This window comes from Nyctereutes procyonoides, unplaced genomic scaffold, assembly GCF_905146905.1.
Source record: "Nyctereutes procyonoides isolate TBG_1078 unplaced genomic scaffold, NYPRO_anot_genome, whole genome shotgun sequence".
In the NCBI taxonomy this organism is placed as follows: Eukaryota; Metazoa; Chordata; class Mammalia; order Carnivora; family Canidae; genus Nyctereutes; species Nyctereutes procyonoides.
The window spans coordinates 933,523-1,195,757 of record NW_026575024.1 but is presented as its reverse complement, the minus strand read 5'-3'; the positions used below and the strand labels follow the sequence as shown (position 1 = coordinate 1,195,757).

Below are 262,235 nucleotides of genomic sequence, written 5' to 3'. Positions count from 1 at the left end.
CTCATTTACACTGGAAACGTCTCCTGGCGCGTGCTGACGCTGCTCTTCTCCCCCAGTGATGATATTTTTAAAAACCAGATTGCAGAGCCGTGCTGGCGGGCTCGCGACGAACACGTCTTTTGAGGGGGAAAGCAAGCGGCCGGCCCTCCGAGCGCGGACCGCGCCTCACGGGGGTCGCAGCAGCGGGGGCCCGGCCCTGCTCTGCGGAGACCTCGGCACGGCCCCTGAGGACGGGGCTCCGGGCCCCAGGGGAGCTCCCCGCACCCCCCGCCGCCAGGCCACCTTCCCAGCGCCCTCGGAGATGCCATCGAGCAGGGGCGACAGTGACCGTGTGTCACCACTGCCCTGCGTGGAGCCCGGGGCGAGGGGCTGGCTTCCCGGGCATATGTTTGCTGACGCCGACGGAGAAGGGACGGCCCCCCACACCGGGGCCTTGGTGACGGGGAGCCCAGGCGCTCAGGGCCCGAATGACGCGCAGCCAAGGGCCGTGGGCCCAGGAAAGCCCGGGACCCTGCGCTGGGCGCTGGCGGCTCGCCCGCCTCCCCTTCCACCCTGCGGCCCATCCCCCGCCGCAGAGTCGCCTTAAAGTCCTGCAGCTCTTTAGACGTTGGTTCATGCCGACGAAACCGGGGCTCCTCAGCACGCCTGTCACCCCGTGAGCGGGGCGCCCCCCCGTGCCACCGAGGGAGGCCACCGGGCAGCACAGCCGGTGCCAGTGGGGGGCCGGCCACAATCTGTGGCTCCGACTTGGCGTCATCGCAGGGGGTGCGGCGGGAGCCAGGCTGCCAGCGGGCGTGGGGCGCAGCCCCCCCCCCGGGGTGAAAGCCCGGGTGCTGGCGCTCTGGGCAAGGGGCCCGTGGGGACGGCTCTCGAAGGCCTGGGCCAAACCCCACATCCAGCCCCCGGAACTGATGAGGACACAGACACGCGGCCAAAGGGACCTTGCAGACGTGACAGAGGGAGGGCCCTCGTCCCAGATCCGGGTGGCCGTCTTGCCAAGGAGCCCTTGATGGCAGGACAAACGTGCCCTGTCGTCGGGAAGCAGCAGGGGCAGACCCCGGGAGACAGACAGTGTGGCCACTGGCTCGGGGCCTGGGGGGACCCGGGAGGACTCCAGGCGCTGGGGCAGCTCCTGACCGCCAGCCGGGACCCACTCTGCAGCCCCGCAGCCACGGGGACCGGAGAGCCAGGACACCTCCCCAGAGCCCCCCTCAGGGGCCCGCGGGCTGACCTCTGGCCGTGCTTGCTGCCGGGCACCCTGGGGGCGGGGGACGCCCACCTTCCCGTCGGGAGCTGTGGTCCAGGGGGCGCAAACACGTGGCAGCGATGACAGGGCTCCTGTGCTGAGGGGTCTCCTGGCACCCAAGTGGGGAGGGGAGAGTCAGCAGGGGTCACCTGGGCACCTGGGCCCTTGCACACGGTGCTCTCGGGACTTCTGCCCCAGGGGCTGACCCCAAGCTGCCTGTGCTGGTTCCGCCCTGCTGGCTCCAGACCCGTCCCAGTGCCCACGACTCGGTTTCCCCTTGAGGGGACTGGTCCCCTCAGTACCCCTCCCAGACACCCAAGCACCCTCATCTTTCAGGAGGTGGAGAAATGATGAATGTGTCTTATAAGTTCATGGATAGCTCTCTTAGGGCACTTTGGGGAGGTGGGGTCCAAGAAAGGTGGAGTCCCAGGGAGGTGTGGGGTCCTAGGAAGGTGGGGTCCCAGGGAGGTGTGCGGGTCCCAGGGAGGTGTGGGTCCCAGGGAGGTGGGGTCCCAGGGAGGTGTGCGGGTCCCAGGGAGGTGTGGGTCCCAGGAAGGTGGGGTCCCAGGGAGGTGTGGGTGCCAGGAAGGTGGGGTCCCAGGGAGGTGTGGGTCCCAGGGAGGTGTGGGTCCCAGGAAGGTGCGGGTCCCAGGGAGGTGGGGTCCCAGGGAGGTGTGGGTCCCAGGGAGGTGGGGGTCCCGGGAGGGAGGTTCCCAGGGAAGGGGGTTCCAGCACCTTCCCTTTGCTGCTGGGCATCTCTGCCGTAGCTTCCAGCCCAGGGTCCCATGGCCTTGAACACACCCCAGGCCGTAGAAGCCAGAGGAGGACCTAACTGGGCTGGGCGCCTCTCTGCACACCCGCTGGCCAGATCACACCCAGACACACCTGCCTGCGGGGCAGGACTCATTGTGTTGACAGGGGAGATGCAGGGTGGAGGGAAGAGGGACACGGGGACGCCTGCTGATGCCCTTCGGCTGGGCCCCAGCGGCCACGGCTCTCCAGGTCCCAGGCCTGCCGTGGGGGCCGCACCGGAACCACCGGACGCCTGGCCGGCCGCTGCGCCTCTGTGGGACCCCCTCCTCCATCCAAGCTCCCGAGGTCACCTCCCTCAGCCCCCGGGAGACCAGCCACGGTGTTTCGAGTGGGCGTGGCCTTGCTCGGCCCCGGAGCTCCACGGCATCATGACAATAGAGCCTCCGGCTCGGGTTTTATTTTTGGAACTTGTATGAAGTCACTAGAAGATGAGAGACATTTCTTCTATTTAAATATTTCTAAGCAACTAGAACTCCTGATTACAGACAAAGGGAGCGTGCTTCGGATCCGCAGAGAAAGAGCTGGAACCGCCAGCATCATGTTTATGCAAACCCCAACTCCCCGCCAAGGGGGAGAGAAGTCAGAAAGGCGGGGGACAGAGGCGCCGGGGCCCACCTGCCCCAGGGCCACCTGCCTCCACGGGCGCAGCCTGGGGCGGGAGGGCGCGGGCGGTCCCCCACCCTGCTGTCAGGCGGCCAGCGCTCCGAGCCGACGGCTCCCGGTCCCCTTTCTCCTGATAACAAATGGAAGCCTCGTGGGAGCCCAACGGGACCGTTTTGGCTTCAAACCGCCTGTTCTGTTCAGAAGCGCGCCTGGGAAATTCAACCACAAATTGGTAAATTCATAACAGGCATAAGCGCTCAGGCTCCCGGGGTGCGAGCGACGACAGACTGCTGGTCCCGCACGGGAGCAGATGGGCTCGGCCGTCCTTCTGTGGGAGACGCGCTGGGGGGGGGGTGCGCGTTTTGCACAAGAGCAAAGTGGGGACCCTCCCCCCTGCAGGACCGGACGGGGGGGGGGGTCACCGTCACTCCCAAGCCTGGTCCAGAGATGCGGCTGCGCGGCCTCCACGGCAGCTCGGACAAGCGCCCCTACGCCCCTGCCCAACACAACACGAAGCCGAAGCCAAGCCTCCTAGGAAACTTCCAGGGCACCGGGCTGCCTTGAGCGTGTCTCGGAAGTTGGATCTTCTTTCTCCTTGGGAGACGACCTGATGCCGCCCCTTGCGTCCCAGACCCCAGCTCCCTGCGAGGCTCACGCTGGGGGGCTCCACGGGCCCCCGGCCTTCTCTGGGAGGGCCAGAGCTCTCCCGGGTGGTTAGGGTCACGGAGGAGGAGGCGCCGGCCTCTGGGGGGGGGGGGTGAGGGTCCCAGGGCGCAGTGTTCCACGAGGCCCAGAGGGAACAAACCCCACCTTGTGCGCCCCCAGCCTTGGCGCCCAGAGCTGAGCCCCCGCGGCCTCTCCCCTCACCCCGGGCCACCCTGTGCCCACCCCCCCCGTCCCATCAGCCCTCCTCCCCTCGCACCCCACACCCTCCCCCTGCAAACACCTCTGCACGTAAGGCTCCCACAGTTTGCTGGGAGCTGCAGGGAGCGGCCCCGAGTCCCTGGGTGCTGGCAGTGGACCCACGGATGGGGGATGCAGCGGGAGCACTAGGGACAGGGCCTCCGGGCAATGGAAACCCACTCTTCGTCCGTGTTTATCCACAGAGATCCAAGGATGAGGGGCCCGGGCCTGGGAGGAGCCCTTCAGTGAAGGCTTCTCCCATGGCTCTACTGCACCCTCGACGCAGAAGCTGCAGCCCAGTCAAGATTCTGCGCAGCAGCTCCCAGGAAAGGGTGATGCAGGACACACGCGGCCCCCGCGGGGGCTCCTCTCCCTCCCCACGCGGGCACGGCTCTGTCTGAGGAGCGCACACCCAGCCAGGGGGCCCAGCGCAGAGGCAGGAGGCGGGCTTGCCGGTGAGGACCCTCCGAGGCCTGGGCGCCCAACATTCTGCACCTGAACACACACGCACACACGTGTGCCTCTGAAGGGCAGGTGGTCCAGCAGGACAGGAGAGACGAGGACGAGACGGCAGCCCTCCGTGGGCCCGGCGCTGGACCTCTGGGGTCTGCCGACAGCCCCCACGGGAGCGCAAGGAGGCTCTGCAGCCCCTCTGGCCGGTCACACTCACACTTCGCTTACACTTGCACATGTGTTGCTCTATTTTTAAGATTTTCCTTGGAATGCTGTACATTCGGAAACGTGTGTGATTTCCATGCCGTGGATGAGAAAATCCACAGCTAAGACTCTGCACGTATATACATATCACATTTCCTCAAATTACATTTCCACATTAGCGCTACTCCCCTGCCCCCAGCCTTGCAGGAAACATCATCAATTCTGTACTGATACGGGTACGGCTGTTCACTTATTATTATTTTTAATTTAGGAAGAGGTCTCTCCCTGGCAAGGATCGCCCTGCAGCCGATGGGCCCAGAGGGAAGGCAGGGCCCTCCGGTGCAGAGGGGAGCCCACGGCCCGGCCCAAGCCAGGGACTGAATTCCTGCAGCCAGGAAAGGGGTCGTCTTCACAACCGTGATCTTCTTTTCTGGGGGGAGTAAATGCCCCTACTCCTCCCACAGCCACAGGGCCGGGGCGGTGCGGGGTTCTGCCCAGGGGGCCCTGCCCTCAGTGCCTACAGGACTTACGGGACGGGCCAGCGGCATCTGGAGCGTGGGGTCAGGGTGACAGGCCCCGAGGCTCACGCTGCAGGGCTCCGCCCCCCTGAAGCCAGCCAGGTGCCAGGCTTCGGCATGTGAGTGTGGGGGCCGGGCACCCGCCAAGGGCACGGCCCGGTCACCCGGAGACACAGCCGCACCCAGGATCCGCCCTCCCCTCACCTCGCCGACACGTACTGGGAAGGGTCTCAGCTGTTTAGGAAGTGCTCACGTCAGGGGAAGTCAGAGGGAGAAAGGGCCTCCGCGCTGTGGGGCTCCCCGTACACGGGACAGGGGCTCCGAGCCGGCCCCCAGGGAGCCCCCACCGGGGCCCGCGCCCGCCTCGTGCACCTTCCGAGTGACATTTCCTCCATGGTGTGAAGCAAATGCCTTGTCCAATATTTGAGCTAAGTTGACTTTTAGGATTGGTTAAGCTCCAAGGCTGGCTCGGAAAGAAATCTCGAAAAGAAGGCCAGCTTGGCGGAAAGGTCAGGGCTTGAAAACCAAACAGTGAGCTTAAGCAGCTGGACCACAGCGCGTTTCCACCGGCGGCGTCCCGAGGCGCTTCAGCTACTGGCCGGCAAAGAGCCTCCCCCCGGAGGCCCCTGAGAGCGGTGAGCGACGCCGCCGTCGTGGGAAGACTCCCCGCCCCGTGTCACCTGTGAGCCCAGGTGGCAGTGAGCACCTGAGGCTCCGACACGGTCTGGCACCATCACTTCCTTGGGTGACCGGCACGCTCAGGTCCCCATCCCAGGAGCCGTTGACTGTTGGCAGGCTTGCCTCCCAGAGAGCAAGCTGGTCTGACCCGCTGGGGGTTCACGCCACTTTTGTTGGCCTGGGCCCTTCACCCTCACATCCTCTGAAGCCACTGCACAGTCCTGTCACCAATGCCTGTCACGGGGCACCGACTACGTGCCAGCCCCACCGGCATCAGAAGCAGCCCTGGCCCCAGGGCCCATCCGTCCTGGCTTCAGGCCCATTTTACAGATGACGAGCCCAGGCACAGAGCAGCTCCAGCGGTTGCCCAAAGCCGAGCGGCAGGACCAGGACCAAGGCGTGCGGGATGTTCCTGTTGCCTTGAAGGCTGAATTTTTAAGCGCACATTTTTATGCACTAGGACCCCCTGATGAGAACATCAGGTTTCTGCGGAACAGGCAGGCCCAAAGCCATTTGAAAAGAGGAATTAATACAGCCCCACTCCAGCTGCGGACGGTGAACAGGTCTGGGCCGGGGCAGGGCGGGGGGGGGGGGGTGGGGTGGGGGGACACTGGTGAGCTTCTCAGCCTCACACCTTCTTCAGCCCCCACCCACCCCAGCCTGCAGGTACAACCGGCCAGGTCCACACAGGGCAAGACTGGGACCCCTGGGGCCACGGCTCTGGGGTGACTTGTGATCCAACCCAGGTGGTGATAAGAGGGGTGGGGTGCCCACCCACGCCCATGGGGGGATGAAGCCTCCCCGGGGTGCCAGGGATAGGAGCCCGCGGCTCTCTGCCTCCCCTCGTCCAGCACTCCCAGCCGGGGCACAGCCCAGAGGGAAGGGCAGCCCACCAGCTCTGCAGCACCCCAGCCACCCCAAGGGGGCTCGGCGCCCTATCCCCCCTCCCCGGTACCTCCCTCACCCCCCCTGGGGGAGCGGGCCAGCTCCCTTACTGGGGTGGGTGGGGGGCGCGTGAGAAGTTGGGACCACGGGGAATGAAGGGCACGCTCGGGGGAGGCTGCGGGGACAGAGCCGACATCCCCGCCCTCCCCGCCCCCGGGCGGCCCTGCGCGGGGCTGGGCGGGGACACCAGCTGGGGCCGCCTCCGCCTCCGCCGCCACCGCCCCCCGCGCTGGGCGCGCCGCGCCGCCGCCAGCCGAGTGGAGGCGCGGAGCCCCGGAGGGCGCGGGCGCGGCGGGTGGTGCGGGCGCGGGGCGCCGGGGGCGCGGGGGGCGAGTGACCGAGGCAGCGTGCGCCCCTCTCTGCGCCCGGACCCAGGTGTGCAGCCAGAGCCCGGGGAGCCGGTGCAGCCGGAGCGCGGGGAGCTGGGCAGGCAGGAGCGGGGAGCCGGGGCCTCGAGCGCCCGGGGAGCGCGGCCGGGGCTGGACGGGGCGCCCGCTCGCAGTCCCGGGGCCTCCCCACTGGCTCCCCCTGCTCGGCCCCCGCAGGAGCAGCGCCCACCATGCGCCTCAACGGCTCGGCTCCCGGGCCCCGGGGTGCTGCTCCGGGCGCCAAGCCCTTCCCGCTGCCGCCCTCGGGGCTGGAGGCGGCGCTGCTGGTCCCCGGCCTGGGCCTCGGCAATGGCTCCGGCAACGAGTCGGAGCGGCCGCGAGCGGCACCCAGCAGCGACCTGGACGTGAACACGGACATCTACTCCAAGGTGGCGGTGACCGCCGTGTACCTGGCACTCTTCGTGGTGGGCACGGTGGGCAACTCGGTGACGGCGTTCACGCTGGGCCGCAAGAAGTCGCTGCAGAACCTGCAGAGCACCGTGCACTACCACCTGGGCAGCCTGGCGCTGTCCGACCTGCTCATCCTGCTGCTGGCCATGCCCGTGGAGCTCTACAACTTCATCTGGGTGCACCACCCCTGGGCCTTCGGGGACGCCGTGTGCCGCGGCTACTACTTCCTGCGCGACGCCTGCACCTACGCCACCGCCCTCAACGTGGCCAGCCTGAGCGTCGAGCGCTACCTGGCCATCTGCCACCCCTTCAGGGCCAAGACCCTCATGTCTCGCAGCCGCACCAAGAAGTTCATCAGCGTCATCTGGCTCACCTCGGGCCTGCTGGCCGTGCCCATGCCCTTCACCATGGGCCAGCAGAACCGCAGTGCCGACGGCCATCACCCCGGCGGCCTGGTGTGCACGCCCGTCGTGGGCACCGCCACCATCAAGGTGGTCATCCAGGTGAGCAGCGCGTCGCGGGGGGGAGGGCGGGCAAGGGCAGGGGCCAGCAGGCACTCCCTCAAGGCGCGTCCGGCTTCTCTGCCCCTCAGCTGACAAGACTCCCCAGGCTGTGCACCCTCTGGGACAGGGAGCGGGGTCACCAGGAAATGTGACTCCTGCGCGGCTGGGAAGGGGCAGGGGGAGGGGGCCGGGTGCTGGGGGCAGCCCCACCCCCCTGCCCACCTTTCACTGCGGACCTGCCAGCTCTCAGCCCCCATCGCATCCCCTCCTTCTACCTCAGGAGGCTGGGCTGTCAGGTCAGTGACGGCTCTGATGCTCCACAGATGGGCCTCGGCTGTCCCCAAAGTCCCTGAGAGCTAAGGCGGCCACTTTCATCAGCTTCCCAAAGGCTTCGTGGCCCCGGAGGCTAGGTGCGTCCCCCCATGTGGCCCCCCCACCGCCCCCGTGCCTCCTGGCTGCCCTGCCCCTGCTCACACTTGGGAGGGGGAGCCGAGCCCGAGGCCCCTGCACCGGTTCCTGGGTTAAGCCCCAGTAGTCCTGGCTGTGAGCCAGGTGATGGCAGCCCTGACCTCAGGGGGGAGAGGATTCAGGAGAAAGCACGTGGAAGCGCTCGCGTGCTTCCTGGCACGTCTTGGTGGTGATGACAAAGTTGCTTCTGCGGGGAAGGTCTTACGTATTTGGGCGTGGTGGCGGGTGGGGAGCTGCGTGGGGGGCAACACTGGGGCCCAGTGGCCAGCAGCCCCCGAGGGCCTCAGCGAGGTGCTGCGGGAGCCCGGGGGGAGCCCCCCCCAGGGAAGCGGCTGGGACAAGGCGTCCCGGCAGATGGGGGAGTCGGCCCTGGAGAGAAGGCCTCTGGGTCAGGGAGCACTTGGCAAGGGCCCTGAGTGGGAGGAGGTCTGGGCAGAAATGCCACTTGGGGTGGCATCATGGCCCTGGGACCAGGCAGCCATGGAGGTGCAGCGTGGCCTGAGGATGGAGGGTCTGGGTGGAGCCTGCAGGTGCTCAGCGGATCCAGAGGAGGGGGCCGGGGTGCCCCCGCCCCGTCCCCACCTGGCTGTCTTTGGACGCCTACAGCAGGGCCCGTGCTGGAAGTAGGACGGTGTGCTGGGGCGGGGAGCTGGCGTCTGCCCGTCATCCCCTGGGCTGCGGCTGACCCTCCACAAGCCACCACCGAGTGCCCCCCGCAACGCCTGTGCTGAGAACCTGTGGCTGCGGGGCCCCCTGCGTGCAGAGCACCCCTACCCCAGCCACATGCAGCAGGGAGGATAGTAGAGCCCGGCTGCCTGTCTGCAATGTGGTCTCTGCACTGGAGGCAACAGCACATGGGGCCGCGGGCCATGAACAGTGGGAAGTTGCCTGCTGCGGCCTCAGGGGCCCCGCACCTCCCCCCCCCCCAATGCTCCTCTCTGGCCCGCTGTGCCCAGGGGCCTAGCAGGACGCCTCCTGCCTTCAAAGGGCTCACGTGGCTGGTTTGGGTCAGCAGATCAGGCCCGTGGCACTCGCTGCCGACCCGGGAGACGCCCCCACCCAGGGCCCAACCCTCTGGCTCCCAGGGGCTCGGCCAGGAGCTGGCGGGTTGGAATCCTCATCAACAAGCCGCAGCAGAGCAAGCGCAGCCCCCGAAACATCCCCTCTGTCGGTCCTGTGCGATCAGACGCCTAAGTGGCACCACTTCACCTCCCAGAGGGTCATTCCTCGGACTCCCTGTGCTCGGAGGCTGCGACAGCCACGCACCCAGGGTGCATCCTGGTCGTTCCCCCATTTGCCAGATGTCTGCTGAGCGTCGACTGCAGACAGGCCCCCCTTCTGCGCCACAGACAGAGTGCCGCCCGGGCATTTACCCGGTGCTCGCTGGCTTCCTGGAGCCCTTGGAGACTGGCCGCGCCGTCTTCCCCTGAAGGCCCGAGCCACGTGCATGGAAGGCTCGCGCCAGGCTCCCTTCCCTCCGTGCTGACCGCTGCGGGGGGAGCCTCACCACCACCCCCGCTCCCTTCTGCACGCCCCAGGAGAGGTGCCCCGGGTTCGCATCCCCCACCTGGCCTTCCAGGCCACTGGGCAGGTCAAGGGGAACATCCACTGTTTTTAAGCAGTGACTCCTGACGGGGGTGGGGTGGGGTGGGGTGGGGGGTGGGAGGGTGCCTGTCTGTGTGTGCCCCTCTCCCGACCGTGCTACAAGTGGGGAGGTGTTGGCCGATCAAAAGGCCCCCCTTTCCAAAGCAGAAAAGCCTGCATGTCTCCCAGGAGGCGGCCAGCCCTCCCCGTCCACAGGAGCCCATCCCCGGGCACTTGGGCTCAGAAATCATATTTAGAAATGAGAGGATTTGGGATCAGATTTCTGAGCAACTTTGAATAGTCATTCCTGAATTCAGCCGGGCATTTTCTGAGCGTGCAGCCTGGAGCTGGGCTGAGCGGAGCTGCTTGGGAGGGCAGCTGGAGCAGAGGCCCCGGGCCCTGGGCCCCACATGGACAGGCAGCCGGGAGGAGGTGCCCACAGAGCCCGGGCCCTCCTCTGACCCCGGGAGGGAACGGGATTCAGTCTCCCTCAGACTGTTGACGGCAGTGAAGACTTCCAGAATGAAGGCTCGTGTGTGCCAGGCCATCGAGGGGTCTTCCCACTAGACCGTCGCCCTGAGAAATAGCCCTGCCTCCACCACGTACCCGGAACGCGTCTCCCTGGGTGCACGGCAGTCCCCACGGAGGCCCTGCCCACGTGGAGCAGCTGTGCGGCTCCTGTCGGGTCCCCTGCAGCCCTGCCCGCTGCCCTGCTCTGACCTCAGGCACCACGTCCATCCTGTGCCCCGGCCGCTCTGTTGCTGGCTTCAGGTGGGGCAGGGCCATGTCCTTCCCTCCCGCGAACGTGTGCGAGCCCTCACTGAGTACACGGGCGGTCCAGAGGGCCGAGGGGACCGGTGACCAGCGGTGGCAGAGGCCTGGGGCTTCGAGCGTCTGGTTCAGCTCTGACTCTGCCGGAGACTCGTCCAGGCTCGTGATGCTGGTGACCCCCAGCCCTGACCCAGGGCTCAGTGAGGGTCCAGCTGCCCCCCCAGGGCGGTTGCTCACCTGCTCGCCGGCTCTGGCGCGGTTGCGGCCTCAGCGCCTAGGCATGTGCTGCTCCCGTGCCTGTTCTCATTTCCCAGTTAAAGAGGGAGGGCCGGGGGGGTGCTGACCCCGCAGTCCAGGGTTCTAAAGCCTGGGGGACTGTGCCCATAGTCGTGCAAACACCTGTAACGCACACACAGAAACACACACATACACATGTGAACATGGAGTGTACATGCGTGCACATAGACACGTGTGCATGTACACAGACACGTACACACAGATTGTGCACACATACGTGCACACACACACACACACTTGGGCATGACCACATTCCCCCGCAGCATCCTGTCCGCATTGCAGGGTGGGATCTGGGGTTTGGACGCGTGCAGCGGGTAGGGGAGGGAAGCTCAGCACCCAGACTTCTCTAACAGGTGTCCTGAGCATCGACCCCCAGGATCAGGGTCGCCCCGGCCCTCGGTGCTAAGGGACAACGCGGGCAGAGGCCCAGGGCCCATGCTCGTCCTCACCTGGTGCCCCGTGGTGGCTTTGCCCTGGCAAACGGCAGGGCTCCTCCTCTGCCGAGACCTGGTTCTGCTGTTTTGGCAGTAAATTTAGTTTTTGTGATGCTCAGACCAGTTGGTAAAGTATTTGCACTCCAGGTGCAGGTGTGCTCCGTGAGCAGGGACGGAGGGAATGTGGGAGCCTCCCGGGGCAGGACGGCCCCTCCGCGGCCCAGCGGTGCCCAGGCGAGGGCAGGGAGGGGGGGCAGAGTCAGGGACCGCATCGCCACGTCCCAGTGGCAGCCTCGCCCCCCAGCGAAGGGCAGAGGCCTGGGCGGCCTGCGCCAGCACTGCCGTGTTGCTGTTTTCGGCCCCACGGGCCTTCCGTGGCCCCCGGGCTGGAGGACCCGCTCCTGGGGGCTCCCTGCTTCTGTCACCTGCTCAGATGGAAGCGCTCCCGCGGGGCAGGAGCTGGGCCCCACAGCCACCTGCTCCAGCCCTCACCTGATGCGACTCCACGGAGCAAGAGGCCGCAGGACCTCTCTCCACTGAGGGGAAGAAAACTGTTCCAGGGAGTCAGACCGTGAGTCGTGTTCTCAGGATCTGCATCCTGTGGCACCTCGAGTCTCGGCTCCTCCCCCAGCCCGTGAGCATCCGTGACACCGGCACCTGTGGGAGAGGTTAGTGTGCCAGGGGGCCCCAGGAAGGTGGCTGCGCGGCCCATGGACGCTCCTTCGGGTCCCCCAGGCTCTGGTTCAGGGACGGTGTGACATCAGTGCGCAGTCCCAACAGGGGAGCCGGCGGGGAGGGGGCCGCACGCCCCACAGGAGACAGAGGCCCAGCACCCGCCGCTTCCCGCCAGGGGCCGGCACCCGAGGGGACATCGCGGTGAGGTGGCTGCTGAGCCCGCATCACTCCCGGGCCCGTCGGCCGGGGCCGGGAGGCTGCGTCATACCCTGACAGTCGTGCGCGTGTTGGGGAAACTCAGGAGCTGTGCTGGGGGTAACGTAGCGAACGTGGGTCCGTGGGAGGCGCACACGAAGCGCTCCGCGGCCCGGCCCGGCCCGTGAAGGCTCTGGGGGCGCCCGGTCCTCCTGAGGGCTCCCTGCCCCGAAGGGCCAGCGGGGTCCCCCAGGCGGCGCTCTCCCCGCCGCGCGGCACCTGGGGGCACGGGGAGGGCCTGCCAGCGCCCAGACAGGACCCGGTGCCCGGTGCTGAGCTCCCCCAGCTCCTCCCCAGCAGCCCCTGCCGTTTGCTTGGCCGCTGCCTGCGGACGTGCAGCCACCCGGAGGCCCTGCGGCCGGCCCGGGCTCTTCAGGTCCCACCAGGAAACCGAGGCCCCGGGAGGGAGCCAGACCCGGCACCCGGCGCCCGGCCTCCGCCCGCGGGGGGGACGGCACACACGACGGCAGCGGGGTGCTCCACCAATCCTGGGCTGGTGTGGGGACCCGGGGGCGGCCCGGAGCTTCCCTACGGCTCGGGCGGGGGGGCAGCTTGGGGCTCCGCAGCCCGGTGGCCTCACCGCTGGGCAGCCGCAGGACCCCGGCCGAGCAGCTGACTCTGGGCCTCGTTCCTTTGCCTGCCGACTCTGGGCTCAGACGTAACACACGCGAGACGCCTGCCACGGCTCCGGGCGGCGGCCGGTGAGGGCGCTGGGATGCAGCCGCCTCTGGGGGGGTGGCCGGGCCGTCGGATGCGTGGGCTCCCCTCCCGGGGCGGCGAGCTGTTTGTCACCCAAGGGCATCCACACTCTAGGGGTGCACACAGCAGGGCCCTGCAGGAAACACTTTATTTTAACATTTACACTTAGTAAAAATCACTTTTCCTTTGTTTACTTCTGAGTTTTGGCAAGTGCACAGGCCGGCGGAACCACCTCCCCAGGGGCTGGAGGCCAGTCCCGTCGCCCCGGAGCTTTGTCTCGTGCTATTGCTTTGGGGCCCGCCGCGCCCCGCCCCACCCCGGAAACCAGGATCTGTTCTCCGGGCCTTGCACCTTCCCCAAAATGTCACATAAACGGGGCCTCTGGGGTGTCCCCCCGTGAGTCTGGCTTCTTTCACGGACTCTGGCACTGGTGGCTCATCCAGGCTGTTGCCTGCATCAATAGGGTCTTCCTGTGTCGGGGGAGGATTCCATGGTTTATTTATCCATTTGGCAGGTGAAGGACGTTTGGGCAGTTTCCAGTTCGGAGCAATTATAAATAAAGCTGCTACTAATATTCGGGTGTAGGATTTTGTGTGAACACGCATTTTCATTTTCCCCAAGCAAACACTTAGGAGCTGGATTACCGGGTCGTGCAGGACATGTGTTCAACCTACTAGGGAACTGCCAAGCCTTTCCAAAGCGGATGTGCCGTACGGAATGTCCACAGCCACGTGGGAGGAGGACTCGGGGCTCCGCATCCTTGCTGGCAGCTGCGATAGGGTTTTTTTTTTCTTTTTTAAATTTTATTTATTGGTGAGAGACACAGAGAGAGGCAGAGACACAGGCAGAGGGAGATGCAGGCTCCATGCAGGGAGCCCGATGCGGGACTCGGTCCCGGGACCCCGGGGTCACGCCCTGAGCCAGGCAGACGCTCACCCACGGAGCCACCCAGGCGCCCGGCACCTGCAACAGTTGTAGGTTTGGGTTTTATTTTCATGTAGCCACCCAGGGGGTGTGCAGTGGGGTCTTGCTGTGGCTTGATTTGCGTTTCCCTAACGACGGGTGATGTGGAGCGTCTGTCCGTGGGCTGGGGGCACCTGGGCTCCTTCTCTGCCGAACTGTCCGGCCAGGAGCCTGCCCGGGTGTTAAATGGACTTGTTTCCTTATTGTTGCATTTCGAGAGTTTTAAAAATACATTCTGCATTCAAGTCCTTTGTCCAGACATGTGATTTGCAGATCTTCTCCCCTTCAGCGGCTTAACTTTGCGTTTTCCTAACGCTGCACGTCCCCAAGGAAGCAGCTACGGTGTTGATTGGGTTCAACTTACCAGGCATTTTAACGGATCATGCTTCTGGTGTCGTGTCTAGGAATTCACAAAGATCTTTCCTGCTGTTGTCTATCGTCTTTATAGTTTTATATTTAGGTCTGCGATCTGTTTTGAATTCATTTTTCCATAGGGTAAGATATGGGTGCCTTTTTTTTTCTTTTTTTTTTTTTCTTTTTTACATATACGAATCCACGTGGGCAGTATTGGTCATGAAAAGATGATCTTTTCTGCACTGGAGTTTTTTTGGCACCTTAGTCAAAAGCCGCCTGACCTCCTGTGCGGGGCCCCGCCCAGGCCCCGCTCCATCTGTGTGTCTGTCCTGCCCCTGCCCCCACATGCCTGCAGCACCGCAGCTCCACAGGACGCGTTCCAAGCAGCCTGCGTCCTCCAGCTGTGCTCCTTTCCAAAACTGCTCCGCTACTTTTGTCCCTTGGCCTTCTACGTAAATTTTAGTCCCCACAAGAAAAGCATGCAAGGGTTTTGACTAAGAGGGGGTCAGTGTGTCAAGCCGTGCTGGGGAGACACGGCATCCTGGGACCCCGAGACATCCAGTCCCCGAGTACAGTGATCCCCCCGCTGAGTTAGGTCCCCTTTGCTGTCCTTGGAGCTGGCTTCCCGCATACAGATCCTGACGTAGTTTCTTAGATCTATGCCTAAGCAGTCATGTTTTGGGAATTATTTTTCTATTTCCAGTTTTCCATGGCTAGCGTAGAGAAGTGCGATTGGGCTTCGTGTGGTGACGTCCTGTCTTGCAACCGTGAAGAGCACACTTATCAATTCTACAAATCATTTTGTGGGTTCCCCGGGATTTTCTGCGTAGACAGTCGCGTTTTCTGCGAATAGAGAAAGTTTTATGTCATCCTTTCCAATCTGTACACCTTTGATTTCCTTTCATTGCCCTATTGCTCTGGCCCGTGACTTCCAGTAGGATATGGAATCGGAGCGGAAGAGAAAACTTCCTGGCCTTCTTCCCCATCTTAGAGGGAAAGTCTTTCCACTTTACAATCAAGGATGAGGTTTTTTGTTCAAGGTTTGAGTAGATGCCCTTTATTGGATTAAGAAATCATGAATGGATGTTGGATTTTGTCCAGTGCTTTCTCTGCATCTATCGATTGGTATGGTTATGTGGTTTTTCTTCCCTAGTTAATATAGTGAATTACATTGATTACATTTTTATTGCAGTAAAATACATATAACATAAAATTCACCATCTTAGCCACTGCTCAGTGTACAGCTCAGCGGCCCGAAGCACGTTCTTGGTGCTGGGTGACCATCCCCACCACCCGTGTCCAGCAGCCTTTCACCTCCCAATGGGAACTCTGCCCCCAGGAAGCAGCTGGTCCCCGGCCACCACTCCCCCTGCCCCGGAGACCACCGCTCTGCCTTCTGTCTCCGAGGATTTGACGACTCCTGGGACCTTGTGTCGGTGGAAAACGTTGACTGGTGTTCGATGTCGGACCAGCCTCACGTGTCTGGTCTGGGCTCCTTTTTATATATTGCTGGATTTGGTTTCATATTTTGTTGAGAACTTTTGTGTCCATGCTCATGAGAGATGTCGGTCTGTGGCTTTACTCTCTTGTGCATCCTTGTCTGGCGCCAGTATCAGGGTCGCGCTGGCCTCATGGAGTGATCTGGGAAGTACTCGCTCCCTCCTGTTTCCTGGAAGCGATTGTGTGGACCTGGGAGTCTGTCTTCTTGAAAGGTTGAGTAGAGTCCCCTAGTGAGTCCGTTGGCCAGGGGTTTTGTTGGAAGGTTCCAGCCATGGGTTCAGTTCCCTTCATGGGCGTGGAGAGATCCCAGGGTTGTGTTTCTGCCTGAGCAGGTTTGGGCAACTTGTGACTTTCAAGGAATTGGTCTATTTTCACATTTGGGGGCGAGGAGTTTGTGGCATTCCTGTCGCCCTGACGCTTCCTGCGGGTGCCAGGACACCCCCCCCCGCTCTCTCATTCCTGGTGACCTGTGCACCCTCTTTCCCCTGGTCTATTCTGCTGGGAGTTTATTGATATTATTATGCTTTTTTGAATAACCAGATTTTGGTTTCATGAATTTTTTCTGTTGTCTCCCTGCATTCATTTTTATTTAGTTATGCCCCGATCTTCATCTCCTTTCCATGCTTCTTTTGGATTTAATTTGTTTGCAGCCCTCTAGATTTCTTCAAGGTGGAAGCTTAGATTATTGACTCCGGGCCTTTACCCATCTGTAGTTTAAACATCGAATGCTCTGACTCCCCTCCTAAATGCTGCTTTAGTAGGATCTTAAAACTGTGGCAACATATTCTAATTTGATTCAAGATATTTTATTTCTCCTGAGGCTCCCACTAGTGTTTGGACTGTTTAGAGTCGTGTTGTTTAGTTTCCAAATGCTGACAACATTTGTCATGATTTGTAATTCTGTGTGCTTAGAGAACACACTTGCATGATTTCGGTTCCCTGGAGCTGTTCACATCTGTCCGGCGGCGAAGAGGCGCGACCTGTGCCAGTGAGTGACGTGTGCACAGAACACACACCGGCTCTGGTGGGTGTCTCTCCCTCTGAGGGTCAGTTGGGTGGATAACATGGTGTCATTTAGTTCTAAAGCTTCCATTGGTTCTTTCAATGTAGTTTCTTTTCATCTTGTAAGAACTTGTATCTTTCCATTGATTTCAAGAGTGTTGCCTTTACCTCAAGGAGCATGGTTCTCGCACCTGCTCCAGAGTCCTCGTCTCAAGTCCCACCATATACGCCTTCCTGAGGGAGGTCCGTATATTGTCTTTCTTGTGAGTATTAGTCACGTTTTCCTGGTTCTTTCCGTATCAAGTGAATTCTGGGTTACTTTCTGAACACTTTGAATATGGCCGTGTTGTTTAGAACCCCCTGGAGAATGTTGATGTTTTTAGTGGATTCTTTTCTTTGGGCAGAGAGCCCAGGTAGAGTGGCCAGTCGGCCTCCCTGGTGGTGGTGGCTCCATCAGTGCTATTTGCAGAGCCCGTGCACACACCACGCAGGGTTTTGTTGGGGTTCTTGGAGGTGGCTTTTGGTGCGGTGCACCTTTCTGGTCCTTCCTTTACACTGCTTCTTTAGGTGTGTTCCATGCATGTGCAGGTCAAGGGTAAGCTCAGGATCTGTGTCAATTCGTGCACAGAAATTGGGGATCCCCTTGCCAGCTGTCTCATGGCTGAGATTTCCTCCCACACCCACCAGTTTCCAGAGACTCTTCTCTTAGTCCTCTGACTGGAAAGCCAGAGCATTCCATTTTATTTCCTCGCCTGACTTTCTTGGGTACACCCGTCTGTATTTGTTCTTGTAATGGCTGCTCTGGGGCTGTAAGCATGCATCCTTAAGTGAGCAAAGTCTGGTAAGAATTCACGTTGTGCCCATTCACACCTGACACTTCTCACTTCTCATTGCTTACCTGGAGGGCTGCTTTAATTAATTAATTAAATTAAACTAATTAAATTTAATTAATGTCTGTTAAAAGGTGAATTTATTGTAAAATTCAGTAACTCTCCCTTGATGTATTTAACAGGTCACGTTTTCCTGTTTCTTTGCATATCTAATAATTTATTGTTTATGCTGAACGTAGTAGATGGTGCATTGAAGAGCCTCTGTGTTCTGTTATCTTCCTTTCAAGAGTGTCGACTCTTGCTGGGGTGGGTCTTCCGGTTACAGACTGATCACCCTGGTTTACAGCTTGTCTATGCAGCTTAACCGAAAGCCCAAGCCCCTCTGACTCAAGTCCCAATGTCCCCTGCGGATTGGGAGGTTTCTTTCAAGGCTCAGTTAGGCTTAGTTTAGGGCACAATGCTCATTCCTCAGGTGTGGACCTCCTGGCATCCGAGCAGGACACTCAGGGTGTTAATGAGGCCTCTGCCCTACAGCACTGCCGGGATGCCAGGATGCCAGCCACCTCCCACAGGCTGTCAACATTTCAGTCTGTGAACCCAGCCCAGCCAGCCCAGAGCCACAGAGAGCCCCTCACAGGCTTCTGAGAACCCACCCCCCAGGAAGGCCTCTCTTTTCAGTGCCTTCTCTGCAGATTCAAACTGCCCTGTGGCCCCAGGGCTCTTGCTGCTGAGCTCTGTGTCCTCCGATGAAAGGTCCTCCATAGCTGTGCTGTGTCCAGACCTCAGCTCCTAATGTTACAATCAGGAAAATGTCCCCAAGGAGAGAAACGGGTGACAGTGGGGCTCGCCTCGGGAGTTTCCCTGCTCTCAGCCACTGTGGTCTTGTGCCGTAGCTCGTCCTGTGCCTGAAACGACTGGCTGGTGCATTGTGTACAGTCGCATGGTTGTTTATGACAGGAGAGCTAGTCCAGTACCCAAGTGGGAGTCATCCTGGATTTTAAACACTGCCTACTTTCAAAAATATCTGAGACAGTTTATGATAGAAGATGTTGGTTCAAAGGAACTATTAAAACAAAGCTGCAAAGAATACCCAACAAAGAAACATGGTTATCCTAGAAACGGAAAGTTGAAGAGAGCCACTGTGTTTGAGTAAATCTTATACTGGAGCTTATGAAAAACAGAGACATTATTTGGACTTAAACATTTTTAGCACATTGTCTGTTAAAAGGTGAATTTATTGTAAAATTCAGTAACTCTCCCTTGACATATTTAAAGGTTAAGAGCATTCCTCAGCGAGTTCTGTGCTCTTATAACTCAAAAATGCTTCCTCTATTTAAAAAAAAAAAAAACAAAAACAAAACCCACATGATTTCAGCCTCCTGAAGTTCAGAGAGTCCAGGCTGTTTGGGACGAGTCCCTGTTCGGGGGTTGCTAAGCTGTGACTGCTCCCAGCAGGCCGCGGGAGGCTGCTGTCCGGAGTCTAAGTTCCCCGTCCTCTGGCAGGACCACGAAGCTTCCACCTGCGAGGGCGGAAGTGCACCTGGGTCATGTCACTTGGGAGCCCCGGGCGTTGGGACATCCAGGACTTGCTGGTGCCGAGCCAAAATCAAAGATTTGTCCATTTGTAGGTCCGTCTGCTTCAGGCTCTGTGCCCAACAGGATGTGCACGGTCGGAAGCTGTTGAGGTCACTATTTATTGCCTGGGGCTGAGGGAGAAGCGATCACATCTGTCCGGCCTCCCTCCCAGGATCTCTGCATCTGGGCTCACCAGCTGCTCCTGGAAACCCGTAAAGGGAAGGAGCGCCGGGTGGGGGCAGGGAGCTCCCCAGCCCAGGGGAGACCCCTCCTGGACTGCCGCAGGGTGCGGAGCCCCGCAACGCCGTGGCTCTGTCTTCCCCACTCCAGGGGCGGGCCTGGCGAGGCGGGGGCCAGCCAGATGGAAAAACGTTCCGATTCTTTGAAACCAGCTTCTGGTGAAGCCTTGCTCTCAGGCGGCCTCCAGGGGGTCGCAGCCTCCAGGGTCCCCTGTCTTTCCGGGACGACCGGCCAGGAGCACAGGCACCAGGGGCCAGGGCCGGAGGCAGGATATCGAGACGACGCAGACGGGAGCCCCTGTGAGCCAGGCGTCGGGCAGCCGGGTCGTGGCCAGTCCCCTGCGGCGCTGGCAGCAAGGCCCACGTGAGGCAGGACTGGCTGCCCAGAGGCCTCCCTGCCCCCCACAGACTGGAAGACGCCTGGGCCCTGGGCTCTGCCCCGAGGCCCACTCTGCTGAGGGGGCTGCCCTCGGGGGCACTGGGGCCCGCTGGGGGACCCCTGCCACCTTGGTGCTACGTGGAGTGTGAGGAGGAGCGGGCACTTGCCAGGCCTGGGGCTTGCAGGGTGCAGGTCCGTGGGGGCTCTTTCCACCCTCGGAGGCCCAGAAGATTGGGGAGGCGGCCACGCAGACGCCTGAGCGTGGTCTGGGGTCGCGAGGTGCACCCCAGCCGCAGGAAGCTTTCGGGAAGAGCGAGGCGCCTCTGAGGCACCCCCGTCACACTTGCCAGCGTGCTAGACGCAGATAATTGCAGGGCACTTACACAAGCTTAACACCCATTCGACTTCCTGCAATTCATTTTCCTGACAGCTTGTTTAAAAGACGCCCGTCTAATGTATTAAAATACCTACATTTATGTCAGATGTGGAGATGAGCTAGAAGATGCGCAGAAAGCTTCCAGTTCAAACCAGCCGGGCGGGCCTTCATGTCTGGAACAGGCTGTAACCCCACGCAGCTTCCTGCTCCTGCCCGTCCTGAGGGCCCGTGCAAGTGTCCTGGGGCCGCGGTGACCAGGGACCACGACTGTGCGGCTCAGGGGGCAGGAACCCAGCCCCTCGCGGCTCTGGAGGCCAGAAGTCTGAGGCCAGGGCGTGCGCAGGGCTCGGCGCCTCTAGAGCCTCCTTCCTGCCCCTTCAAGCGTCCCTCCTGTCTGCGCCGGTGTCTTCTCCTCGTGTCTTCTCTGTGACTCTCCTCTTCTATTATAGGGATGCTTGTCACTGGGTTTAGGGCCCCCCGAATCCAGTGTGAGCTCATGTCGACGTCCTCACCTGCATCTGTAAAGACCCTTTGTCCAAATAAGGCTACACTCGCAGGTTCTGGGAGCAGGACCTGGACATACGTCCTGGTGTCCCCCAACAGCCCCACTGAACAGCTCCAGGGCCGCCCGGCCCGGCAGGGGGCTTGCTCCTGGGGCAGACGCCCTGTCTCCTGGCAGGTGACTGGTGCCCTGGGTCCAGAAACACAGCAGGTGCTGGGGCCTCTCTCTACAGGACGGGGGTGCGCGCAGACCCCGCGGCCCCCCATGAGCTTGCCCCCCAGCCCCGAGACCCGCAGAGACCCGGCTGTGGAGCCCCGACCCCGCCCTGCCCCAGCCCTGACCCTGCCCAGCCCCCACCCCGGGACTCCCCAGACAGGAGCTGAAAGGAGCCACGGTCCACGGGGCTCCGCGGGGGGGCAGCGGGCGTGCAGGGGCCGTGCTCACCTGCAGCCTCGTCGCAGCCCCAACGGGAGCCCTTCGTTGGCATTTAGGGCGTCGAGCACCACTTCCAGCCCTTTCTGAGGGCCGCCTGCCGGGTTGTGATGACCCTTCCCTGACCTTATTAACGAATCACAAGCTAGTGGGGGCATCCTGGGGTCAAGTGCCCCCGGCTTCCCCCGTGGTGCGCTGGAGTCACCAGCGTGAAAACCCCCGGCTCCGCCGCCGGGACAGGAGCGGAACGGCTCTGGGGCGGCAGCTGGGCCCAGCCCCGGGATTTCCACCCCCATCGGCAACAAGCGAGACGCCTCGTCATCCCTCCTGCCCCGGAGGAAGGGCCACGGCACGCGGGGAGCCCAGGAGGACGGGCTCTTTCCAAAGGACTCCCAGGGGGTGCCCGGCCTGGGGGGTGGTGGCGTCGGCCCGGCCACCCCTCCCTGCACCCCGTCGGCCCGCCTGTGAGGCGGCACCGCCGTCCCCTGCCGCCTGCACGCTGGTCCCCGGAGAGGCCAGCTGTCCCCTCACGTGCGGCCCCGGAGCCCAGCGCGGTGCTTCCCGAGCGCCCAGGACGTGCCTCCCTATTATTATTCATTATTGGCGACTGACGTGGGGTCGCGTGGTACCGTCCTCCTCTCCGCCGACGTGGGGCCCCCGACGGCCGCCCACGGCCCTCCCGCGGGTCACCGAGCTTCTGTTTCCAACAGGCCCGTCCGCAGACTTTTACTGTCTGGTTTCTAAAAGCGGCAGAGCTCATTTCTCAACATCCCCTCTGCAAAGCTGTTTCTATTTCAGTAAAAATTGAAGCCGTTTGTGGCTTTAACTGCCCGCCGGTGCTTGGGCCCCATTTCCACACGGGGCCGGTTGAGCGCTCGGCGGAAGGTAGCTTCTGACTGGGGTCAGATGGGCCAGGCAGGAGCCCCCCGCAGCGGGGAGGCCTCCAGGCCCCCAGGGACACCCCCGTCCAGGTCCCCGCCTGGGCACAGCCCAGGGCTCAGGCCGCACCCATGTCCAGCCGCCGGGAACAGGACCCGTAACCCCTCTCAGCAGCCCGGGCGGGGCTCAGGGCGACCGGCCAGGACAGCGGGTGGCCGTGTGTCCAGCGGGGAGCGGGGAGGGCGGATGACTCAGGTGGAGGGGTGAGCGGTGATGTCTCAGCAGGGCGGGCACCCAGCCTGGGGGCCTCCCTGCCCTGCTCCCGTGGATACAAGGACAGTGTCTGTCCGTCTGTCCATCCGTGGAGGGCCCTTGGCCTCAGCCAGGCAGCCCGGCTCTCAGCTGCGTCCCCTACAGGCAGGGTCAGTGCTCGCCAGTGCCGGGGCTCCAGGCCTTGACATGAGGCTGGCAGGTTGTGGGGGAAAAGGAACAGGAAGGCTGACGGGGCCCGAGGGCTCAGGCCCAGGCCGCCGCGCCCCTGCCGAGCAGCCCACCAACACGGGGGGGGGGGGGCGGGGGGACATCCAGGACCCCCTGTGGGACCTGAGCTCAGCCCTGCCGGGCGTGGGGGAGGGGCAGCAGCAGGAGCTCAGGCCCCCCAAGGCCCTGAGGGGGTGACCACTCCCCCGAGCCCACGACTGAGAGCCTCCCGGATGTGAGGCTTGGGCACTATTGGGCCAACCGGGCAGGGTGGCCCCCCGAACGCCCAGGACGGGGCCCTGGGTACACCCCGGGCTTGCTGAGCAGAGAAACTTTGGGGTTTTGGTCTTGGTTGGTTTGGGAACCCTGGCAGGACGTGAGGCGTGGCGACAAATGCTGAGACCCCCGGGAGTGGCCCCCACAGTGGCCCCACCCTCGGGCCCAGGGGCAGGGCTGCTGTGATGCCGCCTGCAGCTGTGGGCCCTGCCCGTCCCTGGGGGTTGCTGGGCTCATGTGGCAGCCCCGTCCCCCCCGGAGCCCGGGGGCAGGTTCTGCTCCCCCACAACAGGCGAGGCCGCAGGGGTGGTGGAGGGGGACGGGAGCTTGGCCTCTTGCTCCCCGCAGCAGGCGGAGGATGTGGGGCAGCCACCTGCAGGGAGGGGCTGGCGGCCGTCGGGGCCCTCAGAGGCCTTCCGTCCCCCTTGGGCCATGGGGGGTAAGGATGGGACCCCTGCCTGTCCCCACCGCGGGGTGGGATGGATACGGTGGCTCAGGGAGTGCACAGCGGCCCCGGGTCCGGCCACAGCTGGGCGGGCTCCCCAGCTCTCGCAGGGGCACCTGGCAGCCCCGGCTTAGGTCTTAATCCTGTAATTTTGCGTCTGTTTTAAGTGGAACTGGGTGCATCCTGAGGAAGGTGACGGTGGGCGCGGGGTCCCCAGGACGGCCGTGGGAACTAAGAACTACGGGGACCAGGGACCGTTCCCAAACATCCGAGGGCCGTGACAGGGTTTGCCCGGATGGCTGTTCCTTTTCCCCATTTCCATGGTTGTGCCTTTTCCACACGGGCGAGCTGGAGCCGTTGGGGGGGTCCTGTGCCGATGGGCTCCTTCTTCCCTCCTCCTGTTTCCCTGGCCTGTGGAGCCCGTTTTCTTCCTGGCCTGAGTAGCGCCGCCTTCCGGATGTCCGCAGTTCACCGTCACCCGCTCGAGCCGCACGGCCGCTCCAGGGTCTGGCGATATGAGCCCCGCCGCCGTGGACACCCACGTGTGACGCTCGTGTGGCCGGAGGTCTCTGCTCCCGGGAGCAGAGCCCACAAGGACAAACATCCCGTCGTTTTTACCAGCAGTTCCCCGTTGACTTTGGGTGTCGAGCATCGCTGCGCGTGCCTCTTGGGTCACCGTAGATCTTTGATGTGCTTCAGTCCTGCGCCCGTGTCTTGAGTATTTGTTTGCTATTTGAGTTTTAAGAAACTCTTTGTATGTTTGTAGGTTTCAGAGAATTTTTCTGGTTTTTTAACGTGGTGAACTTCACATAAAATCTACGCCATGATCGTATTTGAGGGCGCAGCGCCCTGGCACTATGCACGGTGCCGCCCCGTGAGGCCGCTGCCCCAGCGTCTCAGGACTTCTTCATCTTGCAACGACGGACACTCTGTCCACCACGGCCTCCCCCAGGGCCTGGCGGCCGCCGTCCCCCCATCTCATGAATTGGGTTCCCCCAGGGGGCCCCGTAAGTGGGGTCGGGGGTTTGAGACTGACTCGTGGGCGGCGGGTTTCGACTCTGTAGAGGAGAGTGCCAGAACTCGTTCTCTCAGGCTGAGCCACATCCCGCTGTGCGACGACAGCACATCCTGTTCGTCGCCCCTGTGGGTGGACACTTGCTGGCGTGGGGCGGTGCTGCCGTGAAAAAACGTGGGCGTGCAAACGTCTTCTCTTTGGGGGGACACTCCCAGGTGGGACACACGTAGTTCTTTTTTTCATTATTGTTATTGTCTGAGGAGGTGCTAGCCGCCGTGGCACAGAGGGCTGCATGTGCGTGTTTTATTTCCGCGCAGGAAGGATGGGGCCTCCATCTGCGGCCTGCCTCGGGCTGGCCGGGTCACACAGCCTCGGCAGCAGGTCAGACGTGGCCGAGGGTATGGGCTCCTGTCACCCCAGCTGTCCAGGCTCGCGGGGGGGGGCACCGTGGGGAGCGCATCCCCACGCCGTCTGCTCCCTGCTGGTGAGGGACGGGGACGGCCTGCCGTGTCCTGGGGGAGCCGCAGCTCGTGCCGCTCCTGCCCACCCCGTCCAGCCCTCCTGCCCTTCCCAGGCTGTGCCTCCCAGCCTGTTGGGACCCCCCAGGGGCGACCCTGAGGACTGTGCGGACAGCCGCGTGCAACGGGCGGCTCCCAGGTTCCAGAATGTGAAGCCCCCACAGGCGTCGGAGGACTTGTCACATGGCAGCGGAGAGGCGGGGCCCAGGCCGGCTGTGCCCCCAGAAGGGAACACGCAGCCATGAATATTCACGCCGGCATTGGACTTGCAAATCCCCAGTAATTTAAATGTCATCAAGGCGTGCGGGCACCTTTTGGGGAGAAGATCTGTCAGAGAAAATGAATCGTGATCACCAGTCGTAACAGGGAAGCGGCCTCCTCAGTCCCGGCGGGGTGGCCGGAGGCTCCTCCAGGGTCACGGCTGGTGGGGGGGGGGCGTCGTGAGCGCTAGCTCGGGGGGGGGGGGGGGGGGGGGGGGGGAGCGGCGGGGGAGGGGACCCTGCCCGGCTCCCCACTTCCCCGGCTCGGGAAGAGAAGCCCTGGAAAGCCAGGCCATAGAGGACGCGGTGGGCCGCGGGTGGGGGACACGAGCCCTGCAGCCGCCCACCACCTGGGGCCCCCACGGCCGAGGGCTGCGCCCACCTGTCTGAGGCCAGGGTGCGGCTACTGGCTTTTCTGGGTGAAGCGTGACCGCGCCTGCGGGTGGCTCCCGCCGCCTGATGGCTCCTGATGGCGTTACGAGCTGGCTCCGACCCTCACGGCCGCCCTCCAGGCTGGGGGCTCCTTGGACCGTCCCCGCTTACGGGGCAGGAGACTCCCCAGTTGGGGACACTGGGGGGGGTCAGACACACGGCGACACTGTGTCGGGGCGGCTTCTCCTTGGCGCTCCCACCCGTCCCCAGCGTCCTGTCCTCGGGGCTTAGCTACTCAGAGTGACTCTGGTTCATTTTTGAGACGTGGGGGCCGGTGGGGGCAGGTGACGGGGCAAGAGGGGGAGCCCTCCCCGCGCCCGCCCGTGGGCCTGCCCTGTGAGGCTTTGGTGTCCTCGGCCCGCTCGTCAGGTTCCGGTGCCACTCGAGGGGGAAGCGGGGTGGGGGGGCCCTGACATGTCTCCGGGTATTGCACACGGGCTTCCCGCCCCTTTGTTCTTAGGGGACGCCTTCAGGTCCTGGCACAAATGTTTCGTGGGGGGGGTTCTTTAAAGATTTTATTTATTTACTTATTCCTGAGACACAGAGAGAGCGAGGCAGAGACACAGGCAGAGGGGGAAGCAGGCTCTGCGCAGGGAGCCCGATGTGGGACTCGATCCCAGGACCCCGGGGTCTCACCCTGAGCCCAAGGCAGACGCTCACCTGCTGAGCCCCCCAGGTGTCCCGTTTTGTGGGTTTTAAATGACCGAGGACAGTGGCCTCCAAGCCCCGGGGCTTCCCCGGCAGGTGCGCCAAGGCGGCCCCACTGCTGCGGGCAGGTGCACAGCCCCTCGGAGCCGGGCCGTCTGGTCTGAACAACGGACACGTGTGCCTCCCGGGGTGGAGGCTGCGTCCGAGGTGAGGACACGGCAGATCTGGTGTCTGGCAAGAGCACAATTCCCTGCTCGTGACGGCGGCTTCTCGCCTGTCTTCACACGGTGCAGGGGGGCACGGGAGCTCTCGGGGGTCCCTGGTGCAAGGGCCCCACCCTCACGGCCCACTCACCCCTGACAGCCTCCCTCCCGACACGACACCTGTGGGTGCCACATCCCAGCGAACGAACCGGGGACGCAGCACTCGGCGTGCGGCAGACCGTCCTCCGGGCGGCGGGAGGCGAGCGCACCTCCGGGCCGTGTCGGGGGCTGAAGAGGAAAGGCTCGGGCCGGGGAGAGGGCGGCCGGGGCTTCTGCTGCCCCCTCGTCCCCGCCTGCGAGGCCACCCAGGGGGACCAACGGGGAAGGGTGGCCCGAGGTGGGGCACCCACCGATTCCTGTTCACAGTGCAGCGCCCTGCGGGGGGTCCCGGCCGCGGTCCCCACCCTGTAGCCTGGTCGTCAGGGCCCCGCACTTACCCTTCCCGCCCCGCAAGACCCGGCACGACCCGGGAGCCCCGTGAGGGGACAGTTCGTTCTGAACACAATCCTTCAGCAGCAGCCAGGCTCAGGGCGCGGGGCAGCGGGGACGCAGAGGGCAGTGGGGTGAGGGCACCAGGCCGGGTCCCCGGGGCCTGCAGCACCGCGACGCGAGTCCGTGTTGAAGGGACTGCCCTGCTTCTGCTCGTGCCGAAGCCATCTGGGAACACATATGGAGCCACACGCGCACACTCAACACGCACACGCACTCACAGAGACGCACACACTCATGCGCTTGCACACACTTTTGCACGCTCTCAGACACGCTCACTCACATGCTCACCGTGCACACACACACAGAAATGCACATCTGTGCACGCACGCACACGGGAACGCTCATGCCCGTGGACACGCAGACGCACAAGTGCACATGACAAGCCCACGAAGCACGAAGCAACGTTTGCTGATGGTGGGGACAGAGGGAAGGTCCCCCTGAGACGCCAGCGAACCCAGACCCCGAGGGACCCAGGCCCGCCGGCTCAGCTGCCCGGCTCCACGTGTTTGGCTCCACGCTCGCGTTCCAAGCCGTCGGCGCAGAGCCGGCTCTCCGCGCTCAGGTTCACTGAGATGCTGCTGCTCTTTCAAGAAGTCAGACCCACGGGTGAGCCTGTCTCCTCAGGAAATAAAAACGAAGGGAAACGGTCCCCCGTCCCTCTGTGGGCCCCTCGCCCCCGCTCTGCAGCACAGCCGACGGGGGACGCCGCAGGAGCCGTGACTGTCCTGACAGAACCAGCCCCCAGATTCGGGAGCAGGACGGCCCGCTCGGCTGCGCGATGATGCCCTGCCTGCCGTTCCCCGGCTTCCTCGGCGCCCTGCCTTCTCGGGGCTTCTTGTCAGCCCTGGGGTGGAGGACGGATACTTACACGAGGGGTGTTTCTCTCCAAAGAGAGTGTAGTGATGCGGCTGATAAATCAAGAGCCACAGGACTCGTCGGGAAGGCAGTGCATCCGCTAGCTTCTGCTGCGTAACAAAACAGCCCCAACCTCGTTGGCACGAACAGTAACGTTGCTTGTGATCCTGTGGGTGGCGGTTGGGCTGGCTCTGCTGGTCTGGGCTGGGGTCGCCTTGGTGGCTGCTGTCACCCGGAGGCTCCCTGGGCCTGGACGAGTCCGAGATGGCCTCACGTACCTGCGTGCAGGTTGGCACTGGCCCTTCCCTAGGCCTGGCCGTCCAGGAGACCAGGCACGGTCTCCTCACGCTGTGGTGGCCATGAGAGCAGGAAAGCGGCGGCCTGGCTCGGGATGCAGGGTTTCCGCTGCACGTCGCCGGTCAGAGCCAGGCCAGCAAGGGCTGGGCCACAGACTCCACGTCTCGGTGGGATGGGTGGCCGACGACATCGCCAGAAGTGTGTGCCCAGGGCTCCGGAAACTGTGAGCAGCATTCGAGGACCCTCCTCCATGGGCCACGGCTGGCCAGTTCATGGCAGTCTTGCTAGCGGAGGGACCCGTGACAGTTGTGTCATGGCCCAGGATGTCTAGGGGAGCACCTCGCCGTGGGGGGGGGGGCAACATCGCGAGGCCACGGCTGCCCGTGATGGTTAAGAAGGCTGCTGGGAGGTCCCCAGGATTGCAAAGACGCAGGCCATCGCCGCGATGGCCGCGGGCGGCCGTGCTGCTTAGGGACGTGTGGGGGCGGGCAGCAGCCGGTGTGGGGACAGCAGGCACAAAGGCCAGAAGACACGGCTGCTCATGCGGAAGCAGCCACAGCGGTCCGCAGCCTCACAGCCCTGAGGGCGGCCTCAAAGTTATTTTTCCAGTGTTAGGAACGCGCTGTCTCTGCTCAGTCCCCCGAGCTTGGGTTTTTCCTGTAGCTTCCGAGCTGGTGAGACTTTGTCTCCCTGTGGCCGAGTTCCCTGGGATGACACAGGCTGGCTGCACTGACTGCACACCGTGGCCCACCGGCACCTGCGCGGGTGGTTGGCCCACGGCCATGGCCAGCGCGGGAAGCCCGAGCCCCAGGACGCCGGGCCGGAGGGGCCGTATCAGGCCGTCCGAGAACACTGGCCTCGCCTGTAGGGCCGGTATCCACAGGGCCGCACAGATGACCCCGGGGGAGCCCGGGAAGTGCCCGGAACACCGCACACCCGGGACGGACCTTCCAGAGGCCGCCGTTTTCACCTGGGTGGATGGTGGGAGACGTGGCAGTGGCAGCAGGAGCAAGGAGGCCCTGGGGCCGCAGCTGACCGGCGGCCGTGGCCTGTCGGGGCGTCCAGCGCGTCGCAGCAGCAAATGGAGTCAGCGAGTTCTCGCGCTCTGCCCGCCTCCGCCCCCCGCCCCCCGCCCGCGTGGCCAGGCTCAGCTGGGAGGGCAGCTCTGAGGACCCCCAGCTGCAGTTTTCCCCGACTCCGCTGAAGCAGAACAAATCCTGTTTCACAGGCTCGCGGCGGGGGGACCAGGACTCTGACAGCCCCGGGCTGGCTGACGGGCTCCGGGGAGGACGGGCTGTCAGATGACAGGGAAAGCTTGTGCTGAGACATTTGCACGAGCCGGAGACTCCTGCCACGGGAGGAGGACGTGAGGGGGCCTCCAACCTGGGGGGCGTTCCAGGGGACCTGGGGGTTATCACAGCAGGAAGCTGAGGTCAGACACCTGGACGCCCGAGAGGCCGAGTGTCCCTGGGGTCGCCCCCAGCCTCACCCTGCCTGCCTCCTGCCTGCTGCTGCCCCATCCCACCCACCCCTGCATCCTGCCTCAGCCCCCCACTGTCTCCCGACCGCCCACGGCGTCCAGCCCCACGGGCACCACATTGCCGCAGGCCGCCCCGGCCCAGGCCCCTCCTGGCCCCCAGGCTCTGCCCACCTCGTGGAAGAGCCGCCCCCTTCACCCCTCCTCTGGCTTCTGCGAAAGTCTGTGACGGGACCCCGGCCCAGCCCCGCGGGCTCCTGAGGCCCCCACCCCTTTCTCTCGCCCATTCGTGCCCCTCATCTCTCCTCCAGGAAAAGGCCCCTCGTCTCCCCCAGACTGTCGTGCTCCCCACTGAGTCCCATGTGTCCACGCACTCCACACACACCACGTACAGCAGATGCTCAATAAATGCCCGTGAAGGTCAGACAAGGTGGGCCTGGGCACCTGTGCGCTCAGAGGATGGGGGGCGGGCTGGTGGGCCCAGGAGGCTGACGGTAGACTCCACAGAGGCAGCAGCCCTAGGTGCTGAGACACGCCGAGCAGAGACGCCAGGGTGGGTAGGACGTGTCGCCGCTCACCCTGCGGTTTCCGAGCTGGAAGGCAGCCCCTGCCCTGGGCCCGTCCCCGGGGTACATCCTGGTCCCCTTGAACTGCCTCAGCTGCCATGTGCTCCTGCAGGAGAGAAGAGCTGGGGGCCGCGGAGGTGGGGGGGACAGCGAGCTTCCCTGGAGCCAGTCAGGCCCTCTGGCTCCGTGGGCTGGGGCGCCCTGCTGCCAGCCATCCCTGGCCCAGAGTGGGGGGGGCACCCGGCCACTGCCCCTCCGCCCATGGGAGCTGGACCCAGGGGCGCGTTTGTCCTGGTCCTCGGGCCGAGCCCGGCCTGGACCCCCCTGCCCCTGTTCCCAGGAATCAGGATCTTCAAGAGGGACCAGGCTGCCCCCCCACCCCCACCCCAGCCTGAGAACGGATGTGCTCAAGCTGTTTGGCACGACCCAGACCCTGGCTGCCGTGCTCTTCACTGTGGTGCCTAGAAACACAGGCTGGCCCTTGCACGTCGCAGTGCCATCCCGCCGCTGCGGGGACGGTGGCACCTCTCAGGCCGACCGGCCCAGCCTATTTACTGTTTCAGACTCTGGCTGGAAAGGAGGGAAGCAGAGCGGGGCCCGGTGGCCACGTGGCTGTGTTCTCTCGGAGATGGAAGAACGACGGTCCTTAGGCCACGCGGGCGTCGGGGGCCTGCTCTGGGGTCACTGGGCGGCGTGCTGGCCGGCCTTGGCGGCGTAGCTGAGAGCTACAGCCGGGCCCTCGCGGGGCAGGACGGGCCGGAGCAGCGGCCAGACTCACCACCACAGTTCCTGAGGCCGCGGCCGCCCGAGGTGGAAGCCGGGGAACCCGACGGAGGGAGCGTCAAGCATCAGTGCTGGACGTGGAGCCAGGGCCCCGGGTCCCCTCCGGGCCCAGGAGCTGGTCAGCTCGGGAGGAAACTGGAGCCTCGTGCAGGCCCAGTGGGGCCCGGGCCGGGGTGGCCGCTCCCAGCCCTCCCCGCCGCCCCCACCAGCCGCTCCACCCCGGGTCCACCATAATCAGATTCACCCCAAGCAGGGACAGAGCGCTAATTCTATTGAAAGGAGCGGAGATGCTGGGTGCAGAGCCAGATGTCCACGGGAACACAGTGACCAGCGCTGCCGGGGGACGGTAATTCGAAATTGGGAAGGAACAGGATATTCGCTAAACTGCCCACACGATTTCTTGGCAAGAGAACACGGAGTCCTGGGGGGCAGGCCCATCGGCCAGCGATGCCGGGAGCACGGAGAACGGGGCGGGCGGCAGTACCAAGTGGGGGACGGTCCCCGGCCGAGCCCTGGCTCCGCAGCGCCGTCCTGACCACATTGCTCGGGTGCCCCGATGCCCGCTGCTGCCCGGGCTCGGACTCTCGGCCCACAGCGCGCGAGCTCGCCGTCTCACCCAACCCCAGCCTCAGGCCCGCCGAGGCCTCTGCTGAACTCCCTGGAAACCCACCCCCGGCACGTGAGCGTCTGGATCAAGACCAGGTCCCCGCGTCTTCCTGGCGTGGAGCAGAGCTGCGATGCCTGGAGCCCCGTCAGAGGCACATGCAACGTCCCAGGGGCCTCGGTGCTGAGTTGGCACCACTTGTAATCCCTCAGAGTCAAATTAATTCCCTACACGTTAGAAAAATGCACACAAAAGGCTTAGCAACTGGATCCAATTCAGCTCGCATCTGAATGGGGGGGCGGGGTAAGCAGCAGCCAGTCTTGCGAAGGGAGCGACCCTGCAAGACAGGCTGTCACCGGGCGTGCGGGTGGGGACGAGAGCCGGGCACACCCCACCAGGGCCGTGGTCTCCACGTGTTAGGGCACCACTCGGGCACCGCTGCCCACAAAAGTGGGGGCCGCGCTCACTTCTCCGCCACCCGTCCTTCTCGAGGATTTTTAAGGCCCCTGTGTTGCTTACTTAGCAGATGTCCCACTGATGTGAACGTTCTCCTGGGCTTTTTAGCCAACGGATATTTGAAAACACGGCAAACAGGCCTTCAGCCCACAGCCCTGCCAGCCTGCCGCACCGCACAGATGGCTTCCGTGTGGTTTCGAGAGTCCAAGAGGCAGCTCGCCACCCCAGCTGCTGTGGAGGCTGATGAGCCCCCAAGTCCCAGCCAGAGCCAGGCCCCAGTGCGCCTCCTGTGTGCCACCAGGGGAGGGGCCGTGCTGCTCCTTCCCGGTCCCTAGGAAGGGACAGGCGCATTGGGAAGGCCATTTCCTTAATCCGATTGAGGGTCTCGCAGCAGCCCAGCTGGTGCCAGGACTGCGGCACGGCCAGGAACAGACAGGATGTGGCTCCAGGGGGGCTTCCGTTCCAAGTTCACTCTCAGACTGTGGCCTCCGTGGCTGCAGCCCCACAGGATGCCAGGACTCCCCAGCTCAGGGCTGCTGGCTGCGGGAGCCGGTGTGGGGGCGGGGCCTCCTCCGGGGGCCACAGGTGTTCACCCCTTGGGACAGGAAGGGCCTGGAGATGGGGTGGAATGTTCCTGATGGCCCCTGCTCCAGCTGGCCGGGTCCCCAGCCCGGGGTCCCCCCACCTCTCCCACCCCAGCCCCTCACAATGGGGTCCCCCACTCCCCATTCCCCCAGGTCCCCCCCACTCTGTCCCCTCCAGGTCTCCCCCACTCCGCGCCCCCCAGTCCCCTCCAGGTCTCCCCCACTCCCCGCCCCCCAGTCCCTCCCAGGTCCCCCCACTCCCTGTCCCCCCTAGTTCCCCCCCACTCCCCATCCCCCCAGGTCCCCACTCCCCCTACCCCCCAGTCTCCCCCCAGGTCTCCCCACTCCCTGTCTGCCCTAGTTCCTCCCCACTCCCCATCTCCCCAGGTCCCCACTCCCATACCCCCCAGGGTTCCCCCACTCCCCATGTCCCCCCAGTCCCCAGGGCCCCCCCCCAGCTTTGGTGGGACTTCCACGGTGCTGAACCCCGCCCTCCCGGCTGGATCCTCCATCCCTCTGAGCCCCCGGTAACTCCGGGCCAGCCTCCCAGAAGATCCCAGGCCTGGGGGAGCATGGAGACCAGGTGAAGCAGATCAAAGGAAGGAGAGAGAAACGGAGCTTCGGCCCTGAGAGCCCTCCGAGGAGTCAGAATCTTTGGCCTAGAATTTGTTCTCAGAAACTCTCACTCACCCGGACGGTGGCGTCTGGGCAGCTGAGGGCGGACACGCGCCCACGGAGCTCCCCCGGTGCGGGTCTGGCCCTCGGCGGGGCCCGGGTGCGCGCTCCTTGCGTCGGCTCCCGGCGGTCACGCGGCCCAGTGACAGGGCAGCCGGCACCGCCGCTGCGGGTCGGGCTGGGTCCGGGCTCCTCTCTGGGTCGGGTCGCTTCTCTGTGGGGTGAGAGCACGGACCCTCCGACCTCGTCCTTCCGACGTGCGTGCTCGGCGAGGTCTGCGGGGCCGCGGGGCCCCGGGCGTGCGGCCTGGCTCGGGACCAGCCTCCGCTCACGCTCAGCTGGAGGCCGAGTTCGAGCCCGAGAGGAGAAGGTAGAGCGCTCGGGCGTCCTTTCATACGGAGCCAACGATGCTTCCCAGAGCCAAGTGGTGGGATGGACCGGGTCGGGCCAAGGCCTACGCCCGGCGCACCCAGGCCTGGACTCCTCCTCCCCGGTGGCCTTGCAGGTGCTAGACGTGACTCCCGTGGCCTCTCCAGGCCACATGCCCCACCCTGCCGCCGGCTCCCCCCCTCCCCCATTGGCTCAGAACCGGCAGCCTTCCCTCCCCGGAGCCCAGGCCTGCGGCAGGTGCTGACCCTTGTGCGGCTCGTCCCTGGGCCACCGGGCCGCACAGCTGCGACCACCTTCAAGAGCATCACGGTGCTTGTTAGGTGAGGGACGGCTAATCTGGGCTGTGTCACCTTGGAAGACCCTTGTCTTATCTTTGGCCCTGAAACGAGGACACACGCACCGAGGTCTGGGCCCTAGGCCTCCGGCACTTCCCGGTCCGGGGAAGGTAGGGTGGCACGTGTGACTGTCACGTAAGCAGGGGGCACGGGACGCACACGTAGGTCCAGGTCCAAGTGTGTCCCGCTGACTCCATCCCTGTGCCCTGAACAGAGGGCACGACGGGAGCCTCCCGCCCCAGGCCTCGCCCGGCTGTGTTGGCCTCCGCCGGGTTTCCTTCCCGGGAGCCCTGGACGTGGAGCCATCTCCCTACTTCACGCAGCTGCTCTGGGCTTTGCAAACGGCCCACCCGTGTTTAGTGCCTTCCCGCCCACCACGGGCCGGCTGTTGGGCCTCGAGGCGGGGGGCGAGGGGGCATCTCTTCATCGGAACAGGCGGCTGAAGTAGAGAGAAATGGGCCGCAGCACAGAGCAGACGACTGTGCAGCAGGGGTGGGAGTGGGAGGAGGCCCCCGGGGCTCAGGGGACCCCCCCCCCGCCGACCCAGGGCCGGGCCTGCCACCTACATCCACAGGCACCCCTCACCGGCTGCAGCCTGCCACACACACCCCCCTTCCGGGTGGACCCGAGGTCCCTACACGCACCCCCTTATCGCTCAGCAGTCTCCCTCCGTCCCCGTCAGGAGGCTCGCAGGGCTGGAGTGGGGGCAGCTCTGGGTCCTCAGGCAGGACCGGCCACGCCAGCACCTCGAGCGACCCAGGCAGGCCCCACCGAAGCGCCCGCCTCACCGCCCTGCCCTCCCAGGGACACCCTGGCCCCACGCGGCCGTGCTCATGAGAAAGCCCGGTCTGAGGGCCCTTCTGGAAATGCCCGAAGCCGCAGCTCGCCAGCCAGCCTGAGGCCAGGGTCCACACCCCGACACCCCGACCGTGCCCCCCGGTGCCCTCGCCTCTCGGAGGCCCTGGGCCACGGACCCCAGATGGAGGTCAGCGGAGCGGGAGGCGACCCCACTCACGGCCTGGCGCCCCGAAGACCTGGCCTCCCTGGGTCGGAGGTCGCCCTGTGGCCGGTGAGGTGCCCCGAGGTGCTGGGCTGACAAAGCCGCGACCTGGGTATCTGGGGCCCCAGCTCGGGACACTGCCTCCCGCCGGCCGCCGGGGCCACCTCGAAGACCGAGGGTCCAGCAGGAGGGCCCAGGAGGTGACGCAGGACAGGAATTTCTCCCAGGGCCCAGAGAATTGATTTTTTTTTTTTTACAGCAAATTTTAAAGCAGTGCGTGAACTACTTTATTTCTTAAATTCCACCAGGTTAATATGTGTGACAGTAAGATTTCCATGATTCTTCTGGTAGTTTTCTGGCTTTAATTTCTGTTTTAATCTCTGCTCCAACTGCATTGTTCTGCTGTGGGGTCCCCAGGAGTCCGGGTACCAGTTCTGAGAACCGGCTCGGATCATCACGAGGGGAATGGAGAAACGCTTATTTTGCTCAAAAAAACCCTAAAAGTCCGGGGCGGGTGGCTGCAGGCAGCTGGGCCGGGAGCTCGAGCGATGCCGTGGGGTCCCGTCCTCACCCGGGCTGGTCTCCCCACCAGGCGATCGCGGTACCGAAGGTTCCAACCCCTCTTCCCTCACCCCTGCAGGCTCAGCAGGACAAAAGGGAAGGGAAGGCCCGCTGGAGGGGGCCCCCGGTAGGGGGTGGGCACTTTCAGGGAGGCAGCGGGGGGTCCCGGGAGGTGGCGGAGGTCGTGGGCCCCGCGGGTCACCCACCCTCTCCGTCTTGCGGAGCCGCTGCCCGTGCCTCCCTGGGCGCCGTTGCACCGTCTCTCTGTCCATCCGCTTCTCCGTGCCGAGCCGATCTCACGACGTCTGTTGAGAGTGTCGGGTAGTTGATAGGTGGGGGTGTCTCCCCGTCTGGTACTGACCCATCGTCCTTCCTTTCCAGAACTTTCCTGGCTGTTCTTTGATGATCTGTTTCTATCTGAATTTTAGGATCAGCCTGTCTGTCCCCGAGTCTTCTGTTTTATTGGGACAAATGCGTAGACCAGGCTCGGGGTCCGCACGTGCACCTGCCTGTCTGGGGGGCGCTGGCTTCCCTCAGCGGGGCCTTCCTGCCGTCCCGTGCTAGCACTTGCGGCGTTCCCAGAGATTGTGTGCGAGGCTCAGGAGGCGCGTTCCTGTTTGCTCGGGGTCGGGGTGGGCTGCTCCCCTGTTCCCGGGAGTGGGGGGTCGAGTGCAGGACACAGCCCCACAGCCATGCTGAGGGCTTCGGCAGGAGAAGGCGAGCCCCAAGGGTCAGGTGTGCCCCCCACGGTCCAGGTCCAGGCTGGAGGGTGCAGGAAAGGCATCAGGGGTGGGGCCTCTCCCCACTGCGGGCTTGGGACCTCTTCCCACGGGGGCCAGGCCAGACCCCACAGGCCAGCGCGCAGGGCCCCAGCCCACTGCCTACCTGGCCCTCAGAGGCCGCTATTCTTACCGCCCGCGCCCAGCGAGGTGTGGTATCCTAAATGTTTTGACATTTAAAATGTTTTGGATACGTTTGTTCTGTTTAAACTACACCCGGCTGAGGTGACTCACAAGGAACCAGTTTGTCTCCTGGGCCCAGACCCAGCGTCCCGCTGCACCCCTGCCCCGCCTCCAGCCCGGCGAGAGCCCCAGAAACCTTCCTGGGGCGGCCCCTGGCCCGTGCCAGCCCCTCCCCTCCCTGCAGAAGGTGGACGCCACCAGCAGGGAAGCTGACGGGGGTGGGAAGGGCCCCCCCCCAGGACCTGCCCCTGAGCTCGGGCACACACACGGGAGAGAAGGGAGCCCGGCGGGGGCGGCTGGCGGGGGCCGGTGCAGGCAGGCAGTGAGCGCTGGGCGCCGGGCCAGGAAGTGTGGGAAAGGCCCCTCCCCGGGGCCTGCTGGCCCTTCTCTGGCCTCTTAGCCCCCCAGCTTAGCAGAGCCGTGTCCAGGTGGAACCGAACATATCCTCAGGCCCCCGCCTCCTGGAAGGCCTCGGGATCTCCCAGGTGGGGCCTGGAGCCCTGAGGGGGGGCGGGACCCCTGGAGGCCTCAGGAGAGCGGCAAGTGAGTCTGCCCTGTTCTGGACAGAGGCCGGGCCGCCGAGAGGAGAGCAAACCTGCGGGCAGCCTCGGGGGCTGCTGGGCGTCCCGGGCCACTGCTGCGGGAGCAGGACGGAGCTGCAGCGTCCTCACCCTGGAGAGGCTGCTCCGGCTCTGTTCTCAAGGGCTGCAGGCAAACCGGGTTAGGAGGTGGCAGGAGGGGCCGCCCGGAACCCGGGGAGCCCTGGGTGTCGGCCACCCAGAACTTTCCGGAAGAGCCAGAGCCAGCACAGCCTCTCCACGCACAACTAACGCCTTTGTGAACGTGAAGTGCAAAGTGAACGCGTGGAGCAGCTGAGCAGGGACAGCAGGGCGAGGCGCCGAGGCCACACCGCCAGGGCCAGGAGGGGGCCGCCCGGCAACAGGAGCGTTCAGAAAGAGTGAAAAGCCAAGCGCGGTTCACAGCGCTCGAGGCTGCTGGTCCGCTGGCCCGGGAGGCGATGCCAGGTCCCCGCTGTCCGTCAGGTCGGGCCCCTGCGCGGGGCGCGAGGACCGGTCTCAGCCTGCTGTCCTGCAGGCTCTGGCTTGGGCTCAGACGGGCCAGGTCAGCTGTAGTCCAGCCTCCCTCTCGGCCTGTATGAGCCTCGGTTTCCCCAGATGGGAAGACATGGGAGGCAGAGGTGCTCGGAGGAACTCTCCTCAGTGAGCCGAGGGTGGGGCAGGACGAAGGGCCTTCCATTTCTGTCCAAGCACGAACCGTCTGCGTACCTGAGGGATGCTGGGCTTGGCCATCCTGCAGGAGCAGCCCGGCGCCCAGGGTCTGCATCCGTGACACGTCGTGTCCAGACCTGCGCGCGTAGAGCCCCGGCCGTTCGCCGCGGCCAGGACGCCCCCGAGTCTGTGCTCCGCACCGTCTACACAGTGAACCCTGCGCAGAGGGGCTCACTGAAGGGACAGTCTGTGAACCCCCACCTGTGCCAGGCGGGAGCGGGAAGCAGGCGGAAGGTGGAGTGTGCGTCTGCCCAGAAGACCAGGCACCTTCCACACCGCAGGCCCCACCTGGTGCGACAGGCAGCAGGGCGCTGTCCCCTGCACACCGGCCTGACGGCTGTCCTTCTCTTTCTCTGCAGATTAATACCTTCATGTCCTTCGTGTTCCCCATGGTGGTCATCTCCATCCTGAACACCATCATCGCCAACAAGCTGACCGTCATGGTCCGCCAGGCAGCTGAGCAGGGCCAGGTGTGCACGGTTGGGGACCAGCACAGCTCATTCAGCATGTCCATCGAGCCTGGCAGGGTCCAAGCCCTGCGGCACGGCGTCCGGGTCTTACGTACGTAACCGCTGGGCCCCCAGGGTGGGTGGCAGCCAGGGGCCAGCAGAGCAGCAAGCCTCACACCAGCGAACAGGGTAAAGTTTAAGCCCAGGAAATGGAGCAGTCCCAGCAGAGACGCCGAAGGCTGGCTCACCTGCAGCCTGCGGCTCTTACTGCACCCACCATCCGCCTACCCACTCATTCTTCCATTTCTCTCCATCCGTCCACCCATCCTTTCATCCATCCGTCCTTCCACCCACCTATCCTTCCTTCCCTCCATCCATATATCTACCCATCCACCCACCCATCCATCCATCCATCCATCCATCCATCCATCCATCCTTCCATCCACTGATTCAACTAGTCTCCTGAGCATGGACTCTGGGTCAGGCAGCTTGCACACATAGCCACCGAGCAGCAGAGGTGGGTTGCCGTGTGTGCGGGCGGTCAGGTGCCCGCTGGAGAGGCCTGAGTGCAACCCCACCGCATGATGACCCACATTCTCATGAGGATCCTGAAGACCAGCCCTTGCAAAGGTCCCCACCCAGCCAGCCCCCAGCGCAGGAGAGCGCAGAGTGGAGCTTGTGCTCATGTGGCTTGTGATGTTTCGTGTGTGGGACCCTGGGCCCGGCCTGTGCCCAGAGCTGGCATCCTGGTGGAGGGCTCTTTCTCAAAACACCGCCCCCCACTCTGCTGAAGGCAGCCCTACCCACCCCCTCCCTGACCTTGTGCTTCCCAGTAGCCCTCCCGATTGCTGTCACCCTCACCCTCGGCCGACAGGCCTCTGGGCCTCTGCCCCAGGCCACCTGACCCTCAGCAGCCACGGTTTCTTAGCAGAGAGACGTCCAGAGCAGCACTGTCAGTAGGAATATGACACAGGCCCCACGTGATGTTAAATGGTCTAGTAAGCACATTTTCAAAAGTAAAAAGAAATAGATAAAATTCATTTAAATAATTTATTCAGTGTAGTATTTCCAAAGTCTTGCCATTTCAGCATTAATCACTGTGGTAGTATTGATAAGAGAGCTCCCCGCCCGTAGCCAGTGACCAGGGTCAGGCTGTGTCCAGGGGTCCGGGTCACAGCTTTGCTTCTGCTGTGTCAGGGACAGGCTTCTTCCTGGAACGTCCCAGTGCCACCAACCTATTTCCTGCTGCTGCCAGCAGGCAGCCTTCCCATCTCCTGGGCCTGCGGGGTCAGGGCAGCTGCCCAGGGGCCAGGGCCCCAAAACCAAGCCCCTCCTGCAGGCCCCCCCATGCCCCAAGATGAGGACGCACCATCTCAGGGCCAGGCTTCTCTCTGCACCAGGACAGCCCAGCCAGCCCCAGGTTTTCCCGAGCGGTTGACTTTTTTATTGCTTTCTTTTCCATTGCGGTGAAGTACACTCAGCATCCAATTTACCACCTTGACCATTTTCAAGTGTCCGTTTAGGGGTATTACGTGCATTCGCACCATCCGTTCCAGAACTTTGTCATCTTGCAAAACTGAAACTCTGTCCTTACAAAACACGAAGTCCCCACCTGCTCTCCCCGCAGCCCCCAGCAACCACCCCCTCCTCTCTGTCTCTATGAATTCGGCTACTCCAAGGGCCTCATCCCAGCGGGATCGTCCTTTTGTGTCTGGCTTACATCTCTGAGCACTGACATCCTTAAGATTCAGCTACGTCCTGGCAGGTGTCTGAATGTCCTTTCTTTTTTTTTATATATTTTTTAAAGATTTATTTATTCATTTATGATAGATATATATATATATATATATATATATATATATAGAGAGAGAGAGAGAGAGAGAGAGAGAGAGGCAGAGACACAGGAGGAGGGAGAAGCAGGCTCCATGCAGGGAGCCCGACGTGGGACTTGATCCCGGGACTCCAGGATCACGCCCTGGGCCAAAGGCAGGCGCTAAACCGCTGAGCCACCCAGGGATCCCCCTGTCCTTTCTTTTTAAGGCTGAGTGTCTGGGATCCCTGGGTGGTGCAGCGGTTTGGCGCCTGCCTTTGGCCCAGGGCGCAATCCTGGAGACCCGGGATCGAGTCCCACGTCGGGCTCCCGGTGCATGGAGCCTGCTTCTCCCTCTGCCTATGTCTCTGCACCTCTCTCTCTCTCTCTCTCTCTGTGACTATCATAAATAAATAAATAAATTTAAAAAAAAAGGCTGAGTGTCTGGATGGCCTCCCCTGTGTGTATCCATCAGGTGTGTTGGGGGATCCTTGGGTTGCCTCCACCTTTTGGCCATCGTGAACCCTGCAGCAGAGGCCTGCAGACACCTGTTTGAGTCCCTACTCTCAATGCTTTGGGAAATTACTCAGAGTAGAATTGCTGGGTCATATGGTAATTCTATTTTTAATTTCTTGAAGAATTGCCGTACTTTTTCCCAAAGTGGATATACCATTTTGCATCCCCACCAACCATGTGGAGAGGTGCTCGTTTCTCCACATCCACACCAAGAGGCACTATTTCCTCAGGGTGTTGTGTTGTTGGTGGATCGTATTTTTGTTTTGTCTTTTATAGTAGCTGTCCTGGGTGTGAGATGGTATCTTTTTTTTTTTTTTTTGAGATTTTATTTATTTATTCATGAGAGACACAGGGAGAGAGAGAGAGGCAGAGACACAGGCAGAGGGAGAAGCAGGCTCCATGCAGGGAGTCCGACGCGGGACTCAATCCGGGGTCTCCAGGATCATGCCCTGGGCTGAAGGCGGCGCTAAACTGCTGAGCCACCCGGGCTGCCCCTTTTTTTTTTTTTTTAAGATTTTATTTGTGAGATGGTATCTTAATGGGGTTTTGGTTTGCATTTATCACATGATGAGTGACGTGGAGCACTCTTTCATGTGCTGATTAACATTTGTGTATCTTCTTTGGAGAAGAGTGTGTCCAAGTCCCTTGTGCATTTTTATTTTTTAATTTTTTATTTATTTTTATTTTTTTTCCTTGTGCATTTTTACATGTGTAATTGGGTTGTTTGATTTTTGCTGTTGAATCTTCATTCTCTGTGGGTCCTGGATTTAAATCCCCGGTCAGATGTGTGAAGCAAACACTTTCTCCCGTTCTGCGAGTCACCTTTTCGCCCTGGTGACCGTGACCTGTGAAGCACAGCTTGCTCGTTTTTATGGAGTCGAGGGCATCTGCTTTCCCTCTGTTGCCTGAGCCCTCCAAGAAGTCGCTGCCAGATTCAATGTCGTCAGGTTGGCGCCAGTCATTTTCCTATAAGAATTCTGTAGTCTTTGCTCCTACATTCAGATCTTCGATCCGTTTTGAGCTAACCCTGTATGAGGTGTGAGGTAGGGGTCCGGCCTCCTCCTTCTGCACGTGGCTGTCCCGTTTTCCCGGTACGTTGGTCTCGGCAGCCTCGTAGGAAGTCACCCGCCCATATCTGTGAGGGTTCACCTCTGGGCTCTGTCTTTAGGCCAAGGTCACACTATTTTGACTACTGCAGCTTTGTGGTAGGTTTTGAAATCAGGACACGAGAGTCCTCCAGCTCATCTTCCTCAAGGTTGTTCCAGGGGTCCCTCCAGATGTTGCACGGATCTTAAGATGGGTTTTTCTATTTCGGGGTTTTGAGAGAGGTGGCGCGGAGCCTGTAGACTGCGGTGGGTACACTGACAATTTAACACTGGTTAGTCTTCTGGGCACAGACAGGATGCCCCCCTTCACCCGCCGAGACCCCATCTCTCTGTATCTCAGGGGCTGTGGTCATCGCCTTCGTGGTCTGCTGGCTGCCCTACCACGTGCGGCGCCTCATGTTCTGCTACATTTCCGATAAGCAGTGGACCCCGTGAGTACCGGGAGCCTGGGGCACAGGGGTGAGGCTCGGGCTGGGAGAAGCTCCCCAAAACAGGTTGGCATGGGAGGTGGGGGCACGGAACAGAGCAGCTCAGGGCAGGGCTGCAGGTCAGGTGTCCCCACATGTTCTTGGTGTGGCTGTGAGTGGGCTGGGGGCAGGAGGAAGGCCACGGAGGGATGGACGCCGCAGGGGGACGGACAGGGGTACAGACGCCGCTGGGGGACGGACACAACAGGAGGCTGCTCAGCCACGGGGCAGGTCACAGCAGAAGAGGAGAGCAGAGGGCAGCCCCAGTGGCGCAGCGGTTTAGTGCCGCCTGCAGCCCGGGGTGTGATCCTGGAGATCCGGGATCGGGTCCCGCATCGGGCTCCCTGCATGGAGCCTGCTTCTCCCTCTGCCTGTGTCTCTGCCTCTCTCTTCGCTCTCTCTAAATGAATAAATAAATACATCTTAAAAAAAAAAAAAGAGGAGAGCAGAGCTGAGAGTGGGTATGAGACGAGTTTAGAGCCGTCTGGAGAGAGACAGGAAGGGCTGGCCCTGTGGGACCTGGGGGCATGGCCACTGTCTGGGTGCCCTAGACCACCCCCAGGCTGGGGGAGCCGCGGAGCACTCGGGGGGCCCCGGGGCAGCCACACCCACACGGGGCCCTACCGCAGCCCAGGGACACACAGCAGAATCAGTGACGGGAAACAAGCCCGCAGAGGCGTCCTGGGGACCAGGCCCGGCTTCCAGAACCCCCTCCTCAGGCCAAATGCCCAGAACGAGCCGAGGCCACGTGTGAAACGCTGTCGGCTGGGCAGCTGGCCAGAAGCCCGGGGCTCCTGCTGGGGCCGGTCACGTAGATGCCGCGGCTGCCGCGCGCCCCAGCCCCAGACTCCCGGGAGGAAGCAGCTGCTCTGCGTAGGACGCTCTAGGCCCCGGGAGCCCCTCCTCGCAGGGGGTGGCGACCCTGGACATCCAAGCTCCCAGACCCCGGTGCGAGAGGCCAGCCTTGCCAGGACGCCCTTCTGACACGACAGCCCCAGGCCCCGCCGTGCGTGAGTTTAGCAGGGCAGCCTGGTCCGAGGGTCACAGCTTCTTCAAAGTGACGGGGAACCATGGGGAGGGCAGATCCAGGACAGACGAGAAGTTGCAGGTAGCAGAGCATGGTGCTGAGTAAAGGGTTTCTGAAACTCAGGGCTGCCTGGTGAGGGAGTGAGATCCCTGTGGGTGGAGGCAAGCAAGCCCAGGCCCAGGAGCACAGCCCTCCAGGGGACAGGGAAGGGGTCCGGCCGCACCCCGCAGCCCCGGCGTGCTGGCCTCCTGCACGCAGATGGGCGGGCCCGGTGTGCCGCAGGGAGGGGTGGAGGCAGGCGGGGAGGACGGCCACAAGCCAGCCCCCAGACCGGCGCCAGCGGGAGCGTGGCCGGAACTCCCAGCATCTCAAGAGATGCCGCAGCCCCGGAATTTGTTCTGAAATAGCCCCACGTCAGAGAATTTAACGTCCTTGTCCCGAGCTCCGAGGGTCGCGGCGCCACCAGCCCGGGTCTGACACCTGCCCTCGCCCCCAGGTTCCTGTACGACTTTTACCACTACTTCTACATGCTGACCAACGCGCTCTTCTACGTCAGCTCGGCCATCAACCCCATCCTGTACAACCTGGTCTCTGCCAATTTCCGCCAGGCCTTCCTGTCCACCCTGGCCTGCCTGTGTCCTCTGTGGGGGCGCAGGGGGGGGAGGCCGGCCTTCGCCAGGAAGACCAACAGCGTGTCCAGCAACCACACCTTCTCCAGCAACGTCACCCGGGAGACACTCTATTAGGGCCGGGAGGGAGGAGGGGAGGCCCGACAGCGGCGGCGCCCCCCGCCCCCCTCCCCCTCCTCCCTGCAGCCCCCCACCCCCGGGGCAGGAGCAGGGCTCAGCAGAGGCCGGGGACCCAGCGCCCACCCCCAGAGGCCTCATTTCTCGCAGCTTCTCCCTCGGCCCGCCCCACCCCTCCCTCTGCCCCTCTTTGAAAGCCGGAGAGAGATTGCTTCACCCCAGATCCAGAAAGGGCCTTTAATGAGAAGAAATTAGTGGTGGGGGAAGGCAGGTTTCTTTGTTCCCACACTACAGGGTGATCCGGGAGGACAGAAATGAAAGGCACAGGCCGGGCCGGGCTGGCGTGGGGAGGCAGCCGCCCCGAGAGGCAGGGCTGTGGGCGGAGGGCGGCCGCTGCCCTGGCGCCCCTGGCGAGGAGAGGACCGCTGGCCTCTCTGGTACGGCCTCGGCGCCCAGACCCCTCCTCTCCACGGGCGGTGCCCAGGGGCCCCCGGGGGTCGGGGGGGCAGGCGTCGGCTGGACCCGGCTCCCCGTCCTCCTCGCCCATTTGTGGGGACTCAGCCACAGGTGAGGAGGAGGAGCCGTGGGCACAGGCGCCCGTGGCTGCCAGGCTGAGGCCCCGGGTCGCCCGTCACGGACGCACGCAGCGGCCCCAGCCCCGGGCACCCGGAAGGGCAGGCGCCTCCGTGGTCTGTAGGAGCCGGTCTCCAGACAGGATGGCCTGGCCCTGGCCGTGCCCTGGCAGGTCCCCTGAGCCGGGGGAGGCCGAGGCCGTGTGAGCTGCCTCACGGGAGGCTCGAGGGGCAGAAGGACCTGGAAAATGAAATATGGGCTTTTGTTACGGCAGGTTGTCACTGGGCTCCTGAAGGGAGCAGACGGGCAGCGGGTGGGCAGCCCTGACCCCGCCGAGGAGGCCTGCTCCCAGCCCGGGCACCAGGACCCACCCCTCCCGTAAGAACGGCCCGTTGGCTGGCACGGTACCCCGGCGGCGTTGGACCTGGGTCCTCTGCTCCAAGCTGTGCGCTCCGAGACCCCCCGGCTCCTTCTGCAAGAGCAGTGCCGGGCGGGCAGCCGCCAGCAGCCCCCCAGGACCCCGGGACCCAGGCCAACCCAGACCCCACACACGCCGTCGGCTCCGGGCAGGCGAGCAGGACAGGTGGGCAGGCGGCGAGTGGGCGCCTGCAAGCAGAGGCTGGTGCCCAGGCCGCGGGCGTCAAGCGCGGGCCTGGACTCGTCCCGAGAGGCCCTGAGAGCCTCCCCCGCGCTCGGCACCTCGGCCACGCTGTCCTCCGAGGCTGACGAGTGGGCGTGGGCACCGTCTGGGCCCGGCCGATGTGCCCTCCCGGAGGACCCAGCCCAGGACGGGCGGAAGACGGGGTTCCCTGGGGTGGGGGCAGAGTGGACGCACGATGGGGACGCCCAGCAGCCCGGGCCCTCGCAGGCACAGCAGGGACAGGGTCTGTGCCGCGGCCCCAAGTGCACGTGACCCTTGCGGTCTTCACGTTCCCGTCTGCGCACTTCCCGCGGCCACAGACGCGTCCACGCACAGCCCGCGCCCTCCGTGGGCCACCGGCTCCTTAGAGCCAGCCGCTGGCCACGTCACACAGTCGCTCCAGTGTCCTGTGTGACTGTCGGCCGTGATGCTAACCCCCGTTGTGTCGCTCGCACAAACCTGCCCCGGCCCTCGCCACGACCTACCGCGGTCGGCAAGAACAACCCCCCCGAGTCCCAATAAAGGAGACGATTGCCCCCCGCGGCGTGGCCTCTCATGTCGGGGGCCAGCGGGCCTGCGTCGCCCAGTCGTTCGCTCGTTCATTTATTCCTCGGGCGCCTGCTGACGCGACACACAGCCGTCCACGGGGCCTTCGACGGAAACCACGTGGGCTCCCACAGGCTGGAGGGCTGGGGCCGGGACCCCCCGGCACAGGACCAGAGTTTCAGGAGGCAGCGGGAGAGGAAGGAGTTTGTGCCAAAGGGGACCCACCTGCCACAGGGTCCCTTTGAGGCCTGGAGTCGGGGAGACCTGTGGGGCCGGCCCCCTGCCCCCCTCCCACCGAGCTGCTTCCCATCCATGGGCTGGGCACAGAGGAGGCCTCGTGACGGGCGTGTGGGTCCTGTGAGTGTCGGACTCCGGGCTCCCCAGCCGCTCTAGCAGCCCCCAAAACGGAGGGAAGCAAGTCAGCTGCCCCCCGCCAGGGGTCAGCGGCTGGGGGACACCTGGGGCCCGGGAGGAATGCTGACCCGTCCCCACACGGCTGCCCCGTCTCCCCCACTGAGCCCTTCCTTCTGACTGGCAGCGTCTCCGAAACCCCAGCCTGGGGACCAGCAGCACGGCACCAGCCTGCGGGGCCCCGGGGGCCTGTCCCTCCCCTTGAGTCCCCAGGGCCAGAGGGGCCAGCTGGCCCCCCAACACTGCTCGCCTGGAGGTGCCGCCTTGCCAGGCCCCAGCCTGCCCCATGTGTGCACACGGCTCATTCCTCCACCTGCCCGGTGGGTGCGGGGTCCCTCAGCAAGGACCGGTGTCCTCAAAGCTGACTTGCTGCTCTGTTCTGACCGGCACAGGGATGAGGTGTGAGGCTTTGGGTGCTCCCACCTTGGCACTAGGCGTCGAACGCCCCTCGGCAGCCGGGGAGTCTCGGGACCCGCCTCCACCCCCAGGGTGCAGGGCTCGCTGGCCAGCTCCAGTAGGTGCACTGGCATTTTACCAGAATATCCAAAGGAATGAAACTCTAACGGTAGACTTTCAGGCCAGCCAAGGAGAGAAAAATGGGGGGCAGCGGGCAGGCAGTGTGAACCCTAGGCACAGGCCAGTGCCGCTGTCCTGCGAGGCCAGAGCCCTAGACACGCCCCTCTGCAAGTCTCCGGACCTTGATCTGCACTCGGGCACGTGCACGCAGAGGAGCCCGCCCGCCCGTTCCCCTGGGGCTCCCTGGCCTACCACCCTGGCTAGGCAGCAGGGGGGCGTCGTGCAGAAGTCCATGCGTTTAAATGTACGCTTGAAGGAAGGAGCCCCGCCATCAGCCCGGGCGCGCCCCCGCCCCCCCGCCCCCAGCACTGCCCACAAGGATGATTCGAATTCTAGTTTTCACAGAGCTCCATGGAAACTACGTCCAGGCTGAATTCACAAAGGAATGAGGGTGTGGAGGCGGGAGGGAGGAGCCCCCCACGCTGCACGTGGGGCAGGGCTGGGGGCCACACACGCGTGTGCACACACACGCACACGAGGCACAGACCCCCGGCCTCCACCCTCCCGGCTCCCTCGGGATGGAGAGCCACGTGGGGGCCCCGTCCAGCTCCAGGAAGCCCCCAGGGGACGCCTGCCAGGCCCAGAGCCAGGTCCCCCACCTGCTGACTATGGAGGGCCCCCCAGAGCGCGTGGGACGGGCGCCCGGCCTCATCACCCCGCGGCCTGGGCAGGGTCAGCGGGTTCTCACGTGGTGTCAGGAGACCCAGGGGCTGTGGCTCAGGGCGACGTGAGAACCATAACCCCGCCAGCTGGGTTTGAGGGCCGTTTGGGGGAGCTGCACCCTCCTGGCGCCCTGGGATGGCCTCCCCGACAGGGCACCCGATCCCAGGGCCCCGCGGCCGCCCAGTCGTGGGAGCAGAGCTGGAGACTGAAGGAGGAGCCCCCCGGGCCACCTGGGGTGGCACCACCGGCTCCAGGACCCTTGCCCCGAAGCCGCCCACTGGTAAGACTGGGCACGTCGTCGGGCGCGGCTTCCTGCCCTCCCCATTCGCTGGCCTCGGTCCTCCGGCCGCAGAAAGCCCGCCCCTGGCTTTTCCTGTCTCGCCCGGGCTGCAAACGGGCAGCTTGCTCGTTTGGCCTCTGGCATCTGTGCGCGGTGAGCGGCACGTCCTTGGCCACAGCTGCAGGCTGCGCGGCGCCTCGGGGACGGGCCTTTAGGCCATTGGGACCCCCCCCACGCACGTCGGGCCCGTCCTTCCCTCGGCCCCGCACACCTGCACCGTCCCTTCCTGCAGAGGGCTCGGCTTCCCGAGCCGCAGGGCCTGTTCCCGTCTGACGACCACCCCCCCCACCCCCCCCCCCCCCCCCCCCCCCCCCCCCCCCCCCCCCCCCCCCCCCCCCCCCCCCCCCCCCCCCCCCCCCCCCCCCCCCCACCCCCCCCCCCCCCCCCCCCCCCCCCCCCCCCCCCCCCCCCCCCCCCCCCCCCCCCACCCCCCCCCCCCCCCCCCCCCCCCCCCCCCCCCCCCCCACCCCCCCCCCCCCCCCCCCCCCCCCCCCCCCCCCCCCCCCCCCCCCCCCCCCCCCCACCCCCCCCCCCCCCCCCCCCCACCCCCCCCCCCCCCCCCCCCCCCCCCCCCCCCCCCCCCCCCCCCCCCCCCCCACCCCCCCCCCCCCCCCCCCCCCCCCCCCCCCCCCCCCCCCCCCCCCCCCACCCCCCCCCCCCCCCCCCCCCCCCCCCCCCCCCCCCCCCCCCCCCCCCCCCCCCCCCCCCCCCCCCCCCCCCCCCCACCCCCCCCCCCCCCCCCCCCCCCCCCCCCCCCCCCCCCCCCCACCCCCCCCCCCCCCCCCCCCCCCCCCCCCCCCCCCCCCCCCCCCCCCCCCCCCCCCCCCCCCCCCCCCACCCCCCCCCCCCCCCCCCCCCCCCCCCCCCCCCCCCCCCCCACCCCCCCCCCCCCCCCCCCCCCCCCCCCCCCCCCCCACCCCCCCCCCCCCCCCCCCCCCCCCCCCCCACCCCCCCCCCCCCCCCCCCCCCCCCCCCCCCCCCCCCCCCCCCCCCCCCCCCCCCCCCCCCCCCCCCCCCCCCACCCCCCCCCCCCCCCCCCCCCCCCCCCCCCCCCCCCCCCCCCCCCCCCCCCCCCCCCCCCCCCCCCCCCCCCCCCCCCCCCCACCCCCCCCCCCCCCCCCCCCCCCCCCCACCCCCCCCCCCCCCCCCCCCCCCCCCCCCCCCCCCCCCCCCCCCCCCCCCCCCCCCCCACCCCCCCCCCCCCCCCCCCCCCCCCCCCCCCCCCCCCCCCCCCCCCCCCCCCCCCCCCCCCCCCCCCCCCCCCCCCCCCCCCCCCCCCCCCCCCCCCCCCCCCCCCCCCCCCCCCCCCCCCCCCCCCCCCCCCCCCCCCCCCCCCCCCCCACCCCCCCCCCCCCCCCCCCCCCCCCCCCCCCCCCCCCCCCCCCCCCCCCCCCCCCCCACCCCCCCCCCCCCCCCCCCCCCCCCCCCCCCCCCCCCCCCCCCCCCCCCCCCCCCCCCCCCCCCCCCCCCCCCCCCCCCCCCCCCCCCCCCCCCCCCCCCCCCCCCCCCCCCCCCACCCCCCCCCCCCCCCCCCCCCCCCCCCCCCCCCCCCCCCCCCCCCCCCCCCCCCCCCCCCCCCCCCCCCCCCCCCCCCCCCCCCCCCCCCCCCCCCCCCCCCCCCCCCCCCCCCCCCCCCCCCCCCCCCCCCCCCCCCCCCCCCCCCCCCCCCCCCCCCCCCCCCCCCCCCCCCCCCCCCCCCCCCCCCCCCCCCCCCCCCCCCCCCCCCCACCCCCCCCCCCCCCCCCCCCCCCCCCCCCCCCCCCCCCCCCCCCCCCCCCCCCCCCCCCCCCCCCCCCCCCCCCCCCCCCCCCCCCCCCCCCCCCCCCCACCCCCCCCCCCCCCCCCCCCCCCCCCCCCCCCCCCCCCCCCCCCCCCCCCCCCCCCCCCCCCCCCCCCCCCACCCCCCCCCCCCCCCCCCCCCCCCCCCCCCCCCCCCCCCACCCCCCCCCCCCCCCCCCCCCCCCCCCCCCCCCCCCCCCCCCCCCCCCCCCCCCCCCCCCCCCCCCCCCCCCCACCCCCCCCCCCCCCCCCCCCCCCCCCCCCCCCCCCCCCCCCCCCCCCCCCCCCCCCCCCCCCCCCCCCCCCCCCCCCCCCCCCCCCCCCCCCCCCCCCCCCCCCCCCCCCCCCCCCCCCCCCCCCCCCCCCCCCCCCCCCCCCCCCCCCCCCCCCCCCCCCCCCCCCCCCCCCCCCCCCCCCCCCCCCCCCCCCCCCCCCCCCCCCCCCCCCCCCCCCCCCCCCCCCCCCCCCCCCCCCCCCCCCCCCCCCCCCCCCCCCCCCCCCCCCCCCCCCCCCCCCCCCCCCCCCCCCCCCCCACCCCCCCCCCCCCCCCCCCCCCCCCCCCCCCCCCCCCCCCCCCCCCCCCCCCCCCCCCCCCCCCCCCCCCCCCCCCCCCCCCCCCCCCCCCCCCCCCCCCCCCCCCCCCCCCCCCCCCCCCCCCCCCCCCCCCCCCCCCCCCCCCCCCCCCCCACCCCCCCCCCCCCCCCCCCCCCCCCCCCCCCCCCCCCCCCCCCCCCCCCCCCCCCCCCCCCCCCCCCCCCCCCCCCCCCCCCCCCCCACCCCCCCCCCCCCCCCCCCCCCCCCCCCCCCCCCCCCCCCCCCCCCCCACCCCCCCCCCCCCCCCCCCCCCCCCCCCCCCCCCCCCCCCCCCCCCCCCCCCCCCCCCCCCCCCCCCCCCCCCCCCCCCCCCCCCCCCCCCCCCCCCCCCCCCCCCCCCCCCCCCCCCCCCCCCCCCCCCCCCCCCCCCCCCCCCCCCCCCCCCCCCCCCCCCCCCCCCCCCCCCCCCCCCCCCCCCCCCCCCCCCCCCCCCCCCCCCCCCCCCCCCCCCCCCCCCCCCCCCCCCACCCCCCCCCCCCCCCCCCCCCCCCCCCCCCCCCCCCCCCCCCCCCCCCCCCCCCCCCCCCCCCCCCCCCCCCCCCCCCCCCCCCCCCCCCCCCCCCCCCCCCCCCCCCCCCCCCCCCCCCCCCCCCCCCCCCCCCCCCCCCCACCCCCCCCCCCCCCCCCCCCCCCCCCCCCCACCCCCCCCCCCCCCCCCCCCCCCCCCCCCCCCCCCCCCCCCCCCCCCCCCCCCCCCCCCCCCCCCCCCCCCCCCCCCCCCCCCCCCCCCCCCCCCCCCCCCCCCCCCCCCCCCCCCCCCCCCCCCCCCCCCCCCCCCCCCACCCCCCCCCCCCCCCCCCCCCCCCCCCCCCCCCCCCCCCCCCCCCCCCCCCCCCCCCCCCCCCCCCCCCCCCCCCCCCCCCCCACCCCCCCCCCCCCCCCCCCCCCCCCCCCCCCCCCCCCCCCCCCCCCCCCCCCCCCCCCCCCCCCCCCCCCCCCCCCCCCCCCCACCCCCCCCCCCCCCCCCCCCCCCCCCCCCCCCCCCCCCCCCCCCCCCCCACCCCCCCCCCCCCCCCCCCCCCCCCCCCCCCCCCCCCCCCCCCCCCCCCCCCCCCCCCCCCCCCCCCCCCCCCCCCCCCCCCCCCCCCCCCCCCCCCCCCCCCCCCCCCCCCCCCCCCCCCCCCCCCCCCCCCCCCCCCCCCCCCCCCCCCCCCCCCCCCCCCCCCCCCCCCCCCCCCCCCCCCCCCCCCCCCCCCCCCCCCCCCCCCCCCCCCCCCCCCCCCCCCCCCCCCCCCCCCCCCCCCCCCCCCCCCCCCCCCCCCCCCCCCCCCCCCCCCCCCCCCCCCCCCCCCCCCCCCCCCCCCCCCCCCCCCCCCCCCCCCCCCCCCCCCCCCCCCCCCCCCCCCCCCCCCCCCCCCCCCCCCCCCCCCCCCCCCCCCCCCCCCCCCCCCCCCCCCCCCCCCCCCCCCCCCCCCCCCCCCCCCCCCCCCCACCCCCCCCCCCCCCCCCCCCCCCCCCCCCCCCCCCCCCCCCCCCCCCCCCCCCCCCCCCCCCCCCCCCCCCCCCCCCCCCCCCCCCCCCCCCCCCCCCCCCCCCCCCCCCCCCCCCCACCCCCCCCCCCCCCCCCCCCCCCCCCCCCCCCCCCCCCCCCCCCCCCCCCCCCCCCCCCCCCCCCCCCCCCCCCCCCCCCCCCCCCCCCCCCCCCCCCCCCCCCCCCCCCCCCCCCCCCCCCCCCCCCCCCCCCCCCCCCCCCCCCCCCCCCCCCCCCCCCCCCCCCCCCCCCCCCCCCCCCCCCCCCCCCCCCCCCCCCCCCCCCCCCCCCCCCCCCCCCCCCCCCCCCCCCCCCCCCCCCCCCCCCCCCCCCCCCCCCCCCCCCCCCCCCCCCCCCCCCCCCCCCCCCCCCCCCCCCCCCCCCCCCCCCCCCCCCCCCCCCCCCCCCCCCCCCCCCCCCCCCCCCCCCCCCCCCCCCCCCCCCCCCCCCCCCCCCCCCCCCACCCCCCCCCCCCCCCCCCCCCCCCCCCCCCCCCCCCCCCCCCCCCCCCCCCCCCCCCCCCCCCCCCCCCCCCCCCCCCCCCCCCCCCCCCCCCCCCCCCCCCCCCCCACCCCCCCCCCCCCCCCCCCCCCCCCCCCCCCCCCCCCCCCCCCCCCCCCCCCCCCCCCCCCCCCCCCCCACCCCCCCCCCCCCCCCCCCCCCCCCCCCCCCCCCCCCCCCCCCCCCCCCCCCCCCCCCCCCCCCCCCCCCCCCCCCCCCCCCCCCCCCCCCCCGCCCGACACCTCCTGCAGACCCCAGCAGGGCATGTCCCCAGCACATCGCGGGGAAACATTAGTCCCATCAAAAGAAGGTTTTTGGCAGAACGTTCCCTGGCATTCTCTGTCTCCCGCGGGAGTTCAGGGGAAGACTCGGCCCCCCTGGCCCTCAGGACGAGCTGCTCCCTGCAGCCGTCCGGGGAGCCTGGCACGCGGACAGCACCGTCGGGGCGCCTGTGGCACATGCCCGGGGGCTTCTCAGCGGTTGGAGCTGCCCCGGGAACATGCGGGGACCTGGGCCGGGGGGCACTCCTTGGCTGGGAGAGGGGAACTGCGCCCCAGCCAAGCCACCCGCCTCCCCTGGAAATGACCCCCTTGCGTGTCCCTTCCCAGCGGGGCTCCCTCCACCTGCCGTCTTGAGCCCGGAAGCTCACCCACAGGGTCTTTGGGAGACCACGCTGATCCTGAGTGACCGTGTGTCTTGTCAACGTGAGATGTGCCGGCTCTGAATTACTAATAATGATGACAATTAAATACAATACTAAACGGCTGGGCCAAATCCTGAAATGCTGAGGTTGCAAGGAAGCTTCCAGAGACCTCACCCCCCTGCAGGGGCAGGAACGGAGGAGGGCACCCGAGGCTGTCCCGGTGGCGCCCGCCCCCCCAGCCAGCGCCCTGGCCCGCACTGGGCCCTCCGGCTGGGCAGACGCGTCGCAGGGCATCCTTGTGTGGCTTCTCTGCTCTGCTTGGCAAAGAGCTCCCTGCGGGCGCCACCCCGCCACACGCCGACCGGGCCACACAGCCACCCCCCTGCTTCTGCTTTTCAAGGGCCGTGAGCTCAGCCTCCGAGCCGGGGCGAGACTTGGCAACAAGAGGGCAGGACGGGAGAGCGAGAGGCGGCGGCGTGGAAGGGCGGCCTGGGCCCGCCTGCCTACCCGGCCGTGTGCAGGTCCGCTGGCGAGAGGAAGGCTTTCCCCTTCAGTAGGAAGCGGTCCCTTCCGTCACGGGAGGTCTGGGTGACATGAAAGAGTTTGGGAACCGAGTGTGGTGCGCGTCTGGTCCCACCCGACATCATCACCGCGGGCCGACGGGGGGCCTGTCGCCCAGCCCGTGGCCGTGCCAGCTGCCGTGCAAACGCACCGATCCCTGGCCGGCGTGCACGCCCTCACACGCGCACCTGCGTGCCCGCCCTGGGGATGCAGCCCCGTCAGCCGCCCGGCGCCCTCTCATGAAGCCAACTTTCAGACACAAAGTTAAAATAAATCTCTCACATTCAGATGTTTCCAAAAGCAAAATGGCCTGTCTGGTGCCCAAGCGAGGTCCCGTCCCCGAGTGCCCGAGCAGAGGACTTGCCGTGTCTGACCGTGGGGGCTCAGGCGTGACAAGGGCCCTCCAGGTGTCCTGGGAGATGGGCCGGGGGCCGGGCCTTTACACCCACCCTTCCCTGACTAGCCACCTCCGAACGCAGCGCGGGTGAGGCCGGGGAGCCAGCGGGGGGGACAGTGAGGAGGGGACAGTGGGGGGCAGAACAGCAGCGAAGAGACGCGAAGCCCCCGCCGCGCTCTGGTCAGTCGTGTGATCTCGCAGGGGTCGCAGAGCAGGAAGGAGGCAGTTCCTCTTCCTGGTGAGGAAATGGAGTCAGGGCGGGAGAGCGGGTGTCGTCCCTTGGGGTCAGCAGCTCTGGTGTCCCAACTCGGGCCCAGTGTTCTTTCCACCAGGCCTCTCCCGTGTCCCCACCTCTGGCCACACGCAGCCCACCCACCCCCACGCAGGTGTCACTTTATGGGCCTTCCTGCCTCCGAAAGCGCTTCGCCCTGGATGGGCAACCAGCACACAGCCAAGGCTTCTCCAGCCCCGAGTCATCCGAGGAGCCCGATGGAGACGTGAAGGTCCCATTTCAAAATCATCTGTATCACCTTGGGGGCCTCAGCGGCACCCAACAGGAGGGGACGCCCCAGAAAACATCAAATTCCCACCCAAACCCCAGCCTCCCAGCGTCCTCCGGGGACTCCTGCCCAGACTGGGCCACCCAGGGAGGCTGGGGGGTGACAGAGCCTCCAGCTCGGCAAGGAAGCGGAGCCCCCCTCACCCCAGGCAGGCTGGTGGCTCTAATCCAGGGAGGCTGCTTGGAGGAGGCAGTACAGGGGCAGCCCTGGCCGTGCTCCCCCAGGGCCCACCCGGTACGTGGAGGTTCCCGTGGACGACTTTGCCTGAGCCCCTCCCGGGTGCCAGAGCCAGGCTGTGTGGGGACCCTGAGTTGATCCCAAGGAGGACAGATGGGAATCGGGAAGACAGCAAATGTGATGGGGAGACTGGGGTGCGCAGTCAGGAGCTCACGGGGCGGCTGGGAGGAGCACGCTGGCCCGGGGGTGGGAGAGGGACCCGCGAGAGCAGGCGGGAGAGCCACGGGCAGGTGGGTAGGGCCGGGGGTCCCATCTGAGCTCATGCGCAGGGCGTCCAGGAGCCACCCCTCCAGCAGCGGGCCCGGCCCTGAGGAGGGGCCCCCGGTGCCTGGCGGACACTGGGTCAGCCGGCGGCTCCGTCTGTCCACATCCATCACTGCTCTTGGGCCCAAATGAGTCTAATCACGTTCCTCCTCCCGGCAGCCAGGCTCCTCCGGGCGCCCCTGTCATCCATTTACATTAGAAAGTGACTTGTCAGTGGGCCTGGCAGGGCGGGGTGGGGTGGGGTGGGGGGAGGCCCAGCCACCCCGGCCTCCCGCAGAGCAGAGCCCCACTGCACATCAGGCCGTGTCTCCGGTTTGGGACCCCAGGTCGGGAGCAGCCCCAAGACTCGCCCTCCGCCCACTGCAGCAGGAGGAGGGCCGAGAAGGAGCCCTGAGCGGGCTGTCCCCTGTCCGCCGCGGGCCCGGGGGCCAGCCTTGGTGGGAGCAGGCAGGAAATGAATTTTCAGGACCCCCCCGTTCCACCCTGGGTCCTGACCCTGCCTGCCCCCCACCCAGACCCCAGCCTGGCCTCACCCAATGGGAGCACCAAGAAAGGAGAGACAGACTCTTGCACGATGAGGTGGCTCTGTGCTCGGGAGGCCTCTGTCCACCTCGGTCACCTCACGATGGTGACCCTGATGGACGCCGAATCCTGGGGGGTCCCAGCCGGGCCCGCTGCTCCCCTGCTCCCAACACCTGCCTCCGTGCTCCCGGCGGAGGGGCAGCCCTGGCCGCAGCCCCCACCCCGCCCACCTCCCCAGAAGCACCTGCCGGCCTTCTGTCCGCCCCGCCGTCCCCTCACCAACCGCAGGGAGGATGACCGACCGCTGCACCTCCCCAGCGTCACGTCTCTGCCTACCAACCTCCTGCGATTTGGCGTCCCTGCCGCGGCCCCAGAGGACTGCCAGCACCACCGTGTCACGGGGACGCTGAGGCCCCGGGTGTCGGGCGGGCTGGTCGGGATCGCGGGGCTGGGAGCCGTGGCCGGTGGGGGCCTGCACCCGGGGCCTGCACCCGGCCACCTGCGCCCTCAGCAGCCCAGGCCCCTACCTGCCAGCACATGTGTCCCCTCCGGGTCCCCGGCGCTGCCGCAAGGACAAGCCCCACCACGGACTCCCCCTGCTGCTGCAAGGGAAAGAGGCCCCCTCCCCTTTCCTCCACCGTCCACTTTAGAAAACTGGGAATTGTAAAGTCTTTCTGGAGGGGGGTGTACGTTCCTTTGGGAGGTGTGTAAAGCCCTTTAAAGCTAAGGAAACCTGTCACCAGCTGACTGCCCAGGGCTGTGTATCTCAAGGACCTGGGAGCCACCTCCCTGAGATGAGTCCTCAGGGAGGCTGGCACCGTGCCCCGCCCGAAGGAGGCAGGAGCCGACTTCCCGGGACACCTCCCCCCAGAACTCCCTCCTGCCGTGAAGAGGCCAGGCCTTATTTCTCCTTCGATGAAGCCAACTAGTAACACAGATGGTCACCCCAAGTGCCCGGTGGGTTTGCGGTGAGCCGCGTGGGGTGGATGGTTCCATCAAGCGCTCCTCCCGGAGAACTCGCCCAACGAGCCGAAGACCGCGTGTCCAGTGGGTCGTGTTTTCCTGGCTCTAGGAAAGGGTGCGATTTCCTTCCGTCTTTGGCACCTCTTGGCAGGCGGCCTGGAGGCACGTTGCGCGCTGGCGTAGCGCTCATTCGATAATGAAGCCGTTCTCTCTCTCTACCTTTGCAGAGAGGGTTGCCCGGCTAGCAGGTTCTGTTTTTAGCTGTATTTCCCCAACATGTCATGAGTCACTCCGACTCCGTGTGCCTGGCGCTGCGTCTCTCCTCGTGTCACCTGGATGCCTTCCAGCCTGAAGCTGCTGAGCAGGGGATGCTTGGCTTTCTCATGCACCCGTAGATGTGGCTCTTTCCCCGAGAAGAGCCCACGTGCTGCTGGAAGAGTGGTAGGTGCTGTACCCCGACATGCTGACACCCCTAAAATTAAAGGAAGCCCAGCACAGCCTCCCACGGCCCCAGAACACCCTCCACACACCTCCCCAGCTGAGCACGCATGTAAGTGCTTCTCATCCATCCAGAAGCCAACGCCACGTGTAATCCAAGGAACCATGACAACAGCCTCACTGCTGGCCACCGGCACATGCCCGGCAGAGCTGTGGGCTCTTCAAAGGCAAATACCTGTAGGTGACTTTAAACGGCTTTCTGGCAGTTACTCGCCGGGGACCCCAAAATAGCTTCCCAATCCACTTACGACACCAAAGGGCGGCAAAGCTGGTGCAGAGAAATGCCTTCCCTGCTGCCCCTTAAGGCCTCCCAGAGGCGGCCCGGGAGGCTGCTGCCCTCCTGAAGGGACCAGCCAGCAGCACAGGAACATGGGCAAACGGGCCGCCCCGTGTCAGCACTAACACCTAACTGCAGCTTGCACCCGTCCACGCACACTCAGATGTGCCTCATTCCAGCGACAGCTGCCCGGCGTCCGTGGGAGGCAGGCCACCCAACCCCGAGGGCTGGAGCCTGTACACACGGGCCCTTCCACGCCAGGGCAAAGGGAATCTGCAGATGGCACTAAGGCCATAAACACTGAGGTACGGAGAATATTCTGAATTTCCAGGTGGGCTCCAATAGTCACATGAACCTTTAAAAGCAGAGAACTTCTGGGGCATCTCCAGAGGCAAGATGGGGAGACTAAGAGACTCCAAGTGTGGGAGAGACCCCACCGCTTTTGCTGGCTTTGAAGGTGGAGGCAGAGGCCTGAGCCAGAAGTGCTGGGGACACCCTCCGACCACGGCCAGCAAGGACCCGGATCCTGAGCACAGCCTGCACAAGCGGGTGGTGCCTTCTTCCCGGAGCCCCCATAGAAGCCGCGCTGGTGACCCCTCAATTTCAGCAGATGACCCAGCTGAGCCCACCAGCCCTCTGACCTACAGAGCCTGAGACTGTCTACAGCGCTATTGGCCGCCGCTGTGGTGTGGTGACGTGCTGCGGCAGCGCCAGGGGACGGATACGAGTCCTGCGCCTTTCCTGCAAGTCTGCAAATCGTGCCCTTCCGACGCAAATGCAAGGTGTCTTCAGTCTTTTGCTATTAAGAAAGCTTTGTCCCGGCACATGCCTGCGTGCACAGGGGCAGAGGATAAACCTGCTCCTGAACCCTGAACTGAGCTCCTCCCCCAGCCCTGTGCAAAGGCTGCGTCTGCACGTCGATGTCACCTGCGGACTGGACGACCTGGCTCCGCCAGACCCGGGAACCCCTGGCGCCCTCCCCGCAGGTGTGCTCCAAGTCTGGGAGCTCTGCAGCCATCCCCTGCTTTGTCCTGAGCAGGCTACATCCTGGATCTGAGTTGGGGACCACGAGTCACCTGGGGTCACCTTGGATCCGTGCCTTCAAGGCATCGACAGGTCTGAGCTCCCAAACCAGCAAGGCCCTGCCTTCCATGGCATTCTGAGCACTGCCCTTGAGGAAGATGACTGTGGGGCAGGGTAGGCAGGACAGCGTGGCCACCAGGCAGTGGGCAGAGGAGCAGGAGGCAGACGGAGGACAGACACGCTAGCCCTGGCTGGGGCCCACATCCCACGAGCCCTTTCCCTCCACTGCTTCCCCTCTCTGCTCTCATGTCCAGCCCTGCTGGAACTTTGGCTTTCCCAGAAGGGTCCTTTGTGACTCCCAAGGTTCAGATGTGACACAGGCTCAGCGCTGGGGTCACTGGAAAGATTGTGTGTGGATGGGCTGAATTGTCCGGGTCCCTTTCTTACTCGAGCCCAGGAGAAAAGGTTTGCTTTGCAGAGAAGTGCTCCTCGTGATTTCTCAACAACACGGAGGGAGACGCCTCTGGTGGACAGGCCAGGTCTCTGAGTCCTGGAATTGAGCAGGTTACATCAAGAATGCAAAGGAAACAGCTTGGTCCATCATCTTGGCCTGTTCTGTGTCCACCACACTGTGACGCTGGATTCCTTTCCTGCTTTGGTCAGAGTTTCCCGGACTGGCCACCTGAAGGCTGCTGAGGTGTCTGATTTGGACATGGGGAGAGCCCCAAGCCCCACAGAAGCAACCATTGCCAACCTCACAAAGAGGTGGAGGAAAGAAGAGGTTTTGGGGGAAATCAAGTGTTGATTTTTATGGGAAACAGAATTCTCGGTGGCCACGAGTCAGGATAGTTGGGAAACAATGACACACAAAAATACTTGTGTCATTCGCCACGATGCTGCAACGAGGTGGGCAAAGTGGGTCGGCCTGGGCAGTACAGTTCTGAGGGGGAGAAATAGCTGTCAGATATGCAGAAAGGTGGTACAAAGAAGAACCTCATGTGAGCACCTCGTGGCCTCAGGGAGATTGGGCCTCCTCCTGCTGCTGACACACCTGCTTCAGCCTTGTTATGCTTTATTCCCTATATGTATTATGTTCTCCTATCACCAGTGTGAGCTGTGTTCACTCCTCAGTGCCTGGCACATAGAGAGTGGGCACCCCTTTAAGTATTTATAGGATGGATGAATGGATGGATGGTGGATGGTGGGTGGATGGATGGATGGATGGATGGTGGATGGATGGATAGAGGGTGGATGGATGGTGGGTAGATGGATGGTGGATGGATGGTGGGTGGATGGATGGATGGACGGATGGATGGTGAATGGATGGATGGATGGGTAGATGGATGGATGGTGGATGGATTCATGGATGGATGGATGAATGATGGATGGATGGATTGTGGATGGATGGATGGTGGGTAGATGGGTGGATGGATGGATGGATGAATGATGGATGGATGGTTGGATGGTGGATGGATGGGTGGTGGGTGGATGGTGGATGGATGGATGGTGGGTGGATGGATGGATGGATGGATGGTGGATGGATGGGTGGTGGGTGGATGGTGGATGGATGGATGGTGGGTGGATGGATGGATGGTGGATGGTGGATGGATAGTGGGTGGAGGGATGGTGGGTGGATGAGTGGTGGGTGGATGAATGGATGGTGGGTGGATGGATGTTGGGTAGATGGATGGATGGATGGTGGATGGATGGATGGATGGATGGATGGTGGATGGATGGAGGGTGGATGGATGGATGGATGGATGGATGATGGATGGATGGATGGTGGGTGGATGGATGGATGGATGGTGAATGGATGGGTGGATGGTGGGTAGATGGATGGATGGTGGATGGATTGATGGATGGATGGTGGGTGGATGGATGGTGGATGGATGGGTGGTGGGTGGATGGTGGATGGATAGATGATGGATGGATGGATGGATGGATGGATGGATGGATGGTGGGTGGATGGATGGTGGATGGATGGGTGGATGGATGGATGGATGGTGGATGGATGGTGGATGGATGGATGGATGGATGGTGGATGGATGGATGGATGGTGGATGGATGGGTGGTGGGTGGATGATGGATGGATGGTGGGTGAATGGGTGGTGGGTAGATGGATGGATGGATGGATGGTGGATGAATGGATGGATGGTGGATGGATGGATGGATGGATGGATGATGGATGGATGGATGGATGGTGGGTGGATGGATGGTGGGTAGATGGGTGGATGGATGGTGGATGGATGGATGGATGGATGGATGGATGGATAGTGGATGGATGGTGGATGGATGGTGGGTGGATGAATGGATGGATGGATGGTGAATGGATGGATGGATGGTGGATGGATGGATGGATGGTGGATGGATGGATGGATGGTGGATGGTGGGTGGATGGATGGTGGGTAGATGGGTGGATGGATGGATGGATGAATGATGGATGGATGGATGGTGGGTGGATGGATGGTGGATGGATGGATGGTGGGTGGATGAATGGTGGGTGGATGAGTGGTAGGTGGATAGATGGATGGATGGTGGGTAGATGGATGGATGGTGGGTAGATGGATGGATGGTGGGTGGATGGATGGTGGGTGGATGGATGGATGGATGGATGGTGAATGGATGGATGGATGGTGGGTAGATGGATGGATGGATGGTGGGTGGATGGATGGTGGGTGGATAGATGGATGGTGGGTAGATGGATGGATGGATGGTGAGTGGATGGATGGATGGTGAATGGATGGATGGATGGTGGGTAGATGGATGGTGGATGGTGGGTGGATGGATAGGTGGATGGTGGGTGGATGGATGGTGGGTGGATGAATGGATAGTGCATGGATGGATAAATGATGGATGGATGAATGGTGGGTGGATGGATGGATGGATGGTGGATAGTGGGTGGATGGATGGATGGTGGATGGATGGATGGTGGGTGGATGGGTGGTGGGTGGATGGTGGGTGGGTAGATGGTGGGTGGATGGGTGGTGGGTGGATGGTGGGTGGGTGGATGGTGGATGGTGGGCAGTGGGTGGACGATGGTGGGTGGGTGGTGAAGGAGGTATGCAGGACACTTCAGGAAGAAGCCACTGTTCTTTTCATGGATTGTCATGCCCCTCCATCTGCAGAGAGGCAACTGAGGAAGCTTCTTGCCTGCAGAGCCAAAAAACCAGCTAAGAACAAGGCCAGGGCCTGCCAAACTTTGCCAAGGAAATTTCCATTTGGAAATGAGGGTTGTGCTGAGTTTGGCAGCTGCACCATGGACATGGACTGAACAGCTGTGCCCATGGAGAGAACTGAAAGGATTTGGTGCTTGAGTGCACACATACAATTAGAACTTTCCACCAGCAGCTCCACGGGGGGGCGGGGACATAGTGATGTGGCCACAGACACGAGGGTAGAAAATCAGCCCTGAGCCAAGCCCCAGACCCGATGCAGTCTCACATGACAGGGAAGCCCAAACAGGCCCAGCCCAGGTGCTAGAGATCCACGCCCTTCCACCACCCCTCCTACCTGCTGCTTCTAGATGGTTCCTCCCCCAGTTAGAGGCTTTTGCATAGGCGGGACCTCCCACCCACTGGCCATCATAGGGCGGGGAGACCATGCACCTCCGGACCATGACAGGGGCAAGGGAGGAGCATGGCCTCAGAATACAAGCATGTATTCCTCATCGCTTCCAGGGGAGGGAGTTGGGGGCAAGGGGAGGAGGAAGGGTGGGGTGTGGGACGAGGTCGGCAGCAGCCCCCCAGCACCCCAGCCCAGGGCCAGGTGGGGACGCAAGTAACCCACACCCCGTTCTGGGGAGCATCCTCCTTGCTTCCTCAGGGGAAGCTCCTGAACCAGGAAATGAAGCCCCCCCCCGCCCCCATCGAAGCCCAGGGCTTGTGGCGCGATGTGTCTGCTGCTGACTTCATGAGGCAGTGAGACGCGGCAAGGTCTGGTGCCTGGAGAAGGGAAGGGGCTCTGTGCCCCACAGTGGGAATTTCGGGGATGGGGGTGCCCTGTGAGTACTGCACGCCACGCATGCAAGGGCAGTGGCCGGGAGTGGGCTTCTTCCCCGAATCCTCCCCCCAACCCAGACCGAGGCCCAGACGACCCAGGGTACTCCAAGGGACCTGCTAGGGGCTCCTCTGGGGGTGCCAACAATCGGGTTCTGGCCCAGACTGTGGCAGAAGCTCCATCTGCCGTGTTCAGACCGCGGTGGCCCCTCGGGAGGGGCAGGCAGTGAGTCCCGGGGAAGCAAGCGGCTCTCTGTCCCGCCCCCCCCCCCCCCCCGCAAGCCTCCTTAGGTAAAACCCAAGCAGCTTCACCAAAGCCGGAGGCATCGGTCAGCACCACCCGCGAGCTCTCCAGCCGGGTTAGCAGGCAGCACATTGTGCTGGGCACGCGGCCGGGCGGACAGGCTCTGCACCCCCCCACCCCCCCCCCCCCCCCCCGCTCCCGGCCAGCGGGCTGCCTGACGTGGGGCTCGGAGCCGTGCGGCACAGCTCGGGGCTCGGGAGCCGCTCGCCCAAGGCAGGCCAGGCCGCCCCTGGAGTCCCTGGGTTGGGTGTAAGTGCCCGGGCTTTGGCTCCAGCTCGCAGCCCTCCCCCGGCCTGGAACGCGGTCACGGCTGAGGACAGCTGTCAGCTTTGGTAGCCACCGGCCGCTGCGGCAAAAGGGGCGCTTGACTCTGAGCCCCCCTTGCTGCACCCCAACATTGGAGTCTGTCTCAGGAAGGGCCAGCATGTCCAGCTTAACCCAGCACAAGCATGAGTGGGCCACCAGGGCGTAGCCTGACTCAGCAGCCTCAGAGATGAGCTAGCCAGGGGCCCCCTGGTCCAGGCGGGCGCCCTGTGTCCACACGGAGCCCGGGGCTCTGGGACCTGCACGGAGCTGCAGGACAAGGAGCCTGGGCGGCGGGGGGCGGGGGGGTGTCTCAGACGGAGACGCCTGCTGCACACAGGGACTGGAGGGCCCTCCCGAGCTATCCTGTGTCCCTGCCCCTCAAGCCCGAGTGAGGCCAGTGGAAAACTCATTCTCACGTGACAGGAGTCACATGGGGTGAGTGGGGACAGACCACAGTGGTGGCCAGGACTGTGGGCTCTGGGGACACGAGATCACGGTGATTTCCACTGCCAGGGCCTCGGGAGGTCCTCAGCTGCCCCATAACAGGGCAAGGGGTCCTCCCCTGCCGTCCAAAACCAAGGGGATCTGGCCCTCCGTGAGAGAGTTTCCTCCCGCCGGGCCCGGAACGGTTCTCTGCACGAGACCCCAGGAACCCCGAGTGGCATCCCGCCCCGAAAGGCCTGCGTACCGCGTCTATGGATCTGTGTCCTGGCAAACACACGCCATAGCGCCTACGCGCACGCTGACCTCCCCCTCCAGCCATCAGCACTGTGGGGTTCAAGTGACACGAAGGTGATTTCATTTGAAGAAGCAGGTTGGAAAAAAAAAAAAAAAAGGCAGGTTGGCGGGCAGCCAGGGGTGTTCAGTGGTTAGCGCCGCCTGCAGCCCAGGGTGCAATCCTGGAGATCCAGGATCGAGTCCCACGTCGGGCTCCCTGCATGGAGCCTGCTTCTCCCTCTGCCTGTGTCTCTGCCTCTTTCTCTCTCTCTCTCATGAATAAATAAAAACTTTTTAAAAATTAAAAAAAAAAAAGAAGAAGAAGCAGGTTGGGGATTTATTTGAGCAGAAACGCTTGCTCCGGGTGCCGAGAAAGCCAGGATCCGGGAGCTAATCATATATGAAATCAGCCAAATGCCGTTTGTGACAAGGTGCTGTTGCGGTAGGGCGGTTCGTGCCACCCAGGGCCCCAGCTGACCCTGAAAGCCCGCATCACCCTCCTCGCTCACGGTGGACGGAAGCCAGGCGAGGCCAGGACGCCGGGCTCGGGACGTGCAGGGCCCAGGGCTTCTCTCTCAGGGTGACTTTTCCTGCCTGTAAAACAGAATTGTTCCCTTTTACAAAGAGAACATTAGTCATTCTCCGCGTTGACCCACGAATCATTTCCTTCCGTGGTACGTACCCAGGGAAGCGGCCGGCGCCGGACGCCGAGTGGACGGGGAAGGACCCAGCCTCGACCGGTACGCCCAGGCCCTCGGAGCGGGAGGCCGTGGGGCAGGGGTCGGCTGCGCATCATGCTGGGAGGGCGTCTTCCGCCCCCACGTCCGCAGCCCTGGAGGTCCAGGGTCCGCCCCGTCCCCAGGCTGGCCCATGACCTGCCAAGACGCTGAAATAAGACCCCTGCGAGCCGTGGGGCTCCCGTCCCTACACCTCTGCTCACGCTCTCCTCACCCTGCGCACCGACCCCCCTCCTGGACAACAGGGTTCCTGCAAACTGGCCCATGGGCTCCCAGGGGCTGTGGGAAGAGGAGGAGGGCCTTTTTTTTTTTTTTTTTTGAAATTATAACACTTTACTGTATACATGTTTTGGTCCCCTCTCAGCTTCTTTCTTCCTTTTAAATCATTCAGTTAAAGGAGCACCAGCACACACCTGACACAGCACGTGTATGAGGACCACAGCGCTAGGAGCCCAGGCCTCCGACCGCAGGTCCGAGCTCCTCCGCTGCCCCCCTCCCCCGCTACCCTGCCCAGGGCACTGGGTCACAGCCCTACCAGGCCTGGGAAGGGGAAGGAGGACCACGGTTGCAGCTCCAGGACTCTCCCAGTGCCTGCTGGTGCCCGGCCATCCACATGGGTCTCGTCCTGCACCTGTGGATTGCAGGGTTGCCCAATATCCTCTGCCCAGCAGAAGCGCTGGTCACCTTCCCTTGCTGTGAGGTGAGGGACTGAGGACCTCCCCCTGGAGGTGTCACCTCACACCAGGTCATCCAGGTCCACTTTGGGGATCAGGTCCCGCCAGTAGCAGAAGGAGCTGAACTCTGGGCAGGGAAAGGCAGAGCTCTGTTCCTTACTGAGAAGTGGGAACACGTGCTCCACGAGTTCGCTCAGCCTGTGGTACGAGGACTTGTTTCCTTTGGTCCTTTCTTGTATTAATTCACCCTTGGGGTTCACGGTCAGTCCCCATAGCGGGGACAAAACACAAGTGTCGGCCCCTGGGACGCCCACCCTCAGGGTGAGAGCCTACTCGGTTGGCCCTCTGCGGTCAAAGCCTGGCTGGCGTAGCAGACCCCTTACTCAGCAGTCCCGTGCCTCAGTTTCCCCACCCACAAATAGGAGAATAATAGTCACTGGCAAAAAGTATCCAGGGTGCGTTCTGACGGCCTGGCCCCTACGGTCAGGGGAGGCCATGGTTCCCACAGCCGTCCCCAGGGCCTGGCTCCGGCCACCAAGCGCTCGCAGGCCATGCATCCCCCAATGGGTTGGAGACGTGAGGATCAGTTTCCCGGGAAACCAGGAAATGAAAAGATGATCCAAAGCAGCTCAGCCTGGCCCCCAGCCCGCGTCAAGGCCCCCGGAGACCTGGAAGAGAGGCCGCTGGCCAGAGCCCCCGTGTGGTCCTCGCACGAAGACCCTGGAGGGCAGATGTGGACTCCACGGATTTGGGTGTGGTGCACGTGCGTGTGTGTGCATGTGTGTGTGCACGCCTGTGTGCATGTGCCCATAAGGGAGAGTCTGCGTTTCTGACAAGTCCCCCGTGGGTGCATGCGTGTGTGCTGCCGGTGAGTGTGTGCACGCTGAGCAGCCCGGGCCGCCAGAACTTGCCCCTCCTCGGCGGGGTCCACCCTGAGCCCAGGGACCGGAGGGACGAACGCACCCGACTCCAGGGCAGCGTGGCTTTTCATGGCACACGTGCCCAGGGGACATCAAGGTGGGAGGTGGGGACATCGATCGTTGTGCGCTCTTACCCACAAATGGGCGCCCGGGGAGCCACGCCTGGGGTCTGCCCTTGGCCGTCACAGCCCGGGTCGCTCACCCCTCTACATCCTAAGGTGTGCCCCGCGGTGCCAGGGCCTCCCTGCCACCCCCCCCCCAGCACACGCTCACTTCAGCGAGAAGCAGGCGCCACACTGCGGGCCTGGCATGAGCATAGTGCAGGAGCCATCGAGCTGCTGACCGGACAGCAACGCAGACAGGAGCAGGATCATCGGAATCAACACAGGACACACGGTAACACTCGGACAGAAAACGAGCAAAGAATACGTTTAGCTCTAAGTTTATCCCACACAGTATTTGAGACATAAATATACTGCAAAAGTATTCTTTTTTAGCTGAAATTCAACTTTCACTAAGGTCATCTTTGATATGTTAAGTCTGGCCACTCCACGAAGAAGGCAACACACCCCCTGACCCATCAGGAGTGCCCAGCCACGGCGCCTGGCACCCGGGACTCCCCTCCTCCTCTGGGCCAGGCTTAGCCCCACAGGTGACAGCGGGGTGCTGCGAGGATCCACCGAGCTGACCGCACAGCCATGCCCAGGGGCAGGACAAATGTCCCTGGGGCCATCACAGCACTTCCTCATCGGCCGTGTCTGAAGAATTGGACTTTCTTTCCAAAATGCGTTGACTGGCCCCTGGGGCAGGTGCCAGGGGAACAGGAAAAACCTTCCCTGGGTCCCTGCCTGCAGATTTCTGAGACTGGAGCCGGTCTGAGTCCAAACAATGGGTGAGGGACGCCCCCTAGAGGTGTGACTGTGGGCCGCAAGTCCCAGCGGGTCTGGAGTGGGAAAAGGCTACCCTGGCTGGCGCCCCTGGGGGCCCTGGGGCACCTCACCCGCTGAGGCCCCTCAGCCCGGGAACGGGGATAACGCGCTGTCCTCGATGTGCAGATGTGAGGGCGAGGCCCGAGGAGGCCCATGGTCGAGCAGGTGGACGTGAGCCAGTGGGTCCGCAGCTGGCCTCCCAACTCTGTGCCTCCTACGTCGGGGAATTCCTCCCGTGTCCCAGAGGTGACTCCAGTGTGCGCCAGGGAGGACTGGCCCGCAGGGAAGTGCCAGCCAGGCTGGGGAAGGATCCCATTTCTGTCCCAGGGACCCGGTCAGAGAGGAGGACACTTCCCCAGGGCAGGTGGACACACCAGGGCGCGTTTGATCAAAGCCTTCCAAACACTGCTTCCCCTGAACCCAGCTCTCACAACCAAGAACCAGGTGTCCCCTTGGGAGTGGAGCATAGGCGCCCTTTGATAAGCAATGGTCACTGCCTTCCGAGATGACATCAGCTCTCCAGGCAACACATTCCACGTGGGCAGAACCTAGAGCTGGTCTTGGGAATAATTCCCAGTAGCCAAATTCATACAAGACTGATGAATAAACCAGATGGCTTGTGCATTCACCGGCCATGGGAGAGGTCCCTTTCCAGGGCCTACGTGTTTCCCTCTGGGGCCCCAGCCTGCCGTGGCTGGGATTAGATACTTGGGAGGCCAACTGCATCTTTTGAAGATGAAGACAATACAGGAGGCAGGGGCGGGGGGATCAGGAGAGTGAGTTGGTCAGTTGGTTACTGGGTCTGTGAACCGATGGTCACCGTCCACCTGTCGTGTGCCACATCGGCCCTGGCCGCCGCGATGTGACAAGCCGGCAGGGAAGGCGTGACCAGCAGGCAACCGGGAACCCTGGCTGACCTGGTAGGACCGCGGGGGACCCACGGGCTCCTCCTGTGCGGCGGTCAGGGCAGGAAGCTTCGCCACGGTCCCACCGTCCAGGACTGAGCCCCCACCCACGGCCGCCTCCCTCCCCAGCCTGCCAGGCCTGGCCGGCTCCGGTCCCCCTGGACCCTCCAACTGGGCTCCCCCTGCAGGCCACCTTCTAGCGCCCGGCCCCGCAGGCCTGTCCTGCCGCCCCTCTGCCTGCGACCGGCCCCCCAGGGCGCTCTGCTGACCCCGGGACCCGAGGGCCATGGAGGGCAGGGGCATCCGCAGCAGCTCCCTCCGCAGACAGGGCTCCAGCCCCAGCCCGCTGAGCCCGCCCTGACCCACCCCGAGGTCCCGGCCTGAGCCTGCTCCGGGTCGTGGTTAGGGCATCGGACCTTCGGCGGTACCGCTGAGCAGCCCCGGGAACGCCGGTAGCGAGCCCACGGCACGGAGGAGGAGGCGGAGGCCCCGGAGGGGCCCGGGCAGCCGAGCAGGGTCCACGCCCCGCGGGAGGCCAGGGGCGCTCCCCTCGGCGGTACCGGCCCCACGCCGGTGGGCGGAGCGGGGCCGGGGCCTGGGCGGGACTTGTTCTGGGGGCGGGGTCTGGGCGGGGCCTGGGCGGGGTGGGACCCGGGGGACGAGCAGGGCCTGCTCGGGGGGGCGGGGCCTGCTCGGGGGGGCGGGGCGGGGCCTGCTCTGGGGGCGGGGCCTGCTCGGGGCGGGGGCGGGGCCTGTTCTGGGGCGGGGCCGGGGCGGAGCCTGCTCCGGGGGCCGGGGCGGGGCGGGGCGGGGCCGGCGGCGCTGGTCGAGTGATGCCTCGGAGGACTTCCTCTCTGCCGGCTGCCCCGCCCGGCCCCGCCCCCGGAGCAGGCCCCGCCTCGGCCCCGGCCCCGCCCCCGCCGGGACCCGAGCGGAGTGGGGCGCGGTGTCACCTCCACGGAGGCCCGCGGTCAAGGCCAGGTCAGGTCGGGCGGGGCCCCTGGGAGCCGCCGGGCGTGGCCAGTGGCCTGCTGTTCCCGCTTAGCGCCGCAGTCGGGGAAGTGCGGCCGCAGCCCCGCCCCGCCCCGCCCCGCCCAGCGCTCGGCTCGGAGGGGCCGCCCACGGAGCGGCGCAGCGGCGCCCCCCCCTCCCCTCCGGTGCGCTTCCGCCGTCCGCCCGGGGCCGCCCGTGCCGCGCCGCCCGACCGCCAGGGGGCGCCGCGGGGCCCGACCCTCAGCTGCGCCTGCGCCTGCGCCGCGCGCGAGCCGGAGCGCGCTCCCGCCGCGCGCTCCCGCCCCGCCAGTGCGCCTGCGCGGAGGCCGTGGCCGCGCCCGCTCCCGCCGGGGGCTCGTCGCTGGGCGGCCGGGCCATGGGGGAGGCCGAGGTGGGCGGCGGCGGCGCGCCGGGCGACAAGGGGCCGGGGGAGGCGGCCACCAGCCCGGCCGAGGAGACGGTGGTGTGGAGCCCCGAGGTGGAGGTGTGCCTCTTCCACGCCATGCTGGGCCACAAGCCCGTCGGTGAGCGGAGGCCGCGGACCCGCGTGGGGGCGGGGCGGGCCGGGCAACGGCCGGGGGGCGGGGCCTCGCAGGCCGCCCGCCCCCCTGCACCTCCCCTCCCCCGCGCCCACCCGCCCCTGCCCGCCGACCGCGGCCGCTCCTGCCCCCTCCTGCATCCTGCTGCACCCCTCGTCCACTCTCCTGCACCCCTCCCTTCCTCTGCCCTCCTCTGCCCTCCTCTCCCCTCCTCTGCCCTCCTCTGCCCTCCTCTCCCTCCTCTGCCCTCCTCTACTCTCCTCTACCCTCCTCTCCCCTCCTCTCCCCTCCTCTGCCCTCCTCTACTCTCCTCTACCCTCCTCTGCCCTCCTCTCCCCTCCTCTGCCCTCCTCTGCCCTCCTCTCCCCTCCTCTGCCCTCCTCTCCCTCTCTGCCCTCCTCTACTCTCCTCTACCCTCCTCTACCCTCTTCTGCCCTCCTCTCCCTTCCTCTGCCCTCCTCTACCTCCTCTATCCTCCTCTCCCTTCCTCTGCCCTCCTCTACCTCTCTCCCTTCCTCTGCCCTCCTCTCCCTCCTCTCCCTTCCTCTGCCCTCCTCTGCCTCCTCTCCCCTCCTCTGCCCTCCTCTCCCTCCTCTGCCTCCTCTACTCTCCTCTACCCTCCTCTACCCTCTTCTGCCCTCCTCTCCCTTCCTCTGCCTCCTCTCCCTCCTCTATCCTCCTCTCCCTTCCTCTGCCCTCCTCTACCCTCCTCTCCCTTCCTCTGCCTCCTCTCCTCCTCTCCCCTCCTCTCCCTCCTCTCCCCTCCTCTACTCTCCTCTACCCTCCTCTCCTCCTCTCCCCTCCTCTGCCCTCCTCTACTCTCCTCTACCTCCTCTGCCCTCCTCTCCCCTCCTCTGCCTCCTCTCCCTCCTCTCCCTCCTCTGCCCTCCTCTCCCCTCCTCTGCCCTCCTCTACTCTCCTCTACCCTCCTCTACCCTCTTCTGCCCTCCTCTCCCTTCCTCTGCCCTCCTCTACCCTCCTCTATCCTCCTCTCCCTTCCTCTGCCCTCCTCTACCCTCCTCTCCCTTCCTCTGCCCTCCTCTGCCCTCCTCTCCCTTCCTCTGCCCTCCTCTCCCTTCCTCTGCCCTCCTCTGCCCCTTCTCCACCCCTTCTGCACCCCTCCTCTACCTCCTCTTCTGTCCCCTCCTGCTCCCCTCCTTATGCCTCCTGTACCCTTCTCTACCATCCTGAGCCCACCCACACCTGCCGACCCTGCTCCCTCCTGCCCTCCACTATTCTACCCTCCTCTGTCCCCTTCTGAGCCCACCCACCGACCCTGCTGACCTGCCCCCGACACCCCTCCTGTACCCTCCTGAGCCCACCCACCCTACCCTTCCCCTTCCTGACCCTTCCTGTACCTACGCTTGCCCCCTCGAGCACGCCCACCCATCTCTTGCCCACCATGCACCCCTCCTCTGTCCCCTCCTGAGCCCACTCACCCCTGCCAATCCTGCCCCCTCCTGAGCCCACCCAGCCACCCTGTGGACCTTGCTCCCTCCTGTACTCTCCCTCTGTATCTCCTACACCCACCCTGCTACCCTCATCTTTACCTTTCTCTCCTTCCCCTGCAGACCCCTGCCTCCCCCCCTACTCCCTTCCCCCTTAGCTACTAGCCTCCCCTCCTTACAGGTTGACTCTTCTCTGTCACAGGTGTGAACCGACACTTCCACATGATCTGTATCCGGGACAAGTTCAGCCAGAACATTGGTCGGCAGGTCCCATCCAAGGTTATCTGGGACCATCTGAGCACCATGTATGACATGCAGGCGCTGGTGAGCTGGATCCCACCCTCCCCGGTCCTCCTAAGGCCAGGGCCCCCGCCTTCCCCAGACACAGCTTCTCTTCTGTGTCCGCCAGGCCTTGTCTTGAGAGGCCCTGTGCCCTGTGCATAATCCAGGGGCAGCAGTTACTAAGGGAGCTCCAAGTGGTTTCAGGAAAAACACAAATCTGGTGATGGGAACTGGCTACTTTCTCAGAACCTACTTTACGTGGGGCGGTCACTGACCATGTCCCCGGGGAAGTGACCAGGGAGCTGAGGCCTAAGGACATGTCGGTCTTACGGGAGGCCCTGGGGTCTCCAGGCAGGAAGGTGACGGAGCCAAGTGCAAGTCAGGTGAATATGGCTTCCGTGGGAAGCAGCCAGGCAGGGTCCCCGTCCTCACGGACCACCAGCTCACGTCCTCTGAAGGCAAGCAGGTTCACTAGGGAACCAGGAGGGCCAGAAGGAACGGCAGGTGTCCGGGCCCTGTGGCAGCACAAGATGGTGGGTCAAGGAGCTCAGAGGAGGCCAGAGCCCCCTGGGGAGTGGGGTGGGAGTGGGACTTAAAGGGGAGCAGAGGGGTAGGAACCTGTGGCAGGGTAAGGTTGGTCTCTGCCTCCCTGGCTGACCCAGGGCCACACCAGCCCTGCAGCTGAGTCCAGAGTTCTCTGTCCAGATCCAGGGCTTCCCTTGTTTCCTGTTGGCTGTGGGCAGGTCATGGCATGTCCTTGTTGTACCCTAGAGAGGGGATAAAGGTGACAGCTGTGCCCCGGGGATGGGAGGCCTGGCCCAAAGGTTGAGCGGCTGTTGTTGGGAGCAGTGCAGCAAGGACCAGCTGCCATGCTGAAGGAGCCCCTCCCCAAGGGCCTCGCCCCCACACCTGTCACGTTCTGGGGTCACCTGGTCCCCAGACTTGCTGTGCCCTGACACTAGGCCACTGGGGCCAGAAGCCAGACACAGATGTGAGGGTGACAGGGGGGCCCTGTCCTGGGGGGGGCCCTGGTGCAGCCGGGAGACAGACCCTGACGCCCACAGCAGGCCCATGCAACACTGGGAAGCCTACGGCTCCGCTCAGGGGTTTTGGTCCAATCCTCTCCCTTGTCTTCATCCTGCTTGTTGTCCAGGACCAGGCGAGACCTCAAGGCTGTTGCCTCCTTAGACCCCAGTAGCCCTGTGGGGCTGATGGCAGAGGCAGGCAGGACCCTGGCGGTGTGAGTCCATGGCCCCACCCCGGGGGGACCTGAGGTCCAGGGCCCGGGGTTTCTGAAGCTCCAGGAGCTAGCGGTCAGCATGTTTGCGGGCTAGCAGGTCGCTGTAACGCAGCCCCCAGACTGCAGAGAGGCCCCCCCGCCCCATACAGACCCTTTGTGTCAGCTCCCCTAACCCTTCCGCCGGTGGTCCTGGGTCTCCGGGGTCTCTGTGCCTGTTGGTTTCCAGGCGGCAGCTTGCCTCTCCAGTCCCTGCTCTCTAAGGCTGTAGGGACCAGCGTCCTAGGCAGTCACTGCCCTTGAATGTACTCTGATGGGGACGGAGCCGCTGTAGGGCAGTGTGGGCACTGCACCCACCCTGTCCCTAGGGGCGTGCCAGGCGAGGGGTCCGCCCGGCCTCCTGTCCCTGACCTCTCCTGGTGGCCGGTCCCCTGCTTCACAGAATAGCTTTCCCTTCTGCTTGTGCGTTAGAAAAGCCTAGCTCCTTGTAGACTGCAGGCGGAAAGGGCACCTGCCCCGCTCACCCTCACCGCCTCCGCCACCCCACACGGTTGTAGGCCTTTATCGGGTGCTCCTAAATGGGCTCTTTCGTGGTTTGGGTGACTTGGTAAAATCACATATTTTCTTGTTTTTTTAACAAAAATCATCGTTTTTGCCATCAGCATGAATCTGAGATCCTTCCATTTCCAAATCCAGAGAGGAATTTCGTCCTTCCGGAAGAAATCATTCACGAAGTCCGAGAAGGTGAGGTTCTGGCAGGTCGGGTCCGGTTCGGGGTTAGAAGGCAGGAGGGAGCCGGGGGTGGTGGTGTCGGGCACGGTCTCGGGCCTCAGGGAGGAGTGAGGGTCGCTGGCCTGGCGGTGGGGGGCCAGGTGGACTGGGGGGGTGGGCTGGGGAGCCTCGGGGGCTGGGGGGAACTGGTTCAAGAACAATCGGCTCTCTTTAAAAGCGGCCTGGCGGCAGCTGAGAACCACACACACAGCCGTCCCCGGCCTGAGCCGTCCGCAGCATTGGGCAGGGCCGCGTCTCCCACCGTTTTGGTAAACGTCAGCTGTCGCCCCACAGGAAAAGTGGTCATTGAAGAGGAAATGAAGGAGGAAATGAAGGAAGACGTGGACCCCCACAACGGGGCGGACGATGGTGAGCGGGGGGCACCCCGACCCACCCCTGGGCCCCGGCACAGCCCCATGTCCCCCGCCTGGGCGGCCCTGTCGGCTCCTCCACCCGCTTGAGCGGGAGCCGCGCGTGGCGGCATGTGGCCCATGGCACGCGTGAGCCCAGAGCAGCCTCGGCCCGGCACCTGGCAGGCGGACGGAAAGCGCGCGCGGCGGGTACAGGCGAGCTCCGCGTGGCAGGGTCGCCGGGTGGGGGGTTGCACGCAGGGCCTCGAGGGGGCCCCGTCCTCAGGAGGACCCGCCTCAGGGTGGCGCGCGTGCAGAGGCAGGTTTCTGTAACCGAGCAGGAAGATGAAATAAAACTCTGGATATTCTGTTTTCAGCCAAATGATTTTGTCTCCCAGTTTTTTCGTCTTCAGGAAGCTTGGGGAAAGCAACCGAGAAGTCCAGCAAAGACAAGAACCCGTCAGACTTGGGGTCCAAGGAGGGGGCGGACAAGCGGAAGCGCAGCCGGGTCACCGACAAAGTCCTCACGGCAAACAGCAACCCCTCCAGCCCCAGCGCTGCCAAGCGGCGCCGAACGTAGTGGCGGCTCAGCCACGCAGGGGCAGGCGCTGCTGTCCCCCCACGGCCCCCCGGACGCCCCCAGCCCGCCACCCGCCTCGGTGCCTGAGGCTCCCACAGGGCCCCCTGCGACCACCTGGGGCTCCGGTGGGCCCGAGAGAGCGGGGCCGGCTCGGGCGAGGAGGCCCCGGCCCCTCCCCAGTGCCGCAGTGAGCTCCCGCCGTGTGGGCTCCCGGGAGCAGAGCCCAGGCCCAGGCAGGACCCCCGGAGTGGCGGCCCTGCCTGCTGCGTCCTTGAGGAACCTTGGTCTTGCTGGGCGACCCGGCTCTGTCCGTCTGTCCGTCGGCCAGCCACTCTTCCTAAAGCGGCTGCCACCTCTGGAGAGAGAGACAGGCTTCCCGCGCACAGCGCCTGCGCCCCAGAAACCGAGAACTGGATACTTTGCCTCATTCACTTGTACTGTAACGATGTATATAATTTGGTGGTATTTCACTATTTAATTTTTAAGAAGCCTATTTTACTAGTGTTTTATATGAAAAAAATACTGCAGAAGTTAAACCTGTGTTGTATTTTTCCCGAGATGCTTTGTGTTAGTGACTACTGAGACCCTTTCCGCTCGGTTTTTATATGCGGGAAACAGAGTTTGTACGGGCTATTTTTGTATCACCCGGTAACTTGCGAACAGACCAAATGAGTGTGTGGAGGGAGGCGCAGGCCGGGCCGTTGACACGCTTTCGTTTGAGTGCCGACCATTAAAGCACAAGAGAAGCAGCCAGAGTCTTGTGATTTTGATGCCAGAATAAGTTCCCTTTCCTAACAGCAGGAAGCGGATTTTTCCAAGGTGCATGAGGCAGCCTCCACGCGGCCTCCCCGCGTTCACCGGCTACAATGTATGCACCAAGCGGAAACCGGCGGAGTGGAAACTTTGTTGCCGACTGTGACAAGTCCTGCTGATACAAAGTGCTAGCACAGCAAACAAGCAGAGCCGGCCGCTGGCTCGGCCTCCCGGGACGTGAGACTCCGGGCTGAGTCTGTGCTGCACGGGGAGGGTCCAGTCATCCAGGCAGAGCCAGGAGGAGGCGCCCGCCCCCCGGGTCAGCCACCAAGTCCCAGGCTCTTCATCTTGACAAGTCTCGGGGAAGGTGAAAGCCCAGCCACCATCTGGGAGCAGGAGGCGGGCAGCGGTGCAGCCCACCAGGCCCAGGCTCGCGCCCCGCACACTTCGGGGCAGCCCAGCGCGGTGGGAGGCCGGCCTGCACCAAGCCCACCGTCGCCTGCGGGGCCCGGGACCCTGGCACAGAACCTGGGGCTGCAGCTGAACAGGGCTAGCCCGGCCCTGCGGCCCTGCTCCTGAACCAGGAGTGCCAGCTCAGCACAGGTGGACCTGCGGCTGGGGGGCCGGGGGCCTGGGGGGCTGGGATGCTGGGGATCTGGGAGGTGGGGGGCTGGGGGCTGGGGATGGGAGGCCAAGGGCCTGGGGGGACCGGGTGCCTGGGGGGTGGGGGGCGGGCCTCCTGCACGGATCTACCTGAGCAAGAGCCTGGTCGGGGCTAGGACGGGATCCAAGGCTGCTCCGCTTCCCCATGCGCTCCTGCCACTGGCGTTTCTTCCGTGTTCTAAGAGGCGGGCCCATGAGACCTGCGGTCCATGGTCGACCCAGGCTCACCCCCCGGGCACGCAGGCAGGGCCCTCTGTCGCTCTGTGCGCACAGGCAGGGAGCATGCTCCGTGCGTGTCAGGGGCCACGGCAGCCAGGGTCCGCTCTGCGCCAGGTCCTGCGGCGCCCGTTGTGGTGCCCGAGAGAAGCCTGGTCCCTCGAGATTCGGAACTGGCAGGGAAACGGGGCAAATGGCTCTGTGGTAGCCAAGGGTCCCAACAAAGGTGGGGGGTCTTCCCCAGGCTGCCAGGTAAACCCCCACCTGAAGCAGTATCCTCAGGCACCTCAGAATGTGCTGGAAAAGCCTGGTCAGTAAATCAGACCTGCGGGGAGGGCCGGGCAGGACATGCCCATCAAAGCAGGTGGGTGAGCCGGTGGCCCCTCAGCCTCAGGCGTCCTTTTGGAGCCCCGTCCCCATGCCCTTGTGCCTGCAGGGGCTGCAGTCCTCGGCAGGGGTGAGGCCGCCCAAGCACCCCGACCTGGCGGGCCCACGCGGTCTCGGCTCCCGCACAGCGCGGCCCGTCGAGGGTGCATGCTGGTGCGGTCGGGGCAGGTGGAGCTCACAGGCATCTGGGAGCTGAACCTCCCGGGGCCTCAGGGCCTCACGACGCCCTCACATGAGTTGGAGGCTAGAGATGGGATGAGGCCCAAGGGGTGAGGAGGCCTCAGAACAAAGGGAAGCACAGTGGTCCACGTGGTCTGCGTGGTCCGCATAGACAGGGACCTGCAGAGGCTGCGGGCCAAGACAGGAATGGAGCAGCCCCTGTCCCGGGGGTGGGGGGTGGTCTCAGCTCCCCAGGCTCTGGGCCAGCCTCACCCCCCACCACGGAGCACATACTGAGCAGCAGTGGGGTGCAGCAGGGCTCCCTGGGGCGGGTGGGGTGGGGATGGGACTTTGGCCGGACTTTGGCCGGACTTTGGGGACTGGCTGCAACTGGCTCTGCCTGGGAGATCCGCGGGACCCCGCGGCGGGGAGCGGGCCACCCTGCAGCACAGCTCCCCCGCCCGGCCCCCCGCGCCCCCGTGCAGCAAGCAGCGGCCATCCCAGGCCGCGGAGGGCACACGGCCACGTCTTTAGCACGGACGGTGGCTCCCGCTTCATCCTGCGGCAGGATCTGGCTCCCACTCAGCAGGCCCGAGGCGGGCCCGGGCGCACGGTACAGAAGAGCAGAGGAACGGAAGGCACAGCTGGCTGCCACCAGTTCTTGTGAAACAGCAATGGGGCGATGTCTTAAGAGCAGCCATTCAGGGTGTCTGTAGTCCCGGCCCCGCTGGCCGCAGCGCAGGGCCACTCTGAGCACCGGCTGCGACGACCAAGCAAGATGTCGCTGTGCCACCCGCTTGTCTCCGTTTTCTGGGGCAGGGCTGAGGCCCAGCCTCCCCCCAGTGCCTCTCAGAGCAGCTACATCCTGTGCTGCTGCCCCCAACACATGACACCTCTGTCGGAGGCTCCTGCTGCCACCTGCCGGGCCGTCAGAGCCAGGGGCTCCAGGGCCAGCTGTCCGTCAGGTGACCCGCAGGCCAGGCCCCTGTTGGCAATCCGCCCTGGGCCGGCCTTGCCACATGCGCACAGGCTGCCCGCTCCCCTGAGACCTGCCCTGGCCTCTGTGGCCGACCGCGTGCAGAAATGCCCAGAAGGCGGCCCCTGGGTGGCTCTGTCGTTCCAGCGACCGCTTGGTTTTAGCTCAGGTCTTGGCTCTGCGCCCAGGGCAGAGTCCGCTTGGGTTTCTCTCTCTCTCCCTCTCCCTTTGCCCCACCCTCCCTCCTGTCTCTCTCTCTCTCTCTCTCTCAAATAAATAAATCTAGGAAAGAAGGAAAGAAGGAAAGTAGGAGGAAGGAAGGAGGGAGGCAGGAAGAAGGGAGGGAGGAGGGAGGAAAAAGGAAGCAGGAAGGGAGGAAGGAAGCAGGCAGGCAGGCCCAGATGTCCGTACCTCTGGGGAGTCCCCATCGTCCTTACAAGAAGTGGGGTGGTGCGAACACCAGGTCCAGCCAGGTGAGAGCAAACCAGAGAATGAATGAGGATCCCCAGGAAAGTCCTGCAGCTGTGCCCACAGCCGAGCTGGGAAGGTTCTGGTGAGCTCTGGGCGGCCACTGGCTGTGCAGGCGGCCTAGGGCCTGTGAGCTGGCTGGCAGGGAGCTGAGCAATCAGCGTCCCTGGGGGGCTGGGCTTGACCCCAGGACTCACCCTCATGGCCAGATCCATCTAAAAGCCAGGATTCAGTTTTAGCTAAGCCTTTTGAAACAATAAAGTGGTGTATTAGCTACAGCAGGCCGCCAGGGGGGTCACCCCCCCACCTTTCATTCTAGGGGTGGGTCCCCAGCGTGGCTGCAGCTCCTGTGACCACCAGCACAGGTCAAGGAGGAGACTAGCGAGGGACCCGCAGCCTCTGGGAGGCTTGCAGCTGAAGGTGATTTCTAGCCTACACCTGCCTCTGAACAGGTGTCTGAAATGTGCGTGTGTAAGTAAAGAGGGCAGCTGCCAGCAGCCGCCCCCCAGCCCCTGGACAGGCCCCTGAGGGGTGCCTAGCTGTCACATGTGTTGGACGGCCTCGGGGTGACCCCCAGTCATTTCTGCATCCTGCTGTCGGGTCTCCCTTAAGTGCAGGCAGCACCTGGGCCTTCTTACCACTGAGAGACTGCGGCTAAGAGACAGAGTCTGGGCCCCCAGTGACGGCGCACTGTAGCACTCTCGGCGCCCTGAGGAAGCCAGCGGCCCTGTTGTCAACCGACTATGGAGGGACACAGAGCTCTCCGCCTTAGTCCCCCAGGAATGACTTCTGCCTACAGTCTGGGGGGTGGTGGAGGCAGACTGCTCCCCAAAGGAGCCTCTAATGAGACCCAAACCCCACCGACACTTGGGGGGTATCGTGGGTGAGGATATCCTGGGGGCGTCTTCTGGGAGGATGGCTTCCAGGGGGTACCCTCCTGGGGGTCATCCCTACGGGGTAACATCCCCCGGGGGCAGGCATCCTTCTGGGAGAGAATCCTCCAGGGGAGGCTTCCAGGGTGGGTGGGTGGGGTATTGAACTGGGGGGTATTCTGGGAGTGATTCTCTAGGATGAGCATCCGCCAGGGACATCCCTTGCATCCTGGGAAGGACATGTTCCAGGGAGGGATATTCTCAGAGAGGACTTTGGGGGAAGTGTCTAGGGGGTTGCCCAGGGATGGATGAGGGTGGTGGTGGATATTCTGGGAAGGATTCCCCCGGGGGAAGACGTTCTCCAGGGACAACCTCAGGGAGACATCCTTCAGGGGGGACATTCTCCCAGGGGGAAGGGATATCGTGGGGGCTCCTGGGGGGGACATCCCGGGTGGGGAGCATCCTCCTGGGAGGAATCACCGGCGGGCAGGGCCGGGGGAGACACCTGGGAGGAATTTCAGCCGGAACGGGGCGGACGTCCTCCGGAGGGATGCTCCGGGAGTGGGGACATCCTCCGGGCGGAGGGCGGCCTCGACCCGCCCCGGCCCCGCCCACAGGCCCGCCCCGCCCCGCTCCCCAGGCCAGGCCCCGTCCCTAGCCCCGCCCACCAGCCCGCCTCGCTCCTCCAGGCCTGCCCCGGCCCCGCCCACAGGCTCGTCCCCGCCCCTCGCCCCGCCCACCAGCCCGCCTCGCTCCTCCAGTCCTGCCCCGGCCCCGCCCACAGGCACCGGCCCCGCCCACAGGCTCGGCCCCGCCCACCAGCCCGCCTCGCTCCTCCAGGCCTGCCCCGGCCCCGCCCACAGGCCCCGCCCCCCGCCCACAGGCTCGGCCCCGCCCCTCGCCCCGCCCACCAGCCCGCCTCGCTCCCGCAGGCCCGCCCGCCCCCGGCTCGCCCCGCCCACCGCCCCGCCCACCGGCCTGGGCCCGCCCCCGCGCTTCCTCCCTCGCTCACTTTCGCTTCCGCCCGAGCGCGGAGCCGCCGCCGCCCGAGCATGGACGACCCCGACTGCGACTCGACCTGGGAGGAGGACGAGGAGGAGGACGGCGAGGGCCCGAGCGCGGCGGGCGACGAGGACGGCGAGGCCGGCGCCCCGGGGGACGCGGACGCGGAGGACGAGGACGAGGACGAGGAGGACGCGCGGCCGCCGCGGCCCGGCGCGCTCCAGGTGCAGCCCCGCCCGCCGCCCGCCGCCCCCCGCCCGCCGCCCCCCGCCCGCCGCCCCCCGCCCCCGCCCCGCGCCCCCCAGCCCCGGCCCGGCCGCGGGACCGACCCTCGCTCGCGGTGCCGTGGGCGACCCCCGGCCCGGCGCCCCCGCCCCCCGCCGCCTGCCCCCGCGCCCCCAGCCGCGGCTCCCGGCCCCGCGCCCCCCGCAGGCCCCGCGCTTGCCCGAGCTAGGCCTGCCCCGGCCGGGCTGACCCGCGGTTACCGGCTGGCTGTCACGACCAGCGGACGCTTTTGCTACCCGCGACGGCCTGAGACCGGGGGTTACTTTTGTCGCAGCTGGTTACTCGTTACCATGGTTACTTTTGTTGCTCTAGTTACCCCTCGTTACTACCAGTTACTTTTGTTGCCACTGGGCCCGCGGCCACCACCGGCTACTTTTGTTACTAGCGTCTCTGCTCCTGGCCGGTGGGGGGGGCGGGGGGGGGCGAGGGGGGCTGGCACTCCCCGGGCCTGGCATTGCGCCCCGTGCAAGGACGGGCCCGGCTGCGGTTCCGGGCAGGATGGAGGACCTGGCGCCGTAGCTGTGGCTTGTGGAGGACGGGTGCTCGCCCCGTGTGTGGGTTTGCAGGCTGCGGTCTCTGGGGTCTCTGGGCCGGATTCTCCGCCCGGCAGAGGAGAGCTCTGGGTGGAGGCGGATCTGTGTCGGGCAGGGGTCGGCGAGAGGCGCCCCGCGGCCAGGAAGCCCAGAAGGCCGAGCGCGTCTGCGGTGTTCGGTGTTCGGGGCAGGATGAGCTTCTTGAGGAAGCAGGCCGGGGCAGGGGCCTGGAGTCGGCTGGGGTCCGCTTGGACTGGGTTGAGTGCGAGGACACTGTCCTGGCCGTAGTGCCACGGCCCCGCTCCTAAAGCAGTGCTCTGGCACCTCGGCCACCCCGTGAGATGCCCGCAGTCCTCTGACTTCTACAGCTTCTGTCCCCCTGCGAGTCCCAATCCCCGAGCCCCCACCACCACCCCGTAGCACCCCCAGCTGCCCCGCACTGGGCCGTGGCATGGCTGTTTGGTGCCCTCTTGAGCTGACCTGGGGAAGCGCCCAGGGGGCCCCAGGGAGGCCGAGAACAGGAAACTGATGGTGGGCAGGGCCAGCTTCTCAGTTTTGCTTTCTCTGCTCGCCCTGGGCTGGCGGGCGAGGACATCACCAGCTTGGGCAGTTGGGCGGAGAGGCGCCCCCAGACCCTCGCTGGAGCTCAGAACCATTTGGAGCATCTTGGGGACTGGCCATGGGGCCAGAGCCAGGGGGCGCGGTGTAGGCCTGGCCTCCTGACTCCCCTCCCAGTGCTCTTTTGCTCCTTCCAGGATCCTGGGACCCAGGTATTTCCGTGGCTGGAGCTGTCCCCTCTGGCCACGCCCAGGAGCCGTGCCCTCTGGTCACACCCAGGAGCTGTATCTGCCTGGGCATTCTCCTCCCCAGCTGCGGTCAGACCTCAAGCCAGGCTCAGCCTCACTAGTGCTTCCCACCCTGTAACGGGGTGGATCAAGCTGCGTTTACCTAGCACCCTGGTGGACAGTTACTTCCATCCTTCCCAGGCCCCCGGGGTGCCCGGGCTGCAGAGACATGGGCTATAGGTGTTGGGGGAGCAGTGGGGAGCTTCTGTGTCTTGCTGAGAAGCCCCCTTCTCCCCCACAGCTATAGGCCTGGAGGCCCGGAGACACAGGGTCTGGGCCATGAGCATTGAGGTTGGGTAGAGACTGGCTCCCTGGGCCTCAGTCATTCATTCCTTTGTCAGACAAGTGTTTGGGGCCCCTCCCGGGGTGGTCAGCTGTGAGGCCACTGCCCTTGGGGACACGAGCCTGGTGATAATCTAGAGCACAGTGCAGAGAGGAAGTGGCGGGGAAGTTCCCTGGGGGAGGTCCTGGAGCTGTGGCCCAAGTGAAGGTAGCCAGCACATATGGGAGTAGGAAGTGGGGTGGGGTGCACCCCAAGAACGTGCCACTCAGCCTGGGAGTCCTGAGAGCTGAGGCGGGCAGCAGAGCCCGCGCAGGGGGCAGGCCTTCCCCAATCCCTCCCGTCCCCTCTGGTTTTGTCGATCACTGACCCTGGTCCTCGCTGCTCTTTCTATGATGGGGGCTCACTAGGGGTGGGTCCTGCCTCCTGGTGGGTCTCCCATGGGGGTCTCATTCCCTCTCCTCTCTACGCAGACCAGGATGCTGGGGTCCCGAAACTGGCGAGCCATGCGGGACACACGCAGGTACCGGCACCAGTACCCGGTAGGTAGCAGCTGCCCGTGGCGCCCTCACATCTCGGCAGCCCTCCTGGGACAGAACCCTCCCACCCTCCACCCGGAGAAGGCCGTCTGGACAGTGTGTCCCTCGGCCCCTCTTCTCAGACGAGGTCCCATGTCCCTACTGGGGCACCGCTCCTTTCCCTACTCAGTGTGGCAGGCGCAGCCGGCCAGCTGTCTGACCCTCAGCACCCTTGCCTGTCCACCGAGGGGACCAGCAGCCCACGGCACCTCCCTACAAGGCCCCGCGTGTTGGGGCCCACGCTGGTGGCATTCCTGTAGCCCTCAGCCCCGCCCTCTGCACCGTGAGTTTCGGGGCGCAGGTGTAGGGGACCCGCCAGCCCTGGCCCACGCTGGTGGTGAGGGGAAGGTGCTGGTCCTGGGGAGCTGCTGTCCTCCCCTGCAGGCGGGGCGCCCAGGCTGAGGACATCGGAGGTGGGCGGGCCGAGAGCAGACCCGCCTTCCCCGGGGAACGTTCTAGTGTGAGGGCCCGGGAGGCAGCCTGCGGCTGGAGGCGCTCCGACGGGCACCCTTCTCTGGCTCTCCAGGATTTGATAGAGCGGGATGGCAACGGTGACATGCCAAACCTGAGTTTCTACAGAAACGAGATCCGGTTCCTGCCCAACGGTGCGCGCCTGCTGGGCTGCCCCAGCTCCGTCGTGGGGGCGGCCGCCCTGCGGGGACCTCGCCAGCCCGGCCCCGCGGCGCCCCCGGAGGCCCCCAGGGGACGCCCCGGCTGCCCCGGGTGCCCTGGGAAGGGCCAGCCCTCCGGTGGCTCCTGCGCTCTGCTGCCTTAGCGGAAAGCCGCGTGCACACTCACCGGGAAGAGCGCTTGGTACATTTTTAAATGGTTGGAAAAGACTTGAGGTGGAATGGCATCGTGTGACGTGAAAATTATATGAAATTCAAGTGTCCGTGGCCGTTCGGGAGAGTCTGGCGGGACCGCCCGTCGCTCGAGCGTTGCCTGAGGCCGCCTTCCCACTAAGCGCAGCAGAGGACAGCGGCCTCGACGCTTCCCTGTCCGGCCCTTTGCAGGACAGCGGCCGCCCCCGGGAGGCCGGGCCGCGGGGTGGGGTTCTGCGGGAGGTCGGGGGTCAGCCTGCAGGCCGTAGTTGGCAGGGGGCGGGGAGGCCAGCTTTCCGCACGGCGGGTGCGGTCCGGAGCCCCGTGTCCTTCCCCCCAGGGGCCTCCTCACCCTCAGTGAGCAGTGAGCTTCCCATGTCCAGACTGCAGAGAAATCAGGGGCCTTGTCTGGGGGGTGATGGCACAGGAGAGGAGTGCAGGCTTCCGAGCCCCAGGGTCCTTGGGGGACAGTGGAGGGAAGAGGCGGGCTTCCAGCTGCTCCTCACTGACATGTCCCCGTGGGGGCCCCCAGGCTGTTTCATCGAAGACATTCTTCAAAACTGGAGGACGGACTATGACCTCCTCGAGGAGAATCACTCCTACATCCAGTGGTGAGTGGGGGGGTTGGGGGGCTGGGGCGGTCTTGGGGAGCAGGGGCCCTCTGCCTTTCCAGAGCCTGCCTTAGGGCGCTCGCCTGTGCTCGGGGCCCCACTGTCCTGCAGGCTGTCCCGAGCCTCTGAGGCTGGGAGCCCGAAGCGCACGTGAGGGACAGAAGGAGCAGCAGGCAGGCCGGCCTCCGGGGTGGGCCCCGGTGCCAAGAGGCTGCGTGGACGCTCGGGGTGGCAGGGTTCTAACAGTGGCCTCAGGTGATCCTTGCCAGCACGACTGCCTTGGGGACCCTTGACATCGCCCCACAAACACAGGGTGCGTTTGAAGATGGCATGTTGGGGGCCTCCCCTGGGCACAGAGCATCGTGGGCAATAGCTCAGCATTGATGACAAGACAAAGAACATAAAGAGGAGGGGCGCCTGGGGGGGGTCGGTCGGAAAGAGTTTCGGCTCAGGTCGTGATCTCAGGGTCCAGATGGAGCCGGTCACGCTCTGTGCTCAGCAGGGGACTGAGACTTCGTCGGCTCTCCCACTGCCCCTCCCCCACACGCCCACACTCTTTCTAAAAATAAATATATCTTGGAAAAGAAAGAATAAAGAGGAGAGCCTGGGGCACCCTGCCCAGGGCCGTGAGCAGGCGCACAGACTTCCTGGCACGTGTACACTCCGTGCCCAGCCCCTAACCCTGCCTGCAGCTTTCCTGCCCTCACCCCTACCTGGGACTCGTGAGAGCCCACATCACGCAGTCATGCAGCCGGGCCCTCCTGGGCTTGGGCTGTGAACCCAGAGAGGGTGGTGAGCGTGTGCCCGTGGCCGGAAGCCCGAGTTTGCCACCGATGGGACCTGTGCCGTGTCCTCTCCCACAGGCTCTTCCCTCTGCGTGAACCCGGAGTGAACTGGCACGCCAAGCCCCTCACGCTCCGGGAGGTCGAGGTGAGCTATGGAGGCTGGGAAGCTGTGCCTGCCCCGGGAGCCCCTTCCCTCCACGCTGGTCCTTGCCTCTGCCCCCGGTGCTCCCCCCAGGCTTCTAGAGAAATCTGGCTTTCTCTAGCAGTTTGCCTCAATTCGGGGAGTCCAGGGCCTGGGCTGTGCACAGAATCATGGTGACGGGGCTTCGTCACACCTGGCTGGGGCAGGAACAGGACACTCTGGGAGGGATGGGAGGCTCGGGGGAGCCGAGGACACAGGGTGTGTCGGCCGTGTGCTCAGCCCTGGGGGCCCGCTGAGCTGTCCCAGGGGATGGCAGATTCCTCTGGGGGCTAAAGCAGACACGCCAGGCCCCCATGAGACCTCCCAGCAGCTTAGACGAAGACTTCCATCGTGAATGCTTCTCTGGGCTCCCGCACCCTATCCCTTGACCCCAAAGTCTGAGTGGAAGCCTCTAGATGAGCCAGGGCCCCAGGGAGGCGTCAGCCAGCCTGGTGTGCCAATGAAGGGCCCTGAGCTCCCCACTGGCCTCGGCGGGGTGTGTTCCAGGCATTTAAAAGCTCCAAGGAGGTCAGGGAGCGGTTCGTCCAGGCCTACGAGCTCATGCTGGGGTTCTACGGGATCCAGCTGGAGGACCGGGACACGGGGCAGGTGTGCCGAGCACAGAACTACCAGAAGCGCTTCCAGAACCTCAACTGGTAAGGACTGCCCCTCGCCCCTCCCCAGTTGAGGGGGCTGGGGCTGTACTGGGGGTCAGCAGGTATAGGGGGGCACTTTGGGGGAGGAGGGACACTGGGGCACCGGGCCAAGGGACTGAGGCTCTAAGCACCCTCCCTGTTTGCAGGGTTGGGTAGCCCCAGGTGATAGGGTGTGAGGAACCTAAAGAAAGTCCTACAGTCAGTGTCAGTAACGGTGCCCCTCCACCTCCTGGTGTGGGGCAGGGTGCCCACTGCTCAGTGAGCTTTGCAGACACAGACCCCGTCACCCCTCCCTGCTGAGAAGCACTGGGTGGGGAGGAGGGCGGGGGTGGATCCGCTGATGACACGCGGGTAACAGCCCCTGTGTGAGTCCCAGGACTGTGGAGGGTCCCCCCCCACCAGCTCTCCTGCAGCGCGGCCGGGGGTGGAGGAGTTCCACAGGGCCAAGGGCTGTGTCACAGCCCCACCTGCACCAGCCGGCCCGGGCCGCGAGGGCGGCGGAGACTGCGGAGGGTCCCCGTGCCACCAGCGCCCTGCTCCCCCGCAGGCACAGCCACAACAACCTCCGCATCACGCGCATCCTCAAGTCCCTGGGCGAGCTGGGCCTGCCGCACTACCAGGCGCCCCTGGCGCGCTTCTTCCTGGAGGAGACGCTGGTGCGCCGCGAGCTGCCGGCCGTGCGCCAGAGCGCGCTCGACTACTTCGTGTTCACCGTGCGCTGCCCGCGCCAGCGCCGCCAGCTGCTGCGCTTCGCCTGGGAGCACTTCCGGCCGCGGCGCAAGTTCGTCTGGGGACCCCACGACAAGCTGCGCCGCCTGCGGCCGCCCCCCAACCCCAGGGACCCCCGCCCGCCCGCAACGGCCGGCGGGGCCGAGGACGGGGAGCAGGGAGGGGGTGCGGGGGGCCGCGGGGAGGCGGGCCCGGAGCCCCTGAGCCCCAAGGAGAGCAAGAAGAGGAAGTTAGAGGCGAGCCGGCGGGAGCAGGCCCCGGGGGAGCCGGGCGCCCAGGGCGCCTCGGACGTGGAGAAGATCGCCCTGAACCTGGAGGGCTGCGCGCTCAGCCAGGGCGGCCTGGCGGGGGGCGCCCAGGAGCGGGCCGGGGAGGCCGAGCGGCCCTGTCCCCAGGCCCCGGGGCCCAAGGTGGCCGAAGAGGTGAGGAAGAGAAGGAAGGTGGACCAGGGCCCGGGCGGCGGTGCCCCGGGGGACGGTGGGGATGACGGCGGGGAGGGGCCCGAGGGGGCCGAGGGGCCAGGGTGCGCTGAGGCCTGGGAGGCCGAGGAGGGGGTGCAGGAGGCAGAAGGCGGGCGGGGGCCGGAGCAGGCCGCCCCGGGGAGCTCAGCCAGCGCTGGACCCCCAGTAGATAAGGAGGCTGAGCCGGGGCCTTAGCCCAAACCCCGGAAACCTTAAGGGAAGCGTGCCCGTGCCCCCTGGCCCCGCCACAGCTGTGGGGGCCCCCGCCCACTCCTCCAGCAGCGGGGTCGCAGGCAGCGGGCCGGGCATCAGCGGGACGGCCGGACTCGCCGGACTCGAATCCTCACCTCACACTCGCCCGCCTCCCTCCTCTCTGCCCCCGCCCCCGCCCCTCTTTGTAAATTGGCCCCTAAGGGTCTGGGGGCGGGAGTGGGGTTCATTTTCTTAGTCTGGTGCCGAGGCCTTTTCTGAATAAACTCATTTGACTTTGCGGGTTGGGCGTGGACAGCGGTCCTGTGGGCAGCCTGGGCTGGGGGGCGGGGGGGCCCTTCCCTGAGCGGTGCCGCCCCTGGGGCTTCCTCCCCTTGGGCAGCCGCCAACCCAGTGGTGGCACCACTTGGCGGTGTGAGCCGCCGGGGAAACAGCAGTGGTACTGACCCCTGGACACACGTCTGTCCTCTGGGCCCCCGGGCCGCACAGCCTCCCGGGACCCCCAGCCCCGTGCCCTTGGTCCCTTGGCTGCCTTTTGTCACTGGCTTAAGAGTGAAGCTGGGGGCTCACGCACAGTTCCCTTGGGTGGGCTGGGCGGGGAGCAGTGGTTTGGGAGTGCCCTTGCCTGCCCTGACTTGGGGTGCAGTGTGGCACCTCAGGGCAAGCTCCCCAGCCTTCTCTGTGGCCCTGTCTCCTCTGTCCCTACCCTGGCAGCCACAGCAACCCTCCACACCCGGACGGCCTTTGGGGCCTCCTTGACCACCCCCCGACCTGGCGACCTGGCATGGGCATAGCACCCCACCCCGTCCTCAAGGCACGGCTGGCTCTCAGCCAGGGTTTGTCCCCCGGGACCAGGACCCTCCCTTCCTGACACGCTGGCATTTCTGCATCAGCACCAGCGGGGTGTGGGGCCTGCAGAGGCCCACGTGCTTGCCTTTGAAGAAATGAAATGATGGGGGTCACAGCTCTCAGGGGGGTTGGGGGGACACAGTTCCCTCTGAGAGTTACTAGCTAGATTTGGGCTCCATTCTCATGAAGAGCATTGATGGTTAGCTCCTGTCCTGGGGGGGGGGGGGACAAACAAAATCATCTTGGGGGAGGGAAAGCCCCTGAGTTAATGTTCCCCAGTGCGGGAGCTGGGGAGGGGTGTACCCCATGCCGCTGACCCAACCCCGACCCCCACCTGCCGGGATGGGCAGGACCAAGGGTGCGTGAACTCCTGTTTGGCTCAGTGACGGAGTTTCCAGCACAGAGGGGAACCTGAGGCACCAAGATGAGTGTGGGACGTCCAGCACTGAGTCTTCAGCAGGGTCCTGCTGAACCCCTAGTGGTGAGAATCCTAAGACTGGACCCTTATGGGGCACAGGTTCAATAAAGCAGCACAAACCTGGGAGGGAGAGCCCCTTGGAGCAACCCTAGGAATGGTGTGTGTGCCCAGCAGTGGGGACCTAGGGCCTGGAGGGCAGCTCTGGCCCCCGACCCCCCCAAACTGATGGATGATGCTTTGGTTCTGCCTGGTGGCACCGGGTGTGGGGACTGCTGTGGCCGCTGGAGCTTCGAGGTGGGGCAGCTCTCCATGGGGGGGGGGCTGTGGAGTGAGGGATGGGTGGGGGTGTGGGTGGGGCAGGGGTTCAGCCACCACGTCCCTCCCTTGACCCCGGTGAAGGCCAGGTGGGCGTCCTCTGAGTCTGATCCAGCATGGGGGTGGGGGAGGTGGGCCGGGCAGGTATGGCCCAGGGGAGATGGGGGGGCTCCCCAGGCTGCCGGCTTGGGGGTCGGGGTTGGATGGCCCGCCTGTCTGGGGGTGTCCTAGGATGACCGAACTCCGCTGGAGGGCAAGAGCTTTCGAGCTTCCCTGCCCCCCCCACCCGGGATGGAATCCACGGCACCCGCCCGGCACCCTCCCATCCGGGCCGAGGCTGCGCGGGAGGGAGCCGCCCAGTCTACCCCAGTGGGGAGTGAGATCTTGCCTGAACCCCTTTGCTTCCCCCTCCATCCCTTGCGTTTTCTACTCACTGGTCCCGTGGGAACCCTCGGCACCTCAGAAGTCCTGGGGTCCCCCACGGACATGAAGCCCGTGTACGGACGGTCCAGAGTCGTGACTTTCTCAGGTGCTCACCGGTTACGGATCAGACCGTCCCGGACTCGGCGTCCCTCGCTGTTGCACTTCGCTAGTGAAACAATGAGGGGGGAGAGTCCGTGCAGCTGCGAAGCCGCGAGCAGCATCTCCGGGACGGGACGTCTGCGCTTCCTGCCTGCCTGGGGGCCGAGGGCCTGCGAACCAGGGGGCCTGTGGTGGCCCGGGTCGGCGAGACCCCGCGGGGGCCGCCCTGCCGTTCCTATGCCCTCCCAGGGTGAAGCAGAGTTTGCCCGAATCCGGGGACCCCGGGCTGCCCGAGGCTTGTGAAAAGCGGGACCGGCCGACAGCAGCCTTAGGGGGCCCGTCCCTCAGCGCCTTTGCTCGGCCCCACGGCCATGGCGATGCCTCCCTCCTCTGCCAGGGCCACCACTTCGTCGCGCTGGGGGTGGGGGGGAGGCAGAGCCGGAGAAGAGTGTGGCCCTTGCCGGGGACGGAGGACGTGATGGACCGACCATCCGGATAGTGACAGTTTGGAGGCAGGACCCCAGGAATGGGAGGCTCGGCCCTAGACTTCGGCCCACGGCAGGGCCCGGGGCAGGGACCAGCTGTGGGGGCCCGTCCTGGGAGGTCCCCCTGGGGGGAGGCTCCCGCCGCCCCTCCTCCCGCGGGGCCCCTCAGGGGGCCGTCCACACCCTGGCGAGGAACAGGAGAGAAAAGAGGGTCTTTCTTTCCCGCTCAAAGGTACGAGTGTGCAGCTCACCCGTCGGGATAATTTTAACTCCGAGGCTGGCCAGAGGCTGCCACTGGGCTCCTTTCTTCGCGGCGGCGCGGGGCGGGAGCGGGGAGCGGGCGGGCGGAAGCCCCAGGTGGGCCCGGCTGAATGGGGGGCTTGTGCGCGCGGGGCGGGACCTGGCCGGGGGCCCGCGCCGCCCCCGCCCCGCCCGCCCGCCCGAGCCCCGGCGCCCCAGCCCCGCCGCCCAGAGCCGCCCGGAGCCGCTGAGAGCGCGGCCGCAGCCATGGCCGGGGCCCCCACGCTGGCCCTGCTCCTGCTCGCGCGGCTCCTGGCCGCCGCCCTGACCGGGACCGGGGCGCAGGTGAGCGGGCGGCGGGGCAGCGGCGGGGCCGGGAGCGCGGGGCTGGGCGCCGGCGTCGAGCAGCCGCCGGGGACCCTCCCCCCGCCCCGCGCGCGAGGGAGCCTGGAGCCCGGGACGCGTGGGGACCCGGCAGCCGGCCTCGCCGCAGGGCCGAGTCTGGGCGCCCCACCGGGTCCCCGCGGACGCCGGGACAGCTCGCCGAGCCCGGAACGCTGCCCTGTCCTCGCCCGGCCCAGGGTCCGCCGCCACCAGAGGCACAATGTCGCCTTTGTTCCTTAGGCTCCCCGTGGGGCCGTGGCGCAGCCCCTCCTGGCCGAAGACCGACAGCAGATACCGCCAGCCCGAGGCCTTGGGGGGGCCTCGGAGGCAGGCGTGGGTCGGGGGCTCGGGACCCAGGAAGAGGGGACGCTGCTGGGCTGACCCGAGGCCAGCCCGGGGGACCTGCCCCACCAGAGGGGGGAGGGCACAAATGCCTAATGACATTTCTCCATTTCAGAAAGTGGGACCTCAAGGCCCCCCCGGCCCCCAAGGGCCACCTGGGAAGCCTGGCAAGGATGGCATTGACGTGAGTTCGGGGGTGGGAAGGGCCGGGAGGGTTCGATGGGGTTCTGGCCCGGCCCAGCCTCCCCGAGCCCCCAGGCCTGATGGACTCAAAACCAAGCCCCACTGGCCAGGGCTGCGAAATGGGACACAGACGGCCCTTGCACCCGCTCAGGGTTCACCCCACAGGGACTGTGTCCACAGACAGGGGGAGGGGCGCCGCTCGGTGGTCTCTGGGCTGGTACTGGGCACTGAGGTGTGAGGGCCCAGGCGGTGGAGGGGACTTGGGAGCTGGCTCTGCCCCAGACACGGTGCCCTCCAAGGGCATCCCAGGTCAAGGGCGGCCCCGTCCTGCAGCCTGCCTCCCCCAGGACCGTCTGGGGTGAACCCCCAGTACAGCCACCAGCATGAAAGGTGCTCCAGGCCTCTCCTCACCCATAATGTGCCGCAGGAGCCCCCTTGACCGGTCCCTCAGCCTCTCTCTCTGTGTCCGAGGGCCTGGATGGCCTGGGGTCTCCTATCTACCCCAGGCCTGGCCGACCCCGACCCACAGGGTGCTCAGCAACAGCCCCGTGGGAGTGGGGTGGGGGAGGGCAGCGTGCCCCAGGGCTGGCTCCCATGCTCCTCCCAACCAGGCCTGGGCCCCTGGGCCCCCAGGCTCCCAAGCTGACCCGAGTCAAGTTGAGTCATTCCTTCGGGGGGGGGGCTCCCCCTTAAAAACCTGCCCTGGAAGCCTCAGTTAAAGGGTGTCAGGCTTAGTGGTCACGGGGGACTGGGGTGCCTCCTTGGGCCTCGGCAAGACTGGGGGGCTGCCTGAGAGGCAGGCGGCCTCTCAGTGCCCACAGCCCACCCTCTGAAGCTTCTTAGGCTGAATGGGGGCTGCTGCATGACAGTCCCTTTCTCCTGGAGGCTCTGTCCCTCTGCCCTCAAATGGTCGTCAAGGGTGGGCCCTGTAGGGGCTGAGCCCCGGCTGTCCAGCTCCCCCTGCCCCCAGCTCCCACCTCCGTGTCTAACCCCAGAGGGGAGGCACCCCCAAATGTGGATGACTTGGGGTGCCTGCATGTCATCCACTGGGGCCTCTGGGGCCAGCTGCACCCCCCCTAGGCCCCACCTTTCAGGAGACGCTGCTACATGTGGGTGTCTTCCCCTCTGCAGGGAGAAGCTGGGCCTCCCGGTCTGCCTGGGTCCCCGGTGAGTGTCCAGCCCCAGTGAGAGGAGGGGTGGCCCTAGAACAGAGGGGTCATTGACACCCCTTCTCACCGAGCCGGGCGGGAGGCCTCAGAGGGCTCAGAGCGGGGCCTGGCCAGGAAGCGAAGCAGGCGGGAGGGAGCGTGTGGGATTCTGTGTGTCTCTGGGTAGGGGCTGGCTTGTGAGCTTTCTCTGTGCCAGGCAGGCCAGGTCACTATAGCCGGTTAGGTCCCCCAGTGAGCTTTCATGCTGCTGTTCAGGCTCGGGAACTCAGGGTCCTGGGGCACCCTGGGGGTGGGGGGCCCACTGAGGAACCCACTGCCCGACGCTGGGGGGGCCAGAGCAGCAGGTGAACGAAGCATCCAGGTGAATGTCCCCCAGGTGTGATCGAGCAGGAGGGGGCAGCTGGAGGGGGCAGCCTGCTGGGGCCAGCGAGGGGGGCCGAGGCGCCCAAGCCAGGGGGGGGGGAGGGGGCTGCAGGTAGGCGGGCAGGGCCTCTGGTGCACAGGGGCTGCTCCTCAGCTGCCTAGCTGCCTGGCGGTGCCCCGGCTGGGAGACACTTCTCTACTGGGGAGGCCAGGGCTCTGGGCTGCGCCTGCGCTCACGCCTCGCCTCTGCTCCCCCCACCCCCTTCCTCCAGGGACCAACAGGGGCCCCAGGGAAGCCAGGGAAGCCAGGAGAGGCCGGGCTGCCGGGACTGCCCGGTGTGGACGTGAGTGCCCCCCCCCACCTGGAGGAAAGGGTTTAATCCCCAAGTCTACTTTAATTGCTGTTCTCCAGCTGCGCCTGCTGCGTCCCAAGAGAGGCAGCGGATGTCCCCGGCAGGGGGCCGCTGGCCTTCAGCCCCGACCAGAGCCCCCTCCCCCTCCCCGGCGGAGCTGAAACCGCTGCCGCGCTTGCCAGGGCCCCAGGCCGGCGCCAGGCCCCGGGGCTTCGTGAGGGCCGAGCAGGGCTCTGGGAGGGGCGCCCGGGTGCGGCGGGCGACTGGAGCGGAAGGGGCCACCCCAAGGCTCTGTCCTCTCTCCCCAGGGCCTGACGGGGCAGGACGGACCTCCCGGACCCAAGGGCACACCTGGGGAACGGGTCAGTGCCCCCCGCCCCCTCCCCGCACTGCACAACCTCAGCTCAGGAGCAGGTCCCGGGTTCCGTGGGGTTCTGTGGGGCCCCACGTCCACGGGAGGCGCGGGCTGGCGAGCGGCCAGACCACGGCGTCCCACACCGGCCTCTGGTCATGGTTGTCCTCGTGTGCAGCCCGGGTTGGGGGACGAGCAGCCCTCGAGCGCGTCCTCCTGGGACCAGGCCAGCTCCAGGCTTCGTGGAAGGGAAGGGACACAGCAGGGGAGGGGCCCCGGGTGCCAGCACTGGATCCCTGGCGTGCGCCTTCCTGCTGCCTGGGCACCTGCCCTGTGCCGCTCGCTCTAGTCATTTCCTCAGCCGATTGGGGGCAAAGGACGCGTCGCTGCCCGGGGCCTCAGGCGTCTGTAACGCAGCCTCGTGGGGGGCGGGGGCAGGTTTGCACTCAGAGCTCTGGGAGCCTGGGCCCAGCCCTCCTGACCACCTGCTCTCCTTCCGCAGGGAAGCCTGGGACCCCCGGGGCCTCCCGGGCTGGGGGTGAGTATCGCTTCCCCCCAGGCTGACCAGGTGGGGGCCCCCCGGGAGCCTCTGCAGGGCTGGCTCCGGGCTGTGCGCTCTCTCCCCGGGGGGGGGGGGGGGGTTCTCCTGTTCCAGGCGCTGCCCCCCGGGGCGCCTCCCTCCTATCCTGCGGGGGCGGCAGGCAAACCTGTCCTGGCCCTGCAAGTTCTGACCCTATGCTTGGTCTTGCAGGGCAAAGGCCTCCCCGGACCCCCCGTGAGTACTGACCACCCTCGTGCCCCCCACCCCGTCCCCCCGCGTGTGCCCAGCCCTCTCAGAGCCAAGCTGAGGGGCCTGGGTTCCTGTCCCTGCAGAGGGGCTGACCAGCCCTGCGTGGGGGCCTCAGAGCTCTGTGGGTGCAGAGCCCCACGTCTCACTCTGTTTCCTCCCCCAGGGAGAGGCAGGGGAGAGTGGCGTCCCCGGTGGAATCGGCCTCCGGGGCCCCCCGGTGAGTGGCTGCCCCTGACCTTCCGCCTGCTCAGAGCAGGGCCCTGCCTGTCTGGCCCCCCCAGGGCAGCCACCGAGGGCCTCCCCCGCTTCTCCTCCCTTCCTTCCTTCTCCCCCCACCCCCGCCTCCCCTTTCTTGGTGGAGCCCTGACTGCCCCCAGGGATGCGGACAGACCAGGGATGTGCCTTGGACGGGAGCACAAGGCCAGGGTGGAGTGGGAGCACCCCGAGGGCACAGGCCAGGGAGGCTTCCCTCTGGAAGTAGCTGGTCCCCTCAGCTCAGGCCGAGGCAGGCCCTGCTCCACCTCACTCGTCATTCCCCCCAGGGACCCTCTGGACTGCCAGGCCTCCCCGGCCCCCCCGGACCTCCCGGACCCCCCGTAAGTCCTGGGCAGGGGGCCCCAGAGCCTCTCAGGGCAAGTGCCGGGCATCGGACATGGCGGGCTTGATGGCCTGTCCCCGGGGCCCCCCAGCCCCAGAACCCATGCCCACCTGGGCTCCCACCTGGGCTCCCACCCACCTCCCAGACCTGCGCTGGGCCATTGACGGGGGGACGGGCAGGGCCGGGGCAGGTGGTGTCTGGTGGTGGTGGTGCCCAGCACGGGTCTCGGCGGGGGGCCGGGGAGGGCGGGGTCAAAGCCAGCGTCTTTGTGTTCCAGGGTCACCCAGGGGTCCTCCCTGAGGGCGCCACTGACCTTCAGGTAGGCGCGCAGCCATCCGTGGAGGGGCCCCCAGCTCGGGGACCCATGTGGAGAGTGGCCCGTCCCTCCCGCCGAGACTCCCCCATAGGAGGGAGGGACGGGCCTGGGCACCCCCCCACCCCCACCCCCACCACCGGCCGCGCAGCTGTGACCGAGCCGCGGGGCTCTTCAGGGCGCGGCCGTGCCCCGCGTCCCGATGGCTCCCGCTCGCCCCGGCTTTGAGCTGCGTGCGTGGGGAGCAGCGTCTGGGGAGGCCCCGGGCCGCGCGGAAGGGCCGGCGAGGAGGGAAGGCTGGCTCGCCCTGCGTCCCGCGGCCTGGCCAGCTGGCGTCCCGGGGGAGGGCTTGGCGATCTTCCGGAATCGGGAGCAGAGGTCAATCGCACCGGCCCTGTGCCCCATCAGCTGTGGAATGATCTAGAAACCCCAGCGCCACCCCTTGGGTCTCACTGCGCCCCGGGTCTGGAGCATCCCGCCTGTGCCCCCAGGACACCTGTTTGCTCCTAAAGCAATTTGTGTCCCGAGGAGAAGCGCAGCCTGAAATTTGCCGCGGGGACGCGGGACGAAGGCCCCTGTGTGGCCAGCAGCCACCGTGGAGCCGCCGCCGAGCGGGAGGCCGGGGCTGTGCAGGAGCTCCCTGCACGCCGCAGCCGCCCTGAGTGAGGCCCTGGCCGCGGTCCCTGGAGGCCCCAGTGTGCCCGAGGCTCCTCCGCTCTGCGGGACGGCCCGTGCCAGGCCCTGGGTGCCCGGGTCTGTCAGGTCCCAGGTTGTCTGGGGGGTCTGACCCCTCTGTTTTCCGACAGTGCCCGGCCATCTGCCCACCAGGCCCCCCCGGTCCCCCAGGAATGCCGGGGTTCAAGGTGAGGCGGCCCTCCTCGCCCCAGGGGACACAACAGCCTGGTCTAACGCGGGGCTGGAGGTCTTGGGGGCTCTTGGGGGGACCCACGGGTCCAGAAAGCCCCGGCTGTTGCAGGAAGAAAGGGCTGACCTCCCACCCAGCGGGGGGGCCCTGCTCCGTCCCTGTCCCTGTGTCCCTGCTCGACTCTGCTCCACGCGGAGTGGCCACCAGGACTGGGAGGCACTGGGAGAGGGCTGGGGCTGGGGAAGCCGGAGTCAGGCCCCAGCTCCCTTCGCTGGCCCGGCCCTGCCCCCTTGCCCTGGCCTCAGTTTCCCTGCAGGCGTCTCTTTGGGGCCGCTGGGGGTGGGCTGTGACTCCTCGCCCCCACTGGCTTTCAGGGGCCCACCGGCTACAAAGGAGATCAAGGAGAGGTCGGCAAGGACGGCGAGAAGGTGACCGTGGGCCACAGCGGGGCTGGCCGCCTGGGGGGGTCTGCCCGGGCAGCGGGGGTGTTGGGGGACAGGCCCGGGCGGCGCTGGCAGGGGGCAGGGCCGGGGCTGCACGGGCGAGGGTGGGTGAGGGCGTGCTGGCCGCCTCTGCGGCTGCTCAGAGCAAGGGACTTGGGCCAGGGTCTCTGGACAGACCCCACCTGCCCGGTCTCACGGGGCCGCTGCCCACGGAGGAGGGGGCTGTCCGGGTGAGGCTGGGGACACTGTGAGCCCCCCCCAGGTGGCCCCACAGCAGCCCGGCAGAGGCATCTGGAAGGGCTAGGGGCTTTGCTGGAAGCCGGGCTGTGGGGACCCCTGGCCTCGGAGGCTCCGCGGAGGAGAGGGCGATGGCCCCACTGCTCGGGCTCAGGGTGGGGGCGCGAGGTGCGAGGTGCGGAGAGCTGCTGGGGCGCTGGGCCCACCCAGCTGACGCCGCTTCACCTCCGCTGCAGGGCGATCCTGGCCCCCCTGGGCCCGCTGGCGTCCCTGGCTCTGTGGGGCTGCAGGTGAGGGGGGGCTGGGGGGCTGGGGGAGGGGGAGGGGAGCCCCTTGGATGACCTGCAGGGGGGCGGTGCGCCAGTACCCACCAGGGGAACCCGGCCGGGGTCCTGCCTCTTACAAATCCCAGGGGGGTGGGCCCCCCGCTGCCCCCTCCAGGGCGAGTGGCACCCCCCTCCCGCTCCCCCTCCCGCTGCCCCTCCAGGGCCTGGCCTGAGGCCAGGTGTTCCTGGGATGACTGCAGGGCCCTCTGGGGCTTCAGGGGGTGCAGTCCTGGGGGGCTGCTGGCCCAGGCCCTACCTTCCCATCTCCCTCCTCACAGGGGCCTCGGGGACTCCGAGGTCTGCCCGGGCCGGCCGGGCCCCCAGGGGATCGGGTGAGTCAGCCAGCGCCAGCCCTGCCCCATCAGCCCGGCCCTGGGGGCCGCCTCCAGATGGGGAGGGGTCCTGGGGAGCCCGAGAGAAGGCGCGGATGTGGGGGAGGATGGAGGATGGGGGAGGGGGAGGCTTCAGGTGTTTGGCTGGGGCTGCCCGAGGATGGAGCCCAGTCCCCTGGGGGACGCGGGCCAGACCCCCCCCTCTCCTTCTCAGGGTCCCATCGGATTCCGAGGGCCACCAGGGATCCCAGGAGCCCCCGGGAAAGTGGTACGTGTGCATCTGGGGGGGCGGCCGTGCAGGTGCGGGCTGTGCCCCTCCTCCTCCTCACGCACCTCCCCCAGTCCCTTGGGCCGTGCTGCGCGGCCCCTCCCCGGGCTGAGTCCTCTCGTGGCCCCGTCCCCTGGGCACCCCCAGCAGGTGGCACCCCTCCCTGGGCAGGTGTCCAAGGGCACATCCAGGGGGCAGCGGGTCGAGTAACCAAGGAGCCTGTTCTCAGTGGGAAGTGGGCATTCTGGTCTCCACACACGGGGGGGGGGAAGGTCAGCACCCCTCCGCCCCCCTCGGCAGCCCCAGTCGCGCCCCCCCACCCCGACCTCGGCCGGGCCAAGCCCACCTATCTCCCTCAGCTCAGCTCTCCTGCCATCTCTGGGACTTTATGTGTCGTCCCCCTGCCCCGCCACCCCTCGGCACCCCCTCTACCCCCATCCCTCCACCCCCTCCATCCCCTCTACCCCCACCCCTCCACACAGCCCCGCCCCCCCACCCCCTGCACCCACTCTACCCCCACTCCTTGGCACACCCCCCACCCCCCACCCCTCTGCAAACCCTCACCCTTCCACCCCCTCCACCCCCTCCCCTCCACCCTCTCCATCCCCTCTACCCCACCCCTCCGCACACCCCCATATCCCCACACCCCCTCACCTCCAACCCCATCATTTCAGGGTGACAGAGGCGAGAGGGGCCCAGAGGGTTTCCGCGGCCCCAAGGGTGACCTTGTAAGTAAGAGAACCTTGCTCCTCTGGGTCCTTCCTCCAAAGCACCTGCTCCGTGGGGGGGGGACGCCCAGAAGGCACGTGCCGGGGTGGGGGCTGCGCTCTCCTGGGCCCGGCCTGCTGGGGTGCTGGGCAGTGGCCCCGTGGCTCTAACGAGCTCCCCTCTGGAGGCCCAACTCGGGGTGCGAATTCCGGCTGCTGACGCTGCTCCATCGCGGCGGGTGGGGTGGGCTCGGCCGGGCCGTGCAGCTGTGGGCTGGGCTGACAGAGAAGGGGACTCGCGTGAGCAGGTGAACAGAAGCTGGCGGATGACCAACTGAGGCGACCGTCCGCAAGCCGCCATTCGCCGCGGTCACCTTCGGACCAACCTCGCCGCCCCCGGACGGAGCGCGGCGGCCGCAGGGGCACGAGACGGCGAGGACGCTACGAGGAGTCCGGGCTTCCCCTGGGCTTCGGGGTGGGCCACCGCCGCTGTCCGCAGCCCCGAGCACGGCGCCGGCCCCGACGTGAGGGGGCCGCCTAGGCTGCCTGGGAATTGGGGGCGTCGGCTGCAGGGAGCATTCCTCAGGGGCCAATTGTGTGTCTTTCAGGGCAGACCCGGCCTCAAGGGAGTCCCCGGGATGGCCGGGCCGGGCGGGGAGCCGGTGAGTACCCACGGCCGCGGTGCCGGGCGGAGCAGGAGTCGCGGCCCTCGATGGGTCCCGTCCTCCGTGGCTGCGGGGCCGCCCCGGCCGGCACGTGGCCCCCAGTCAGCCCCCGATCCCACTGGGCGCGGGCCCGGCGTGGCGCACGCGGCTTGGGGGCCCCAGTCGAGCTCGTCCGCCTTCCAGGGGCGTGCAGCCAGAAGGGTGGCCGGGCAGGACCCGTGGGCGCGGGTGTGGGGCCCCCTGGGGGTCGTGGGGCTGCCCGGACCCCGCTCTCGGGCCCCGTGGGCTCCTCCGCCCGCCACCTCTGGGAGGCAGGGCCGAGGGGGCACGAGAGGGAAGCGGCCTGCTGTCCTGCTGGCTTCCCAGCCTGCGCGGGGTTCTCTGTCCCCAAATTTGTCCAGACGGTGGGGTCGGGAAGGCCACTGCCCAGCTCCCCAGCCTGTTCCGTCCGTGTCTGTGATGCGGGCCACCGTGTCGTGTGGGTGGCGGGGGCGGCACGGGGTCACAGCGGCCTCAGCCCCCTGCTGGGTGCCAGCGGCCCTCACCTGCAGGCCCAGGGCAGCCCGGGCTGTGCACACACGGTGCCGGGAGGGGGGCCGGGGCGGGAGGAAGGGGTACCCATGGGGCCCAGCAGGCCTCACGCCGTCGCGCGTCCCCAGGGAATGCCAGGCAAGGACGGCCGGGATGGCGTGCCGGGACTGGACGGCGAGAAGGTTGGTGAGGCGCCGGCGGCCTAGGCGGGAGGGGGGTCTGCGGGAGTTGGGCCTCCCGGGCCTCAGCACCCCGTCCCCCGATCTCCCGCAGGGAGAGGCTGGTCGCAACGGTGCCCCCGGAGAGAAGGGTCCCAACGGGCTGCCGGTGAGAGCACGGGCTTCCTTCGGTGCTCGCGGGGCGGGGCTCGGGCCCTCGGGTCCCTGAGTCGGGGCTTGCGCGGGGGGAGGTGCTCCCTGCGGGGTGCTCCCTGCGGGGTGCTCCGCAGCCCTGACGCCTGCCTGTGATGCGCAGGGCCTCCCGGGTCGAGCGGGGTCCAAGGGCGAGAAGGGAGAACTGGTAGGTGGCTTCTTTGTGCTGGTGGGGGGAGGGGCACCCCGGGCTGGACCTGGAGGGGAAGGGGGCTGGGGGGGGCTGTGGGGCGGCACCCAGGGCTGGAGGGAAGGGAGGGGGAAGGAGGGCAGCACTCAGGGCCCTCCGGTCTGTGCAGGGCCGAGCTGGAGAGCTGGGGGAGGCTGGCCCCTCGGGAGAGCCTGGCATCCCGGTAAGTGTCCCCCCGCCGCGTGCGACCCCCGAGTCCACGGACCCTGCTGACACCCCTGTCCCCTTGTCCTCGTGCAGGGGGACGTTGGCGTGCCTGGGGAGCGTGGCGAGGCTGGCCACAGGGGCTCGGCGGTGAGTGAGGGGCTGCAGCGTGGCGTGGGGGGGCGTGGAGCGTCACCAATGACCCAGCCCCTGTGGGGGACACGCGGCCATGTCCGTGGTGACCCCGTGGAGGCCCCGGGGCGGTGAGGGCTGGGCCCAGCTGTCCCGTGCACACAGCCCCACCTGGGGGCAGGTAGTGAGGACCCTGGCCCGGGGCCCAGCTGGCCATGGATGGGGGGACCTGGGCCCCAGGACGACTGCCGCGTGGGACCGGAGGGCGAGCCTGACCTCGGCCACCCGCCGCCCTGCCCCTCTGTCCCCGGGGCCCCTGGGGGGGCAGAGTGGACTCACTCCTGCTTCTCTCTCTCAGGGGGCTCTGGGCCCACAAGGCCCTCCTGGAGCCCCTGGCGTCCGCGGCTTCCAGGTGCGTAAGGTTTGGGACCAGACTGCATCCAGGAGCCGGGGGGGTGGGAGGGTCCCCCTGGGGTCTTTTGTGGGTGCTGACAAGCTGGGTCCTTGTCTGTAGGGCCAGAAGGGCAGCATGGGCGACCCCGGCCTGCCGGGTCCCCAGGGCCTCCGAGGTGCCTCAGGTGACCGGGTAAGTGGCTGTGGGGGTCAGTGCTCCAGGTTCCACGGGGGCCTGGGGGGCGCTGGGGGGCCTGGGGGGCCGGGGTGGGCTGTGGGGCCGGGGTGGGGGCGGCCTCGTCTGTTGGTTTTGCCAAGGACCTGGACACGCGGTGCCGCCGTGTGAAGACCCCACCCCGTCGCTGTTTCTAACTTTCTGCTGCTCCTGTGACGGGCGGTGGAGTCCCCATGGGGCCCCTGCTGTCCCGGGACAGTCGGGCGCAGAGGGCAGCACAGAGCCCGGCTGGGATCACTGCGGGTGGGGCCCAGGGGACGCCCACCCAGCCCTCCCTTCCTACCCGGGGGTGGCAGGGCCACCGAAACCGCGGGCCTATGGCCGGGCCAGGGGGCCCTTCGTCAGCTTCCAGGCGGGAAATCTGAGGCCGTTCCCGCGTGTCCCACCCCCGGGAGGTCACACTTCGGCCCCCGCCCCGTGGGCCAGGCTCCCACTCCTGCCGCGATTTGAGCAAATGGGCAATTTTTATTTTACTGTTCTCGGGAGAGCCCAGCAGTTCCCAGCCCGTCCCTAACCACACGGTCCGCGGCGCGGACTGGGCAGCTGCTGGCACCCGGAGCGCCCGCGGCCGAGGAGCCGTGAAGCAGCCGTGGCACTGCCCGCGGGACGGCGCTCCGGGGCCCTAAGACCACGGTTCTTTGGGAAGATTCCAGCACCACCAGGGCAGGCGCAGAGCGCTGGGGGGCGGCGGGGCTGAGCGCGGGAGGGCTCTGCCTTCGGGGGGCCCCGGGCTCCCTCTCATGCTGACCTCCTCTGTGCCAGGGCCCGGGGGGAGCCGCAGGCCCTAAGGGAGACCAGGTGAGTGGGCGCCGGGCTCAGGTCCCCTGCTCACGCGGCCGGCAGCCCAGCTCCCCGTCGTTTCTCTCCCTTGCTCCGGGGGGACACCCGCCCCACTTCACGGTTGGCTCCCAGGGGTGCGACCCCCCTGACCTGGGAATGTGACCTCGTGAGGGGCGGCGGGGCGGTCCTGGGCCTCAGGCCCGCTTGTGGGAGCTCAGAAATGCATCGTGGGAGGGCGAGAGGGAGGGGGAGGGGGCGGGCCTGCCACCTCCCGGAGGACCTAGAGCAGTCCCACCGCCTGCGGTCCTGCTGGGCAAGAAGGCCGGCGTGTCCTGTCCCCAAGTGCGGTCAGCCGGTGCCCCACCCTGGGCCCGGGGCTCGCGTGCCAGCTCCTGGGGCCTGGGGACAGCTCTCTGACCTGCGGGCCTGTTGTTTCAGGGCGTTGCAGGTTCCGACGGCCTCCCTGGGGACAAAGGAGAGCTGGTGAGTGGGACTGGGGTTAGGTCAGCCTCACTGATCCACAGCTGGGAACCAACACCAGGCTTGGCTTCGGGGCGGGGGGGGGGGCGTGGGCAGCCCAGGGGAGGCCGAGGCTGCGGGTGGGGCCGCGACCGTAGCCAAGACACCTCGGGGCTGCGTGTGCGCCTGTGTGGCTTATCCTGCCCAATTCCTGGACGACCTTGACCGGTAGGGCCCTGGGACCCCATCCCCGTTAATCCCGTGGGGGGTCTCTGGCTGTGGATGTGCAGCTGGGAAGCGTCCCGAGGACACGCTGGGGACGGGGAACTCCAGGCACGGCGACGCTTAGATGCTCGCTATTTACTACGTGCTGAGGAAGAAACAGGAAGCAAAGTAAACGTGTGTAAGGAAACGTACCGAGCAGATGCCACAAACACTCAGGGAAAAGAAGTCACACAGACGTGAGTGGGTGGAACACGATCCCAGCGAGACACACAACGTCCCCGGGGCACAGTGGCCACCCGACGGCCTCAAGCAGCCCCGTGGTGGTTTCGGGGCCGGTCCCCGTCCTCCCCAAATCGCCCTACGCGGGGGGCTCCCACCCAACAGCGTGTCAAACACCCGCTCTCTTGCAGGGTCCCGGTGGCCCGGTCGGACCCAAAGGAGAGGTAAGCAGCTGTCGGCCGTTCCCACGACAAAATCCAGAGGAGACGCCGGCGGGCCTGCCAGGGAGCGGGCAGGAGGGGGGAGGCGGCACTGTCCCCACTGCTCGCGCCCGACCCACCACCTCCTGGTCCCCTCTAGGCTGGCAGTCGAGGGGAGCTGGGCCCCAAGGGCATCCAGGGTCCCAACGGCACCAGCGGCGTCGAGGGCCTCCCGGGCCCGCCCGGCCCCGTGGGCTTCCCGGGCGTCCAGGGCGTGCCCGGCATCACCGGGAAACCCGGGGTTCCGGTAGGTCTTTCCGTTCCTGAGGGCAGCGTTCGGTGGCATCGGGGTGGCGGCCGGGCAGGGCACGTCGAGGAGCGCCCGCCTGCCCCCGTCTGCTGACGGACTCAGGGTGAATTTCAGGGGCGAGAAGCCAGCGAGCAGCACATCCGGGAGCTGTGCGGGGGGATGCTCAGCGGTGAGTGCCCCCCGCCCCGCGGGCCTCGTGCTGCCCGCACCCCGGCCTCCTCCCACCCAGGGGCGCCCCGGGCAGGCCCAGCGGCCTGTAGTCCTCGGGGTGCTCCCCGTCTGCACCGGCGGGGCTCCCTCCCCCCGGGATTTAACACTGGCCGGGTGTGCGGCGGCGGGGGGGGGGCGTCCCCAGATGTCTGCCCGGTGAAACGCCAGCGGGGACCGAGCCCTGCGCCCTTGCAGCCCTGAGGGACTGAGTGGCCGCTCTTGGCCTCTCGGACTCCCAGCTGAGCCTGCGCCTCACCCCCCGGCCCACGGACAAACGTAGCAGCCCCGGGGCCCCTGCCCCGAAGCCAGTGGGGCGACGGCGGCCGCCCGCTCTCGCTCATCCTACTCTGCAGTAACGCTCGCATCTCTGTTTCCCAAGAACAAATCGCGCAGTTGGCCGCTCACCTGAGGAAGCCTCTGGCGCCCGGATCCACCGGGCGGCCTGGGCCAGCGGGGCCCCCAGGCCCCCCGGGGCCCCCAGGCTCCATCGGCCACCCCGGTGCCCGAGGGCCCCCTGGATACCGTGGCCCCACCGGAGAGCTGGGGGACCCGGGGCCCAGAGGTGAGTGGGCCGCCGGCCGCGCCCCGTGCCCGGGCACCCTGGTACTTCAGCGGCCGTTTCCCTCGAACGCCGTCGGGGCAGCGTTTGGGGGGAGGCGGCACCGGGGCGTGGCCCTCGGAAGGGCCCTTCCGTCGCAGAAGGCAGGAGTGTCCCGGCCCGGCGGCCCCCGGGGAGCGCCTGTCGCCGACCCAGCCCGTCCCTCCCGTCCCAGGAGCTCTTCCAAACGGGCCTCCAGCGCCCACTCCTGTCTGGGGCCGCGGTTGGCCGGATTCCGGGACCCGCCAACTTACTGACCAAATAATTGCGTCTCTGAAAACCAGCTTGAGAGAGAGGCTCCCGAGGGAGACTTAGCTCCCATCCGCCGTCGGCGGGCACAGCTCGCAGAAGCCGCCAGCTCGCAGGCTTCTAGGCCTCGGGCCGAGCCCCCCACGGAGCCCCCCACGGAGCCCCCACGAGCCCGGGTCCGCCCAGACGCCAGGGCCCAGTTCCCTCGGCGGCTTGGCGCTGCCCTGGAGGCGCCGTCCTCCCCGTGGGGTCTGAACGCCTTTGAAAATAGAGTTCAAAACTCCGCGCCTTCCGCGTCCCGGCGCCCCTGCTCCCCTGAGTGTTTCGCCCCGGGGGGAGGCTGTCCACGCGGGCCCCCCGCCCGTCACGCGCAGCCCAGCGCGCCCTCACGCGTCTGCTTCCCGACAGGGGCCCCGGGGGACCGAGGAGACAAAGGCTCCGCGGGCGCGGGTCTGGACGGGCCGGCCGGGGACCAGGGCCTCCAAGGTACGTGCCCGTCAGCGGCGGCTCTGTGGCCACGCAGCTGTCCCCGGGGCTGCGGCTGCGGGTGGACGCGTGTCGGTCTCCTGAGGAACGACGTGCCTCTCCGGGCGACGCCTCTCGGGCGGTCAGGAGCCGTCTCAGTGACCTCGTGTGACGCCAAGAGGCTCGGGCGGGTCTGTCCCTGCGCGGGCGGCTGGGTTCCAGGCAGGGAGAGCCGTCCAGCGTCAGGGTCAGTCACGAGCCAACACAGCGCCCCCCGAGGTGGCCCACGCGTACCCGGGATGCTCTCAGGAGCAGCACCCCCCCCCCCCCGTCCATCCCCCCAGCCGCGCACACGCCACGCTCACACCCCTCCTCCCCTGCAGGCCCCGCCCACGCCCCCCAGCCGACCCCCCCCCCGGAGCCTCCCTATGCTCAGGGGACCCGTCCCTGAGGTGGGGGCCCCCCGGGGCTCCGCTGCAGGCCCCGCCTCTCCCCCCTCCCCACCCCTGCTCACCAAGCGGCTCTGCACACGCACCCCTCCCCCCGGAAGACCCTGTCTTCACTCAGGCGGCCATGCTCGGGGCAGACGCCAGGCCTCCAGGGCCTCCCCACCTCGTCCTCCGCGCCGCCTCCTGCCCTGGGCCCTTCCAGAGGGAGGAAGCAGCCCCTAAGCAGCAGGGCTGGGGGTGGCGGGCTGAACGGATGGAAGTCACCAGCGACGTCCTCTTCTCCCGTCAACACTCACCTTCCCGCTCCGCCTCCAGGACCACAAGGCGTGCCTGGCGTTAGCAAAGACGGCCGCGACGGGGCCAACGGCGAGCCCGGGCCTCCAGGCGATCCTGGCCTCCCCGGTGCTGTGGGTGCTCAGGGGACACCCGGCATCTGCGACACCTCGGCCTGCCAAGGAGCTGTGATGGGAGGCGGCGGGGAAAAGTCAGGTTCTAGAAGCTTCTAAAACGTAACCAAAGGAACTGAGGTGGTAGTGCCGATGCCAGCAGGGAGCTCTGGAGGGAAGCCAGGAGTCGGCGGCGCTCTGTGCCGGGAGGGGACAGCATGCCACCCGCGGCGGCCCCCGCGGCCCTCCTGGCCTGCCCCTCGTTCCTCAGTGGCAGCAGCCGGCCACTTGTCCCTGAGAGCATCCGTCATACACCTGTTGCCCAGTGTCGTCCTCTGCGCATCTCCACCTGTGCATCAGCTCTGACATCGTACCTCGGGCACGGGTCCCGTGTGCACGACCGAGACCCCACTTCTGAGAGGGAGACAGGGCACAGGTATGCAAAGTCGCGTACGATTCCACGAGACCTAAAACCGCAAGCTGTTCACACAGCGCTTGCTTGTGTAAGGAGATCTGCTCGCAGTTAGCGGCAGATGAACCCGAGCGACCCCAATCTAACAAATAAAGGATTTCACGCGCGGTACCCCCTCCACACATGGTCTAGTCTGATTTACCTGCTTCCCGGGTACAAACTTTTGACTGTCTCCGAGTAACAGTATTTATTGAAGGAAAGTCTACTGCTATTACCTGTTGTGATAAATAAATAAAGCCACTCGTGTGAAAGCCTCAGTTCCAAACACTACAGTTTATTACACAGAAAGTAATGACAATACGAAATGAGGGCGCTGAAGGAATCCACTGTGACAGTATTTCATTTCTGGACAAAGTGCCTTCAAAGGGAGTCTCTGGAAAAGGTCCAGCGGGAAGGCTGGACAGGGACCAAGTTCCGCAAACGCGGCCCCGGGCGACTCAAGTCAGCACAGGGGGGAAACAAAGGAGCAAAATTTCCAAACTACTTCTAATCAAGAACAATTTAACTTGTTCCAATTGCTAAGTGGGCATATTTAAAATGTAAATAAAGTAAGTAAAAAGCGGTATACCTTGGAAGACTAAGGAAATTACAAAGGATGTTAATTTTTGAAGTTATCATGTTAAGAAAACATGATGGAATCAGGCAGATAATTGAAAAGTTTCTTGCTAATTGTCAACATGTCTTCATCCCCAAATGGTCTAAGAGGACACGAATGGCTAAGTATTTTGTTCTAGACAAACATCTTTACGAAACGTCCCCACCGGAGGCCCCTCAACTCGACTCACGTGCCCCAGAGCCCGACGGCCGGGCTCCAGGGCTGCGCGGACGTGCGGGGTCCCGGGCCGCAGCCGCCACTGCCGGGAACTAGCGGTCCCTTCCGGTCACTTGACGTCCATGGCCGGGCTGCTCTGTAGGCTCTCCTGTGCGGGACGCGCCACCAAGGAGTCCGGTCTGGTCAACTTGAGCCTTCTGCCAGTTTTACCGCAAAACACACTCTCGAATTCCTGAAGTTGAGAAACAACCATTAATGCCCTAAATTCACAGACCTGGAAACCATCTAAGAAACACAAAAGGCCGGGGGGTGCCTGGCTGGCTCAGTCAGTAGAGACGTGCGGCTCTGAACCTTAGGTGGTGACTTCGAGCCCCATGCTGGGTATAGAGATCACTTAAAATGAATAAAATTTTTTTAAAAACTAAAAATATACAACAGGCTGAAATTATGAGCTAAACTCTTTTATACAAAGGTGTCATCCACGAACTCATATCTCATAAGGGGTGTATGTGATAAAATCAAGAATTCAAACATCTTTCTCACATTTACACATACTGTTAATTTTCTAACGGATTCCCGTAATGCCTGTCCATACCATAAAGCCAAGCCTTCTTTACTTAAAAACAAGCAATCATACTTGTTTTTTTAAAGATTTTATTTATTCATAAGAGACACACACAGAGAGAGAGAGAGAGGCAGAGACCCAGGCAGAGGGAGAAGCAGGCTCCACGCAGGGAGCCCGACGTGGGACTCGATCCCGGAACCCCGGGATCACGACCTGAGCCGAAGGCAGACGCTCAACCACTGAACCACCCAGGGGTCCCATATTTTTTTAATGTAGTAAGGTCTACATACTACTTTACCGTTTTAACCACGTCTGAGTGTTGGGGGGGGGGGCTGCATCCAGCCCGTGCACAGTTGCACAGCAGCACTACCATCCGTCTCCAGAACTTTCCATCACCCTACAGACACCATGCCCACCACGTACCCCACGCACACCGGGGAGTGCTCCGTGGCAGGCCTGGCGTCAGGGGCCGGCTCTGTGAGACTCAGCTGGCTCGGGGAGCCTGGCAGGGCCGCCCTTGCTCCCGCTGCTCTGCCCCGGCTTTCACGGCGGGGTCGGGGTCGGGCTGGGTCATCCTGAGCACCCGGGGCAGCCCCAAGCTCACGAGAGCAGCCAAGTGCAAGCAGCAGCCTGAGCTCTGAGCTCCTCGGCCTCTGCCTGCAAAACAAAGGTCAGAGGTCTGCAAAATGTGCAAGCTGGGAAATCCTAGGACATCAACGAAGGGTGGGGGAGAAAGAAGGGGAGCCATCGTGAGCCGAGACCAAGGTCTGGCTGAGATCTGGGGAGCTGCTTTACAACGTCCCGCGCTGGAACTGGAGGGTGTTGTGCTGAGCGAGGGAAGCCAATCAGAGAAACACAGGAGCTCGCTCACATGCGGAATTTAAGAAACAAAACAGGATCGTGGCGGAAGGGAGGAGAAAATAAAATGAAACCAGAGAGGGAGACAAACCGTGAGAGGCCGAGCTCTAGGGAACAAACTGAGGGCTGCTGGGGGGCAGGGGGGGGTAACGGGGGAGGGGCACGGGGGCCGTGAGGTCTTGAGCCCTGGGTGTGACAAGCAACTGATGAATCATTGAGCTCCACCTCGGACACCAATAGTACATTATATGTTAATTAATTGAATTAAAAAAAAAAACCCTCCAGCGAGGGCGGCAGGCCGAGGGTGCAGACACGCATCCCAGTGTCTGCCGCGGACCTCCCGGAACACGCCCTTTACCTGGGCCTGGATAAATTTCCCGAAGTCTTTTTAGAACACCGCACTCTTCTACAACTAAATTTATGTTTATAGATTTTTCTGTTACGGTACAAAATATGCCACATGAAACTTTCCATTTTAGCCACTGCAAGCGGTTTTCTCCAGGGGCGTCAACTACCTTCACCATATTGTGTGACCACCACAACTTCAGACGTCGTCGTCCCCCAGACACTCCGTCCTCATGGAGCAAGCACTGACCCCCGCCCGCCCCCCGCCCCGCATCCCACTCTCCGTCCCTAGGAATTGGACACAGAAGTGGACTCATTCAGCATCTGTCCTTTTGTGATGGTTTCCTTCGCTCACAAGAGCGTCCTCTGGTCCATCCACGCTGCGGCAGGTGCCGGAGCGCTTCCCTGGCCGAAGCCTACGCCGCGTGCACACACGTTGCTTATCCCCTCCTGTGCTGACGGTCACTCGGGGGCTCCCACGTCTCGGCCACTGTGAAGAGCGCTGTTGAGAACAAAGTGTCCATCTGGGTCCCCGCTTTCAGTCCTTCTGGGCACCTACCCGCGAGTGGAACTGCTGGTCACGTGGTAATTCTAATTTTTTGCAAACTGTCACACGACTTTCCTCCGCCGCCGCGTTACATTCCCAGACTTGCTCTTGCCATTTGTCACAGCCACACCTGGCGTCTCAGCTGTGACGTGTATGAAGGGGCATATCCACTTGGCTGGCATTTCCCTGATGATCGGAGGTGCTGGGCATCTGTTCATGGACCTGTTGGCCATTTGTTTACCTTCTTTGGAACAAAGTATTCAAGTCCTTTGCCTGTTTTGAATCGTGCCGCCTGCCCGTTGCTGCGCTGTAATGGGCTTATACTGGCTTCGTGTCCGGGGGAAGCAGAAGTACTCTGCTGCGCCAGGAAACCCGCGAACCTCCTGGATGGCTGGACACGTGCCTGTCCACCGTCGAAGTGGCGTCTGCCCGACGCCACCTGCTATCGGCAACCACCACCTGCGCTCAGGAGCTACGCCTGCACGTATCTCTAATTCTCTTCCCAAACTTTAAACGGTTTTAGGGTCTCCATGCAGCTGAAGATGAACCACACTTTGACCATTTCCTATATGGAAATGACACTCAAAGCCCAAATACTAAATATTTGCCTATATTTGAGAAGGTACAATTTACCTTTGGGAATTACACAAAAGCCACAAAGAAGGAAACCGTCATTTCTGACGTAGGAAAGGACTCCAGAGAGATCCCGAACGACGTGCACACGGCGAGGCCGGCGCTGGGCGTCCCCCTGCGGTGAGCACTTCGCCAGCAGCGGGGAAGCCACCGTGTGGTCTGGGTTCTCCAAGGACCCGCCACCTCCTGGACGGGGCCGAGGAAGCCGGCAGCTGCTGTCCTCCTCCCTCCACCAGCATCTGTTTCAGTGAAATGATGGACTTGCGAGGGAGTCTTGTAACGAATGAGAACGCCCTGAGGTGGTGTCCGGCCAAAGCCGACATTCCCCTCAGATCTGTGGAGAGGAGAACGCCAAATAGTAAAGGGGCTTCCTTGGGGTGGCTGCCTGCTCAGTAGGAAGAGCGGGAGATGCTGACCTTGGAGTCGTGAGCTCAGGCCCCACGCTGGGTATGGAGAGGACGTAAGGAAAAGTAAACTAAAGAAAACGAGGTGGATACATGTATTTCTAAAGATCTTACTTCTTTGAGTGAGTGAGTGAGTGAGAGAGAGAGAGAGAGAGAGAGGGAGCATGAACGAGGAGGGGCAGCGGGAGAAGCAGGCTCCCCGCCGAGCAGGGAGCCCCATGTGGGCTCATGACCTGAGCTGAAGGCAGGCGCTTCACCCACTGAGCACCCCCGGCGCCCCAGAAAGTGTACTTCTTGGAAGGAGAGAGTGAGGGCTCTAATCCCACGTGGAAGAGCTGCGCCAGGAAGGGGGGAGGCGGAGGACAGCAGGCGGACGCACGCACCTGACGCGGCTGCCCCGGCTGGGCAAGCGGTCGGGAGCCAGGCCGTGCCTCTTGGAGCAGGCCTGCCAGGCAAGAGGAGGAGAGCAAAGTATCTCAATCGCCAGCATCATCTCACCCTAACACAATTCACCAGCGAAGAACACGCACTCTTTGCAAATAAACACGGAACTTTCAATAATTGACCACAGAAGAGGTCACGATGGGAGTCTCCACAAACTTTCAAAAGCCATTTCTTTATACAGACCACCCTCACTGATGACATCATAAAAAATGTGAAAAACAGACCAAAAGCTCTTATACCCAAGATATTAGAAAGAATAAAACTTAAAAAAAAAAAATGAAGGTAACTAAGCTTTTAAAACAACATAAAAGCAGATTATGGTAGAAAAAACCCTAGCACCGCCTCGGCCCACTCCCCGAGGCCAGGACACGCGAGGCCTCGGGAAGGATGAAGGCCTAGAGAGGACGGAGCGGCTCCGGCACCAGCAGAGCCCGTGCGCTGGCCGCGGCCGCCACAGGGAGCTTCTCCTCCCGCCGTGCCCACCCCACAACAGGCCACCGTCCCACCTTCAGGAGCCACCGAGGCGGCGGTCTCTTGTGCAGGCGTGGGGCACCACTCAATACGGGACCAGTGGGCCCTGCACGCCAACTGGACGCCGTCAGTCCCTCAGCCGCGCCCCCCAGGACTGTGGACTGATTTGGGGCCGAGAACCCCTGGGGCCGGGAGTCCTCACAGCACAGAGTGCAGGCCGTGAAGGGAACGTGGGCCAAGGGCCGGCGGCTTCAGGGGGGACAGGAGCGAGGGGCGGCCCCCAGCCCTGCCGAGCTCCACGACCCAGCGTGGAACCAGGGATTCTGGACTGGAACCCGACGGGGAAAGTCATAGAGGACATTACTGGGCCAACAGGCAAAATCTAAATGCTGACCCCGAGCCAGACGACCACATGAAAGCAAGGTTAAATTTCCTGATTTCAGCACATAAGAAGATAACGTATCTCCTCTGTAAGATAAACACGAATATTTACGGATCTTCGATTCACTGTTAAATGGTTCAAAAAATATATGAGAGATGAAGCATGACACAGCAAATGGGTTAAAATGTCGATACTTGGTGACTTGGGGTGAGTCTGGGGGGACACAGAGCTCCTCGCACCATTCTAATTTTTCTAAGTTTCAAATTCTATCAAAATTTCCCATAGAACACTAGTCATCTAAATTCAGAAATCTGGGGCACCTGGGTGGCTCAGTGGTTGAGCACCTGCCTTCAGCTCAGGACGTGACCCCGGGGCCTGGGATCAAGTCCCACGTTGGGGTCCCTGCATGGAGCCTGCTTCTCCCTCTGCCTGTGTCTCTCAGGAATGAATGAATAAATAAATACATTAAATAAATAAATAAAATACAAAGATTTTCTAGGAGACGCCTGCAGACACTGGTGCCTATAACGACTGTGAAATTGTGCAGCAAGCGTGAGTGCGTGAGGGGAAAACGGTCAGCCCGGGGGTCAGGTGGGGGCATCAGGTACCATCGTGCTCTATGTATGTTCCTTAGGAAAAGAAGACAAAGTGACCTGAAACTAACAGAACACTGTACGATGACGACACTGGAACTAAAACGGAATTAAAAAAAAAAAAAAAAGACAAGATAAAGAGCACCAAGGGGACCAGCCATTGGCTGACAATGACCAGACCCCTCTACTGATGGCCTTCTGGACATCACTTGACACCTGCTGGGCACTGAAACTGCAGCACGTCTGAGACAGAGGCTGGACCCCCCACTGCGAACCCCGTGTCCCCCGCGCGGTCAGCACCATCCACCCAGCTGGGCGAGCCGGGTCCCCGTCCCCCGTCCTGCCCTCCCGCTGCCTGCTGCCCCTGGCCAGCCCCGGTTTCACCTCCACGCCTGCCCACCTCAACCTCTACTTCCAGGGTGACCTCGGAAAACATCAATCAGATGGTACCTGTGGAGACAGCACAACAGGCCTCCCTGGAGACGGGGTCGGGCCACCTCGGGGGCTTGCGAGCTGCAGCCGAGCGACACAGGCACAGAAAGACTTACATGGTGAGGGGGGCCGCCGCCACACCTCCCTGCCCCAGCAACACTGCACTGGCCACAGCCTGCGCTAGTGGAAAACCACCACAACCACCAACACCCCCTTCTCCAGCAGACTTCCGTCCAAAACAACGGCCCTGATTCCCCCCTAAAACCTAAGAAAGCTGGCCTTCCCGGTCTCTTCGGGCTTGCGTGTGTACACTCCAGCTTGGGTATCCTGAATTGCAGTTCCTGTATTCCCCAATAAACTCATGTTGCTAGTAAAACCACTGGCTTTATAATTTTATTTATTTTTTTAAGATTGTATTTATTTTTTATTCATGACATAGAGGGGGGTGGGCAGAGACACAGGCAGAGGGAGAAGCAGGCTCCATGCAGGGAGCCAGATGTGGGACTCGATCCCGGGACTCCAGGATCACGCCCTGGGCCAAAGGCAGGCATCACTGGCTATTTTAAGGCTGACATGCCACTGCTACCTAACACCCTCCAGAGCCCTCGACATCCAACCTAAGGAGCCCCCTCTGCAGGCAGGGCCCGCAGAGCAGCTCTCCTCCTCGGGACAGGACGGAGACACCTGTGCACCTACCACGTCACCAGCACTGTCTCGGTCTCATTCAAAGGATGATCCCCAGCATCTCGAACATAATAAGCCTGGGTAGAGTGATCTGTGGAATGAAATATGTACTAAAACGATTTAGGAGAATCGTTTAAAACACTCACATAGGTGCGCCTGGGTGGCTCAGTGGGTGAAGCATCTGTCTTTGGATCAGGTCATCGTCTCAGGGTCCTGGGATCAAGTCCAGCGTCGGGCTCCCTGCTCAGTGGGGAGTCTGCTTCTCCCTCTGCACCCCCACCCCCGCTCACTCTCTCACAAATAAATAAATAAAATATAAACAAATAACAAAATTCTCATGTGTCTTATCTGTAAAAACACAACTACACAAACCAGAGACCAGTTACTAAGAAAATAGCACAGACCTTGCTTGGGGAGTTATGTGCTAATCCCAACAACATGTCCCCGACATCACTGCAGCCTGTTTCTTTTCTTTTTTTTTTTTTTATTTAAAGATTTATTTATTTATGTATGATAGACATAGAGAGGGAGAGAAAAAGAGAGAGAGAGAGAGGCAGAGACACAGGAGGAGGGAGAAGCAGGCTCCATGCAGGGAGCCCGACGTGGGACTCGATCCCGGGACTCCAGGATCGCGCCCTGGGCCAAAGGCAGGCGGGAAACCTCTGAGCCACCCAGGGATCCCTGCAGCCTGTTTCTTGACATGTCCTAACTCTGATCCAGAAACAATCTACACATTCAATGTAATTAAGCTTCAGAAATACCCAGGAAACGTAACACATATGGAATACAAAATATAGTACCCACAAGTTTTAGCCTCTTTAATCTTTGAATATACACAGACAATTAACAAATTTTTTTGTTGTAAGCACCTTCGTCATGAATGAATTATATCAATAATTCACTATTAATAGGTACACAAAGCCAAATTTAAGTCGTTTTCAAAAACATAAAAGCTTTTCTCCAAAGAAGACACCCAGGTGGGAAACAGACACATAAAAAGATGCTCCACATCCCTCGGCATCAGGGAAACCAAGTCAAAACCACCATGAGATCCCGCCTCCCACATGTCAGAATAGGTAGAGTTAACACGTTAGGAAACGACAGATGTTGGTGAGGATTTAGAGAAAGGGGAGCCCTCTCACGCTGCTGGTGGGGACGCGGGCTGGTGCAGACGCTCTGGAGATCAGCGCGGAGGGTCCTCAAAGAGTTACAAACAGAGCCACCCTACGACCCAGCAATGGCACTACTGGGTATTTACCCCGAAGGGTACAAAAATGCAGATTAGAAGGGGCACCTGTATCCCACCGTTTACAGCAGCAATGCCCACAGCCAAACTGTGGAAAGACAAAGACAATTAAGTACATGATCTCACTCATACGTGGAATTTAAGAAACAAAACAGATGAGCAAAGGGAAAAAAGAAAGACAAAGCAAGAAACAGAATCTTAACCCTGGCGAACACACTGAAGGTCACCAGAGGGCAGGGCTGGGGGGAAGGAGCGCACCTGTTGTGATGAGCACCAGGTGAGGTATGGAAGTGCGGGGCCACTGTATGGAACCCCTGAAACTAGTATCACGCTGTATTAAACGGCTGGAATTAAGATTTAAAAAAGCGATAAAAATATACATAAAAGCTTTATTTTTATTAAGCTTAACAGTCTGCCTCTAACAAATAACATCAAAGAGTACCTGCATGATAACCATAAATGATCCAATCAGCAGGAATGTGACACAAATGTCACTCAATCGCGATCACACGTACAACGAAACCCCACAGCTCACGTAGCGTGAGGACCACGCGGAGTCAGAGGGGGCAACAGAAACACAGATCCCCGCCAGGATCTGGACACAGCAGGCTCTTCTTAAAAGGCTCCCATGTGTGCGCACCCACCTCAGCTCGGTCCCTAACAGATGCTGTGGCCACACAGCGGCTTCGACAGCACCAGAATCGGGGTGCGCTGGTTTCACCTGAGGCCTCATCGGCACTCCCCCTGACCACCAGCACGCCGACGCCGGTACCTGGAGTCGAGGCCCCCCGGGGCAGAGCACTGAAGCCAAGGCAGTGAACGCCTCCGTCCATCTGAGCCATCAAGGAAGGGGCGGCCGGACTCCCACTCACACCACGTGTTCCGTCCCCCACGAGCCGCGCTCACGCGCTGGGATTGCTCCTGGGACCGAACAGACAGGGTCAGGGCAGTGCCGGCTGCCCAAGGAGCCAGGTGCTCGGGCCCCAAAGCCCCCACGTCGTCCCCAGTCACCCAGCGTGTGGAAGGGTCTCTCTTCTCCGTCTTCTGAATGCATTTGAATTTCAGACTGTTTATCTGCCTCTCCCCCCCTTAATTCTTAACTATTGTTGTTTTGTCCCTTCACAGAGTTTTCAGAGGCTGAAAATGTCATCACCCCTGAAGCCCCTTCAAGCCCCATACAACCTGCTGCATACGGCAGGTGCTCGCCGTGTTATCTGACGACTGCTACCAGTCACTCGGTGAGTCACTTGGTGAGTGAACCAACCCAGGCTGTGATTATTACTGTGGTAAACGATGAGTTACCACATTAACGAGCAGAGCTCGTTCCCAGTGAACTCAGTATCTGACGCTGGATTCCAGGGAACAAAGGACACTCTGGGATAGCTTAGGGGAAAAAAACGATAAATAAGATCACTGAAAACGTTCGTAAAATTCTGATAATCTGCCCTGAACACTGACCTTTTTCAGAGAATCTCCATGTCTTTCCTGAATGTACTTTAGAAACGCTGTGGTCCACTGCAGGGTGGTCGCCTTATCCGTCTCCGCGTTGCAGAACGGGACTAAAAGGTTCAGCTCATCACAGCAAATGCGGATTCTGCGCCTACAGTCAAAACCCAAAGTAATCAAGCTGAGAAGTGGAAGCAAACGTCTCCCGGCCTGGCACCGGGGCTCGGGGACCGCGCTCCGCTGGGACCGCAGGGCCGTCCTGCTGCAGGCTCCTCCCCACAGACTTCTCATGGGCCAGGAGCAAGGGCCAGGTTCAAGTCTCTAGACCAGGGACGGAGCCAAACCCCCAGAACTGGAAGCAAAATTCTGTGTGTGCTTTTTCTGGGTAGATGGTTTTTCACTTAAAAGTTACCACCCCACTCTCCACGTGCCAAGGAACTCACCCACAGCTAGAGGTCAAGCTCTGATCTCCAAGGGGGTCCCGGTTCAAAAAAGGATCACAGACTACCAGCCTGCTAACGTCCTGAAACCCCGTCTCTTTAGAGATAATTCTTTTTTAGAGAGATAAGTTAAATCACAAGTTGAGTCTTACGATTAGGCCATTTTAAGTCTCACGGATGATACTCAGTGTAATGCCAGGTCCTAGAGAAGCTGACACGGAGCAGCTTGCGCAGCACGACCCTTGATGCCCACCTTCCCACATGCACACTTGGGCTCTGACGTGGCGACCTCATAAGGCCAACACGACAGCCGGCATTTTGACGCGTTCTCGAACTTCTAGACAGAGCCAGACCCTTTCCACACCCATGTGTTTGACTGCAGGACGTAGCTCTACTTTACAGACAAGAGCCAGAGAGGTGGCGAGCCTGCAGTGCGTGAACCTAGGGAATGTCAGGGTGTCCACACACGGTGTAAGGGTCCTACACGTAAGTACTCAGTAAATGTGGATGAAACGCCAGAGTAGGAAAGCTCTTCTTCTTTGTTCACACAACATCCTTCAGAGAGAGAGAGAGAGAGAGAGAGAGAGAGAGAGACTGTGTGTGTGTGTGTACAGGTCTAAGAACGATCGCTGGCTGGCTAGCTAGCTGGAATACCCCATAAAAAGAAATAAATTGCCTTAGGTCAACCCTGGAGCTTCCAAGTTGAGTATCTGCCTTGCCCCGTGCTATAGAAAGGAAACTGGTCCAAAGTACCCCGCAAATGATTCAGTTAATTAAGTTAAAGAAACATCAGGTAAAAACCCACCTGAAACAGAGAAAAATTAACCACCTTTTGGTTCTACATGAAATCTAAATAAATTCTGCAAGTAAAACGACCTAAATAACAGTTTTACACCCCTTCTTCCCCAACATTCTTAGAAGAACCAGGCAAAGCCGGTGCCCTGGTGTGCAGCCCAGCTGTCTGCTGGAGGCCCACTCACGAGGCCGGCCCCTGAGGCCTCTGGGAACTAGGGTTTCAGGAGGGTTCCCAGCACCATTAGTTAGGTGCCTAACTGCTTAAAATGTCTGTACAAACAATAGGGCTCATGCTGAGCGCTGGCTCTCCTTCTGGGGGCCCGGGGTTTGGCGGCTCGCCAGGTAGGGAAAATGCCTCCATGACCCGCCCCGCCAGTGCAATCTCGGGGCACCGTGTCTCTCGCGAGCGTTCCCAGCTGGCAACATTTCCCCCGGCTCGGGACCCGGTGCTGGGGGAGCGGAGTGCATCTGGGAGTCCCCTGGGAGGGGACACCTGGGAGCTCGCCTCTGGCTCCCTGGACTCCTCCCCAGGCACCTTTGCTAAGTTTGCTGTGTCCTTTCTCTGTAATAATTCAAAGCCGTAAGTCTTCGTAATGAATCCTCAAGCCTAGGGGTGATCCTGGGGACCCCGATCCACCTAGCAAAACAAAGTCAACATTTACTCTGGCCACTCTTCTCCACTTTGCACACATTTTGAAATAGCTAAACTACTGTTCATGACTAACTTGCCAATTACGGCTAGTACCTATAGTAAACTTGCGTGCTGACGAGCAATCACACGCATTACCTTCTATCTCTTTCCATGCGGTTGTGCCTCTCCCTACGCTGCGACCTTCCTCCCTGGGGCCCGCTCTGGGTCTGCTCCCCGAGGTTTGCCTGCGAGGACTCCGCGGGCGGCCAAGCGCCCTGTGTGGCGGTGGAGCCTTCGCCCACGTTCTGAATCTCTCCAAGGGCTCTTCGTTCTACATTTGTGTCCAGCTGACGTATTCTACTCCGATTCCTCTTATTTATGGCTTGCTTACATAGCGCTTCTTCTTTGCAAAAGAAGAAAAAAGCGGCATTTTAATTTTTTATTTAATTTAACTTGTCCCCGTTAATGCTGAATGTATTTTGTGGCATTTTTCAGTCCAAAATAGACACGTGAACGGGCAAGGAATACCCAGAAAGGAACGGGAAGAGCTGTATGTACCCACTCCAGTAACTGGTACAAGCAAGCAGTTAGCACAAAGCTCCAAGCTCCAAACCACAACACTGAACATAAATCTTTAAAACACTGAGTATTATGTACTCAGTACACAACCTTGTCAAAGTCCCTTTTCTTATCAACAGGAGTTAGCTGCCACCTATGACTAGAGAAACCAAGACTTGTTCGATTTTTCTGATGTTCAGAATGGGAAAAAAAAGAACGAAAACCGTTCTCCCAAGGATTTTCTTTTATACAATTATTCAAACGTGACAGCCGGTACTCTACCTGCCATGCTCAGAAGAGGACAAGACCCTAAGTGCCTGACGGTTACATGTGCCCTCAGCTGACAAGTGATTCCGCCCACGGGAGGAGGAGTCACACCACAGCTCTTACTCATGCTAGAGGAACACGGCAAATCCCACCACTCGGAGAACCGCCCGCGCCTAACTAGCGTGCGCACTGATGTGCCTTCCCGAGACGCCAAACAAAACCAGAGTCTCTGTGGCAAGAGGCTCCCTACACACAACTCTCAGGACAGGACCTGCAAGGAAGACATGGCGGGGAATTCACAGCGTTGGGAATATTCTGCTCCTGAAGCTGAGGAGTCAGCACACGGTTTATTTTGCTATCAGCCTTTCCCTTCGCAAATGATAGCGCATCCTTCTGTGTAAAAAGCGCTAACGAGGAGAACGTCCCACTGCCTTGAGGAGTGCGGCACTCCATCCCGGCCCTACCCGCATCAGCTCTGGAAAAGCTTAATGTTATTTTGTTAAGTCGAAAAATAATCTGTTTGCAGGGAGAAAGGGTTTATGAGCTGGCTCTCAAGGTGAGCGAAGTCGGCCTTCAGCAGTTAATTTCTAACACTTTCTGAATCACCTTATGGCCTCTCGCTCCCAACTCAATCTGCAGATTGTCTCCTAAAGCTCCTAGATTTCAGCCTCCTGCCTCACTCACGAAATATAAAATATGAAAAAATAAAACAACAACTATTAAGTGCTTTCAGCAACTTGAAGGAAACTGAAAATTCACGTAAGTCCATCATTTTTCTGTTTCCAGAGGTTACTGGTAAGAAAAAGCCGCCCCTAACCTCAGTGTTTCCGTACTAAGTATAAAAACAATGTCTGAGGGGCGCCTCGGTGGCTCAGTTGGTTGAGCGGCCAAGTCCTAAGTTTTGCTCAGGTCGTGATCTCAGGGTGGGATCCAGCCCCACATCAGGCTCTATACTCAATGGGGAGTCTGCTGGAGATTCTCTCTCTCCCCCTCCCCCTCTCCCCCCTTCCCCGTGCTTGTGTGCTCATTCTCTCTGAAATACATGGATAAATCTTTTAAAACAGTGTCAGATGCCTGAAACTCAAAAGAATGCTCAAAGTGTAATGACTGGGAGAAAGGGGAGGAAGAAGAGTCCCCCAAGTAGAGATACGGCTTCCAAGACCACTTCATGTTCGCCCACGGCCTCTCCCCCTCCCCACCAGGGCCAGGATGCCAGCAGGGCAGTGCTCCCTCTGCTTTATGGCTTACCTCCTACTTTAATCCAAACCTGCTCAGGCAAAGCTTTGTTTCTACTGCCCAAAGTCTGTTTAGTGGATTCAATTTCCTGCTGGTAACAGAAAGAAAATGCTCTAGGCAATCCGATGTCCTGATGCTTGGCAGCTTCGAGTATAGAACATGGGTTACCAGAGCCCTGGAGAAAACGAAGCAACAGGAAGTTTACCATCACGCACACAAATCAAATGCATCCAACCCAGGTTGCGTCAAAGGTGTTAACGCAATTCGGGGAACTTCAGGCACATTGAGGATTTTAAGATTCCCCAAACCCCATCGACGGACGCTCTTGATCCTAAAGATCATTAAGCTCAATGAAAGAAAACCAAATCCTTCGGACCTGACGAAAATAAAATCCATTTCAATACAAAAGCGCAGCACGCGACGGGCCCGTGGCTTACCTGCGTCTGTGAGAGGCTCGATCCCCCGGCCGCGGAGCAGGCATTCGCCGTGAACAGAGGGCAGGTAAACTGTAAGGCGGTGGCGGCCGCCGCGGTTTTATTTTTCACCAACGTCGTGCACTTGTTCTGTTGCTGGTGAAGAGGGACGTTCATGAATTCGGAAGGATGTCGGATAAGAGTCACCAAACTGCCAAGACAAAGGGGACCCCGAGACGCGTGAACCACGTGTGGCGGGCCGGGGGTCCCCGAACGCTGCGATCACCAGCACTCTCCCGGGTAGCACCGGGATTTCTAGGCGGCTCAGACCGGGCAGGATGAGCCCCCTCCTCGTGGAAACCTCTAGAGAGCAGTGATCCACCAGCGATGCGGTGGTGGACAAGCTCAAACGTCTTCCTCACGGAGGACCACGGGGCTGGACGTCACCTGACGCCGGTCTCTCTCCCTCTCTTTATGACCTTTCTCCAACATCTGATGACTAGGGGCAAAGTGGGGGGCAACCACAGGGGTGCGAGGCATAGCCAGCCGAGGCGCCACCCGAGCTGGGGCTGCTCCCCTTCAGTAGACGTGTCTGGGACGTGACCAACGGGCGGGCGTCCCGGCTACGGGGTGAAGGTGCCTTGTGTCATCCAAGCCTCCCAAGAGGACACTTTCCTTCCACCAGGGCTCATCTGTGAGTGGAGCCCCCCCCCCCCCCAGCCTGAGCCAGTGTGCGGGGATACGCTCCTCCGGATATCCAGGTGGATAAGTCGGCACAAAAGCTTCGGGTCCTCAGAGCGTCTGTGCGCACCGGGCGCAGAGCACAGAGGGCCCGCCCGGGGGTCGGCACCTGCGCTCCGGCTCGCGGGCACGAGCACGGGGCACCCCCCGGGGCCTGCCTCGGTGGAGACGCCGGCCAGAGGAGGCTGGGGGCAGACGCGGGAGGCCGCGGCGCGCACACCGGGAGGGCGGCGGGGGACACGCACTTGTTGAGCGCCACGCCGGGCTCGGGGGGCTCCGCGCCGCGCGGGGGGGGCGGCGGCTCGGCGGGGATGCTGTTGAAGCGGTCCTCCAGGCGGACCCGCACGGCCGACTTGGCCCGCGCCTCGGGCGCGCCCTCCGCGTTCTCCTTGCCGCCGCCGTCGGGCACCTTGGGCCGCAGCGCGCCGGGACCCGGGCCGTCGGCGCCGGGCGTCTTCTCCGCGGGCGCGGCGGGCGCGGCGGGCGCGGCGGGCGCGGCGGGGGCGCCCGCCTCGCTCAGCAGCATCATGCGCAGCTCCTGGAAGTCGACGTGGCCCAGGCAGGGCGCGGCGCCCGCGAAGCCGCCGTCGGCCAGCGCGGGCGGGCACAGCACCGGGTACACGGGCGCCGCGCCCCCGCCCCCCGCCCCCGCCGCCGCCGCGCCCCCCGCCGCCGCGAAGCCGCCCGCCGCCGCCGCCGCCGCCGCCGCCGCCGCCGCCGCGCCCGGGGCCGCCGCCGCCAGGAAGGCCGAGCTGAGGCGCGCGTCGAGCTCGCCGTCGGCCGCCGCCGCCTCCATGTGCGAGTAGAGGATGTGCTGCAGCTGCGTGTACTCCACCTCCGTCATCTCCACCAGGCTCAGGTCGGTGGTCGTGAAGCTCAGCCCCGCCTCGCCCGGCGCCGCGTCCGCGCCCTCGGGGCCCGCCGGCCCGCCCGCCTGCGGCGGCTCCCGCGGCCCGGGGCCCGACATGCCGGCGCCAACGGCGGGGCGCGCGGGGCGGGGCCGGCGGGCACCGGGCCGGCGCGGCCTCGCCGGGCGACGTTGGGGGCGGGAAACCGCTCGGCCCGCAGCGCGCCTGCGCCGCCCCGCCCCGCCCCGCAACGGAAACCCCACCCCCTGCGCAGCGGCCCCGCCCCGGCCCCGCCCCCGCCAACCGCCCGGGCCCCGCCCCACCCCGCCCCGCCCCGCCCCGCCCCCGGCCGCGGCCGCCACGGGAGCTGCGCGCGCAGGTGTGGGCGGGGCGGGGCGGGGAGGGGCGGAGCCGGGGGGGTTAGGATAGGAAGACGAGGGAGGCGGGGCAGCGGGCTGCGCGCGCAGGTGTGGGCGGGGCGGGGCGGGGCGGGGCGGGGCGAGGGCTGCGCGCGCAGCTCGGGGGCGGGCCGGGCCGGGCCGGGCCGGGCCGGGCGGGGGCGCGCGCTCCAGCCCCTCGCAGGTGCGGCCTCGGCTCCGTGCACCTGGGTGACCCCGCGGCCGCGCCTGCTAACGAGTCGGTCGCACCTGCGCCCGCCGCGCTCCCTGTGCTCCCGCGCCGCGTCCTCCCTCGGAACAAAGGCGACATCGTGCCGCGCACGCGGTTTCAACACTGCTTCGCTTTCCTTCCGCCGAAAGCGGCCTCGGCAGGGAGCGGAGCCCTCGGTCCCGGGCGTCGTGCAGCAGGAGCCGGGTCCCAGCTCGGACTCCCCCGCCGGGCACGGAAGCCTGCGCAGGTGGTTGCGGTGCATCGGCTTAAGAACCGAAATTAGAGAGACACGAGATGAACCGAATGACGTGGGTGAGGCCTGGAGGGTCCCGAGCGTGGCGCCCACGCAGACCACTCGCGGAGTCATCGGGACCGTGTGGAAAGGCGGATCCTCATCTAGGCCCGGGTGGGACCTGGAAGCCACCGCGTCCCACGGGCCTGGGGCTGGGTCACAGGACCCTCCCCGCAGCCAGATCGCCGAGGGGGTGCAGTGTGGCTTCTCACCTCCGGGAGCAGAGACCCTTGGCATCCACGGTGCTTTCTTTTCTTTCTTTAATTTTTTTTTTTTTTTTATGATAGTCACACAGAGAGAGAGAGGCAGAGACACAGGCAGAGGGAGAAGCAGGCTCCATGCACCGGCAGCCCGACGTGGGATTCGATCGCGGGACTCCAGGATCGCGCCCTGGGCCAAAGGCAGGTGCCAAACCGCTGCGCCAGGGATCCCCCACGGCGCTTTTTTATTTCTTGTTTGGGTGGTCTTCTTGCAGATGTGAGTCTTCGAGGCTTCTTTTGCTTAGACGTGAAACGTGAGGAGGTCTGGCTTTCCCGGAGTTTGCACCATAAATGAGAACAGAGGACCAAACCTGCTTTTCTAAAGTCCGCGTCACTCCCAGTGGCTCTGCCTGCCTCCCCCCTCCGGAGGCAGCCCTGAGAATCCAGGCCAAGCCAAGGGTGCAGGGGTGAGGAAGGGTCCAGCCGTGGCTACTGTGAGCACAGAGCAGGCTTCTGCCCCAAAAGGGCAGGCAAGAAAACAAAGTGTGAGAGGGACCCTGAAGAAAGGACTAGGGGTCAAGGGAGGGCAGCACGGCACACATGGTCATTATCTACGGGAAGACCCATGGTAGGTCCTAAAGTCAGTTGAGTGGCTCTGGACCCACAGTGAGAACAAGAAGCACATCCTCTGTGTGAGCCACGCGTCAGGAGAGTAAGTGTCGCATGTGAAACCGTTCCACAAATATGCATTCTGTGAAACCAGCGTGGCTTGATTTCAAAGCCACATGAAGATATTACAGGAATATAAAACCACAGAGCAACGTCGGACGTGAACAAACCTGCAAAAATTCTTCATACGATCTTCACAAATTGAATCAATCGAAGAGGATTCTTAACGAGAATGATGCATTGCAACCAAATAGAACCTATTCCAGTGAGACAACATTTGTTTGCATTTGGAAATCCGCCAGGGCGCCTGGGTGGCTTGGTTGGTTGAGCATCTGCCTTTGGCTCGGGTCGCGATCCTAGGGTCTGGGATCAAGCCCCACAGTGGGCTCCCTGCCAAGCGGGGAGCCTGCTTCTCCTTCTCCCCCCTCCTCCCTCCCCCCGCTTGTGCTTGCTCTCTTTGTGTCAAATAAATAAATAAAATATTTTAAAAAGAAAAATCAACCAACATCCTTTACTATGTTAACCGACCAAACCGGGGGGAAAAAGCGTTTGACAGATCTAACATCCATTTCTGATTAAAAAGCAGAACAAAACTCTACAAGCCACGAAGGGAAGGGAACTTCCTGCATCTATGAAACAACTGCAGCTAGCACCGTACGTAAGAGGACGTAAGAGGACGAGACCGAATGTCCTGCCCCAGGTTAGGGGAAAGGCAGAGACGTCCCCCGGCACTACGCGTGTTCAGCTTCCTGCTACGGGCTCTGCTCGGCGCGGGAAAGCAAGCAGCGGCGAAGGCGGCGGCCAGAGGTGTGGCTGGCTCCTTGCAGACGACGTGATGGGCTCTGTAGGAAGCCTCCGGAATCCAGGGGAAGAGCTGCCGAGGGACTTCACCGAGGTCCCGGACTAGAACACCGTTCAGATCTCACTGTGGCCCGCAGCCGGCAACGAACCTGTGCGCGCGGCGGCTAAAATCAACGCCCTTTGTAATCGCTGAAAAATACATCCTTGCGTGTAGATTTAACAGGACGCGCGTAGGGTGTGTGTGTTGGACAGCGTGCTGAGTGTTTTCCTAAAAGTCCTCTGTGCTCTGTGTGTTCATCCCCCTCTCCCCTGCCGCCCTGGGAGCCACTGATCTTCCTGTGTCCATAATTTTACCTCTTCCAGAACGTCGTGTAGTTGGCATCATGCAGTGCGCAGCCTTTTCAGGTTGGCTTCTTTCACTTCGTGATGTGCGTGGAGGGCTCCTCCGTGTCTCTCGTGGCCTGACAGCTCGTTCCTCATTAGCCTGAGCAACACCACCCCGCCTGGACGGTCCGCAGTTCTCGCAGCCGTCCCCCACTGCAGGGCTCTCGGTTGCTTCTGAGCCCTGGCAGTCATGAATAAAGCTGCCATCAACACCCGCGGGCAGGGGTTGTGTGGACCGGAGTCTCCTACTTCTTTGGATAAATGCCAACGAGAGCGGCTGTGGACCGTATGATAAGAGTTTTGTAAGAAACCTGCAGCCCGTCTCCCAGAGCGTTCCCGCCGGCCACGGGTGACATCGCCTGCTGCTCTGCGCCCTCGCCACCCCTTGGTGTCATGTTCTGGCTTTTGACCGTTCTGATGGGCGCACGTGACGGCCTTTTGCAGACTGGGTCACGGTGCCAGCTGGGCGGCCTCACCTTGCAGGCCCTCACCTTGCAGTGCCTTCCAGGAAGCGGCGTATGTGCTAAGTGGGCAACCGGCTTATGCAGCTCCCCGTGCACAGCCGGGGTTCACGGATCTGGGAATCGAGGGGTGGAAGTGCGCTGGCTCCTCTCACCGTTAGCGCCTCTGAGCCACGAGCGGGATCTTGGCTGCCTGTTCCTGCAACCTCCAGTTCTAGAAGACGCAGTCCGAGGGGGAGAGAGCTTCGTCCAGAGGACGCAGCGGTGGTCTCGGGCACGGAGCGCGGGCCGGGTGGTGAAGAAGGCCCTGCGGCCAGATGCGGCCAGATGCAGGACGAGGACCACGCAGACTTGGCAGACACATCTGCGCGCGCTGTGTCCTTCTGCTCTCCTGGCCTCTGGCGTCTGACATCAGCGGTGTGGACAGCGCTGGCCTTGCCCCGCCCAATGGGGGGGGGCCCCCAATCCCCGCCCAGACTCCCCGCTGCCCCTCGGAGGGCCCCCCGACCCCCGCTCAGACTCCCCGCTGCCCCTTGGGACGGCCCCCCGGACCCCGCCCAGACTCCCCGCTGCCCCTCGGGATGGCCCCCTGACCCCCCGCCCAGACTCCCCGCTGCCCCTCGGGATGGCCCCCTGACCCCCCGCCCAGACTCCCTGCTGCCCCTTGGGGCAGCCCCCCTGACCCCACCCCGTTTCCTGCCCCCTGAGTTGGGTCCCACCTGTGTGTCACATGACAGATCTGCCTTCTTCCCCTTACTTGGCGAATCGAGGCGCCCGCACGACTCTGGGTGCCCCTGCAGGGACGGAGGGGACTCGCAAGGCCCCGTGTGGGCACCGGAGAGGGCTGCTTAGGGACCATTGTGCGGGCGCATCCTCCTCTGTTTCGGGCCACTTCCCACCCCTTGGAGCCTGGTGACTCCCCGGGGCCCCCACAGACTTTCCTCAGCTGCCTTGCTCCGCCAGGACGTTCTGGCGCCCGATGGGCCGTGCGTCAGGGTGCTGGGCCCCTGGAAGGGCCACACGCCGTCGCAGCCACCGAGATCCGCACCCCGGAGCCAGCTCTGGCCCCTCGGGGGTGACACGGTCCCGTTGCTGATGTGCTTTGGGGGTCGGTGTCTGGTGACTGGCCTGCTGGGTGATGGGAATTTAACTTGAGGTCGTTGATGAGAAACCAGCAAGTGCCGCGCCTGCCCTTCCTACCGTGGTGCCTGAGGCCGCCCCTGTTGCAGCGGCAGCCCCCTGGGGGGGTGCTGTGTGACAGTGTTGGCCACAAGGGGAGCAAGTGGGGCAGGTGTGCCCCGGGAGCCTGTGTCTCTTCTGCTGGCTTCTAGGGCAGGGAGGGGACGATGTGATGGCTGCAGGGGAGCCTTCTTGCAGCCATGAGGACAGTGACAAGCAGAGGCCGGGTGTCCCCCTTGGGAGTGCCTGGCTCTAGGTTCCTGTGGGGCAGGCGGACAGAAACCTCTCAATCTCCTCCTTGGGCTCCTGACTGTAGCTCCTTGGTGATACATCCCTGCACGTCGGCCACACTCGCACAGAGGAGAGGGGCCGGAAATACCATCAGGAACGCGTGTTTCTGGGGCCTCGGGGCGCGGGGACAGATCTTAGGGCCTCGGACCTGCAGGGAGCATCCACTTTCATCCTCTCGAAAGCAGTAGGGTGTGAACCTTCTGAACAACGTCGAAAACACGAATAATGCTTCTGATGACGACTCGATGCCTTTGGGAGTCGCCCAGGATAAAACACGTGCAGCAAAGATGTAAGAACGTGTGGAGTCCCGATTTTGTGAAGGAGAAGCAGAGGGGAAGAAGGTTCAGGGAAAACCCCCGTGACCAGCACTTCCGGGCAAGCCCTGCCTGGCCGCGTCCGCACTCCTCCCGGCCGGGTTTCTGGGGAGCCGCACGCAGCTCAGCGAGCCTGCGTCGTGGTGACGTTGGCTACGTGGTCAGGGGGTGGGGGTGACGGGTGGCAGGGGAGGGCAGAACTGCCTGGCGCCACGTGAGGGTTTTGTGGAGCCTGTGAAAGGCGGGCTGTGGGGCGAACACAGACGAGGCCAAGCCTCTGAGGCATGTACGATGGTGGACTGAGGCCCTGGGACGGGCCTGGTCCCCGGACGCGCTGGGGAAGCCCTGGGACAGTGGCTTTGGCGCCGTCTGTCCTGTGGGCGGGGGTCTTGGAGCTGCAGGGCTCGGCTGCCAGCAGCTGGGTGCAGAGGCCCTCCCCGAGCTCGGGGCTGGCCCCTCAGGGCACCCCCAAACGGGCAGGCCTGTCCGCACGCTTGGACAACACATCCTTCGGAGGCGACAGTGGCCTGGGGAGGGGGCTGCCCCACACCGGGTCCCCCGTGGAACCCCCTTGATCGCTCTGCGTCTGGGGCCCTCCATGGCTGGCTGCGCGCTCGGCGAGGACCCCAGTCTGTTGCTGCTGCCCCTCCACCCAGGATGGGACCCGTCCTGCCGGAGGGATGTCTTCCCCGCTTCTGCGCACCGCGGAGTCAGGGATGCACATGCCGAGGAGGTGGCGCCCTGGCACAGGGGACACCAGGTGGAGGTTGCTTATGGGCAGCAGGGACTAGCTGCAGTTCACAGGCAGGGCCCCCCGCCGCGCGTGTAGGCACCCAAAGGGATCGCGACGGCCGCGGCTCGGCCCAGGCCCCCGCTCTGCTTAGCAGTGCTCCCCGAGCAGCCTGCCACCGCAGCACCGGGCACTGGGCTGCGTCTAGCCACGCGGAGCAGAGCGGTCTGGGGGTCGTCAGCATAGAACATCTGCCGAGGGAGGGCACAGGGGTGCGGGGGGGGGGCACATCAGCTGCCAGGGCAGCCCGTCCAGCCCCAAAGTCCCAACAGGGAAAAGTGACCGCACACGAGGGACAGAAAACCTTCTGTAGACATTTATTCTACTTCAAGTAACAAAACCTATGGAGTTGCGTATTTTAATGTACAGTGATATCATACTTTGCAATATAAAATACAATTTACAGAAATTTCTATCAAGTAAACCTAAAGAAACACACTTGATTTTTACATTTGTGTATTTAAATTAGAAAAATTTGTAATACATGTAAAAAACCCTTCACATCATAGTAGATGTTGGAACTTGACACCACGTCAATGCAACTGAACCTACTGACACTTGGTCTGGAACCAATGAGTCACTGAGTTCTCTGTGTCTTTATCATTTGAACATTTGTGCTAGAAAGTGAAAAATCTGTAGTGATGTACAATGGAATAGACTCCAAAGAATGAATGAAATTCTCTAACTTTACACTTGCAAAAGTAAGTTTATGAAAATATAAAAAATTATCAAAGTGTATTTGTACAGTCAAATAAATTAGCAAGGTTTTCTCTATTTCCTGCTTCGGAAGTACTTGAAAATACGCGACAAGGAGCAGGACACTGTTTTGGTCAACAGCCTCCTGGCTTATTGTTCTCGAGCTAGAGCTACTGTCACCATTTTCCATCTTGAACTTCACACAAATAACTGTTCCATTTTCAACGACAAACTTTAAAATGCATCACCGGACAGTGTAATAGTCTGGTGGAAAAGCTGGTGCTTTCCCTGGGCCACAGGACGGGCTGCTCAGATGGTCAAGTTTCACAAACAAAATGCTCCTAATTATTCAAATCAAAGTCACCCCCCCCACCCCTGTTTTAAAGTACACTTAATTGGCTTCTTTTCTCACTCTCTTTAGGCTGGTAAAGGATACACCTTTTTCAATAAATTGCTCTTTAAAAAACGCAACAGTTTCTACTCAGGTGTTGCTTTTAATCCTATTTGAGGAAAAAAATGTAGAAGGTGATATACAAAAACAGAGCAAAACTAAGAAATGTTTTGTTTCCTGGTCGAAATTTGTAATTCAAATTTCTTTATGACAAAAGAAAAACGCATTTGCGAGCTCTGTCTTTCTCAGCCTCCCAGGGAGGAGCAGAAGGCCCCCTCCCCAGGCCTGCGTGCTCCCGCAGAGCCTGTGACAGCAGCTTTTAGAAACAGAGATACAGATGAGATGTCAGTAACGGTATGGCTCTAAGGTCCACTGAAATTCCCTTAAAATTTACTATAGTCAAGTTATTGGAAAAGATAACTTTATAATCTGAAAAAGCAATATGCTTCCGTACACTTTCCCATTTCAGTAATTTTAAATGGAAATACTGAGTTCTTAGTTTTTTTTAAAAGCATCAGAATTGTAAAGATGTGAAATTTTATAAGAAACCACTATACACAAAATTACAGTAATTTTTGATGTGCAGAATATTCTATCCTGCATCTCAGTCCATAGCTCTTTGCAAACGGCGTGCTGGCTCGCAGCTCCAGCGCCAGCTCCTCCGGAGGGGAGGGCGGCCCCCGGGGCTCGGGCAGCGCGGCCGCTAGGTCGCGGCCGGGGTCGCAGCACGGGGGGCCTCGGCTTTGGGGTCGCGGGCGCCCTCCTTGCTTTTGCTGCGGTCCTTGCGCTCCCGGCCGTGCTCCCGGGTCCGGTCCCGGCCGCGCTCCCTGCTGCGAGACCGCTCCCGCTCCCGCCTGCGCTCCCGCTCGCGGTTCCTGCTGCGCTCCCGGCTCCGGCCCCACTCGGCCGCCCGCTCCGGCTCCCGCCCGCGGTCCCTGTCTGCGCCGCGCTCCCGGCTCCGGTCCCATTCGCGGCCGGGGTCCTTGTCGCGGTGCCGGCCCCGTTCGTGGCTCCTTTCCCAGTCCCGCTCCCGGCTCCAGCGCCGCCCTCGCTCCCGCCGGCGCTCCTCCAGGGCCCGGCCGGGCCGGCTCTCCGGCAGCGCGGCCTCGGGCTCATCCAGGGGCTTCTCTTTGGGGCCAGCTTCAAACCGCTCCCTCGGCCGCCCCTCGAAGGCCTGGCCCCGGTACTCGTGGCCCTTGCTCTCGCGGAAATCGGCCTCGGGGCCCTGTGTGGGCGCCTCGTCCCAGCGCTCCGGCCTGTGCGGCGGCGGGTGGCCGGGCGGGTGGCCGGGCGGGTGGCTGGGCAGCTCCAGCAGCGGCCTGGGTGCCGGCTTCAGCCCCGGCGCCGGCGGGCCCTGGAAGTGGAAGCGGGGCGGCGTGGGCTCGCTCTTCTCGGGAAAGGGCACAGACCCTCTCGGTCCGCCAAACGGAAGGGGTGCTGGCGCCCGGGGGTTGGCAAATCTCGGGGGTGAGCTTACCCTCTGCTCCTCGAACTGCTGAGGCTGCATCCCCCTGGGTCCTGGCATGAAATTTGGTGCTTGGCCTCTGGGTCCTTCAAACTGACTGGGATGCGGCCCCCTTGGGCCCACGAAGTGGCCAGGGGGGGGGCCTCTCTGACCACCAAACTGAGAAGGTGGGGGACCCCCTCGGGGCCCCTTAAACTGTGACAGCAGAGGCCTTCTCTGGCCTCCGAACTGGAAGGGCGCCGTGCCTCTACTTCCCATGAACTGGGCTTGTTCGGGGCCTTCAAGCTGAGGGGGAGGCCCGGCCAGGTCATCGTACGGGTTGTCCTGGAATTCCCTTTTCTCCCCGTGGGGGTCCTTTCGGTCTTCAAACTGGGGTGGTGCTGCTCCTCTGGGCCCCCCCAGGTGGGAGGGGGAGGGACCCCTGCTGTCCCCGTAGGGGGGTGGCCCGTGTGGCCCTGAGAACAGGGAAGGGATGGGTCCCTTCTGGGCCCCGAATCTAGCCGGCGGAGGCCCTCGGGGCCCATCGCTATTAGAGACGATATTCTCTTCTGGAAACGGAGGGACTGGCCCCCTTGGTCCTTGGAAATTGGGGCCATGAAGCCCCGACGTGCCAAAAGTGCGCGGTGCTGGCTCACGCTGGGCCTGAGATGGGGGCGGAGGGCCCCCTCCTCTCTGTCCAGCGGAGGGGAACGTGGCGGCCCCCTCACCGGGTCTGCACTGTGGCTCTCCGTCAGGTTCAGCTGCCGGGTGGTCACTTTTTTCAGCAAAGTGAGCATTTCTCGGATCCTCGTACTGGGACGAGCCAACCGATTTCTCCTGAGAGGTACACGCCGGACCTGAGAACGGAGAGGCGAAACTCTGCCCGTCGTTCTGCAGAGGGAAGCCGGGCTGGAAGGCGGCGCTGGGGGGCGTGGGCAGCAGCACCTTGCGGGCAGGCCTGGCCGAGCTGCCCGGGCCCGCCGAGGGAGCGCCGTCCGTGGGCGGCGGCGGCAGCGCGGGGCTCGAGGAGCGCTCGGAGCGCTCGGGCCTGGGGCCGTCGGGCTTGGCCGTCGGGGCGGCCTCCGCTCCCTCGTCGCGGGCTGTGGGCGGCCTCGCGCCAGCCTCGCTCTCGCAGTGCTCCGCCAGCCGTCGGGCCTGCCGGGGGTCCCGACTCTGCCGCGGGTCGCAGCCGGGGCCCGCCGCGGGAGGGGCGCTGGGGAGCGCAGCGGGGCGGCCCGCGGTCTGCTGCTCTGGCGGCGGCGGGAACAGCTCGGCCTGGGGCAGGGAGGCCTTCGGGGGCGGCGACATGAGCGCCTCGGCCACGGAGAAGTGCGCCATGGAGGCCCCGACGGCCGCCCTCTGCTGCCGCAGCGCCGCCTCCTGCTCCTCCACCTGCCGCTTCTGCTCCTCAATCTGCTTGTTGAGCTCCTCGATCATCTTCTGCTGCTCCACCAGGGAGGGGGCAGCGGGCTCCCCGGGCCGCTCCGCGGTGCCGCCCTTCCCGTCCGCACACATTCTGTTGGGCAGGTCGTCGATGGCCACTTTGGCTTCCTCTAAAATGGTCTCATCCTCGGGGTCATAGGCCACCTCCTCCCGCTCGGCCGCGTCGGGGGCCTTCTCGACGTCGGGGCGCCTCCCGCGCTCCAGCTGAGTGTCGAAGGCTCTCTCAGGACCATACTCTTCTTCGGGGTCGTACGGTCTGTCGTCTTCCTCGTCCTCCAAAGCTCTGTCTTTTGAGAACTGACCAAACTGCTGGACAATTGGATCGAGCAGAGGTGCTGCGGGCAGCCCGCCATCGGCCTTCGCCTTGGCCTCCGGGTGGGAGGCCGGGACAGTCTCCACGGGCTCCCTGGCAGGGGGGTCAAATGACTTCTTCTTCCCGAAGAGCGTCTGCAGGATATGCTCCAGGGGGGAGGCTGTTTTCGAGGTGGAGGAATTGGCGGAGGGGGCAGCCGCTGGGGCAGGTGCGGCCGTGGGCGGGGGCGGGGGCGGGACGGTGCCCGCGGCTCCCGGTTTGAGTGAGGACAGGATCTTCAACACTGACGATGAGGACGACGTGGGCGCACTGGGTGGCTCCGGCAGCGGGGGTGGCGGTGGGGGAGACCCCGGGGGGGTGGTGCTGACAGTCGTGTCCCCGGAGCCCACCTGGGACTTGGGGGGCTTCCTCTCGGACTGCGGGGCCGCGGGCACTTTGGGGTAGGCCGAAACCTCCATTTCTTCCTGGGTCTGAAGTCGGCTCCGCTTCTCCTCTACCTTATCTAATTCTCCGGCATTGGAGGGACGTTTTATTCTCTGACAGATCACTAACCCCAGGATTATGTTGGGACGTGGTGACTCAAGACCTGAAAAACAAAATATGTGTGCACATTTAAAAATCTAACTTCAGTCTTTGTTTTTCAGACGCAAACCCTGTTGAGGGCGGGCGTGGGCGCGGGTGGACAGGGAGACGGACGAAACTCACGGGCAAAGTAAAACCAAGTGTGTGAAGCTGACTGCGGAGGCCCGCGGACGCACCCACCCGCGCCGGCCCCGCGTCCCGACCACGGCCCTGACCACGGCCCTGACCACGGCCCGGCGCCCAGCTCCGGTGCCAGAGGGCAGCTGTACGCAGCAAAGGCCGCTATGCCAACGTCCGCACCAGGAGGGTTTTTCAGCCACATCTTAGCTCTGTTCTGATTCGCCTCTTAACTTAGGAGCCCTCTGTCCTTAACTTAGGAGCTGCAGTCCATAAATTCAGCTAGAGGTCACTCAGGGGGCAGTTGTACAACGTGGCTGTGATGCTCACCTCCACACACGCCGTTAGCTAAGTTCGCTAGCGGCCGGTGTCCAGGTTACAGTGAATGAAGGGCTGTGCTGACTGAAATGGCTAAAATATGTGTTCTTTTGGGTTTAGGAGGACATTTAGTTAATTAACATTAACTTAACCAGAGCTAAGTGATGCTCATGGTCTTTGTAAACAGGACACGGCGCCAAAACACAAGTGCCAGGGGCTCAGAAAACTGGCACCGGACAACACGTGGGGGTTCTGGGCACAGGGTAGTTCTTAAAGAGAGCAATTTCTTAAACAAAAAAAGATCATTCCATTCTAAATCGTATATTTTAGCAGGCATGTTAATATTTCAGTATCAACTGTCCACCTCACGCTCATAATAAATCCGAATATCAAAAGAGAAACAAACAAACAAAAAAACCCAAGTCACAGAACAATAATTTTAGGGAGAAATGATACACGAACAAAAAAGCATGTCAGTAGTGTAAGATAAAGTCAAATTGTACAGATTCGACTGATCAGTAGCACGTAGATATTTATGCTGAATGTATATACATCCCTTACTTACTGAAAATCAGTACAGTTTTCCCCAGTCTTTTTGGTTATAAAGATGATCACAAGTCACTTCAAATACTGTTTTTGGACACCATTACATAATTCTAAAATGTCTGTTCATCTCCCCAAATTCCAAGAAAGGGGTTGACAGGCGAGCACAAGAGGGTGATAGATGGCCCATCCGGCCCCAAGAAGGAAAATCGGGTGTGCCACAGAGAGCTGGGGAGACCGCGTCTCTGGGCACAGCACAGTGCTACCCTCCCTCCCAACCGCGTGGAAAGGCCTCCTGCGTCCTAGGCTCCTGTGCCAGAGCAGAGATGTCCACTGAAGACATCCACTCCCAACACACCAGGACCTCACCACCACCTTCGTCAGAGACACGGCTTCCAGAATGTTCTCTCCCTGCCCCGCCCCCCCAGCAGTGTATCCAGGAGAGGAGGAGGCTGGCAGAGGAGGGAGTGGGGACTGGAAGGTCAGGCAACCCACACCGGGCGTCACATCCAAACGCTCCTGCTCAGCAGACCTGGAGGGTAATCCATCAAGTTCGTTTCCTAAGTAACACAACTCGAGGATATTTTAACTTAGAATGGCACCTCTCCCCCTGTAACAGCGATTTATCCGATTTATCCGACATTCGACTGCTTGCTCCATCCAGTTTGGGGAGGATCCGCCGCTGCAGCGCTGCAGCGGCTCTCATGGCCACTCCAGACCAGGCGCCTGCTGCCTGCACTCCACAGGGGGCCCCACGGAGCCCCGCTAGCCTGGCTCTCCCTGAAGAACCTGACATCTGAGCCAAAGTGAAGGAATGTGCTCAGCCACGTGGGTGGGCGGGCATGAGCGAGGGCTGGGGAGCCTTGGGAGGGGAAGTCACCACGACTGTCCTCCACGCGACTACTCAACGCAGAGGGCCGTGGCTTAGGGTCAAGTCTCAGGTCGGCAGGCGTGGCGGGGAAGTCCCTGGGCTGACGCCAGGGAGACCTGGTCTCAGCTTCTGGTGAAGTGTGCCCTTGCAACTCCAACTCCCCGAGGGCTCAACGTGCTGACCCCTAACCTTGGTGGCCACGCTCTGCAGAGTCCAACCTTTCTGCCCTATTCATCACAGGCAAGATGGTGCTTAAATGACTCAGGATTTACGGCTGTTTTGGCTGTTTGCAGAATGGGAGCTCTCTGGACACTGGCAGCAACTCCCAACCACCTCATCTGCACAGACCTGTGATTGGAACCAAGCTCCAGACTTGCATCCATGTGACTTTTTGATTTTGCCAAGACTTTAAACTGGGTGGTCACAAAAACCCATCCGTCCGCCTGTGTGTTCGTGACACGCTTCGTGAATATCTGACGTGTAACTGGCCCCTCAGCAGTAGTGCACGTCTGCAGAACAGCAGAACTCGCTCATCTGCCTTGGGCTTTAGGATCCAGCTTCACTGAGGGGAGGGTGTACCCCGGGTTCAACCATGGCCTATGTGGCCACAGGGCAGGTGGCAGGCAGGGGGACGGTGGGCAGGACCAAACAGGTGCCCACATCTGGGGAGACTCCAGGCCAGGGCCGCGTGCAGGCCTGCCCGCTGCCAGCGCTCCCCTGGAGAGAGGGTGCTCGAGGGTAGAGCAGCGGCGGCTGCGGAGACGGGGGCTCCAGCCCAGGGCACAGGGCTGCTTCTCTGCTTTGGCCAAGTTCCTCCCTTTGTCCATTGTTAGAAGCAGAGATGCTTCCTACCCACCGCCCGTTGAGGACTGCTGTTAGGTTTCTAATTCGTAGAGAGAGAACACGCAGCGGGGTGGGTGGGAGGCTACCCCGGGCGCTGCCGCTAAATGTACCTGCCTCCACTTCCAGGAGCGATCACCGGGAACGAGGGTGTCGGCACCCACCCCGTCCGGAATGCCGGAGCACACGAGTCTTCGGGGCGTGCCGCATGGGTCAAACCAGCCTGTTCAGCTGTAGGTGGGCATCCCTGAATTTCCTCGGGGGATGGGTGTCTAGCTCTAGGCTCCATGGCTAGAGTCAGACCCGTGCAGAGAAAGTGGACAAACCCAGGGACCCGGGACATCTGCAGAGTCGTGTGCCAACTGACCTCCTGACACAAGGTACAGAACTAGGATCTGTTTCCCAGCGTGTTAGCCACGGGGGTGCCAGGGAGGGTGAAGGCTGCAGGCGAGGCCCTGGGCCGCCCCCAGCACCTCAAGCCTCATAGCAGGCCAACTCAGTTTTAAATCATCTGAAAGCTGACCCCTTAACCCCGAAACTACCAGAATATGCATTTACCTCTAAATCTATCTGGCACTCTCTTCATTTTTTAAAATGAAAACTCTCATAGGGTCCGAATCCATCAAAACAAAATTTTCACTCCTGCCAAACAAACTGTGCGGGAGTTAGCAGGGCAGAGTTCTGAGGGAGGACGTGCCTAGGAGGGGGCGTGGCAAATACAGGGGAGACACTATACCGCCCCCAACCCTCCTCCTCCACCACACACGCACACACTCACTCGCACACACCTCTCCCTAAGACCCATACACAGCCACCGGGCTTGGCGCACGTTGCGGGTAAAAGGAGAGGGTGGTCGGTCTTCGTCCGGGCACCCCCAGAGCAGCACCGGGCCGCACTCCCACAGGGGGCTTGTGTTCTTATAAAAAGCAAAGGTAGAGGCTTTCGTCCTCCATCACAGGACCTGAGACAGGTACCAAGAGCTACCAAATGGTTCAAATTCAAACAAACAGTGACCGGTTTCCATGAAATATTTTTATTGATTTCGAAGGAGAAAGAGCGGTACATGGAATTCAATACCGTGCTTGACTTTGAGGACAATGTGTGCACAGCCACTGATTCACTCACACACACGCAGGAAAACGGAGGAGCGCTTACCTGACAGTACTGCACCTCATAGAAGTTTCCAGCTAGTTTAGAAAGCAGAAGGGAGTACAGAGACGGCACCGCGGGATTTACGGGTTCCAGGAAAACCGCCCTCTGCACTCAGCACTGGGGAGACGGTGCCCCCAGGTGCCCCCGCACTGTGCACCTCCTGGAAGCCCGGTGCCACTTAACGGGCACTTCCGGCGAGAGCCTGCGCCCCACCGAGTCACTTGGGAGTGACGGGGAGCCCCAGCCTGGGTCCGTGCCTGTCAGGGTCACAGGGGACTATACGAGATGAACGTCCGATGTCAGCTCAGCTTGAGGCCGCTTCCACTAACGCCCCGAGTGGGAAAGACAGTCGGCTGGGCCTGAGACTCGGGCTTCCAGGTGTCTGCTGAAACTGTGCTGTCAGGTCATTGAGAATGACACTATGTGACACAAGACAACCTGGCATTTCTAATGGACAAATGCTACAGATGTGCACAAACACGTCCTCAGAGAAGCTGAGCGTGTGCTGAGTGTGTTCTGACAAGCTGTGTGGACCCGTGGCGTGCGGGCCAAGGAGGGGCCATGTGTGGACACTCGCTCCCTGTGGGTGGTCAGGAGTGCGATGCTGGGAAAATACGCAGCACTGGCCAAGGGGCAGGTGTACACAGAGTCCCGGGTCAGGACACAGCTTAGGCACCTTCTGTGTCCTGCTTCTCAAGTGTGACTGGCAAGAGTTTGGGGAGAATCCCATGGTGACAACATCTACTGGGCCCCTGAGTCCAGGGCGTGAGGGCACCTGTAGCTTTTCTATGGGTATGAAAGGACTTTCCACGAACCAGCTTCAGGTAGAGCCGGTCACACTCTTCCGCAACACCCTCCATACCCCCCGCCTCACCTCCTCTTCACACTCTCCTCCTGCTTACATAGCGGGTCCCTCCCAGAGCCCCGTGTCCACCGAGGCCTGGGTTTTGCACTACGCAGACTGAGCACAACAGGCATGGCCAGCTGCAGACCCTGGCACAACCAATTACCGGGTGTGTGACCTCAGGCAAGTGACAACGGGGCAGTGCAGGTCACTCCCTGGGAGAATGGGACGGCTGCTCCCGGCAGCGGGGCTGCGGTGGGAGTCAAGGGTGCCCCCTGTCAGGCTGTGGACGGCCGTACTTGCCGGATGGCACATGCTCAAGTCCGCTGGCTGTTCTGCGGAAGGATGCCCTGCCACCCTCTGACCAGGCCGGTGCTTTCAAGGGATGCCACGCAGAGACGAACCCTGGGAGGACAGGGACCTCTGAGACGGGAGAGTGTCCCCATGCCCAGACATCCAGATGTGTGCACACACGACACACACACATGCAACCAGGACACACATCCAGCCTTCCAACCACCCGCACACACACGACACACAGGAAACCAGGACACACGAACATCTGGGTCTAGAGGGTGCCACGCTATGGATACGTGAAGCAGGCCAGAGAGATCACCTGGACAGGGCTTGAGGCTGCTTAGCGGGGAGATGTAGAAAATGTACACAGATATTGATGGCAATAACGATTATCAGGGGAATAAAAGAATATATGCTAAAGAGTTAGATGGAGAAGCCCATTTAAAAAAAAAATCTTTTAAAACTGTAGGATCAGTTTCACGGATCACTACGTTTCCAAAACCCTTCCTCTTCCTGTCCCATATTTACTGTGGATGGAAGTCTATGGGTCGTTCGGGTGCCCCTTCAGGTGGGGTCGGAGCTTCAGGGGTGCAGCTGGCCTATCACCGAGGTCTCAGTGGTCAGCGCCCATCGCGCTTAGCCCATCAGGCAAGTACCCCCCCACCCCACTGCCCTCTGTGTCCCTGTGTCACCTCAGAGGCGTCCTGTGCGACCCCTGCCTCTCTACCAGCTGAGCTGCCCCCACCGCGGCTCCTGCCTACGCACCAAGCCCAGCTCCTCGCAGCCTTGCCCAGGTGGGGTCTCCACACAGGCCTCCGGCCTACTCCCCTGACAGCTAAGTCTCTGAGAAGCTCACCCCCTGGACCTTGCAGCTGGGGCAGCGGGAGGAGCTTTAGCCTGGCTTAAGGCAAGCGGTGAATCCCACCTGCAGCTCCGTGAAGGCCTACGTCTGTGTTACCAGGGAACCCTACACTCATGCTTAGGCTACATCCTCCACTCGAGCTTCTATACTGGTGACTGACCGGAGGCTCTTCATGGGGCCTGAGAGGCCAGCTTCTTCGTCTTCACCCTCAGGAACTCGGGACAGTCATCCAGGGAGCGGGCCAGCACGCTTCAACGTAGCTGCTCGCCTTCCAAGAACCTCCAGCAAGGTTCTTTCTGCCACCCACGGGGGGTGGCATCTCTTCACCCCAAGGGTACATACGGAGAGGTCCCCTCAAGTTCTTGGCTTTTAAAATATATTTGGCAATAAGGTAACTTACTGTAGCGTGCCAGCAGGTATCTCCCCCTCACAATTACAGACACCAAGCCGTACCACCGTGGGCCTCGGGTGCTAGGAGCACGCTCAGCAGGACCCAGGACACGCGTGTGGGTGCTGTGCTCTGGCCGGAGCAGCCCTGCCGGGCCCAGCTAGGGTTTAGGTGTGGTTGCATACAGCACGTGGCTGTGGCAGGAGCACTTGCCGGGACTGGTGACAGGGCCAAGGACAGGTGTAGGTAGCACCAGCAATGGCCCGGCATTCAGCCACTGCTCAAGAGCATTCACCGTGTGTCAGACATGGCATGTTTCGGGTTTATCCATCCTCTGGGGAGTTCATGGCGAAGGTGACACTTCAACATGAGCATCCTCTGCCAAGTGTGTAACTCAGGCATGTGGACTTCTTCTCAGGGGTTAACAAGAGTTGGACCCTCACAACCACGTCCCCTTGGAATCACCCTCAACCCTGGACAAGTCTGAGCTGTTTAAGACTAATTTGTTAAGTTCTCCTCTAACGGTACCACTTTCTAAGGAATGAACAAACCCAGAATAGCTTTCCTCAATCTCCTAGGAAGGAGCGGAGCCCCCCTGGCATTTCCTCACCCCTGAGCTGTGTGGTAAGCACAGGCATCCCCGCAAGCACACCTTGAGGATTACCTTCCTCTCTGGCTCTTCTCCGGCCTCCAGTGACCTGAGGCCACGAGAGGCTGGCTGCTGCTGTGGGTTTTCCCCTCTTCACAGCACTTTTCTAAGACAATTCATGCCAAGAGAAAGGGTATTTCTAGTGCCACCTGGTGCCCCAGAAGCCGAGGTCTGCAGCTCAACTCGGCTCCATGTGTACTCCCTTCATTCTGCTGCTAGAAGGCCATGGTCTGGGGGAGGTAGCAGATCTGACAAGCTCAGCAGGACGTGGGGTTGGCAGGAAAGGGACATGTGGGGTCAGGTGTGTCTAGTCACCACTCAGAAAGTTGGCGCTTACCTGGTCCCTCAAAGGGCAAGAGTTTGGATGGAATGGGGTCCTTAGCACTCAGTGGGATGAGGTACAGGTCCTTGACGTGCCTGCTGTTATTAGCTACAACGCCAAAGCGGCCGCGGCTGCTAAAATAGGAGTAGAGAGAAATATAGGCCACCTCCTCTTCCTCAGTCGCAGGGTGGAAGCGGATCAGACACAGCTCCTGCAGCACAAACAGAGGACGAGAGAGCGTTGGCCTGGGCCGGTCGGAGAAGGCGCCTGTGCTTCTAAACCTCAAAGATCATCTGAAATGAGCCGAGTGCTTCTCTGGCCCGGTCCCCACAGTCCTGCCGCCCAGCACATCAGGATGATGCAGGCGGGGGGCAGCAGGAGCTCCAGTATCCAGCTGCTGGACTCAAACCAGTTTCAGCAGGAATCTCCTAAAGACCGCCTGTGCTTCTAGCCCACTGTCTCCAAAGCAGCCCCACTTGTAGTGTCCTTGGACCGATACATCATCCACTGCAGTGCAGGTTTAGGGCAGCGTGGGCGTGCACTGTGGGGACAGTGGTCCCGATCACCTGGCTGCACGATCTACACCAGAGCCAATGCGGCTCCATCATGGGAAGGCTCCATGAGACCAGAGGGTCTGAGCCCCATGTGGGCTTGAGGAAAACCGCAGCCCTCCCCACGCATACACACCCAGCTGCGGCCGCAGCTCAGGGGCTCAGAGCCCCCAGGTCCACCCAGGGCCCAGGCCTCCTGGAAGCCAGTCCCCTTCCGGCACGTGTGGGTTCCCTCAGTCACAGAAATAATGAGGAGACATTCTGTTTCTCACTAACCTTGAACTGCACACACATTAACATAAATCATAATAAAACTGCCATCACCGTGTTACCCAAACACACAGTTATCCTGCTATAAATGTAATTTTAAACATTTACCCAGTACTACTTAACTTATAGGCTGACGTTTCAAGTACTAACCCATCAAGATGAAAAGTGAAAGGAAGAGTTGCATTTACACAAACTCCTTCCTCCACGGGCGCAGAGATTAGACTATGGCAGGTACCTTAGACACAGAAGATTTGAGTTTGCCGACATAATCCCAAACTGTTCTGGGTGCGATCCTTCCACCAATGTGAATCGTGTCCGGCAGGTCCTAAACAAAACGTACTTTGAGTAAACGACCAGTACAGCCGCAGCACTTTAGACTGACGTAGTAACTTCAAGGCACCAAACTACCCGAGAGTCCAGAAGAGCACAACTCTTCCACAGAACATGGTTAACACCAGCACTAAACGTTGCTCGGTTAGCATCCAGGATTAGGAGTTACCAAGCATGAGCGTGACATGATGGCCTTCTGCCAAGCTGAGAACGTTTCTAGGTTATGTGTCACGAACACGTACATACAGTAAGGACTGAGACATGATCCAGAAGTGACTTACTTCTGCTCGCTAAGGTTGTAAATATTAGTGCTATTCACACTGACTTTGGAAAAGCAAAGAGCTGCTGCATGTCCACACGTGCTGCCACGCCTCCAGCTGGGAGTGGCTCACACACTGGCTCAACACCCTTGCTGGACAGAGGGAGGAGGAAAACCATCTCGCTTTTTCATAAACGTTGGGACACCCAACTTCTCATTCGACTTTCCACCAGTGTCCAAACTGCTTAACCTGATGGTTTATGAGAGCAGGCTCCACTGGGTCCTATGCATGCTGACCCTCTGCTGGAAGACTGCCATACGTGTGACCCCAGCATCAGGTCGGAACAGCTAAGGAAGACACATGTGCACACAAGTGCACGCACACTCGCTCTCACTCTCGGTTCTAACCTCACTGAGATAGATAGTCACAGCAGGAAGACACACGTGCACACAAGTGCGCGCGCGCACACACACACACTCGCTCTCACTCTCGGTTCTAACCTCACTGAGATAGTCACAGCACCCAGAGACGGGATACGCCTTAGTGACAAATTTCGCTACACTCTGCATGTTAATAAATCCTTTCCAAATGGTGCTGAGTCGAGACAAAAAGAGGGTTGTATCTCCTTCTGGAGGGGACCTTGACTCGGAGAGGCTGTAAAACAAAACCAGAGAAAATTAATTTTTCTCTCTGCTCAATTTCCAAAGTATGAAGGTTTTATGGAATTATAAAGGCAGAGTAAATTCCTGCAAATTTTAGTAGCTTCTTCAAATTACTTTAACCATGATGCTATAGACATCCTGGTCCAGAAAAAATTAACTGAATAGGCAACAAACCCGAATGACCGTAAGGCCACATTTCAGTTTTCAAGATCTGTAGATTTAGAATAACCATGCTAAAGCCAGGCTTCTCACACCTACGCAAATTATCAGAGCGAAGTTGTATTCTTGGTGGATCTGAGCTGAACTTAGGGGATCTCTCCCCTTTGTTACTCCTGTTAACCCGCAGGAAATGAAGTCACGGCTTGTTCACACTACACATGCAGAACGCACCTGATGCGTGGTGGTGGTGGCACAGGCAGGAGGTATCTGGGCTCAGGGGATGAGGACGGCTTAGCTAGTATGGACTTGGGCACTGTCACCGAGGTCACTGCAGGTTTCAGGACATCTTGTCGGGGTTCCACTGTGTGAGCACCATCTTGGCGGGCTGCCGCAGGGGCCGTGACTGTGCACGACCCACTTGACGCAGTCCTGGGGTCTCGGCCGGATACCGTGACCGTGGTGAGCACTGTGCCCCCACAGGTGGCTGGGCCGGAGGGGCCTTCCAGGGTGGAGGGTTCTGGGTGGCTGTCTCCTGGTGGCACCGGGAAATACTTTCTCTCCAAGTGCGCATGAGAAGCACTTTCCAGGTCTGGCTCAGAGGCATTTTCAGGCAGAGTTTCTGATATCATTTCATCAGCGGAGCTAAGAACTGGCTCAGAGGGAGAGGCCTCATACTTGGATTTTGGCTCTTCCTTCTTAGAAGCCGACAGCTTTTGTTTTTTTGGAGCCGGCTCATCTTCTGATGATGGAACCTGACCTGAAGAACATGACGAAGGCCTTCCTGAGAAATCCCACATATTCAAGAGCACAGCTTGCCCCCAAGTGGATAATTTCTTGTAATAATAATAATAATAAAAGCGCATTCTAAAGATAGAGTTTAACTCCATTAATTTCAGAAAACCACTCTGGTCTTTCAATTTGCTAGGCTTGGGTTCAGTACAATTGCCACTAGGAGGATCAGTCATTTCAACAAAAGGAAGCTAAGCCTCAGCTCCAAAGTTTCATGCCCCCAATTACAAATCTCACCTGTACAAATTTTACAGTTCAGATCAAAAAGATGTGCCCGGTGCTGACTCGTGGTGTCTTTCAACATGCTGCTGAAGACGTCGAGGAGGGGTGCGGTGCTCTTCTCCGGGACGGCTCGCACCGACTCCTGCTGTTCCTGCAAGGTGAAGAGGGAAGGGCTGAGCGGGTCACACTTCCCTCCACCTGTGTAGTAACAGCACAGCAGCAGCTCTGCTAGGAAGAGCCGCTGCACACCGTGCTTGCTTGTTAGCAGCTCAGGGTCTGGCCCAACAACTCAGAGACCTAAGCCCCTGGCAACAGATTACTTTTACTCAATTCCTGTTCTCTCTGGAAATCCCTAAGGCTTACGTCTGAGTCAGACACAGGTGGAGAATCCTCCATGTCAGGCACGGGTTCCTGCTTAGTGGTGGTCTTTTTATTTTCACTGTGCAGCTTATTTCTAGACTCCATCACCTGAGATGAAAAGAAAAGAGAGCCTTAAACCTTCTCATTCAGACGGCTTCACTCCTGCCTCACCCCTGGAGACCCAGAAGGGCCCAGTGGCCAGTGCCCCGGCCCCTCCCTTGGCACTCACAGGCTTTGTCGGCCGCTCCCTCCACGTGGACAGCTCTTTAGACACCAGTTCTTCTGGCTTCATTCTCACAAGCTTTGCCAAAGAGATTTCCTCACGCAGAACACGATGGAAGAGCCCCTAAAAATAAACACCTTTCATTCACTTTTTCAAAAACATTTCAGCATCTAAGATGCTAGATGGAATAGGAGGGAAACAGCAGCATGAGAAGCCTCTGCCGGAGGCCCTGAGGCCCAGGACAAGGCTCGGCAGGGGCCTGATCTCACCCGTATCCCCTACCGCCCATGGGGGTGGGGGGTGGGTAAAGGCCAGGCCACCCCCGCTGCAGAGCCAGCGGGTCCGGACAACACTGGCACGAGGGTCAGTAGTTGCCCTCATAGGCCATGCTGTGCCGACTCTGCTAAAAAGACCTCAGAGAAAAAAGCAGAGAGCTAGGAATAAAGGTAGGAAGCAATCACTTCTGCCACAAGACTGCTGCAGTGAGACGGGAAGTCAGGGTGTAGGACTCTGCTTCTAAGCATGTCTAAGGGTTCAAAAGGCAAATGGAGAGAAGGCCTGAAAGGCCTGAAGATGGTGCACCCCGGAAGGGAGGAGGCGGGGGAACCACACCAGGCCAAGTGGCTGATGCTTTCCCAGCTAACTCCCATTTCAACCCCACTGGAAGAGCACTGTCCGACAGCTGCTAGGATTCAGGGTGCCCTCCCCACGCAAGCACAGCACCTGCCCAAATGGGGAGCACTACAAGGCGACATGTTCAAGACCACTTATGGTTGCTCTAGGGAAGCCCGAATGGGCAGGCTCAAATGATGGGGATCCATAACAAGGCAGAAAAGGTTGTCTGAAGCTCAAATATGGAGCTGGCCATAAACTAAGATTAAGAATTGGAACATTACTCTGGAGCTGCTGTGAGGAACGTAACTTCACAGTCACGTTTAGAAGAGCTGCAGCTGGTGAGACCAGGCCGGACTTGAGCGCGCCCAGGGAAGTGGGGCAGCGGCCCTCTGGCTTGCACCGCAAGGACATGAGCGTCCAGATGACTGCGGTGAGGCATGGCCAGAGACCGTGAGAGCTGGCGCACCCTGCTCTGGGCCACCTGCACACACCTGGTTTTTGGGGTCCTTGAGGTTGAACATGATGCTGCGGTATTTGCTCTTGTAGCGGTTGTCCGTGACTTGGAAGAGGTTAAACATCTCCTTCTCAATGTGGAGGGCGATTTTGCCTACTTCACTTTCCGTCATGATCAAGTCGTCACTGTCATTGACTCTAGAAGGAACAAGAACGGACTGCGTGAACTGCTGCAGCCACAGTCTACTCAACCACTTTCACAATAAGAAATCAAGGAGAATAGCCCACCTTTTCCACAAAATCTCCTTCAAGGAGCGTCTTATATTTTGCCGAATTTGAGAATTTGGCTGTGACAGGGTGGGGTTCGAGGACCCCAGGCGTCCCGGGCCTGGAGAAGCCAAGGACACAGAGGCGGTTGCAGGCTTCCTGATGGTCCCCACCAACGAGGCTGAGCTGGGTAGCTTTTTGGAAGCAGCCCCAGGTGCCAGCCCTGCCTGCTTGGCAGCAGGAGTGCCTGCCGAGGGGTTGGCCGAGAGCCAGGGCCGCTTGGGTCCAGGGCCCTTGAAGCCCGAGGGTGACTTTTTGATGGCCACTTTGGCTGCTGCTGCGTTTGCAAAGGGCGGAGACTTCTTTGGAAGGAGATTTCTGGGCGAAGGCTGTCTGCCGCTTGCCGATGGGCCTGCAGGAGGCATTTTCTTGGGTGCTGTGGTCCTCTCTTCCGCCCGCCTATCCTCCTTTGTGGCTGCAAAGGAGATGCGCACATGCTTAGTGAGGCTGGGGGCAGTTGCATGGTTGTGTGACTGTGGGACAGCAACTTAAAATAACTATCAAATCCAGGAAAGAAGTGTGACAATTAAGGGCTGCCAGCCATACAGATGAGCACGAGCACATATTGTTTCAGAAAGATATGCTTTGCTGTACTTCGTTACGTTAAGCCTTTTAAGTAACAAACCCAAGTTGCCATAAGCTTAATTTCAATCATTGGCGAAGGTTGAAAACTGAAAGGCAAATTGTGCATTAACAAAAAGACTGATGTAGAAAAGCACTTTCATGAAGAGGTCAAGTGTAATTTCTTTTTACACGAATTTAGAAAATCCCAGGACAGGTCAGACAGACATTCTCTTCCAATGGACATTCCACTCTCGGGGCTTTGGGAGGGTGGCCCACGGGCCTGCAGCTGCATGCAGGTGCTCACCATGGCCTGGACCAAAGTCGAGTGGAAATGACAACGCTGGTACAAGAGGGAAAGTGGCTGTGTGACAATGTCCCCACAGGCAGCCCTCTGCTTGTACCCATTACTGGGGAAGAGAATAAATGAGCACTTTTGGTCTAACCAAGGATGCAGTCAAAACTGCTCAACTTGCACAAGACTCTATGATGCCGGTACTTTCTCTTCACAAAGAGAGAATATAAAGGACTGATTATAACCGTACTGTATTGGACCAGGAGAATCAAGGTCTCAGGTGAGCAAGGAAGAGGGTCCCACGGCCAGCCGGCCCTCCAAGGACAGAGCTGGCCGGTCAGGGAGTGGTGACCCCAGCAAGGCCACAGGGGTGCTGCACACAGCGCACGATGATGGGTCTGGAAGAGCCAAATGGTCACAACAGTGGGCCCGGAAAGCGAGCCAGGGCAGCACACTGGGACGCCACCTAGGGCGGTAGTCAAGCCACCGAAGGACCCTCGGATGCACTGTCTCCCCAGGTCCAGGGTCCTCTCGAACCTCGCAGTCAGCCTTCCACATGTGCTCCAGCACCTTTCGGTTTTACCCAGGGATTAAAAACCATCCACTCGGCAGTGTTCTAACGAACATGGGTGAAAAGTCTCAGTCTGAAGGACGGCCCACAGAGAAGCCTGACCAGGGGATGGCGCTCCCAAGACCGCTGTGGGTGCCTGGCTGTCTTCATGGAGGGCCAGGGCAACTGCTCCCACAGACCCCCTTCCTCCAGCAGCCGGGAAAGCGCTGGCATCTCAAGGTTTTCCCAGGTTTTAAGATAAACAAGGCTTGACCGTTTTATGAAGCTTGTAACAACGGCATTACTGCAAGGACCCAACTTACGGCAGGGCTTAACCTGCTTCACTACCAGGCAGGAGTTCCGCCCTCAATCCTGTATGGTCACCTCACACAGCTCTCCAGCCTCACGCCCCCTGCCTGCCCCTGCCCGGGGTGGCCTGTCCACCAGAGCCCGGCGCTTGCTGGTAGCCTCAGGCCTAAGCCGCCTGGCCACCTCCCCAGCCCACTGTCCCGGGGCAGCTGGCTCATGCCACATCCACCCTGCTCTGTGCCCTGGGGAACTGGATTTCATCTAAAGGAAGCACACTCCGCACAGCGAGAATGCCTCCTGAAGCGAGAGGGAACCTCGACCCTCCTCGGAGCACCGCATCACGTCAGGTGCAGAGGCCTCGGGCAGTACCCTACCTCAACGTTCAGAAGCTCACATTTGGCTGCAAGGTCCACCTTGCCCAGAGGACTGCTAGTTTGGGGTTAAGGCAAACAGATGGAGGTACCTTTTCTTATGGGAAGCGGGAGCGAGGAAAGGGCAGGACAGCAAGGACACAGGGCCAGATGGCAAGGCCCAGGGCACACGGGCCTAGAGCAGAGGGAGGCATCTGCCCGCCAGCAGCCGTGAAGGAAGGAGCAGCCAGCGTGAAAAGTGAGGCCCAGAACGGGTCAGTCCCTGCCCTTCACCAAGACAAAACTCTGCAGAGCAGACTTTAAGAGCATGCTCAAAATAAGCTGGCCTAGGGCACTTCCAGAAACCCCAGGAAGGCTGGTCACGTACAGGACACCCGTGTCTTTGACACTTGATATTTAAGTGGCTGCAGGTGAAAAACTTCACTCTAAGAACACTCACTGCAAGATGTCCCGGTCAGAGCCTAAGGTCAGTAGCGCCGCCGATCTAAGCAGGGTTTCCCCACTCATTCAGCAGAACTCCAAAGCAAGATTATATTTAGGACATTCTCAATACATGTGATTAAAGTGACCTATTATCCAAAAACGGTTTAATGGTAAGTAGGCAATCTGTTTCAAAAACTCGGGATGGCTTTCCTTAAAAATCATGCTATTTCATAGAACCAGTTGTTACTCGTTACAGTAACTTTCATTATCCCCTACCTGTGCTTTGGGAAGTATATGACAAGTATAATCAGATAAGTGAATTCTTATAGTACAATGTTCTGAAACTGATGGTCTCCACCAGCAAGTTGGACATGACCCTCTTCTACCAGGAAATGTTTAAAACGTGCCAATATTTTGCAAGTGCCTATCTGGTAAGTGCTGGAGACACAGCTGCAGTTGGTCCCCTTGCAAGCTAGACTTGCGTGAGCTCCTGCCAGAGACAGACCCCATGTAGTGCTGCAATGTCCTCATGGTGACAGGAACACTAGTATTTTTGAGCAGAGCTAAAATTGTTTGAGGATTCATCTGAATTCACGGTGTGTCGTGCCATGTAGGAATTTACAGAAGGGCAAAGAATAACCGCGTAACCCACCAGAAAGTGCTGTTCTAGGAGAGCGCTCCAGGTGGTTTCAGGAGCCCGGGGACTCCCCCAAGCACTGCAGGGCCGCGGGCAGCAAGGGCGAGGTGCCCACGCCGGCCGGGACCTGCTCGTGGGGAAGGGCAGGGCCGCCGGGCACCAGGCCCCGGTGGCTGCAGGAGGAGGCGCGCCTGCGGGGCGGGCCGGGCGGGCCGCGAGTCTGCGGAGCCCGGCGGAGCCCCAGCCCTCCCCCGGCCCGGCCGCCCAGTGGGGAGCGCAGCGGCCGCGCTCCTCGGCCACCTCCCGCCGCGGAGGCGCCGCGGCATCGCCGGCCACTGGGTGGCACTGGCGGGCAGGCTCGGGCGGAGGCGGCGGCCCAGGTGAGGCTCCGGCTCTGGCTTCAGCAGCCCGGGGCGGCCTGAGCCCTCAGAGCGGCGGCGGGGGCTCTACGCCTTTTGTGCTCTCGTCCGGCCCCGACTGGTACCAGTTTTCCTTAAAAATCCCCAGATGGAAGTTACCCTCGTCTCAGGCAGGCCCAGCGCCCGAGCGACTGGCTGGAAAAGCCAAAAAAAGAACAGTGAGCTTCTGGCGGGAGGACCGTCCAGGTAGGGGTGCGTTCGAGGGTGCAGGGGGGGCCTCAAAGGTCCCAGCTGAGACCACACGTGACACCCCCCCCACGGCTGACACCCAGCCCCTGCTTCCCACTGCCGGCGACCTCCGCGTGCCCCCACTCCTGCCGGGTCCCCAGTGCGTCGGGCGGCAAGCGCAGGGCGCACCCCAGGGCTCTACCACAGGAAGGGCAAGGCCAGGGCCCCGAGGGCCCCCGCAGGCCGCCGTGCCGTGCTCAGCTCAGGGTGACGCGTGCACAACCAGATTTCCCACTCCAGCTCTGTCTGCCCGTCAAGGCTTCTCCTGCTGTGAAAAGTCAAATTAACAGTAGCAAGAGAAAATCATTTTGCTTTTTGTGCCTGTTTGTTTTAAAGTGAATTTTTTTTTGGAAGCACAATAAAGTACCAATTTGCTTTCGTATCAGGAAATATGTATTCCCAAATTAACACTCAAGAAAGCATAAGCTACATCCCTGATGCTCTTCAGCTAGACATCATCTTTGGAATGTCTTTATGTAGATCGCAGCCAAACCGTCACGGCGTGGCTCCACAAAGATGTTCTAGGCTTTTTTTTTTCTTACTGGTGTCCAGTATTTGAGTGACTTACACCGTAACTCTCCGCTTGTAAAAGACCAAGTATACACCTGGAAACAAGTTTCACACGTTATATCTTGAAAATAAACCCAAACCTGATTCAGGTTGAATGGGTAATCTATAAAAAAGAACTGGTCAGATCATCCCTCAACATGAACCAAACAAAATGGGATCAAAGCCTTGTGTGTGTGGGGGGGGGGGGGGGGGGGGGGGGACAGGTGCCTCACTCTTCCTGACTACACGAGTGGAACTGGGTGAGCAGCCCACTGCCAGGGCAGGACGGGATCCTGGACCTGACACTCACTTGGGAGTGGAGCTGCTGCTTTCCTGAGATCCCTCAAACTGGTTAACAGGCAGAACCAGTTTTAATAGGGTGAGCTTTTAACCAGTATCATTTGTACCTTGTTTACTAGTTCACCCAACACAGGGGGGTAGGGGCACGTTAGGAGAGCCCACTGACCCTCCCGTCAGTCCCTTGTCCCAAAGGGCCCCATCCCGCAGAAAACCCCAAGGCTGCTGGCCCTGTGCAGACCAGAGTTGGGGCTCTGCAGCAGTTACCTTTGCGTGCTTCTAGCTCAACTTCTCCAGGTTCTTGCCACTAGAGGAGGGCCCAGCCTTCACTTCAGCACTTCTTTGGTTTACAGAAGCAAAGGATATAGCTATTTGCACGGGACGCATCACACACTTAGAATCAGGACTTGATGCAAATGCCCCTGAAACTCCTGTGCCGTATCGGAGGGCTCACAGCAGCATCGATGAGGGAACCATGGACTCTAGAACACTGATGCCACCAAAGGGACGTCCCTGTAGTTTCCCACTTTAGGCACCAGTCGACCCACAGCTCCCCAAGGTCATACGAAGTTCAACGGAGGGCAGGTGGAGTGAAGCCAATCCTGCTGGAAAGTTCCAGTGGCTGCCGTACAACTAAGGAGGCAGCACTGGGTACTACTTGTAGCTTTAACTCCCAATGTTCAAGTTCATGTACAAGTGAAACCTTTCCTTGACCTCATTTTCTCAAGGTAGCTGTTTCTTAAGCTTGTAAATAGTAAAAGTCTGAAATACCAAAAGAATACCACTGAGAACCAAGGGAATTCCAGACATTAGGGATAGCATAGAGTTGTCAAGCTAAATCCCTTATCAGTCCAAGTTTTGGATTTTCCTCTAACTAGGGGGAGAAGCTTGATTCAGATGTACCAGGTATGATTTGTCCCCAACCACATTTTATTGCCAATGACAATTCTGGAATAGACGGATTAAAAATGGCTCACATAACTGATAAAACTCACAACTACCCACTCTCAAGGATTTACATTTCTATGATATATTCTTGGGCCCTAATATCCCCCGAATATTTATTATAGGAAACTGGTTTCTGCTCAGGGCTTCTGAAGCATGCCTCTGGAGCCCACACCACTAGTTATCCTCGTGACAATCCGTGTTCTCCTTGCTCCATTTCACAAGCAGGTGGACCATCTGTGTGGTGTGCCCGTGAACTTAATAGGGGAAATGTTTCTATCTGCGTCAGGTTGCTTTAACAAATCTGAGTCTCGGTGTACAGAGGTGGTTATGGTTTTCCATTCTATTCTCAAAGCTAGATGAAACTGTAGAAATCACATATCCAGTCAAAATCTGTTCAGAATCCCAGTGTTTTAAGTCCCCTAATAAGCCATTTGGGGGTCCCAGATACCAGGAATTGTGCCTATGAATATTAGAATTCCACATCCAAATGCTAATCAATCAAGGATATTTTAGAAAAGTTTTCAGCCCTCTTCATGCTTTGACAACGGGAGGTTGACCCAATAGTGAAAAAGAACAGAAAAAAATAGTTATCAAAACAGGAATGTCATGATTTAGGGAAGTAGTGAAGCAGCAGTTACTTCTCTATGTGAAAAGGAACCATACAGAAATCCTCAGAAAGTTAAAAACTAGGGAGAATGATACGTGAACTTCATCACCTGGAGAACGCAAAGCATCTCTGCTGATCCTTCCGTGGGGAGAAGCAGAAAGGCTGCCAAATCCCTGCCTGTTTGATGGGAGGTCCCCTCACACCCTGTTCACAGGACAGCTCTCCCTACCCACAACCCAGGGTCAGTAGCAGGGGCCTGGGGGAGGGGGTGGGGAACGGAATGGCCCAGGACACCTCCTGGGCAGTGGCACTCCCACTATGGGCTGAATGGGGATCTCCCCACAGACCTGATACGCACCAAAGTCAAAACATGGGAACGGTTCCTCCTAACACCTGTCCCAACACCAGCTGTATCCCAAACCTAGCCCAACCCAGAGAAGCATGCGCTGCAGCCAGCCAGAAAGGCAGGAGGGGATCCTTGTGGCACGTAGGGTTCTGCTGCATGTGTGCGTGCTGCCTGACATCCCCACTGTGAGGTGATGGTTTGGGGGAGAGGCAGAGACACAACTGCTACTCACCGAGGCTGAAGTCGGGTATTTTACCAGTGACCGGAAGATGACACTTCTGGGATAACAAAAAAGGATCAGAAGCAACTAGCTTAAAAATATGTCCCTTATGCAGGCTATAATTGTGGATATCCATCAGCTTTAATTCTGAGATGTACATGTGCTGAAAAGGGCCATCAGACACTTCTCTGTCCCACCTGCAGCAGGTCAAGCTAGTGAGCTGATGTGCAGAAAAAGCAGCAGAGGTGAGGAGGAGCAGAAGCAAGCCTCCTTCCGGGCCTCCCTACCCTGAGTGCTCCCCTCGTCTTCCCCCACCCTCACCCTCCCTGTTCACACTGGGAGCACCCTGGGAGCCTCGAGGCAGCTTTCCAAGTCTGGATGGTAGGGATGGGAGCTGTACTGAAGCCAGCCACCCAGGGCTTCTGGGCTTCCTGACCCCGCTTCCTTTTATTGTTATGTGCCTATGACCAACTCAGAGCTCCAGAGCACCATATTCCAAAGCGACTGCTCCCTGAGTGTTCACTGGTCCATGATGCTTACTTCCAGGTATGTGCATGACCTCCGTAAACGTGCTATTTCGTTTAAGATTTGAAATGTGTTGTTACCATGGAATAACCTCAAACCACCTAAGGTGTATCAGGGACTTATTTTAATACAGCAATCAATTAACCTGTGATTGAGCAGCTCACCCCTAACCTCCCCCACCCCTACCCACCTAGAACTGCCTTGCGATTTACTTAAGACTCCATTCCACAAGCCTCGGGACACTTACATTCTCAAAGTGAGCAGCTACACACTTTCCCAACCCCATCAGCTGTAGCACGGACCCGTGGGAGCATCCAGCTGCAGGAATAAGCAGCACACACTTCTAGTCTGGGAATTTAAAGCTACTCAATTTTTTGGTACTTTTGTAAAAGGTACAAACAACATAAAACACATATAAATTAAAACTGAATGAAAATAGGGATGCCTGGGCGCTGAGGCTCAACGGCTGAGCGTTCGCCTCCGGCTCAGGTCGTGATCCTGCATGGGCTCCCTCCCGGGAGCCTGCTTCTCCCTCTGCCTCTCTCACGAATAAATATTAAAAGAAAAGAAAAGAAAATCTTAATAATAGAGTAAGATGTGCCCTATGGATCAATTTAAATTTTCAAAACTTAATTTAGGAGTGCTTGGCTGAGAAGCCAGAATGGAAAGAAAAGACCAGGGCCTCATGCAGCTATTGGAACCATCAGGGGTGGAGGTGGGGATGGTCTGGCCTGACAGTACAGGCCTCCAGGAGAGAGAGTCAGGTCCTGGGTGCTGCTGGCACTCTCCCTTCAGTGAGGGCACTGCTCCAAGGGCCAGAAGGTCACACTCACTTACCTTGGAGCATATGCAACAGTGGTAAACAGCCTTTGGCACTTGAATGTGTGTGTGTGTGTGTGTGTGTGTGTGTGTGTGTGTAGTATTCGCGTCACACACGAAAAAAATTCCTGTTGGATCAAAAATAATTTAACTCCTGAAAATCACACTTGAGTATCAGGTGCAACAGTACCTGCAGAAGTGGATTCCCACAAGAGGAAGGTGAGCCCTCCCAGTGCAGAGAACAGACAAGGTGGACAGACTCCTAAGCCAGCAGGGCTGAGACAGGCCAGAGTCTGGGTGCCAGGAGCGCACCTACCCAGCACAACCTCGCCGAAGACCAGAGATACTTACCGGAGCCCGACAGTGAAAATTAAAGAGATTAAACACATTAGGTGCCAGGTAAGACATTTAGCAATGAGGTTTGTACAGCGTTTTGAGGTGTGTATGGACAGGTAGGGCCGACTGAGGAGGTTCACAGGGCTCGGGCATCTGCTTCCGTCTTTACAGCTGCAGCACTAACCATGGCTAAAGCTCCTGGTCCTGGACAGGCCCATGTGACAGCTGTCCAGAAAGACCAAGAGGGTTCCAGACACTACCCCTAGGTGATACATACATTTATACAACAGTGGTGGCCAGAGGGCAGCAGTCTGTTCTGGCTTTACTGCATTGTAATTGTGGTCGCTCGCCCAGGACGGCGTGCCTTCACTGGTCACTTCCTTCGCGAGGACCTCGCTCCTCGTTGGGGCCATCGTCGCCCTCTTCACGGGGTTTTCTTTCTTGTCTGGAGCTGGTCTTTTGTGCAGAGAAGAGATTCTAATGCCTGCCTGGATAACCAGCAAAACCCTAATCATTAAGGAGGTCAGAGAGGAGCCTTTGCTCATCATGTTTTGCAACAAAGGTCATGATATGCTCTACAGTTGGGGTCTTTCGAAGCCCCTCACCACCCTCACCGGGGGCTCTGCATCTGCTGAGCACATCTAGCACTAGCACATCTGAGCAATCTGAAGGTCCCCATGGAGGGACAGACACAAACGAGGACCTGGGTGACAGTGTACTGGGTGAACGCTGTGGACACTGGGAGACCAGAGGAAAGCGGTGTCCCGCCTCCTCTGCCAGGTGCCTGGCATGGTCACCATGGTACTCTGCACAGCAGCAAGCACTGCTCTGGGGTTCCCCAAACTCACAATCACCGGTATGAAAAACTATACCACCTAAAGGACAAACAAGTGTTGAAAAACATTGAGAGAATTCCCCCAAAGGCACTACTTATGCCTTGTTCATCACAGATATAATGGGGGCCACAATACACCATGCTGACCTGAGCCACTCCTGGCGAGGGCTTCGAGGGTCCAGCAAGGGCCTGTGATTCCTAAGCACCCAGGACTCTTCTCGAATCACACACAGCACAGGAGAGAGACAATTCCGAGAGCTAGGTCTTGAAACAAGACACACCCACTTCCCACCTCCAACTGCTGGAGTCTAAATGCCACACAGCAGATTCCGACAAACCCCAGCTCTTCTCCCGAGACTGCCAGGTCCCGGATGGAAGGCTCAGTTCCCTCCTGCACCTGCATCACTGCGGTCAGTGCTAATGACTCCCTCTGCGAGAGGGAGAATATATGCTTGTGTGTAACAGGGAAATCGTGAAGGCTGGAGGATGAGTCAGCTGATCCCACTGGCACTCCGCCTGTGCCCGATGTACCCCACGCATCACAAACCCATCAACTGTGCCTGCCTGCAACAGGCAGACACTTAACCATTTCAAATGGGTGGTCTCGATCAACTTACCTGAACACTACATTTCGGAAGAATGAGTTTTTCTGGCTTCGTCTTGGTCTTTTCTTTAGGTTTTGGTTTTTGTTCTTTACCTGAACTTAGAAATTTCATAGTAGCCGCAGCATGTTTTAGAATACAGTCATTGCTGCAGTAAACTGAGTCAGGCTGCGCCACTTGAGAGCACCCAGGGCCAATACATTTTGAGGCACCAGGAGCCTCCACAACCTGCAGAACAAAACATGTGGCTTCAAACAACGTACTTACCAATTTTAGCAGTTAGAGCACTTTGTAAAATTTCTATTTGTAGTGCTGAGCTTGCTAATTTTAGGAGACGCTAACAGCATTTTTAATACACAAAGTATTATCTTTGTTTCTTGAAAAGTGCCCGACTCGATCCAACCTAAGGCAGGGCACCCACAGTAACTACACTTCACACCACCCGTGGCAGGCAGAACTGGACGGGGGCCCTAGGACTCTGCCCTGACACACATGCTCTGGGGCCTTTCCAACAAAATGGGGTTTCACACCCATTAATAAGGTTCCATTGAAGGGCAAATTGGAGTTCTGCAGATGTAACTAAGGTTCCAAATGAGACGATTCTGAGCAATCGAAAGGGTCTGGCTTCATCCAGAGAAAATGTCACAAGAGGGGCTGGGCCTTGTAGTAGAGAGAAGACTCCACTGCTGGTTTTGAAGAAGCAAGTGGCTCCTGTGAGGGGCCTCCATGAGGGTGAGGCTGCCAGATGGAATCCAGGAACACCCATTCAATGTGAATCTCAAACAGTGAGTGACTTTTAGCACTGCTGAGCCACAGACATGGCACAGGGCACACGCACACACAAAAGCCACTGGAACCTTTCAGAGGTGGGTCCCTCCCCAACCGAGCCTCTGATGAGACCCCAGCCTACACTGGCAGAGGGGTCCCGTCTCTTAAGACCCCTGGCAAAGGCCTGGCTAAGCCAGGCCCAGGCTTCTGACCATGGCAGCTGAGCTTAAATGGGTGCTGTGTGAAGCTGCTAAGACTTGGTCACTTGTTATGCAGCCAGAGGGATCTAACAAGACCTAACCCTACTGCTTCTGTTAACAATTGCTAAAGTTTTTTTTTTTTTTTGATGGTCAAGACTAAAACACACATGAACGTGTCCCTCAAATGTACTTGAGCCAAATCTTATCTCTTCGATTTTCTGAGACTATTTCTTTTTTACATAGAATCCAAATTTGACCAATAATAGAATCTAAGCTTATCTACCCTCAAACATGAGAAACAAAAATGTGAAATTAAAGTAACTCTTCCCACTAATTTATGTCTCCGTGAATCTTTAATAACCAAATGTAACACAGTTAATACCATTACTATATATCATACAGTACGTCCTGACCTCTCCAGGCTGGCTATGTTTAGATGGTCCAGACCTCACAGCACATCCACCTTGAGGCTTCCAGAGCCCTCAAGCCTTCTGTATACCCAACACCCGCTGAAGGACAGGCCTCCAATTCAAGGTTATCTAGGGCCTCAGGAAGGGCTAGGGGAATATGCTTACAAGAGCCTGTAGCAGCGTCCCTCAGCATCAGAAGCTAACGACACACCAGAGATGTGACAAAGAACCACGGCCTCAAAGGGGACTAACACCCAGCTGGTGGGAGCACCAGAGTGCCTGAGGCTGTTCCAGAGGGTGACGCCAGCAGCCGCCATGCGAGGTGCCTCGGACACCAGGGATGAAGTGATCTCACTGCCAACTCCTCCCACCAGCACGGCTCTTGGTGTCTCACAGTGAGGCAAGTACAAGACTACCAGCCCTCTCAGAATGGTGAGGTCAGGTCAAACAGGTGCATGTTTACTTCAGGAACTCAAAATAATTTTGTTGATACATGTATGTGAAAACTGAGATTCCAAAAAGAATATTTAAGGAAAAACTAACTTTAAAAGATGAGTTCGTTTAAGGAAAATATTAGCTTCATACTAATAGCCTATGCGGCTGCTAAGATTTAAATAAAGAAAGGTCCCTTGTGGTGTCCCAAGGAGCACAGAACACAGGAGGCCCACGAAACCACATGCAGAGGATCACCTGCACCCAGAGCCCAGCCTGCAGCAAACATAATGCCACCTGCAGCGAGAAACTTAAACTGCTCCAAAAGAAGGAAACTCCAAGTCTTGACTTTTCTGTTGATGGGAGTCTGAGACCTACAAGGTCACCCTCTATCAGTGACCTCTCAGACAAGTACTTACAGGCTGGAATATCTTGAGCTTTTTCTTGCCACTTGGGTTTGCAGCCTTCTCAATTCTACCCTTTATTCCTTGGTCTTCGCTAGACTTCTGCTCTACTGTTCCTATACTTGTGCAGTCTGTGCCATCTGTGTCTACCGGCCCGCACTTGGCCTCCTGCTGCTCTGTGCTTTCTGAGTTCGTCTCGTCCTGCACCTGCAGAATGGTGCAGTTTGGGCAGATGTAATCTTCGCCATTCCTTTCCAGGAGTCTTCCCCGAGCCTCAGAGATGCCCACACAATCGCCGTGAAACCATTCTTCACATCGGTCACAACAAATCATAAACCTAAAATGGTAAAAATACTGGCATTAGGAATGAAAATACGATAAACACTCGATTTTAGGCGTATTAAAAAGCTGTATTGATCTTAACACCCTATTATGTAAAAAAACAAAACAGAGAAAGAGAACAGATAAGGAATATCCATATGCCCTTCTCTCGACTTTATCAGCAAACAATTATGTGTCCAGTTTTTTTGAGAGGCATTTGGAGTGAGCTTCATGCAGGCTTCATGGCATTCTAGCCTAGAGACCTGCACACCTCCATCCCACTGAACACCCCAGGTGGTAGCTCCCCAAAACCACCCAGCATCCAGTCAGACAGGCTCTAGTTGCAGTCCAATCACAGCCTGCCCACACGTGCTCCTGTCGGCTTAGAGTGGTGCTGTACAAGAGACACCCAGGACGACAGGAGAGCCCTAGCCTGTGCTGCCTCCTGTGCCCCCCGCCCCACCCACTGCTGCAGTGGGAAGCCCCGTGTGGCTACAGGAAGTCCCTACCCTTCTGTGACTTTTTTTTAATCAACGCCTCATTCATCCTTTCCAAGTGAACAAGTTACTCATGCAGCCCAGCTCTGGAATGCACTTCCTCAAAATGAACAAAAATCTCCCTCACTGTCCTCATGCCGTGGATATCTCTGGAAGCTGGGGACCATCGGCACCACCCCACCCCCATTCTGTGGCCTACCTGTTGTTATGCGGCTGACGACAAATGCAGTATAGAGCATTGGGCTCATAGGCCTCACACTCAGGCTTCTGCCTGCCTACATCCCCGGGGTCTCCGCCTTCAATTCCCTGAGTGGCCTTCCCTTCCAGCTCCCTGTCTCCGCCATCTTTCTCAGCCTGGGACACCGTGCCCTGCTCAGCCTTGGGCTCTTGCTTGCAAGGCAGCACGCTCTCTGTGGCGTCACCCGCCTCCACATCCACAGTCTGTGTGGGATCCTGCTCCCGGCGCTTCTTCCTCAGGCGGCTCTGGAGGCTCTTGGGCCTGTCGGCCGCCTCTTGTTCCCGCTGTCTTCGCAGGCGGTTCTGAAGTTCTTTCAAAGTCAACCCATCACTGTCACTGTCAGAGGTGTCATCCTCGTCCTCACCTCCTTTGGCCTTTACAGAGACAGCTGGTTGATCTTTATCACCCGTGGGGCCAGACGTGGGCCCGCCCTTCCCCTCAGAAGTGCTCTCCACACTCCCTTCAGATGCTGTCTCCACATCTGTGACGGGACAAGATGCTGGTTCACTGGAATCTTCAAGGGAGACAGCTGCATTCTTCCTTCCTCTCCGTCGGACTGTTGTAAGAAATTCTTCCACTCGCTCAGTCCGCTTTGGCTGCCTCCCACTGCGTCGCAAGGAGAGACTCTGTTGCTGCTGCTGGGGCTGCTGCTCCAGAGAGTCTAATTCGGCATCCCCAGCGCCCTCTCGCTTGGCAATGGTGGTTCTTCGAAAGCCCCAAGTTTTCCTGAATTCTTTGCTGGTGGGTTTGATGGCCTTGGGTACTTCGTCATTGCTTGGGTCACCTTTCTCATCCATATCTAATGGTGAAATGGAACCAAACCGCAAGCAATGTTAAAGAGGCGACCTTTTTTTGCCAATATAACAAATTTCTGAGCTCCAAGTAGACAGCTTTTAATTCACACAAAGGAGGGAGCACGGACACTGATGAAACAATTTTCTACCTAGATAAAGTGAAGGTATCCATTCAAACGAGTTATCTTGAACAAGGGTCCTAAAAGGTAGTATGGGAGAAGATCTGAGGAGACTCTGGACTGAAGTCTCAACAGACACATCTAACGTTCAGTACACAACTGCCGCTAGCAACTCAAACCCATCCCTCCAGCACTAGTTGCTCAGTACAGGGTTCCACCACACAAGCAGCGGGGAAGCCTTCCAACAATGAACAGCACAAGCAGTGCAAGGGAGTGAGCAGAGCTGGTGAGCTCAGCAACCCTTGTGCTCATTCCCACCACCCTGGGGCACAGCAGATGGATGAACTGCCAAGCTGTCTTGAGGCCTAGTGTGCAACAGGACTGGACTCTGGAGCCCTGAGCTGCTATGTAAGTGGTCCAACCATCCTGCTAGAGAGAAGGGTACCCCGCCCCCCCCCAGCCCTGCTGTGAGCCAAGGGCTGAGTAGCCCCCATGGACATCTTGTGGGGATAAGGGCCACCCTGCTAAGCCTTGTCCAGCTAAGCCCTGCCCAGATCCCTGAGCCCCCACTCCGGGGGTAGCTGTTATGCAGTAAGAGGTAAGTTGGCTACTTTTGAAAATAATGACAGGGAGCTGTTAAGTGTACTTATTTTTTCTCACTTTCTGATAGACTATTAAAGGATCATGCTTATGATGAACTCAGCTGTTTCAAATGAGAAAACCTGAAAAAGATCATATATACCTCGAAAATTTTTTCCAAACTTCAATCCAGGCTTCAATCGCATTGAAACACTAATGCTGACTCAGCCTTTATGCCATTTTCCATCACAGGGGAAGGACTATGATAGGATATGAAAACCTTCAAGATACAAAATACAAAAACACATGCAAACAGATTTGTTTCTTTACTTTCCACGAAATGCTGTCCCTTCCCACTTTCCTGCTAGCTCTACAGAACCCTCACCCTAGAACATGGCCAGCTTGCTCCTGGGCCACACAGAAGCTTATGGGAGCAGTTGTGGTATCAGCATGTGTGCCACCAAGGACCATACCACATTTCTGGTCACTTGAGGCTTTCTGCAGGAAGAACTCTCCTGAACAAAACACACTTATTACCAAAGGGAGTATATGATGCCGGTTACTTGTACCAATAAAATGCCAACGGAAAAATAAAACAGTGTCCTGAGTCAAATTCTCAGCACGTGGCTGAACATTTGTCTAAACATCTTATGGCTAAAGTTTAGAGTATTTCAAATAAATATGAATGTTACACTGGTTCTTCATATAAAATGCCACTTCAGAAACAGGAACACATTTTCAAACCTATTAAGTGAAAACTGTGCTGCTGATGTTAGCACTGGTGCTGCATTACCTGCCCAAACACCAAAAGCTCGGTTGGGCAACTTTTCCGGAGGTCCAAACACCTGGCAGATAAGATCGCTTGGTCCAGGAACACAGCTGTTGTCCGTCACTGCTCACAGGTAACAACAAAGATCATCTCAAGACTGTTCCTGTAGAGTAAGCTCCTAAGGAAAAAAAAAGGGGGAAAATCATTTATAGATATAACTGTAACTAAAACCACATTAAAAAAAAAAAAGCCTCAAACTTTCCAAGTAATTTTTTGAGTATACGTTATCACATGACCCACTCAGGGAGTCAAAAAAAAAAAAAAAAGAAAAGAAAAAAAGAGAGAGAGAGAAGAAAAGGAGAGAACATTGTCCCCTTCCCTAAGGGCTTGTGCAGAAGGCAAGGCACTGGACCTCACTCTACCAGAAGGCAGCTAGGCCCGGCCACTGCGCAGCAGTGGGGAGAAAGCTGTTGCTAACCATGCAGAGGCCTCAGCAGTACCCTGGTTTCCAAACCAGTCACTGATTATCAGCTGCTTTTCAATTAGGACCCTACTTCTGATAAGGGCCCAGCTTGATAAAACCAAACACAGAGAGAAACACAAATAAAACATGAAAAGACTGAACAAAATCCACAAACAGAAGTATTTAAAAATTCTTAATACTGGAGACACACCATCATTTTAAAGCTCAAGAAAGACTAGACTAATAATTACTTAATGTCGATGTGCTACATCTCATCTACATGAATTTAAAGAACAGTTCTCCTAGATTATACTCTTGCAGAATGCCATTCCTACTTGAAACACACACCAAACAAGCCTCTGTTCCAGTTTAAGTCCTCAACATGAATCTTTTTACACATTTCACACTCCAGCCCCCAGTGCCCCCTCCCAAGACGAGCTCTGAACCTCCACTGCCCCACAGCTCACCTGCCTGCCTGGTGGGGACTACTTTGTAGGGTCTCCTTAGCGACCCCAGAACCAATACAAACATTATGATGATTCTCCTCTTAAAGAGACAGCGCCCACTCCACTCTGATTAGCAATCCACCATCATAGCCACCAAATCTCTCACATATGGCAAACGCATCTCAAATTGAGGCCTGGACAGTTCAGACACCTTTACTTCTCAGAAGAAACTAGAAATAAACTTTACTTTTAATATTTTGCAACACCAAGCATTTATAAAGGCAAAGAAATTAAAATGTACTTAAGGAATGAAAAATTTAAATACACTTTAATCTGAAAAAGAAACATGTTTCTGGATTTGAGTTCTGAATAATCAATTAAAAAAGGAAAATAGGGATCCCTGGGTGGCTCAGCAGTTTAGCAATTGCCTTCAGCCCAGGGTGTGATCCTGGAGTCCTGGGATCGAGTCCCACATCAGGCTCCCTGCATGGGGCCTGCTTCTCCCTCTGTCTCTGCCTCTCTTTCTCTCTCTCTCTCTGTCTCTCATAAATAAATAAAATCTTAAAAAATAAAAAAGGAAAATATAGTTATTTCTGTGAATGGGATGATATGCAGTATATTCAAAATACAACCAATCATTTTAGATAACGGATTCATTTACCTTGTCTTTTTCTTTGCAAAAATGATGTTTTGATAATTTCAACACAGAAATTCTAATAAAAATTTCGGCACATGAAACAAAAGTGTGTATATCAAGACAAAAGAACAAAAAAATCATGTCTAATCCCTAACACCACTTGAATGTAGTATGTGGTTCTACACCACACAGTGCACGGCAGGAAGGATACAGCCAAACCTTCAATCATATCATGTATGTAATAAGCACTTTCCCCAGGAAGGCAGAGGAAGGTGGGCATCCCTGAAACTGGGAAAATGAGAACAATCTACGAGCACTGAAATAACGTAAAATTTATCTTTCTTCTTTTCTAAGTGCAGTATTTCTTCTCAGCCGCAAAGTGCTCCATTTCCCACTAACCAGAAGTTGCACGAACACTGTGGAAGTTCACATGTGAAGATGCACCGTACAAACCAGAACCTCCCAACTGCTCTGCCCACGGCACGAACAAATGGCCGCGAAGCAATTTAGGAACAGGCAACTAGTTCTTCAAACACTCTGCTCTCGGGAGCCCCTTTACAGTCTTAAAAACAGAGGGCTCCAAAAGGCTTCTGTTTATGTGGAATATATCAATATTTCCAAAATTAAATTTGAGAACATTTTCAGGTAATTGTGGATGCTCTTTGACCTCATGATGAAATTTGACAAGGACTAGTTTCCTAAGGACAGCTGCACCGTGGAGCCCGAGACCTCTGAAACCATGCTTTCCTACAGGGAAGTCACAGATCTATCAGGCACACACTCGGAACCCATCACTGTACCCGCTTTATGTTGGTAACGTGGAAAACCCTACTTTACTGACTTACGCAGACTCCACGTGTCAGCACACTTCATCACAACACAGAAGACACACAGTTGTGTTTTTTTGGGTTTTTTTTTTTTTTTTGACACACAGTTGTTAATGCGGCGCCCACCTCCTCAAGTCTAATTCCTGGTAAGCCATCAAGCTTGTGATGGCAGATACAAGCTCTACAAAATTGTAATTCTTACTTAAACGCTCAAATTTTATCATTAGCAACAAATATCGTCGGTTGCTTTCCTTGGGACTCACGTGCATTCCTCTCTGAGAAAATGCCTGCCAGATACTGGGTCTGAAAACTGGAACCTTGGGGCACCCAGGTGGCTCAGCGGTTTAGCGCTGCCTTCAGCCCAGGGTGAGATCCTGGAGACCCGGGATGGAGTCTCACATCGGGCTCCCCGAGGGGAGCCTGCTTCTCCCTCTCTCTGTGTCTCTCATGAATGAATAGATAAAATCTAAGAAAGAAAAGAAAAGAAAGAAAAGAAAAGAAAGGAAAGGAAAGGAAAGGAAAGGAAAGAAAAGAAAAGAAAGAAAAAAAAGAAGAAAGAAAGAAAGAAAGAAAGAAAGAAAGAAAGAAAGAAAGAAAGAAAGAAAGAAAGAAAGAAAGAAAACTGGAGCCCGTCCATTCTTTACTGCACGAGGGGGGGGGGGCATGAAAGGGTGGCCAGTCTGGCACAGGGCTCCTCCTGGCAAGCCACCCTGCTTTGGGGTACGGAAGTGCTTTAGAGGTACTTGCCATTTCATTACAGGGAATTTAAAGGGATGGGGCGGGACCCTGGAGTGGTGAGGTTCACCTGAGTGAACAGGCGCTGCTGCCTCTTCAAGGACATTCTTAGGGGTGGAGGGTGGAAACAGCACATCTTAGGTGACCTACTGATGCTCAGCAGCAGACTACACACCGTACTGTGATATGCCACTGTCCAGACTGGCTTCTGTATGCCAGTGCAGACGTTCATTCAGTGAGAAGGCTGACGGTGCCACTGTCACCACGCAGAGCTGTGATACCCCCAGGAATCCAGGAAACACACTGTGAGAACTTCATTACACTATTAGTTAAGTACACCTTGGATATGTGCAAAGCAACAATACTTCTCTGCACTTTGGACTCAGAAGGGGCCAAGCATTCCTTCCACAGAATTCTGAAACCACTAAATTCTCCCTTTGGATTCTCCAACTTCAAAATGTTAAGCTGCCAGATGCGGTTTCTTAAAAACAGAACCCAAAATACCCTCCTAAAATGTAATACATTACTTAAAAATCAAAACTCAAAACCAGCAGTCCATATCAGTGATGCAGGACTGTAGACCGTTGTAAATCTGAGGGTGCAGCTTCCAGGACACATGCACACGGGAGTGATGGCAAGGTACCCGCTGAAAGAGACACATGCACACGGGAGTGATGGCAAGGTACCCGCTGAAAGACCTCTGCTTCTCTATAAACTTCAGAGCAACTTCTCTAAGATGCTAGGCTGCGTGACCACATGAAGCTCCTATTTCCACAGCAAGACAATTAGAACACAGCTAGGGCCCCCAGCAGGGAGCCAAACACTGTTTTTCCAAACCTCATTACCCCTCCCGCCATTTCCAAAAAGAAAAATTTTAATCTGCCACCAGAAATTACACGTTACAACAAAGCCTCATTATTTCTTTTTTTTTTAAAACTTTTTTTTTTAATTTTTATTTATTTATGATAGTCACAGAGAGAGAGAGACAGGCAGAGACACAGGCAGAGGGAGAAGCAGGCTCCATGCACCGGGAGCCCGATGTGGGATTCGATCTGGGGTCTCCAGGATCGCGCCCTGGGCCAAAGGCAGGCGCCAAACCGCTGCGCCACCCAGGGATCCCAGACTCATTATTTCTGATGAAATTCAGACAAACCAAAGTTTTCATTTTGTACTTAGGCACAGTTGTGACCCTGTGCCTCACAACTAATACTTCCTTATGGATAAAAGGTTGAGAGGATGGGAAATTCTTCAAACGACTAAAAAAGAAAATTTTCCCCTAACTGAAGACTCTTCTGCAATCCAGTCATTACTAGAACCACCCCAACAGCCCGCAGTTACAGACGACGCAGCAGCCCCCAAAGCACCCAAGCTGTCCAACTGTTAGCAGCGGCCACCGCCAGCATGGAGATGGTGGCTTCGAGAGCAACTCTGCCTCTCCTCACGGACCCCAAAGGTCTGCAGCAGCAAACACCCCCTCACCCTGTGCTCTGGCTATGGGCAGGAGAGAGGTTTGGGCCCACGAAGTAAACTAAGAAATCCAATTTTTGTTTATTTGAACATCTACACAGAACCTGACTTGATTAATTCAAAGTTTTGCTGCTACCAAAAAGCACTGTTATTATTAAAATTCTTCTGACCAAGTGAAGGTGTCCCCAACACAGTTAAGTTTCTCAAGAGATCAAGAGAAAATCTAAAAACAACCCTGTTTAAAATTTCTTAAATTTTAAGAAAATTGGAAGCTCTGCTTTTACATGTATATGGAGACAAAAAGCATAAGCTGCTACTTGAAAGCCACTTGGGGACTGATGCCCCAGCCAGGCCCTGGTGTCAAGCTGGGCCTCCAGCCCAGCACGGGTGAGCAAGGGGCACTGATTTCTCTCTACTCAGTTTCTGTTGCAAGAACACAGGCATGACCTTGGTGGGCAACTCTACATAAGCGTCAAGAGCCCAAACAGCTGCGTTACATCTACCAAAGTGATGGAGAAGGAAATGAGGCTTTCACTGTTCTGTTTCATGCTGTGGAGGGGCTTCGGCCATGGTCTGCATTTTGTGCCCCCAGCTCCCAAAATTCACGTTGAAACCTAGTCCCACGGTGACATTACTAGGAGATGGGGCCTTTGGGAGGTGCTCAGGTCATAAAGTTGGAGCCCCCATGAATGGAATTTATGCCATTAAAAAAAAAGAGCCCCCAGAGAGCTGCCCTGCCCCCTGCCACCCTGAAGACACCTCACCAGGGCCTGACCATACCAGCACCCTGATCGTGCGCCTCCAGAGCTGGAAGAAAGAAATCAGCCCCTCAGTCTGTGATCTTTTGTTAAAGCAGCCCAAGCAAACTGCTCCCTTCGTATTTCTGAACAAAAACACAGTCTCAAACACTGCAAGGGACTGTAGGAATCCTACATCGTAGGGGCCTGGTACTCCCAAGATAAGGCCACCGTCTGGCTCTCCGCGATCCTTTGATTTGTACAGGGTCTTGCACTCATTAAAAGAATCTGCCACATGGGGCAAGCTTGGCTACTCCTAAAAGCCCAAGAATGACCCTGAAATGGGTTCCCAGATGGGAGTCTCCTCCCCTCCTTCCCCAACAGAAAGAGAGGGGAAGAGGGAGAGGTCTATGTATGTTTACAGAGGGCAGCATAAGTCACTTCCCAGGACAGTGTGACATTTAAGTGCCAGTCATCCCTGCTAAGCACTTTGGGGGCTGTTTCCCCTCGAGGTGGGTTTCTAGGTCCTGTAGCTATTAAGAACCCTGGACCTTCCAGGGAGGACCTCCCTGCCCAACTGGCCACCCTATTGCTTTTATATCCACAGTGGTCTGTTTGGGTCCCAATTGTGTATGTGGGTGGCTGGCTGGCACTCCCTTCTGGCACCAAGAGGGGGCATCACTTCAGGACCCAGCACCCTGTTGTGGTTTCCCGGGTTCACAACACAAGACTGGATCATTCCATAGCCAATATAGGCCACTTTCACCCCCATTTTTACTGCAACAGGAATTAAGGATCTAGTGAAAATCCATGCACAATGAAAGGGCATCCTACAATCCATGCAAAGGGCCACTTACTAAGACTGTAGTAAGGCCCATATGGCCTAAAGCCAAAAGAGGTCGTAGGGTCCTCCCACCCAGCCAGCACCCTGGCCACGCAATGGGCCTCTCGCTTCCTTTCAGGTGGTCTACTTGGAGGGAGAGGTGTGCACTGGAACACCAAGTCTTTGCAAAAAGCAAACACATGGTTGAGCCAATAGAAAAAACCCAGAGACACTGTCTATCCTCCTAAGAGTAACCCATTACCCCAGGTATTAAAGTTTACAGAGTCACCTATCTTGTAAAGTTTTCATTTCTTAACAGCAGAGGCATTTCTAATCATAATTAGAGTAGACGTTCTCAATGTATGGCCCACAGGCCTTTCAAGGCCTTTCAGGAGGTCCCCAAGTCAAATTATCTGCACAAACACAAAAGACAGCGTATGCCTCTCTCACTGGCCACTCATAGTAGTACACTGTAGAGCTTTCCAGAAGCTAAGTGACAGCAATGTTACCATAGTCTGCGTGCAGATGTGAGAATTCAGATGTTGTCAGTTAAGCCAGAAGTCAAAGAGATTTACTAAAAATAATAATAAAACAATGCTACCTCTATCACTGTTTTTGTCTTAGAAGATAGTTTCTACACCACGTTATTCATGTTAACATGCATGGTTTTATTACTTAAAAATAAACAAATAAGTTGAGATACCTCCACTTTCATGCCAAGCACCGTAAACAAGAAGACAGAATGACATCAACCAAAGCTCTGCAATGCTCCCAGTAACCGCAGGTGACCAAGAGGCTCTTGAGTGCCCAGGTAACTTTACAGGATAGGGCAAAAGCAGTGCTGCTCCCCCGCCCCCCCCCCCCACCCGGAAGATCGAGCAGCGGCAGCGCTGCTGTAGTGCCAGACTCCTCCACACCTTGCCCCTGCCCTTCCTCAACCACAGTTTCAAGCAACTACAGAGAAGATGCTTATTTCCAATTACGAAACGGTAGGCTCACACAGTGACTACCACCTGAACTCAAAGACAACGTGGTCTGGAGAAGATAGAGAGGCCCTGTCTCCCAAGCACCTGCTTCATGAGTGGTGCTGTCAGGACCACAAGTCACAGGCTGGCCACGAGACAAGAATCATGACTGGGGACCTAAAGTCAAGAAGTCATTGAATTTTACTCGGGAGTCTTCCCATTGGCAGAGGCCAATGTCTCGTTTTGTTTTGGAGGGTAATGGAACAAGGTCTAAGCTTAAAGTTACAAAATAAGAGGACTTTCTGTACCCAGTTTTACAGATCCATGCACAGAACCTGACAGTGAAGCCTGCACATGTGAGGAGGGCGGAGGAAGGCTCTCTTACTACTAAGAACCCCCATGCTGTGGAAAGACTGTATAAACCACAATCTGACAAACCCAGAGTCCACAACTAGCGTCCAATAGCCCTGTTGTCTCCACGGGGTGCTGGGGCATCTGGCTGGGAGTCCCAGTCCTGCCCACGGCAGCCCCCAGTGCCCCTCGCCCCCAGGTATAAGTGGGGTAGTTTGGCTAAGCAGATTGAGGTTGGGAGGCTCAAGGGGCAGCACAGCAGTTGATGACGAGAACACAGGCTTTCCATTAGGATGTTCCTGGCTTCAACCCCAGCTGCAAACCTAACAGGCAGACAGGCTGAACAAGTGTGCTTCTTCGCAGGCTGTGGACAACTGTGAGCTCCCAGCTTCCTAAAAGGCTATGTGAGACTACACCGTGTCAAGTGTCAGCGCTCACACACGGCAGGCATGCAGTAAGCGATCGATGTCATCTGTTAAAATGACAATGTCCGTGTTGGTGTGCATTTGGGGAAACAGGCCTTCTTAAGAGAGTAATATTTGGCAAATCTTTACCAAGATCCCCTTATGCACTTGGCACGGGGCCAGAGCAGGTGCATTTGTAAGGGTGCTCCCAGCCACACTTTAAAAAACAAAAACAAAGGGACACAAACCAATGTCCATCATCCAGACACTGGTTTGAGGAGGTAGAGGGGGAATTAAGGATATCCACAAAATGGAATTCTTTAAGACTGCAATTAAAGGATGAACCACAGAGCCACTGCCACGGAAGTAGTCCTACACATGAGTGAAGAGCACAGGTCACAAGTCAGCCCTGCACAGGGACCACACTCCCTAAATACGTCCTGCCACACACACACACACACCCATGTTCACGAACAGGGGCGGAGCTGTGACGTGAGCTTCTGAATGGGACCATTTCTGGAGTGTCTGCTTTGTTTTTCTCATATCGTTTCAGTTTTCTGTATACATGTTTGTAACCTAACATAGAATAAAGCTATCTCCACACTGGGGAGAAAAACCTCACAGACTTTCTTATAGAAGTGTATTAAATACCATTTAAAACTCTGTATACCAGCATATGAAAAACAAAACCACAGCATCTGAGTTTGATACCCAGAGAGATACATCTGCTTTACAAATAGCACACCAGATAACCTACCGATTAAGCATATTTTATAGCCATGACTACAAAAATTTTTATTGAAATACAATTACCTCTCCAATTTCACATAACAACTTACTCTAAAAATTACTCCTCAAATAATGAGGTCTGAGCAAGTGAAACTCTTTTCCAGTAGTGTGAGCACCTAGACCAAGCGAGCTCAAGTCAGACCATGTTTTGATCCCTCTTCTATCAACTGTAAACCACAGAGCCTTTGTAATGGGATTAGCACTCATCATTCGATACTAACCAGAAAGAGAGGAATGTTAAACATCCACTGTTAAGAAACCCCACTGCCTAAGAAAGAAACACAAGGGAGAAACTCCATTTAGGAAAAAAGCCTTCTTACTTAACGCACTTCCTGAGTCTGCCAGGCACAGTAATCAGGCCTCTAGGAGAGACACTGTCCCACTGTAGGGACCCAAGGACAACAGTCATCTGGCCTAACCTGTAAACACATCCAATCTTTGCTCTCTTAAGCCATTTCCATTTCCACTCACAAGCTAAATGGAAATCCCCCAGTATCACTAGACAAGTGTGTAAAGGTAAAATCTATCACGTCAACAGAACTTACAACGACCAGAACCCGGAACACTTGCAAACATATACCAAACCAGAAAATAAACCAGTCTCTGAGCTGCTCTGGAATGGACTCCTTGTGAGTTAGACACCTGATGGGAGGAGGACTTACAGCGTCAACAGCAGGACCTGAAAATGCCACTCTGCCAACTGAAAATGGGAGCCCAAGTCCCCACTCCAACCGCTCACCCACAGCAAGGCCCACCTGAGGCACTGAGTGGGACCACCTCCAAGCCCCAGGACACATTTCCTCAACAAGCCACTGTGATGCTCACACACGCACACAGCTATGAGCTTCATTGTTTGACAGAAATCAGTAACTGTGGGTACCAGCGGACAGGAAGGAGCAGGAGGGAGCAGCCAATTACATGTTTTTTGGTGCCCTTTCTCCCTATCAGTACAGAACCTACTTTGCTTGGAACAACCTGAATTTAATCAAATGCTAACAAGGGACAGCTCTTGGTGGAAAACGAGAAGATCTACGTCATTCCTAAATTTGTTGTTAAAGGTGTGCAAGAAAACAGTCATGCTAGAAACCAGGGTGCCTAGAACATGCATTTGGCAGGAAGTTTCACAACAGAGCCTGGGGCAGGTCTTCCCAGGGGACACTTCTGAGATACCTTTGCTGTATTTAAAACAGAAATACTGTGGAGTAGTCCTAGAGACGTACACGCATCCACACCAATCCCAGGTGAGGGAGCTGGGATGTCCCCACAAGTCCCCACCCCACGTGTCTCTGGGACCAGGAAGGCCTTCCAGATTGCTGTCACAGCCAGGGTGGTCAGCACACAGGAGGCAATAAATGTCTGCAGGATAAACGGAGGAGTCATTCTGAAGGTCACAGATCTTAATTCCTTAAGATGCATGGCTAAAGCACCTTTCTCGGAGGCGTGTTTCAGCAGAGCCCGTGTGGCTCTGGAGAAGCTGTGGGACGTGTGTCTGGGGTGGGCCAGGCAGCCCACTTAGAAATGAGCTCTGAGCTCCTGGGCAAGTTCCCTGCCTATGCTTCAGTTTCCTGGAGGTCACAACCAGCACAAAAAGCCCGAGTACCTCAGGCTCAGATCTCATTCCTTCAGTGCGCGCACGATACCGGATACTTGTATCTGCGGCCAAGGGATGAATTAAACAGAATCTTCAACTTTGCTCACATGCTGTTGTGACCCATGGCCCCACCTGTGAGCTCATTTATTGCGGTGCCGGATCCAAAGCAAAAAAAAAAAAAAAAACCCCAAAAAACCAGCCTGGCCCTGAGCAGCTCCGGTCCCACAGGCACAGCGCAGAGGCACAGCAGACCTGCAGGTCCCCGGGCCGCCTGAGTGCCGTCGCACCCGCGGGCGGACGTGAGAGGTCGGGTCTGCACTGGCACCTGCACCGGTCGCTCGCAGTGGGCCCTGCACCGAGGCGCCTGGCCGCTCGTCCTCAGGGGTGAGGCGGCTGCGCCCACCGGGCCCTCCAGGACCTGGAGCACAAGGAAGAACCGGGGCGGGCCGCGGACCGAGACCGGCGGAGGGAGGGTCCCGGGCAACGGGCAAGGAGGCCCCGAGGGCACGAGGGGCACCGCGCGTCTCCCTCGGAAGCCCAAGCGGACCCTCCTGCTGTCGGGGTGACCCGGCGGGACCCAGGTGCGGCCAGCGCACGTCAGAACGACGAAATACTCAAAGCCCGCGTTTCCCGGGGTTTCCCCCAAAGCCCTCCCTGCAGGCTTCCTGAGCAGCGGCTGCAGCGCCCCCGCAGGACCCCGCGCGGCTGGCCGGCCCGCCCCTGCCAGCTCCGCGCCACCACAGTCTCCAGCACCGCCACTCGGCGCCGGGACGTCGGGAGACCGCGCTCCGGCCGCTCGGGCCCCGCGGGGTCACCGCAGCGCGCGCCGCTCCCGGTGCCATCGCCCCGCGGCCAGGCCCCGAGCTCACCGCCTCGGGCGGACCCGGCGCCCCGGCGGCCGCCCCGAGGTGACCCCCGCGGTGACCCCGCGGCCCCGCTCCGCCCGCGCTCCCGCCAGCCCCGCGGCCGCCGCCATCTTCTCTCCTCGGCGGGAGCGCGGCGAGCACCTGCGCGGACGCCCAGCTCTCGGCCGACCGGGCCCGCGCCCCGCCCCGCCGCCCCCGCCCCCGCGTGCGCCCCGCGGAGCCCGCCCCCCCTCCCGGCGGCCGGGCGCCACTCACCGCGGGTCGCAGGCCTCCGGGGTCCCGCAGCCATTTCCTCCGGGCTCCGCGGAATGGGCGGGAGGGCGGGGTCGGCGCGGCCACCGAGACGCGGGGCTAGAGCGGCGGGCCGCGCCCCGAGCAGCGCCCCCGCGCGGAGGGAGGAGGCCCCGCGCCCTGCGCCTGCGCCTGCGCCCTCCGTCCGCGCCCGCGCCCTGGGCCTGCGCCCTCCGTCCGCGCCTGCGCCCTGGGCCTGCGCCCGCGGGGGCCGAGGAGCCGGCGCCGCCCGGACGCTGTGCGCTCGGGCCCAGCACCCACAGCCCAGGCAGGCTGCGGAGGGCCGCACACCTGCTCCCAGCGCCGGGCGCCACGCCGGGGCCTGAGCGCAGGCCCGGGAACCCCGTGGCCCTTGTCAAGCGGCAGAACGCGGCCGGGTGTGCAGCAGAGCCAGGGGCCCGCGGCCGGCGTGCTGCTCGGAGGACACCTGCAGGCGCCGCAATCCCGCGGATGCTGGTCCTCCCGAGAGGGCCCCGCGCGGGCCTCCGCCGCTGCGACCCCGCGGAGGGGTGGGCTCGCCGCTCTCCCAGGCCCAGATGCGGGGAGAGGGGAGGGCCGAGGCCGCACAGGGGCAGCAGGTGCGAGAGGAAAGCTGCTGGAGCCAGCAGTGACCCGGGGCCCCTGTCTGCACACTGGGGCCCGTGTGCTGCGGGAGGGGCAGATCCTAGGAGCCTCCTCCATCAGGAGCCGAACGGGGTAACCAGCGGCAAGGCAACGTCTCTGCACCCAGCCGTGTCCGGCGGCTGCAGGGATGAAAAGCAGCGGACAGGGACTTGGGACAATCTCTAAATCGACGTACAAATAACTGTCTACGAGACTGGGCACGGATGGAGAAGTGCCCTGCCCTGCCTCTACCCTCTCCAGAGATCCTCAGACAGAAGTGCGAGTATTTTATGTTCTCTGCTGTGACAAGGCCCTGGCTCTGCTGCCTTCACAGGAGTGCACGGGGTCGTGTTCATGTACGAGACTCACTACCCCCACCTTGCCCAGTGGTGCCTGTTACTCTGAGGTGTTGCACTGGAGTTCGGTGAAAAATAAAGCTGACTTAAGGAGAAATCAGTGTTTTAATCAGTGTGGGGCATGAGAACTGGATTTCCTTTCTGACTGCTTTCATCTCCGAAGTCTCTAAAGGAATCCACCCAATAAAAAAAAGGCCAGAAAACGCAGTGCCTGTTAGAGATTGACAGAAAAACAGTTTCAGAGGAAATCAGTTGTACCTATGTGGGCCCTAGGCGAATCATCCATCACCCTCCATGTAACAGCGGGGAAGGGGACTTCCCTGAGGTGCGAGAGGGTGGGTGGTCATCACCACCAGCAAGTTTCTGGCCTGGGGGGGGGTGGGTGGGTGGTGCGCTCAGGAGCACAGCTCTGCCTACAAGGGCTACAGGCTATCATTGAAGAGATTTATTTCCAAAATGAAAATACTTAAAAAGTGAAAGATTGCAAGAACTCAGGTCTAAAGGTAGCTTTCTGGATTTGCACAGAACAGAAATACTGTATACATTAATTCCTCCTCTTGCCGGCTCACAAAACCGCACTGGTGAAGGTGAGCAGGAGCATTTGAAAGAAATCCCAACAGGAGTAACAGAGACTTAAGCCATCCGAGATTTCAAAAGGACACCCAGAAAGTTTTATTCCGAATCTTGACCACATCAATACACATAAATTACCCTTCCAATACCACAACTATTTCTGAGTTCCAAATCAAATCAACCATTGCTAAAATGTAGAGATTCAATGAGAAATAACATCTTCCCAATCTGTCTACAGAGGTGGGAGACCAAGGACGTTGCCTTTTATGGATGTACAGAGAAATGAAAAATCTTAGGAGTCTGACAGACATACGAAAGTTCCTCTCCTTCCTGCTGGACCCGTTCCAATAGAAAGTAAGCATTTCAAGAACATAAGAGAATTTTAAAGTAAAGAAACACAAAAATCTTACAAGTGTTTAAAAAAAAAAAGAAAGAAAATGTGGATATCAATTGGAAAAATCTCTTCATTCACCACTTCTATCACCCAGACACCTGATCATGATCACATGGCTGGGATTGGGGGGAGGGGCAAGGGAATCCTCAAAGCTTATACAGATATAACTTCGCAGGTAACTGTGCAGATATGTGTTTGTGCATATACATGTGTGCTAACTACATACTTTCACTTTAATTAAAAAAAAAAAAAAAGCCAGTACGTGTATATCGACTTCTTCACCAGCCAGGTGTGAAGGGTATAGTCAAATTCTGTGTGAAATGGTATACAAACAGCACCTTGATGGGGCAAATTAAGTCGGTCGCTCAGGCGTGCTGCCTGTGTCTGCTGGTACGCAGTGGCAGGACTGTGTGGTCCCCAGCACCCCACTTGTTTCAGGAAGCACCTTGTTGCACACAGTTCAAAGGATCAGGAAATATGTACTCATAGGTAAAATACTCATGTAAAGAAACCCAGAATCAGTGCTCTCTGATTTGCTAGTACAGTCCCGAAAGAGAAAATACAATCAGGCGAGGAGGGAGGGGAAGGGGCCACCGCAAAAACCTCATAAATATGCTTCACTGGGTCTCAGAATTCAGCTAAGACACCCAGCACCTGAATGGGTGCAGCAGAGCTGAACAATCATAAAATTCTTCCTTACTCTTTCAACACTTTCACCAAGAAACTGAACACACCGTAAAAGGCTAATGCAACGGAAGTTGACCTCTTGGTGCTGACTGCCTCATGTTCCGATGACTCTGAGCAGCAACTGGTCAGTTTACATATTATCCTTGAGAATTAGTTTGTTTTCACCAAATCTCTTTCAAAGCAGGGTCTTCAGTGTGTAGGGGCTTGATTTCATGCTTTTGGGTTTTGCAAATAAGATAAAAACATCCGCGGAAATGCTGTCATTCTATAACACACAGCCCACAGCCTGGTTATTGAGCAATCCAGGATTTGAGTAAAGGCAGCACTGTGTATTTTATTCTTCAGATACTCCTCCCTTTTCAAAAACACTTTTAATGCTCTCGTAAGACTAGTAAGTGTTTAACACTCGTCTGTAAAGAACCGCTAACCTATCACAAGGGAAGTCTCCACCTGGGCTTGGAGGATAGTGGAGGTTCTGGCCACCTGGCTGCTCCCCTTCCACAGACCCACCTCTTTCCTATCAACTGGGCCAATGCCCCAGGCTGTGACCAAAGTGGCCCACATCCTCGGTGCTCCCCCACACCCCCAGACACCTAGCAGCACGAGGGGTCTTATGCTGGCGCAGGCTGGCCTGATCTCCCTTCCATGGGCGCACCTACTGTCCACAGGGGAGCTCATGCACTCCTGGCTGTGCTCTGCTTCACCCCTGCCCAGACCTGTTCCCCTAACATCTCCACGGGTGCAAAATGGGCTCACGACTCCTGAACCTCTCTCCTCCAACCAGACCCTTCCCTGGTGTCCCTAGTCCACACGCACCAGCCACAAGCCTGGAGATTCTCCTTCCCCCTCAGCCACCAAATCTTGTTGCTTCAGGGTTTAATGGGATCAACTTCACCTGCTGCTTGCTCTCCACCTCAGAGGCTTCTGCCAGTGTGAAACTGCTCCCCTCACCCTATTCACCTCTCCACTCACTGGCGTCTAGCATTTTCCATTCCCGTGTCACTGTGCTCCTTGCCCTGTCCCCAACGCCTGTCAAGTATGCCTGCAGGACGGGCCTGCCGCACTGGACACCGCTCATCTTCTAGAACTCCCCACCCTGTGGCTTCTGCAGAATCTGCTAAACCCCCTGGTCCCTGTCAAGCCTCTCTGCTGACTTAATAGACAACCTCTTCTCTGCATAATGGCCATCTGGTGCCGTCCTTCTGGATTCTAGACTTATCTGCTCCTCCTCTCTACAGTCTTTCTCTTAAGTATGTTTGTCAACTGCCACAGGGTGTCACCGTAAAACCTTCACGTCCAGCCCCGGCTGCTCCTTTCAACTTTAGCCTTGTGCCCCAGGCACCTCCAACCCAGCAAGACTGACCCTGGGCTCCCCAGCCCCAGGCCCCCTTCTAGCCCACTCGTCGGCTCGGCCCGCCACCACCGGGAGCCTCATCAACCAGGCTGCACTTCTGAGTGCCATTCACCGCAGGGGCTCAACCGCCAGACTGCAAACCTTCCCCCCTCAGCGAAGTCTCCCTGCGTCCACTGTTGCTGAAGCTGCTTTCGATTAAGGTGCTTATCCTCCTTCACTCATTTCCTCCTTCCCGTTCTCGACAGGTACCTACGGAACTCCTACGAGGTACTGACGTCTCGGCTCTGGTGCAGCCCAGGTGTGTGTGGCAAATTGCAACGTTATCAGCCATCAGTGGCAGAAACTGGTGGGCTCAGAGCTACGAGGGGAGAGTCAGAGTGCGAGCTGGGCCTACGGGGGGCGGTGCGCTCAGCTTGGTCTCGGGAGGGCCTCCCCATCTGCAGCAGTTGGCCTGCAAGTGCTCTGCCCGAGACGCCACTCGAGCACCTGCGAGCACCTGCAGACGAGGTAGGGCGGCTGCAGCAGAGGCCGGGGCGGGGGCGGGAGCCCTCCCGGCTGCGCCCACTGGGCACGGGCCATCAGGGAGTGCCCGGAGGGTGTGAGGAGCAGGGCACGGGGGGAGGGGGGGGCACCGGCCGGGCGCGCGGGAGCCTGGGGGCCGTCCCCGGGCGGCAAGGCCCACCTCCTCGGGGCACCGCGCTCAAGCTTTCGCTCGCGTCCCTTTGGAAAGAATTTCAAAAATCCGCGCCCCTGCGCACGCGGCGAGGTTGGCATCCGGAGCGGGCACGGGTCAGGGCGTCGCACAGGCTGGCGTCACGGGCCCGCACTGCCCGGGCGTCTCTGAGTCGGGAACCGCGGGCAGCGCCGCCCGGGCCCACCCCGACCCCGGCCGCCCGCTCCCCCCACCCCGCGGCCCGCGGCCCGCGGCCCGCGGCGCCCGACCCCGGCCCCGCCCCCCGCGCCCCGGCCCCGGCCCCGCCGCCTCGCGCGCGCCCGCACCCCGGCCCGACCCGGCGGACCCCGCGCCCCGCGCTCCCCGAGGGCAGGCCCGTTTCTGTCGACTCATGAGCCGGCGGGCGGCAGCGCGCTCCCCGCCCCGCCGGCGCCCCGCAGCCCGCCTCGGCCCTCGCCGCGCAGGGCTCCCCGGGGCGCGCTCGGCCGCCCCCTCCCAGGCCCGCGCTCGGCGGGCGCTCGGCGGGCGCTCGGCGGGGGGGGGCCCTCGGGGCGGCGCGCAGCACCGGCGCCCGCCCTCCCCCTCGCCCGCAGCCCCTGCCCTGCGAGCTCACACAAGCCACGGAGAGGAAGCGGGGACCTTCGCCTCCGGCTCAGCCTAGATGTCGCCATCGCGGCGCGAAGTTCCCCCACAACGACACCTCGACGGCGGCCATCTTGCCCGGGGTCGGCCGACGCCTTTTGACTCTCGCGCCAACCCGTAGAGCGAGGGCGCCGCGAGCGCCGTTCTGCGCAAGGACGGAAGCCCGAGTCCCGCGCTTCCGGGCGGCCGCCGCGCCCCGCCCCCCCGCGGGGGCCCCTGATTGGCTGCGGGCTCGGGGCCTGCGCTCGCGCGGTCTCGCGGGAGGTGCCTGAAGGGGCGGCCGCCGGTGCGTCTGCCCTCCCGCTCCCCGCCCCCGCCCCCGCCCCCGCCGCCGCCGCGGCTCCCGCCTCCGCCGCGCGTCCCCCGCGCCCCGCCGCCCTCCCGGCTCGGCCCGGCCCCGCGAGCGGCCGTGGAGACCGCGCAGCGCGGGAGGCGGGCTCCGCCAGGTAAGATGGCCGCGGCGGCCCCGGGCGGCCGGGCCGAGCTTCCCCGGGGAGCGCGGCGGGCCGGGGTGGGGCGGGGAGGAGCCCGGGAGGAGCCCGGGAGGAGCCCGGAGGCGCGCGGGACGCGGCCCGGGGGGGCGGGGCGGGGCGGCGGGGCCTCCTGGGCGCGCACGTCCAACTGCCTCCGGGTCGGGGGGCCCCGCGGCGCCGGGCGCTGTAACCGGGCGTTTATATTCCTAAAGGGACAGCGCTTCCCGCGAAGGCTCCGACGCGCAGAGCGGCCGGCCGGGGGGCGAGGAGCCGCGAGGAGCCGCGAGGAGCCGCCGCGCCTGTGCCCCGCGGGGACGACGGCGTTTATGACCACCAGCCGAGCGGGCCCGGAGCCGAGCCGGTGAGGACGGGCGCCGCCGTGCCGCGCGGGGCCGGCTGCCTGTGCGTCCTCGGTTAGTTCCCGTGGACCATCCAGGACCAGGACCGTGGTCTGAGCAACGCGTGTGCTGGCCTGGAGCCCCGGGGCACGGCGTCCCGCGTGTGCCCTCTGCGCCCCGTGCGGCACCGTCCCGGCACCCCCGGGGCCGCCTCTCCTGGCCTCGCCCCCGGCCCGCGCGTCCCTCCGCACGCGCGCCCTGGGCCATCGGTGCGGCATCCTGGCATCCTGGCCTTCACGCCCCTGTGCGGCCGCTGTCTCCCTAATCACTGTTTCCAGCGCTGAGCTGAGGACCTGTGATCCTGGGGCCGGCTGGCCTTCCCAGCGAGGAGTCAGAGTCAGCCCAAACTTGCTCTACTCCTCCGACCTGTTCCTCTGTTCAAGCCTTCCTCTTCGGCCGAGTCTCAAGCGCTCCTGCTTGTTCATCTCTCTACATTCAGTCCGGAGCAGGGCCGTTGACACGTCCGTAGAACCTTCACCCGCCGTGTGGCCGTGTGTCCGACCTCTCTGCCGCTGCGCCCCTTTGGTGGCCCCTTGCTGGCTTTGCTGCTCAGCGCTTGCCACCCCGATTCCACCGTCTAGCTTTTTAATTGAGGGGAGCACTCTCGCGTGTACTTAGGTGGCATTAAGTGGGCCCCGCAACTCACAGGTTACGGGGGAAGAATAGGAAGTAGTGGGAGTGGAGGGCTGCCCAGCTGGTACTCCCGGGGCCCGTGCCTGTCCGCCCTGGAGGATCGTGTCTTTACTTAAAGCAACAAAACGCTTTCTTACGTTCCTATTTGTTGCTGTCGTTTTTTGGTTTTGTTTGTTTTTTTTTTTTTTTTTTTTTGTCCTTTATAAAACCGTCTGGCATCCCTGGGCCCTGCTGCAACTCACTCGTTCGGCTGATTTGTAAGAGATCCCTGTGGCTGTGTTCCTATTTTAATTGGTTTAGCAAATTCTCTCGTGTCGCTGCGTGATCCGAGCACTTTCTCAGCAGTCCTAAAATTCAAGGAGCTCTGAAAACTAAAAGTTCTTTTTTTTTTTTTTTAATAACTGATGGCAAAAATCTGACCGGGTGAAAGCTTTTAATAACTTCTGTTGCACTCAGTGTGGGTACTCAGACGTGTCCCCGGAGAGGTAATATTTAATTGTGGGGTGCTGCCCCAGACTGCAGTGAGAATGTCATGTGACGTAGATAAGTTGTGCCATTTAGGCTTCATACAGTCTGCAAAATTTTTAATTCTGAAACATACTTCCCCAAGGGTTTGGGGCCTGGGATTGTGGTTCTGTGGGCCACGGTTTGTCCGTGCTGCTGTTGAATGAACATCTGGGTGGGTGGCTTCCGTGTTTTTGCTGTTTTGAGCAGTGCTTCTGAGTGGGTGTGTGCGTGTCATGTGCTCAGTGGTAAGGTTGAGGGTCTCAGCCTCGTAGAATTGCTGGGCTGTGAGCAGCGTGGGTCAGCTCTGCAGAGAGGGCCAAATATGTTTGCAGTTCCAACTGCTCAGACAGCAGCGGCACAGTTCAGGGGAACAACTGTCTGCATTGACACTCGGTGGAGTCAGACTTCTTAGCGTTGGGCAGTCTGCTGAATGTCTAGCGGCAGACTTCTTGAGGGCGTACGTGAAAGAGCTGGTGCTTCCTTAGTGCATGTCCCTGGTGGCTGCCGCCTGTGCTCAGGAGAGAGTTGATCTAAACTCCTCCCTTGGCCTGTAAGGCCTTACTCGGCATGACGCTCCACACTCTTGACCTGGCAGTTTGGAGGCACTCGTCTCCTCCTTGCACACATTCTGTCTCCCAACATCTCGGCCTTCTTTCTGGTCCCTAGGCTGCGCTTGGCCTTCAGGCCCTTTGCACCTGCTGTTCTCCAGATTTAAAGTATCTTCCCTCTGTTACTTCATACCGTGTCACTGTATCTTTTTTTTCGTGTCATTGTATTTATCTCTGAAATGATCATAGTCGGCATAGAATTCTTCAAAAAAAAAAAATTTTTTTTTTTTTAGCAGTATAGCTGAGACTCTGTGTTAACTTTCTCGCGTACAACATAGTGATCTGACAACTGTCCAGGTTATGCTGTGCACACAAGTGCAGCTGCCCCCTCTCACCGCACAAGCCTATTGCGTTGCCGTTGAGTGTATTCCCAATGCTGTACCATTCATTCCAGTGATCTTCACTAATTTTTACATCTTTTTTTTCCTGTAGAAATAAATCAGAATGAGTTATGCCGAAAAACCCGATGAAATCACGAAAGATGAGTGGATGGAGAAACTCAATAACTTGCATGTCCAGCGGGCAGACATGAACCGCCTCATCATGAACTACTTGGTCACAGGTAATGGCTCACAGCAAGGATGCCACCTGTCAAACAAAACTGCTTTTTTGTACACACAGTTGGAACTTTATCATCTAAGTTCTTGGTAAAGCTAAGTTGTGTTTGGGTATCATAAAAACACAATGCTGATTTAACGAGTTCATAGAGTACCATAGTAAAGATACAGTCTTTTGGAAATGGGATGGTGATTCCAGTGTCTGAGCTCCAAGGCCTGTTCCTTGGCCTGACATTTTTACAGTTAATGAGTATAACTAAGAATGTTCTGAAGCACGTTGAGAGTCCTGAGTAACTGATCTGGCCAGTCTGGTAAATTATACTGGACTGTTTGTAGAAGGCGCACCTAAGTCAAAAGAGAAAGGGGGAGGGGCAGAAACACACAGAAAGAAACAAACGGGGTCTGTAACTAACAGTCGTCCTTGGTACTGGGAAGGAAAAGGGTGATTCTGTACATGATCAGAAAACGGAGTTGTTTCAAACAGGTATGAGTCTCCTTCCCGTTGTTCACGGTACCCCCTTCCTGTGAAAGCTGATGAAGGGAATGTCTGCCTATAGCGGGGGTGGGGCACATACCCTGCTTGGATGTTGAAGAGAACTGTGGGCCCACAAAGAGGCAGGAGTGGCCAGGTCCATTCAGCCTGGGAGGGCATAGCCAGTGCGTCCAGACGCGCCGGGAGCCCCCTGCAGCTTCTTGGCCTGGAACCGCAGCCCTCTGTAAGGAGCCCATATGGCACTTGGCTTCTCGGCATTCATTCTCACCCCTGGCGGGTAGGTGAGAGGTTTTTGGGTGGGATAGGGGGCAGTGGAATACATTCTTTTCATCTTCTGTGTGGAGCATAACTAGTAAGCCACGGAGATGTTAATACCTAATCCCTAAGAAGGTGAGGGTCATGTGGAAGATTATTTGATGTGATGGGCTTTCTAGGGGAGGAAAAACCCTTGCATTAATGTCTTACTAGCTTCCTGAGCACTGAAGATGGTTGTTGTTTTCAGAGGGCTTTAAGGAAGCAGCAGAGAAATTTCGAATGGAATCTGGGATTGAACCTAGTGTGGACCTAGAAACACTTGACGAGCGGATCAAAATCCGGGAGATGATCCTGAAAGGCCAGATCCAGGAGGCTATTGCGTTGATCAACAGTCTCCATCCAGAGCTCCTGGACACAAACCGGTACCTTTACTTCCACCTGCAAGTGAGTTTCATTTGAGAGATACCTGGTTTGTGGCCACTCCATAAGGCTATACATGGTGATTTCAGAAGTAACGAGGCTAATTTGCGTTAATAGAGTATTGTTTCAGTTTATGAGGGGAAGGGGTTTCATTTAGCTGGTGCCTTTCATATTTCAGAAGCTGTTTTTTACTTTAAAAATGCTAACTTAAAAAATAAAAAAAATAATAAAAATGCTAACTTAGGGGCACCCGGGTGGCTCAGTTAGGCACCTGACTCTCGGTTTTGGTTCAGATCTCAGGGTTGTGAGATCAGGCTCTGCTCTTCGCTTCTCTCTTCCTCTACCCCCCTCCCCACTTATGTGTGCCCTCCCTCCCTCCCTTCCTTCCTCCCTCTCCTTTCTCTTTCTTTCAAACAAATCTTATTTTAAAATGCTAATTTGATAATTCAGGGATGCTAGGCAATTGTCCTTTGAGTAGAAAGTAGTGCTGCACTGCCGGGCATTGTGTGCCTGGGCGTGGGTGTGTAAGTGTGTCTGCCTTTGCCGGTGACCAGCAACAGCACCTCATAGAGCTGATCCGCCAGCGTGAGACCGAGGCAGCGCTGGAGTTCGCACAGACCCAGCTGGCCGAGCAAGGCGAGGAGAGCAGGGAATGCCTGACGGAGATGGAACGCACTCTGGCCCTGCTGGCCTTTGACAACCCGGAAGAGTCGCCGTTTGGGGACCTGCTTCATATGATGCAGAGGCAGAAGGTAAGACCTGCGAAGGGGTCCTCCTTCCATCAGTGAGTGTCCAGAGACGGACTCAGGAACCACCGTGTGTTGAGTTTGTGGTGACAGAGGCCATCTCTGGCTGTGGGACATGCACTCTTCCTGGCATGTAATCTTTCACTGCGGGAAGCCGGGAACGGAGCATTGTGATTATACGATTCTCAGACCTCTTGGTCGGCCTCTCTCCTGTATCTTAATCTTATTCCTGTTCTGTTTGTTTGGAGACTCTTAGAAATAGGTGTTCTCAGCATTTTTACTTCAAATCCCTGTTCCTCTCCTTGCTGGTCTGTTGCGCTGCAGCCTCCGTGATGGCTCGTCACCTCCCCGGAGGGCTTGCCACACCTGTTCCCTCAACGCTGGTTCCGGTGGGACTTGGGTCACGCACACTGCCCTCCACCCCCCAAACCTGGCTGATGGCATTTCACGGCTCTCCAGGCCAGATGTGATCGTTGCTGACCAGACTGTGAGCTCCTTGTGGATGAAAAATGTGTGTTTAACGTCCCCTGGAGCGCCCCCTGGTTACGGGCTACACGTTCATTTAAATAAATAAGCTTGCCACATAAAAACAGCTGAAGTAGAAGATGCACGTGATAAGAGACTCTCTTCCTCTGCACATGTAGTGGTTTTTATTGGATGTGTTTATTTTCTAGGTGTGGAGTGAAGTTAACCAAGCTGTCCTAGATTATGAAAATCGTGAGTCAACACCCAAGCTGGCAAAATTACTGAAACTACTCCTTTGGGCTCAGAATGAGCTGGACCAGAAGAAAGTAAAATATCCCAAAATGACAGACCTCAGCAAAGGTGTGATCGAGGAGCCCAAGTAGAGTCCGTGCTGGTGGCCCTGCGCTTCCCCAGCACGGACTCCTCGGAGCAGCTGTCTGTGACTCAGAGATTTTTACTGCAGTAGAGAACTCTTTTTTCCCCTTTTTCTTTCTTTCTTTCTTTCTCTTTCTTTCTTTCTTTCTTTCTTTCTTTCTTTCTTTCTTTTTCTTTTTCTTTTTCTTTTTCTTTTTCTTTTTCTTTTTCTTTTTCTTTTTCTTTTTCTTTTTTTTCTTTTTCTTTTTCTTTTTCTTTTTCTTTTTCTTTTTCTTTTTCTTTTTCTTTTTTGACTCGGCATCTTTTTTAAAGGGAAACGTGGCCCTTTTAAGTGCTGGAAACCGTGCAGTGAATGGCACTGTCTCTCTGGCAGTGCGGTGCAGACTCTGTGCGTGCTCTGAAGGCAAGGACGGGCTGCGGGGCGCTCCTGCTGTTTGGCTCCTGAAGGATCACACCCCCGTCGAGTGCTCGGTTAGGAGGGGATATTGTTGAACTGAGGCCTCCCACTCACACCTACAAAAAGCACTGATCGTTATTTTGCTTTGTTAGCTTGTAGGCAGAACATATGTTTTCTCAGATCTCCCAAGACTCGTCAGGCCTTTGTGGAGAAGTTTTCTCTTACCCCTTGGTTTTTTGTTTTTGTTCTTTCATAGGAAAGACTATATAAATTTGTAAATCCTAATTCAAAGACTTCTTTTGTGTGAGGGCATTGAGTTTGATTTGTTTTCCCTTTTGGTCTGGGTTGTGTGGCTTTTGGGGTGATGTGTGTGTGAGGGGCGGGGCTGTGTGTTTTTTAATTTTTTAAATATATATTTTGGTGCTGGTTGTGGTGAGCGACTTTCCTAGTGGATCAATGAACCTTCTCTTCTAGGCAGTTTTGTTGAAAATAAAGGTTTCTCTTTGATCTCAAGAATGACCAAAATGTCCTCTAAAAAGTTTTAATCATCTCAAACCATTTGCTTTCGGGGCTTCCATCCTGGTGGTGATGGTGGTGACATCAGCTAGTTCCTGCAGCCAGAGGGCCGCTTGCCCCGTCTGGTTGGTCTGGTGTGTGTGCTTGGGAGCCGACCCCCGTGGGCAGAGGGGCGCCGGTGCTGGCAGGTGTGTGTCGGCTGCAGGCTTGCCCTGACCGGGAGTGCAGCAGGTCAGTGTGTGGTCACTGGCTTGTGCTGTGCTGCTCGTGAGTTCACAGGCATCCTGAATCTGTGCTCTGTGCCCTCCCGCATCCCGCCGCCAGGGCAGGGGCTGGGACGCGGGTGCCCTTGTGACTCGGTGTCTCGGCGTGGGGCAAATACGTGCACATGGACTCACTGCAGGGTGCCCCGGGCATGGTCCTGTAGGGCGATCCTTACAGAGCTCCTGACGGACCCCGCAGGCCGAGTCATGTGGAGGTGGTGCTGACTGTGCCCTGGGGCGCAGGGCCTGTGTGGCCATGGGTGGCTCTGGCCCGTCGTCTGGTGGGAGCTGCCCGCTGCCGCAGTGGCTGGGGCTCAGTCGCCCTGGGCAGATCCTGGTCCCAGGATGGAGTCTGGCAGCAGGGGCTTGGCGGAGGGAGGTACCCAGAGCCACTGACGCGGGGAGCGTGCTTCCATGACCAGAGAGGTCAGGCAGGCCTGTGGAGACGCCCGTAGGTCAGGTGGTGTGCCGCTGATGGCCGGGGCCATGTCCGCCGTGAGCCCCTGGGCCTGGGCATTGTCGCTAAGTGCTGGGGCATCAGCTGTTGGCCCACTTCGTGTCTGCCTTCCGCTTGCACGTGTGTTCCGGGCGTAGTGGTTTGGAGCGGCGGACAGGCGCCTGCCCTGGGTGGTCACCGAGGCAGAGGCAGAGGCAGGGCGGTGCAGGCTCTGTGGGCCCTCCCGGCCTCTGACTGCCCTCCTGCTGCCCTTTTGCTTTTGTGAGGATGAAGGTGGGGGTTCTCCTCGGTGCCCGGGAGGGAGCCGTTGTCCCCTCCAAATGTGACCTTTCTTTGGGGCCATTTCCTCTGAGGCTTGAGGGTGACAAGTTGGAGCAGAGGGTTTTAACCCTTAGGTAATTAATCGTCGCCTAGAGCAGGAGCTGGAAGAGAAGCACGAGCAGAGAGGTGTCGGTGACGCTACACGTTTGAGAAGCACCAGCATGTTTCTAGTGAGTTTTTCTTAGTGTATATAAGGCCCTTTATGTGCATAATTAATATACGATCCCCTGACACGCTCTGCTCTTCACATGAGAGGGTGTGAGATGGGTAGTGACGGGAGGTCCTGTACGCAGGAGTCACCCCTGAACCACCAGGGCCCAGACGGGGCTCGTCTTGCACCGGTTCACCTGTCGGGCCCATGAGTGACGTCACGAGTAGGTGCTGACGCCAGTGCGAGCTGGCTGTGGTGCCACGGGGACCCTCAGCTGTGCCCTGTTGTCCTTGCTTCTGTCGGCGGCTCTGCGCTCCTGCGCCGCCCCTGACTGGGGACCTGCTTCGGCAGGAGTGGCTTTGCCGCTTCCCTGCAGTCTCTGTGTCTTCAGCAAGCACACTAAATTAAGCCATTTTGAGATAATGAACATTAAATATAATTTGATTTTTCTTTCTCTCCTTTGGATCTCGCCATTGTGTTTTCTGCAATGTAATAGTTTACATAGTTTATTCTTTTAATGTTTTCTTGTGGAAAGTGCCTTGAAATAAATAAAATTTGAGAATATTCTGTGCTCCACGTTCCTGATACCACGAAGTTGTGGGAGGGCTCTCTCCGAGGCCTAGGGACTATTGCAAGTCCAGCGAGAGCTGGTATATTTTGCCATTTGCATTAAGGTTCGCAGGTTCTAGAAAAGGTATTTGAGATGAGCGTCTCCCAGGCACGGGACTGAAGGCCGTGTGTGGGGCCTCGGGGACGAGGCGGTGGCTCTTCCCCGCAGTTGGGACGCGTCCTGAGGAGGGTGTGTGTCAGGCGGCGGGGGTCTGCTTCCCTCTGGAGGGCTAGTTGTGGGACCAGCTCTTCTGGGTTTCAGAAGGAACCGTGCACAGTGTATGTTGAAGACCATGGTGTCCTTGGGGCCACGGAGCAGGAGCTGCTTCCGGGAGTTGCTGTGGGGTCCCAGCGCGGACAGGAGGCCTGGCCAGTGCGTCGGAGCCGCCGAGCCGGGCGCGGGGCCATGAGCTGCAGGCCGCCCCGCCCCGGAGCTGAACAGGTGCGGCTCTCCGCCACGTACTCGGATACCTTGTGCTCCGTTGCTACAGCGGTTACATTTCCATTTCAGAAACGTGTTGCTCTTTCGGATTTGAGGGTCAGTCGTGACGTCCGCACCGGTCATGTGACTGGTACCGCTGTGACCCACTGCGAGCGTCCTCGCTCCCCCGGTCTGAGTCCACTGTATTCCCACCGGCGTGGGTGCCCGCCACTGCGTCCTCTGAAGGATGCAGAATAGGTTGCTTTTGCTGCCTGTTCTTAATTTCATGGTAAAACTTTTCCCATTTTTCTCAGAGGGGTCACCACTGGGTCTCCTGTCCTTTCCCCACCAAGAGTCTCCAGTAAGAATAAGGAGTTAGATACGCTGCACGTTCCATTGGCGTCCATCTGTCAGAACTGGTGGAAGGAAAGTTTAGTTTCACGCATCTTTATGCTTTGCTGTCCTGTCGCCCTCTGACCAGCTCCGTCTGGTGTCACTTGTGCATGCGTGTCAGCGTGTGCTGTGCGTGCGCCGTCTGAAATCTGCCATCCGTTTTCTACAGCCTGTTGCTTTTGTGAAGGAGATAGATTGGGGCCACCACTGCATGATTTTAACCTGAAAAGTTATTTTTTAAAAAACTTAGAAATATTTGCAGACATTCAAAGTAGAGGGGCTGCTGCTGTGAGCCCCGGGGCCCTTCTCCCCGTGCGTCTCATGCCACGTCTGGCCGGTGCGTGCATCCCATGCTGTTGGCTCCCTGAGCACTTTGTGCAAAGGCAGTTGTGGGACCCCCGACAGAGACTTGGAGTGACAGCTCCCCAGTGCCTTCTCATGAGTGCAGAAGGGAGCATGCCCTGGGCTGGAGCATGGCATCCTGAGCTGTAGCCCTCCTGGTGTTTGGACTTTGGAGAGGGGAGAGGAAGCCTCCCCGTCACTCCTCCCCAGGTGGCCATGGCATCTCAGCCCTTCTTCTCCGCCAGCAGGAGGCAGTGCAGTGGGTCCTGGTGATGTATGCACGCAGAGCGCTGGGCACTTGGGTTTGCACTCAAGACCCTCTGAGGCGTTTGGCAGAAGCCACAGCCCCTGGCACGGGAGGCCTGCGGTCTTGGATGTTGTGCCTTAATTCTGAGATACCATCCAGGCACTTGTCCCATCCTTGTGATTTACTTCTGTGGATGTAAACGCAGTGTTTGAATGGGCCTTGGGCCTCTGTGGCTGTGTGGACTCTGCAGGGGGCGGGTGCCCTGAGCCGCTCTGCCTCCGCAGGACACCAGGCCCCAGCTCCAGCCGCCTGAGGTCCTTGATGGGGGCAGGGAAGGGTGGTCCGGGTGAACTGGTCATCTTGTCCCTGCACCTGCGGGCCAGAGGTGTTTCTCGTTGCAGGGAGCATGTGGTGGGGCCGAGACTGATCTTCAGTGTGGGAAGTCTCCCAGCTGGACGGCCAGGTTGATGGGTCCATTCTGAACATGGCACAGAAGAAGGTCTATCGGACTCCTCTATACTCAGCTCCAACCAAAATCATTGGCAGAAGCAGTGAGAACTGGGGACAGAGGGTTTATCCTCGTGTTCCTTTCTAACTGGCTGCACTTCGAAGCAAGTCACGCTGCAGCCCCCTGCCCCTGTGGATGGAGCCCAGGCAGGAGAGCTATACTGTGCTATGGGACTCCGCCTCCCTCTGGAGCCTGGGGATGAGGAGGTGCTGTCCACTGCTGCAGGGACTGCTGGACTCGGGTGCCAGAGCACTGGCTGGCTGGGACTTCTCCCCCTGGACATGTCCAACGGATGCTCGTGCGAGCAGGGTCTCCTCTGCCACAGACCCTCGCCCCGTAGCATCACGCAGCCTGGTTCTCCCACCTGGCTTCTGAAAGTGAAGCGAGCCTGAGGATCATGGAGGACTCCCGGGGCCGGGTGGCAAGGGTGTGGGGGGTGGGGGCGGGGGCGGGCAGCGGAAGCACACAGACCCGGGCGGGGGTGGGGGGGGTGCTGCTAGTCCCTGCAGGGCTCCAGACTCACAGGCCCAGCGAGTCCTTCATGTCTAGGCGTCCAGGCATATGTTTACTGTGAAACAGATGTTGAACAACAGTGTTTCCAAGACTCAAATAGTGAACTCACCAGCACTTTGAAAGGAATGCACTGTTCCAGAACCTTCAAGAATTCCACATGTAGAACCTATATTGGATTAAATTCATTTATTATCATAAAGTTAATCTTTCTGATTTCCAGTGCAATCATAGTTCTTTGTCCTTGTTTCCCTCTACCATCAAGTCACTAATTCTGCTCAGAAGATGGATTCATGTGTCCCTTGGTTCCTGCACACCTGGGGGAGGGGGCAGTCACAGAGGGGAGAGGGGCCACTTCCCCGTGGCAGGGCTGCTCTGCAGGGTGGGGAAGGCAGGCCCTGTGGTGCGGGTCATCCCAGGTTTCTGTAAGGGCAGCGAGGAGCCCTGGGGAGGTTGGGGGTGGGACGTGACCCAGTTGGCTTTTGGCCAGGCTGCTTGCTGTGTGGGTGGTGGACTGAGGCAGGGTGAAGGGTGCGAGGAGGCAGCAGCCTGGGGAAGCACGGTGTGGCCAGAAGTCCGCGGTTGCCCTGGGGTCCCGGTGTGCCCCCCTCTCTGTGCTGCTCTGTCCTTCACGTGGATGTGTGAAGCCCCGGAGAGTGAGGGCCCAGGGGCCGGCGTGGGGCCTGGCCGCAGCTGCATGCTCACTATGTCTTCGTGGGGAGCTCTGGCCCCTTCCTCAGCCACTTGCTGCGTGGACGCTGCCCACTGGGCGGCCCAGCGCAGCCTGGCTCGGGGTGATGGGGCTGGAGCGCACCTCCTAAGATCTGTCTTCAAAACTGGCTGCCCTGGACCCTAAGTGCCCTTGCACTCAGGAGACCAGAGACCGTCCCCCGTGCTCACAGCCCCGTGACAAGAGGACCACCACCATCCCTGATTCACGAGGCCAAAGCCCAGACACCCTGGGCTGGGACCACCGGATGCGACCCCTCCAACAGCCCGGTCCATCCAGCCTGCAGAGGGTGACCCCGCACCCTCCCCGCCTGCCCCCTCCCATCGGGGAGCCGGGGGGTGGGACCTGACTGCCGCCTGCCGGGCACGGGGCGGGGACCAGTGGTGTGCCCCGCCCGCCAGCCCGCCCTCTGCGGTGGCCGTCCGGGGGCGACACGTCCTAGGAGCGCCAGACGGAAGCGCCGCTGGGACTGACACGTGGCCTTGGGCGGCGCTGCCCTTGTGGGTCGGCCGGGCAGGAGCGCGACCTGGACGCGCTGTGCCCGTGGGCAGCCGTCCCCGATGCAGCCGTTGCCACCGGAGGAGGCCCGCCGGGACGGGGCCGAGGACACCCAGTGGTCCAGGTGGGGCCGTGGTGCTGGGGGCGGTGGCTTGGGGAGGGGGCGAGGCCACCGTTCCTCCACCAGGGGTTGCGCACTTCCCTGGCGGTCCCCACACCGTACCCAGCCCCAGCCCGGGACTTCCATCCAGTCCCAGGGCCGGGAGTGCCCCCTGAGCCGCCTCCAGGCAGGAGTATCCCGGGAGGCCTTCCCAGGGGCAGCGGCCGTCATCCTGAACGGTGTAGAGGGAGCCCCCAGGCGCAGCTTCGAGTCCTAGAACTGACCCTGCCAGGCAGGACGGCGCGGGATGGCGCGCGTGTCCAGGCCTGAGAGCAAGGAGCAGCGCGGTCACCGACAGGGCAGGCGACAGGGCAGGCGGGCTCCGGTGCTGGAGTCTGCAGCCCGGTGGCTGAGGCCTGGGCCCGCCTGCCAGCTGTGTGCTGCGGACCGCGCTCCATGGGGGGACCGTGGGGGCCCAGGCAGATCCTTATATTCCATGTCCATGTCCACTGCCAACATGCCCAAGTTCCCAGGGCAGGAGCTCTGCTCACACTCGTGACACATCCCAGGGCAGGAGCTCTGCTCACACTCGTGACACACGCGGCAACCAACACCCAGGTGGGGACCGTGGGGAGTCCCCAGACCACCTGCCTCGGCCCTTGCTCTGTTCTGTGGACCAAGCCACACAGGCCAGCCCCTGGACCCCAGGCCCAAAGTCGGGCCCTGGGATGGCAAGGCCAGTCCACCCGCAGCTCAGGGCCCAGGAGCCGGTGTCGGGGGCTCGGCCGCTGCTCCCGCAGGGTGACGGCTCCTTCCTGACGGCACAGGGTTGCAGGAGGCCCCTGGGGCAGAACCCCTGAGACGGGGCACGATGGAGACAGGCTGGGAGCCTCCCGTGGGACGGGGTGTGGAGAGTGGGGTGCAGGCCCCGTCCCCGGGCCGGGCCCCACCGGAGCAGAGCACTGCAGCCGGCTCCCCGGGTCCAGGAGCGCTCCGCCGCCTGCCCAGCTCTCGTCCTCCCTCCCCGCCTTCCCTTCCCTGCCTCGCTGTCATCTCACCCTGGTTAAGGAGGGGCCGACCCAGGGGGCGGGCCGGCTCCTCGGCCATCTGGGCAGAGGGTTGTGGCCCAGGGCTGCAGAATGTTCTGTTTCAGTGGCTCGGGCCGGCCCTGCCTTAAGGACTTCCCTCTGCACTTGGCTCAGGAAGGAGCACCTGCAGCTCCCCGGGACCCTGGCAGGCAAGACAGCCAGAAGTTCCGGAGGGGTCTGTGGGGTCCTGGGTGCAGCTGGGCTCAGCTGGGACGGGCCAGTCCCACCCGAGGGGACAGTCGTACTCAGCCGCAGCGAGTGTGGCTGCTCACTGCTGCCAACGTGGTGTGCCGTGGTGTGCCCTCTGCGCCGACCGCCGCGCGACTCTCCCCTGAGCCCCGGGGGGCAGGGCCACCACTCTCCAGCAGCATCCCTGGGGGCGGCGGCCAGTGGCCTCGGGCCTGCGTGTTCTCTCCGGCTTGCTGCCCTCCTGGCCTGTAGCGGCGGCACATTTCCCTTTTCCGAGTCGAGGGGCCACGTGACCATGCGTTTACTCAGCCATGGATGCTTCTTATGCCCATGGGGGCGTTGGGAGGATGCAGAAGGTTCTAGAAGGTTCACAGGAAGCGTTCTGATGAGCTGGGGACACAGACCTGAGGCTCAGGACCGGTCAAAGCAGGATGAAGCCCCGCTGGCCAGTGGTGCCGTCGACTGTTCCCCAACGGTCATCCGCAGGGTCCAGGCGTCTGGGTGCGGCGTCCTAACCCGCCCTTGGGCAGCTGTCGGGTCTGGGTTGCCGCCTCCAGCCAGACTTCCTTGTTCTGTGTCCCCAGCAACTATAGAGAGGAAGTCCCGCTGCCTGCCTAGCTGGCTCTGCCCGGGGGGCCTCTGGGACCGTGCCCCATGCGCACTCTGAGCGTCGGTTGCCCGCACGCGGATGGGCTTTTCCTGGCTTCCCGGGGTCATGAGGGGGCCAAGGGGCAGCACCATGTCCTAGGCCCCCCAGCCGGCCCCTCCGGGGTTTCTAGCTGGACCTCCCACCCAGAGAGCAAACACAGCCAGGCTCTCGGGGTCACCAGTGACACGCGCCTGAGGGCAGGTGGGCAAGCTGGGGCACGTGCCAGTCTGGGTGCGGGTGACCGTCCACCGCTTTGACCACAGAAAGGAATGAAGCTCCTTTTCGGAGGCACCTCTGGACCGCGGCTGTCCGTGGGATGTTGAAAGCGTTGCTCCCGCGCCCTGCCATCGTCCCGGGGCACTCGGGCAGGACCACACACGCTCAGAGGGCTCCAGCACCGGGCGCGGCGTGGGCCCCCCAGGATGCGGGGCGTGGGGCCACGGCAGGGCAGGCGTGCCCCCGGCGCTCCTCCTCGGGCTGCAGCCAGCTGGGCTCCGGCCGGCCTGACGGGCAGCTTGGACTGTGTAGCTCTGTGCCTCCCTAGTGAGGCCAGCGGGCACGTTTGCTCAGGAGCAGCGACCCCGACAGGCCTGCTGCCCCGGGATGGACGCCCGGGTGAGGCGCTCCCGGGGCGGGTTTAGTCAAGTCCCAGGGATGAGCACCCGGGAGACGTTGGGAGTGTCGTGTCCAGGAGGAGATGCAGGCCCGAGCCCACGAGGGGTCCCAGGTCCATGTCAGGTGGGCCCTGAATGCCACCTGGGAGCTCACCTGCCTGGCAGGTGCCTGTCGCCTGTCCCCTGCCCCCACCGCCTCATAGACTTTGGTTCCAGACAGAAAACTAGTGTCTGGGCCCTGAAGCCCAGAGGGAGAGTCGGCGAGCTGCCCTGTGGGTCCACCCGTCCACGTTGGCGTGTCAAGCAGGGGAGGCCGTGGGGACGGGTCGGGTCTGCCCCTGCGCTGCTATTCCCATTGTCTTGGCTTCTCAATCATTCCAGTAACATTTTAAGAACCAGGACGTGGGGTGGGGGCATGATGACGAGGAGTCACGGGGAGTCTGGGTGGAGCACCTCCCAGCCTCGGGAAGCAGGGTCTGGTGTCCGGCTCCCAGGGTTACAGAACTGGGGGTATTTTTAGCTCAGGACCCTATTTCCCACTGGCCTCATGTGGGATGTTCCATCATGTAGGAGCAGGGAGCAGCGGGGGGGGGGCGGAGCCCTGCACCCCGCACCCCTCTGACACCCAGAGACCTAGCTTGAGGTCCACGCTCCCACTGCTTCACGGTGCGCGTGGAGGAGCGCCAGCCCCGCGAGGCCAGCGGCACCCACGCCTCTCCCCCTGGAGCGTTCTCTAAGGGGCCACACCACACCCCCAGCCCCAAGCAGGCCTCAGATGCGGGGCGGCTTGCGGACAGAAAGCCAGGCTGTTGGAACTTGGACTCGTTCGCCCCAAAAGCCCCGAGTGACAGTGCCCCACAGACGGGGGTGTCTGCGGCCTCTGAGGACATGGCTCCCTGGCTGTGGGGGCGGCAGGGAGGGAGGGATGGCCCCAGGGCGCCCGTGGTCGGCCCCTCCGCACACCTGATGCCCAGGGAGTACCTCCTCCTCCGCGACTGTGGCTCTCCAGGGGGATGGACCCCATGGGGACATGCCAGCCCGAGGTCATGGACTCGGCTGCCGCAACTCCCTCCCGGCGGTCACGACGGCCCCTTGGTGGACATTGGGAACTTGCTGGTCGCTCTGCTGTTTACCGACCCGTGCAGGGGGCAGATGTCAGGGGCAGGAGCCCTTCTTCATGGGGGAAACTTGTTCCGTGTCCACGGCCCCGCCCAGAGCCAGGCCCGCCTGCGGGGTCCCAGGCACAGCTGACCCGCCGCCCATCAGGTTCCTGGCATGGGCACCGCCCGCAGCCACGTGGGGGTCCTCAGGCCTGGGAGGTCTCCCTGGGGAGAACCGCGCCCCACACCTGTGTCCCACTGGGGCCGTCAGGTGCGGGTGGGAGCCCTAAGCTCCCCGCCAGTCTGCTTCAGGCCCCCCGCGGTCCTGACCACCCCCCATGGTGCCACCGCACGAGACGTGGCCAGCCGCCCGTCCCCACCCGCACGAACGCTGCCCACAGCTCCCTCCCTCTCCCGTGGCTGCAAAGTAAACTTTGTCTCTGGGGACAGTTCTTGGTTTCTGGAGTCCCTCCGAAGGGTCACCTCCTGCCACATCTTCCGTCAGCGAACGTCCGCACAGCAGGGGCAGCCAAGCTCACAGTTTGTTCAGATTTCTGCCACTTTTTCTGCTGCCCAGGACACATGGGGTTGCCATCTCCTTGTGGCTGGGACAGTTTCTGACGTCCCCGGGTCTCAGCGACAGTCACAGAGCAGTGACCAGGAGTTTCAAGGACCATCATCCCCCTAGGGACACCTGACTAGTGACCTCCCCGGGCATCCAGAGCTGCTTCCCCTCACCCAGGTTCTCCAAGGGCCGGCTGCCCCGGGGGCACCGTGTCCCCTTGCTGGCCGTCCAGCCCTTGGTCCTGCCCCTTGGTCCTCTGTGGGGAGGCACCGTTTTCCTGGGGACCCTTTGGGGACCCACTGTCCTGCTCCCTCCCTGTGGGTGGCCCTCCCTCAGCAGGGCCCCCGGTTACTGAGCTGTCAGCTGCTGCCCGGCACCCTCCTGGGCCCCCCGATCGTTGGGACGTGGGTGCTTGGATCCTGGCCGCCAGTCCAGAGAGCACGTCCCTCCTTCCGCGGTTTGTTCACCTGCCCTTCTGGCCGCCCGGCTGTCCCCAGGCTCTGCTGTTGCGGGCGGCTCGCTCCTAGTACCTGCCCTGCGGTCGGAGGGGGCCCCACGCGCAGGGGGACCTAGGTGTTGGAAGGTGGCCACGCTGCCCCTCCTCAGCCTGATGCGGCGCCTTCTCTCCTGCAGGCCCGAATGCCAGGTGTGGACAGGGACGCTGCTGCTGGGCACATGCCTCCTGTACTGTGCCCGCGTCAGCATGCCCGTGTGCACCGTGTCCATGAGCCAGGACTTCGGCTGGAACAAGAAGGAGGCCGGCATCGTGCTCAGCAGCTTCTTCTGGGGCTACTGCCTGACCCAGGTGGTGGGCGGCCACCTGGGGGACCGGTAACGGCTGCCGCTCCCCACGCAGGGCTGGGGCTGCTCCTGGGGGCGGCGGCTCCCGTGGAACGGATGAAGGGAGAGGCCCCGGCCAGGACAAGACCGTGGCGGGGGAGCCGGGGTCCTCGGGGGAGGTGGTCGGGGCCGGTGCACGGCTCCCCTTGGGCCGCGTGGCCAGAGCACCAGCTGCCCGGCGGGGTGCTCGTTGGCACCGACGGACAGCGGGACCCGGCCCCCAGCGCCCGCCTCTCCTGCAGAGGAGGGTAAGGCCCAGCGGCCCGGCCGGGGCTGCGCTGAGCGAGGCGTGTAGCACACCGGGGCTCTGAGCCCTCCGCCGCGCAGCTCGCGTCACCGTCCTCCTGTCCTCCTCCAGGATCGGGGGTGAGAAGGTCATCCTGCTGTCCGCCTCCGCCTGGGGCTTCATCACTGCCGCCACCCCGCTGCTCGCCCACCTCAGCAGCGCCCACCTGGTCTTCATGACCTTCTCTCGCATCCTCACAGGCTTGCTCCAAGGTAGGGCTGCCCCCACCCGCGGTCTCAGCCACGGTAGAGCAAGGCGGGTGTGCGCGTGTCGTCCACATGTGTGTGTGCGCGTGGACGTGCTCATGCAGGTGGGTGCACGTGTGTGCACATCCCTGCACTCCCATGTGCTCCCGCGTGTGGCGTGCCTCAGGTCAGCGGCGGGGGATCCGGGTGGCCCCTGATCCGGTCCCGGGAGCCTCCAGCCTGGCGGGCGGCAGCTGTCCTCGTGGGCGGTCTGGCCCCGGGCAGGGGTGGACAGACCCCGCTGCCCCCGGCGGGCTGCTGGGTACCACAACGCCCGGATGGGGAAGTGCTGTGTGTTCTCTAGAAACACCTCAAAGTCTGGCACGTTCTCATGTCAGATGCCCTCCTCTGCCAAATGGTCTACTGCGCAGACACGGGTGGCAGCCCGGTGGGCACGCGGTCACTGTCAGCGCCACTGGCCCTGGCGCAGCGAGGACTTGCAGAGTTTCCACGTGCTGCTGGGCAGAGGCTGCCCCTGGCCCAAGCCCCCCAGGACCGCATGGGTCGCTATTTCCTGACCAGCCCCACCGGTCTGGCTCATGGGCCGTCAGCTCTTGTCCACCCCAGGTGCTCCCCGGTGGCCGGTGGCTGGTGCCGCATCTGGGCTATAGGACACCGACTGGGGTTTCTAGGCTGGAGCTGGCTCTCGGAGCAGCCGGCCAAATGGCCCTCAGCCCTGGCCATGTCCCCATCTTCCCAGGAGGCCCATCTGCGGCCCATTATGGGGTCTCGAGGAGCAGCTGTCACTCTGGGTGACTGGCGCTTGGCGTGGGCCTGGGCACAGGGCCCCGATGGGAGGCCCAAGCCCTGTCTTCCCCCCTGGCCTCTTAGCTTTTCCTCGTGCTTTTAGAGAAAAGCACAGAAAACATCAGATTTTGAAATCATTGTAGATTCACAGGAGGTTGTAAGGAAACATACAGGGAGGTCCAAGCTCCCTCCCCCCTTCCCATGTGACATCCGCAGCAGCAGGGCACCCGTGCTCCCCAGGTGGCTCCGACCTCACTGGCTGCACGCGTGCCGTGGGTGCCCGTGTGTGTGTCGGTGCCAGGGCCCTGGAGCTGGTGCAGCCCCGGGGCCAGGGGCGGGTGGGAGGAGTGCCAGCTCGGAGCCCGCCTTCCCCACAGCCTCGCTGGCCGCGTGACCGTGGGCAGCCACCAGCAGCCCCACACTGAGAGTCTCGGCAGAGAGGGGCTGAAACCTAGTCTGGCTGGTCCCCTGGGCATGAGGTGAGCAAGGACACCCCAAGCTTGAGTGACCCTCGTGGGCCCCAGGGGCAGCCTCCCAGCCTGGCTCGCAGCCCTGGCCGGACCCGCCCGCCGGACCCAGGTGACTGCCTGGGGACACAGCTCTCTGCTCGTTTCAGGGGTGTACTTCCCGGCGCTGACCAGCCTCCTGTCCCAGAAGGTGCGAGAGAGCGAGCGCGCCTTCACCTACAGCGCCGTGGGGGCTGGCTCCCAGTGCGGGTAGGTCCCGGCCCAGTGAGCCCAGGGGGACAGAGGGTGCCCGGTGGGTCCGGGCGGAGACAGGCCACGTGGGCGTGTTGCAGCTCAGGGTGACGTGGGTGGGCTGGTCCTGTGCCACAGGAGACCTCATCCCCGTGCAAAGTGCTTCTCTCGCACATCTTCTGTGCCTGGTGCCAGGGCAGGTGACCTGGCTGAGTCTCGGCAGGTGGGCTGGGGCAGCAGCCGCGCCAGCGAGGCCCCTTCCACCTGTGCCAGGGGAGCCAGATGGGACGCCGCCCCACTGGGGGAGGTGATCCATGCTCCCTGGAGGGCACCCGGCCCAGTCTGGACATGAGAACCCTGTCCCCGTACTCCCGCACGACACCTTGCTTGGGGAGAAAAGCCACGTTGCTGTGCTGATGGGGCTTCGCTCCACTGGGCTCAGGCCCCTGAAGTCCCCACTGCCACGATGTAGGCAAGAAATCAGCGGGTCGGGGGTGCCTGTGGGTGCACCAGGGGCAGTCCAGATAAAAACCCAGGGTGCCAGGGAGCAGAAATTCTGGAAGCTGCGTGGGCATGCTTGCATGAGAAGGATGGGCCATTTTTCTGAAACCCTGCCTCACGCGCACGTCCTGGGCCTGTGTCTTGGGCTGTGAGGTGCAGGATGAGGCACTGGCCCCGGAGGCCCCGATGGGGAGGCCACCCCGAGGCTGCTGGCCCCACTCCCCTCTAACCATCCTGGCCGGAGCTCGGCAGACGGCCCGGCGTCGTGCTCAGTTCCGTTGCTTCTGCATTTAGAAATCTTAGCATTTCAGCCTCCCTGAGTCGTGAAGCCGCACAGGCCGGAGGGCTAACTTGAGGCCCCAACGCCATCCCCTCTTCTTCGCCGCCTTGTGTAGTGTAGAAGGAGCCGCAGCTCAACGGGAAGCCGGCCTGAGGGTCTGGAGGCAAGAAACCAGGGCAATGCAGGGCCCTGGGGCCGTGTCGCAGCCGCGTGGCCGTGCCCACGTCCCCCGGGTCCCAAGGCATCCGGAAGGCTCCCGGGTGCTGGAAACGCTCAGCGAAGCACGCTCAGACGGGGGCCTCCGAGCAGCTGCTTCCCTGGGGACGAGCTCCCGGGGGGTGGGGATTCTCGGAGGTGTCGCCGGGGTCACGGGGTCATGGGGTGCCTCTGTCGTCCAGGACGCTGGTGACGGGGGCCGTGGGCTCCCTGCTCCTGGACTGGTACGGCTGGCCGAGCGTCTTCTACTTCTCCGGCGGGCTCACCCTGCTGTGGGTGTGTTACGTGTACAGGTACCTGCTCACTGGAAAAGGTAACCGTGGCCGGGGAGGTGCGAGGGCCTGGCGCCCGTGCCCGCCCGCAGCCGCGCCGCCACCCAGCCCGGGCACCGGAGCGAGCGCCCGCCGGCGGGGCCCCGGACTAGAGGCTGAGGGCCGCGCCAGCTCTCGGGCCGGCTCCGGGCAGAGGCAGGCACAGGCCGCTTGCGGGGCGGCTGGGCCAGGGATGGCAGGAAGGGGGCTTGGGGGTCCCAGGGCAGGGGAAGGGTCGAGAAAGCTTGTTCAGACTCAGCACAAGCGTTGACCCTCAAAGGAACATGCTGAGGCGCCGGCCGGGAGGACAGGAGGGGGCGCGCACAGCCGGGGGGCCGCGGGGCTGGGGGCGCGTGGCCGGTCGGCTGCAGGCGACACTGTGCCCCGACTCTGAGTAGCCTTCACGCGGAAACCCCTTGCTCCCCTCAGAGCTCATCCTGGCCTTGGGCGTTCTGGCGCAAGGCCTGCCGGTGTCCAGGCACACCAAGGTTCCCTGGAGACAGCTCTTCCGGAAGCCTTCCGTCTGGTGAGTGGCGCCTCGGGACCTCGCGCTGAGCCCACGCGGGCGAGGTGCACCCTCGGCGGGGGGCGGTGCTCCGGGGCCCCGTGTGCGGGCGGGGCACTGAGCCAGGCACCTGCTCCCCAGGGCAGCCATCTCCTCCCAGCTGTCGTCCGCGTGCTCCTTCTTCATCCTCCTCTCCTGGCTGCCCACCTTCTTTCAGGAGACATTCCCCAGCTCCAAGGTGGGTGGGCCGCCTGGCGCTCGCGGGCTGAGGGAGGACCCCGCAGCCAGTGCCCGGCACGCACGTGGGCCCTTGGTTCCGCCTGGACTCTGCGGGCTCTGGCACCGCGGGGGCTCACGGCCCCGAGACGACCCTCACGGTTGGCGCCTCTGGCCTGGTGCACGCTGGGAAGGACAGGGCAGCGCCCCCCCCCCCGCCGCGGCATCCCCCCCCCCCGAGGGACCGTGTGTGGCCGCCCCGGCGCTATCTGTGGATGGTCACTTCTGAGGATGGGGCAGGCGGGGGTCCTGACCTGGGCAGGGGCACCACCATCTGGCCACCCCGCGTCCCCCCGTCCCAGGGTGGGCCTGCACCCCCAGCTCAGCCCTGTCTCGGTGCAGGGAGCCATGAGGGACTCGGCCTGCAGGAGACAGTGCTCGTGGACCTCGGCCTGGTGGGGACAGTCAGGGTCACTGTGGGCGTTGCTGGGCGTGTGCAGCCAGCTGGCCCCTGCAAGCTGTCCCCTCTGATGCCCCCTCCTCCCTGCAGGGCTGGGTCTTCAACGTGGTGCCCTGGCTGGTGGCCATCCCCGCCAGTCTGTTCAGCGGGTTCCTCTCTGACCATCTTATCAATCAGGGTGAGCCTGGGTCAGGGGCTGCGGGGAACCCACTGGCTTTGCCACACTGTGGGGGGAGGGAGGCGCCCCTCCTGGGCGGTCTACAGTGATGGGAAGGGGCCCCTCAGGGCCTCGCAGGCCGCGTGGGACTCCGGGTGGCCTCCCCCAGCCTCAGTTTCTCCGAGGGCCTTGGGGTGCAGGAGAGGATTCTGTGACGGTGGCGTCCCCCCACCCCGGGAGGCTGGGTGCGGCCCCGACCCCATTCAGAGGAGGAAAGGCCCCTTGGTGAGGTCAGAGGTCATAGGTCCAGGTGTGTGTGTGAGCCCAGGACAGACGCTCTGCTGCGCTGTGCACGTGCGCTCACTCCTAGATGTTAGTCCTTCCTAGTTACAGGAGTGCTTCACGCTCATTGTGGAAAAAGGAGAGGACTTGTAGGAACTCGAGGAAAGCGCACTGGTAACCCTCCAGCCGCTTCCTCTGGGCACGCGCTGGACCGTGGCCTGCAGAACCCTTTGGACACACGCAGCACAGGGTACATGCGCGCACACACACGTGCACACGCCTCCCGCACGACACGGGACTCCCCACCCTGAGCCCGGGGCCCGTCCCTCCCCAACCTGCTCCCTCGCTGTAGCCGTGCCGGCTGGGGCCCCACGCAGGTGCCAGGTGCCCGCAGGGGCTCAGCACTAACGGGCCGATGGGAACGCGTCCCTGTCTCCCCTCTGCCCAGGTTACAGGACCATCGCCGTGCGGAAGTTCATGCAGGTAGGGAGGGGGCCGAATGGCTTTCTCTGGACGTCCCTATTTTGTTCCTGGGACCGAGGGTCGTGACGTCCAGTCACCGGACCCAGAAAGCATTTGGAGGGTGCCCTGGGTCAGTGCCGGGGTCGCTTCTCCTAGTTGTGCTGTGGGCTCCCTGCCCCTGGGCCCTGGCACACATTCTGGGCCTCAGTTGCTCCCCTTCCCCTCTCGGTCCAACAGGTGGGACGGGCTCATCGTGGGGCCTCCCCGGGGCCGGCCTGGGAGGGGCTCCCCCTGACCTTGTCCAGTGCACCCCAGGTGGCCCCAGGGAGGGCCCCGTTGGCCACCACGGCCCCTGGCCTGCCATCACCCCCCTCCCGCAGGTGATGGGCCTCGGGCTGTCCAGCGTTTTTGCCCTGTGCTTGGGCCACACCTCGAGCTTCTGTAAGTCCGTGGTCTTCGCGTCGGCGTCCATTGGCCTGCAGACCTTCAACCACAGGTAAGGGCCGGGTGCCCCCCCCACCGCAGCTGCCCCCTGCTGCCCGCAGGCGTCCCCACCACCCTGCACCCTGGATGCATGGGAGAGGCCACCGGGCTGGGGGCATGTGCAGGCGGCATGTGTCAGAGCCCCAGACGAGCCACCAGGACTAAAGGTTCTCTGGGTCCCAAGCAGGCGTGGACCTGGGACCTTAGGAAAAACAAACTTCGAGCCTGGGAGGGGCTGGGGGACGGGCTGCTGGGTCCCATGAGGAGCGCGCTCTGGCCTCAGCTGCTCGGCAGCACCAGCGTTTGACGACGAAAACTGTACTGGAAGTTGTTTTAGGGATCGGCCACTTAATGTCGCTTTTCAAATTAGTAAGCAGCAAACGAGTGTGCATTTGTTTTGTTTTTTAGGGGTTTATTTATTTATTTGAGAGAGAGTGTGTGTGTGTGCAAGTCGGGGGGACAGAGGGAGAGGGAGAGAGAATCTCTGGCCTCGAGCTGGTGCGGCGGGCGCCCCGGCGAGGCCTCGGGCCCTGGACTGATGGGCACCCTCGTGCCCTGGCTGGGCTGGCTTCTGAGTGTGCCCCGGGTAGTTCCCAGGCTGCAGGTGCTCAGAGGACCCGCCCCGGGCCCGGTGGGGTGGCAGCCGCCCTGGGGTCACTCCTCTCTCTTTCCCACAGTGGCATTTCGGTCAACATTCAGGACCTGGCTCCGTCCTGTGCCGGCTTCCTGTTCGGTGAGAGCCGCCCCCTGCTTGAACGACACGTGGCTGTTCCGCACCCTGGCATTGGTCACCCCAGCCTTGCCCCCCGCCTGGGCCCCCAGGGGCTGCCCCCAGCGGGTGGGCCTCCTGTGACCATTCCTCCTTCCTGTTCACAGGTGTGGCCAATACCGCCGGGGCCTTGGCAGGTGAGAGGCGGGCTGGGGTGCCTCCCGGCCGCCCCGGCCCTGAGTCCCCCCAACCCCTCCCGCACCCCAGCCCTTTGGGGGGGCTCCTTCGGGGCCCTCCAGGGTCAGACCCGTGGGGCGGGGAGGGTGCCTGGCGAAGCAGCCATGTGCCACGGCATGTACCCCGATCCCCTGGCCTGAAGGTGTGCGGGCTCCGGGGGGGAGATGTGGGGCTCATTCCCCACGGGGGTGCAGACCTATCCCGGGCAGTTCCCTGGACACCCCGAGAGGTCCCGGCCCTCCCTTGCCCTGGCAGCCTGGACCCCTGAGTTGGGCTTCTGGCCCCCGGACCCCCGGCCTCCCCTCTCGGAGCCCCACCCCCAGACCCCCTGGGCACTGCCCTCAGGACTGCCCGGGAGCCCTCGGCCTGCCCGCCCCTGTCTGTGCAGGTGTCGTGGGCGTGTGCCTGGGCGGCTACCTCATCGAGACCACGGGCTCCTGGACTTCCATGTTCAACCTGGTGGCTGCCATCAGCGGCCTGGGGCTGTGCACCTTCCTGCTGTTCGGAGAGGCCCAGCGGGTGGACCTGAGCCCCACCCACGAGGACCTCTAGCCGCCCCAGCCTGACCGCTGCCCGAGGACCCAGTGCCGTCCGCCTGCGGGTGATGGGCTCACTTTCAGGGCCTCCCACTCGTGACCCCAGATGTGTGAGCAGAAAGAGGACTAGCCCTGGCTGAGCCAGGCAGCCCTGGGTGGGCCTCAGTTTCTCCACCTGCCAGCGAGGTGATCGTGCCCTCCTTTCAGGGTTCATGGACTGTCGGGGGCGATGGAGTGAGTGTTTTCAGTTTCAGCGGCGTCATTACACACCTAGTCCGTTCCATGTAGATCCACGCGCCTGTGCAGTCACGCCCGTGGGAGCATCACCCTTCCTCGCAGGGGTGAGGCACTGCCGGACTGGACCCTTCCCCAGACCTGCCCTGCTTGGCTTCCTGGGCACGAGGGGGGCTGTCCTGTGTACTGCGGCCGTATCTCTGGCGCCCACCTGCTAGGTGACCACCCCAGTGGGTGGTCATGATCACCAACATTGGCTCCTGGCCACCACCACGTATCCCTAAGAGGACTGCCCCCCCCCGTGGCATTTCTGCTTCTCCAAGCAGCCAGGCGGAAACCCCTATGTCAGTGGGTGGGCTGTGGGCTAGATGCCCTCTCCCGTCTTTGGGGACTCCCTCCCCCCGCATCCCCCGTGAGTCCCTTGGCACTAGTGATGTGTCCTGCCTCCCTGGAGCCTGCGGGCGCCAGCGGTGAGGGGACTGTGGGTCCCTCTCCTGCCGGGGGTGCTCCAGGGACCAGGGAGCCCTCCCGCATCGTCCTCTTGTAGCAGAGGCGCTGGTCATCTTGGGAATTAATAATAGATCTTGCAAGATGTATATGTAGAAAAAAGAAACTAAGAATGTGAAAAAGACTTATTTAAAGGATGGCTATTAAACTGGAAAAGGGAGACTGTTACTTTATTAAATAATTAATTATTTTTAAAAAGATTTTGAGACAGTGACACAGAGAGAGAGAGAGTGAGAGAGCGCGCGCATGCATGGGGAGGGGCAGAGGGGGAGGGAGAAGCAGGCCCGACGCAGGGATTCGATCCCAGGACCCCGGGATCCTGACCTGAGCTGAAGGCAGATGCTTCACAGACGGAGCCCCCCAGGTGCCCGTAACCTTTTTTTTTTAAAAAAAAAGAATAAACATGTATGAAAGATTTGTCGAACTCACTGCCGAGGAGGCAGCCGAGGTTGCAGGCAGGCAGAGGCCAGCAGGCAGGTGCGGGGCAGGCGGTGGCCCTGCCGCCTGGACCCAGCCACTGGCCTTGCGGTGGGCTGCCCGCCACGGGCACCGCGGGATCGAGCCTCAGGGCGCAGGTGCACACCGCAGCATGCAGGGCAGCTTCTGGGGGAGCACATGTTCCTCCCCACGGGGTCCCCACTTTGGGTCAGAAAGAACTGGAAAGAAAGACTCTTGGTTACCGACTGCCTGCGTGGGCCTGCGTGGATTTGGCCCGATTGTTCCCGCGGGGCGCGAGAAATTTACCACCAAGGCCCACGTGTGTGTGCTGCGGGAGGTTTTCCTGAGCAGCCCTGGATGCGAAGGAGCCCAGCCCCGGAGACTCCCCACGGCAGGCGGCGGGGGGGGGGGGGGGGGGGAGGGGGGGCACCAAACACGGGCCTTGCTTGGACCCGTGCTGAGCTCTGCCCTCGCAGCCGTGACCCGGCAGGCGTGCCGCGCAGCCGTCCCCACCAACCGTTCCCACAATCTTTCGCTTTCCCAAACTGAAACTGTCCCCGTGAGACAACATTCCCTGCTGACGGCTGTGGGTGCCCGCCGTCCTCTCCCGCCCTGTGAATGTGACGGCTCTAGGGCCCTCCCGTGAGCGGACTCGGGCAGGATTTGTCCTCCAGGGGCTGTCCTGTCCTGACGTGCTAGCAGGTGTCAGGATTGCCCTCCCTTTCAGGCTCAGGGATACCCCACTGTGTGCACGGCCCCGTCCTGTTCATCCCTTCCTCCGAGGACGGGCCCTGGGGTTGTTTCCACCTCTTGGCGGTTGGGAACGATGCAGCTGTGAACGTGGGGGTGTCTCTAACCCACAGCAAGCCGAGAGCCGAGAGACAAGCGAGGAGCTGGCCCTGTCGCACCCGGAGCCCCTGAAGGAACGTGGGACCCAGGAGGGGGGGGGGAGCTAGGACACACGTGCTAAACCGAGGCCACGTCGGGTCCCCTTGGGTCACTTCCTCGACGTCAGAGGAGGGAGGCCGGCCTGCGGGATTCGATTTGGGGGCACAGTGGTGCGCGGCAGGGGGACCCAGCTGCCGTCCTGGTGGGGGCTGCCACCCTGGAGTTGGGTGCGGGCTCCCTAACCCTTCCCAAGGCCACTGTTGGATCCTGGCCGGGGCTCCCCCGAGTCTGGGGGCGATGGTTGCTGGCGGGGAGGCGCTGGTGGCGAGGCGGGTGCTCAGGCAGGGTGGGGGCCCCGCGGGGCGCTGGGTTGGCTGCTGCACGCAGGCTCCGACAGTCCCGACCCGGTCAGCAGCTCTGGCAGGGCCACCTGCGCACCGGTGCCCCCCTCCCCGCACCTGGGCGCCTCTGGAGGCCCAGGCCCCGCCGCCCGCCGCTGGCCGACAGAGGGCGCCGTCTGACCGGCCCGGAGCCGCGGTCCCCGCCGCCTCTGCCGCCCCGCGGGAGGCGCCCCGGCTCCGGCCGCGCGGTCCCCTCCGCTGGGCTCCGCTGGAGGGACTGTTGACGGAGGTCCCAGTGCACCCAGTGCAGGGGCGCGGGCGGCGTGGGCGCGTGCGCGGGGCCGCGGCAGCAGGGGCGGGGCCGGGGCGGGGCCGGCATCAGGGGGCGGGGCCGGGGCGGGGCCGGAGGGCGGCATCCTCAGGGGCGGGGCGGCGTGGGGGCGGGGGCGGGAGGGCGGGAGGGCGGGGCCGGGGCTGCAGGGGCGGGGCCGGCATCAGGGGCGGGGCTGGAGGCCGGCGTCCTCAGGGGCGGGGCGGGTTGGCGGATGGGCGGGGCCGGGACAGCAGGGGCGGGGCCGGGGGCGGGGCCAGCATTGGGGGCGGGGCGGGGCGGGGATGGGCGGGGCCGGGGCAGCTGGGGCGGGGCCAGGGGCGGGCCTGCATCAGGGGCGGGGCGGGGGCGGGGTGCCAGCAGGGGGCGGGGCGGGGCGGGTCGCCATCAGGGGGCGGGGCCGGGGCGCAGGGGGCGGGGCGGGGGCGGGGCTGGGGGGGCCGGCATCCTCAGGGGCGCGGGCGGTGGCGGGGCGGGCGGATGGGCGGGGCCGGCATCAGGGGCGGGGCCGGGGCGGGGCTGGGGGCGGCACCCTCAGGGCCGCTTGGCGTGGGCGCGGGGCTGCCCTCCCACCTGAGCAGGTGGGCAGGCAGCCTGGGGGAGTTTAGACTCCGGGACTAGTGGCCTCCACCCCGTTCCCCCCCCCCCCGTGCTGGCCCAGGCTTCCCCGAGGGCCTGTGCTCGGACCCCGCTGCCCACGCAGGTCTCCCCACCCTCCCACCTCCCCGAGCACGCGCAGGACCGTCCCTTTCTGGTCCCCGTGACACTTCCCCCTCATTTCTTTCTGTCTCTTCTTCCTCTTCTTTCTCCTTTAGTTTTTTTAATTTATTACTTTTAAAGATTTTATTTATTTATTTATTCATGAGAGACACAGAGAGAGGCAGAGACACGGGCAGAGGGAGAAGCAGGCTCCCTGCGGGGACCCCGACGCGGGACTCGATCCCAGGACCCCGGGGTCACGGCCTGGGCTGAAAGCAGGTGCTAAACCGCTGAGTCCCCCCCCCCCCAGGGATCCCCATAAAGCAGGATCTTTAAAGACCACTTAAGATTCGTGCCTAACATGTTGACAGCCCCCCACCTGTCTGGGCTGCCCCCCACCCCCGCTTCTGGCTCTGTCCTTCAGCTGTAGGACTGCAGCACCCCGGGGGTCCCCACTTACCCCCGGGGGACGCCTGCACACCCATCCTCCTGGGCGGGTCCTGCCTCATAACCGGTGGGTCGCGCCCTGACCGGCTGCACTGAGCCGTCCGGTCCCCCTCCTCTGGCGCCCAAGGAAGCCGAGATGAGCTACATGTTGGGATGCACTTTGACTGGGATTTATTTTATTATGTTTAATTGAAAAGCACTGAGGTCATGGCATGAATATTCAGCACAGCGGCTGCGGGCACGGGAGCTGGTGTCTGATTCTAGGACGCGCCCCAGCACGGGGCCTGTCAAAGGGGGGAGTGAGGTGGGGAAGCTATTAATTGAAATAGCTTCATTAATTAGTAATTAACAGCAGGGAAATGACTGTGTCACACGTCCTATTTCAGTGGATGCCCTTCATGTGTTATGGCGCCTTTAATTAAAGGACGTGCATTTTAATTAAAGGCAAGCGTGGCCCTTTGGCCTTTGGAATACAAAAGACACTCCCGACTTTCCAGGAGCTGGCGGGGAGACTGGTGCAGGCAGAGCCGAGCCGCATCCTCCCATGTGGGACCGCTTCCCCTTCCGACCCGTCCCGGGCAGTGGCCCCAGTTGGTCCTCCCTGGAGTCCAGCAGGTGCCCTCCCTGAGCTGAGGTGGTGGCCCTGGGCAGCTATGTGAGGTCACAGGCCAGAGCTGCTGGCCCTGAGCAAGTGGCCCCGCTGCCCCGTCATCCCGAGAGGAGGGGTGGAAGCGGAGTGAAGACACCCCGGGGCCGTGCTGCCCCCACGCCCTGCACCTGCCCTGGGCTCCGCATCTCTGCCTTTGCAGGCGGGTGGGCGGCCGGAAGGCCCAGCGCTGTACCTGGCAGGGGACGGCCCCTCACACCCTGCCGGTCAGGTGTGGCCTTGCCTCCTCACAGGGAGGCAGCCACCAGCCACCAGCTGCCTGCAGACACCTCACAGTGCCTCCTGCCAGCCTCCTCCCACCAACAAAGATGTCAATACCCCGCACCCCTGTCCTGCTCTCTCTGCCTCTGCCCCTCACCCCGACCACCTACTGGAATGACTCTTGCGCAAGTCACCTGGCCCGGGTGCAGGGTCCTCTGCCCTCCCTCTGTTGGGCCTGGCAGAAAGACCAGCCCAGGGGGAATGGGGACAGCTGTGGCGGAAATCCCGGGCCCCACTGCATGACCAGCCACCAGGCAGCTCCGTGCCCCTCATGGCCGCAGACCCGTCTGCCCCGAGAAGCCCCAAACGCCACCGCTCTAGATGGGCTCTGAGACCAGAGGTGGCTTCTGGGGTAGGCCAGGAAGGGCTCCCCTGTGACACTGGGTCTTTGGAGCCCACCAGACCTTGGGGGGGGAGACACGAGGGAGGCCCCGGCACGCACGGGGACAGGGAGAGGCCCCCTAGCTAACCGCGCAAGGAGCCCCCGGCAGGATGGCCCCGAGGAACCCCTGCAAACCCCCTGGTACAGAGGCCGCCAGAGAGAACACAAGGAAGGTAGCCGGGGTTTCGGGTGATCGGTTGGGATTCCCTGGGGAGGGAGGAGGAGGTGAGCCCGTCCAGGTGGGGCTGGGGTGTCCAGCTGCACCTGGGCTGGGCCTGCGATGGGCTCGTGGGAGACTGCAGGAGGGCCCGGCGGCGCCCAGCTCTGGTTAGCAGCCACCTTTGGAGGGTCCCCGCGCTCTTCGGAGGCCCAGTCTTCGCTCATGATTGTGGCTCGGAGAGAATCTGACGGATGCCCACTTCCTACCCCTCACAGAAGCGGTGCCTGCCTTTGCTCAGGTGGACAGAGGACCCAGGAGCCACTTTAGGAAAGAGCCAGGAAAGTGGCTGTGCCAAGGACAGACCAACGGAGCCGCCACTAAAAATGCCAGGGACGTGCGGCATGAAATACAGCCTGTCCAATTAAATTATTTAACGCATTAGCATTAATTGCCATCCTGCGGACCTGTGCGCCGTTTGCGTTTTCCTCCTCCTTTGGCTTAGAGAGCCTCCGGCCAGCGCTCAGGCTGGGAGTGACGTTTCCTCTTTCCTCCTGAATCCCCGAGAAGAGGAGGCCTGGGGTACGAGCCAGTGGAGGCTGCCCACGCGGCACGGCCCCCAACACCGGTTGCGCCCAGCAGGGACGTTGCGGATCCTGTCGGTCCCTCCTCCTGCCTGCAGGCAAGCTTTTCGTGGCCAGGATGGGCCACCTCCACGTGGACCAGCCCAGTGGCATCAGGACGGGTCTGATGCTGGTGCATTCGTGTCCCGGGGCCGTGGGGATCGCAGAGGTCGGTTGTCCCACGGCTCTGGAGGCTGGAGGTCTGAGGACAAGGTGTCAGCAGGCTGGTTCCTCCTGAGGCCTCCCTCCCGGGCGCGCGTGTCCAGGCCGTCCTCCTCTGAGTGTGTCCTGATCTCTTACACGCACACCGCACACCGTCAGACTGGAGGAGGGCCCACCCTGCTGACCTCGTTTTGACTTAATCACCTCTGTGAAGACCCTATTTCCAGATGCAGTCACATTCGGACCTCCTGGGGGTTAGAGCTTCCACATTGGGCTTTGGGGGTGGGTGGGGGTGGGGGGACAACAGGATTCAGCCCACAACAGTGTGGCTTCTCTGTTTCCACCCGCCCGGAATTCAGGGCCTAGAGGCCAGGTGAGGCTGCCCTGGAGGCCACCCAGACCCCACTCAGGATGGGGGCGGGGGCTGTCAGCAGCAGACAGCCAGGCGCTTTTTTTTAAAAGATTTTATTTATTCATGAGAGACGCAGAGAGAGAGGCAGAGACACAGCCAGAGGGAGAAGCAGGCTCCATGCAGGGAGCCTGCTGCGGGACTCGATCCCGGGACCCTGGGGTCACGCCCTGAGTCAAAGGCGGCGCTAAACCGCTGAGGCCCCCCCACCCTGGCGCCCCGTAGCCAGGTGCTTTTCCCAGGGTCCACCCCCGCGGTCAGCCTGTTCCCAAGACTTATCAGCTCACAGGGCGGGGCCCCACTCCCGGCCTCACCTGGACCACTGAGGCCCACTGCGGCTCCAGGGCTTCCCGGGGCCTCGCAGAGGCCTCTGCTGTGGCTGCGGTGCACCCCGACATCTCCCCTGCTACAGCCCTCCCCACAGGGCGGTGCCAACGCCCCCTGTGACCTCCTGCGGCAAATCTAAGGGGAGAAGAGGCCCACGTCCGTCTGCCTGAGACTCTGACACAGAAATGCCAGAGCAGGCTCAGGAGACCACAGTGTAGACAAAACACCACGCCCCAGAGACCGGTGTCCAGAAAAAATGATTGGCTCAGTCCTGCTCCCACAAAGAAGCCGTGGGACCGTGAACCCTGACACGACATCATCCCTTCCCGACACACGGTCCACAGGGCGAGGCACCGCGCACACCCGCCGGGCGGCTGGAGTCAACAGACGGACGCGGAAAGTGCCGGCGAGAACGGGAGACGTGGGCGCCCTCACGGCCCCCGGGAAAGCCGCCTGGCAGCTCCTCCGAAGGTTAAACTCTAAAGTTACCATGGCAACCCTGCAACGCCACCGCTAGGTCTACACCCGAGAGGAATGAAAACCTGTTCAGACAAAAACTTGTGCAGGAATGTGCACGGCAGCCAGAAGGCGGGAAGGAGCCAAGGTCCGTGGGCGGCTGAGCCGGCTCCCCGGGTGCGGCCCGTCCACCCCGCCGAGTATCACTGGGTCCCCGTGTGGGGTGGGCTCAGGTGCTCCCTCCCTGGCATGGGTGGGAGCCTTGAAGACACGGAGCAGAGGGCCCTACACACAAGGACTCACGTCGTTTGATCCCATTATGGGAAAATCCAGAGACAGAGACACAGAAAGTGCAGGGGTGGTTGGCAGGGGTCGGGGTGGGCAGGGAGTGACTGCTGCCCATCACGGGGCCTCCTTTGGGGTTCCGTTCTGGAACCAGAGAGGCGGTGGCTGCACAACCCAGAGAACCTGCTAACTGCCGCTGAGTTGGTCACTGGCTCATTTAATGTCCTGTGACTCTCACCCCAGTTGCAAGTGTAGGGGGCACAGGCAAGACCCAGTCAGGTGCTCCGTGGGCAGCCTGGCCCTCTCCCCCCCAGCCAGGCGTGTGCGCCGCCCCCTCGGGCCCCCCGCACTCGTTCTCCTTCCACAGTTAGGAGCGGTTCCCTGGATGGGTTTCACCGTACGGAGGCCACACGGTGGGAACAAGGCCCCAGGGCAGGACGTGAGGGCGCCCCAGGCCCCTGGCTGCACGCCTCTGTGCAGCATGGGTCCCTCTGGGCCCCCCCAGGAGACTTAGTCCCCAAGGGCCGGGTGCTCCCCTGTCCCAGCAGTCGGTGTCCCTCCCCAGCTCCCCCATCCTGCCCCTGCCCCCCCTCCGGATACTTCCCAGGGGCTCCCCCATCCCACCCCTACCCCCATGCTCCCTACAGGCTCCCCTATCCCCACCTCTGCCCCCAGATGCTCCCCAATGGGCTCCCCACCCTCCCCGCCACTCCCCACGGGGTATCTCCAGCTGGCCCCACCCCAACCCTCTGTCCTCCTTCCTCTGTCCCCGCAGAATAGTGGCCCTGTCTTACAGGCTGGGGTTGGAGTGTTGTTCAACAGTATAAGGTCCAAAAGCTTGTCTGGAAGTCATTTGGGAATTTGGGGCTGGGAAGCCCCTTCCCCTGGGCCCCTCCACGCTCTCGCCGCCCCACTCGTCCCCAAACTGGAACTGCCCTGTGGAGGCCCTGAGTCCTCAAGGTGGAGCTGGGGTGGGGAGATTGGGGACTGGTCTGCTGGATGGGGCAGGGCCCTCGGAGTTGGGGTGTGCTCCCCTCGGACCCTCCGCATCGCCATTCTGCTGTTCTCTCCTGGACGATGGCTTCTCAGGGCGGGAGAGCTGTTCCACTGCTCTGATTCTAGGCCCTTCCCCCGGTGCCTTCTCCCTGAACAGATGGACCCAAAGGTGCTACCCGAGAGGACACCGGAGCTGCAGACTCCAAGCTCCTCGGCCCAGGACAGCTTCCACCTCATGACGGGCTTTCCTGCAGAATGTTGTCGCGGAGTCCCCTGGCCGAGCCAGCTCCAGTCCTTGCTGTCACTCCACGTGGCCGCGCATCGTCACCAACACTTCCACGTCTCTTCTGCTGAAGTGACTTTCACCAGGTCCGTTCATTTCGGTGAAAAATGTACAACAAGCTTTAGCTACTCGGTCTGGTGGCACATGGTCAAGCTGGCCAGCCATGAGGCCTGGTCTCTCTTGGGGTCCCTATATCCACCTTGTCCCACTGGCCTGAGCCAAGCCCAACGGCTCCATGCCGGCCCCGGGCAAAGCTGGGCCGAGAACCTGCACGGGAGCAACTTTGTTGGGGCCCAAACAGCTGGGCCACAGGCTCCGTGCCAGCTGGCCACTCGCGTCAGCGGCTCTTCCTGCACTAAGTGTGATACCCCGGCCTGGTTCTGTCCCTCCGGGACCCCGGCCACCCCCCGTCTCCCCCGTCTTCGCCTGGAACGGGGCTTCCCGCCCCTCTCCCCAAAGCAAACCTCTGGCTCACCTTCAGTATTTGACTCATGCTGGGTAGTGAACGTGGGCAGCAAGGGCCCCAGGCCAGTCCCTGTCCCAGGGACCATCTGTTGTTCACCAGCAGTGGGACTTGGGAGGCGGGCAAGTGTCTGGACCTCCCGGTGTGGAGACCCCCTCGGAGCTGGCCTGGCCCGGCCCCATGAGCGCCGCGACCGGTCCTGGGCGTGGGCCCACGAGGTCCCATCAGGAGCCATCCCAGAACCGGCCCTCCGTCGTGGCTCCGGGGAGCTCACGGAGGTGATAGCAAGGACCCTGCGCCCACCTAGTGTGCGGAGCCCGCCTCATCCGCGGCCAGCCGGGAGCCAGGACCCTGCCTGGGGACCGCCTGGGCGGTGGCTGTCGGGCGGGGTGACCCGCAGAGGGAGCGCAGGGCCCGCCTGCAGGTGCAGTCCCATCCGCCCACCGGGCCCGGGGACCTCATCGGGGACCCGATGGGCAGGTTGCCTCCCTCTGTCACTGAGGCTGGGGGAGTCCCCTCCCTGTTTACGAACTTGTGTCTCCGTCCTGGGCAGAAACAGCCCGGGCTTGGGCTCACCAGCGAGATTCAAGGGGGTTTGAAGAATAAATGTTTTCCTAAGTTTTAGCTGACATTCAATTTTAATGACTTTTTAAACAAAGTAACTATTAACCGTGCGCTGTTTTATGGTCTCCTGATGTCTGACAGGTGTTTTTGCCCATGTGGGAAGCAGATGCTAATAGCATTCTCCCTAATAGCTCATAAATAACAAGCCCTTGGCATTTCCCTTTGTATGTGGCACTGCCAATGGCCAATTTGTTCTTCAGAAGTGGCCACGTCGGCCTGTCAATCAGCTCTTGCCGGAGGCGATTTTTGGTGATTAGAAGCCCCTTAGAGAGCGAGAACTCCAAATTAGTTTTAAATAAAAAATAAGAATATTCATGCTGCTGAACATCTAAAGGTAAGAAGAGCAGCAGAACCCAAACCAGCCGGCTGGGGTCCTGGCGCGGCTGGCGGAGGGGGCTGTGGGGCCCGGGCCCCAGAGGATGCGGCCCGGAGCTGGGGGTCGGCAGCAGGGGGGGGGCGCAGGTGACCTAGCGTCAGCCCGAGACACTCAGCCACATGAGGGTGGGCTTGCTTGGCGGGCACATTTCATGTCTACTGGAGCCTTTGTGGGGACATGAAAGCTCATCCCAAGGAGGGGGGCATCTCCTTGAGAGAACAAATGTCCCCTTTGAAGAAGTTGGCGGAGGACGCGGCGTCTCGAGTGGGCTGCGGCGTGGGCGTGGGCTGCGGCGCCCCCTCCCCTCGGCACTCGGGCAGGTGCAGCCCCGCCGCCCTCCTCCGCAGGGAAGCCCGTCAGGCTGCCTGCCCTCCTCCGCTGGGGTGGAAATGAGGACCCCTTGGCCCTCGCGGGGTGCTTGCCGGCGCCCCCAGGCCCGGCCCTGTCCGAGGTGCTGACGCCAGGCGACCGCCCTGGGTCCTGCCCAGCTTTGCCCGCGGGACGGGGATGCGGGAGGCCGGGGCTGGGAAGTCCGAGCGGGTTCCCCCAGTGGTGACAGTGACTCGGGGCTCTGAGATCGGGGCGCAGAGGCCGGGAGGGTGCAGGGGCTGCAGGCCAACACCCTCTGGGTGGTTTCAGGAACTGGTCCCCGATGGGTGGTTGGCATGTGGGCGGCGAGGAAGCCTCTGGAATCCTCAGTCCTCCAGCTCCTAGAAAGTCCTGGCGCTGGGCTCGGGGATGGATCCAGGGATGCAGAGGTGCCTTGGCCAACCTGCTGTGGGGTCAGGTGAATCCATCTCTGTCCTCCCACCCAGAGCCTGCAGACAGTGGGGCTGGGCAGGAGGTGGGGGAGCGGGGGGCGGGCACAGTGGGAGGGATGGGCCCAGAGGGGGGCAGTGGGACTGAAAAGAGTGGGTGGGCCTGTCTGAGGCCAGCTGGGGGGCGTGGGTGCAGGAACCCTGCTCACTGCCAGCCTCTCTGGGGATGGCACTGCGACCCGTGGTGGCCCAGACGGTCTCCTCCAGCCTCTCTCTGCCTCTTCCCAGGAGCGCCCTTCCTGACGCTGGGCAGACAGCCAGGCTGGAGAGGACAGGCCTGTCCCTCTACGCCATGTCCTTAGTGGCCTCTCTGTCCACCTCGCCCGGGGTGGACCTCCGGGGCTGTGGGCAGACACAGAGGGCACCACCCTCTGCTCTGAGCCATCCCCCAACTCGGGGATTCGGGCCCGGGGTCCTCGGACTGCGTGTGGCCTTGGGGGGCGGTGCTGGAGAGCACGAGGCGGTCGGAGGCAGCAGCACGCACAGGTGCACAGGTCGTTTGGTGGCTCCTGCAAGGCAGTGGGGCTCTGGTGTGCCTGCCAGTGGCCTCGTAAGGTGGTCCGGGGGAGGGTGTGGGATGGAGATGAGTCCTCCCAAGACCGAGAACTTGGAGTGACCCTGGGGCCAGGCTGCAGCACCACAGGCTTCAGGCCAGCTTCTTGGGACCTCTCAGGAGCCTTTATCCCAGTGAGGGCGGCACTTGGTGGGGGGGTCACTGCAGCTGGACAGGAGCTCCAGACCCAGACCCTGGCTGCAGGCCCTGCCTGGAGGGCACCTGGGGCTCTCAGCGACCATCCCTCTGAGCCACCGCGTCGTCACTGGTGGAGGGTGGGGGCCATGAGGGGAGAGCCTCACCCGAGCCAGCATGTGCAAGGAGCTCAGGGAAGGGCCCATGGGGCACACACACTGCCCTCAGATCCACCTCTTTCCACACGGGGAACCCCCAGTTCCTGGGGCAGGAACAGGGTACCTGGGGCCGCCCTCCCGACCTGGACCCCCGGGTCATCCTTCTGTCATCCCCGAAGCCATGCTGCTGCTTCGGGGCCTCTGCACCTGCTGTTCCCCTGCCTGGACCCCCTCATCCTTCCCCTGAGCTCAGCCCAGCATCACCTCCTCCAGGAAGCCTTTCTCCATCTCAGGCTGACTCACCTGGTTGCCGCCACGGCCGCGCTCATCTGCAGGATCTGCCAGGGCCAAGGCCAAGGCCAGCTGTTCCAGCTCGTGCACGTGGCCTCGGCAGACAAATGTGCTGGGCAGTCGGGGGACCCTTGGTCACGAGTGGCCTCTGATGATCAGGGTGGAGGCCGTTACAACCCATGCCAGCATCGTGGCATCTTTGCGACTGTCTTTTACACATTTACCGTGTTCAGCATTTTTATTTTTTTATTATTATTTTTTAAAAAGATTTTATTTGTTTTTTTGAGAGAGAGAGAGAGAGAGAGAGAGAGAGAGAATGAGTGCAGGCAGGGAGAGAGATTGAGAGGGAGAAGGAGACTCCCCACTGAGCAGGGAGTCTGGTGACAAGTGGGGATTTGATCCCAGGACCCGGGGACCATGACTTGAGCTGAAGGCAGATGCTTGGCCAATGGAGACACCCAGGCACCCCCCTCCCCATGTTAAGCCTTTTTAATGTTGCACAATCGTCACTATCTAGTTCCAGAACTTTCCCAGAAAGACAGCCCACACCCGCCCCTGTCCCGTCATCCCCAGCTCCTGGCAACCACACGTCCGCCTTCCTGGTTTGCCTACTGTGCACGCGTGGTGTGAAGGGAGTCACGCACTACGTGGTCTTTTGTGACTCTTCACTCAGCACCAGGTTCTGCAGACCCGTCCACGCTGGAGAATGTCAGAACAGAACGCCATCCCTGTTACGGCCGAGTAAGGGACCACTGTGCAACAGGCCACCTTCTGCTCATCTGTTCATGGGAGGATGGGCGCGGGGGCTGATCCCACCCTCGGCTACCGAACAGCACCAAACAGGTGGTGACAGTCCTGCCGTGGACGTGCGTGTCCAGGATTGTTTTGAACCGGTTTTCAGTCGTGACTGTCCTCTGACTTCACGGACCCCGCTGTTGGGAGGGAGGCCAGACCAGGACGCAGGGAAGTCTCACTCCTCCAGCTGGGAAGAGCCACACGCACCGGGACGGGGCCTGTGGTTCTTTGCTGGAGCTGCTGGGTGCCCGCATGTGCCACCGTGACCCAAGTCCCCAGTGAAACCCCTGCCACACTATTAAATATTTTAGCAAATAAAAAAATTTTAAACCTGCGGCCAGATGTCCAAGTTGACAAAGTGCTTAAGGCATCTGGCTGATAAAAAGCCCAAGCCCTTGGTAGATGGGATTGAAAACAAGCCCCGAGGCAAGTGTGTGATATTAAAAACATCCTGGGCTCCTTTGTGCGGGGCTTGGGCGCACAGAGGTTTGGAGGCAAGTGTCCATCTGTCGCCACCGCGCGTCCTGACACTCAACAAAGCCAGATAGATCTGGGCGCAGCGGCCGCTCTGCAGCAGGCCTGAGTGGGACGCTTGTCACAAAGGCAGAGCCATCAATATTCATGGCTGGGCCTGCTTGGGGCAAGCGCTGCTCTGTGGCCTTGGCTCTTGGCTTCGGGGGACAAAGAGCAACTGCTTCCTGGTGAACTCTGCCTCCCCAGTCTGTGGAAGCATCCAAGGGACAGACGGGGACCCACAGAGGATCACAGTCCTCTCCTGGGTGGAGGGAAGGACTGGGCCAGGCCTCACGTGAGGGCAGACTTCTCCCCATAAGGAGGAAGAGAGGACAGGCCCTGGGGGGAAAGAAGGCTGGGAGTGGGGGATGGGAGCCTGGGTGGGGGATGGGAGCCTGGGGTGGGGGCTGGGGGGATGGGAGGAGGGGATAGAAGAAGAATGAGAAACTGAAATGGGGGCTGAGAGGGGGATGGGAAGGGGCTGGGAGGCTGAGAAGGCGCTGAGAGGGTGGGATGGGAAGCTAGGGTGGGGCTGGGTGGGGATGGGACGATGGGATGAGGGCTGAGAGTCTGGGTGGGGGATGGGAGCCTGGGTGAGGAGGGGAGGATGGGATGGGGGTCTGGGGTAGAGGCTGGGTGGGGATGGAAGGATGGGATGGGAGGCTGGAGTGGGGAACAGGTGGGGGATGAGAAGAGGATAGAAGAGGGAAGAGAGGCTGAGGTAGGGGCCGAGAAGGGGATGGGAATGGGCTGGGAGGCTGGGAAGGTAATGAGGGTGGGATGGGAAGCTGGGGTGGGGAATGGGTGGGGGATGGGAAGGGGCTGGGAGGCCAATGGGAGGATGGGTGGGGGATGGGAGGGAGTTGGGAGGCTGGGGTGGGGATGGGTAGAGGATGAGAAAGGGATGGAGAGGGATGAGAGGCTAGGGTGGGAGCTGAGAGGAGGATGGGAAGGGGCTGGGAGGCTGGGAAGGTAATGAGGGTGGGATGGGAAGCTGGGGTGGGGAATGGGTGAGGGGCTGGGTGGGGGCTGGGAGACCCAGGGAGAGCTGTACGGCTGACCACCACTAGCCAGAACCAGTCAGAATCACCAGTGGTTCCGATGCTACCCCCAGAGGTGTGTGTGCGTCTGGAAGCCCTGGTGGTGACCGTCCTGGGACAGCTGGCTCTGCTGACACAGGTACCTGTCCGTGCCACTAACTCGCTAGGGTGCGTTTGCAGGATGGTGGGAGCTGTATCCCCCATCTGCCCCCCCCACCCCTGCAGTGTTGCCCCGTAGACCTCCAGGTCAGGAGCACCTCCCCCTACAGAGGCCCCAGGCTGCATGTGGATGGGCTCTGGTTTAGGGCCTGGCCTGGGGGGGGCGGGTCCTCGTTCTGGCTTCCTCGCTCTTAACCTTGGCTGCTCCTGTCCCTGCAGCTGAGAAACGTGGCTGCCCACGCTTCGTCCCGCTGGCTGAGGGGGTCACGGGCACGGTTAGCTGGGCGCTGGTCCGGAATGAATCCGGGAGCTCATCCACACGGGAGAGAAAATGTGTCAACTGCACGCGTTGGCTTCTGGGGGCCCCGTCCCGCAGGTGCTGCCCAGGGACCCCAAGCAGGTCATTTGTAAAAGGGCACCAGGCCCAGGTGCCCGAGGGAGACACACGCACCTGCGCCCCGGCCTGGACAGTCTTCAGTCTTCACTGGGCCTCTGGCCCATCGGGGGTACCAGTGTCCCCACTTCCAGCCTGGCCACCGTTGCGACCCCAGTGCCCCCCGCCCCCCCCCCCCCGCCATCCCCACACCCTATTTCCCAAGTGCAGCATGGGTGTGAGGCTCCAGCAGCTCCTTGAGAATGTTCTAGCACGACCTGTGCTTCATTTCAGAACAATGGAAACTTAATGAAAATGCCTCAGAGGAAATTTTATCATTGAGGGTTTTATGTAAGACCCAGAAGGGCCACTCCTGTGAGACAGTCATTACTGCGTTAGGCCCATTCCGTTAATTAGCCCCGGCATTTATTACTGCCAATAAAAGATAACATCGGGGGATTGATAGAGGCAGTGTGTCTGCAGGTCTCTCCCCAGCCCACGGTCGCTGGGGCAGGGCCTTGGGGGACAGAGGGACTCGGTGGAGACGGCTGGGGGACACAGTGGGGTCAGCAGGATCGCTTACCGTGCCCAGCAGGATCTGCTTACCCGTGCCTTACATCCAGGCGTGACCCAGGCCCTGAAGATGGGGCCACGGGGCCATGGGTCACTGTCTGCAAGGACGGTCAGCAAAGACCCCAGGACAGAGGACAGCGATGTTCCTTCTTTCCTTTTTTTTTTTTTTTAAGAATTTATTTATTTATTCATGAGAGACCCAGAGAGAGAGGCAGAGACACAGGCAGAGGGAGAAGCAGGCTCCCCGCGGGGAGCCCGATGCGGGACGCGATCCCAGGACCCCGGGGTCTCGCCCTGAGCCAGAGGCAGATGCTCAGCCACTGAGCCCCCAGGTGCCCTGAAAATTTCCTTCCTTTGAAACGAGAACCACGGCCTGCGGCAAACCGCGCTTCTGGTCACGCGTTTCCTTGGTAGACTCGGAAGGCGTCCGTGTCCCTGAGTGTGACTGCCCTTGCTTCCCGGCGGTGGCCACACGGGGCTCGGTTCCTCGGCGTCCGGGTTGTATTTAATACGTGTAATGTGCAGAGAAGCAGGTCAGGGCTTCAGATTAGTGCCCGTCGCAGAACGAGGCCAGCAGCGTCCATCTGGAACGGGCTCGCGTGTGCAGCCCGCACTCGGCCCACAGCCCCGGCCCGCCCGCGTCGGCTGGTCTCCATTTAATGAGTGACTTTGGATTAAAATGGGAGCCGACGACAGGGCCCGGATCTACATTAAATCTCCACAAAATGAAAATTGCAAAGATTGACTTAGGGCCCTACGAGAGGACGTGTAATCACAGGCTCATCCGTGACGCTCCCTCGCCGGGACAGATGACCGAGCTGCCACGCGGGATTACGGATGCCCCCGTGCTCCCCACTGACGTCAGGCCCCGCCCCGACCACAGGCCTCAGCTCACATCCTCCAGTTAAACATCCTCCGCGTTTTACTGATCAAAAAGGTGCAGCAGGAGCAGGTGGTTAGCGGCGGCCTGAGGAGGACGCAGGCTCTCGGGGCCCGAGTGGCCGTGGCTGCTGCCGCCGAGGTCGTGGCTGTAGCGGCTCCCTTGCTGCAAGCGTGTCCTGCGTCCTGACCAGGTTCTCGTGGGTTTTGCACGGCTGCGTTCTATGCTGTCCGCCCCGGGAGGGTCTGGGGGTCCCCGGGCTAATGCCAGCTGATAAGTGGCTTGGCGGGAGCCCGGGGTGCGGGGCTTCCAGAAAGTGATATCATGTGGCCGTCCCCGCCTGGCGCTGCCCGGGGCCCTCCCTGGCCACGGCTGTCACTTCCCGTGTAATCAGTGCCTACAGGGTGCTCACCGCACCCCGTCCCAGGCCCTGCATGCAGGAAGCGTCTGGACAGGAGGCTGGCCGGCCCGTCTCCCTCCACCCCCTGAGCGTGGGCACCTCAGTGGCTCCTTGCCCAAACTCTCGGGCCCTGTCACCTGTCACGGAGACTGCCCCCCGCAGCCCGGTGCCATGTGCGGTCTAACCCAGGGAACGTGGGGGGCGGGCGGGCTGCCTGGGACAGCGTGGGGCGGTGATGGAGCCGCGGCACTGCTCGCCCGGGACCACAGGCGGGAACCACCCTGGGGAACCCCGACCCCGCCGATCAGACCTGCCCATAAAGACGAGGGCAGGCGAGCTCATCTCACCCCGAAAGTCCTGTTCACATCGCAGAGGCTCGAGCACGGCTGCTTCTGTGAAAATCAATGTGGGGCAGGAGTGGTGCTGAGATTTAGGGAAAAACACCTGGCACAGCCTCTCAAAACCTCGTGTGCCAAGGTTGGCACCCCACTTTACAGATGGTAAGACAGAGGGACCCCGGTGAGGCTCACATGCCTGCTGGGAGGGGCCGCACGTGGGCACTCCTCCCCCGCCCCCAGGTGCTTTGGGAAAGGCAAGACTCCAGGCCCAGAACGCCCGTGGGGGGGGTAAGGCTTTGGGGGGGGGCAGATTCTCCATCTCGACCGCGGTGGCGGCCGCGGGTCCCCACATTCGCAGCGACGCGCGGCACAGCCGGCACATGGCACTGCGTGTAAATACACCCTGATGAGCGTGACTTGAAACAAATCGCGTTACAGGTGACGACGGAGTTCTGGAAGCAGGTGGCGCGGGCTGGGGACGGACCTCACACCGCCAAACTGTGTTCCTCAACCCGGTTAAACGTCAGGCAGATGCAGTCTGTCGTCGCACAATACGAAGAGGAAAGCGCCCAGTGTAGGGCTGAGCGGTGTACAAGGGCCCCGCACCCTCCTCCCCCCGGAGGCTCTGCAGGCTCCTGGGGGCACCGGGGACCTCGGGCGAGGTGCCCCCGCGTGTGCCGTCCGAGGCCCAGCCGGTGCAGCCCGCCGACCGCGTGCGGCCAGAGCAGCTGACGAGGAAGCCCGACGAGGGCCTGGGGGAGCACACGGCCCCACCCGGTCCCCAGTGCCTGTGGCTTCGTCACTGTCCCTCCACAGAGGAGGGGCCACCGCCCTCTGTGGGGCGCACCCCCTGCCCCCGGAACACCTGCTGGAGCCTCGGGCGGCCTCTGACCTTGTTCGTTCGTTCGTTTGTGATTATTTTGGAAACATTCTTCCTTCGCCGCCGCCGTGGTGGGCGGAGAGCAGGGGGGGCAGTTGAAAGCCGAGGCTTCCCTTTAAAATGACATATTTAGCGGCTCTGCAGCCGTAATGAGGCCGCCTAATGAAGTCAGTATCCTTGAAAGTCCACCCATGTCCCTCATCTGTCAGCAACGCCACCTTCCAACGCGATATTAATTAACCACCGCGTCCCCTGCGGGGCCGGAGAGACGCTCGTCCCCGTAACGGGCAGGTTAGGGGAGGCACGGCTCCTCAAAATTAGGTTATAAACCAGCCTTATTAAGCAAATATTAGAGCAAATCGCCCCGACAACATGCTCATTAGGAGACGCTGATTTCCTGCCCGCGCCCCTGTCCCGGCTTCACCCCTCCTAAAATCCGATGGGCGCTGGGCCGGGCGGGGGGGGGGCGGCACCCGAGAGAGGCGCGTTCCAGGAGCCCGGCTCGGGCCTCCCCTCAGCCACACGGCGACGCATTCGGGGGCCCCCGCTCCCCGTAGCTCTTGCGGGGAGGATGTCCCCGACCCAACAGAAGGCACTTCTCTCTTGGGTCCTGCCTGTGGTCTGCGTAGAGCAGCCTCGCCCCACTTCTGGGGCAGCCGTGTGGGCAGCAGGGGGACCCCACCTGAGCCGATCCTGGTTTGCTCCGGGCCACGGTCACCGGCACAGTGTGGCCTTGTGGCCTTGAAGAGCGTCCCTGGGGAGCCCGAGGAGGTAGGGGGTGGAGAGCAGGGACCTGCCTGCTGGTTTTGTTTATGCTGCTTTAGCCTCTGTTACGTTTTCAGAAAGGGTTTGAGGCCCTAACCTCAGCCATCTGCCCAGGACTTTTTAGTTTGTTTTTTTTTTTAATATTTTATTTATTTATTCATGAGACACACACACACAGAGGCAGAGACACAGGCAGAGGGATAAGTAGGCTCCATGCAGGGAGCCCGATACGGGACTCGATCCCAGGACCCCGGGGTCACGCCCTGGGCCGAAGGCAGATGCTCAACCGCTGAGCCCCCCAGGTGCCCCTCCAGGGTTCAAAATGGAAAGCCTGTGTCTTGGGACACCCCCAGTCCCAACAAGCAGGCAAGAGGGCACCCTGCTAACCTCACATTCAAGGCCAGGCGGTCTATGGAAAGGCAGGGAGTTGAGGGTGAGGGGGGGCGTCGGGAGAAACGGGCCGTGGGTGGGGGCTCGAGGCCGTGTGGGCGTCTGTGTTCCGGCTGCAGCCGGGGACCCGGGGACCTGCATGGGAGATGGGAATGTCCATAGCATGACACACGCCTGTGAGCTCAGGAGACAGTCCCTGCAGGGGATAATTGAGGCCCCCGCCTGTCCTCACCCCGGGTGACGGGTGACGGCCGGCCACCTCTAACCCCGCATCTGCCTGGCCTGCACCCTCCAGCCCCGCGGCCTTTGCCTGAGCCAGATGCGGCCAGCACCGCCCGAGGCTGTGACCCGGGTCCTGAGACAGCGGAATACATTTGGAATATTTTAAGGAACGTGTGTGCTCTAGGGGAATAGGGCGCCCAGAGGGAGGGAAAGAGTTGTAGGCTCTTCTTTGATTTTCCAAAAGCAGCTGCAGGAGAGAATGAGTGAGAGACACACAGACGAACGGACAGACAGAATGGGCTAGGATGTGTATGCTGCGCAGGGGTCGGGGGCCTGTTCTGTTCCCCAGACCCAGGCCTTTCTGGAAGCAGCCCGTGGACATCCTGGGGCGAAGCTCTCACCCCATCTGGTACCCCGATATCATAAGGCCGAGGAGCGGGCCGGAAGCTCTGCAGGAGCTCTTCTTGAATGTCCTTGCCGACCCCACAGCCCGACGGGAGACCCCAGTGTGGACGGACAGCAGTTATTTGTAGCGAAAAGGCTTCTGGTTTATTCTGGAAACCCAGATTCCCGAATATAAAATAAACATCTTCCGCAGTGGTCTGTGGTGTCAGAGATGCAGGTGCCGCCTGCAGAGATCTCTGGGTCACCTGAGGGTGCGAAAGCCGCCGGCAGCGGGGCGGCCCAGCCTGGCGGGGTGGGCTAGTGATGTGCTCGGAGGGAGAAAGGCCTTTCTCCCTAAGTCATCTGGCTCAGAGGTTTCTCCCGCCAGCAGCCTGGGTGCCCTGGGCCCGGTGGCATCGACTGACTCCCATGTGTGGGGTTTCTGACTCTCCGTCACAAGGCCCCGTGGTTATATCGGCCCCTAAGGGACGAGCTGTGCCCTCAGCAGTTTGCCTGGGCCCCGGCCGGGCTGCCACGCAGAGCTGGCTCCGGGAGCCCCGGGCCCACGCGGCGGGACGGATCCTGGACTCGGCCTCGGCTGTTTTTACCTGGAGCTCTGTCATCGTGCATGAGACTTAGAGACTCTTCCAGGGATTTTGTGACTTCAGGGCCTCGGTGGTCAAATAGCAGAGAGGCGCGGGGAGGGCCGTGGACACACAGCTCGGTGAAATGTGTCCTGTCACATGCCTCGTGGCCATCAGAGAGCGCGCAGGTCCCATCGGGGTCTGGGTTTGTGGCCAATTCCCAGACTGGCTGTGGCCTCGTTAGCGCAGCACGCACGGTCCGCACGGCGCTCGGAGGTGGGGCTCCTGTCAGGCCGAATCAGGGCCCCCGCGAGAGCGGCTGACGGTGGCCTCATCGCTTCAGACAAAGTGGGCTTGGAGGCAAGACCAGGCCGGCCAGGAAGGCTCTCCGCGACTAATGCGCCGGCGAGCCGCTCCTGAGAAACCCCCTAGGATCCTGCTCCTGTCCCAGGTGGCATCGCCGACCCCCGTCAGGCTGGCAGCCAGTGGGGCGAGCACCCAGGGTGGTCTGAGCGTCACGGGGGACAGAGGCCACGGGCCCGGCCCATACACAGCTCTGCTTTGTGTTCCGACGGCTGAGTCTCCTGGGGGTGCAGACGGCAGCCGCCGCTGGGGCCCAGAGATCCCTCTGCAGCCTGACCGGCAACAGCCCAGAGATCCCAAGAGGCGATCGCCGAGTAGAAGCCTCAGTTTACTCAGAGACCCGCTTCCACGCGTGCATCTTCCAAGCGCTACCCCTCCAAATAATCTGGCCATCGTCCTCCTCAGAGGGCCTCACTTAAAAACAGCTTTTAGACATTTGTATCAATACATATGCCTCGGGTACTTCGGACTGGGAAAAAACAGCATAAATCATTTTGTAAAACAGGGAAAACAAGGGCACCAAGGAAATTTTGCTAACTCTCTGAGCCCTTTTGCATTTCTGGTAATGTGGGTTTTGCTCCTTCGCAATCAGATTTGCAAATGTGTATTAATTTTCTAATTTTATGGAACTGACTTTTGTTGGGGTATGGAGCATAACATCCGGGGTTATGATCCAAAGAGGTAATTAATTGTTGGAGAAATGATTTAATACATTGTAAATCCCTCTATTTCCATCCCTTAAAATGGGATGCCAAGAGCGATTATAGACTAAAGACATATCACAGGCGAATTCACATGATAAAATTGCTGTAATCACTCTCTGCTGGATTAACCGGGGCTCCGAAGCCTCCGCCGCTTGGTCGTTCTAATCAGACTTCCCGCAGACGGCCAAGGGCGAGGCGAGGCAAGGACCGTCGGTGCGATTCACACATCCTTTAGGAAAACTGTATTTGTCCCTTATGAGGAGGTGCCTCTTCCTTTCATGTCCCAACCTGCAAGGGAAATAGACACGCAGGTTTGGCAAAGCAGGTGTCTGCACCGGGGCGCTCGGTAGCTTCGTCCCAAGGTAAAACAGCTCCCCGAGGATTCTCCTCACGTCCGCACGAAGGAAGAGAAAATCCCAACCCTGGGACACAACCAACAAAACCGAACAGTCAGGAGCCGGTGCGCCTCGTCCATGAGGGCCTGTGGGCGAACTCCTGCGGGCTGGACACCCTTGCACGTCCATGCTCCGGTCCCTGGGGGCAGAGCTAGGTCAGGATGGAGTTCGGGCGCCACTGCCTATTACTGAAAACCAGGGATGCCGTTTTAGGCGAGTGAATTTCCTAACTGGAGGAAAACAAAGGTCTTCGGGCGTCAGATACCTGAGCACCGTGGTGTCTCACCAAGTCGGTAGAAACGTTCCCCTGGAAATACCCAAAGGAGAGGGAGAGACATGTTTGCCGTTGGTCACGTTAAAGAAAGGAGGGAAGAGGAGGCTGTGTCTGTCCTGGGATGCTCAATCATTAGCTTAACCTTTTTTTTTTTTTTTTTAATTTATGATAGTCACACACGGAGAGAGAGAGGCAGAGACACAGGCAGAGGGAGAAGCAGGCTCCATGCACCGGGAGCCCGACGTGGGATTCGATCCCGGGTCTCCAGGATCGCGCCCCGGGCCAAAGGCAGGCGCCAAACCGCTGTGCCACCCAGGGATCCCTCATTAGCTTAACCTTAAGGAACCCCCACTTTGGTTTTCCAATCCGTGTGCCTCCTCTTTCGACTTGGCAAGCTGGAGGTGCCATGGGGAGCGCGGGCCTGCCGGGACCTGCACCGGCCACCGATGCACCAATCCATGAACACAGACAGGGTGCAGGACCTCAGCCAGGCAACCTGCCTCTCCAGCCCGCAGCAAGGGACCCCTGGGGAGCCCCTGGGCTCAGGGAAGCCTGCTCTAAGCCCCCACGAGCCGGGCTCCCCGGGCTCATAACCTGAGTTTGAGTGAGCCTTGGTCTGTGCGTGGCTGAGCCCCCAGCTGTGTGGTTAACCGGGGAAGAAGGCAGGGTTGGCTTCAAGCCAAGCCCCCGTGGCAGTGTCACCACGCTGCTGGTTTCCCCGGCGTGGGCGTGGGTGGCCAGTGCGGGGCTGGGCGGCATTGGACCTGGTGACTCTGTAGATGTACTACCACCATTTCATGGTAGAAAGTGGACATTGGCTTTTCTGGCCACCTGCCCTGGCCTCAGCTAGACTTGGTGAACCGGGCTCCAAAGAGTAACCAGGATGGGGCATTTCCTGTGTGTCTGGCTCTAGAATTTATTCCTTGAATCAGTGGGCATTTCCTGTTTATCATGAAGGTGAAGGAAACAAAGGCACCTCACATGCTTTGCGTCAGGACAGCCTAGAGCTGCAGTGTCCACCGTGGCGGTCATGGGCCATGTGTGGCCACTGACACTTGAAACAGGGCTGGTCTGAATCGAGAAAGGCTCTGAGTACAAGACACACTGGATTTTGAAGAGTTAGCTAAAAAAAAAAGGAATGTGAACTATCCCCCCAGTAATTTAAAAATAATGATTACGTGTTGAAAAGATCATATTTTGCATACATTGGGATAAATAAGAGTTACTAAAATTGATTTCATCTATTTACTCTTTTTATGTAGCCACTGGAAAAGCTACAATTTCATGGGTGGCCCGGTCTGTGTGGGCCAACCGGGGTTTATTTTTTTATTTTATTTTTTTAAAATTTTTATTTATTTATGATAGGCACACAGTGAGAGAGAGAGGCAGAGACACAGGCAGAGGGAGAAGCAGGCTCCATGCACCAGGAGCCCGACCGACGTGGGATTCGATCCCGGGTCTCCAGGATCGCGCCCTGGGCCAAAGGCAGGCGCCAAACCACTGCGCCACCCAGGGATCCCGCCAACCAGGGTTTAAAGGGACACTCCCCCAGCCACATCCAGATGTCCCAGCAAGTACATCTTTCCTTACCCTAAGGCGGATCTAAAAAAAACGAGCATCTAGGAAAAAGGCTGTTTCAAAGGCCACTTATAAGCAAGGCTCTTTCCCACCTCCCTCCTCCCCAGGGCTGGAGAAGTGCCGGCTCCGGGGGTTAGATGCACGAGGAGTGCCCGCGGTTGGATGCCCAGAACCCTGTCCTCGGACGTTTCCAGAGAGGGGTGGGCTTGCTAACGGGCAGCCTGCGTCTCTGTATTTGTGCTGGGGGTTCTTAGAATGGGGAGGCCAAGTGACTCGTATTTGATAGAACAGATTGCGACCTTAGGCTTGTTGAAAAGTCAACCTAATTTCAGGTTGAAAAAAGACTCCACTCCACCCCCGTGAAAGCAGGCTGATGTTTTGGAGAACAGTAGATCATGCAGATACATGGCTGCGCAACTACAGAAAAAAAAAACATTTAATGTAATTTTTTGGAAGAACTTATGATTAGTTACGTGGTCCTTTTTAAAAAAATTGTGGATTTTCGGAGTGCCTGGATGACTCAGTCTTTTAAGTGTCTGTCTTTGGCTCAGGTCATGATCCCGGAGCCCCATGATGGAGCCCATGACCGACTCCCTGCTTATCAGGGAGTTCACCGCTCCCTCTCCCTCTGCCCCCCACCTCTCTGCTCATGCTTTCTCTCTCTCCCTCATTCTCTCTCTCAAATAAATGAATAAAATCTGTAAAAAAAAAATTACAAAAATGTGTGGTTTTTCATCCAAGAGGGGGCAGAGAGATTTTTTTCCTTTACCTTTTCATTAGTATCTCATATATTTGCTGAGTGGCTGCATACACATTGGCTGTCTGCACCTCAGAGACTCTAGACCCCATGATTTAGAACCATGCGGTTCAGGGGCGCCTGGGGGGCTCAGTGTTTGGGCGCCTGCCCTTGGCTCAGGTTGTGATGCCGGGGTCCTGGGATCGAGTCCCTTATCGGGCTCCCCATGGGGAGCCTGCTTCTGTCTCTGCCTCTCTCTCTGTGTTTCTCATGAGTTAGGAAAAAAAAGAAAAAAGCATGTGGTCCAAGTTAACACAATTATCTGAAAATTGAAACTGAATTCAGTCACAAATGAACACATTTAATTTAATATTAAAATTTAATCCTATTATTTTAAAAAATAACTTGAAATCGTAACTTCACTCTGAATAGAAACAATGTACTAAACACAGCTGGTTTCAACCAGAATAAGCAACTCTGTTTCAGATTATGACAAGTAATTTATAAAGTTGATTTAGGATCACTTTGAAATGACCCTGGCAGTAAACGACCTTGGAACTGCCAGTTGTCCTGCCTTCCGTTACCTGGAAGGGATTCGAGGCACAGCTTCTGGCGCTCAGCTTTCTGAATGTGCAAAACCGATAAAGTAGTGCGTTCGGGAGAAAAGGACAGTGAAGAAATAAATATGGAAATTAGCAAAAACCAGTATTAAGCATATGTCTTTATGAATAAGACTTAATCACACACTTCATTTTGCAAATACAAAAGGGCCTTTTGAAATGTATTAATTAAAGTTAAATGCTTTAGACAGGCCGCTTTGTAGGGCGGAGGTCCTCTCCTCATTAGCATAGCGTTAACGACAGCCGAGGAAATTGGGTTAATAAAGCTGGATATTGCAGCAGTGCGGCTGGGGTGCAAATGGGCACGGACAGCCTGGTCCCCAGGGTGGCCAGCCGGCGGCGCAGAGTACGGGGACGCCTATGGTGGCAGAGATCTGCTCTGTGCATCCACATCAAAGAGACAGGCAAGAGACACCAAGAGACAAACCCATCACCTTTCCAGGGGTCAGGAAGCAGCTCCTCCCACCGGCTACTCACCCGTGGCCTGGCCTTCTCCCCTGGAAATGCGCCGGGGTTGGTGTGGAGGTCACCGGGGTAGACGGGGTCCTTCCGGGACACTGAGGGCCAAGTGGGGCCCTGGGCAGCGAGGACCCTCCTCCAGACAGCTGCCTGGAAGCGGAGGGCGCGAGGCGGGTCTCCTTCCACTCCACGAGGGCCACACCCCGCAGGGACTTCCCGGCGGGAGCGATGGTGGCCGGGGAGTCCAGGGATTCTATAGGGGACAAATTCTGCAGACCTGGAGGCAGCTAGGGCTGGCGTCCACTCACCTCTAGAGGTTCGTTCAGGCCGCTGGGCAGACAACAAAACAACAGAACACACTGACTTCAAAGAGCCCCAAAGCTACTGCCCAGGGTCACCGGCGCCGGCCGCAGTCCAGCTCCTCTGTGCGGGACAGTTGCAGCCCGGGTCGGGCGCATTGGGTGCTCGGCTGCAGGGGCGCTCAGGTCCTGGCGCCTCGGAGGCCCGGGGTCTGGGGTCCGGGGTGTGGGGTCCAGGCAGCCGGGGAAACAGCCACCAGGAGCGGCCCGCAGTTGGTGAGAGCGGAGAGCGGAGAGCGGAGAGCAGAGCGGGGCGGAGGACGCGCCCCCCGCGAGGGCCCGGAGCCCCCGAGCCGGGCAGGCGCGCTCTGTCCCTGGCCCCGCGACAGCCCCGCAAGGCCACCGCCCCGGGGCGCAGCGGACCGGCTCCCGCCCTAGTCCTGGTTCTCCTTTTCTCTTTTTCAGCGTGAGGGGCGGTGCTCCGACGAGCAGGGCTTGTCAACCTGTCCCGACCCCGGCTGGACGCGGACGTGGGGAGGTTGCCCGGGGGTGCGCTGCGGGCTCGGCGGCTCCGTCCGGTGCCCAGACGTGGTTTGCGCGGCGGCGCGCCCCGGGCCCCAGGTCGGGCGCCTCTCCCGGCGGGCGGGCGGAGTCGGGGCGGGCGGCGCGGTCCGGTCCGGCCCGGTCCGGCCCGGTCCGGTCCGGGGGGGCAGGTGAAATGCAGGACGCGAGCGGGAGGGGCGGCCGGGCCCTCAGGGCTTCCCGCTACAGTGTTTGCAAAGCGCGGAGGGCGTCCCGGAGAAGGCGGTGCACTTGTCGGGGCAGGGCAGCGGGGCGCCCGCCGAGAAGGGGTACACGGCGGCCTGGCCGAAGGGCGGCAGGGGCGCAGCGGCCACCGGCGCAGCCAGGCCCTGGCCCTGGTTCAGGTAAGCCACGAGGCGCCGCATCTCGTCCAGGGCCTGCGCCTGCATGAGGATGTAGTTCTTGGCGAGCAGCAGCGTGGCGATCTTGGAGAGCTTGCGCACCGACGGGCTGTGCGCGTAGGGGATGACGGCCCGCAGCCCGTCCAGCGCGTCGTTCAGGTCGTGCATCCGCCGCCGCTCGCGCGCGTTGATGCTCAGCCGCAGCGAGCGCTGCTCCCGGGGCCGCCGCCGCGCCTCCCCCGCGGCCCCCGCGCCGCCCGCGCCCCCCGCGCCCCGCCGCCGCCGCCGCCGCCGCCGCTCGAAGGCGTCGTCGTCGTCGCCGCTCTGCTCGCCGCTGCTCTCGGCCGCGCCCTGGGGCGCGGGGCCCGCGGGGAGCTCGCCGCCCGGGCCGCCCTCGGGCCCCCGCGCCGCCCCGTAGGCCAGGCCGCCCGTCGCCCCCGCGTAGCCGCGGCCCAGCGCCAGGTACGCGTCCCCCGACAGCGCCTTGAGCTCGGCCATGGCGCCTCCCGCCCCCGCGCCCGGCCTGGCCGCCCCTCCGAGCCTCTCCGCGCGCGCCCCCGCGCCCCCGCGCCCCTGCGCCCCGGCGCCTCCCCGCGCCCCTCCGCCCCCTGCGCCCCGGCGCCTCCCCGCGCCCCCCGCGCCCCCCGCGCCCCTCCGCGCCCTCCGTCCCCCACCCTCGCTGCGCGTGCAGGGCCGGCCGGGCTCCGGCTCCCACTCGCTCCGCCGCAGTTTTAAGGCGCGGGGGGCGCCCGCGGGGACTCGGCGTCCATCCAATCAGAAGGGACCTGGTGACGGCCTCTTCTGGAGCCGGGCCGCGCCGGGGGACAGACCGACGGCCAGGGTGGGGAGGTGGGGAGGCCGTGGTGGGGAGGGCGCTGGCCGTCTGGGTGGTGCCCGCTTTCCCCGCTACCCCACGCCGCGGGTTGCCACCGCAGAGCGCCCGGCCTCACCAGGGCACCTGCCCAGTCCGTCTCGTGTTTGTCCCTCCGTCCCTCCGTCCCTCCGCCAGGAGCCCGCCCCGCACGGGGCTGAAGAGGAGCGCGCAGCACAACCTGAGACACCCGCCTCGCTCCCCGGAGCACTCGCACCTGCCTGGGGCCCCTGCGGGGTGGGGGTCTCCGTGTGCAGCCCCAGGTGGGTGCCCTCTCCGCCGAAGCCCCACGAGGCTCCCAGCTGCTGGCTCTGGCTACCAGCCCTGTGGCTCCAGGCCTGGAGGCACCAGCAGGGTTCTCTCTGGGCTTCCAGTCCCCACCGGGCTCTCCCAGGAGACCTGCGTCCTGAGGGTGTTTCCAGCTCCTGCAAGTCCTAGTGTGTAAGGCGGGGACCAGAGCTTGGTTCTCCGTTAGGACAAACCTCTGGTTCCAGTGTCCCGGTGTTTCATGTAAGGAGGGAATCTTCTGGTTTTGTCCTCACCAGGGCATGGCCTCCGTGGTGGGGTGTGGGAGGATGGCCAGTGAGAGACCAGGGGCAGGGGGGTCATTAGTCTGGCCTGTGTCCCCCCCCTCCACACATGCACCAGGGACATTGCAGGGGCCTCCCCAGGTGGGCGTCAGACCAGCACCTGTGGGGATGGCGGCCGGGGTGCCTGGTGTGGGAATCTGCAGGTCTCCCAGCAGCCTGCAATGGGGTGGGGGCCGTGCCGATCCCTGGGCGCAGCTTCCCCAGTGCCAGGTGGCCGTCCAGTGGGAAGTGTTCCAGGGGCCGAGGGGAGGGGTTGGGGATTAATGCCAGCCCCATGGGAGGGCTTGAGAGGGGTGGAGTGACCCTGGAGTTTCTGACACGGTTGAAGAACAGGGGAGGGCATCGTGCTCCCCACCCAAGTCCCCGTTCAGAGCATTCACCGAGGGAACGGCCCCGGGAACGTCGCTGGCTAACTGTTCCCCGTGTTCTTGGACTGAACACTACACAAGCTGCGAGTGCACACTGGCTTCCAGAGTTTCTCCTAGAGATCCCAGAGGTGCTGCTGGGGTGAAGGCCGGGACCCCAGACCTTCCCCCAGCTGAGGGGCTGCCTGGAGGCCTGGGAGCCGCTGAGGATGCTGGCTGGCCACTCGGTCCAGCTACGGGGCTCACCCTGGCCTCCAGCACGAGACCTTGGCGAAGTGGCTTCACATCTGTGCCGTCCGGTTCCTTCAGAGCTAGAGAACAGAGATGGTCCGTGTTTTGTTGGGTGCTCAGGGAGGGTGAGCAGGTGCCGTGTGCTTTTGTGGAGCGAATGGCCTAGAGCCATTTGCTCTCTGGAAGGTTCTGGAAATCCAGCAATGCCTAGGATCCTGGCTCTCAGGGGCTCCTATGCTGTGTGCAGGTGTTTGAGGCCACATAGAGGTAAGTAGTCACGGAGAACCTCAGAGCCCCTTTGCTCCGGGTCCTGCGAGGAGTGGAAAGGACTTGCATGCTGGCTAACGCCTCTGCCTGCGCCGGGGCCCCGTGTTTGCCCTGGCTGTGCATTCAGGAGGGCAGGGCTCACCCACCAGTGCGTCTGGGCCCAGAACAAATGGGGGGGTAAGGGTTGGCAAGGAGGAAAAGGATCTGGACTGAGGCCAGGCACAGGCGGGCACTGGGGACAGCCTGCTGTGGACAAGAGGCCATGGCGTTCATGGTCTGAAGGGTTAAGGGCTGGGCCGGGGGGGCATATAGGCCGTCAGAAGGGGCACAGTACGCTGGAGGACAGCCGCAGGGGCCAGCGTGGGGACAGGGACTCCAGGGTCGGGGCACCGGCCATGCCGGGGAGTTTGAACTCAGGTAAAAGGGTAGCAGCAGTCACTGAATGTGCTCAGGGCAGCGTGTTCAACAGAACACTGTGGTCTCGGGGCTTGGGGGGCACTTCCCCCTGGGGGCCCCCCAGGCCTAGCAGAGCAGCCAGGGGGTGAGAGGGGACGCGGCGAGAACTGGGCCAACTCCACAGACACCCTGAGGCCACGGGAGCATCGGATGGTGTCCTGTCCGGGGACTCAGGGTGGGGGCTGTGGGATTGGGGGATGGTGCCCAGCGTGGGGCATGTCGGTAGAACAGGTAACTAAGCACAGGTGGGCCAGGTGGGCTTCCAGAACCTGACCTGGATGTATGTGTGTGATGGGGAGCCCCTCAGCCCCAAGAGGAGTGAAGTCTTACATCTGCCACCCCGGGGGTGACCTAGAGGGCGTTAGGCTAAGTGAGATAAGTCAGAGAAGGACAAGAGCTGTATGATCACCGCCGAGTGGACCTGTAGACACAAGCAAGGAAAGGGGGAGGCAAACCAAGAAACAGCCGCTTAGCTCCGGGGTGCACTGCTGCCCAGGGGGGAGGGGCGGGGGCAGCAGGCGATGGGGTGAGGCGCGCACTGGGGTGAGCACCGGGTGGTTACGATACAAGCTTTAAAGAGTAAAAGATTGAACCCTGAGAACTGAACCCGGCGTCCCAGACACGGTCGCAGGTGGGCATCGCCGGGGAGGTTAAGGTCGCGCCGGCGTCTGTTGCAGCTGCGGCCGCGGTTGTGGGCCGGGCGGGCGCTGGGGAGGTGGAAAGCTCAGTCCAAGGCCCCTCAGCGGCTCCCAGGAGGACTGGAGGCCGGGTGGGCCCGCGTGTGGGTGCGGGCGGGAGGCAGCCTTGGGGAGGCCCCTCTGCGGAGGGAACAGCCTCGGATCCCGCAAAGCGCAGACACAGGCCCGGTTTTTGGTCAGCGGCCGCCACCTGCTGGCCGCCCGGGAGGCTGCGCTCCGCCTGCGGGGGGGCTGCTGGGGAGCTGGGGCCTGCTGGAAGGGGCGCCCTGGGCCCGCCGCGGGGCTCCCGGTGGGGCGTGGGGCTCCCAGTGGGGCTTGGGGCTCCTGGTGGGCGCCGCAGGCTGGTTCCCCGGCTGCATGGAGTGGAGAGGGCGGTCGTGGCGCTCACCGAATTCGCCGTCCTGGGGCCCGACGCTGCCCCTGGTGTTCAGGGCAGACGGCCTGCTCTCTGCTGCGGGTCCTTCACCCCAGGAGCAGGGGCAGCGCAAGCTGAGGCCACCCGCCCCACTGACTGCGGGGTGCTGGGGAGCTGCGCAGCCCCTGGGCCTGTGCCCGCCTTGGTGGAGGGGATCGTGTTTGTGCCCCAAGGCCGTTCTGAGCCAGTGGTGCCCCCGCCCCTGCTGGCCATGGGGTCCAGCGCCGGGCCCTGCAGGCGGCACCCCCATGCAGCAAGCTGTCTGGCCTGGCCAGCCGGATGCCAGCCCTCCAGCGGGTGGGTCTCGGGGTGGGGGCCAGTGGGGTGCAGTCACCTGGGGCACAGGTCTGGGGGGCCGGGTGGGGGGAGAGGAGGACAGCTCTGCGGTCCACAGAGGTCGCGCCGAGTGGCCTTGGGGCAGCCGCCCTTCCTCCCCGGCAAACCCGAGAGGCGTGGGGACGGGAGGAGGAGGTCGGAGAGGCTGCGGGTGCCACAGGCACACCTGCTCCCGGCAATTCCCAGGCTGGGGTTGAGGACTCCATCCCAACGTTCCGTGTCCTGGCGAGGGAACTTGTTGTCACTCTATGTCACCCACTGTGCTTTGTGTCTCGTCAAACATCGCTGAGGAGCAGCCTGTTGTACGCAAGAAGCTGGAGGCCGCGGAGGCCGCGCGGTTTGCACACAGACGTTCCCTGAAAGGTGCCTGACGGGGCTTATTTCAATCCTCTGCATCTTCTGCGTCCTTCTTGCTTTCGGGCCGTGATTCTTCCCTGTGCAGTTTCCCCAGCGCGGGAGGTGACAGGCTTGCCACACCTGCTGTTGGCTGGGCGGCTCCTCGGGGCGGGGTCCCCGGGGCACACGGGAGGAGGCCTGGTGGTGCAGGTGGCACTCTGCCCCCCACCCCCGCGTTTGCGGCCACTGCTGATGCACCGAGTGCCGGTAGCTCATTTTAGGGCGACACTCGTCTCCATGTACCTCTTGCCGAGCGCCTCGGGGCCCCGGGATCGGTGCTGCGGTGCCCGCGGTGGGGCCGGGCGTCTGCCCCCCTCTGCTCGGGGTCCCTGCACTGTCCTTGGGGAGGGCGGAGGGTCTGGTCCTGATCTGCTCACGGGAAGCTCTTCCTGGTCCGGGTGTTGGGAGAAACCTCACAAAACTACCACTTAGTGTATTTTTACGGCACCGGACAGTTCACAAAGCCCCCCCCCGTCGCCCCCCTCTCGCCGTCCCCGCAGGCGGAGGGTCTGGGCAACCAGGACGCGTCTTGGGGCAGGTGTGGCTTGCATCGGCTCGAGCCTGTCTCCGCTCAGCCGCCGACCTGGGGTAAGCGGACGAGTCGGTGAGGAAGCTCGGGAGGGTCTTGGCCTGAGCCCTTCCTTCTGTCCCGCTCCCTCTTCTCCGTTCCTGGCTTGACTCATCTCTCTCCACGGAAAATGCCCAGCTGCGCCGCTCACCTGCTGCTCGGGGGCCCTGGGGGCCTTTTGCACCTGCCCACCCCCTGCCGCGAGCCTCGTCCCAACATCACCCCCCAGTGCCCACGGGGGTTGCTGCACCATGGCTGGGGAGGTGTGACCTGGGAGGTGTGACCTGGGATGGGTCTAGTTTCAGTGCTTTGGCTTTAGACATCTGCCTACTTCCAACACCCCTGCCCATCCCATAGGACTGAATGCACCTCCTCCTCCAGGAAGCCTTCCTGACATCCCACCCCCTACCCCCGCTTGGACAAGAAACCCCTCTGTTGTGCTTTATTGGGATCAATGAGCTTGACCAGAGACTCCTGACATTCAGTCAGGGCTCGTGGTTGTCCCTCTGAGAACACAATCTGCGCCCTTCACGTTTAGATACAGAGCCTTCAAATTTCTTTGAAGCAGTGACTGATTCCTTCCCAGGGAAGCAGTCTTATTTTTTTTTTAATTTTTTAAAAGATTTATTTGAAGATTTTATTTATTGATGAGAATACACAGAGAGGAGGGAGAGAGGCAGACACACAGGCAGAGGGAGAAGCAGGCTCCATGCAGGGAGCCCGACGTGGGACTCGATCCCGGGTCTCCAGGATCACGCCCTGGGCTGAAGGCGACGCTAAACCACTGAGCCACCTGGGCTGCCCGGGAAGCCGTTTTAAATTTTGTAATTTTTTTTTTAACCTCGGGCGAAATATTCACTTATATGAATGCCTTTTTGGTTTCCCCTTTCTTTCTGATTTCTTATTTTGGCACATTGTGGTCAGCGAAGGCGGCTCACGCACACGATGGGAATTTGATTGGACCCAGTTGGAATCATATATACGTATAGATATACAATCTGTGTTTACCTCAATTCAGTCAGGGGTATGTATTGTGACATTCAAATCCATCGTGTTCTTATTTTTTGTGTTTAGTTGCTGCTGAGCTGTGACAGTCTCACTGTGTACCTGGACTAGGTCACACGGTGACAACCGCCCATAAAGCCATTCCACTGGGGGCTTAGGATTGCTCTGAAAACTTTGCTCCCTAATGACATGAATATGATTACTTATTTTCTTCTCTTTTTTTCTTTTTAAAGATTTATTTATTTATTCATGAGACACAGAGAGAGAGGCAGAGACACAGGCAGAGGGAGAAGCAGGCTCCATGCGGGGAGCCCGATGCGGGACTCGATCCCAGGACCCCGGGGATCATGACCTGAGCCGAAGGCCGGTGCTAAACCGCTGAGCCACCGAGGCGTCCCCAAATGGCTGATTTTTGCAAAATTTGTAAGTTTTTTTTTTTTTTTTGATGAAAGCATGATCCTTCCTTAGTTGTGGCGTGTGGTGTTTTATATAAGTTAATTTGGTCAGATTCACTGATTGTATCGTTCAAGAGGTCTACATGGCTACAAGTCTGTCTGTCTGTTTCTTCTGTTAGTGGTCGGCAGTTATGAATGAAATTGCCGCAGACCTCGCTGAGCCGATGGCACAGAAATACAAAGGATCGTGAGAGGCTGCTTGAGCCGTTGTACACCAGGTTGCACAGCCTGAAGGAACGGGTAAGTTCCTAGGAACACACAACCTACCAAGACTGAGTCATGAAGACATAGAAAGTCTGACCAGACCAATCACTATAAGGAGGTTGATTCCATTAACTAGGAACCTCCCAACAAAGAAAAGCCCAGGACTAGATGGCTTCGCGGGTAGATTCTGTCAGATGTTTAAAAAATAACACCGACCCTTCTCAAAATCTTCCAAAAAATAAAAGAGGAAGGAATGCTTCCAAACTAATTTTATGAGTCCAGCACTACCCACATACCAGGTGAGGACACCACAGGAGAAGAAAATACAGGCCAATATCCCTGATGAAAAATAAAAGTAATTCAAACCAGAAAGGGGTAAGTAAGGGCATCTGGGGGGCTCAGTGGTTGAGCGTCTGCCTTGGGCTCAGGACGTGACCCCGGGGTCCTGCAGGTCCCTGCATGGAGCCTGCTTCTCCCTCTGCCTGGGTCTCTGCCTCTCTCTCTCTCTCTGTGTCTCTCATGAATAAGTAAATGAATCTTTTTTTTTTTTTTAAAAAAAGGGGGGGATAAGTAAAACTGCCTCTAGAAGATGACACGATATTGCCTAGAGACCTTCCGTGACTTATGACGGCGTCACATCCTGATAAATCTGTTGTAAGTTGAAAGTATCACGAGGAGAAAAATGCATTCAATACCCTTCACCTACCAAACATCCCATCAGCCTGGCTGACCTAAACGTGCTCGGCACACGACGTGAGCCTACGGTTGTGCAGAATCACCCAACTCAAAGCCTATTTTATAATAAAGTGCTGAGTATCTGATTTACTGAATACTGTGTGGAAAGTGAAAAACAGAATAGTTGGCTGAGTGCAGAATGATTGTTGACCTTCCTGGACACGAGGCTGCCTGGGAGCTGCCCACCATCGTAAGGCAGGATCCGACCGCCTAGCGTTAGCTGGGGGAAAGATCAAAATCAAACTAGGGTTCCTACTGAGTGTGTATTACCCTCACACCATTGCAAAGTCAAATAATCATACGCCAAACCATCATAAGTAGGGGACTGTCTGTATAGAAAATCCTTTTTTTTATTTTTTTTTAATTTTTATTTATTTATGATAGTCACAGAGAGAGAGAGAGAGAGGCAGAGACACAGGCAGAGGGAGAAGCAGGCTCCATGCACCGGGAGCCCGATGTGGGATTTGATCCTGGGTCTCCAGGATCGCACCCTGGGCCAAAGGCAGACGCCAAACCGCTGAGCCACCCAGGGATCCCTGTATAGAAAATCCTAAAGACGCCACTGAAAAACTGAAGTAAAATAATTCAGCAAAGTTGCAGGATACGAAATTAATACACAAGAGTCATTTGTGTTTTTTCTAAAAAGATTTATTTATTTATTTTAGAGAGAGAGGATGCACAAGTGGGAAGGGGCAGAAGGAGAGAGAGAGAGAATCTCGAGCAGACTCTCTCCTGAGCACGGAGCTCACCTCGGGGTTTGATCTCACGACCCTGAGATCGTGACTCTTAAGATCATGACCTGGGCTGAAGCCAAGAATCAGACAGTTAACCAACTGAGCCACCCAGGCACCCTCAAAATCAGTTGTGTTTTATAGGCTAACAACAAACCATTGGAAAGAGGGATTAAGAAAATCCCATTTAAAATTGCATCAAAAAGAATGAAATATGTAGGAATAAATTTAACCAAGGAGCTGACATGCCTGAACTCTGAAAACTGTAACATTGATGAAAAGACATGAAAAAGACGCAAACAAATGGAAAGATACTCTGTGCTCATAGATTGGACTTTAATATTGTTAAAATGTCCGTACTGTCCAAGGTCATCTAAAGATTCGATGCAATTTTCCAATTCAACGCCAGATTCCAATGGCATTTTTTTTTACAGAAATAGAACAAAAAAATCCTAAAATCCATATGGGACCACAAAATATCCTGAAAGGCCAAGGTACTGTTGAGAAAGCAGAATAAAGCTGAAGGCATCATTCCTCCTCCTTCCAAACTGTGCTTCAAAGCTGTAGTCGTCAAAACAGTGTGGTCCTGGCAGAAAAATAGACCAGAGGAAAAGAATAGAGATCCCAGAAATAAACCCACACATATATGGCCGATTAATTTATGACAAAGGAGCCAAGACTATTCAGTGAGGAAAGGATGGTCTCTTTAACAGATAGTGTTGATAAATCTGGACAGCCTCGTGCAAAAATTGGGCCTCTTTCTTACACCATCCATAAAAATCACCTGCAAGGGATCCCTGGGTGGCGCAGCGGTTTGGCGCCTGCCTTTGGCCCAGGGCGCGATCCTGGAGACCCGGGATCGAATCCCACGTCGGGCTCCCGGTGCATGGGGCCTGCTTCTCCCTCTGCCTGTGTCTCTGCCTCTCTCTCTGTGACTATCATAAATAAATAAAAATCAAAAAAAATCATAAAAAAAATCACCTGCAAAATGGATTAAAGACTTGAACAAAGACCTGAAAACATGGAACTCCTAGAAAAAAACACAGATAGTAAGCTCCCTGACATTGGTTTTGGTGATGAGTTTTTTGGATTTGACACCGAAAACAAAGGCAAAAAGAAACTACTGGGACTACATCAAACTAAAAAGCTTCTGCCCAGCGAAGGAAACCATCCACAAAATAAAAGGGCGACCTACAGAATGGGAGAAACTGCAAATTCTATGTATGATAAGGAGGTGATATCCAAACTATATAAAGAACTCGTACAACTCAATGGCAAAAAACACAATTCGATTACAAATGGACAGAACCCTGGCCCCGGGCTCCGGAGGAAGTAGGAGTTGGCCGGTGTTCCCCACTGCTGCTGTCAGACCATCTGCTCTGGGGCCCAAGGAAGGCGGTGGGTCCAGCTGTCCTGTCCCTGGCTTTGATCAGCCGCTCTCCTGCTGCCTGGGGTTGGCAGGGAGGGCGGCAGGGAGGGCCGTGAGCACCCGACGGCAGAGCCGCTGTGGGAGTCCTGGCGGCAGAGTCTGGAGTCTGGAAGTGAGATCAGAGGCCGCCCGGCCCCAGGCTTCTCCCCTTGGCGGAGGCGTCTCGGTTGCTGACGTGGGACGATGTGGAAATGCCACTCGGGCTCCCCGACTGCTCCCTGGCGTCACCAGGGGGACAAGGAAGTGGGGTCCTGAGGTTTCTCCCAATTTCTTATCTTTTCTTTGGGGCAGGGTGTGCGCCGGCCCACCCATGAGGGCCGAGCGGCTCCTGGAGCTGGGGGTGTCCGGGCCAGCTCTGGGGTCCTGGGTCAGCCACGTGGCGGTGCAGACAGACCTTGGCTCTGTCTTCCCGCTGCTCGAGTGGCTGCTTGGAGTCACCCCTTCCTTTGCTCCAGCCACTGGCCTCTGCGCTCCTCCCCTGCGTGCGTTGGGGGTCCGCGTCACTTCTGTGGGGGGTGCTTCTGCCTCTGCTGCCTCCCCGCCTCTGGCCTCTGGGCACCTTGTCCTGCAGGTGGAGGGTCCCGTGGAGGGTGCCTGGCCCCTGCCCACGCCGAGGCCCCGGGTGTCGCTGGCCCCTCCTGGACCTCCCGACCCGACCCAGCCCAGGGCACGCGGGGCAGACGAGCCCCTGGACATGAACAGCCATAGCGGGGGTTGTTTTAAGCTGGGTGTGGAGTGGCCTGTCACCCAGCAGCAGGTAACCCAGACGGCCTCCCGCTGCTGTGTGGGGTCCCCACGTTTATTCTCCCCCAGATGATGAGGGGATCCTGGTGAAGCACATCAGGCAAGTCCCCGCCCTGGTCCCCTTCCTCAGAGGAAAACCGTGGCCCCCTGGCCCCCCGAGCTGGGCACAGCAGCAGCCACAGCCGCCCGGCCCACTCGCGCCCTTGCCCAGGTGGTCAGCCGTGGACACCTGCAGACGGCGTTTCTGTGCCAGGCCCCGGCCATTGCCCCCACGCCCGCCCACATCCTACCTGCTCCTCTGTGCCCCCCGCCTGCTCCTACCGTCGACCTGCCCGGCTGCGCTGGCCTCGCTCCCACCTGCCGCCTTCCCCACCTGCTCTGCAGGCCCTTGGACATCAGGCAGTGACTGCCCAGCCCTTGCTGAGGTCTCCTGAGGTCGCTGCCTCTGGAGCCGCTGCTGAGCGCTTCACGGGGTTGGTGGCAGTGGGGGGCTCTGCATGGGTGGGGGGCTGTGCTGCGGCACCTTTGGTGCTGGTTGGAGGACAGCCTGGGTGTCCAGGGCCGTGGCGGAGAGTAGGACGGACCCAGTCCCTGCCCCTGCCCCTCTCCCAGGTCCCCCCCTCCCCGCACCTGCTCGCAGGGCTGAGGGGTGACCCATCAGGGGCGGTTCCCCCGCCAGCCTCCGGGGGGCAGCAAGCCCCTGGGTTTGTGCGTCCAGTGGCCACCGGGGAGGATTGGGGGCCGCAGAAGCCTGGAGGCCCCGTGTGTCTTGGCCGCTCTTGAGCCCTGGACCCTCCAGAGTAACCAGAACACAGCCGGGAGGGCCCCCCGCCCGCGGCCCCTGGTCCCCCCACCCTGCTCTGGGTCAGCAGCCCCTCCCCTGCCCCCTACAACCCTGCGTCAGGGGGAGGTCCTGTGTGGGCAGGTAGGGGACTCCACGGAGGGGGACAGGGCATTCGCGTGGTGCCTGAGGGGGCCCAGCCTGGTGCCCGAGGACGGTGGGGTCTGGCCGCAGGGGGATCTAGGCCCAGGAGGCTGAGGTGGCCCCAGGCATAGAAGGAAGTGGTCGGAGTCCAGGTACCCGGGGCCAGGCCGCTGGCAGCACCCCCGGACCCTTCAGCTCTTCTCCTTACCTGTAAAGTGGGTAAACCAAGGCCCCACCATGACGCCTGCCTCCCAGGTGCTGCGCTCTCAGGCGAGGACAGGACTATGTGCCCCACGTGCCTCCTGCACTTTGGTGGGTCACCTTTGTCGGGATGACCACAGGGTGGACCCAGGTGCCCTGCCCCGCCGTCCAGGAAGGCCTCACCGGGCCACTCAGCCCTGCCACACCTCTCTGGACCCCAGTCTGAGCCCTGCCACTGTCTGGACGCAGAGACGCAGCCGGGGGTCAGTGCGTGGGGCCGTTTCCCCCCTTGGCTGTGCACAGCGGGGCGGGCGCTGTCCTGGCATCAGAGTGTCCCCCCCTGGGACAGCAGGCAGGAGCCCGTCCCCCACTGGCGCCCCACGGCCAGCAAGTCACAGCCCTGGGCTCCAGGCCAGTCTGACCTCCCTCCCAGAGCCGTGCAGGACGACGGGCCTCGTCCCGGCCGAGTGGTCGCCACACCTGCCGCTGCGGGTGCCTGCGGGTGGCTCCTCCTGCCCCGGGCTGTGGCTGGTGGGTCTTCAGGGCACGCCCCTGCCGCACACGCCGCAGCTGCCCCTCTTCGGCTCACGTCGTCCAGTCCTTCCTGTCCTCTTCCCCGGAATCATTCCACACCGAGTGTTTACAGCGACTCCCTTCTTGCCTTTACTGTTGGCGTGTGGACGAGGCCACACGGCTGGGCCCGGGTCGGGCGGCCGCTGTCTCAGCGCGTGCTTTGCACGCCGGCCCCGGCCTTGGCAGCCCCGTCGCTGGGCTCGCGGAGAGGGCAGGTGGGTGCGCCCACGGCGCATCGTTAATAAATCGGCTCTAAGCCTCGATTATCCTCCAAAAGTAAACAATAAAACGGTATCTTAACATCACGCACGAGTTTCCGGGCGCAGCCTGCCCTGTTCGCCGGGTGGACGGGTCTGGGGCCGTTCCCGGTGCCTGAAGAACTTTGGTGGGATTTTTTCCCTGAGAGCCTGCGGGTGATAAGTCGTCTGACTTTTTTTTGTTTGTTTGTTTAAAAAAGTTTTATCCGTGAAGATATTTTTGTGCGATGAAGGGTTTTAGGCAGACAGATCTTCCTCCCCTCTGGGCACTTTAAAGATGCCGCCTCGCTGGGTTCGGCCTGGATCGTCCCCCGAAGCCCGCTGCCGTCCCGACCCCGACCCACTGAGTGCGCTTCGCCCGTTTCCCTGACTGCTGGGGGTTCCTCTTTATGGCCGGTTTCCATGGTTTTCATCAGTTTTCTGAGGATCGCTGCGCCGCGGCTTCTTGATGTTTATCCTGCTGCAGGGATTGCGGGCGGGGGCGTCGGTCTCCTTCAATCTCTGGATTCTCGAAGCATTTGGAAGACTTGATCGTTATTTCGTAGGGCACACTTCCGTCCCTCCGCCACTTTGGTTTCGCCCTGCGAGTCACGGAGATCCTCGTCTTCCGGCCGTTCCCCCGTGGGCTTCATCTTGGACGCTTGTGCGATTTGCTGTTAATGTTGTCGGTTGTGGTTTTCACTTCAGAGGCTGCACGCTTCATGTCTGGAGGGAAGGGTCAGACCTTCCTCCCGTTCCCACCACCTTTCTGCTCCTGAGCTCAGGGGTCACGGGTGGGTGGGTGGAGTCTCTGTCTGAGGCCCCACTGCCTATGCGTCCCCCGCCTGCGTCCCCCACCTGCGTCCCCTGCTTGCATCCCCCACTTGCATCCCCGGCCTGCGTCCCCCACCTGTGTTCCCCACCTGCGTCCCCCGCCCACTCAGGTTTCTCCTGCTATGGGTCAGGTTCTCCCCTTCTCGTGTCCTTGGTGATTTTGACTGTTCGCTGATGTCTGGGGTCACGTGACACTGGGCGCTAGACTGTGTGAGGCTTCGGGAGCCTGGCTCGTGCAGCTAACTGCGTGGGGTCAGGCGTGCCCCGCAGCACCCCGAGGCTCATCCATCCCCACGGAGCCCCTCGGGGGCCATGGCTAGCGATGATGACCATTGCCTGTCCCCCCACCCACCGTGAGTCCTGCCACTGTCCCCATCCTGGGGAGTTTCCACTGTGCGTGCAGACCAGCATGTGTCCCAAGCTGGGGGCCCCTCTGCTGATCTCTGGGGCTCCTCCAGGCAGCCCTGGGTCCTTGGCCCTGGGGCCGCCCACTGCCTCGCCTCCCGGACTCTGGCCTCTGTCTCCTCTGCTCAGAGAGGCCTCTGGGCCATGACCCTTCCTGAGCCGCAGCGTGGGGACTGTCCCCAGCCGGTGGGCTGGTAGCCGAGGGCCCCGAGATCGGCTTCTCTCCCTCAAGAGCACAGTCCGGGGTGCTCTGAGGTCCAGTGTCCGGGGCGGGAGCTGCTGCATGGCCCCTGCTTCTCTGGCGGGTGTCCCTGCTGTCCCTTCCCCGCAGGCCAGAGTCTGGCTGCATTTGGGCCGTGTTTCCTTCCACGGGCCCGCGGCCTGGGCTGGGGGCTTCTGAGTCTGTGATATTTATTGAACAAGTGAGACTTAAGCTCTGCCGAGACCGAGCTCTTTGCCAGGCCCCGGGGGCCTCGTTGCCGTCTTCTGCTGAGGGTCAGCTGCCAGCTCTCGTGCCCTTGGGGCACAGCCAGGGCTTGTGCTGCCATCTGTCTGGGTGCAGACGGGGTAAAGGGCAGCCCCAGATTTGGGGCTGGGGCCGGGGGTCCAGGTCCTGGGCCGGGGGAACTGAACTGTCTTCCCCGGGGCACCTGAGGTCACCTGGCCCCGTCCACTCCCCGCCCCCACCCGTGGCCCGAGTCTCTCTCCCATGAGCCCCCAGTGGGGTGGGGGGTGGGCGGGCAGGCGGAGGGGAGCCCCCACTGGACACGAGGTCTGCGGGGGCCCGGACGGGGGACCTTCTGAAGGCCCGTGGAGGAGACGAGCCGGTCTCACCTCTGTTTCTCCTTGCGCATCTCACAGACGGCCCGGGAGGCTGCCCCGGGCCCTGCCCCGGCCGCGTCCCCACAGCCCTTCCGGGCGGCCGTGTCCTGGGCGGCCTGCGTGTCTGAGGAGCCGTGAACGCCTGGAGCAGGCGGGGACCCTGGAGACACGGAGAACGGATTGGACGCGTCTGTTACTGATTCTTATTCCCACGGCTCCCACGTTACTGCACAAATGATGTGGCGCTCGGGTGAGATTAAATATTAATACACAGAAAATTAAAAAAGATTCAGGCCCCTAAACAGCTGCTTGAGGTGCGGTCCAGAGCAAACGAATGATTCGTTAGAGCTTCAAGCGTGCTGGCCCGAGTGTCGCGCCCCGGGAGGCAGTGCCCCGGGCCGGGTGTCCAGGTCGCCGCTCGGCCCAGCCCTCGTGCTCCTCGAGTGGGTGTTCGCTGTTCATCGAGGTGAGATTGCTTGTCGGGGCCCACGAGCACGAGGCACAGCCGCAGAGAGGGAGCAAGCGGGGGCCTGGGGCCCAGAGATCCGTGTGCGGGGCAGTGACTCTGTGGCGGCCTCAGCTCCCTGCTGCCAAATGCACACGGTTGGCTTCTCCTTGGGCTTTGGGCTTCCCCGGAGCGGGGACCTGACTGCCTGCAATGGAAGGAACCTTGACGGATTTGAACTGGTTTCAGAAGGAAAAGGATCTCTGAGTTTGCAGTTACATGAGCCATGATGGCTTCAGGCACGGCTGGATCTAGGTGTGGGGATGACGGCAGGAGGGCTCCCCCTGCCCCACCTCTGGGCTGTGCTCCGTGCTGACTGCGCCCTCAGGCAGGGGAGCCCCAGGGGGCCTATGCCGCAAACTGAGCTCCTCCCAGCTTAGCTGCCCCGGGAAGCCGGCGCTTCATGTCCCTTCCAGCGTCTGTTTCTCTCAACAAGACCTTCTGTCCCGAGTGTCTGCCCTACCCTTGGACCTTGCGGTTAGGTTGGCTGAGCCCTCGCCTCCGACTTGAGCACTGGGCACCCACCTGAGACCCAGCTCGGTCCAGGCCAGTGAGCGCCAGCAGCTGGGCCTGTGCAGGGCCGCCGTGAAGGCTGGCTGTCCCCTGCGGGCCCCTCCGCTGCTTCACACCCTGCAGGCCCCGCCACCCAGGATGGAAGGTGGCAGCCCTGGCCCAGGCGAGGGCGGGGGGAGGGGCACTTGGCCAGGCGAGTCCCAGGAAGGTCTCCCGGAGGAGCTTGCACTGGGTGGCGTCCTGTTTGAGCTGAGGGCGGCTGACCTGCTGGGCACTGGTGCTGGAGCCACCCACCTGCCTCCCGGGTCCATCCTGGGGGAGGGGACGGGGTCAACCAGACACTGGGAAGGGCAGCCCAAGGGAGAAGGCGCGCTGTGCCCTGTGCCAGAACCTTCCCGCAGGGAACGGCGATGGGTGGCATGGAGGGGGTGAGGCCCCTGACCCTGGGGCCAGCGTGGGCCATCCCCGCGCCCACCCCGCGTCCAGGCCCCACAGAGACCAGAGCTGCTCCTGCAGGGGCACCACCTGATGGGGGCAGACGGCGATGGCCGCCTCCCGAGGTCCAGGTGAAGCGGGCGCCTTACAAACACAAACACGGGGGGGGGGGAGTCTCCGGTAGGCGTGCAAATCAGGGGCACGTTGGTGTGGAAATCAGAGGGGGTGGCTCGGAGCCATTGTGGAGCTGGAACTGCCGCCAGACCGAGCAGCAAGGACCCTAGTCCCAAGTGGGCTCATCCTGAGGGCCGGGGGCTCAGGACCTCAACAGGTGGATTTGGGGGCACAATCTGCTCATGAAGGGGGGCCTGCCCTACGATGGGGTGGAGACAGGGCCCCTCGCTGCTGGGCTTGCCCTGTGCCCTGCTGCCCAGCTCTCCACGCAGCTCGCATCCCAGCATCCCGCATGCGCAGCCCCTCCATTCATCCATCCATCCCACATGAGCATTCATTCATTCATTCATTCAGCCCGCACGCGCTGTCTCCATTCATTCGTCTATTTATTCATCCCCCGTGCTAGTCCCCATTCATCATTCATCCTGCTTGTGCTGTCCTGCGCATGCATTCATTCATTCTGCACACATCTCCCTGTTGCTCCTTCATTCATCCTGCACACCCCATTCCCCTTGCCCACTCGGTGCTGGCCCTTGCGGGGTGTTGGGGCTCACATATCTGAGAGCAGTGGGTGGCAGGGCCTGGCTGGCAGGGCTGGACCTGCCCAGTCCCCAGAGCTGCCCCTCCTGGCAGTTGTGCCTTGCTGGAGGCTGGCCTGGCCAGGCCTCAGCTCCAGGCCCACCAACGAGCCGGGGGAGAGGCCGGCCTTTATCTCCCCCAAGGAGGCAGGGCCAGCTCAGAATTTGCTGGGCCTACCGCAAAATAGAAACGCAGGACCCTTTGTTCAAAAACGATGAAGAACTTCCCGACAGTGACCACAGAGCTGTAAGCCCAACAGCCTTCTGAGCACAGGGTGACTGAGCGGAGAGCGACTGCCCAGGCCGCTGCCCGTGAGGCCAGGGTGGTGGAGCTCGCTGGGAGTCCACGGTGCAAGGAAGGACCCAGCGGCCTGGTCCAAAGGGAACGGAGGAGCCCGACTGGAGCTTGTCGTCACATCTTCACTCCCCTCAGTGTGACCACACAAGGCCATCACCCCGAGCAGAGCTCCGACGATGGAGGGACTGTGCCCATCAGGAGTTTGGGGGCGCTCCTCACCCTCACGCCTGCCTGCACGGCACGTCTTGTTGTTCACAGTGTTACTGAAATATAACTCCCATACTGGGCGCTTCAACCATTTTATTTTTTTAAAGATAGATTTATTTTTTATTGTTAAAGATTTTATTTATTTATTCGACAGAAAGAAAGGGAGAGAGCACGAGCAGGGGGAGGGGCAGAGGGCGAAGCAGGCTCTCTGTGAACAGGGAGCCCGACATGGGGCTCCATCCCAGGACCCCGGAATCACAGCTCGAGCTGGAGGCAGATGCGCAACCGACCGAGCCACCCAGGAGCTCCCAAGTCAACCATTTTATTTTATTTTTAATTTTTTATTTGTTTAAAGATTTTATTTATTTATTCATGAGAGACACATGGAGAGAGAGAAGCAGAGACACAGCCAGAGGGAGAAGCAGGCTCCATGCAGGGAGCCCGATGAGGGACTTGGCCCCGGGGCCCCAGGATCACGCCCTGGGCCGAAGGCAGGTGCTCAACTGCTGAGCCACCCAGGCGTCCCCCAAGTCAACCATTTTAAAGAGCATAATTTGTTGCCATTTAGTACATTTACGATATTGTGCAGCTTCAGTCTTTGGTTCCAGACATTCCATCACCGCAAAGGAAGCCCCACGCCCTAGCAGCCCCTCCCCACCCCCCCTGCACCTGCTGATCCACTTCCCTACCCGACCTGCCTGCTTCGGGCCCTTCAGGCAAGTGGAGTCACGCGACACGGGACCCTGCGTGTCACACCTTTTGAGCAAGACTCAACATTTGCACCCAACACCAAAAGACAGAACTTAGTTGGGCCCAGGATGGTGAATTCCGGGGTCCGGCCCCGCCTCCCCGAGACAGCAGCTTATTAATATGGTAATTCGCCCGGCAGCTGCCTGGAAGCCAACTGACACCATCTCTTATTCTGTGTTTTCCCTTTTAAGGCAGAGGGTCATTTCTGTGGGGGAAAAGTCATGTTCCCTAGGTGTTCCCGACTCCGGGGTGTGCAGGTGGGCATGGGGGGGCTCACCCCCTTCCCTCTCAAGAGGGACGAACAAAGAGGGGGGCTTGTTTGGTTGCCGGTCTGGCCGCGAGGTACACGGAGTTAATCCAACGCTGTTGAATCGGGTTCACAATTAGTGAGGGCGCTGGCGGCCTGGGGGAAGCGGCTCGCGCACCCCCTCTCCACCCCCTCTCCACCCTCTCTCCAGGGCGCTGCCCACCCGATTGCCCTAATGTGGCATGAAATTAAAGCGGGATGCTCCTCAGCAGCAGGATCTGCGTTCACCCCCTTCCCCTCTCCTTGTGATGAAGTCCTGTGTGGGGAGTGGTGGGGGCCCAGTCTTCCCTCCTCCCTCTTCCCAGTCCCCCCCAGCGCTCTGCAGAGCCCGCACAGCCGTCTGTCCGCTAGCCTGGTCTGGAGCTTGGGGTGTTGGGATTGGGCGCCTCCACACCTCCTGCCGCTTCTCCCCGGGTGCTCTGCTCGGGGGCACCCCCTTCTCCAAGGGCCTTGGGTGCCTGCCAGGTGTGATGGGTGTGGGACAGCCTTGTCCTGGGCTGTGGGAGTGTGGGGGGGTCCGCAGTGGCCCTGAGAGAGGTGTGACGTGTGTCGGTTGGTGGGAGAGATGACAAGCCTCCTCCCCCCCCCCCCCCCCGCTGAGAACAAGCGCTTCCCTAACCTGCTGTGTGCAGCTCCAGGGAAGGGGCTGTTGCAGGGACTGGGACGCTCCTTCTGCATTGTTTTAAAATTTTTCTATTTATTCCTTTTAGAGAGAGAGGGAGTGCGTGCGTGTGCGAGGGTAGGGGCGGGAGGGGCAGGGGATGGGAGACAATCTCAAGCTGAGCAGGGATGCGGGGCTCCATCTCACGACCCCAAGACCACGACTTGAGCTGAAACCATGAGTCGAAGGCCTAACCCACTGAGCCACCCAGGCGCCCCTCCCTCGGCATTTTTAAGAAGCTTGATTCTCAGAACAAGTGGGGAAGTGGGTTCAGCAGAAGCCGCCCCTGCTCACAAACACGGGGCGGCACAGAGCAGAGCCCCACGCAGACACGCAGTTGTCTCCTTACTTGTGGTGATTTCATTCATTTTGGGTGGGGGCTCCAAACGCTCCCGACCCCCCAGGCCTCGCCTCTGGCGTAGACCCAGGCCCCCGGCCGCGCCTGCACGCTCTGCTACCCGGCCCCCCCGTGCATCCCAGGGGCAACGCCGGGCTGGACCAGAGGCTGCCGGACGCAGTTAAACCCCCCCCCCCCCCGCACGTCCAGGGACTCAGCCCCCGGAGGGCAGCGCCCCTGAGCTCTGTGTGCAGGGCTGCCCAGGGCCGGGGCCGAGGCGCTGCGTGGGGCTCACGAGCGTCCCCTGACAGTTCCCCTCGCCCGGGGTTCTGCTGGAGCCGCCGGCTTGTGTCTCCGCTCCCTTGTTTGAGGTTATCGACTAACAATTCTCTCTTCGGTCCCACAGGGAGCTGGTCTGAGGCTGTTTGAACGCAGAGGCTCAACGAGGAAACATAAATATTTCATGGTCTGGACCAGTGAGGGAAGAAAATAAATAGCTACATCCTCAATTAAGTGTGGGCTTCCCACCAAGGAGTGTGTCCTGCCTTCGGATGTCTTGTTTTCTGCATCCTTTTAAGCGAAATCACAAACTGCCAAGTACGGGCTGTGCGGGCGGCAGGCGGGGTGGCGGCGGGATGGCACCGAGCGCCAGGCTCGTGCCACAGGCCTCCCGGAGGCGGGTGGAGGGAGCCGGGCCAGGGTCGGGAGGCCCGGCTGTCACCCCTGGTTGCCCTCAGGTCCGGGCCAGCGAGGACCCCGGGCGGACGCGTGGTCTGCGGGCAGCGTTCACTGCAGGCCTGGCTCCCCGGAGCGGCGGGCCGCCTGGCAGCGTCTGGCCTCAGGTTCAGGGGCGGGACCCGCAGGAAGCAACATACCTGTCGGCACAGGAGAGCCCCTGGCAGCTGAGCGCCCACGCCCCACATGGCTGGAGGCCCTCCTCAGCCTGGCCGAGCTCGCCTGGCATAGCTGCTTGCTGACCGAGGCTGGTGCTCCTGTGTGAGCCTTCTGGAAGCTTCCGGCACCACTATGCTCTCTGTCAGGTTATTAAGGCTGCCCGGCATCCAGCGCCCTGCTCACCAGTTCCTCCTCCTTTCAGCAGCAGCACGCTGCCAGTGTGCCCTGTGTTGGGACGAAGGCTGGCATCCGGGGTGGGGCAGGGAGGCCGGGGTGTCCCACAGCAGGTGACTCTCGACCTGGATGCGAGGGGCCATTGGGAGCTACTGTGGCTTGAAGCGCTGAGCCTGGCACCCTGCAGCTCTGTGCTCAGTGGGGCAGGTGACAGCCCGGGTGGGGGTGGGGGCAAGCACCTTCAAAGCCTCCAGGTTTACTCCAGGGCCAGCTGGTCTGGGCAGAGCGGCCCGGGGCTCCCAGAACCACCCTCATGTGCTTGGTCCCAAAGAGGAGGTCCCTGGGCTGCGGCCTCCCGGGGAGGGTGGGGCGTGTGAGCGGGGGCTAGGCCTGTGACAGCTGGGGACGCCCGCGGCAGAGCCCAGACATGGCGGCCCCCTCGGCCCCTCTGGAGGCTCCTGGGGTCACCTGCAGGGAGCGGCAGGGGCCCGCCGGGTGGAGGAGGGTACTGGTGTGGTCGTGGTGGGGGCTTCGGGGCTCCTATGCCTGAGCGGCTCCTCCTCATCCAGGGCAAGGAGCCGGGAGCATCCAGCTCGGTGCTGCCCCGGGGGGCAAGAACCCAAACCCCATTTCCACCGAAGCTGCCTGTCGGTGTGTGTCTGGCACGCTCACTCGGCAGCACAGGGCTTTCCTGATCAGCCTGTTTCCCTCCCCCTCCCTGGAAGAGCTCAGAGGGATCCTTTGGGATGTGGACTTGAGAGGAGATGGGCAGGGAGAGAACTCAGCAGGCCGGGCAGGAATTTGGGGAGCAGGTGCCCCAGTGTCTTCTTGGGGACATTTGAAACTTACAGGATGATCCAGGTGAGACAGCAGGTAACCCACAGGAAGGAACACTGATGGGATCCCTGGGTGGCGCAGGGGTTTAGTGCCTGTCAGGGCGCGATCCTGGAGACCCGGGATCGAGTCCCACGTCGGGCTCCCGGTGCATGGAGCCTGCTTCTCCCTCTGCCTGTGTCTCTGCCTCTCTCTCTCTCTGTGACTATCATAAATAAATTTTAAAAAAATTAAAAAGGAAGGAACACTGATGATGGGACTCTGATGCTGCGTTTGTATGTGTGTGCGTGTGCGTGCGCACCTGTGTGCACCTGTGAACCCGTGTGCTTGAGTGTGCACCTGTGTGTACGTGTGCCTGTGGGTGTAGTGGCGCCTCAGTCCTGGGGGCCTCACCTTCCTGCACCGCGGCCTCTGGCACTGGGTGGGCCCAGGCTCCAGGCTGCGGCTCCCACGACGTGGGGAGCGAGGCCAGCGTCACGGGCTGCAGGCTGCGGGCGTGGGGCCACCCCGAGGGCCTGTGCTTACTTCAAGGCTCTGCCATAGCAATCTCGAAATTCTTAACGATTTTACCTGAACCCGAGCTTCATAAGTGACGTCTGAGGGGCCGCTGGAGCCAGCGCGTGAGCGGAGGAGAAGCCATGCGTGTCTCTCTTTTCTATGTCATTTCTTGCATTTGCACGGAGCGCTCAGGAGACCCCTGGACACACAATTCCGGGGACACTTGCGGGGGTCCGTGAGATCAGAGCGAGGGCGTCTGTCGGGGAGGCTGGCAGGCGCCACATGTCCCTTTGAACCAGCACTTGAAGGGGACGCAGGAGGCGGCGATGGGCCGGTGCAAGCGCGGGGTCCCCAGGTGACGCCCTGGGCCGAAGGCTGACGCTCCACCGCGGAGCCACCCAGGGATCCTCTTAGATTTGCTTTTATGCTGATATTGCACAACATGAGGATAAACAGTAAAACTCAGGGTAATTACTTGGAATTTTAACTTTGCTTTACTTAGAGCCACATCAAATAGTACGAAAGAGCGCCTGGCAGCGGGGAGGAGGGAGCGGCTTTGCTCTCGCGCCCTCAGGGCGTGCTCCTGCCTGCACCTGGCCTGCCCTGCCCTAGCGTGGCTTCCCGGGTCCAGGTACGCGGGGCCTCATTTCCCAGCCCTCCCCCAGCCCCTTCCCACCTGCCCCTGCGACCGTCCTGGTGTCCAGTCAGTGTCGGGGTTTGCGGCGGGGCTCTCCCTGGGGACAGCAGCACCCCCATCCCACCCGACACAGCCTCACCACCTCCCTGCCAAGCCGCGGGATAGGGTGGGGGCAGCAGTCAGGCCTCGTGGACTCTGGAGTGTTCTTTGGTGTCCTGAGGGCTGGTGCATCCTGGTGAGACTGAGGAACTGTGCTCGGGTGTGCCCTGGTCCCCTCCTCTCCAAGGAACTGACCCCCTCAGAACCCGCTCTGGATGGGCTGGGGCTGGGGGGCGGGGAGGCTGTGGCCTGGCTAGTAACCATAGAGGCGGGAGCCTGGGCTCTGGTCCTGGCTGGACGGTGACCTCGGGCTGGGAAACGGGGCGACGGGTTCAGACCTGGGGGGGACAAATGGGCCGAACCAGGCTCTCAGACTCGGGCATGTGGGGTCGAAGCTGCGTCCGGGGAGGCTGCAGGCTCATGGGAACAACACGGCCGGGGACACCCCTCACCCCCATCCTGGGACTCGGGAGGCTGCTTCTGTGTAGACTTAATTGGGGGCCTTGACTCCTGGTCCCTCGGGCCTGGCAGGGGACCCCATGAAATTGTCCTGTCCTCAGCAATCCCGGCTGTCCAGTCTCAGGCTGCCAAGATCAGCTTCTTAATCAGATACCCAGTCAGAAAATGTCACATTATTATTTATGACGGGTTTAATAATCTCGGCACAATCATCGCAGGCAGTGGGGTGGAAAGTGCCAATGTAGCTTTTAAATTGTACATTCGAATTTGGTCATTGGCAGGAAAAAAAGGCGGAAAGCTTTCATCGCCACCCCCGGTTCCCCCAGCGGGAGCAGGGAGGCTGGCCCGGTGACGAGGGTCCTGCAGGGGGGTCCGGGTGTAGACGGGACTCCATCAGACCCGGGAGGCAGCAGCGCCGTCAGGACAGACGGCCACGCCTGCGTGTGCACCGGCAAACTCAGGTAAACTCAGGGCCGGAAACAAACCTCGGAAGAGAAAACTAAAAACGAGCAACGTGGGCGAGGTTCGGGGTGAAGTGCTGGATGTTCGGGGAGTCTGCCCGGCATCATTCGACCCTCTTAGTTTGAGAGTAGAGTTCCGTGGTTAGAGCCAAGACACAAAGCACAGAGACACTGGAAAAGGCTGAGAGCCCCAGCCCCAGAGCAAGACCGTCGGGGGGGGGGGGGCGGCGCTCTCCAGCGGGACCCCTGTGTGAGGTCGGGGTCACCACGGGCAGGACGTGCACACGCTCCAGGCAGCTCGCTGGACCCGGACCCGCCGATGTGTCCACCCATCCCGGGCAGGCGAGGAGCAGCCTGGATGCGAGGCTGCGGGGCCGGGGGTGCTTCCCTGCCCCAGGTCCGTGGCTGCAACCGACCGTGGACCGTGGACAAGCGAGGTCTGATCCAGGCCCCACGGCAGTGACCGCCCAGCTGGGTGGCCTCCCTCCTGGGCCTCCGCCCTCATCCGCCCACACCTCATGACTTCAAAGAGATTCCAACAATAGCGCTTTCCCCGGAGCCCCCCTCAGCTGTGTGGGCTCCCCTTGCTGCCCTCCGTGGTCAGAGGAGAGTGGGAGGGCCAGACGCCAGCAGAGGACGAGGGCAGGTGGGGACAGGTCAGGATGGAAGCCTGGGGCGCCTGGTGGCTCAGGTCATGATCTCTGTCCCAGATCGAGCCCCACGTTGGGCTTTCTGCTCAGCAGGGAGTCTGCTTCTCCCTCTCTGTCCCTCTGCCCCTCCCCACTTCCCGTTCTTTTTCTCTCTCAAATAAATAAATAAAATCTAAAAAAAAAAAAAAAAAACAAAAACAAAAACCCAAACCAAGATAGAAGCCATGGTGCACCCCTTACCCCAGCCCATGACAGCTTCTCCTGAGCCAGCGGATGAGCCCAGACCCGCCCCGAGCAGGAGCTGGGCCCCGAGGTCTCCTGGAAGGACACATGTCCCAGCCCTCAGGGTGGGGTTGGCCTCCTGGGGCTGCTGCCCCCTCCCCGGGCTCTGTTGGGCTTTGCAGCCCTTCCGATTCTGAACTGGTGCCCAGCAAACCCCGAGGCACGGGCTTTGCTCTCCTAACTGGATCCTGACTGACGCAGGTGTCTCCACCCACTGGGGCCCCAGCGCCCACCTGCCCACAAGTGGCTTCCTTTTGGGTTGGGTTAAGAGGCCTGGGCACCTCTTGGTCATCTGGGCGTTCCCCGGGGAGGCGTCTCCTCCTCCTCCTGGGCTTCTCCGGTTCCCCTTCCTCTCTTCGTGGATTTTCCTGGTGGGTTTCCATTTCTAAAAGTTCACGAACAGGAGAGAGAAGGGACCACAGAGGTTTTCTATGCAGGAAGAGGGAGGGAGGGATGGAGAGAGGGAGGGAGGAGGAGGGAGGAGGGAGGGGAGCTGTCGCAGGTGGAGGGATCACTGAGAAACGGAAGAGGTGATGGTAGTGGCTCCTGCCAGGCCCCGCGTGGCTAATCTGCGCCTGTGTGACCCTGACGTGTGAAAGCTCCGGTGCGCTCTGGGCCACTGGCTCCCCTGGGGCGGGAGGAGACATGTCTTTGGAGAGCTGGCCTCTGGGGCTGGGCCAGCGGCGGTGCCCGCCAGGGCTCACTCAGCCTTGGGTCCCGGCGTCGTCCCGCCGCCCTGTCCATTCTGACGGCCCCGGGGTGGGGGAGGGGACACTTCCCCGCGTTCAGCGAATGATGGCGCAGCCTGCCCACTCCCAGGGCGGAGGACGGGCCACTGCCAGGGGCTGGGGCAGGTCCCGGCTCACAAGGGCTGCCCAGCCTGTGCGCCTGAGTGACTCGCTGGCTGGATGCTCAGCGTGACTCCGCGGTGACGGGGCCTCCCTTGCCCCCAGCCCAGGGACCCTCTGGCACCAGGAATAAGGGCGGCTTCTCTTGCTTCAGCTCTGGCCCCGGCCTGCCGGTGGGGGGGGGGGGGGAGGTTTGGGGAGCCCGCCCCGCCCCCGGGCTCGGCGCTGTCCGTGGTGCTGACGGCTCAGGCCAGCTGCCGGCGCCTCCCCCACGTGCGGGCGGGACACATCGCCGGTAAGGATGCGCAGGCCCAAGCCAGGGGCCCGCCTGGAAGCAAACCTCAGCTGCAGAGCCCTCCCCCCAGGCCCGCTGGGTCAGCGCCCCACGGAGCCGGCGCTGCAGAAGTGAGTATGTGTCGACACACGTCTAGAAATGAAAGGAAAAGTGTCATATGCTCAGCGCTGCTCTGCCTTTTCTTGCTGACATCCAACCTGGACAGGGAATTCACCTGGAGAGAAATGAGGCCACAGATGGTGCACACGCTCTATAAATATTGCTTCCTTGAACACTCAGGTCCTAAATGTTTCTTTGTGCCACGTTACCCTAGAAACGGCGCAGCTCCTCAAACAGCCGCAAACTCCAGAACCATCGTCACGCACATCTGTGACTTGGTGCTCAGAGCCAGTGCAGTTTTGAGGGACAAGGGGATGAAGGGGAGGGACGGGAATCAGAGCTGAGGGGACGGCGTCTCACACCTAAGCTGCTCTTTGACTCTGTGGAGCCCTGAGCCCCCGTGGGGACCCATGCACTCGCTTTGCTGCGTGGACAGATCTGTGGGGGCCTGTCTGCCCTCCACACCAGCAGCCCCGCTGCTCCCGGCAGAGAGTCCAGGCCTGCTCTTCCCTGCTGAGGACGTGCAGCAGCCCGGCCCCATCCCCAGACAAGAGCCCAGGCTGATGGGCGATCCCAGGGACGCTCGGCCCACAGGGAGGGGCGCAGGCTGGGGCCGGAAACGTGGGGCGCAACCCATCTCGTGGTGCAGGCGCTGCGGTGTGGCTCTCCCTCTGGCATTTCCCAAGCTGGCAATGCTGACTGGGCATGTCAGGGAGGGGGACGCTGTTTGCTAGCTTGTCATCTTAAAGCTAATTATTTAATTACCCTAATTTAAACTTTTACCAAATTTAGCATCAAACATAAAAAATCTGTGATTGCGGTGTCAGAAAGTAATAATATAATTAACTTATTTAGGGGTAACATATTAACTCAGTTGATTGCAAGGGGGTCCTGGAGGGAAATCGTGCTCGAGATGTGCAGGCATGTGAGGGGTCCCCGGGGCCTGGCGGTGGGGCAAATGCCCCTGGGTGGGCGGGGAGTGGGGGGTGCTGGGCGGGCTGCCCCCCGCTCCCTGGGGCTGCGTGTGGGCAGCCCCCCACCCGGAGGCCCTGGCTGTGACCGTGCTTGGCCGGGAGCACTCAGCCCGGCAGATGCTGCTCCGAGGCCGTGCATGCGCCTTGCTCTCCAGGAGCAGAGCTTAGGACAACGTTTCTCTGAACTGTGAGTTCTTGTCAGAAGAATGGGGTTAGTTCTCAAACCCCATTTCATCTCCACCCTCTGCTGAGCAAGCAGCTATCTTCCCTTCCTGCCCCCACACCCCACCCCACGCCTCCAGGAGCCCTCCTGCCGGGGAGCTGGGTGGTCAGCGCTGAGTTGCCCCAGCAGCCCCGTGGGAACAGGCGCGGAGCCTGGGTGTCTAGGCTTCTGTTGGGGCTGGGGCACCGTTAGTGTGGACTGTCCAGCACAGGCAACAAGACCCCATCATCACAACAATCTGCAGAGGTGACCCCCTGGGAGCTGGCTCAGGGCCAGCCTCGGCTCCGGGTGGACACCTGGACCATGCCATCCGCACTCACACACGGTCCTGGAGTTGGCGGGACTGGAGGCCTCATCAGCCCGCGTCCCGACCTCAGGGCTGCAGGACGCTCACCCTGGCCTCTGGAGCGGCGGCCCCTCCCTGCCGACCCAGGGGTGTTTGTCCCCGAGAAGTGCACTGGGACTGGGCACAAGAGCTAGGCTCTGAGCAGGGCTTGCATGTGGGGGCTCGTCTGGGAGGAGACCAGGGAGAGGGAGGCAAGAAACAAGAAAAAGCGGAAATGATGGTCAGGGAGGTCATGCTGGGGCAAGTGGGGCCCGATTTTGCCAGGAGCCCTTGAGAAACGCACGATCAGCCTCCAGAATTGTCTGCCCAGGGGTGCTCATCCGCGGGCTCCACCGCCCTTGGCCAAGAGGCCTCCCCCAGAGGCCAGCGCCCAGAAGCTGGAGGGAAGGGACACGTGTGGCGGCACGTGGGGCAGGGGAGACGAAGCCTGCAGGCCCGGCCTCCCGCTGGCAGCTGCAGGCGGGGGACACAGGCGCGTGGGGGCAGGGATCAGAGCAGTGCTCGTCCCCCTCGGGGGTCCCGCCCACACGGGGAGCCCAGGTTCTGGCTCATCCAGGGCAGCACTGAAGCTGGAGGGATCTCTGGAGTCCTCCGGGCTCTGGGATGGGCTGACCCGTGGGGGCGGCTCCCACCCGCGCTGGCTGCGAGGTGGGCGGGCGGCCTGTGCTGCTCTCTGCACACCCTCCTGGCCCGGGCACCTTTCCCAGGCCCAGCGACCAGAGTGTGAGGCCTGCAAGGGCACCAGGGCTGGCAGCCTCACCCCTCCTGCCCGCCCAACCTCCGGGTCTCCGCGGAGAGCCCGCACTGTGCCGGGCACAGGAATGCCAGCTGGTGCGGGTGAGTCCTCAAGGACACGCCAGGCCCCGGGGTTGGAGGGGAGGTGCCCATCCTGAGCCCCTGCCCCTCCGGGGAGTCCATCCAGGGCAGGGGGAGCAGACGCTGACCCTCCGCCCCTGCAGGCGTGCAGGTGCCCGGGATGCGAAGCCTCACTGCGGGCCCTGGAGGGCTCTCACAGGTCATTGTGCCAAGCGCCCGAGTCCTGCTGCAGCCCCTGCTCCAGGCCCGGGCCTGTCTCTCCGGGGCTCATCAGGGCTGGCAGGGCGTCCGCCAGCACGGGCTCTCCTGGGCCTGGACCCCAAGGCCGGGGAGCAGGGAAGTCCATTAGGGCGTCTCCCCCCAGGACAGGTGGGGACCCTCCCCCCGCCGGAGCTGCCTGCGCGGCTGCCCCGGGAGGGCCCTGCCCGTCCGCTCTCGTGCCCCCACTTCTTTAACATGTCAGCGATATTTAAAGTGACTTTCTCGACCGGGGCCTAATTGATTTAGAGGTTCCGAGAACAGCCGGGGTTTCCGATGGGACTCCCCCTCCACACAGCTGCAGGTCGGCCCCCGCAACGAGACGAGGCCAGGGCCAGGTGTGACCGGGAGCCGGAGCAGCGAAGAGACACTCGCGTCCCTTGAGCATTGGGGAAATTAGGACATTTGGTGCCAGACTGCCTGCCTGATTAGATTTCCATCAACTGGGGGACCTGCTGAGGCAGCAGCTAATCTGACGCAGCCTCGGCCGCGCTCGGAGCCTGGGCGTTTTGCAGAGACAAGGCTGCGTGGGGCCGTCCCCGGGTGGGCTCCGGGGCGCTGAGGCCCTGCCGGTCTGTCTGTCCCCCCGCGAGCCATTCCGCCGCCTGCCCCGGCTCTCTCCCGCATCCCCCCGAGGGGCAGAGGGGAGGCAGACGAGCCTCGAGGACGCAGGCTGGGCGATTCTGAGGGACAACTTGCTCTCACAACTCGAGATAATAATATGCTGCTTGAAAAGCTGCTCAGCTGAGGAAATTGGGTGTTATGTCTTCCAAATAAAGGCTTTAATTGCCCCAAATGGATGACTGTGAAGAGGAGTCTGGCAGGAGAAGGCAGTTCCTCTCCACCCTCTGGATCCCTGCAGGTGGCGATGGCCCCACTCCCGCTGGACGCCGCGCCCTGACGGGAGCCCGTGCGGGGCCGCAGCCCCCCGGCCGTCCTCGGCCCCGGGCGCAGGCTCACAGGACAGCTCTCCTGTGCTCAGGGGCGTCGGTGTCCCCAGACAGGGCCCACGGTGGGAGGGCAGACCCAGGACAGGAGCCCTGGCAAGGAGCGCTGGGGGCCGCACCAGCATGGTCCTGCCTCGGGGTGGGGGGCCTTACACCCCCATTTCAGGCACCCATTTTTTTGCCTGAAGCTGAAGGGAATCTCTCTGAGTGTCCAGGCAGGTGCCCCATCAGCCAGGGCCATGCTGGCTGCTGGCAGCTCCCCAACCTGGTCGTCCTTGTTCCCCCCACAAGGCCTTCCCCACCTCGGCAAGCACAGACTTACCACCCAGAAATGGGTGCTTTGTCCGGCCCCCCAAAATGTAAGTCCTCTGCTTCTCCAGCCAAGGAGCGGAGCCACGCCTCCCACCCCCTGGCTCTAGGCCAGGCCAGAGGGATTTGGGGGTCCCCACCCCACTCCCACCTGCCCCATTTGCTCAGAGGGTCACTCCGGGACCGGGCTCCCCTGGGCCTTGACTGCCTCTTCTTTGCCCACGTTGCCTAGTCCTGCTCCGCTCCCCACGTGGCAGCGGCCACCACCTCCCCTGGCTTGATGCAGCTTGTCAAGTCTTGCGAAGTTGTATGAAAAATGTTCTTTTGGGGCCCCTGCGTGGCTCAGTGGTTGAGTGTCTGCCTTTGGCTCAGGGCATGACCCCGGGATTCTGGGATCGAGTCCTGCGTTGGGCTCCCTGCAGGGAGCCTGCTTCTCCCTCTGCCTGTGTCTCTGCCTCTGTGTGTGTCTTTCATGAATAAATAAATAAAATCTTAAAAAAAAAAAGAAAAAAGAAAAATGCTCTTTTAGGAACTAGTCATGCTTTAGATTCTTTTTTTTTTTTTTTCATGCTTTGGATTCTTTAGAGAGACCCACGGTTGAAAGGGTCCCTCTGATGCTGGAACCTCCTCCCATCTTTCTGAAAAGAGCAAAAGGAGCCAGTCTTCCTGAGGGGCTGTGGCCACCATAGGTGGCAGGCGGGGGATTTCAGGTGGCCAGAGCTCCCGTGGACAACTTCGACGTTACAAGGGTTTATTTTGAGTGTGTATTTGGAAATATTAAACCAGTATACCAAAGCCGTCATTTTACAGATATTTCTGCTCCAGCCAAAGGCTAAGAGAAGTATTTAAATCAATTCGCTTACTTAGCGGAAAAAACTCCGTACCTGTCTTAGCCGGGGCTCCCCCGGAAGTCGACCCCAAAGCGGGGATGGGAGAGGTGTCAGGGCCCCTTTATTTTTATTTTTTATTTTAAATTTATTTATGATAGTCACAGAGAGAGAGAGAGAGGCAGAGACACAGGCAGAGGGAGAAGCAGGCTCCATGCACCGGGAGCCCGACGTGGGATTCGATCCCGGGTCTCCAGGATCGCGCCCTGGGCCAAAGGCAGGCGCCAAACCACTTCGCCACCCAGGGATCCCGTCAGGGCCCCTTTAACAAAGTGCTTCAAACTGGGTGGTTTGGAACAACAGTGATCTGTGTCTCAGTCCCGGAAACCAGAAGCCAGAAACCCGGTGTGGTGTGGCCGGCGGTGCCCTCCGGGGCTCTGAGGCTCCTGGCCCCGCTCCTGCACCTGCGGCTTGTGGACCCGCCCCCGGGTCTGTCTCCGGCTTTGCCCGGCCCGTTCCCCGCGGCCGCGTCTGCATTCCTTGTCTTGGAAGGACAAGCTCCTTGGGGCCCAGAGCCTGCCCGAATGCAGGACGGTCTCCTGAGAGCCTTGCCTTGAGGTGGACCTACTTTGGGGGCAGCGCTCAGCTCCCGCAGGAGCACGGAGGGGCAGGGAGATGGGGAGGCTGGGGAGCGGCGTGGGCAGATGCTGTGGGCCGTGCCTGGAGGGGTCTCACCCAACGGGCGGACCGTGGGGCGGCTGGGAGCCGGGGCGGGGCGTGCGGTGGCTGTGACTGTGGCTGGGCCAGCCACGCTCTCTCACGCCCTCTCCGGGTGCTGGTGGGCTGGCCTGCTGTACGGTGCCCCCCCCAAGATGCGGGGCTGAAGAAGGGTCTGCGGGGGCTCTCACCCGTGTTGCGGGTCCAGACAGATCTCCGAGGCAAGAGCCGGGGTCTGCAATGCCAGCCAGCATGAGGCTCCCGACCCCAGGACCCCCATGGCTCCCAGTGACCCTGGAGGCCTCTTTTCTTCACGAGAAACACATCTGTCCTTCCTTCCAGGGGACAGAACCCTCTCCCTGGACTCTGCATGTCTCTGGACTCTTCCCCCGGACCTTATGTGCCCCAGGGAGCCTCCTCTGCTCCACAGCTTTGCAGGGCCTGGAGCTTCCACCATGTGATTCTGGTGGCACGTCCTCCTGCGAGGGCCAGGGACAGGCTCCAGGACACCCCCCCCAGCCTGGCTCTGCGGGTCCATGGCCTTGGGCAGCTCACCAGGTGCGTCTGCTGCACCTGTCCAGGCGGGTGTGGACCGCCGCAGCCCCTCCCTCCAGGCGCCTCCCCCAGGCAGGCCTCCCCAAGAACCACATCCCTGCGAAGTGAAGGGGGATCTATTTTGTTTGTAAAAAGCTGATTATCATAGATAAATGTATCTAATTAGTCTCATTTGCTGACACACAAGCCTTTAATTGCGAGTCGAATAATTAGACATATCTGCATATGCAAATGAATACGGTTATACCCTATGTCAGTCTTTAACATGAATCCTCCAGAGACAAATAACTCTCTCTATTTCAGGACAGAATATGATATATTAATTTACACAGACAACTTTATTTAGAACCAGCGACTCTCTTGTTTGTTTACATAAAGTAATAACTGAAGAACCAGGAGCCATCTGGATGCCCACGAGCCTCTCCCCGGGTGGCCTCCCGAGGTCAGGGCTTCCTGGGTCCCCTGGATGCAGGCTCCCAGCTCAGCTGCCCACCCCTCGCTGGGTGCTGGGGTGGGTGTGACCCTGTGGCCTGGCCCGTGCATGCTGGGTGGGCCCCCCAGGGACGCCGGGCTGGGGTCCTGGCTTCCAGCAGTGCTGCAGCCAGCTCCTGCCTAGGCTGGGTCAGTGGCTACCCTCCAGGCGGGTGTGTGCGGTAGCGTCAGGTAAAGGCCTGTGTGCCTGGGGGGGCCTGAGGCCTTGGGGTCCCTGCTGGGGTCAGACCTCTGCTTTTGGCTGAGCTCACTGGTTCCCCCATAAGCCGGACAAGGGAGCCGCAGAGACCGCCCCCGGAGTGACCACCTGGGCATCCTCCGGTCTATCTGGATGGAATGTGGCCCGTGAGGACGTTAGGGACCCTGCAGCATGGGGGGGCGTCCCTCCTGCTGACGACACCCCAAGGAGAACCGGGCCGTGGGGTGAGGCCACCCAGGACAGCAGGGCCTAGTCCCGTCCCTGGGCCTGGGTGGTCACATGGGTTTGGGAGGGGGAGGCAGAGCATGAAGAATTTGGCTCCATGGAAGGAGGACGCACATTTCCTGCTTTCCAGAAGGACTCAGCCCCTCCACCCCCATCCTCCCGTTGCCACAGCAACCGGCTTGCTGATGCTGACTGGAGCTGACAGGGGCCTCCTTCTCCTGTGGTCCCCTCCCTCTGCCCGCCAGGGCCAGGAGTGTGGTGGGCCGGCATGGCCGGCAGAGGGCAGTGGCAGGCTGGCCGCTGTGGGGTGGGGGCAGGGGGACCTCCCTGGAAGCAGGCCCTGCATTTCGGGGTCTCCATAACCTCCCCCCCCACCCAGCCCCCGGCGCCAGAGGCCAGCACCCCGCAGAGTGCGGCACGGGAGTGACACTGTTGGCCCTCCTGGTACCTTTACCGCTCATGCCCTCTGCCCCCTGGGGCATTTCCCAGCGCTGGCAGGGGTGCTGCTCCCCCCAGCTGCTGCTGACACCCGGCCGGGCGTGGGCCCCTGGGAGGCCGGCTCACTGTCGAGTTTCTGGCCCGTGGGTCTAGGCCGCACTCAGCCCTGCAGCGGGTCGGGGCGGGTGATCAGACATCTGACTGCGGCACCACAAACGCTTCCCAAGACCTTCTTCCTGCAGGAAGGACGGAGGGAACACGGGTCACGCTCGTGGAAACTGGTCTCTGAGGTGTGAGCGTCTTTGGCGGCCGTGGGGTTTGGGAGGAAGCGCTCACCAAGCTTTACTCAGATCCGTAAACCCAGCGGAGGCCAAGGAGGGGAGACAAGGATTCAGGAGACGCCCCCAAACCTGCTCCTGATAGAGGGGGCTCTGCTGGAGGAGAGCGGTCTGCACCCCAGGGACCGCTACCTGCCCTGTGTGTGCTTGTGTGTGCTCACGTGTGTGGTCACACATGTGCACGGCTGTGTGTGCGCACGTATGGGTGCCCGTGATTGTGCACACAGAGTGCACGTGGGTGTGTTATCAGGCGCATGCTCCGCATCCGTGGCCGCATCATGGGCGGCGTGCACCCCCTGCCCCACGCTGACGGCCACGTCCTCGGCCCGGGCCCGTCTCTTGGAGCCTGGCAGCTGCACCGTGTCAGCATGGCCGGCTGGCGGCAGCTCCCGGGAGGGCTGATGACCGATGTCTCCGTGCCCCCCTCCCCGGGGCCACCCGGGTGCAGCCACTGCGGCCCTGAGCCGCTCCCCTGGAGGAGCACGTGGGGAGGGAGACGTGGGGGCTGCTCTGGGTGCCTGGCCTGGTCCACTTCGCCCAGGACGGAGCTGGCCTTCCCACTGAGGAGGCCGGGGAGGGTCGCCCAGGGCAGGAGGGAGGCCAGCAGCAGCTGGCCCAGCGGGCGGGGGCCGGGAAGGGCCACACGGGAGGGAGGCGAGCTCGTCCCCTCAGAGGATGAGCCCGATGGCAGCCGGGCGTGGGGATCCCGGGCTCCTCCAGCACGCGGGCGGGCACACGCGTGGGCGACACACGCCCCTGGAGCCTCCCTGCTCCGGGCCTTTCTTCCCTCACCGGGTCCTCGCTCTGAGCGAGTCCAGGGAGCGTCCACCCCGACCTGGTTCTCAGGGCGGATCAGCGGCCGGGCTGCCGTGTGCAGGCTCCGCGGCCCCGAGCGCCCCTGACTTGCTGGTGGCCGAGGAGGGCACCCAGGGTGGCGGTGGCCGCGGGCTGAGCTCCTGCTCACCTCCAGCCCCGTCGGGGGAAGGCGCTTGGTCTTGTGCCTCGTTGGCCGGTTCTGGGCAGAGTTTCAGCTCAGCCTGGGTCAGTGTGTCGGGCGCGGGAGCGCGCCGGTGCCGGGCCTGGGCGTCCCGGGAAGGCCGGGTGGGGGGCGCGGGCCCCGGGCGCCTGCCGCGCGAGCCGCTGTAGTTACCCTGTGGACTTGGCGTCCGGCCGGCGCGGGCCAGGGTGCTGCGAGGGGCGTGGCCCCCTCCGCGTCGGAGCAGACGTGGTCTGGGCAGGGGGCGCCGGCGTTCACGTGGGCTCGGGGCGCCAAAGGAGGGGCCTCAGGCCTCGAGGAGCCGCTGTCCTGCGGGGGATGTGGGTGCCTCACGCCGAAGGGGCCGGTGAACCTGCTTCTGTGGCACCAGCAGCCCCGCCGACGTCGGAGGTCACAGCAGCCACATGATGGGTGGGGCCTGGGGCACCCCACCAAGATCGCGGGGAGATGGCACCTGCCTTTCGGGAGATACTTGCCCCCAGCTGCTCTGTCCGCCTCCCCCAGGTGGCTTCCTACAAGTAGGGACAGAAATCCTGAGCGGCTTTGGCGCCGACGTCCCCCTGCCGGGCGGGGCGGGAGGGGGGCACCAGGGCAGGGCCCCCAACACAACCTACGGGCTGTCCTCCTCGTGTAAACCCCTCAGCTGTGCCCTCAGCCTCTGTTTTGGTCTCGTTAACAGCAATTAGGAGAAAGGGCCTAAAATACTTCCTTTCACGTGGTTTCCTCCAACGTGGAATGTGGGCGTTTCATCAGAAATCAGTCCAGAAACAGTCTCTGGATCAGATTTGGTTTTTTTAAAAACTGAACCCACAGCCTCCCCACCTACTGCAAGTGTTTGTGGGTCCCCCTGACGCAGCAGGACCGCGG

General features: G+C 61.7%; 9 protein-coding genes across 15 annotated transcripts; 6 read left to right on the top strand and 3 right to left on the bottom strand.

Annotated features, from left to right (window-relative positions):
* The first annotated feature begins 6,922 nt into the window (after positions 1–6,922).
* Positions 6,923–43,646, top strand: NTSR1 (neurotensin receptor 1). Its single transcript, XM_055304319.1, has 4 exons — positions 6,923–7,645; positions 37,882–38,083; positions 41,744–41,834; positions 43,394–43,646. Exons 1-4 carry the CDS (start codon positions 6,923–6,925, stop codon positions 43,641–43,643), a joined length of 1,266 nt encoding a protein of 421 aa, XP_055160294.1. The 3' UTR covers positions 43,644–43,646.
* Positions 43,647–68,489: 24,843 nt separating this feature from the next.
* Positions 68,490–74,112, top strand: MRGBP (MRG domain binding protein). Its single transcript, XM_055302623.1, has 5 exons — positions 68,490–68,686; positions 70,352–70,473; positions 72,331–72,412; positions 72,734–72,808; positions 73,188–74,112. Exons 1-5 carry the CDS (start codon positions 68,539–68,541, stop codon positions 73,367–73,369), a joined length of 609 nt encoding a protein of 202 aa, XP_055158598.1. The 5' UTR covers positions 68,490–68,538; the 3' UTR covers positions 73,370–74,112.
* Positions 74,113–78,876: 4,764 nt separating this feature from the next.
* OGFR (opioid growth factor receptor) lies at positions 78,877–86,120 on the top strand. Its single transcript, XM_055307761.1, has 7 exons — positions 78,877–79,089; positions 81,282–81,350; positions 81,913–81,991; positions 82,740–82,818; positions 83,682–83,748; positions 84,292–84,440; positions 84,988–86,120. Exons 1-7 carry the CDS (start codon positions 78,916–78,918, stop codon positions 85,823–85,825), a joined length of 1,455 nt encoding a protein of 484 aa, XP_055163736.1. The 5' UTR covers positions 78,877–78,915; the 3' UTR covers positions 85,826–86,120.
* Positions 86,121–88,874: 2,754 nt separating this feature from the next.
* COL9A3 (collagen type IX alpha 3 chain) lies at positions 88,875–104,634 on the top strand. The gene is made up of 32 exons (XM_055304775.1): positions 88,875–89,014; positions 89,511–89,579; positions 90,710–90,745; positions 91,383–91,454; positions 91,772–91,825; positions 92,318–92,353; positions 92,567–92,590; positions 92,769–92,822; positions 93,148–93,201; positions 93,481–93,522; positions 94,323–94,379; positions 94,756–94,809; positions 95,298–95,351; positions 95,666–95,719; positions 95,934–95,987; positions 96,662–96,715; positions 97,303–97,356; positions 98,019–98,072; positions 98,164–98,217; positions 98,365–98,409; positions 98,561–98,614; positions 98,692–98,745; positions 99,086–99,139; positions 99,242–99,313; positions 100,118–100,153; positions 100,574–100,618; positions 101,230–101,262; positions 101,399–101,545; positions 101,663–101,717; positions 102,138–102,320; positions 103,014–103,091; positions 103,835–104,634. Exons 1-32 carry the CDS (start codon positions 88,937–88,939, stop codon positions 104,023–104,025), a joined length of 2,055 nt encoding a protein of 684 aa, XP_055160750.1. The 5' UTR covers positions 88,875–88,936; the 3' UTR covers positions 104,026–104,634.
* Positions 104,631–120,247, bottom strand: TCFL5 (transcription factor like 5). Of its 2 annotated transcripts, none has more exons than XM_055304786.1 (6): positions 119,526–120,247; positions 118,564–118,750; positions 118,139–118,301; positions 116,222–116,468; positions 114,212–114,353; positions 104,631–105,381 (listed from the first exon to the last, which is right to left on the bottom strand). In XM_055304786.1, exons 1-6 carry the CDS (start codon positions 120,245–120,247, stop codon positions 105,259–105,261), a joined length of 1,584 nt encoding a protein of 527 aa, XP_055160761.1. In that variant the 3' UTR covers positions 104,631–105,258. The 2 variants fall into 2 exon arrangements, with proteins under 2 accessions (XP_055160761.1, XP_055160769.1); XM_055304794.1 differs by having other exon boundaries at positions 116,222–116,465.
* Positions 120,248–126,419: 6,172 nt separating this feature from the next.
* On the bottom strand, positions 126,420–175,615 carry DIDO1 (death inducer-obliterator 1). Of its 2 annotated transcripts, none has more exons than XM_055345770.1 (17): positions 175,465–175,615; positions 158,844–158,997; positions 158,214–158,330; positions 156,520–157,357; positions 155,518–155,839; positions 153,304–153,516; positions 152,129–152,339; positions 143,373–143,826; positions 143,123–143,282; positions 142,023–142,139; positions 141,797–141,901; positions 141,449–141,584; positions 140,654–141,179; positions 140,102–140,255; positions 139,247–139,336; positions 138,206–138,401; positions 126,420–130,991 (listed from the first exon to the last, which is right to left on the bottom strand). In XM_055345770.1, the coding sequence occupies exons 3-17, from the start codon at positions 158,254–158,256 to the stop codon at positions 127,909–127,911; spliced, it is 6,648 nt and encodes a 2,215-aa protein (XP_055201745.1). In that variant the 5' UTR covers positions 158,257–158,330; positions 158,844–158,997; positions 175,465–175,615; the 3' UTR covers positions 126,420–127,908. The 2 variants fall into 2 exon arrangements, with proteins under 2 accessions (XP_055201745.1, XP_055201753.1); XM_055345778.1 differs by lacking the exon at positions 175,465–175,615 and adding an exon at positions 170,176–170,243.
* A 206-nt stretch (positions 175,616–175,821) lies between these two features.
* Positions 175,822–182,256, top strand: GID8 (GID complex subunit 8 homolog). 2 transcript variants are annotated; one of them, XM_055305303.1, is made up of 6 exons: positions 175,822–175,939; positions 176,179–176,327; positions 178,545–178,674; positions 179,665–179,861; positions 180,392–180,589; positions 181,258–182,256. In XM_055305303.1, exons 3-6 carry the CDS (start codon positions 178,557–178,559, stop codon positions 181,429–181,431), a joined length of 687 nt encoding a protein of 228 aa, XP_055161278.1. In that variant the 5' UTR covers positions 175,822–175,939; positions 176,179–176,327; positions 178,545–178,556; the 3' UTR covers positions 181,432–182,256. The 2 variants fall into 2 exon arrangements, with proteins under 2 accessions (XP_055161278.1, XP_055161283.1); XM_055305308.1 differs by lacking the exon at positions 175,822–175,939 and having other exon boundaries at positions 176,179–176,379.
* A 5,501-nt stretch (positions 182,257–187,757) lies between these two features.
* Positions 187,758–201,171, top strand: SLC17A9 (solute carrier family 17 member 9). 4 transcript variants are annotated; one of them, XR_008662090.1, is made up of 13 exons: positions 187,758–187,910; positions 192,725–192,922; positions 193,290–193,429; positions 194,826–194,925; positions 196,087–196,217; positions 196,645–196,741; positions 196,862–196,958; positions 197,487–197,574; positions 197,941–198,085; positions 198,284–198,318; positions 198,678–198,793; positions 199,458–199,513; positions 199,657–199,686. XR_008662090.1 is itself a non-coding variant. In XM_055307528.1 (13 exons), exons 1-13 carry the CDS (start codon positions 187,849–187,851, stop codon positions 200,276–200,278), a joined length of 1,314 nt encoding a protein of 437 aa, XP_055163503.1. In that variant the 5' UTR covers positions 187,758–187,848; the 3' UTR covers positions 200,279–201,171. The 4 variants fall into 4 exon arrangements, 3 of the variants coding, with proteins under 3 accessions (XP_055163503.1, XP_055163486.1, XP_055163494.1); XM_055307528.1 differs by lacking the exon at positions 197,941–198,085 and adding an exon at positions 200,115–201,171; XM_055307511.1 differs by adding an exon at positions 200,115–201,171 and having other exon boundaries at positions 198,284–198,793.
* Positions 201,172–227,049: 25,878 nt separating this feature from the next.
* On the bottom strand, positions 227,050–227,718 carry BHLHE23 (basic helix-loop-helix family member e23). Its single transcript, XM_055343658.1, has one exon. It carries the CDS (start codon positions 227,716–227,718, stop codon positions 227,050–227,052), a length of 669 nt encoding a protein of 222 aa, XP_055199633.1.
* Positions 227,719–262,235: the final 34,517 nt, after the last annotated feature.

Bases quoted from the DNA above. Each gene is read 5' to 3' on its own strand.
- BHLHE23 (XM_055343658.1), bottom strand. From the start codon at position 227,718: ATGGCCGAGCTCAAGGCGCTGTCGGGGGACGCGTACCTGGCGCTGGGC.
- SLC17A9 (XM_055307511.1), top strand. From the start codon at position 187,849: ATGCAGCCGTTGCCACCGGAGGAGGCCCGCCGGGACGGGGCCGAGGAC. The intron at 197,575-197,940 runs GTGAGCCTGGGT...AGTCCTTCCTAG, and splicing joins TGACCATCTTATCAATCAGG to TTACAGGAGTGCTTCACGCT. The intron at 199,514-199,656 runs GTGAGAGCCGCC...TCCTGTTCACAG, and splicing joins CTGTGCCGGCTTCCTGTTCG to GTGTGGCCAATACCGCCGGG.
- TCFL5 (XM_055304786.1), bottom strand. From the start codon at position 120,247: ATGTCGGGCCCCGGGCCGCGGGAGCCGCCGCAGGCGGGCGGGCCGGCG. The intron at 118,302-118,563 runs GTAAGCCACGGG...CGTTTTCTCCAG, and splicing joins CGAGCCTCTCACAGACGCAG to GGCTCTGGTAACCCATGTTC. The intron at 114,354-116,221 runs GTAATGCGTGTG...TTTTGACTGTAG, and splicing joins CGCATGGAAAGAGATAGAAG to GCGCAGAATCCGCATTTGCT.
- MRGBP (XM_055302623.1), top strand. From the start codon at position 68,539: ATGGGGGAGGCCGAGGTGGGCGGCGGCGGCGCGCCGGGCGACAAGGGG. The intron at 68,687-70,351 runs GTGAGCGGAGGC...TCTCTGTCACAG, and splicing joins GCTGGGCCACAAGCCCGTCG to GTGTGAACCGACACTTCCAC. The intron at 72,413-72,733 runs GTGAGGTTCTGG...GTCGCCCCACAG, and splicing joins CATTCACGAAGTCCGAGAAG to GAAAAGTGGTCATTGAAGAG.
- DIDO1 (XM_055345770.1), bottom strand. From the start codon at position 158,256: ATGCGATTGAAGCCTGGATTGAAGTTTGGAAAAAATTTTCGAG. The intron at 141,585-141,796 runs GTAAGCCTTAGG...TTCACCTTGCAG, and splicing joins CACCTGTGTCTGACTCAGAC to GAACAGCAGGAGTCGGTGCG. The intron at 139,337-140,101 runs GTTAGAACCGAG...CGTTTTGTTTAG, and splicing joins GCTGTGACTATCTCAGTGAG to GACCTGCCGGACACGATTCA.
- GID8 (XM_055305303.1), top strand. From the start codon at position 178,557: ATGAGTTATGCCGAAAAACCCGATGAAATCACGAAAGATGAGTGGATG. The intron at 178,675-179,664 runs GTAATGGCTCAC...TGTTGTTTTCAG, and splicing joins CATGAACTACTTGGTCACAG to AGGGCTTTAAGGAAGCAGCA. The intron at 179,862-180,391 runs GTGAGTTTCATT...GCCGGTGACCAG, and splicing joins ACCTTTACTTCCACCTGCAA to CAACAGCACCTCATAGAGCT.
- NTSR1 (XM_055304319.1), top strand. From the start codon at position 6,923: ATGCGCCTCAACGGCTCGGCTCCCGGGCCCCGGGGTGCTGCTCCGGGC. The intron at 38,084-41,743 runs GTACGTAACCGC...TCTGTATCTCAG, and splicing joins GCACGGCGTCCGGGTCTTAC to GGGCTGTGGTCATCGCCTTC. The intron at 41,835-43,393 runs GTGAGTACCGGG...CCTCGCCCCCAG, and splicing joins TCCGATAAGCAGTGGACCCC to GTTCCTGTACGACTTTTACC.
- COL9A3 (XM_055304775.1), top strand. From the start codon at position 88,937: ATGGCCGGGGCCCCCACGCTGGCCCTGCTCCTGCTCGCGCGGCTCCTG. The intron at 89,015-89,510 runs GTGAGCGGGCGG...TCTCCATTTCAG, and splicing joins TGACCGGGACCGGGGCGCAG to AAAGTGGGACCTCAAGGCCC. The intron at 103,092-103,834 runs GTACGTGCCCGT...CTCCGCCTCCAG, and splicing joins CGGGGACCAGGGCCTCCAAG to GACCACAAGGCGTGCCTGGC.
- OGFR (XM_055307761.1), top strand. From the start codon at position 78,916: ATGGACGACCCCGACTGCGACTCGACCTGGGAGGAGGACGAGGAGGAG. The intron at 79,090-81,281 runs GTGCAGCCCCGC...CTCTCTACGCAG, and splicing joins CGCGGCCCGGCGCGCTCCAG to ACCAGGATGCTGGGGTCCCG. The intron at 81,992-82,739 runs GTGCGCGCCTGC...GGGGGCCCCCAG, and splicing joins GATCCGGTTCCTGCCCAACG to GCTGTTTCATCGAAGACATT.